Source organism: Oncorhynchus masou, chromosome 1 (assembly GCF_036934945.1).
Source record: "Oncorhynchus masou masou isolate Uvic2021 chromosome 1, UVic_Omas_1.1, whole genome shotgun sequence".
Taxonomy (NCBI): domain Eukaryota; kingdom Metazoa; phylum Chordata; class Actinopteri; order Salmoniformes; family Salmonidae; genus Oncorhynchus; species Oncorhynchus masou.
In genome coordinates this window covers 62,972,088-63,248,324 of record NC_088212.1, presented here as the reverse complement: position 1 = coordinate 63,248,324, position 276,237 = coordinate 62,972,088, and the positions used below count along the sequence as shown (strand labels likewise).

At 45.6% G+C, this 276,237-nt stretch overlaps 8 protein-coding genes and 1 pseudogene across 18 annotated transcripts; 6 read left to right on the top strand and 3 right to left on the bottom strand.

Annotated features, from left to right (window-relative positions):
- The first annotated feature begins 59,576 nt into the window (after window positions 1-59,576).
- On the top strand, window positions 59,577-119,877 carry LOC135547694 (protein CBFA2T3-like). Of its 7 annotated transcripts, XM_064976979.1 has the most exons (13): window positions 60,707-60,792; window positions 82,607-82,847; window positions 93,331-93,486; window positions 101,006-101,256; window positions 101,456-101,545; window positions 103,790-103,971; window positions 106,166-106,443; window positions 106,790-106,890; window positions 108,312-108,546; window positions 108,948-109,016; window positions 109,743-109,796; window positions 111,486-111,676; window positions 113,992-119,877. In XM_064976979.1, the coding sequence occupies exons 3-13, from the start codon at window positions 93,357-93,359 to the stop codon at window positions 114,340-114,342; spliced, it is 1,932 nt and encodes a 643-aa protein (XP_064833051.1). In that variant the 5' UTR covers window positions 60,707-60,792; window positions 82,607-82,847; window positions 93,331-93,356; the 3' UTR covers window positions 114,343-119,877. The 7 variants fall into 7 exon arrangements, with proteins under 7 accessions (XP_064833014.1, XP_064833036.1, XP_064833027.1 ...); XM_064976942.1 differs by lacking the exon at window positions 82,607-82,847 and having other exon boundaries at window positions 59,577-60,796; window positions 93,335-93,477; XM_064976964.1 differs by lacking the exon at window positions 82,607-82,847 and having other exon boundaries at window positions 59,577-60,796; window positions 93,335-93,486; window positions 108,312-108,447.
- A 6,368-nt stretch (window positions 119,878-126,245) lies between these two features.
- Window positions 126,246-129,197, top strand: LOC135547769 (embryonic polyadenylate-binding protein 2-B-like). 2 transcript variants are annotated; one of them, XM_064977036.1, is made up of 6 exons: window positions 126,246-126,559; window positions 127,083-127,179; window positions 127,524-127,591; window positions 127,728-127,834; window positions 127,993-128,080; window positions 128,225-129,197. In XM_064977036.1, the coding sequence occupies exons 1-6, from the start codon at window positions 126,491-126,493 to the stop codon at window positions 128,543-128,545; spliced, it is 750 nt and encodes a 249-aa protein (XP_064833108.1). In that variant the 5' UTR covers window positions 126,246-126,490; the 3' UTR covers window positions 128,546-129,197. The 2 variants fall into 2 exon arrangements, with proteins under 2 accessions (XP_064833108.1, XP_064833101.1); XM_064977029.1 differs by having other exon boundaries at window positions 127,521-127,591.
- A 4-nt stretch (window positions 129,198-129,201) lies between these two features.
- LOC135547807 (trafficking protein particle complex subunit 2-like protein) lies at window positions 129,202-130,889 on the bottom strand. Of its 2 annotated transcripts, none has more exons than XM_064977053.1 (5): window positions 130,656-130,889; window positions 129,820-129,992; window positions 129,641-129,728; window positions 129,471-129,550; window positions 129,202-129,374 (listed from the first exon to the last, which is right to left on the bottom strand). In XM_064977053.1, exons 1-5 carry the CDS (start codon window positions 130,809-130,811, stop codon window positions 129,329-129,331), a joined length of 543 nt encoding a protein of 180 aa, XP_064833125.1. In that variant the 5' UTR covers window positions 130,812-130,889; the 3' UTR covers window positions 129,202-129,328. The 2 variants fall into 2 exon arrangements, with proteins under 2 accessions (XP_064833125.1, XP_064833121.1); XM_064977049.1 differs by having other exon boundaries at window positions 130,629-130,887.
- Window positions 130,890-130,916: 27 nt separating this feature from the next.
- Window positions 130,917-155,909, top strand: galns (galactosamine (N-acetyl)-6-sulfatase). 2 transcript variants are annotated; one of them, XM_064977014.1, is made up of 14 exons: window positions 130,918-131,079; window positions 131,409-131,532; window positions 134,490-134,564; window positions 134,646-134,748; window positions 134,846-134,989; window positions 135,632-135,698; window positions 136,382-136,509; window positions 137,636-137,775; window positions 138,020-138,123; window positions 141,739-141,875; window positions 143,957-144,059; window positions 150,369-150,490; window positions 154,765-154,882; window positions 155,499-155,909. In XM_064977014.1, the coding sequence occupies exons 1-14, from the start codon at window positions 130,963-130,965 to the stop codon at window positions 155,583-155,585; spliced, it is 1,569 nt and encodes a 522-aa protein (XP_064833086.1). In that variant the 5' UTR covers window positions 130,918-130,962; the 3' UTR covers window positions 155,586-155,909. The 2 variants fall into 2 exon arrangements, with proteins under 2 accessions (XP_064833093.1, XP_064833086.1); XM_064977021.1 differs by lacking the exons at window positions 154,765-154,882; window positions 155,499-155,909 and having other exon boundaries at window positions 130,917-131,079; window positions 150,388-150,488.
- An 894-nt stretch (window positions 155,910-156,803) lies between these two features.
- LOC135547836 (adenine phosphoribosyltransferase-like) lies at window positions 156,804-158,384 on the top strand (annotated as a pseudogene).
- A 1,273-nt stretch (window positions 158,385-159,657) lies between these two features.
- On the bottom strand, window positions 159,658-164,339 carry cdt1 (chromatin licensing and DNA replication factor 1). Its single transcript, XM_064976989.1, has 10 exons — window positions 163,642-164,339; window positions 163,022-163,174; window positions 162,611-162,843; window positions 162,288-162,482; window positions 162,045-162,190; window positions 161,846-161,940; window positions 161,564-161,755; window positions 160,602-160,745; window positions 160,309-160,510; window positions 159,658-160,197 (listed from the first exon to the last, which is right to left on the bottom strand). Exons 1-10 carry the CDS (start codon window positions 164,170-164,172, stop codon window positions 160,034-160,036), a joined length of 2,055 nt encoding a protein of 684 aa, XP_064833061.1. The 5' UTR covers window positions 164,173-164,339; the 3' UTR covers window positions 159,658-160,033.
- Window positions 164,340-165,217: 878 nt separating this feature from the next.
- Window positions 165,218-240,239, top strand: LOC135547674 (piezo-type mechanosensitive ion channel component 1-like). Its single transcript, XM_064976876.1, has 50 exons — window positions 165,218-166,108; window positions 187,919-188,014; window positions 203,926-204,048; window positions 204,899-204,941; window positions 205,224-205,380; window positions 209,892-210,102; window positions 210,684-210,897; window positions 211,827-212,001; window positions 212,080-212,187; window positions 212,309-212,485; window positions 212,692-212,952; window positions 213,350-213,455; window positions 213,743-213,924; window positions 214,278-214,426; window positions 216,168-216,326; window positions 216,543-216,649; window positions 216,807-216,970; window positions 217,213-217,389; window positions 217,791-217,916; window positions 218,203-218,403; window positions 218,521-218,725; window positions 222,544-222,648; window positions 222,840-222,996; window positions 223,208-223,451; window positions 223,584-223,680; window positions 223,838-224,003; window positions 224,133-224,222; window positions 224,591-224,670; window positions 224,877-224,948; window positions 228,231-228,331; window positions 228,498-228,627; window positions 228,827-228,910; window positions 229,045-229,217; window positions 229,320-229,441; window positions 230,017-230,175; window positions 230,341-230,599; window positions 231,510-231,698; window positions 232,879-233,212; window positions 233,358-233,481; window positions 233,724-233,871; window positions 234,145-234,359; window positions 234,531-234,689; window positions 234,828-234,975; window positions 235,084-235,272; window positions 235,475-235,567; window positions 235,787-235,959; window positions 236,139-236,261; window positions 237,065-237,144; window positions 237,658-237,856; window positions 238,012-240,239. The coding sequence occupies exons 1-50, from the start codon at window positions 166,045-166,047 to the stop codon at window positions 238,274-238,276; spliced, it is 7,683 nt and encodes a 2,560-aa protein (XP_064832948.1). The 5' UTR covers window positions 165,218-166,044; the 3' UTR covers window positions 238,277-240,239.
- Window positions 239,519-247,190, bottom strand: LOC135547743 (cytoplasmic tRNA 2-thiolation protein 2-like). Its single transcript, XM_064977003.1, has 15 exons — window positions 246,851-247,190; window positions 246,603-246,677; window positions 246,324-246,402; window positions 246,182-246,241; window positions 245,952-246,012; window positions 245,716-245,825; window positions 243,729-244,018; window positions 243,454-243,589; window positions 243,147-243,278; window positions 242,946-243,037; window positions 241,208-241,308; window positions 240,842-241,046; window positions 240,102-240,168; window positions 239,926-239,984; window positions 239,519-239,794 (listed from the first exon to the last, which is right to left on the bottom strand). Exons 1-15 carry the CDS (start codon window positions 246,904-246,906, stop codon window positions 239,710-239,712), a joined length of 1,608 nt encoding a protein of 535 aa, XP_064833075.1. The 5' UTR covers window positions 246,907-247,190; the 3' UTR covers window positions 239,519-239,709.
- A 31-nt stretch (window positions 247,191-247,221) lies between these two features.
- LOC135547785 (E3 ubiquitin-protein ligase RNF166) lies at window positions 247,222-270,761 on the top strand. 2 transcript variants are annotated; one of them, XM_064977041.1, is made up of 6 exons: window positions 247,222-247,995; window positions 260,915-261,071; window positions 261,849-261,961; window positions 263,421-263,535; window positions 265,198-265,305; window positions 267,381-270,761. In XM_064977041.1, exons 1-6 carry the CDS (start codon window positions 247,826-247,828, stop codon window positions 267,444-267,446), a joined length of 729 nt encoding a protein of 242 aa, XP_064833113.1. In that variant the 5' UTR covers window positions 247,222-247,825; the 3' UTR covers window positions 267,447-270,761. The 2 variants fall into 2 exon arrangements, with proteins under 2 accessions (XP_064833113.1, XP_064833112.1); XM_064977040.1 differs by having other exon boundaries at window positions 247,224-247,995; window positions 267,281-270,761.
- The last annotated feature ends 5,476 nt before the right edge of the window (window positions 270,762-276,237 follow it).

Here is a 276,237-nt window from a genome sequence, read left to right as displayed (position 1 = left end):
TCTCTGTCCAGTGATACTTTTCAATGTGAAGCTTTACGAGAAAGAGAGAGAGAAAAGAAAGGAAACAGAGAGGATGTCCTATGTTGAAACTCAACCTTGACTGTGTACATCAGACCTCCAAACAACTGATTCCCTCTTCCTATCGTGTGTGTGTGTCCACGGACCAGCCAGGAGAGGGTCCTAATCCTTGTGATTCCACAGAGTGAGATGCAGAGGGTATGAACTGTTGAACAAGATAAAGAGGAGAGAGGGGATGGAGGAGAAGAGAGGAGAAGATGAGAGAAGGAGAGCAAAGATTAGGGGAGGAAGGTGTGATAAGGAGATAGCGAGTAGATGCAGAAGCATGGCGAAATAAGAAAGTAGAAAGGGGACGCAAGGACAGCAAGTGAATAAGAAAATCAGATTGCTTGTGGGAGATAGAGAGAGGGGAAGAGGACAAAGCTGAAGGCTGTGTGAGATAGGCTGGCTATCCCCCCCATCTCCATCTCTCCTAATCTCACTCTGCCTCCTCCATATCTCTCTCCATCTCTCCATCTTGCCAAATAGTCAGAAAATTCACCGCCAGTGTGGTTGGGGTTTAATTGGCTTTCAGTATTCATAATTAAAACAATGCCTTGACGTGCAGCTCCTACATTGTCTTCCATTAATTTCAGATTGCTCTTGTCATTTGCACATTACCCCATGCAAAAGCAAATAAAGTGTTTCGTTTTCTCCCTTCATATTCAGCGTCATCTTCCCCAACTCTTTCTGATTAGACTGCTATTTACCAGATCGCTATCCCACAATTCTACAGCACATAAAGCAGGCGCAGAGTAGGACCCAGGGGATGCTGGGAATAAGGAAAACAAAGTACTCTGGGATGTCCAGGGCAGTTAATGACACTTTCATGAGGAAATCAAAATAGCTCTTTAAATCTGGATGCTATTTACCCTGGCAGCAGATCCTGTTGACTGGTTGCTGATGGAACAGAACAGAGCAGTCCCGGACCGTATGGACAGACTAGTGTTCAGCAGGCCAAGAGGGACTTTGATTGTTTACAGGATCAGCTGAACAAAAGAGAGGGGAATCATTCCCTTCTAGCCTCAGGCTGTTTGGAGGACCTTGGCCTCCTCCCTCTCCCATCTCCCCCCCCCCCTCCTCTTCTTGGCCAGGGACAGTTTCAGGGGAGGCTATCCTGGTTCCAACCCCTAATGCCAAGCCCAATCAGCCCTCTGGCCCCCAGCCTCCTGGCCCCCAGCCCCGAGCTGAGGAGAGCAGAGGGAATTCTGGGCTGACAGTAGCCCCCAGGGCCGTTCTGACTATGCCCCAATCACAGCCCAGAGTGACAGCTGGGCACTCTCTCACCTCCTGATCTGGCCTGGCCCTGCCTCATGGGGTCAGTCTCCGCATCAGCCAACCCAGGACCACAGGGCTGGAGGCTGGAGGACACTGCTGTTCTTGTGCTGCTGGGGGATGGAGAACTCCACTGATCCAGCTCCACACGCTGGGTTCTAATAACTACCCTTCTCCTTTTCCATTGCTAACTTTCTGAGAGCTTGAGTTAGAGTTGGGAATTTGACAGCAGTGGCTATACGTCTTGTGCAGTTCCTTTTTTTATCATACTGGCTGAAAGGTGTAATTATTTGCCCCCTAAATATCCTGACGTGTTCACTAGGCCTTCCACTCAGCACGTATAATTTAATTTGAATTCATTACTCCAGTCAGTTAATATATTCATGACTTCCAATTCCCTGCGCTATCCTGCCACCTGGAGTGTCCTCCCTTATCTGTGTCACGCTCCCCCCTCCTCTCCCCCGCTGTGTCCCTGGGGGGCCATGAAGGGGTGTTAGGGCTGGGGTCAGAGTGGCCCATTGGTCCCCACCGTCATTAGGCTGCAGTGGAATGTGTTAGAGCAACCAGCTGGGACCAGGCTGGCCCTCTCTGGGGGAGTGGTGGGGACAGGGGGGGCACCTGCACCGGAGCCTGACTGGATGGGCTGGCAGGGCAGAGGGGTGAGGGAGGGGGCAGCATTGGGAGAGGGAATGAGGAGTCAGACTAACAGATCCGAGAGACTGTGTTCTGAATTAGAGTGTGTGATTTTGGTAACACTTTATTTGGATAGTCCATCTGTAGATGCGCTGCAAACTATCAGTAACATGTCTACAGATGGTGTGTTGAGCATCTATAGATGGACTATAGACTAACTTGCTGAAAATGATGAGATACAGTTGAAGTGGGAAGTTTACATACACTTAGGTTGTAGTCATTAAAACTCGTTTTTGAACCACTCCACAAATGTCTTGTTAACAAAATATAGTTTTGGCAAGTCGGTTAGGACATCTACTTTGTGCATGACACAAGTCATTTTTCCAAAAATTGTTTACAGACAGATTGTTTCACTTATAATTCACTGTATCACAATTTCAGTGGGTCAGAAGTTTACATACAACAGCTTGGAAAATTCCAGAAAAGTATGTCATGGCTTTAGAAGCTTCTGATAGGCTATTTGACATCATTTGAGTCACTTAATAATATAATATACACTTGGAGGTGTACCTGTGGATGTATGTCAAGGCCTACCTTCAAACTCAGTGCCTCTTTGCTTGACATCATGGGAAAATCAAAAGAAATCAGCCAAGACCTCAGAAGACCTCCACAAGTCTGGTTCATCCTTGGGGGCAATTTTCAAATGCCTGAAGGTACCACGGTCATCTGTACAAACAATAGTACGAAAGTATAAACACCATGGGACCACGCAGCCGTCATACCACTCAGGAAGGAGACGCGTTCGGTCTCCTAGAGATGAACGTACTTTGGTGCGAAAAGTGCAAATCAATCCTAAAACAACAGCAAAGGACCCTGTGAAGATGCTGGAGGAAACAGGTACAAAAGTATCTATATCCACAGTAAAACGAGTCCTATATCGACATAACCTGAAAGGCCGCTCAGCAAGAAGAAGCCACTGCTCCAAAACCGCCATAAAAAAAAGCCAGACTACAGTTTGCAACTGCACATGGGGACAAAGATCGTACTTTCTGGAGAAATGTCCTCTGGTCTGATGAAACAAAAATAGAACTGTTTAGCCATAATGACCATCGTTATGTTTGGAGGAGAAAGAGGAAGGCTTGCAAGCCAAAGAACACCATCACAACTGTGAAGCACGGGGGTGACAGCATCATGTTGTGGGGGTGCTTTGCTGCAGGAGGGACTGGTGCACTTCACTAAATAGATGGCATCATGAGGCAGGAAAATGATATGGATATATTGAAGCAACATCTCAAGACATCAGTCAGGAAGTTAAAGCTTGGTCGCAAATGGGTCTTTCAAATGGACAATGACCCCAAGCATACTTCCAAAGTTGTGACAAAATGGCTTAAGGACAACAAAGTCAAGGTATTGGAGTAGCCATCACAAAGCCTTGACCTCAATCCTATAGAAAATCTGTGGGCAGAACTGAAAAAGCGGGTGTGAGCTAGAAGGCCTACAAACCTGACTCTGACCAACTCTGTCAGGAGGAATGGGCCAAAATTCCCCCAACTTACTGTGGGAACCTTGTGGAAGGCTACTCGAAACGTTTGACCGAAGTTAAACAATTTAAGGCAATGCTACCAAATACTAATTGTAGTGTATGTAAACTTATGACTCACTGGGAATGTGATGAAAGAAATAAAAGCTGAAATAAATCATTCTCTGACTTCAACTGTATACCGTTAAGATGCTACTGAAATGCTAAAGCCATTATGTTGAAATGCTGCTGGTGGTCTACAGATAGTGTGTTGAACATCTACTGATGGACTATAGGTAGATTCTTGTTAAAAGTCAACAGACAGATGTAGAGCATCTCCATATCATTTCTACCTCATGACGCTTGGCCACAAAGCCAGACTCCAGAGGGGAGACTTGACGGGACTTCAACCAGGCAGAGGCACACATAGACACACTAATCATCTCCTCCAAAGTGTTGGTTGTTTGTGGTGCGCCTCATGGTAAAGTTATGCTTCATCCACACCGCAGAGAAACAGAAACATGTTTTGCCTTTAATCTAACTGTGCATTTGATCAAATAGCAATGGCAGTATGGTTCTAATAATTTTGGTGGGGAAATATATATTGCATGCTCGTTTTGAAGGGGCAATCTGCAGTTGCTTCATCACTTATTTGACTTATAAATGAATTACATGTTCCCATTGATTCTTGAAGAATAGAACTTATAATTGTCTCATGCGCTTAGTTCAGGCAGAGGCTGTCGAACCCATCAGAACCTAAAATACAAGTTTGTTTAACTCCAATGTTTGTAAACAAACAGTATTGTTCACCTAATACCTTTTTTGCACTATTGGTTAGAGCCTTTAAGTAAGCATTTCACTGTAAGGTTGTATTCGGCGCACCTGACAAATACACTTTGATTTGATTATATAGTCTCAAAACATGGTTAAAACTGTACTTTTGATATCAGTCCTTGCATCCGTACCTCTGTCTAGAAATTTGAGCGTGGTTACATGTCTCCAACCCCATCTCTCAGGTTAGTTATTGTTTAAACTGCTGATTGATGCAGTTTAAATAAATATTGCGTCTTTAAAACCAAAAACCATTATTATATTGTCTGTTATATGGAAATCTGACAGACACTGTGAAACTGTTGTAGAGATAGGAACCACCATAACTCACACTGGGTTCAGAACAAGGATCAGAGATCCTCTCCTCTCCCTCCCATAACTCCTCTCCTCTCCCTCCCATAACTCATCTCCTCTCCTCCCATAACTCCTCTCCTCTCCCTCCCATAACTCCTCTCCTCTCCCTCCCATAACTCATCTCCTCTCCTCCCATAACTCCTCTCCTCTCCCTCCCATAACTCCTCTCCTCTCCTCCCATAACTCATCTCCTCTCCTCCCATAACTCCTCTACTCTCCCTCCCATAACTCCTCTCCTCTCCTCCCATAACTCCTCTCCTCTCCCTCCCATAACTCATCTCCTCTCCTCCCATAACTCCTCTACTCTCCCTCCCATAACTCATCTCCTCTCCTCCCATAACTCCTCTACTCTCCCTCCCATAACTCATCTCCTCTCCTCCCATAACTCCTCTACTCTCCTCCCATAACTCCTCTCCTCTCCTCCCATAACTCCTCTACTCTCCCTCCCTTAACTCATCTCCTCTCCTCCCATAACTCCTCTACTCTCCCTCCCATAACTCCTCTCCTCTCCTCCCATAACTCCTCTACTCTCCCTCCCATAACTCCTCTCCCTCCCATCTCCCCCCTCCCTCCCATAACTCATCTCCTCTCCTCCCATAACTCCTCTACTCTCCCTCCCATAACTCCTCTCCTCTCCTCCCATAACTCTTCTACTCTCCCTCCCCATAACTCCTCCTCTCCCTCCCATCCCCCCTCCCATAACTCCTCTACTCTCCCTCCACAACTCCTCTCCTCTCCTCCCATAACTCCTCTACTCTCCCTCCCATAACTCCTCTCCTCTCCCCCCATAACTCCTCTACTCTCCCTCCCATAACTCCCTCTCCTCTCCTCTCTTCTTTACTCTCATTTCCTTTCCTCTCCTCTCCCTCACATAACTCCTCCTCTCCTCTCCTCTCCTCTCCTCTCCTCTCCTCTCCTCTCCCTCTCCTCTCCTCTCCTCTCCTCTCCTCTCCTCTCCTCTCCTCTCCTCTCCTCCTATAACTCCCACTCCCTCTTTCCTTGTTCTGCTCTTTTGTTTCCTTCCCGACTCCTGGCCCACATAGACTACTAGAATATGTCCCTTCTGTCTTTTCAATATTTCATATGAGGAGCAGCTCCAAGCTTGATCATTGCAGGGTGCCAGTCGAGGAGTTCAAAGGCAGTGGAGGTCCCCTGACAACAGGCAGGAGCAGGGGTTGGGAGGGGGGAGAGGTGGAGGGGGAACAGGGGAGGGTAGGCGGTGAGAGGGGGTGTCAGCCATCAAACAGCCTGACTCTGACAGAAGCTCAGCCCAAAGCAGCCCTACTGTACACCTGCCCTGGAGTAGGAAGAACGAACAACTGGATCCTGCAGGAGAGGAGCAGCATGGATTGATAGATGGGGGGAAGGACTGTCTACTCTACTGACTGCTGTAGGTAGATCACACAAAGAAATCCTATCTGTAAAGGGTTGGGTCACACATAAGACGGTAACTCTTGAAAGTGACTCATTTTGTGTTCAGCACCTCCATGCTGTGGACAGCTCCAGCTGCCTCTCAGCAACTGGATAAAACCAGACTAGTATGTAGTAAACAGGAAGTGGAAGACAAGGGGCACTACTGATTGGGTATTGTTCTCATGGAACAACTGGGACGGTTTTCTTTTCCCCCTTTCTCTGTCTTTAGCCCCTCCTTTTATCTGAATATATTAATTTTTAGAGTTGGGTATTTTGAATGTGATCTTGTATGGGATGAGCGCATGTATGTGTGTGTTTGCGTGCGTGCGTGCACATGTGTGTGTGTGTGTGTGTGTGTGTGTGTGTGTGTCTGTGTGTGTGTGGGGGGGGGTGTATTAGACAGGAGGGGGCTTCATTATTAATCAGGGCCCTTCCCTGTGTGAGTGCTGCTCTCTCTCTCCATAGTTTAATGACTGAAAATGAGCCATAATTATGGGCTGTCAGTCCGATGTACGGCTCCCCTCCGCTCCTCCATTTCAGAGGGCCATGTCATCTCCTCTGCTGCCTGGCTGCTCTCTCTGCTCCACCACGCCCAGACCCCCTTGCCCCCTCTGCTGCACACCCTGTACCCATCACCCATCACCTCTTCTGTCCACCTCCACCATGGAAGGAACATGCTATTCTGTCAGCATCACTCTGCGTTAGTTGGTATCACCGAACCACATGGCAGGAAGTGCACCTGAAAAGTCCACTCTGTCCCTATGCGGAGGGAGGCAGGGGATGTGGGTGTGGTCAAAAATGAATTACAACAATGACATGCCAGTTTCACCATGGAAACCTGAATATCCCACTTATTACATGCATGCGTTCTGTTACTACAACTATCCTTGCACCTTTCAGCATTTATTTTTTTACCCTTACTCAGATTGAATTTCTTTGCTCTCTAACCCCCCTTTACTCTCCCTCACTCTCTCCCTATCCCTCCCTCCTTTCTTCCACCCCCCCCCCCCCCTTCGTCTTCCCTCCCTCTGCACTTAAGCTCATCTTTATGCGGTGTGTGGCTTGTCAGGCCTGATGATGAATCTGTATATGACTGGAGAGGGCTCATTTCCCCTGAGTGGCCTCTCCCTCTCTGCCTCAGCCCAGGGAGGATCCCTCCAGCTCTGCAGCCTGGGGTTGACTGCACCAGAGACCCCACTAACACCACGCCATCATCATTTCAACCAATCACAGGCTGGGGAGGTCAACACCAACACACCGTGTCACTGACCACTGACACTCACAGTGGGCCAGAGAAAACAATGCCACACAGTAACATGGATCTTTATACCTCACTGACTGTGTTTAGAAGGAAGCAAATACACTGCCTCACTCCTCCACAGCAGCTGGTCGGTAACGCCTAAGGAGAAACAAAACATAGCATGCATACATATAGCTTAGGTTTATGGTTATAAATGCCTTGTAGTAGATACCTGTTCTCTCCTATGGTGGATGCTAACATTTTGAAACATCCACTGTAATTATGTGCAAGTTGAGAACAGATGCCATATATCTAACTTCCTCTTTTCAGATGCCGTATCTTCATTTGTCCACATCCTGTTGCTGGAATTGTCCTGCACAGCAGTGTATTTGAGGCTTCCTGTCACGCCTTGGTCATTGTATTTTGTGTTTTCGTTATATATTTGGTTAGGCCAGGGTGTGACATGGGTTTATGTATTGTATTTTCGTATTGGGGTTTGTAGTATTTGGGATTGTAGCTGATTAGGGGTGTGTGTTAAATAGGTTTGGCTGCCTGAGGCGGTTCTCAATCAGAGTCAGGTGATTCTCGTTGTCTCTGATTGGGAACCGTATTTAGGTAGCCTGGGTTTCGTTTTGTTTTTCGTGGGTGATTGTTCCTGTCTCTGTGTTAGTGTTCACCAGATAGGCTGTAATAGGTTTTACGTTCCGTTTTGTTGTTTTTTGTATTTATTAGTTATTTCATGTATAGTTCCGTTATTCGTTTCATTAATAAACATGAGTAACCAACACGCTGCATTTCGTTCCGACTCTCTTTCGACAAACGAAGAACGTCGTTACACTTCCACTTTAAAATGTCACACTTGATCTGCCCTAATGAAAAATGTATCAACCCCTACAAAAAAATACCATGAATTATAATCCACAAAATTCCTGTCAGTGCATTATTTTCCTGCTTTAGCAAACTGGCTCAAATTAAGATCCTACATATATATCTTTTTACTTGTCACATCTATTAGCAATACAGTATATGTAGAGGTGGGTGTGGTTCACAGGAGGCTGGTGGCACCTGGATGGGGGAGGACGGGCTCGTGGTAATGGCTGGAGCAGAATTAGTGGAATGGTATCAAATACATCAAACATGTGGTTTCCATGTGTTTGATGCCATTCCATTCGCTCTTTTCCAGCCATTATTATGAGCGGTCCTCCCCTCAGCAGCTTCCACTGGTGTGGCTCCATGCTTTGCACAGACACAGACAAACAGACACACAGACACAGACATGTCCCACTGTGCTATGAGCACTCACACTCTCTTTCCCTTTCTCTTTCTCTCACAAATGAGGGATTTGCTGCTTGTTTAAGTCTTCAGCATCACTTTCAATATGGAGAGCTTAACAAAAGAAAGAAAGCAACGTTATCAACATAGAAACCATATTGTCTGGGACTGGCTGTTCCCTCCTGGGTTTTTGAGTATGAGCTTGCTGTTAAAATTCCGCCAGCGTCTACAAACCCCTGTTGGAGGTGGTGAAGGAGCTAGCTATTATCAATTAATCTTTGCATTTTTCCCCTCTTCCAGAGACTTGTACCATATGGTTCTCTGTCAGCGCCTGCTTTTAATTTACTCATTGTGTCTGCTGCGAAAACAGACCAACAATTTATCTGGATTGCTGATTTAATCAGGAGAGCGAGGAGCGATGGAAGAGAGAGCTACACTCTAGCAGTCAAACACACACACACACACACACACACACACACAAAGGCACACCAATACATACGGCTTAGTCGCACACACACACAAAACCCCAAAGGACTACACTTTAGATTTCATAATTGAAACTACAGTATGACTGTTTACATGTTACATACAGTACATATTATGGCAACACTATCTACACACTGATACTAAGACACAGTCCTGCATACTTACTTACCGTACCCTTTTGTGCACACATCCCTACAAAACACCCTACACACACCCCTACAAAACCCCCTACACACACCCCTACAACAACCACCTACACACACCCCTACAAAACCCCCTACACACACCCCTACAACAACCACCTACGCACACCCCTACAAAACCACCTACACACACCCCTACAACAACCACCTACACACACCCCTACAAAACCACCTACACCCCCCTACAAAAAACCACCACACCCCTACAAAACCGCACACCCCCCTACAAAACCACCTACACACACCCCTACAACAACCACCTACACACACCCCTACAAAACCCCCTACACACACCCCTACAAAAACCCCTACACACACCCCTACAAAACCACCTACACACACCCCTACAAAACCACCTACACACACCCCTACAAAACACACCCTACACCTACAAAACCGCCTACACACCCCCTACAAAACCACCTACACACACCCCTACAAAACCCCCTACACACACCCCTACAAAAACCCTACAAAACACACCCCCCTACAAAACCACCTACACACACCCCTACAAAACCACCCCCTACACACACCCCTACAAAACCACCTACACACACCCCTACAAAACCGCCTACACACACCCCTACAAAACCGCCTACACACACCCCTACAAAACCGCCTACACACACCCCTACAAAACCGCCTACACACACCCCTACAAAACCGCCTACACACACCCCTACAAAACCGCCTACACACACCCCTACAAAACCGCCTACACACACCCCTCCACTTGTGCACAAACCTGACCCCAGAGGGTAGTTATGTTGACACATGGACAAGTCATTGGCTTTGGTTGTGCGTCTGAGCAGTAAAAACCATTGTGTTCCGTTCGCTATTCCTCAGAAGGTGCTGATATGCCTGTCGTGACCTTTAGAGGACGAATGTGATTTGTCCAGCCAAAGAGACTGTCCAAGTCCACTTTCCAGAAGACCTAGCTGTTACACCCACTCATTCTTCTTTAGCTGTTTCATCATCTATGGAGGCAAAGTGCCAATAATACAAGAGTACTGCCTGTCTGCAGTGGATGAACATATGTTTCTTACAAGGTTGTGAAGCACCTTAGACTAACACATCGCCAACAGAAGTCTGGGAAGGAAAATAATGTGTGTGTGAATGCTGTCTTCTCGCTGTTATGTTCACACCAAAAAATGTGGGGATAAAAACAATTTGGGCTATTTGGTAACCCAGCGCTGGGTAAATATTGGACAGAACACACACTGTGTTATTCTGACCCAGCCCGTTGGGTTGTGTGAATAAACCAACATGTTGGGTTGATGGAATTCCTTTAGCCATCATTTGGGTTGTTACATACTTTCATGCTGGGATGACCTAGCAGCTGGGTCTTTTTAATATAATCCTTAGGCGTGCCTTATTAGGGACGTAGCTTTCAGGTAGTTCTTTTTGACCACCCGTGAGAGTAAATATAATTCATGTTAAGTTTGTGCATTACAAATAAAAAATAATCTTGAATATTTCTGCACATTACATATTCTAATATAATAATAATAATAATAATAATAATAATAATAATAATAATAAAACATTATTATTTACATATTGTAACAAAGTGTTAATTATCCCGACATTGGGATTTACATATGCTTTTAAGGAACTCAAACACTTGTGTAAGCCTCATTGAAGCTTAAACACTGTCAGGGTTCAACCTTAACATATGTTAACAATACCACAGAACAGGTGAACCGGAATGACACTGAAGTATCTGAACTATCTAGAGATATTGAGAGAGACGTGGGTGGTTTGGTTCGTCTGCTGTATGTGAAGGTCTCAGGTGGAGAGTTTGTGTGCGTGTGTGTGTGTGTGTGTGTGTGTGTGTGTGTGTGTGTGCGTGGAGGGAGGGAGGTTGGATGATGGATGGAGTGATCTCATGTGGTCTCTCACCACAGATTCTCAAATACATTATCCATTGCTGTGTTTTACAGTAGGGGATTCCTACACCCTGATCATTTCTCTGTACAGTACAGTATTACACAGATCAGCATGCACTACTGAGTCCTCTTACATAGATCAACTATCTCATCTACATCAAAATAACTAAAACAGCTAATGCATTTAAACACACGCCTAGAAATTTCTGTTATATGCCCACAAGCAGCTGTTTCAGGGAGACCCTCAGATGTGTGCTATTGTCTGTATAAGGAGCTCTTAAAACACACACAGGTGTCAGCTACTTATAGATGCCTGCCAATGAATTCACGCTGAGTCCCTGAAAAACCTGGCAACAGTGTGACACTGGGAGAGATACCCACACATTACACATCTCCTGTGGCAGCTGCGTCTGCTGAATTGGGTCTCCCAGAGTCACGTCCGTACACATCAACCGCCTACCGTTTTATCAGAGGACGCTGAATAACGCTTTCAGTGAAACGTAAATGAGCGTTTGGATTGGCGGGACGGGATATGACACGAGAGTGAAATGGAAAAAGAATGTTGTCCTTCTTACAGATAGTGTGTCTGTGTGTGTTGCTATATGACAAACTGCTTTAGAATCAGCATTGTGCAGAGGGACCAACCTACCTCCAGAGGGACTATTGGGTAGGTGCACACGTGTGCACTCAACTGTGCCTGTGCGTGCCTGTGCACATTGCCTCCAGTGGAGCTGGGTGCTGTGTTCAGTGTGTATGAGGGATGGGCAGCAGCTGTGTGGAGGAGAGAAGAGGAGAGTGGTGCTCAGGTGGTGGGTAGTGCAGGCTGATCATCACACAGTTGGGTCTGCCTAATGAGGGGACCTCTGTGAGCACACAGGCAGGACAGGCTGCCCTGACCTCCCATACCCAGAGCAATCCCTACCCCAGGCTTTCAGCAGCGCCGAGGCCCCTCTAGCACAGACAGAGTAACCAGGGCAGTCTAAATGAGAAATTGTCCAGCCACGGTAAGATCCATTTTATGGACATAGAGGACCCCACAAAACTGAGAAAATAGCCCCAAATACTGCGCCACTACCTCTGTCACTTTATATAATAAACTCGCAAACAGGGCTATTACTCTTCATATAAAGATGGACAGAAATTAAACCAATCTAAATAAAACATCTTCCGCTTTATGAAAGCATTCCCCTAGAATACAAGGTTGCCAACTTTGTTTTAACATGAATCATGACATTATTTTGTTATTTGGCGGGGAAAGTGGTTGACTGAAGCGTACTGCAGGCCTTGAGATGCTACTTACAACATAAGAAGGGCTCCATTCCGTTTAAAAGCTCTCTGACACAAAAGACTCAGAATTAACCTCACAAGGCTTGAAGATCTCCGGAGTGCAGAAATGGGTGAAGACAAGTACAAAAAACAATAGGTCTTTGGAGAACAGAAGAATTCCACTGACAGGAGAAGACAAAACATCATTTGCTTAAGCAAATCGAAATGCTTTTTAATGAGTGTGAAAAAATATTTTGAAATAGCCCCACAAAAATCCATTCTCCGATCCTCAAGCAGAAAACATTTTTTTTAAACATTTCACCAAGTCAGACTAATTGCACATGCCCGCGGCTGTATCTCCGTGTTTCAAAACAACCCTCTCTCCTGCTCCTATGAAGTTTATCTAAACTAACAAGCATCCCAACAACAGAACATGTTTGCATATGCTATCCCAACTCAGAGACTGTGCCAAGAAAGAAAGGAAAAGGCAATGATATTTGGTCAGCCTCCCACATGTAACACTCAGGCATTCAAATTAACATTAGACCAAAAATCTTTTGCAATTTCAATCTACCGGAGATAATGAGAGGGAGGGACGGAGGGAGGGAGAGAGAGAGAGAGAGAGAGAGAGGGGAGGGAGGGAGGGAGGGAGGGAGGGAGGGAGAGAGAGAGGGAGGGGGAGAGAGAGGGAGGGGGAGAGAGAGAGAGAGGGGGGGGAGGGGTAGGCACTGACAGCTGTGTGATTCTCATCCCTTGGCTCTTGGCAAATATAAGGTCATAGATTGAGGTGGCCAGGGAGCCACTCCACACACCCTCCATACACAAACAGCTCCATGCCTATATAACAATATCCCACTCTACATCTGTGCTGCCACCAGTCAACGGGAAGAGGGGGTGAACGAGGGGTGAGAGTGAGAGAGGGAAAAAGAGAGAGACAGCAGTGCAGAAACAAAGAGAGGTAGATGGAAATAGAAAATAAAAGATGATTGGTTAGATGATGGTATGGAAGAAACAGAGACAGAGCAAATGCAACATACAAAAGGGTGCAGGTATTTTGAGAATAGTGTCCTTCCATCATGTTGACAGGGAATCTGAACTAAATGCTAACACTGATGGAAAAACTGCTGCTGTACCTTTTTTCTGATCATTACAGCTCCATCCATTTGTTTAACAAGGTAGTCACGCTCTTATTGATCAAATCAAATGGAAATCAATAGCCTCAACGACTACCATTGTGCTCTCTGATTTTGCCTGTGTCTGTGTTCTGTGTGAGATTGAAACATCAGAAGACATCATCCACAAAGTCAACCTCTTCCTCACCTCATTTACCTCCTTTTATCTCCCACTTTAAAGATGAAGACTTTGCCGGGATACAGGTGTGCTGTTCAGAGCGTTTCATCTTTAAATGGATGACCCTTGACTTTTGTCATCAATAGCCTGAGTTGAAGCCACCCCTCTGAAACAGTCATTGAACCTGGCACATTACTCCAATACAAGTGAACATGATGATGCTAGCTGGTCAGAAACTCAATGGGCAATGACCAATGAAAATCCAGTCAGACCCTGGGGTCCCAATTTAATCAGAGACGGAATGTTGAGATAACAGAAGCAGAATTAATTTATCCTGTAAAATGTAGATTTTGTTGCAGAGGTCGACTATTTGCTTGCTGAACGACGTACCTGAATACTGAGCACAGTTTTACCTTATAGTGATAATTAGGGCCCCTTAAATGTTCCACCTCAAGTCATATGTAAGGAGAGTGCTCTCAGCATGCAATACAGTGTACAGTATCTGAAAGCAAGTAGCGTTGACTAACAAATGAAGCGGATAAGGACACATCTTCTTCTTCACCTTGATGCACTCAGTCACACTGATGGGTACTCAGATAAATGAGAAATCTTTCATGATCCAGTGCAATTATTCCATACTACAGTCAGTGACGTGTATTCATGGATGCCAAGGGAAGCCGGGCTTCTCCACAAAAAAAAAACATGCACAATTATATATCTTTAGTTTCTCTGTGTTTCCTTCAATTCGCAACAGGTTGAACGTAAATGTTTCTCACTGAAGAAAACATCAGTGCGAACGAAACAGCGCCCCTGTCTGGTCAGAAAGAGTATGACATTGTTGCTTCCCTAGCTTTGAGTGCAAGGGAAGCCAGCAAGCATATGGCCTCCCTTGATTAAAAAAAAAAAAGTATAATAGCCAATCAGCGTTGCGCTAAACTGAGTAAACTCAGCTGTGAATGGTCCTGGCGCACCAGTGTCAAGGGAAGCCCATTTGTATTTGACCAATCACATCAGTCAGTTAAATAAAGGTTAAATAAATAAAATTTAAAATAAAATCACAAGCAAAACAACAGAAAAAATATGGAATTGTTCCATCTCATTGTGTCTTCTGGTGGCTAGCGAGCTATAATCGGCCCTTTCCTAAATTAGCCATGGATGGAGATTTTAACTTAATTCTCTGTACTGGCCAATGATTATAACTGACCATAAGTTCATATATTGTGTCCTTGACCTGAGGGGATGGAAGTTCAACATGTAGCTAGATGTAGTAGGCTAATGTTAACTAGCTGGCCTGGTGTATCATTACCCATGAAAGGAAGTTAGACTAGCGAGCAAGTATTTTAGCCAGGTAGCCTAGGATGATAAAAACGAAAAGCGTATACTGTATAACATAGACATAGACCGTTTAAGCAACATGTAAGAGGAGGATGGCATTGGTGTTTCTCTACAAGTAGGGTGAGTCAACATGTAAGAGGAGGATGGCATTGGTGTTTCTCTGCAAGTAGGGTGAGTCAACATGTAAGAGGAGGATGGCATTGGTGTTTCTCTACAAGTAGGGTGAGTCAACATGTAAGAGGAGGATGGCATTGGTGTCTCTCTACAAGTAGGGTGAGTCAACATGTAAGAGGAGGATGGCATTGGTGTTTCTCTACAAGTAGGGTGAGTCAACATGTAAGAGGAGGATGGCATTGGTGTCTCTCTACAAGTAGGGTGAGTCAACATGTAAGAGGAGGATGGCATTGGTGTTTCTCTACAAGTAGGGTGAGTCAACATGTAAGAGGAGGATGGCATTGGTGTTTCTCTACAAGTAGGGTGAGTCAACATGTAAGAGGAGGATGGCATTGGTGTTTCTCTACAAGTAGGGTGAGTCAACATGTAAGAGGAGGATGGCATTGGTGTTTCTCTACAAGTAGGGTGAGTCAACATGTAAGAGGAGGATGGCATTGGTGTTTCTCTACAAGTAGGGTGAGTCAACATGTAAGAGGAGGGTGGCATTGGTGTTTCTCTACAAGTAGGGTGAGTCAACATGTAAGAGGAGCATGGCATTGGTGTTTCTCTACAAGTAGGGTGAGTCAACATGTAAGAGGAGGATGGCATTGGTGTTTCTCTACAAGTAGGGTGAGTCAACATGTAAGAGGAGGATGGCATTGGTGTTTCTCTACAAGTAGGGTGAGTCAACATGTAAGAGGAGGATGGCATTGGTGTTTCTCTACAAGTAGGGTGAGTCAACATGTAAGAGGAGGATGGCATTGGTGTTTCTCTGCAAGTAGGGTGAGTCAACATGTCTTTTCTACTTGCACACACACACACACACATGCAAGCACGCACGCACACACACACACACACACACACACACACACACAAAAACACACACACACACACAAACACACATAAAACACACACAAACACACATAAAACACACACACATCAGAACCATGGCGAGCCACATACTTACCTTAACTATTTTGTCCAATCAATGTAAGCTATCTTTTAGTTGTCACTGTATTAGATTAAGCATACAGTCGTTGGTTAGATGATGTTGAAATGTTGAAGTTGAAATGGTGCTGGAATAGTGGAGGCAGCCCCTGTTTTCTTTGCGACTTGCGGTAACTCTGGTTCTAAATCAATAGTTGTTTCGTAGTCCGAAAATGTCTGAAACATTTCCTTGCTTGTCCATGCTGTAGGTTATGTAACTGTTTGTTACATGCAATATGCTTTGTGGAGTTCACTGGACAGATGTTGCTCTCTGGTTTTGTAATGAAACAAAGGTGTGGTTGAATTTAATGTCTCAGCCTTCAGGCCTATATATCACGGTGTCAAAGCATATGAACTAGCAGATTATAGAGCAAACAACACAATTATCACAACACATAGGATGTAATATGGCTTTTTCTTCTGGATTGGCTTCCCCTGTGATTTTACCCACGCACCACTACAGACTACAGTAAGTGTGAATACGTCCCTGCAGTGTGCTTGTGTAAGCTTTAGTGTGAGATGGGAGTGTGTGTCTTTTGGTTCAATCACCCCCTGCTTTAAAGCTCCAGTGCCTGGACCTGGCCAGTTACAATGGGCCAGGTCTGTCTCCACACAGTAGCAGAAGCACAAGGCCGCTGTCATTCTACACCGGTGCACTCTGCCGCATTCTGCTACCGTCATTATGCGGATGACAGTCCCATTCGTACCCTTCTCTCCCTTTACCTCTCTCTTTCTCCCACGTTCTCTGCTAACAGCGCTCTTCACACCTGAGTCAAGGCTATTGAGCTCCTTCATCACAGCTTCCCATTGCCATCTCTGTCTCCCACACAAACTCTGTGGAGGTGGACAATAAGCCATTCAGCCATGGACTCCCATTACTCATACACTCATTGAGCCCATTCAATACGGCCCCTCGGGAAAGGCGGCAAAAGCTCAATAAACCATCCAATAGGCAGCTTAGGACTCCACACTTAAAACAGAAATGCAAACCTAATTCTCAAAAATACCAATAATATGATTATGAAGCTGTTTTTAAAGAAATAATGAAGCCTACACATAATGTTTTGCCTCATCGAGCATTTACCAACACACGCTTAAAGAAACAATAGCATCGGTTGCCTTCCGTCGTTTTTATCAGCTTTTATCGTGGCTAGTGGTGTTAAAATCAAATTAGCAAAACAAATCAGCCATATGATGCAAAGGTCTGCTCATAGTTCTTTTTATTGGCAGTTTTCTTCTCCCAAAGTTGAAGCTTTCTCGCCACAAGGGTCCCTGTGGACCACACCAGATGTTCCAGGCAGCACACTTCCCCACTCGCCTCCTAATGTAATATTCATGGGCAACCAGGCACTGACTTATTTATTTATTTCGTCATTCTGCACAACAACAGGCCACGTACAAAGCATTTTCTCTCCCTCCTCTCACTTCCTCCTCTCCCTCTCACCCTCTTTGCTTCCCCATTTCTTTTTTTCCCTGGCATTATTCTAGCTTTTTTTCTAATTTCTTATCCCGTATCTGTAGCGTAGCCATCTCTCTCTCTCTCTCTCTCTCTCCTCTATGTTTTCCTCTCAGTGTTTTATTAGGCAGATGGGTGGGGAGTGAATGGGAGTGTTGACTAACTGATTTCTGTCTGTGAAACTTAATGGTGGCTCTTAAATACATTGAGGCATAATTTACTACCTTCTCTAATGCATTGGAACACTTCACATTCTTTGTTTGGTCTTGATAATTGGGCTGGATGTTGTAATGCATTTCTACACACATCCTGTTTGGGTGCCAGCATTTCTATGACAGATTGGCTTGTTGTTTTGTTTAGGGTTGAAGCCTATTTCTTCACAGACACACTCTGGAATTGGGCAGAATCCAACGTGTCTGTTGATAGGTCAGACCAGTCCCTTTCAGACCAGTCCCCCACACCCACAGGGTTCCATGTGTCCTCCTCTTGCTCTGTCCATAAATGGATCAAATACGGCCAAGGAACCACAGACCCTCATGTTAGTGCCTGGCTAGAGCGAGGAGGTAGTATGGAAATCTCATTTCTCAAAACATAACATCCTTGATGACGCTCTACCACGACAGATCTGTAGATAGACAAGAGCACCTTGTAAGTCCTCAGGGGGTCGAGGGCTGACAGTGAGATTATGTCACGTTGTCTCTGAGCAGAGACTCGACCCAGCCTGGCTGTCTCCTCCACAGAGAGAAGAGGGCCGGTCCCCCTACGGACACACAGAGCCCTGCAGGGAGCTGGAACAAACAGCGTCGGCACTGAGGGAAACACACAGGGAAACACGGAGGCACAGAGCCACACTGCTCTCCTGCTCCACTTGACTACGGTCCAAACCGACAGCTGATGGCAGCGGCGCTGAGCTCACATCATGGAGGAGCAGATGTGGAAGCAGCTTTCCAAGTGCAGCAGCACCGTCGTCCGCCACCACTCGCTTCCTCGCTCCACTTTGTAAACTCTCTCTCTACCGTCGCCATTCACTCTGTACAGGGTTGGAGTCAATTTGGGATTTCAGAATTTAATGAAATTCAAACAGTTAATTGAAATTGAATTTGAATCAATAGTTGTTTATTCGTGGAGTTTAAGGAAGTAGAATTTAATTCAAATCAACAATATTATTAAAAGGTTATGCCACTTATTTATGCAAAGAATATGCGTGCCATTTCAAATATTAGTTTGAATATAACTCAAATATGTCAAACAGTATGTTTCTTAGTCATGAAACGTTAGTGTAACGTTCTGACCTTTATTTCCTTTGTTTTGTCTTTATTTAGTATGGTCAGGGCGTGAGTTGGGGTGGGCAGTCAATGTTTGTTTTTCTATGATTTGGGTATTTCTATGTTTCGGCCTAGTATGGTTCTCAATCAGAGGCAGGTGTCATTAGTTGTCTCTGATTGAGAATCATACTTAGGTAGCCTGGGTTTCACTGTGTGTTTGTGGGTGATTGTTCCTGTCTTTGTGTTTGTGGCACCAGATAGGACTGGTTGGGGTTTTCACATTTCTTGTTTTTGTATTCAGTTGTTCATGTGTACATTTACGTATTAAAAGAACCATGGACACTTACCACGCTGCATATTGGTCCTCTGATCCTTTTCGCCTCTCCTCTTCGGAAGAGGAAATCCCTTACAGAATCACTCACCAACCAAGGACCTAGCGGCGTGGTAAAAGACAGCGACGACAGCAGCAGCAGCAGCAACAACAGCAACAACCGGCCGGCATCACAGGACTCCTGGACATGGGAGGAGATACTGAACGGAGAGGGACCCTGGGCACAGGCTGAGGAATATCACCGCCCCAAAGCAGAGCTGGAGGCAGCGAAAGCTGAGCGGCGGCGATATGAGGAGGCAGCACGGCAGTGCGACAGGTACGAGAGGCAGCCCCCCAAAAAATTGGGGGGGGCACACGAGGTGTGGAGCTAAGCCAGGTAGCAGACCTGAACTCACTCCTCGTGCTTATTATAAGCAGCACGTTACTGGTCAGGCACCGTGTTATGCGATTAAGCGCACGGTGTCGCCAGTATGTGTCCATAGCCCGGTGTGCTATAGGGCAGCCCCCCGAGAGTGTCATGCGAGTGCGGGCATCGAGCCAGGGCGTATGGTGCCTGCTCAGCGGGTCTGGTCGCCGGTACGCAGTTTTGGTCCAGGGTATCCTGCGCCGGCTCTGCGTGCTGTGTCTCCGGGGCGCTGGGAGGGTGCAGTGCGTCCTCTGCCTGCGCTCCGCTCGTGCCGGGCAAATGTGGGAGTGGAGCCAAAGGGAGAGGTGCGCGTAGTAAGCACTAGATCTCCCGTGCTTACCCACAGCCCGGTTCAACCTGTGCCTGCACTCTGGAGGGTCCGGGCTAGAGTAGTTGTCCAGCCTGGGGAAGTGGTGCCAAGGCTGCGCACCAGAGCTCCAGTGCTCCCCCACAGCCCGGTCCTTCAGGTGCCTCCTCCTAACACCAAGCCTCCTGAAGGTCTCCCCAGCCTGGTGGTTAATGTGGCAGCCCCACCCAGGCTGTCTCTCTGTCTCCTCCCTGCAGGTGGACCCGCCTGTCCGGCGCTGCTGCCGGAGTCTCCCGCCTGTCCGGCGCTGCTGCCGGAGTCTCCCGCCTGTCCGGCGCTGCTGCCGGAGTCTCCCGCCTGTCCGGCGCTGCTGCCGGAGCCTCCCGCCTGTCCGACGCTGCCGGAGTCTGAGGCACCAGAGCCACTCAGCCCAGAGGCGCCAGAGCCCCTCAGCCCAGATGCGCCAGAGCGTCCGCCCCTCTGTCCCGAGCTGCCCATCTGTCCCTTGGGGTCATTAAGAAGGGTGGCCATGGTTAGAAAGCCACGGAGGCGGACTAAGACAATGGTGAAGTGGGGTCCGCGTCCCGCGCCAGAGCCGCCACCGCAGACAGACGCCCACCCAGACCCCAATCAGAGGCAGGTGTCATTAGTTGTCTCTGATTGAGAATCATACTTAGGAAATCCCTTACAGTTAGATCAGATGTTCCTACTCTTTTATTGCACATGACCCTAAATTGACACCAGAATATGCAGGGGACCCAACTTGGAAAAATGATATCCCCTTGTTAATGCTGTGTGTTCATATTCACAACATTTTAGGTCCTGCCGGCTGTCCAGACACATAATAATGACATGAAAGCGCATTCTTACAGTGTAAGAGGACCTTAGTTGACACCGAAAAGGTTGTATTCTATACCCATTTGAAGAGAAACAAGTTCTTTATTTGTTTCATATGATTACAGATTTTCTCAGGGGACCCCATTTCAATTTCAGGGGACCCCACATGCGTTAGATTGTTCCCTTCATTATTGCAGTGTTTGATTGAATGCATTCTGGGACATGTCTTTTTTTCTGATATTTGGAAACATTGTGAAATATTATAACCCACAACCTGAATATTTCCAGACCACTATAATTATTGAAAATGATTTTAGGGGAATGAATAAAAAAACTGTAATGATTCAACCTCATGCTACTTGTTATTAGTAACTATACCTGATGTCAAAACAAACATTTCTATGGTGGTGTGTAGAATAAATAAGCCATTTGAATTTTGTTGAATTTAATTCTACTTCCTTTCATTCAAATGCTATTCAAATTCAGCTTCCTGGGGGGAAATTCAATTGGAATTGAAGAGCAATTAAAGAGCAATTTGCAACACAATTCAGACTTGACCCCAACACTGACACTATACTTACATGACTCTGTCATATTCTCCTTTCAACCAACCCTGTTCCTGTCTCACCACCTTCCTCCTCTCACCTCTCCACTCCATTCATCACTTCCTACCTCACTCGTTACCTTCTACCCTCCAGTATCTGTGTCAGTGTTTCTTCCTAAACATGGCTTCTATTTGGCTCAGAGACCGTCTCCTCCCTGTCTCTCTCTCCCCTCCACCTGTTGCAGTACAGAACCTCGTCTCCATAGCCAGCCAGCCAGTCTTCCAGTCTTCTCCCACCTGAGAAGCACCTGATTACACTGTAGTCCACATCCCGCCCTAATCCTCTCTAATCACATTCACTTTAAATTACCAGCTAATTAGAAACTAATAAGTAATTACTCTTCATACGGATTGGGAATTGTGGGGTCCTGGTTGTCTCATTTTTTATCTTGGCACCAACCTCATATCTGGATAGTTTATAGTTATGACGGTATGCTCATTCTGTATGAGTATATTGAATGAGCATACCTGAGTAGAGTATATACATGAAAAAAAGTATGCACACTGTGTATATGTGTGTGCATGCGTGGTTGTGTGCATGCGTGAGGGTGTGTGTGTATGAATGCATGTCGTGTCTGAGTGAGTGCTGCATTCCCATCACACTCTGTTTGTCCTTAGCTGTAACCCTGGAGACAGTAATCTCCATACAGGCAGGGGGGGAGGGAGGACTGTCAGTGGGACGAGTATATCAGGTGTCTAGGTCAACTGGGCCAGTTAATATGGCTGTTATCTGAGCTGGAGGGTGGAGGAGGGAGGAGAAATCAGCTGGTGGTACAAAGGGAGCTCTGCCCAGAGAGAGTGAGTCCTGTTGGGCCTGCAGCGGGAAGGCCAGGTGGTGCTGCCAGGTGGAGGGGAGGAGGTGGTGGTGGGGGCAGACGGATATCTGTCTCACTCCTACCTCCCCTTTGCCTAACACAACAACACAGCTATGCAAGGCCTGCCATCTTCAATATTCTAGTCAGCCAACTGCAAGAATACCAAAACAACCTGTCTGGTAGGCTGCAGATGCTCCAGCCTCTCCTCTCCTCTCGCTGCTGTGTTCATCCCTTTGCTATTCTCTCACATATGTTCCTGTGCCTTTACTCCTCTCCATCTGATCCCAAAACAAAACAGACATTTTTTCCCAATGTGAATGTGATGGCTTATTAAATATTTAGACAAAACTATGTTTCATGGTGCTCTGGTCATTGTGTGCTCGGGCAGATTTACCTGAGCATACTCTTTAGTACACTGTCAGCTAATTCAAGTATAATGTCTAAGCAGGTTCTATACTGTAGTTGAAAGAATTTTGGCAAATAGCTTCCGCATTTGATCCTTCAAAGGGCCAGTAAATATAGGAGAGAAATACCATAGGATATATAGTAGCTACAGGCACTACTGTACCTTGCACTGACAAAAGAAATGGGGACTGCGTCGTTTAAAAAGGAAAGAAATTCAATCGCCTAACTCAATTTGAAATGTTTTTCAGGCTGAGGATAGAGCTCATGTCTTTTCATTGTCAGTTCATTTTTCTTCTTCCCTTTCTCACATTTAGACAAACATCAAGCAATAAGATATGCGTGTGGTGTTGAGAAGAAGGCATGCTCCGCAGAACAAATGGTGTTCATTTGCCGCACGTCTCTGAAGCTGCACATTAGAGAGAAGCCTTCAGGGAGAGAGAAAGGGAGGGAGAGAGATGGAGGGAGGCGGGGGGAGGGATGGGGAAGAGAGAGAGGAGGCAGCAGCTGTGCTGGAATTAATGTCTGCATGCCAAATTAGAAACACCATGCATCTCCGTCAGAACCACCGGGGGAAAAGATAGGAGAAGGGGTGAAATAGGGAGAGTCTCAGACAGAGAGACAGACGGACAGAGCTATAGACAGGCAGCGAGAGACAGACAGACAGATGTGGCTAGATGTGGGAAGACAGGCTTCCCCCCCAAAAATGTACCAATAAAAAAAGAAAGAAACGTATAAAATAATTTATCTTTCACCTCTCTGTGTTTCATAACTGTCACTAAAATGTCACAAGTGGCTGAATGTATCTCACCAGAGACAGCATCAGAGTGAGGGAAATCTAGCTGATGCTGTTGAATTCAATAGCAAGGGAAGCCAGCGAGCATTTGGCATCCCTTGATATTAAAAAGAATAATGAATAGCCAATCAGCGATGAACTAAACTGAATGAGCTCAACTGTCAAAAAAAAAAGGGTCAAGGGAAGCCAGTTTAGATTTGGCTTCAAACCAGTCACACCACATCAAAAGCAAAACGTCATTGAAAGAAAAAATGTGAATTGTTGTATCTCGTTATGTCATTGTCCTCCTGTGGCTAGCTAGCTACAGTAGCTAAAAGCGTCCCTTTCCTAAATTAGCCATGGATGGAGATAGGGATTTGGACTTGGTGTAAAGGCCAATGATTGTAAAGGCGATTCTGATCCAATCATAAATGTATACATTGTGCCCCTGTCCTGGGAGGATGGAAGTTTAATATGAAGCTCGATGTAGTAGGCTAAAGTGAACTAGCTAGCTGGCTCATTGTTGCCCATGAAAATAAGTTAGACTAGGTAGTCAACTTTAGGACAACAACAACTAAAAGTGTGAAAGAGAGGACGGTATTGGTGTTCCTCCACAAGTAGGGAGAGTCAACATGTTTTTTCTACTTGCGCACACACAAACACTCACACACACACACACACACACACACACACACACACACACACACACACACACACACACACACACACACACACACACACACACACACACACACACACACACACACACACACACACACACACACACACACACACACACATAAATCAGTACCAAGAACAGCCACATGATACTTAGCTTACATTGATTGGACTAAATTGTTCTTGGTATCTTTGAGTTGTCACTGTGCTAGACTAAGGGATAGGTGTTTTTATGCCGCTGAAATGTTGAGGTTGAAATGGTGTTGGAATGACGTTTGCAGAGGCAGCTCCTTTTTTCTGCGACTTAGGGTAACTCTCCGTGGTTATAAATCAACAGTCGGAAACATTAACTTGCTTGACCATGCCGCAGGTCATGTAACTGTGTGTTACAGGTGATATGCTTTGTGAACTTCCCCAGACTGATGCTGTCCACTGTGTGACTGTCGTCTTCTCGTTGTCTCGGTCATATATATCAAGGTTATAGAGAAAACAAAGCAATTATTACAACACATGTAATATGGCTTTTTTCCTGGCTTGGCTTCCCCATTGACTCTACCCACGCACCGCTACTTTTATCTTGCCCTCATTCTCTCTCTCTCAAACCCCCAGGATAAGTGAGTGAAATCCACTGTGTTCATCCCCCATCTCCCTATCCTTACCAGTACACACTTGAATCCTAAATCCTGAGGGTGGACCGTTCCTTTAAGTGATGAAAATTCTGATCTATCAACAAGCCTTATCTCTCTTTCTCACCACTGCGTTCCACTGCTCATCCTGCTATTACTTTAGGGAGGAAGACAGTGGCCTTGTCTCATGTCTGTAGGCTGGCTTTAGGTTTAGGCATGTAGGCACACAGAGGAGTCTGGTGGGAGGAGCTATAGGAGGAAGGGCTTGTTGTAATTTTTTTAATTGTATTTTTATTTAACCTTTATTTAACCAGGTAGGCTAGTGGAGAACAAGTTCTCATTTGCAACTGCGACCTGGCCAAGTTAAAGCATAGCAATTTGACACATACAACAACACAGAGTTACACATGGAATAAACAAAACATAGTCAATAATACAGTAGAAAAAAAGAAAACAAAAAGACTATATACAGTGAGTGCAAATGAGGTAAGATAAGGGAGTTAAGGCAATAAATAGGCCATGGTGGCGAAGTAATTACAACATAGCAATTAAACACTGGAATGATAGATTTTCAGATGATGAATGTGCAACTAGAGATACTGGGGTGCAAAGGAGCAAGATAAATAAATAAATAAATACAGGATGGGGATGAGGTAGAAAGATGGGCTGTTTACAGGTGGGCAATGTACAGGTGCAATGATCTGTGAGCTGCTCTGACAGCTGGTGCTTAAAGCTAGTGAGGGAGATATGAGTCTTCAACTTCAGTGATTTTTGCAGTTCGTTCCAGTCATTGGCAGCAGAGAACTGGAAGGAAAGGTGACCAAAGTAGGAATTGGCTTTGGGGATGACCAGTGAGATATACCTGCTGGAGCGCGTGCTACGGGTGGGTGCTGCTATGGTGACCAGTGAGCTGAGATAAGGCGAGGCTTTACCTAGCAGAGACTTGTAGATAGGCTGTAGACAGTGGGTTTGTCGACGAGTATGAAGCGAGGGCCAACCAACGAGATCGTACAGGTCGCAGCGGTGGGTAGTGTATGGGGCTTTGGTGACAAAACGGATGGCACTGTGATAGACTGCATCCAATTTGTTGAGTAGAGTGTTGGGAGGCTATTTTATAGATGACATTGCCGAAGTCGAGGATCGGTAGGGTGGTCAGTTTTATGAGGGTATGTTTGTCAGCATGAGTGAAGGATGCTTTGTTGCGATATAAGAAGCCAATTCTAGATTTAATTTTGGATTGGAGATGCTTAATGTGAGTCTGGAAGGAGAGTTTACAGTCTAACCACACCTAGGTATTTGTAGTTTTCCACGTATTCTAAGTCAGAGTTGTCCAGAGTAGTGGACGGGCGGGCAGGTGAGGGTATTGATCGATTGAATAGCATGCATTTTGTTTTACTTGCATTTAAGAGCAGTTGGAGGCATTGAGTTGTATGGCATTGAAGCTCGTTTGGAAGTATTTTGGAAGTATACAGAATGGTGTTGTCTGTGTAGAGGTGGATCAGAGAATCACCAGCAGCATGAGCGACATCAATGATGTATACAGAGAAGAGTGTCGGCCCGAGAATTGAACCCTGTGGCACCCCCATAGAGACTACCAGAGGTCCAGACAACAGGCCCTCCGATTTGACGCACTGAACTCTATCAGAAAAGTAGTTGGCTGGAATGGAATAAATGGAACAGAGTCGAACATGTGGTTTCTATGTGCTTGATGTGTTTGATACAACGTATTCCAATCCAGCCATTACAATGAGCCCATCCTCCTGTAGCTCCTCCCACCAGCCTTGTCTGTGCTGCACATACCTAAACAAAGCTACCCTACAGACATGAGAGAAGCTCCTATAGCTCCTCCCACCAGCCTCCTCTGGTGTGGCGTCACACGACTGTAGTGACCCGTGGGGAGGCATGACGTGACACAGTGATGGAACACCTTCATTGCAGAGGTGCAGGGGCCACCAGCCTCAGACCCCGCCCCCTGGGGACGGCCACGCATATCATTAGCAGGCAGGGGATCAATAATGACTTTACAGGCCCACTCTAATGATACCTGCAGGGCAGGAGGGCAGGGGCCTGGGGGCATGGAGCTGGGAGTACAGCACTCATGAATACACGATGAGACAGTGTGTGTGTGTATGCTTGTGTGTGTGTAGGCCTATGTGTATCTATCTGTATATATTCGTGTGTGTATATGATTCAGTATGTGTGTACGTGTGTGTGCGTGTGCTTGTACTTGCGGGAATATGTGTGTATTTGAGTGTATGTGCACGTGTGTGAATGTGTACCTCTTGTTCTTTTGCATGCATATGTGTGTGTGAGTGAGCTTGTATATGTATGTACGTGTGAGTGTGTGCTGGGAGGACAGAGCAGAGCAGAGCGGGTGAGGAGGATGTCAGATGAAGGACACAGAGCAGATGGTGAAGCGGGTTCATCTGAAAGCCTTGCAGTGTTTCTCCTTCTCCAGGCCGTTTGTTTTTCCAATGCAGCAGGGCCAGCCAGACAGCAAGGCAGGATCCCTCACAGCTCGGCTCCCTGACACAAACCACAGGACCACGAGCCACAGTAAGACCCAGTCAGCTTACATACCGTAGTGCCAGAAGCCTCTCGTCTTACGGCTATGTTCCACACAGACATAAACACTAGGAAGAATCGCGGTGGCTGCTATCATTTATTCTATAGCTGCTATCTATTTACACCATGCACGTAACCAGCTGTACATGTGCTATCATCATATATAACACTGGTATAATGAGCAAATGTGTAGCTCTGCAGACGATCTAAACCCAATTACACACAATCCTCGCACACAAATACTTACATTGTTTCCTGCAGTTCACAGTAAACACACCCCTACAGACACACAGAGTAGTCATACATAACTGGTGTCTGATGGTGGATGACTGTAGACACATGCTGTAGCAGGTCACAGAGTTAGAATACCATTGACTCCATAGGATAGGAAAAACAAAAATGTTCTGTTCATTAGCCATTTAATCTTCTATCTTTTTCCCCCTGCGAGGCTAAATTAGGCGTGCCATTCTTTGTGTCCTCTGCAGAGACAAAGCACTGTATCCCCCCCACCCTCTCCTCTCCTCCCTCCTTCCTGTCATTGTGTGGTGTGCATCTCCTGTCTGACCAACGGACCCCCTCCCTCGCTGTGCCCCCTTCCCTACACCCCCCGGGAGGTGACATCTGCCGGGACGCGCTCCGCTGGTTCCAGATGCACTGCCACCAACACCGGAGCGCTTATTTCAATTCCATCATCCTCTCCCAATCATCTCCACTCTCCCCTGTGCAACATTAACGAGCCTCTTTCATTTGAATACATAATTAGCCGCCCGAGCACTCTGCTTCACTAATTTTGAGACAAAAGGATCGAGGAGACGAGAGAGTGAGGGAGAGAGAGGGGGTGTAGGGGGGAGAGAGTGAGGCAAATAAAAAATAAAACATTTGCATTCTAATTTGGAGGAGAGGGGACAGAGGGAGGATTTTCCATGTGCAGTTTGGTGCATCTCCTCCTCTCTTCTTTGTCTCCCCTCTTTCTTCTTCTGTTCTATTCTCTTTCGGTCTGTCTTTCTGTTTCCAGACACATACTGTAACTAACCGTGTCAAGGAGGAGATGTGAGTAGGGTTGTCCAGACCTTTTCTGGTCAACACACCTGGGCCTCTCATCTCAGAGTGTGTGTTTAGTGGATCTGTACTGCAGCCCTTGGGGGCATTTGTGCACCCCAGCCAAAATAAAACACACTCCAAGACAATAAATCACTACTCTCAATGAGCTGCAGCCAGCTGAGACACTGCACTTATCACACACACACGCACACGCACACACAGACATGCACACACAGACATGCACACACACACGCACACGCACACGCACACACACACGCACACACACACACACACACACACACACACACACACACACACACACACACACACACACACACACACACACACACACACACTGCACACAGACGAAGGCAGCAGTTCATAGTACTTTAATATCTAGAAATCAGCTCTTACTTTGCCATTTCATATTTGAATGTGTCTACTACAAAAAAGGAATAGTTATCTGGTTGTACATCATTTTACAGACGACAAGGATTTTGAGGTTATTTTTATATGTAGCACCTGAAAACATCTAGTCATCTCTAGCGTTTACTTATTCCAAATGAGCTTGAGGAACGACTGCAGTCGGTAGCTGTCACATACAGAACTCAAACGTTTTATGGAAACATTTTCTACCACTTCTGACTCATTTTGATTAGAAGGTTTATATGGAGCCCTCACACAGTATATGGATCAGCATGTTCAAGAGAAACATAGAATCAAGTACTGTGTCTTCAGCTCCGCATTCCTGTATCCTAAAGATGTGGCATATCTAATGAAGTACTTCTGTGTTAAAGAGTGAGAAGCTCTGCTGTGTAAGTATTTCCATCAACTGTGTGTGTGTGCTGTGTGTGTGTGCTGTGTTTGTGTGTGTGTGTGTGTGTGTGTGTGTGTGTGTGTGTGTGTGTGTGTGTGTGTGTGTGTGTGTGTGTGTGTGTGTGTGTGTGTGTGTGTGTGTGTGTCTGTGTGCTCGTCTCACTTCCTCTTTGGTCTCCTGCCAACCCGACACCGCTGTCAGTCAGCCGGGAGCCAATTGGGCGCTTTGATCCTATTAGGGCGCGTGCCAAATCAACACTTTCCTTCATTAAGGGGCCGCACGTGCCAGCTAACCACGTGCCCGCCCAGCTCAGAGCTGTGCCAGTCAAGCCCTACAGGTGCCCGCCTCACCTGCCGCTATCCCCAAGGGGCACCTCTGCCCTCTGATATGGGGCGGATCCAGCATCAACACTACCATGTCCTATAGGCCCTCTCTCTCAGTGATAACAGTATAATAACAACAACATGCACAGTGTAATCCACCACCCCCATGAAACATGATTACATGTTATACCCCCCCCCCCCCCATCACGTCTCAGGCCTCATCCCACTATACAGTATATACACTAATGAGCATGACTGCCACATTCTGTACATTGGCAATATAGACACCAGTCACATTCAGACATGCTGATGAGTTGAATACTGTGGGTAGGTAGAGCCACCTTGATGTGTTCAACATGTATATAGTACTACCAGAAAGTCCAGCAGTGCTTCTCATTGTTTCTCAATGATTGAGTTGAGCAGGGTTTCAGGGAGGATCGGCCGTTACCATTCCAGCTCATTTATCATGTATTGACTGGGTGGTATCTACGGAGCATAGTATTCTGACATTTCTGACTCTGCCCTGTGTATGAATGCAAAAGCCCTGTCTACATTGGCAGGTCACAGGGGTCGGCGGGGGTCACAGGGTCAGGGTCGTGGCTCGGGCGGAGGGTCCTCCAGGAATAAGTTAGCACAGAGAGGAGATCAAAGCTCAGCTCCATCTCATTTACTGCACCTACATGACCTCTACACATGACCCCTGACCCCTAGTCGGTGGATGGCTATGGATCTACAGGAAGCCAGTTTCACTACACTACACTGTCTGGCTTATTGAACTGTGGACATCACTGCCAAACGAGGGATTCTCAACGTCTTAGCTCACTTCACATTCACCCATCCATGCACACTGATTGTTAGCTGTCATTCAAATGTTGTTTACTGTTTTTGTTTGTTTGTTGTTGTTGTGGTCTCAACTTAGTGGTGAAAATTAGAATAGTAGAATACACAAGGTGCAGTTTCTAAATGTGGTTGTGCATCAGCAGTTTTTCTCTTGTGATGTCAGTCACTGATAGTCACTCAATTAGCCCATGTCAGATTTCTTGGGGGAGGGATTGGTAAATTAGTCGAGCAGCAGTTGTAGGTACGCAGATTCTCAAGTAACTTCAGCTCCTCATGATGACTTCAGATCCCCATGAAAGTTGTCCATCCCTGCTGTGGTTGGTTAGACTGGGTCAGTATGAATCAGTATAACAGTAATCTACAAAGTGGCATATAAGAGTTCGGTCATATGGTGAGATACTCCCATTTCATACAAAATATGCTTTTCTGCAAACATCAAAAGACCTGAATAAATTCAGTCATTGGAAATCAGCAGAGAATTTCAAAGGCATAGTAGACATACTCCAAACAAACAGACTAGTCCACGTATTCCATGTTGCTTTGGCTTCTTTGTTCTTATTTAATGATGCCAGGCTTTGAGGAGGCAGACACAACACAATAAAGTCACAGAGGTGGAAGTTAATTCAGCATGCCAAATCACCAGAGAGGCCTAGCAGTGACATATCAGTTCCATCTCTCAGACGATCTCCGGCATCAAGCAGAGCTAAGCAACTGGATGATGTTATTGTAGATTTGATGAACAACGCCATTTCCATATTGTGGTTGTGTAGACCATCAGACAGGCCTTTTTATTTACACAACATTGGCTCGGTTTCTCCCTCAGTCAGGGAAGGGTTAAGTCCTCTTCCAGTGTGTTGTCTCCGCATCGATGTACATTATGTACTCCTCATTTGCATACTGCAGCGCGAGCTCAATTAAAATGAACTTTTAATTTCTTACAAGTAAATTAGTTTTGCATGTGATGCGTGCAAATGTCGGGATAATGGGTGCTTTTTAATGAGCTCCGAAGCTGAGCGCATCCGATAAACTCCCGGGGAAGAGGAGGGAAGGGGAGCGGCACGGCACAGCCCAGAGAGACCAGGGACACAGCACCCTGCCAGCCAGCCTCTCGCCCTCACCCCTTCAAACCCTCTCTCTACCTCCCTCACTCCCTCCAGCTCTCTCCCCCTCTGTCCTCTTGTCTATACCTCTCTCTCACCCACTCTCTACCTCCCTCCATCTCTCCCTCTATCCCTCCATCTCCCTCCACTCCAGGGGCCAGAGGTGGTCTTTGTGTAGTGTGTCTGTGTGTGCTGGTGATGTCAGGGACTGGGAACTGGTGTGTTGACAGAAAGAGGCCCGTTGTTGTAAGGCAGCGGCTGCGTAAACAAACCCATCGGTGGCTGGCCGCCTGCGCCACCATCGCCACCCCCCCCCCCCCCCCCCTGACAAATGCAGGTTAGAGATGCTCAGCACTACATAGGGCGGATCACAGGAGTCACACACACGCGCACACACGCTGTATGGACACACACACACACAGCTGGCTAACGTCTCTATTCTGAGTGCGTAGGGCCATAGCAGTGTGTGAGGTGGTGGAGGACGTGGCATGCTGGACCCACATGACAAACAGACAGTCAGACGCACACACACACACACACCATTAGAGCCGAAAACCCACGTTCACTCTGCTGCAGGTGTTCCCAGCATGCGTCGCCATGGGCCAGGGAGCCAGTGAAGGATTATCTGAGGGAGAGCTGGGGCCACTGCCACACACATCCTTACTGCTGAACTACCACAAACAACACACAATACAGTCAAACTCATGTATTACCTACTATATGCCTGTTTGTGGGGGTGTTCTGCATGTTTTGCTATCTTAGTACCGTGTGTGTGTGATTATATTAATGTGGTGCCATGTGCTAGTTCCTGTTGTGTTGTGTGTGTGCGTGTGTGTGTGCGTGTACAGGAGGGGCGCTGCCATGGTGAAGGGCTGGTCATGGGGACAGACATCTTTCTCGCGCTCTCTCTCCTCCTCATCTCTCCACCTCTCTCTAACCCCCTCTCCCAACACAGCTGCACAGCTCCAGATTAGCGTGGCTGTACCTGAGAGGCAGAGAGAGGCGCGGCAAGCTGCATGCTAAAACCCAATCAGCTAATGTTGATAAAGGAGGCGGGGTGCGGACATCTGTTCACACAACACAAAACTCATTTGAATCACAAGATTAAATGACTCACATCTGGTGAATTGGAAAATATCTTTTTGGCCTCCTCATTTTAATTTGGGTGGTGGAGGTGGGCAGGCAGACTCCAGATGTAGACCTTTTCGAGTGGTGGGGTCTTGTAGCGAGAGAGGGAGGTATGTGGGCGAGGATGATGGTAACCTGAGCCACTGTCTGTCTGTGATTCTCAGTCATTAGTTTAACAGACGGAAGCAGGATCAACTGGATTTAGCCCAAGCCTTGGCGTAAATGAAACAGTCCCTGGTTGTAACCCTCTGGGCCACCTGCTTCCTCTCCCATGAACAGGGAATGGAAGCAGCTGCTGGAAAGAAGCAGGCAGCCGCTCTGATAAAGGTGCCACTGACATGCCATGGCCGTGTTATAGCCCCAATAACAACACAAACACACTCTCAACACTTAACCTACGACCTGAAAACCACTAGGAGACACTCAACTGCATCTTGATTGAACCAGAAAAGGGGTATACCTAGTCAGTTGCACAACTGGATGCATTCAACCAAAATGAGTCTTCAACATTTAACCCAACCCTTCAGAATCAGAGAGGTGCAGGGCGCTGCCTTAATCAACGTAATCAGCAACCGAGGAGCAGCTGTTGTGGGTTAACTGCCTTGCTCAAGGGCAGAACAGCAGACATTTCCACCTTGCCAGCTCGGGGATTCAAACCAGCAACCTTTTGGTTACTGGCTCAACACTCTTAACCGCTAGGCTACCTGCCACCAGGTAGTGATAAGGAGAATGAACACAAGTCTGACTTATTCATTAGAACTTTAGAGAACTAGAGATAAAGAGCCAAGATTCCAAGATTCCAGTAGTTTTAGACATGATGGCCTATTTCATGTTCCATCATTGAGCACCTCAAACATTTAAAAATGCTTTGTCCTTTTGTTGTGACAGTAGAATAGAAATTGGCTGAGGGAGAGAGAATGGGCAGAAGGGGTCAAGGCCCTGAAGGCAAGAAGCTGAGAATTCTATTGTGCTGCCATTTTTTCTGCTTCCAACACACACACACACACGCATACACGCACGCACACATACACGCCAAGCCCTCTGCTCTCTTTTGCTTGAGTGAGTTTGGAGCAGGGTTGCTGGGGGGACTGTGAGAGGCATGACAGCCGTGTTCAGGGCAGCAGAGGGCTATGGCCACACTGGAGTAATCAACCACTATACCGCTACTTGGCTACAACCGCAGTGAAGAAGACAATTACTGTACCGTACAGTAGGCTGCCCCACTCCACTCCCTCAACAACACCGATTCAATTCATTTCTATCAACAACGGAAAAAACAAAACAAAACCAAGTTCAATAATGATCCCGTTGTGTTGATCCTCATTGCCATTTCTTTTTGTACATCCAGTATATAAACAGTAGTCCTGGTGTGGTGTGGCTTTCTCTTCTCTCACCACGTTATGTGGACATACATACAGGACATAATGTATGTACCTAATGCTGTATGTGTCTGTGGGGATTCCATATGTGCTGAGCCAGTGAAGTGGAAAGGAACTCAGGTAAAAGGACAGGTGTGTACTGTAGCAGGAAGGATCTCTCTATCCTTCCCCAGGCTGTTCTGTTTCTCCCTCCCTGGGTGGACTACTTCCCTACTACTGCTCCTGTGATGATCAGAGCTCCTATGTGGGAGGAGGCTTTATGAATTATGAATGGCCCAGGCAGGCCAGTTCTGTTTAAGTTTTAAAACAACTATCCTCTCCTCCTCTCCCCCCCCCCTCTCTTCTCCTCTCCTCTCCTCCTCCTCCTCCTTTCCTCGGGCGGCAGATCTGGGCAGCCCAGTTTAATTGCATCCTGGACAGCTGGTGTGTGGTGCAAGAGGGAGTTTGTCTCCATCTGTGACGACGGGACTACTGGGTACATGTGCGAGGATGCTCAGCTGAGGAGAGAGGTGTGTGGAAGGGTGGCGGTATAGGAACACACACAAATATACAATTAACACACTAATATATGCACACATTACACTGAGTGTACAAAACATTAGGGACTGCTCTTTCAATCACATAGACTGACCAGGTGAAAGCTATGATCCCTAATTGATGTCACTTGTTAAATCCACTTCAATCCATGTAGATGACGGGGAGGAGACAGGTTAAAGGAGGAATTTTAAGCCTTGAAACAATTGAGACATGAATTTTGTATATGTGCCATTCAGAGGGCAAGACAAAAGATGTAAGTGCCTTTGAACGGGGTAATGTAGTAGGTGCCAGGCGCACCGGTTTGTGTCAGGAACTGCAGCGCTGCTGGGTCTCTCACTCCCAACAGTTTCCTGTGTGTATCAAGAATGGTCCACCACCCAAAGGACATCCAGTCAACTTGACACAACTGTAGGAAACTTTGGAGTCAACATGGGCCAGCATCCCTGTGGAACACTTTCGCCACCTTGTAGAGTCCCTGCCCCGACAAATTGAGGCTGTTCTGAGGGCAGAAGGTGTTCCTAATGTTAGATATATTAAGGGAATAGTCATGCTGTGTCAAAGAACAGCAGTATGTCAGGATTGGAAGATTGCTATGGGGAATAAAAATATCATGTTTGTCTGAACATGGTGAAACACATACATTTAAAAAGAAAAAGGTTTTATTTATGTTCGGAACTGATATATAAGCAAGCTACTTGGCCACCGCTGGGGATATGTGGGTTTAAATATGTGGAATATGGATATGTTATCCTAGAATGAATTTTATACTATATGCCTGTATGGTTAGTGCTGGTGTTAAAATGGCACTGTTTTACAAGTAGGTGTTTGTGAATGCAACTGTCAGTGTCAGTGCACCTGGTGACTGTGTGTCTGTTGACTGTCTGTGTGTGTGTCAGCATGTGTATTAGTGTGTGTGTTAGTGTGTGTGTTAGTGTGTGTGTGCATGCTCGAGGCGTGCATATTTTCTTTGTACATGAGTGGTGATTAGCACAGCTCTGCCAATCACTGAAATTTACATTAAACCTGAAATTAATTTCATACTTTTTTTCTCTCTTTAATTATGCCAACATCTGCTGCGGAGCCGAGCTGCACACATGAATTTTAATAACTCTGTTTTTTTTCTAATTCCCTCTGAACTCTGGGGAAAAACAGCTTGGTGGCAAATTTTTCCGTCAACCACAAAGAATTGTTGGTGGAGAAAATAGACTTGATCAATTAGTTTCCTCTGGCTCTATTTCTCACTGCTGTTGTCACAGCCCCTCAAATGAATACATTACCCAGAAACACTGTGCCCTTCCTCTTTGTTAGAGAGCACACAGACACAAATTCAATCTTTATGTCTGGGAGGGCTCCACTTTATGATTAGAAATGATACATAAATCCTCAACCAAACCAACAAAGCTAATAATAAAAGGACTACATGTGCCCAGTACATGCAGTTCAATAACACCCGTCAGGATTATTGCACCAATTGCCCCATTTAAAATCACTGCAATAAAATAACAGCTCGTAATATCTTTAACTCCATTGTAAACACTCATACACCGTTCATATCATTTATCATCCTGGTGCGTCAAGCAGAGAGCGCAGGCTTTGCCGACTGCTGTCTGTGATGTTTTCCTCTTTATATCCATGTCATCTCCTAACAAGTGTTTAAAGGGGGCACCTGCCAGTCCAGCCGTTGCAGTGTTTTAACAAACCTCCTCCAACCAGCAGTGGCCCTCCATGAGACCTCCACCCTGCTGGGTAGTTAGTCATTCATCAAAGGCCCAGAGAGGAAGCAGGGCCTGGGGTCAGGGCTGGGCCACTGGAGTAGCCGATGCCGACCCGACTCCACACAGCAGGACACTGAGCCATCAGCCCTCACACACTGGAGCATGAGCCCTGCAATTACACAGCCATTCAGACCCAGTCCACAGCCCTAGTAACCACCGCCCATAGGCCCAACCCACTGTCACTACAGCAATCAATGAGCAGGCTCAAGTGCACAATATCAACACGGATAACTAGTGATTGCTGGAATGACCTTTGAATACCTAATATGTCACACTCCTGACATTCCTGATGAATGAAAAAATACAAAGTCTAGTAAGTCAAGACTACTTTCTGAGAGACTCATCAAAGACAACTGGTGTTAGTGCGCTTCCCCTATGCAGCCTGAGGTGGCGCTGTGCTGTGGTGTGATGGAGGGATGGGGAGGCCATGAGACAGCACTATGTAATGTCTCCTTAATAAGAGGCTCAGGACTGAGGGGTCCCACCACACACTGGTCCTGCGTTGTGTGAAGTCTATGGGCTGTGGGATGGGAGAGGGGTCTGGAGGGGAAGGGATGGAGAGGGCGGGAGGGGAGAGAGAAGAGGAGGGGGAGGCAGTGGTAGCAGTAATTGGGATGTGTGAGAGATAGAGTGGGAGTGTGTGTGTGTGGGGGGGGGGGGTGATGGGGGTATGGAGGGAAAGAGAGAGGGTTGTAGGGTTGCTTGTCAGTGGGGTTTCTGTAAATACGTTTCAGTTCACGGTGGGGGGGCGCTGGATGAGCTACCCCCCACCCCCACCTCACCCTCCCACCCCGCCACCAACCCAACAACACACTATAATTAATCCCTCTGAAGACAGATGAAAGAATCGACTGCACAAAAAGAATAGCAGCCCTGGCACCGCACGGCAAAACAATCTTATCTCACCTCAGACTGTGGCGGTGGCTCAACTCAGAGAGCAGGGAGGGACAGATAGAGAGACAGTGGAGCAGAGACAGAGAGAGAGAAAGAGAGAGAGCAGGGTAAAGCAGGTCTCAGTGGTCCCAACTAGACCCTCTCAGATTGATGTGTTTTAAAAGACTCATCCTGAGAGGATGATGCAGAAAGGGAGGGAGAGAGGGAGATGCTTGCGTGTGTGTGTGTGTGTGTGAGTGAGTGAGTGAGTGAGAGCTGGTGATGGTGTGGGGGGGGGGGGGGGGGTTGATGGGAGTTTGATGATGAATTCAGCAGGTCTCCACAGCGTGAGCCTGCCTGCCTACCGCTGACGGCTCAATCGTATCCAATCACACAAAGGATCTATTGATTAGCGGGGTAAGAAAATGAGCTCTCCCCTGTGCACGTCGGGCTCGGCAGGCCGCCTCATGTGGACTAAGCCCAGGTGATAATGAGTGGCCCTGCTTTCTCCTCTCTCACTTTATTCAAATTTCCCCTGGCTCCATCGTCTCGTTGTCTCCTCCCCATGCCTTTCCTCCCCCACCACCCTCCCTCACACTGCAGCCTCTATGCCGCCCTCCCCCCCCCACCACCCTCCCGCACACTGCAGCCCCTCCCCCCATTAGTTACACTTATTTTCACAAAAATAATGCATCAAGAACAATGATGCGTTCCCACTTATAGCAGGGTGCTTGTTTTCTGACAATAGACAAATCATGTTGCCAGCCAAGTGCAGGAGCAGGGAAGACTCTGTATAGCTGATCTCCATGTGTAATTGTTGCCATATAAAGGGTATCGTTGAAGAGTGCAATGGAGGTGAAAGGAATGGAGCTCCAGGGATGCTTTTGTTAGATGGTGTTTATAGCGTTTAAAAGCACCTCTTAGCTAATTCTCCAAGTTTGATGTGCATTTGAACGAGACACCGCATTAAAAAGGCAAAACACCACAAATACCCAAAGACAATCTGACCAGAACATTACCTACACCATCTCCTCAATAGCTCCTTATGACAAGAAACACTTTTCCTGTCTCTTGAAGGGGATTATGAAATACTCTGCATTTTGAACACAGGTTAGTGTTCAAAATGCAGGCTCCATCCTACAAAGCAAAGGAGCTGATCGTGGACTTCAGCAGACAGCAGAGAGAGCACACCCCTATCCAAATTGACGAGGCCACAGTGGAGGAGGTGGAAAGCTTCAGATTCCTTGGCGTGCACATCACGGACAACCTGAAATGGTCCATCCAGACAAGCAATGTGGGGGAGAAGGCGCAACAGCGCCTCTTCAACCTCAGGAGGCTGAAGTAATTTGGCTTGGCACCTAAGACCCTCACAAACTTCTACAGATGCACCATTGAGAGCATCCTGTCGGGCTGTATGACCGCCTGGTACGGCAATTGCACCGTCCGCAACTACTGGGTTTTCTAGAGGGTAGGGTGGTCAGCCCAACCTATCACCGGGAGCACTCCAGGACATCTACAGCAACCGGTGTCACAGGAAGGCCAAGAAAATCAACAAAAACCGCAGCCACCTGAGCAACGGCCTGTTCACCCCGTTACCATCTAGAAGGCGGGGACAGTACAGGTGCATCAAAGCTGGGTCCAAGAGACTGAAAAACAGGCCATCAGACTGTTAAACTGCATTGTTGGAGCTAGAAACACCAGCATTTAGCTGCACCTGCGATAACATCTGCAAAATATGTGTACGTGACTAATAACATTTGATTTGAGTTCATGATTTATATGTAGCAATAAGCTGACAATTTCCATATATATATGTATATATATTTTTTAAATACCATAGGGCCTCCCGAGTGATTCAGTGGTCTAAGGCATTGCAGTGCTAGCTGTGCCACTAGAGATCCTGGTTCAGGTCTAGGCTCTGTTACAGCCGGCCGTGACCGGGAGACCCATGGGGCCGGCAGGGATGTTCTTGTCCCATCGTGCTCTAGCAACTCCTGCGGCGGGCCGGGCGCAGTGCACGCTGACATGGGCGCCAGGTGTACAGTGTTCCTTCCGACACATTGATGCTACTGGGTTAAGCGGGTATTGTGTCAAGAAGCAGTGTGGCTTGGCTGGGTTGTGTTTCGGAGGACACATGGCTTTCGACCTTCGCCTCTCCCGAGTCCATACGGGAGTTGCAGCGATGAGACAAGACTAACTACCAATTGGATACCAGAATGGGTTTTTTTTTTTTAAATACATGTATGTATAAAAATAAATACCATAAATGATATACATTTAAAATATATGAAAAATGCAATAATTATGTCATAGAATCTAAGCAGTATTATAACTGTAGGTAAATTAACAATGTAGATGGCAGTACCACATAGCTATTCACAGAGAGACACTGTCGTGGTTCATCAATTCAGTACAGCTGGTTTCCTTGGAGATGGGCTTCTTTAGTACTGGCATTTTCCATTATCTTATTTGCAACAAAAGCCTTTGCTTGTAACTGTCAGTCCTTCAAAGACATATGGGCCTCTACATGGATGGAATCACTTTATACAAGTTTAAGGGGTTGTTGGAATGCTTTTAGAGGTACCTTTGGAAAGAGGGATGTAGTGTTGGTTAAAAGCTATTTTCCAAACGGATGAAGGCGTGCACATCACATTGTATCTCTTTGTGGTTCCCCCGAATATAATGGCATGAAAATAACCAACAAGATACTTAAATTCACCCCTTTAGAGTGGGTATAAAAGTCTCCTACACACATATGCACGCACAGAGAAAGAGAGATGGGAAGAGAGAGAGAGAGAGATAGGAGAGAGAGAGGCACAAGCTTCATTTTCTCATTAGCTCATTCAGGCGAAATCCCTCGCTGCTCACTGGCCTTTTCACATCCACCTGTCTCCATTGTGAGTCCCAGTGCACCCCCCCCCTCTTTCCCAGCGCCCCAGACACTCTGCAGGCCACCTGATCCTAAAGTTGTCAGCATTCCGCCACACACAATTAAACCCATTCCTGCTCTCCATACGCCGGCCTTAGTCCCTACACACACACACACACACACACAATACATTCACACACACACGTTCACAAGGACACGCGTACATAGACACACGCCGCACACAGACACACACAGGGCTTAGGCTAGGGGTGAGACATCAGCCCTGCAGGTAGCCACATGAGGGGGTTCAAATACCACTCAACCTCACAGGGGAGCCTGATGACCTTTACCACAATACCGTCACTCCTCCTCTTCCCTCCCTCCCTCCCTCCCTCTCTCTCTCCCCCTCCCTCCCTCCCTCCCTCCCTCCCTCCCTCCCCCTCCCTCCCTCCCTCCCTCCCTCCCTCCCTCCCTCCCTCCCTCCCTCCCTCCCTCCCTCCCTCCCTCCCTCCCTCCCTCTCTCCAGGCTGCCCGTCACACAGACACAGGGGCCTTTATCTGCCCATCCGTCTGTGTCTCTCGCTCAGATCAGCAGGAGATTATGGGGCCGTGTCACCAGGCCTGATGGATCCTCTAGCACACAGCAGGGACCAGTTCTGTCTGTCAGGGGACGCCCAACGCTCCTCCTCTCGGTCTGGGGATGGGAGAGCTTCAAACACAACCATTCCTCATCCAATCCAACACATCATTATCTGAGTATCAAGTGCTGCTTTTGTTTCCAACACCATCAAACCAAAACATCACACCACAACACCCCGGACACTATATTATAATTTATTCATAAAGATGACACAATGGAATCCCAAAGACCCATGGAGACCTGAGAGCAGTGAGATAAACCCCATATGGGTGTTTCTCAGTGTGAGCTGCAGTCAGATAATAACCCCCTGAAGCCTGAAACACACACACACACACACGCACACTATTCATGAGCTGAAGAGGGGCGAAGCCAGGGGAGGTGAGAGAGGGAGAGTTCCACCTGGTGTACTTTACAACCAAGTAGGGGGGGGGGGGGGAACGACAAAATAATCATAAAACGTAGTCGCACTGCCTTCTGTTCCTGACAGGAGCTGTGTCTGTGCCCTCCGTGTGCGAGTGTGTGTGATGAATAATGCATGGGTGTTCATTAAGCAGAGTGTGTGTGCTCCCTTCCTCGCGCTGTGCCGCACCGCCTGCCTTGTGGCTGCCATCTGGATTCACGCCATCGACTGCCAGCCTTCAGAGCCCCAGTTCCAGCAAACATGGGGGGAGAGGGGGAGGGGGAGACAGAGAGAGAGGAGAGAGAGAGAGAGAGAGAGAGAGAGAGAGAGAGAGAGAGAGAGAGAGAGAGAGAGAGAGAGAGAGGAGACGTCAACTTAACCATTTCCAAGTGACGCGGTGTGTAGAGTGAAGAGGTGGAATGAGGAGAATCAAAAGGATGCACTAAACTGGATTGAAAAGTTGTTTATTAAATCACATTCGGAATATTTGCAATATACTAAATGACTTGCCAGTTATCCCATATGTAAAGCAGTACTTAGGCACCGGTCGTACACACTCTTCTACAAATAAAGGAGCCACGTGACTTGGAACATCTCCTGTGTTTATCCGCAGTATCCACCGATGCAGAGATGTCTACTAGCACAGCATGAACTATCCCACCGCCTGAGGTCTGGGTGGGATACATTCAAATAGAGCACTGTACCATAAAATGTGTAGAGTTTAGTAGTAACTATTGCAGGGCAGGGGACTTACTGGATGGTGGGAGAGGGCAGGGGAGGGGGCCTTAGTTTGATGGCTTCAGCATGAAGACATTTTACAACATAATATGTTAGGAATTACAACAAAGCTTTAAATAGCGACCCACTACACCACACTATAGACTATTATAGCCCATACGGTGCTCTCCGTTTCAATGGGCTTTGATAAACGTGTGATCTTCAGAGAAACACATGACAGTGTGTTGCTTTCCAACCAGTCCTGTTCCATGATGTAATTTATCTTTCTCGCTTTCCAACCAGTCAGCTTCCCCCGGTCATGACGACAGTCTATGGTAGTAGATTACCCATGACCGCCAAACCAGAGAATGGCTATAAAACAGGGTGGAGGGTGGGCACACCAATAAATCTCACACATCACACGTCGACTTCCTGGTGCTCGCTGTGCCTGCACTGCATGCGCTCACACTGTAGACCGCTCCTCTGAGGAGGTCTGCTACCGTTGGACCATGCAGCACCGCGGTCGGTCACCATGCAGAACCGCAGTCGGTCACCATGCAACACCGCAGTCGGTCACCATGCAGCACCGAGGTCGGTCACCATGCAGAACTGTGGTCGGTCACCATGCAGCACCGCGGTCGGTCACCATGCAGCACCACGGTCGGTCACCATGCAGCACCACGGTCGGTCACCATGCAGCACCACGATCGGTCACCATGCAGCACCACGGTCGGTCACCATGCAGCACCACGATCGGTCACCATGCAGCACCACGGTCGGTCACCATGCAGCACCACGGTCGGTCACCATGCAGCACCACGGTCGGTCACCATGCAGCACCACGGTCGGTCACTATGCAGCACCACGGTCGGTCACCATGCAGCACCACGGTCGGTCACCATGCAGCACCACGGTCGGTCACCATGCAGCACCACGATCGGTCACCATGCAGCACCACGGTCGGTCACCATGCAGTACCACGGTCGGTCACCATGCAGCACCACGGTTGGTCACCATGCAGCACCGCGGTCGGTCACTATGCAGCACCGCGGTCGGTCACCGGTCTCATCTGAGACTATACTGAGGTGCAGAGGAGAAATAGAAAGAGCGGCTGTTATTTCCTGGATATCGCGTTCTATTGTGGGACTCAATCGGATTATTTCGCTTTTGTCAGCATTTTGTGTTTCACTGAGGATACGAGGCCTTTGTATATCTGTGTTTCTCTTCATCTCGAGAGTTGTAGCATGTCAAGTTGAACCTCCAGCTCCATCTCTCTGGGACAAAAACACACTTGCTTCCTTTTGATTATCGAGCCCTTTGTATGAATCAAACACAGAGGTTGAATCGTGACAGTTCTTTTGCCAGTGGGCACATTCTCCCATTAACCTTTTACTGCCGTGGCCTAAATCAGAGTCACAAAGAGTGTTTCTTGGTAGTCTTAAACAAATCACTTTGAAACAACACATGGTTATGGCCTTAATAAAGAAGACCCCTGTACCATGTCAGATATAGAGTTGAAATGTATTACATTTTGAGTTTGCATCCCAATATTTCACTTAATATAAATCACAGATGACTGAAATATAAAAAAAAACAACATTTGACATACATTGAAACACTGGACTTTCGGAATCTTAAAAAAAAAAAAAGTTTATTCATTATGAAAAATATGAATAACATTCCACCCATGAGGCCACTAGGTCATTTGACTACAGGAAAGAGGCTACACTATCTGCCTGCCTGTAGCACAGCTAGGTATGAGACACATAGCAGGGAGTGAGTCAGAGTGACAGAGCCGGTTGGCAGGGTTGGTGGCTGGCAGAGACGGTGTGAGGAGTAAATGTGTGGGTGGGTGTCTGTGGGCCGCTTCATTAACACTCCTGCTGCTGAAGGTACAGCTACACACAACATTCCTCTGGTGAAATGTTCACCTCCTGCTCTCCCCTCCAGCTGTCTACTGCTGCTGCAGCTCCCCCCCACGCACTGCCCCCTCCCCTCCCTACTGCTGCTGCAGCTCCCCCCACGCACTGCCCCCTCCCCTCCCTACTGCTGCTGCAGCTTCCCCCACGCACTGCCCCCTCCCCTCCCTACTGCTGCTTCAGCTCCCCCCCACGCACTGCCCCCTCCCCTCCCTACTGCTGCTGCAGCTTCCCCCCCCCCCGCCCCCTCTCCTCCCTACTGCCTCCTATAAAATGGCAAGGAGGTGGGCACAAAGGAATGTGTGTATGGGTGTGTTTGTATGCATGTGCTTGTGTACTGTACATCCCTGTGTGTGCGCGTGTGCGTGTACATCGCTGTGTGTGTGTCACCTAACCAAAGAGCGGCATGGTAATAATGAAGCTCCTTAAAAGGAGTTAGCCAGCTGGGAGAGTGTCCATCTGGAGGGGGGCTGCAGGTCACAGTAATCTGGCACCGCCCGTTCCCACCATAACGATCTCACCGCTGAGCAGGTGGGCTGCAGGGAGAAAAGTTTGAATACATCTTCAACTTTCCAGGAGGAGGCTACTGATCCATAGAGTTATATGAACCGTGTTGGTACGTAGATGGAGAAAGGGATTTATTCTACACATTTATCCCAATCCTTAACACTTGTTTATGGTTAAGTAGATCAACACGGCAGACATTATTTGGCTGAATGAGTGACTGTGGAACTGTACTCACATCATGTTGACACGTTAGTCACCACTAGTACATCGAGTTTCAGTGTCAACAAGATCTCACAGTCTCGGATCTTGACGTCCTTGGACAAACGTCTATTTTTGACTAGTAAACTGACTTCCTCTCCCGACGTCCTGTGTTTAGACACACAGCTCCCCTCCCACATGAGCTCCAGATGATTTAGGCTCACAGAAACACCTCTACGGTTAAGGCATTCACTCTGACTGGGTTAAGGTTTGGGATAGGGTTATAACACAAAGGGTTAAGTTCAGGCATTCATTTCCGATTGGTTATCAGTACAGGCATTAACTGCGATTGGTTAAGTTCAGGAGTAAGGTTTAGGATAGGGTTAATTAAGTTCAGGCATCCATTCTGATTGGTTAAGTTATGTATTCTCCCTGGTTCCTGTTTCTACTACGGCGAAGTAGTATCCAGAGCTCAATAGCATGGCTATTATAAGAAATCTAGCTCTTATCATTCCACAGATGGATAATGAACTTGTAGATTGTTTGTGCGTGTGTGTGTGTGTGTGTGTGTGTGTGTGTGTGTGTGTGTGTGTGTGTGTGTGTGTGTGTGTGTGTGTGTGTGTGTGTGTGTGTGTGTGTGTGTGTGTGTGTGTGTGTGTGTGTACACTTGTGTGCGAGTGTTCCTGTTTTAACTCAAGAGGACAGGCTGTACTTGGCTCCATAGTGATGAAGGATGCTTGGTTATCTTTACCTGGCACCCTTATCACATCAGCGCATGTGACACCTTTCAGTAACCCCCTCTCCATCTCCCTCTCTCCCCACCCCTTTCTTCATCACCAGGGTTCAGACCTGTGTGTGACAGCAAAGAAGAGAAGAGACACAGCAATGGAGAAAAAAAAGAAGAGAGAAAAAGTAGGGAGAGGAGAGAAAGGGAGACAGGAAAGCTAAAGCGATAGATAGAAATAGAGTGAGAGAGAGAGAGAGAGGGAGAGAGAGAGAGAGAGAGAGAGAGAGAGAGAGAGAGGGGGGAACAGAAGTGTGAATGGACATCATGGCTGGCAGGCCTCCTGGCCAGGAGCCACTGGGGGATTGTGGGTGTCCCTCTGCCAGCTGGCAGGTCGTTCCTCCCATCTGTGGAGGTGCGGAGAGTGTGCAGTAATCTCAATAAGAGTGCGGCTCAGCCCAGGACAGATTTAAAGGGATATGGCCAGCTGGCCGGGCAGGTCTGAGCCAGGCAGAGCAGGAAAGGACTGGGCAGAGTGCGGCTAGCCTGCCGGCCTTAGCAGTCCATACCACCACCTCCACCACAGATCCTCTCAGCTACTGCCACAGCTGACTAACTTGCTGCCAGTTACAGCTGGAGGCAGCTAATGCCATGCCAACACTCTTCTGGATCATCATAAAACAAAAGCAGAGCTTGGGAGATTCTTTTGTCAAGGTATGGGGAAAAAGCCGTTTGTACTCCTGTTAACCCTATAGACTCACACGGTTTTATAATACGAAAATAACTGCAACTATCCTGAACCATTTTAGAGCTCTCTCGCTCTCCCTCCCCCTTCTCTCTCTCTCTCTCTCTCTCTCTCTCTCTCTCTCTCGCTCTCCAAGAGTGAGCCTGGGATTGAGAGTATCAGCACAATGAATAGGTTTAGCTCACCTCAGCCACAGAGATGAGCTGGCCTTTAGGCAGGGGTTAGAGATCTGTCTGTCCTCAGGGTGGCTCCTGCTGCTGCAGATGGCCAGTAATCAGCGGCCAGGTTGGCCCAGGCAGGCCACACACAGCTGGGCATCAGCAGCAGCATCAGCAGCCAGGAGGCCTTGGGAGCCAGGTGAGAGAGGAGGGGATGTTAGGGAGAGAGAAAGAGAGGGATTCAGGTTAACAGCTGTGGCCTGCCCCTGGCGCACACACACTCACGCACTCACTCACACACACACACGCACACACACATGTATAGAGACATACATAGATTCACACAAGCACCCCTCCACACCCTCAGCAATCTAGAGGAACCAGGAGCGATTTAGGGAGACGAGGGATTGGGATTGAGGGAGGGATTGAGGGAGACGAAGGGAGGGTGTATGAGGCTGGGGGGTGGGAGGGAGAGGAGGTATGAGGCTGGAGGGGGGGGGGGTGAGACAGGGGGAGGAGGAGGAGAAGAAGAGGGGGGTGTTTACCGCTGTTTAAAAGGCAGTGGATGCTGGGAGATTAATAAACAGGAGGTAATAGCAGAAGGATTCTATATTTATTTTTTATCTTAAATGGTGCTTGTTTGTCAGACTGGATGAATATTGACTGTGAAATTGGGATCAGGGGCGACACATGCCAGTGCTCTGCCTTATCTCTGGGATGCAGGCAGCCAGAGGGGCGTTATCACGCCGCCACAGGAGCGTGCCAGCACTCCAGCGCTCTCAAAGCCGCCACATTCCCTTTGTATCAGCCTGGAGAAGCCTGTTTACCTTTCAGTGGCTTGATATTCCTATTAGAGCTGCTTCTATTTACTTGTTTCCTCTCTACCATGTGCTGCCTCTCATCTCTCTCTCTGACCTTCCCTCGTACCACAGGGTGGCTTATTTGGCTCTGTCTCTCAGGGGACAAATATATTCTCTCTCTCTCTCTCTCTCTTTGTCTCTGTCTCGCTCTCTCTCTCTCTCTCTCTACGTCTGTGTCCCGCTCTCTGTGCGTCTCTCTCTCTCTCTATCTCTTTGTCTCTCTCTCTCTCTCTGTGTCTCTCTCTCTCTGTCCCTCTCTCTGTCTCTATCTTTTTGTCTCTGTCCCTTTCTTTACGTCTGTCTGTCTGTCTGTCTGTCTGTCTCTCTCTCTCTCTCTCTCTCTCTCTCTCTCTGTGTCTCTGTCTCTGTCTCTCTCTCTGTCCCTCTATCTCTTTGTCTCTGTCTCTTTCTTTACGTCTGTCTGTCTGTCTGTCTGTCTGTCTGTCTGTCTCTCTCTCTCTCTGTGTGTCTCTGTCTCTCTCTCTCTCTCTGCGTCTCTCTCTCTATCTCTTTGTCTCTCTCTCTCTCTCTCTCTCTCTCTCTCTCTCTCTCTCTCTGTCTCTCTCTCTGTCCCTCTCTCTGTCTCTATCTCTTTGTCTGTCTCTTTCTTTACGTCTGTCTGTCTGTCTGTCTGTCTGTCTGTCTGTCTGTCTGTCTCTCTCTCTCTGTGTCTCTGTCTCTCTCTCTCTCTCTCTCTGTGTGTGTTTGTGTATCTCTCTCTCTCTCTGTGTCTGTGTGTCTCTCTCTCTCTCTGTCTCTCTCTCTCTCTGCTGACAGATCAAACAGCAATGTGACTTTTAAAACTCATAGTCATCGCCATCCATCAACCTCCACCTCCTCCCTTTGTCAAAGCCTGTTAGAATCTATTAGAAAACAACACAATTCACAACCAGAGGTGACATTTTAAAGGAAAGCTTCACTTCACAACAGATATGCAGATTTCAACCCTATAAAAGGGATCTTATCTTCACAGAGAGGAGACTCGTGCCCAACACACAACACAGTGAGTGCTCTCTCCCCAGAGAATGGACCAGGCTCTTTCAACACAGTGCCCTCTCCAGAGAATGGACCAGGCTCTTTCAAACACAGTGCCCTCTCCAGAGAATGGACCGGGCCCTTTCATGGGCCGACCCCAGGCCCCAAGAGAGTGACCACAGAGCACACAGCCCCAGGACAGGCTCACCAGGGGGGCTTTGAGCATCTCTCTGTCTCGCCATCACTACATTCCCCTGCCCTTTGAACCAAAACAGAGAGGGAAGAAGAGAGAGTGAGGGATACAGAGGCAAAAAAGCGTGTGTGGAATTAAAATAAAAGTGAGAGAGAAACACGCATAGGGAAAGAGAGAGACAAAGATAAAGAGCATGATAGAAAACAAGTGAAAAGGAGGGAGAAAGAGCGCTCAATAAAATATCTATCAGGGAGAGGATGAAAAAGCAACACTGGCCTTTTAGTTCATTTTTGCCTGTAATTGAATAAGGCGGATAGGACTGGGACTGCCTTTAAATGTGCATTGAAAAAGGGTGTGTGTGTGTGTGTTGCACTCTCTTGCTCTCCACAGATCCCCTTCAAGTCCCCAGAGGGAAGGGCGCTCAGATTCCTTGGGCGACGTTTTCCTCTCCTCTCGCTGCCAACTCTGTAGCTGTTGTTTTTATCAGCCTCCTTCACAGAGCTTGGCTCAGGGCGCAAGGGATAAGGCAAACAAACACATGGGCAGCGCTTAGCAACCCAGATCAGAGTGCCTGTGAGGGTTCTGATAACCAGAAAGGCACAAGTAGGGGGGCGCCTACCCGTCCACGGGCTCCGGAGGGGCAAAGCTGCCACTGGACAGAAGAGGATCTGGGACTGGTGGATGGAGCCATAGAGACCCTGTTGGACTGGATTGACATCCAGGAGATACTCTGACCCCAAACCCGGACCCATAGGGTCTCGAAGCACAACGGTCCAATATCATTCCATGCTGCAATAAGATTCAGGGTTGGAGTCATTTCCATTTCAATTCAGTCAATTCAGGAAGTCAACTGAGTTTAATTGGAAATGACCCCAACACTTGTACAGCAGGTTACATACCGCACATCCTCAGTCCAGATGTTTTGCTCTTCACACCCATCCGTCACCTCAGCAGGTGGCACCAGACAGACGGTGTGAACTTCCTTCAGGACAGGAGACACCGTTATCTGCTGAAGTGGCATTGTTGCCATGCAGAGTGTGCTGCACATGTGCAGTATCACCTGCCAAGACACGGCCATCTGATAGGCTTGGCCGGGGAACGATGCCAGAGTGTTCCCCTGGAGAGGAAAAGAGAAACACATAGGCAAATGTGAGATGAACCTCAGGAACTGTATATTATAGGAACTGTATATTAACTCTACTGTCTGCTGATTATCTTCCCCTCCCCCTGTTCCTCAGTATTGTGTATCACACTAAGTATCATGATCTCAAAATGTTTATGAAACCTATGCTCATACTACAGCCCATTAAGATTTAACCTTTGTCTACAAGAGACAACCTCATTGCTGGGTACATAGTGTGCCTTGATTTGCCCGCCTGCCTCTGTCTGTCCGTCCGTCCGCCCGCCCGTCCGCTTGTCTGTCTCTGTCCGTCCGTCTGTCTCTGTCCGCCTGTCTCTCTGTCCATCTCTGTCTGTCCGTCCGTCTCTGTCTGTCCGTTTGTCTCAGTCCGTCTGTCTGTCTTCTGTCCGTCTGTCTGTCTGTCTCTGTCTGTCTGTCTGTCTGTCTCTGTCTGTCTGTCCGTCCGTCTCTGTCCGTCCGTCTCTGTTCGTCCATCTCTGTCCGTCTGTCTCTGTCCGTCTGCCAGGCATAGTGGGCATGTTGTCCCAGCTTGTATCCTCTGCTGGGCGGGCAGAGCGGGGGGGCGTGTCTCTGGCACAGCTGGTCCTGGCCAGGGGGAGAGGGAGAGAGCCCCTTGAACAGGTGGCCATTTCTACGAGGCAGGACCTGGGAGAGGAGAGCAGCCCCAGCTCTACTTCCTGCTTGGCGGCTTGGCTGGCCATGGGGCTGCAGCAGACGGCCCTGTCTGAGGGCCAGAACCTCCACAGACCTCACTCTCTCTCTCTCTCCTTGACAGCACACACATCATGCAGGCACAGAGAAGAGTGGAGGAGAAAAGAGAAAGAGAGGATGGACGTGAAGGGGAAGGATGAGGGAGGTTATGGTGAGATGCAATCTTCTGTCATAGAGCTACTACCAGGGCAAGGGGAGTCTTTTGACCCCATAGTTCACCATCATACGTCTGTGCAACGACTATAATAAGAAACAAAGCCATTTACTATAATGAATGTGCTTCATCTCTGTTAAGCCTTTCAACTAAAGCACTTTACCCCTCCTTTATCATAGTGTTATTAATGAGATCAAGGTCTCATCTCTCCCTTCCTCATAGTGTTGTTGTTTACAGATAGGATCACCTTCCTTCTAATTGCCCTTGTCGGCTCCACTTCAAGGCTCTCACAGAAGGAGACACAGTGTGCAGTGCACATTATGGACCTCTGGCTCATATATCCTACGCTGCAATATTTAGACCTCCTCTCCAAAAATCAATACAATGAGATGGTCTTTGGCTTCATTTCTTATTTCAGTATTGATTAGTGTTACAGTTATGTGCGCAATGTCAGGCCAATTAAGGAGAGTTAATAGATTTTGTTCCCCACACAGGATGGATTGAATTGGATTATGCAAAGCAGATCAAAAAGGACTCCCTTGCCTCACCTCTATGTCTAAAATACTGTTTTTAATGAGAAGGAGGGTACTTACTACAAAGCAAATATACGCACCACCACTCCTGCTACTATAACCCACTGTAGTATTATTGCCTCTGATTTAAATGTAATGCTTATTAATAATATCCACAGAGAGGTGCCAATACAAATCTAAAACACTGGCTTTCATGTGTAGTAATAATGTTAAATAGCAAACACATAGTAACATAGCATATTTCAATAGACTAGTAATTGCAGCCTTAAGAAAACTCCTATTGTGGGTGCAGCTGAGTTCCTAGTGGATAAAAGTAATTTGTAATATACTTTAATCAAAAGGTAGGGTTGCAAAGCTTCCGGTAAATTACCAAAGTTACCAGAATATACAGTAATGTTGGCAATTCCATCTATGGCAATCTATCCTAACTTTGATCGTTTATACTTGAATAACTTTCAAAAAATGTATTCATAAATAGTATACATGTTTTATGTCTGTGTTCATATTGTCCATGAGTTTCTAATAGATTTACCGTATGGTTCGAGAGAAAATAGCCTAATGAAAAAAGCATCTATGCATTATTTTCTAATAACTCTGCAACTCTTCCAACTATCGACTTTTCTTCACAACTACCACCAGTTTGACACCAAAACATTAACAACAAATACAGAGACGTAGTAAAAATAAATACAACTGTGTAAAATAAATATAAAGGATATTATCAAAGACAGAACAGCATGAAGGCTAAAACTGCTTCTCCAATGGAAATCCCCGATGTTATGGCGACGTTCGCTAGCTAAACTCAAGCGTAGAAACACGTCATCGGGTATAACGGTCGTCTCGCGCCTTAGATATAAAGTTGTTTTTTGACAAAAATTAAAATGAGTCAGTTTGTCACTAACGAGGGTGGAGTAATAACATGTTCAACTACTTAAGACAATAGCTCGAATCTAGGTTGTGCCTTTAGATTCGGCAAAAATTAACAACTAAGGAAGAATTGTTCACTTCTCTCAATTACTTCTCAAACCCCAAACTCTGGCCTAATCTGTTTCGCAAGGTTCCCGGAAGTCTCGCAATGCTGTGCCTCTTGGTTTAGAAACTGTGATATACAGTGCATTCGGAAAGTATTCAGACACCTTGACTTTTTCCAAATGTTGTTACCTTACAGCCTTATTCTAAAATTGATTAAATCGTTTTTTTCCCCCCTAATCAATCTAAACAAAATACCTCATAATGACGAAGCAAAAACTGTTATTTACATTTTGGCAAATATATAAATATTTTTGTTGTTGTTGAAATATCACATTTACATAAGTATTCAGACCCTTTACTTCATTTAGTACTTTGTTGAAGCACCTTTGGCAGCAATTATAACCTCGAGACTTCTTGTGTATGACGCTGCAAGCTTGGCACACCTGTATTTGGAGAGTTTCTCCCATTCTTCTCTGCAGATCCTCTCAAGCTCTGTTAGGTTGGATGGGGAGATTTGCTGCAAAGCTATTTTCAGGTCTCTCCAGAGATGTTCGATCGGGCTCTGGCTGGGCCACTCAAGGACATTGAGACTTGACCTGAAGCCACTCCTGCATTGTCTTGGCTGTGTGCTTAGGGTTGTTGTCCTGTTGGAAGGTGAACCTACACCCTAGTCTGATGTCCTGAGCGCTCTGGAGCAGGTTTTGATCAAGGATCTCTCTGTACTTTGCTCCGTTCATCTTTCCCTCAATCCTGTCTAGTCTCCCAGTCCCTGCCACTGAAAAACATCCCCACAGCATGATTCTGCCACCACCATGCGTCACTGTAGGGATGGTGGCAGGTTTCCTCCAGATGTGACGCTTGGCAATCAGGCCAAAGAGTTCAATTTTGGTTTCATCAGACCAGAGAATCTTGTTTTTCGTGGTCTGAAAGTCTTTACGTTACTTTTGGCAAACTCCAAGCGGGCTGTCATGTGTCTTTTACTGAGGAATGGCTTCCTTCTGGCCCCTCTACCCCTCCCCTCTAAATGCCTGATTGGTGGAGTGCTGCAGAGCATGGTTGTCCTTCTGAAAGGTTCACTCTGACAGAGAGCTCTGTCAGAATGACCATCGGGTTCTTGGTCACCTCCCTGATCAAGATCCTTCTCCCCCGATTGCTCAGTTTAGCCGGACGGCCAGCTCAAGGAAGAGTCTTGGTGGTTCCAAACATCTTCCATTTAAGAATGATGGAAGTCACTGTATTCTTGGGGACCTTCAATGCTACAGACAAAATCCTGTCTCGGAGCTCTATGCACAATTCCATTGACCTCAAGGATTGTTTTTTTGCTCTGACATGCAGTCAACTGTGGGACCTTATAGAGACAGGTGTGTGCCTTTCCAAATCATGTCCAATCAATTATTTTTACCGCAGGTGGACTCCAATCAAGTTGTAGAAACATCTCAAGGATGACCAATGGAAACAGGATTCCCCTGAGCTCAATGTTGAGTCTCATAGCAATGGGTCTGAATACTTATGTAAATATGATATGTCCGTTTGTTACATTTTAAAACCTCTTTTCGCTTTTCGTTATGGGATATTGATTATTGATCGTGAGGCCCATTATCGGGCACCAGGTAGAAACAGTAAGAAATCTGATGAATAGGAAAAGTGTGATAACTAGTGAAGGTGCCTCCAGCAGGTATCCTCAACCAATCAGACACAGAGGGGCTTGCACCACTGGCTTTATTATAAACTTCATAGAGCAATATAGATATCTTTGCAACACCTGTCAGGTGGATGGATCTTATCTTATCTTGGCAAAGGAGAAATGCTCACTAACAGGGATGCAAACAAATTTGTGCACAAAATTTGAAAAAAATACACATTTTGTGTATATGGAACATTTTGTGGATCTTTTATTTCAGCTCATTAAACATGGGACCAACACTTTACATGTTGTGATTATATTTTTGTTCAGTATACTTACTTTTGTTGCTCTTGTTCAGAAATATTTAGTAAATTACTTGTGTTAGTTAATATATTTTAGAAAATGAGGGACATGATTGTTTGGTTGCGGGACAAAGGGCCAGAATGCGGGACTGTCCCACACAATCCGGGACATGTGGTCACACAGCGGGCCAGAGATAATTACAAACACCTGTAATAATCTGAAGTACCAAAAAGGCCCACTAGATGTCTTGTGATAGATTACATAAAATCCTTGAAACATACCAATATTCTGCTAGTTTACTGATAAACTTAGAAAGTTTACAGTTATATACCCTCCCTTTGCAACCCTATATCAGACATTGGGGGAAGACTTTCATACCAGTAACCTGAATGTGAAAGTGTTCATACCTGGGCAACGAGAAAGAGGGAGAGGTGATAATTCATTCACCCCTGTCTTTAAAATAAAAACAGGTGTCTCTCTGGTTGGAAATTCTACAATGACCTTTATGGAGAGTCTCCTCTGATGAAATATTCATGGAGCCGGTACACAATATGTCAGAGGCTAGCGGCCTAATTGGCTGCAGTTACATTCTGACTGGGGGTGTCTCTTTTCTCTCGGTCTCATTGTCTGCCGTCTGCTCCGAGCTGGGTCCTGCTCTCCTGTCTAAGTGGTCTGGTCTCTGTGAAAAGCACATCTGAGGACTAACGTGGGTCTATATCCTGAAGACAGACAGATTCTCTTGTTTAATGACAGACGTAAGAGAAAAATGATAAAAAGTAAGTCTTTCAAGTGTCGGGTCATGTCATAACAACCAAGCCCTGATACCAAACAAGTCTCCAAATAAATGAATGTGGTGTGTAAATGGGTGTGTAAATATATGCATCCATGTTTCATTTTCATGTTTCATTTACACAAAGTGTTTCATTTGTCTCACAGGTAGGGTGCTATACATTGTGGTGGGTGCTGTGGCAAAATGTTCTCTTGCCCGACCCAAGTAGGGTGTCGTTAGGGGATCAAATCAAATCACATGCGTCAAATACAACAGGTGTAGGTAGACCTTACACTGAAATGCTTACAAGCCCGTAATAAACAATGCAGTTTTAAAGAAAAATAAGTGTTAAGAAAGTGTGTACTAAAATAGACTGAAGTAAAAAATAAATAAATAAAAATAAAATATAAAAATAACAAATAATTAAAGAGCAAATAATTAAAGAGCAACAATAAAATAACAGTAGTGATGCTATATTCAGGGGATACCGGTACAGAGTCAATGTACGGGGGCACAGGTTAGTCGAGGTAATTGAGGTAATATGTACATGTAGGTGGAGGTAAAGTGGCTATGCGTTGATAATAAACAGAGTAGCATCAATGTAAACATGGGGAGGGGGGGGGGGTCAATGCAAATAGACCAGGTAACCATTTGATTACCTGTTCAGGAGTGTTATGGCTTGGGGGTAGAAGCTGTTTAGAAGCCTCTTGGACCTAGACTTGGCGCTCTGGTACCACTTGCCGTGCGGTAGTAGAGAGAGCAGTCTAAGACTAGGGTGGCTGGAATCTGTGGCAATTTTTAGGGCCTTCCTCTGACAGTGCCTGGTATGGAGGTCCTGGATGGCAGGAAGCTTGGCCACAGTGATGTACTGGGCCATACGCACTACCCTCTGTAGTGCCTTGCGGTCGGGGGCTGGGCAGTTGCCATACCAGGCGGTGATGCAACCAGTCAGGATGCTCTCGATGGTGCAGCTGAGGGGCCCCCCATGTTGAGGATCAGCGTGGCAGATGTATTGTTACCTACCCTTACCACCTGGGGACGGCCCGTCAGGAAGTCCCGGATCCAGTTGCAGAGGGAGGTGTTTAGTCCCAGGGTCCTCAGCTTGTTGGTGAGCTTTGAGGGAACTGGTGTTGAATGCTGAGCTTGTAGTCAGTGAATAGCATTCTCACGTAGGTGTTCCTTTTGTACAGGTGGGAAAGGGCAGTGTGGAGTGCAATAGAGATTACATCATCTGTGGATCTGTTGGGGCGGTACGCAAATTGGAGTGGGTCTAGGGTTTCTGGGATAATGGTGTTGATGTGAGCCATGACCAGCCTTTCAAAGCACTTCATGGCTACAGACGTTAGTGCTATGGGTCAGTAGTCATTTAGGCAGGTTACATTGGTGTTCTTGGGCACAGGGACTATGGTGGTCTGCTTGAAACATGTTGGTATTACAGACTGGGTCAGGGAGAGGTTGAACATGTCAGTGAAGACACTTGCCAGTTGGTCAGCGTATGCTTGGAGTAAATGTCCTGGTAATCCGTCTGTGAATGTTGACCTGTTTAAAGGTCTTACTCATATCGGCTACCTTTAAACAGGTCAACATTCACAAGGGGTTAACCTACCTCCTCCTCCCTCCCTGCCAGTCGGGTCCTGGCATTGTGAGTGAGCGTGATGGCACTCAGAACGTGTGTCTCCGTGTGTCTCTGTGCCCCTTGGTTGGCTGTCATCACTCCCTGGCATTGGGAACACAGCACAGCTGCAGGGGAACCGCTCAGTGGGGAACCTTCGTTTCCATCTGTCTCCTATTCAGGGTGGCACCTATTTAGAGCAGCTCAGCGGCTGTGCATGCCATGAGCCATGAGAGGGAGGGAGGGAGGGAGGGAGGGAGGGAGGGAGGGAGGGAGGGAGGGGGAGGGAGGGAGGGAGGGAGGGAGGGAGGGAGGGAGGGAGGGAGGGAGGGAGGGAGGGAGGGAGGGAAAGGAGGAGGAAAGAGGGGGGAGTTGGGAGAACTATCGGAAACTACACCTGTGGTAGTTGTGGTTTTACTCCCACTGCTTGTTACATGTCAGGTTGTCTATAAAAGCAACACTATGAAGTTGTTTGCCAACTGGGTCACTTGGTTTATGGTAAACAGACCTAATGAGCTAAATAAGAACACTGAACATTTAAATAGAAATGTTTCTTCAGCTGTAGAACTGTTTTGGGTTCCATGTAGAACCCTTTCCACAGAGGGTTCTATAAGTAACCCAAAAGGGTTCTCCTCCTAACAGCAGAATAACCCCTTTGGAACCCTTTTTTTCTAAGAGTGTAGGCTAGAACAAGTAAATGCCAATATCACAGTCTAATTGCTATTTGTCTTGAAGTGCTGCTTTTTTATGAAAATTGTCACTCAGAAAATAGTATATGGGATAAACATCTGTTATCTATAACATTTACGGTATGTTTGCATATAATAACATTGTCACTATAACATTCTCTGCAAATATACATCAGTGGCTGCATGTGCTTGTGTGGTGAGTGGGTATGTGTGTATGAGAACGCACTTAATTTAGCAGGTGCTCTTTGACAGTTCTTGAATGTGCGCCAAGTCTGCTGTAAAAAAGAACTCAGCATGCATCTGTGTGGGGCTGCGCTGTGACAGATGGGGACGGTTTAACTTATAAAGTTCGGTTAAGATCCGGAGGTTTCTGGGGCTGTCTGTGCCAAGCAGGTGCACATAAACACCCCAAAGAGAGGATAGAGGAGCCTCAGCTGCCATATTTCGGGGGGCTATTTAGATGTCCATAGACTACTGAATATATACTGCCAAGGCTATAAGCTCAGGGAAATCCTCTTCTATAGCCCTCTGTGTCCTCAACAAACACTCTCACAATATCCTCCCATACTGTACAAGACAGAAAGAAAGGCCATCATAGTGGAATCACACCTCCAAGCTGACAATTAACGGACAACCACTAACATCTGTCAAACCTACATAGAACGTAAAGTGGAGGGAAAAAACAGTGTTTTGCTGTATGTTTACATTCTACGGACCTGGGAGAAAGCTGGGGAATCCCTAAACTTTCACCAACAGTGTCACGGATATGAACACCTAAAAACAAACAGCGTGACATAGTACAGAAACAGAGTTTGTGATCGCAGAGTCACCAGCCAGCCACAGTGTTCCGTACAGTGTGTACCTGTGGCAGGAAATACCCAAGTAAGGACTTGGTAAAGGTGAGCGGTTCATCCATTCTGAAGTGGCCAGGTGTCTGGCAGGAGGACTTTCCATCATCTGGCTGCTTCCCTCTCGCTCTCTCTCTCCCTGCAGTCATGAGGCTTGTTAGACTTTCTCTCAGTGCAAAAGGTGAAAAGTTCCTCTCGTCTCCTCTCTGCCTGTTTAAAAAAATATATTTTTGAACTTCTATCCCTTTCTCTCCCCAACTGGTAGTTACAGTCGTGCCCCATCGCTGCAACTCCCGTACGGACTCTGGAGAGGCGAATGTCGAGAGCCATGCGTCCTCTGAAACACGACCCTGCCAAGCCGCACTGCTTCTTGACACACTGCCTTCTTAACCCGGAATCCATCTGTGGAGGAAACACCGTAAAACTGGCGACCAAAGTCAGCGTGCATGCACCCGGCCTGCCACAAGGAGTCGCTAGAGTGCGATGGGACAAGGACATCCAGCCAAACCCTCCCCTAACCCAATTTTGCACCGCCTCGTGGGTCTCCCGGTCATTACCAGCTGCGACAAAGCCTTGGAAAGAACCTGGGTCTGTAGTGACGCCTCAAGCACTGCGATCCAGTGCCCTTAGACCTCTGCGCCACTCGGGAGGCCCGCTCTCTGCATGTTTTTAAAGTGACAGGACACATTTTTGAGGATGAGCATGCATTACCAGAGAAGAGACCACAACTCCAGGTTCAGAAAATCAGAAGGGAAATGTAAACAAAAATAGAAAGAGAGAATTTTTTCATCTGAAATAAGGCAGGTATATTTGCTGACTTTCCACCAGATTTTTCATCAAAAGTCCTTCTTTTCCCTTCTGATGATTCATGGGTAAAGTGATAATTAGGGCATTGTCCGTCCTCCTGCTGTGTTTTAATTTGGGGAGAGAGGCCTGCATGTCGCTGATAGAAGGATCTATCTGACACAGCTAGTCTAGCCTGCTACATCTGTGAGATGCGAGCAACAGCCGCTGGGGAAGATAAGGCCAGACTAGCCGCTCGCCCAACGCTCCACGCAGCGCTCCACACTCTCCTCACTCCGGTCCCCTCCCCAGTCCCATGACCTTATCTGTGGAGAGAAAGCACCGCTCGGTCACGATAGCACCTGCCAGGGCCAGAGCTGGGATAAAGTGATTATGTGGGAATCATTATCTCACCCCCCCCCCCCCAAAAAAAAATATATATATAGATATTTTTTTATAAAAATATATACCTGCCAACATGAGAGTAGGGGAGGCAGGCAGGGGCCTCCACAGCCTGACACACAGGAGCATCCACATACACACTAATCCAATGGGGCAATCTTCTCCTTCTCAGCAGGCAATCCCAGGGTTTGATTTGAGAAAATGCTATTACTTGATCATCACATGTTAACTCACGGCGCTTACATGTAGCCATGGAGAGGGTCAGCACGATGAGAGGTTTAGGAGGGAGAAATGCTGGACACACATACATACAGTACATATGTATTCATTCCACTGAATACTACATGGAAGCAGATTCCATCAGATTGGATGATGTCATTGGGAGAAGCTTGAATATACTAACAAATTATTTTTCATGCTGTATTTTTACCCAAAATAATCTTTGATCTTAGTGCACAGTTGAGGCAGGGAAGGCTCTCTAACATAGAAAGCACCTAGAATACAAAAAGGAAATGAAACCAACAGACTGTCAAACTATCATTTCATAGTTTCCAAAGTACCAAATGTGTCACATGAGTGAACATCGCCCTCTACCCCACACACCCGTTACTCTCACATCCACTCTGCTGTCCACCATCTGTGTGCTGGTTTCACTCTGACAGACAGATGGACGGCACATCTGTGTGCTCACATCCCCTCTCACTTCTGTCCCAGCTACACGACACTGCGTGCTCTGCGGGTCAGAGGGGTCCCAGCTGTACCCTCACTGTCGTTTCAGAGACACATGCGCGCGCACACACACACACACACACACACACACACACACACACACACACACACACACACACACACACACACACACACACACACACACACACACACACACACACACACACACACATACACATACACACACGCCACTGAGACAGCAGAGCAGAGAGGCCAGGGCAGGGAGGCACTTGGCATTTGGACTGACTGAACCACAGTGAGTGAAGACAGGGGGTGAACAACCCCCCCTAAGGCCAGTGTCATTGAGGGGCAGAGCTATCCATAGGGTGCAGAGTTGGGGGTAGGGCTGGCTGGGCGGAGGGAAGGAGAGGTGGAGTGAAGGGTGTAGGGAGGAAGTGTTAGGAACAGGAGGAGCCCTGTCTGTGTCCGGAGGGAAAGGGAAAACAGCGCTGCCCGGCCTGGCCCGGCCACAGACACAGCTGGTTCCTGCCAGAGGAAGCCCCAACGGAGGCCGAGGCCTGGTGTCGACCGCTATCACAACCCAGCAGCACTGTTTACCTTCCCCTGGGGAACCACCCCTTTCACACGGTGGGGACAGGACTCACACACAGACATATACACACGCCGTGTTACAGATGCACAGTCGCGGCTCACACGGGCGCCACTGCTCTGCTTTCCCCGTGTGGACGAGAGGAGGGTTCAGGCCAGTGAACTGCCCCACAGCCGGAACAACGAGGAAACGAGGAGCCACGAGGCGAGCTGACCTCCCCCTGCCACTCACTCACACACACACACACACACTGTTACCTCACACACTCCTGTTGAGGGAGTCGGAGAAAGAGAAGGAGAGAGAGAGACTACTGGGTGGAGAGAAAGAGCATCGGACACAGATAATTACACAGTTTGATGGCGCCGCGATCCATCTGAAGTGATGTGTCGTGGACGGGACAAAAGTATGAAGTAAAGGAAGAGTCATTTGAGGACTGTGTTAGCTACATAAAGTTAAAAGGAAGTTCAATTTTTTTTTTCTCTCTGTCTGGCAGCCATGTGATCTGGCTGTGCTGGGCTCATGTTCTAATCATAAAAGCCAGAGGACTCACTCTGTGATCTCCCCAGGCCTGGATGAGTCAGTCAGTCAGTCAGTGGTCAGTCAGTCAGTCAGTCAGTCAGTCAGTACCCTGAGCACACAGGAGAAAGGACATCAACCCTCCGGTCTACACACTGACCACAGAGAGAAAGAAAGATAGACCTATCAACTTGTGCGGTTTAGTGTGTCCCCTGACCAGTCAAGAGTTCTAAAACACACAGAGGACAGGACAACTTTGTGGATTACTGCTGGGGAGGGGGGGGGGGGTGCAGAGCATGGCTGCCGAGGTCCACCTGGAACGGCAGAGGAGGTCTGCCGCTCCTCCCAGGGTTCCCACGGTGATGCTGACCAGTCACAGGGGGACGCTGTGCAGACAGAACCCTCACAGGCTGGAATCTGGAAACCCCAACCTGGCAACCAGGAGCCACCGCACAGCCAACCAAGGTAGGTGGTGATCCTTTTCTGTGTTATGAGAAGTACTACAGGCTGTGCCTCTGTTGGCAGCTCGCTACAGTGACGAGTGATTGTGGAGAAACTCCTGCTGTCATTTCTCCTCATTACGTTTGAGTGATTGATGTGTAATCAGATTGTGTTGAGTTAGCACCACATGCTCCAGACAAGACATGGAAATTAGCTTCCTACTGTAGCTCCTGTAACTATGGTGAAACGCCTTACCAACTGTCACTTGCTTTTCAAGGTCAAAGCAGACTCCAACTTGTTTTCATTACTGAAAGCATAGTTTGCTGTCAAAACCCTACACTGTAAAGACATTAGAAGTCCGGGGCACATATGTCCAAGTGGACTGGGAGTGGAAGGGGTTCAAGTTGGTGAGGACCTGAGGATGGGGACTTCCCTCTGGGCTTCCCCTGGCAGCTGGAGGGGCACACTTCCCTTTATTGTGTTTCTGAGGGGCTAGGGGGAGGGTGGAAGGTGGAGGGTTGGAGATGCTGAGTGAGCCCCATTCATTGTCAAGCCCAGGTCAGGACCCCGAGAGACACTACTGACCCCATCAGGGCTGTTAGTCAGGTTAGTGGGGTCCCCTCCCCTCACTTCCCCATCCCTCTCCTCTCTGCTAGCTTCTAGCCGTCAGACCAGCACACTCAACTAGCATCACTGGCTAAGGGAGAAATATGGTGTAACACAAAGGAAATGGGAGAGTCCTTGTAATCTTAATCTCATACTTTCTTCCTTTCTCAAATCCACTCTTTCAACACTGAGAGGAGAGGATCACTTGACTGTTTTCAAGCACACGCTGTCAACAATGTAAATGAAAATCTGGTAATTGATTAAAGTAGTGGACTAAACTGGAGTAGTCCCTTTAGGTAAAAACTTCACAAATCAGTGAGGCCAGTAGCAGAGGAATGCATTAAAAGCATCAGACATTAAAGCTGTACTTTATAGACTCTAAATATTTAAAAGGGGTGCCGTCTTAGAGGAGGACTAATACCCAACATAGTGAATTACCTGCGGCAGCTCCCATTTCTTGGCAGTAATGAGCTTTGTGAACATTTCAGTGATAAGCACTCTATAATTAGGCTTAGTCATAAGCATCCCCTGTAATTCTCTGATAAAAACCCAGCAGAACTGAGGTAAACGCTGGCTCCATCCGTCAGGCTTGCCTCATGTTCCAGGGAGGAACCCATGTCCCTATAAACAACACTCTTTGTCTGATCAGGTAGTTTACCTGTTTGGGGGGGGGGGGGGGGGGGTACCGTTCAGGCATCATAATAGTAATGGTCTTGTGATATTTTCTATTTGTGTGTGTGTGAGGCGTTATGAGACGCGGCGCAGGCTTCCTGTGGGGGAGCAGATGTCGCAGGGCTCAGGCACAGCTGCGGCGGATGATAACCGCAGTGGCAGGGATATGTCGGCACGCTGGCTCCTCTCCCTGTGTCTTATCACCGCGCATACAGCACACAGCACACAGCACACAGCACACAGCACACAGCACACCACAATGAGGAACTGCCACCCGCCAAAACACCAGCACACCCTCGCAGCCGGCCCTGAGAGAGGGGAGGGCAGGGAAAGAGGGGGGGGGGGGGGTAGAGGGAGGGAGAGAGGGAGGATGGAGGGGTAGACTGAATCTAGACAGAGACTTTGAGGGAAAAGGTGGAATGGAATCACAACGAAGCTTTGGATTGTGCCTATCATAGGTTTCATGAACGCTCAGCTCTTCCTGATCCTCCATGGCTAGAGAAAATCATACTGTATGCTTTATGTGCATGAGAGACATTTCTGTATTTACAGTGCACACGCTCCAATGGCTACTCGTGTGTTGAGGACATCTGGCTCCTAGGTTGACATATATTCTACCCTACCTCTCTGTCTCCATCAACAACCTTATCATCCTCCATTACACAAGTGGATTGTATTACATATTGGTTATCTTAATCTCTTCACATAGATGGGTACAAAACAAGGATGATGGGGGATGGGTCTGTGACGAATATCATTGTGAAAAGAGAGAAATAGAGGGAAAGAGAGAACGTGTGAGAGAGAGAGAGAGGAGGGGGGGGTGGAGAGAGCAGTTATCCTCTCTATTTCCTCTGCACCAGCTTTGCGGTTTCTGTGAAGAGCAGATGTTCACTACTTGATACAGTGCACCATGCCCCTCTCCTTGCTATCTTCAGTCCCAGCACTACCAACTGTCTGCACACACACATTCTCCCTCTCTCTTTCTCTCTCTCTCTCTCTCTCTCTTGCATGCCAATGTGGACACAATTGCTTGCCTGAATACATGCGGATGTATTCAGGTGCAAACAGAAAACACGGTAAATTGAGAACTTTCCACTGCTGCCCACTTGACTTTCTCTCCTGTTCCTGCATCCTGCTCTTTAGTAAACACTTCACTTTAACGAGGTGCTATTTCCTGGTCACCAGCCACCACTGACCTCAGGGTCTCCTCTTTTCACACACACTGAGATAAGCACAGTACAGTGTGTGTGTGTGTGTGTGTGTGTGTGTGTGTGTGTGTGTGTGTGTGTGTGTGTGTGTGTGTGTGTGTGTGTGTGGGTGTGTCCTCAGGCCCTGCTATGAATTAAACATCATATAGGAGAATTACTGTTTAAAAAGAAGAGAGCGTCATTTTGAGTTCAAATTCCCATCATGCTTCGATGGATTGAACGGCCACTTTACTGCACGATTGCAAATAGAATGTCAGAGGGTCTATGGATGCAATTTGTAAAACCTGCATCAAACGTGTGCTTGACTAGATGGAGCAATGATCCGTTGCGCCATGCTACATTACAGCAGGGGAGCTCTCTCGTCCGGTGTTGTCTATTCTCAGGCATCATCTGATGACTCTTAAGATGACTTCAAGTCGCTCACGACGCTGATATAACAGCCGTCGCATAACACGCAGCTTCCACGGTTGTACCATCTCAAAATATCAAACTTCAATGTGAACATTTGTACTGCGAAAAGCTTTCGCTGCACCTGCAATAACATCTGCTAAATATGTGCACGTGACCAATCAAATGGAATTTGATTTGATTTGACATTCCCATTGCCACACCAGTGCAATGGGTTGCATCAGAAAGTGTGCTAACAAACACACAGTATAATCCTGAGTGTGTTACGTTTTTTCATTTCGAGGGAAAGAGACTATTTTGTTTTAACCGCTTCTCCCCAAAATAATTTACTTTTACATTGCTGCCTTTAATGGCAACTCAATAGCAGCGTCCACTGAATGTGGATCCAAGCAGCAGAGCACAATGGAGCTGCGTTCCTTTCAGACGAGAGGCACAGCAGCCCTTATCTCTTTTCAACACGCCAGCCAGCCTGTGACTGGAGCGAGAGGAAAGGATTTACAATGTGTGAGTGGAGGAAATGCTCCAGTCCAGACCTCTGTGAGTTCTCTCCCTGTAGAGCCTCCGCTGTCCCGTGTGTCCCCGGTCTGTCACAGAGACCTTCATTACCATACCTACACAATGATCAGCCCCTCAATCTACCCCTGCGCATCTCAGACCAGTCCTCCACCACCATCAGATACAGGCAACGCAACGAGGTGGAGAGAACAAAAGAAAGACAGGGAAGAAAGAAAGAGAGAAAGAGAGAGGAGACAAAGCCAGGTCATTTGTGTTCATTAATGCCATCAAAGGGAAGTCAGGGTCTGAAGACGAGTGTCAGGAAACGAGGGAGTTCAGTTCATTGCGAGCGATAAATATAGTTCCCACCTTGTGTTTCTGTTGTGGGGGTGAGTTATCAGACGCGCCACATGGAGGGTCATCCCATCCAACACATCACCCAACAAAAGACAAAATTAAGAAAAGAATGAGGGGCTGTCATTTGGGGAGCTGACAAGCCGTCTGCCCGTATTCCCAGAGGAGAATAGCATGCCGTCAATCATAATGCTATCATGGTGACAGGAATCCTTTTTGGTTTCACCCCATGCCCCACACACTGTCACTCACGGTCCCCCCTACTCACCCATCACCTCTCCAACATCCGGTATTATTTTCTCTAATTAAACAAAAAGACCTAGGTAAACATAAAGATATTCAATCTAAAACATACCTTTATGTACAGTTGTACACACGCACGCACGCGCGCACACACACACACACACACACACACACACACACACACACACACACACACACACAGTGTGTGTGGCCCTCAGATGGACCTGCAGGGCCAACACAGGCAAGGCTATAACTCCCCAGCAGGAGAGAGAGAGAGAGAGGGGCTATAAACACTCCATCAAGTCCTGGGGCGATCCACCATCCATCTCCTTGACAACCCAAATCCCATGATGCCACATGGAACCCCTGATAGGACTCTGATGGGTTACTTGCATTGGGGAATGTGTGAGGGTGTGTACGCGTGTCTGGGTGTGTGTGTTTAATTCTCCCACCATTCTAAGCCCAATGCAGCAGTTATAGTGTTGGTGTCTGAATTATTAAAACAGCCAAGGTAAATATTGAGAAATTCGTTCTCTTCAGAAATGCATGGATTGGTGTATATACAACACACAACTAGCTCTCTCGCTCTTTCTCGAGAAATCCTAGATCTTTTAGTAGAGACCTGGCCTGAATATGTTTCCAAATCTGAGTGAGGCAGACAGAGCTGTAGGATCTCGGATTCATCTTAAGGCTGCTCACTGGATGGATCAGACTTTGATATGGTAGATAGAGAATCATAGCAGCTGTCATAAAGAGAAGAAAAAATGGATGGAAAGTACTGTATAATATACCTTATCAGTTCTCCCCCCAACTGAGAGCAATCATTTTAGGCCACAACACACTCACTCACTCCAGTCCCTTATGCTTGGTTATAATGGCGGATAGAGATCCCTGTTCCTACTGGTTGGCTTATGGGTCTGTGGCCATTCACTAATCATATCTATTATCATAAAGATTATCATTGTGATGGATTACCTCCAACTGTATAACCTGTTTGACATCTGAAATGGTCAGTAATACACAGGAACAACTCCTCCCCTTTAGGCAGTTCCCCTTACCTGTATCTGAGAGGACACCTCACACTCCGGACACCTGACAGGCTGGTGAGACAGGACACACTGGATAGCAGCTGTCTCTGTGTACTCTTGACTGACTTTGTTAGTTCTGTAGACATAGTAGAGGTGAGGAGGAGAGTGTTTGTTTTGTCTTCAGTAGGCTACCCCTCTTCCTCCGTGTCTGCAACAAAGCGTAAAGGGCACACAGGTGTAGAATTCTCAGCTAGTGAAACCAGATGAACCTGGCAGATATGACGTCATCGTTTTAGCACAAAGTTGTTCAACTATGGCTCGCGGGGGTTCAACGCATCAATAAATGAGCACCATTTACTTTGAGAATTTTTCCCGTTTCCGGCGTCTTGGAGCTACAATTGGGATAGGCCACTGTGCTAATGCAAATAGACCTACACAGTAGGTAAACGCAAAGCCATCATATGTATGGTCTGCGGTAACAATGACTGTCCATTTTGTAAAGTAATTAGAAATGTTTTTTTTTGTTACATGTGCATTTCCATTGGGATTTTATTTAAACTATTTAAGAGATTATTCATTTGCCTACCGCCTATGCCGTTACACGAAATACAGCATTAACTCAAATACACACACACTATGGGGATGTCGGATGGAATGACCGTGGAACAGTCGCACTATGGTGTTTGCCTGCAGATTCTGGAGGTGCAAATCCAACCTCTGACTATATTACTTTTACAGACACCTTTCATACAGTAAAGCACCTTTTGTGATAGCTACTGCACACCGTTATTTTAAAAAATATTTTTGAATCTATTTAGTTGTCTATCACTTGCATTCTTTGGTGGAAATGAATAAATGCTGCCTTGACCATGGGCGAAAGTGTCGGGGGAACAAGAGTAGGCCTCCCTCGGCTAAAGCAGAAATCTTGTATTTATTTTTCAACCATTGTCTATTGAGAAGTTAGAGGATAATGTCCACTGATTGTCAAGCGTCTGAACGAGCAGTTAATTGTGAGGCCATTGGTAGAAATGATGAGATGATGTTGATGGCATTGCATGGGGAGATCGCCTTGGCGACGAGTGAGGTGGTTTTGGAGCTGGCGTGTGCTGATGTGAGGAAACAGCGGCCCCCTTGGGTAGACATGGGGAAAATTATTCTCTATGGGGAAAATGTCAAGACAATATAGAATGCATACCTGGTATTATCGCCTACTGTAGGCGCCCTTATTTACACTTTATCACACCCCTCTGACCATTTGATATCGGCTATATCTCCTAAACTAAAGTATGGAATTAGGCTAACTTAACACCAGGCTACAAATATTCGTTGTTTCTTTGCACATACAATAGGCCTATGACAGTGAAGAGAGTTAATCAATCCAATCGGGCTGAAGTAAAAACCTCACGTGGGGAATAAATTGTATTTCTCGAATATACAAAATAACATGATGTAAACGTCTGCACTTGTTTCGTCTATAAATCAATAGCCTATATGTGTATGTGTGTGTGCATGAGGTCATAGTTCCATGAGTTTCAACATGCGGGGGAAAAAAATGACAATATGGGGATAAGACGCGTGCTGTCAATTGTCAATGCTATTGCAGATACGAGCAGAAAAGTGGCTGTCAACTCGTAGGTCTGAAGAGAGAGAAAGAGAGGGAGAGAGAGAGCGAGGTTAGGAGCTCCGTACGCATCCTGCTCCAGATGGTGATTTAAACGCAGACAGAAGGCTACAGAGGGATAGAGAGAATCACAAGACTGCACACTAGACCCGCGAGCTCAAAATAATCGAATACTACCAATTCAACCAAAACACGAAATGAGCGACAACAAAGACAACCATTTAGGCGCTCGAAATATGATGAAAGATTTTTACTGACTGGAGTTGACAACAGCATCTCAAGCCATTTGTTTCAGTGGAATGAGCGGTCCTCGATGCCTGAACAGTTGGATCGGTTGGCAATGACGGTCTGAGAAGCGTGGTGTCTGCTGAGCAAAATCGAGTGATTCATTCGGCTTTGACATGATCAAACAACAGGAGACTCATTTTACGGATGTATAAAGACTTGATATTGTAAAGTCATTTGGACGACTGTGTGCCAAACAACGGGTTCAAAGTCGTCTACCGAGGAGTAGCATTTGGAACAAGAGGATCCATGCTCAAATGAATATCATATTTTTTACATTGGATGTAGCCTACGGCGCGCATCGGACAAGGATTTGTGAAGTAGTCTATTTTCTCTGACAATTTTAAGATTACACAAAATATTTATATTTTGTATCAGTTTGTCGACGGTGAGCACAAATGTTAATACATAGCTGAATCAACTATCACTGTGTTTTCTTTACTGTATTAGCCTATCCTTGCTAACAGAAAATTAGATCTAAAGCAGCTCACATTTAGATAACGAAGAGAAGTTGTGATTCCCCCCCCCCTCTCAAAATCCAGATAAACTGTTGGTTTTTACCATCGAAAACGGACAGTAAACCAAAGACTTCTATGTAACTAAAGGATCACAAAGCTCTGTCTAGCTTTGCGATATAGTTTTCAATTTATATCGAAGAAGTGAATTACCTCATCATTTATTGAACCGAAAAGTCAACAACACCGCTTTGAATCCAAAGGAAACAATATATATTTTTTTTTTACTGTAAAAGTGTCGAATTGATCTTTTTTTTCTCTCTCTCTCTCTCAATATATTTCATTATCAAAGAGAAGGAATAACACCTTTATGAATTGTGTTCAATATCTCCGAAGGCTTTATCCTTTCTTTCAAATAATGAGGATCGGGGCGTTATAATCGTCATTATTTGGTGTGGATTATCTTCGCTGCAATTACCTCAGCCTGAACCCGACCTTCAAAAAGTAAGTCACACTATTAGGCTTCATGTTTGTTGCAAATTATACATTCTAATTGTGTGCTTGTTTGATGCGAGAGATACGTTTGGACACGGTTGCTTCTGGCATGAAGCACGAAGCACATATTGCATATTATTTTGTAGCCTATTTTGTACTCTTTGATTTTTACACTTATTTTATGAACTATAGCCTCGGCTAGATGGTGAGGTTGGGTGATAATCACTATTTAGCTAGGTAGCATAGCGTAGTAAATACGTGATTTTACATGTCCCTGATGTTAACATAGCTGCATAAATGATTATGCAGATCTTTAATTATAACCAATACCCTTCCTATATTATGTTAAATAACATGTAAAAAGTTCGATTTTCAAGGGCAATAATGCAATTCCCTTATCGATTAGAAATAATGTGTTAATATACCGTTTTTCTTGCCTTTTTTAAATAAAGCTGTTGACTCCTACTTTCGTTGTTCAGGTTTTCCGCATTGTCAGCTATTTTTACAGGAACTTTCATTCATGTTATTAAACTGTAAACATTAGTGTTCAGTATAGTTTCAGTGCTTTCCCATTGATGGCGTTGAATCAACATGTTTCCATTTGAATGGTTTTATTTTGACACAGACACTGCAGTCGATGTGGCCTGTTGGATGATGGTTCTCTTATTTGGAAAAACATTTAAAAAAATTATAGGCTAAAAAAATTGTGCTGAAGTAGAATTTGTGATGAAGAGGCAACAACGTATCAGCCAACTTGAACGCATTGTAGCTTCAATAAGCCATATCAGACACTTGACAAGACAACTTTTCATATGTCTATAATATTAATGGTAGACTAGTATCAATAACGAATAGGCATATTTCATCGCAAACAACAGAGAAGTTAAAACGTGTATACGTCGATATAAATACAGGCTTTTTATTTTAGCACATTTCCTAGCAATGTTTGTTTATAGCAAATGTTGGGCCATAAGGCGTCTGCTTTCCTCTGGATACAGGTGGTCTGTTCTCCCAGATATAGTAGGCCTACATTAATTAAACTAACCGCACACGACGTGGTGTTTCTGCTGGTGCATATGAGAGCGCGCGAAGCTCCTTGTGTGATGGAACACGGAGGCGTAAATATACAGTTGTTGGGTCGGGTTGTGGTTTTTAGTGCTTTGTACTCTAGCATCTCTTGTGTCTTCTTCCTGTGGTGGTACCTGTACCTCACCACAACTCCCACACCAAAGTACCGACTGAAAGTAGTAATGCGTTTGGATCGTAGGCGTCAGCCTTGGTTTTCTTTTGATATCTTGTGGGCGCCTTCCTTGAGTGATACATGTTCAAAGTATTCGGACCAGGTCCTGCCCTGTTGTCATAAATCAGTGGAAGGGGCAGTAAATAACCTACATCTCATGGGCTGTGATATATTATTTTATTTTATATATTTATACTAAATTATCATGTGTTACAGAGGCATGGTGGATTATGTATTGCACACAAACTGAATGGGTCAAACCGTTTCTAGAAGCCTAGGCTAACATGTGAACATAACCTGGAATAACCTGATCATCTCCCATGGTGTGAAATTCTGGAATAGGTGGCCTGGAATTGAAAGCCCTCTCTCACCTCTCTTTCCCCCTTCAGCCGCACGTGAACTCCCCCTTCAGCACATGCACTTACGCCGATCTCTCATCTCCTGGGTGTGATGATCAGACTCCACAGTGGGTCAATTGCCAGATATTCAATTCACAAAAACGGCGCCTCTCAGTTTTAAGGCCAGAAAATGCAATATGGAGCTGGTGTCTGTGCCAGCCAGGATAATGAGTGAGCAGAACTGTATTGGGCATCAGAGAGTAGAAGAAGAGCATATCGATGAGACTGCCTATTGGTATTGCTGCCAGACAGACAAAGTAACAACATTTCTCTAGCCTAGTTAAAGAGAAAATTAATTGGGTTGGAAGCAATATTATTTAATGAAACATCTCAAACTAAATACAATTAGAAGACATTCTAAACTAGATATACACTGAGTATACCAAACATTAGGAACACCGTCCTAATATTCCAGTTGCACCCAACCCCATTTTGCCCTCAGAACAGCCTCAATTTGTCGGGGCATGGACTCTACAGGGTGTCGAAAGCGTTCCACAGGGATGCTGGCCTAATGTTGACTGCAATGCTTCCCACGGTTGTGTCAAGTTGGCTGGATGTCCTTTGGGTGGTGGACCATTCTTGATACACACAGGAAACTGTTGGGGGTGAAAAACCCAGCAGCGTTGAAGTTCTTGACACAAGCGGTGCGGCTGGCACCTACTCACATACCCCGTTCAAAGGCCCTTAAATCCTTTGCCTATTCGCCGATTCAATTGAGACATACACAATCCACGTCTCAATTGTCTCCTCCCGTTCATCGACATTGATTGAAGTGGATCGAACATATTACATCAATAAGGGATCATAGCTTTCACCTGGATTCACCTGGTCAGTCTATGCCATGGAAAGAGCAGTTGTTCTTAATGTTTTGTATACTCAGTGTATAAAAGATGAATAAATATAACTTAAAGAAAGATTACTCTGTGTAGATGACTCATCCTGGCCAAAAAGTCACTCACGTGAGCCTGCACGAACTCTGATATCCATCAGTGGATTCTTCTCTGTAAAAACAGAGGACATTTTCTCTGACATCACATGAATTGACTATTTAATTGGCCCTGGCGGTAAAGATCAGCTGAATAATTGAACAGCTGATAATAGACAGACAATAGATGGAGAGATCCAAAGGTGAAACCACACTACAGCCGTTCAGCATTACCGCACGTTACAACCAAACATCCCCACCGCCCGCCACTCTTCTCCAAAGGCAGATGTCCCCACTTCATCATTAAGTGCCTCTCTTAAAGAAAACCATTCATTACCCCACTGGAGTTTATTCCGTCTCTGCTACTACCACACTCATATGGATGTGTCTCCCTCCCGTTTAATGGGCAGACGGAAAAATACCACAGGAGGAAAAAGTTTTTTAAAAGAGATACGGTCTCTTGTGCCAAAGCCACATGCCAATAGAGAGATGTTGTAGTGCAGTGATGGAGTCTCACCGGCCTCCCCTGGACAGAAGCAGAGAGGCAGACCATGCAGTGATAGAGTCTCACCGGCCTCCCCTGGACAGAAACAGAGAGGCAGACCATGCAGTGATGGAGTCTCACCGGCCTCCCCTGGACAGAAGCAGAGAGGCAGATCATGCAGTGATGGAGTCTCACCGGCCTCCCCTGGACAGAAGCAGAGAGGCAGACCATGCAGTGATGGAGTCTCACCGGCCTCCCCTGGACAGAAGCAGAGAGGCAGACCATGCAGTGATAGAGTCCACAGAAGCAGAGAGGCAGACCATGCAGTGATAGAGTCTCACCGGCCTCCCCTGGACAGAAGCAGAGAGGCAGACCATGCAGTGATGGAGTCTCACCGGCCTCCCCTGGACAGAAGCAGAGAGGCAGACCATGCAGTGATGGAGTCTCACCGGCCTCCTCTGGACAGAAGCAGAGAGGCAGACCATGCAGTGATGGAGTCTCACCGGCCTCCTCTGGACAGAAGCAGAGAGGCAGACCATGCAGTGATAGAGTCTCACCGGCCTCCTCTGGACAGAAACAGAGACGGAAACCATGCATAGACCCTAAGAGCCCCACTTTGAGGCATCGTAACTCACCCCACAGTGGTAACAGAAACATACTGAAGCTATGACCAGGGGGTTATATAATATTATAAACCGGGTGGTTCGAGCCCTGAATGCTGATTAGCTGAAAGCTGTGGTATATCAGACCATATACCACAGGTATGACAAAACATTTACTTTTACTACATTTACATTTAAGTCATTTAGCAGACGCTCTTATCCAGAGCGACTTACAAATTGGTGAATTCACCTTCTGACATCCAGTGGAACAGCCACTTTACAATAGTGCATCTAAATCATTTTACTGCTGTAATTATGCTGGTAACCAGTTTATAATAGCAATAAGGCACCTCAGGGGTTTGTGGTATATGGCCAATATACCACTGCTAAGGGCTGTATCCATAAGAACAGTGGTATATTGGTCATATACCACACCCCCTCGTGCATTGCTTAACTCTAGGATTGTAGTCAAGCATGTGAACTGGAATAAAATGTGAGTTGCATACTGTATTTAAAAAAAATACAGATTATTTGTGACATTCACTTAGTTACACAGGAGAGCAGCCTTATTGGTCACTCATGGCAGGGTAGGCTATGTTGTTTGTTGAAGGTGATAGTGTCTGTTGCCTGGTCCCCATGCCGGTTGGTTTGCCAGGTGACAATATCACAGCACAGTGACCTGCAGCCGGAGTGTGGTGGGGAGCGGGGTGGCGAGTATGGGGCGGAGCGGGGTGGGGAGTATGGTGGGGAGCGGGGTGGCGAGTATGGGGCGGAGCGGGGTGGGGAGTATGGTGGGGAGCGGGGTGGCGAGTATGGGGCGGAGCGGGGTGGGGAGTATGGTGGGGAGCGGGGTGGCGAGTATGGGGCGGAGCGGGGTGGGGAGTATGGGGCGGAGCGGGGTGGGGAGTATGGTGGGGAGCGGGGTGGGGAGTATGGGGGGTGGAGCGGGGGAGTATGGGGCGGAGCGGGGTGGGGAGTATGGGGGCGGAGCGGGGTGGGGAGTATGGTGGGGAGCGGGGTGGGGAGTATGGTGGGGAGCGGGGTGGGGAGTGGGGCGGAGCGGGTTGGGGAGTATGGTGGGGAGCGGGGTGGGGAGTATGGGGGCGGAGCGGGGTGGGGAGTATGGGGCGGAGCGGGGTGGGGAGTATGGGGTGGGGAGTATGGTGGGGAGCGGGGTGGGGAGTATGGGGCGGAGCGGGGTGGGGAGTATGGGGGGTGGCGGAGCGGGGTGGGGAGTATGGGGCGGAGTATGGTGGGGAGCGGGTTGGGGAGCGGGGTGGGGAGCGTGGTGGGGAGCGGAGCGGAGTGGGGAGCGGGGTGGCGAGTATGGGGCGGAGCGGGGTGGGGAGTATGGTGGGGAGCGGGGTGGGGAGTATGGTGGGGAGCGGGTTGGGGAGTATGGTGGGGAGCGGGTTGGGGAGTATGGTGGGGAGCGGGGTGGGGAGTATGGTGGGGAGCGGGTTGGGGAGCGGGGTGGGGAGCGTGGTGGGGAGCGGAGCGGAGTGGGGAGCGGGGTGGGGAGTATGGGGCGGAGCGGGGTGGGGAGTATGGGGCGGAGCGGGTGGGGAGTGGTGGGGGGGGGTGGGGAGTATGGTGGGGTGGGGGTTGGGGAGTATGGTGGGGAGCGGGTTGGCGAGTATGGGGCGGAGCGGGGTGGGGAGTATGGGGCGGAGCGGGGTGGGGAGTATGGTGGGGAGCGGGTTGGGGAGCGGGGTGGGGAGCGGAGTGGTGGGGAGCGGAGCGGGGTGGCGGATGGGGCGGAGCGGGGTGGGGAGTATGGTGGGGAGCGGGTTGGGGAGTATGGTGGGGAGCGGGTTGGGGAGTATGGTGGAGAGCGTGGTGGGGAGTATGGTGGGGAGCGGAGTGGGGAGTGTGGTGGGGAGCGTGGTGGGGAGCGGGTTGGGGAGCATGGTGGGGAGCGGGGTGGGGAGTATGGTGGAGAGCGTGGTGGGGAGTATGGTGGGGAGCGTGGTGAGAAGTGTGGTGGGTAGTTGGGCGGCGGGCTTGTGCATGTGACAGGTAATTATTGTAATTTGAGTGCGGGCGGTGCAGGTGAAGTTGGCCGTCTTCTAATTAATGAGAGGAGCAGATGGCAGTGGGCGGGAGCCCGCAGCCGGCCGGCAGAGTATGTGTGTGTGTGTTTGTGGAGGGGAGAGGAGTGGAGTGGAGAGAGGGTCAGCTGGTCAGCAGAACACACTGACACCTGGACACACAGGCCAAACGACAATTGCCAGAGCAATCATCCCTGAATACGGCATATACTGTACTGTGCACAAGCGCACCATAGCAACACTCACTACCATGACAACAGGATGACTAGATTCTCATCTGTGTAAAAATAATGCATTTCATAGAGACAATGTTAATTCACTGTTATACTCAATGTATACTAAATCTAAGTAGGAGATTGGTCACCATAAGTATATGGGAGGCATTGAGTATAACAGTGAATTAAGAACACAGCAAGCAACTCTGCGTGGGGTGATTTGCCCCGTGTGCGGAGGCTACGGTTTGTCAGCCACCTGTGTGTTGTGTGCAACAGTGGATTTACCGGGAATGTTCCACCGTCCTGGAATCCCAACCTGTAAGCAGCCGGCAGATTACCCTGTGAACCTAATTCCTATAATGCATTAATACTATTGTGCAATTACATTACCACCCGGAGAGGCTACGCCCCAAGAGACTGCACACAGGTCAGAGCTGTCAGGGTGTGAGCACCCAACTGTTTCCATGTATCTGTCCGGTATCTCACACACAGCTCTGTCCTCCCCCATGATTTGAACATTAGCGGCCAAAGAGCGCGTTCAAGTGTCAGTTACATTCCCAGGGAGACGAAATTCATCTCAAACAGAGAAAGGCTTTCTTTGGACGAGCTAAATAAGAAGTAAAGGCCTTTTTTTCCTCTTTTGTTTATCTGGCAGCGTCTGGCCATGATGGAAAGTGCAGCAGCTGAGAAATCCATAATCTTAGGGAACGTGTGTGTGTGTGTGTGTGTGTGTACGTGTGTGTGTGTACGTGTGTGCGTGCGTGTGCGTGCGTGCGCGCTTGTCAGTGTGTGTGTGTACATGTGTGGGTGAAGAGAGGTGCAGACCGAGACATTGACACTGAGATAGTGTTTTGGACAGGATCGTGTCTCAAATCACTGGGTTCCGAGATGGACAGTGAAGTCTTGTTCTCTGGTAAGAGTGATAAGGGAGAAGGTCATTGTTCACGTGTATTATATATCTGTACATATAGCTCTGCAATGTGGATGGAACATATTTTAAAACCCCATGGAGGCATGCTGGGATATGTTTTCACGGGCTTCTGTGGGTATCACTTATTGCCCATTGAAGGGGGCAGGCTCCAGCTTTGGGAACCCAAGCTGCCTGTTGGGGTGCCCGTGAGCCCAAAGAGATGGGTTCAGGCGCAGCCAGACCAGCGGTCGATCGCTATGATTCCCTCCCTGTTGATCCGTCCAAGCAGTGGGAAAGACTTTGGCGTTGGGAGCTCCAGTGTGCTCCACATGTGTTTGACATTACTGTGACATGGCCGCCTCTCAGGGGAGAATGAGAATGTCAGAGAGCAGAGGAGCCGCCCAGCTCCCAAACATCTGGAGTAATGAGGAACACATTGGCACCGCAGTGTGGGAGCGGAGAGTTACGTCTAAACCACATGCACGCACCCTATACACACACCATGGACACACACACACACACACACACACACACACACACACACACACACACACACACACACACACACACACACACACACACACACACACACACACACACACACACACACATATCCAGCAGTCTCTGAAATATCCAAAGAGAGGACATATTATATATATATATATATATATATATATATATATATATATATATATATATATATATATATATATATATATATATATACACACACAGACACAGACACACAGCGCCCACACGGATACGCACTCTCACTTGTTACAGAACAAACATATACTTTACTATACTGTACTTTCACTCAAAACAAGATATTATGTGCATACATTTCCTTTGTGTTATTATTACACAGAAAAGTGGCCTCTCTTATTTCCCAGGGTACGGAGTGTAGAGTTACAATTGCTAGGAATTGTTTTACTTTGAGAGAAAATATAAATCTCATCTTAAATGTATTATTTTAACCTTGTCATGTCTCTGCAGGATAAACGCTTACAGTAAATTGCCCTCTGATTGTTTTGCTGATCTCAGGTGTCAGAGCTGAGACTTCCTGTTTTAAGAGGAATCAGTCAAAATGATTATTGTTGTGTTTTCGATGGAATTAGCGCTCCACAGCGTTAGTCAAATAGAGCGCACATTAACAACCCACTGATTTAAACCTTGCACCTCAGACCCAGTATTCTCTTTTGTGACATTGAATAAGGAGTGCAGTCTCAACGCAGATGGATTGTGTCACTGACACTGACTTCATTATGAGAACTGAGCCTGTGAACTGGTGACAGCTATAGCCAAAACACTCATGACAGAGAGAGAGAGAGAGATACTTCATGTTAACCCTCCCTCTTCCTAACTTCCCATAGGATATGCAGATTAGGGACAGACACAGGAAACACACTGGAATAATCTGCTGAAGCACTGAGCAATTTTTAATCAAACGTACAGCGGGGAAGTTCATATCGCTGCTCCACACTCTGATATAATGAGTTCCTCCCTTTTCTCCCACCTCGCCCTCAGCCAGCCCCTTATCAGAGAGAGAGAGAGAGAGAGAGAGAGAGAGAGAGAGAGAGAGAGAGAGAGAGAGAGAGAGAGAGAGAGAGAGAGAGAGAGAGAGAGAGAGAGAGAGAGAGAGAGAGAGAGAGAGAGAGAGAGAGAGAGAGAGAGAGAGAGAGAGAGAGAGAGAGAGAGAGAGAGACGCTGACTGGAGATAGAGTTAAAGTTATTAAGTGTTCACACACACTCCTCTCCACAATGACTTTAAAGGCGTCTGGAAGGAGGCTGTGGGCTCAGGCTGGGATTGGGGAAGGAAGGCAAGACACACGATCATGTGGATATGGCCTCCACATATTTGTGGAATTAGAAAGCTGTTATCTCGTGGAAACAGAAGTTCTGCCACAGATGGTTCCGTCATTCTTCAAATGGGTTTGAGCCGAGTGCCGTTGTGTTCCCGGTTACTTATGCAGACCGTAATCTCTCGCCAAGCCTCCCTAACTCACACCCTCACATCCTCTACTTAGGATGTGAGGTACTGTATTGTTCCTAAACCGTTACTTCATTGGGAGAATATTTCAGTTCCCACACAGATCAGGGATTTAATATGAAATGTGGAAAGAGGGGTGAGATTTTATTGATGTCAGAATTTTTAGAGAATAAAAAAAAGTGCTTTTTGGGGGGGGGGGGGGGGGGATCTGCCCAAGGAAACCTTAGGGCTGAATCCCTGCAAGGGGGACTTTGATTTAGGGGATGGGGGGCTAAAGTTCTCCAGCAGTCTCTGAGATATCCGAAGAGAGGACAGACAACACCGTGGTAATACCAGTGAACGAAGGAGGCAGATGGGCAGGAGGGGGGGAAGAGAGAATAATAAAGGGATAGTGGAAGTGAGGAAGACATTTATAAGTTGGAGAGAGAGACGGGGGGAGATAAACTAAGACGTATGAGCACACTTTCCCCAGAGCAGAGGGCCAGCATTCTGAAGGAGTAGAAGAGACAGTGGTGAGGGAAACCTGGACAGGCGGAGTCAGGAGTTAACCCCGCAGTTGCCGTAGACTAGAAGATACACAGGCAGGAGAAGCGTCTCTGTGTGGATTCTCTGTCTATGCATGACGGTCAGCTAGTGGCTAGGCCTGTATAACCACTGTGTGAATGGCAGCAGGCTACTTTAATTAGCCTATTAGCAAACACTATTACCCTGCCAATTATAGGGCCATCTATATGACTGCTCCCTCTCACACTTTTTTTTTGGAGGGAAAGAAAATAGGCCCTGGTTTGAACGGTGGATTCCAGCCGTCAGTCTAGTCCCAGAGGAAACACTGGTATTTATTTCAGGAGCTTCCAGTGCGACTGGCTTCGGGCTAAATGGAGATTTGCGGGGGAGAAGCTGTCAAACCTTCTGTTTAACTTGTCACATGACTCCCCTGATTGGTGTCCCCACGCAGGCGGGTTGCTACCTATGGGGTGGCGGTGATGGAGAAAGGCAGAGACACAGATCACCCGCTATGCGCCTGCCTCCCCGCTGATGTCATGAGCTATTGTGCATGTGCCTTGGGGCAAATGAAGTGGTATGAGATAGGGAGTCACAGACCGGGGGAGGCCTTACAGAGATGGAGATGGTGTCAGTGGTGACAGACAGAACAGCCGTTTAGCGCTGAATGAAATACATGATTCCAGTTTTCAACATTGCCGATTGAGAAGAGGTGAGAACAGCAAGACTTGATGTTGTTTATTTGGTCTCTTAGGTGCCGGTGTCAATTGGCTGTTTGTGCTCGCTGCTCACAGACACAGAATGAGAGAGAGGAACGAGACAATGGGCCTTCACACGTCTGCTGATTCAAAAACTGTAAAAAAAAAATATATATATATATATATTACAGTGGGGCAAAAAAGTATTTAGTCAGCCACCAATTGTGCAAGTTCTCCTACTTAAGATGAGAGAGGCCTGTAATTTTCATCATAGGTACACTTCAACCGTGACAGACAAAATGAGAAGAAAAACATCCAGAAAATCACATTGTATGATTTTTTTATGAATTTATTTGCAAATTATGGTGAAAAATAAGTATTTGGTCACCTACAAACAAGCAAGATTTCTGGCTCTCACAGACCTGTAACTTCTTCTTTAAGAGGCTCCTCTGTCCTCCGCTCATTACCTGTATTAATGGCACCTGTTTGAACTTGTTATCAGTATAAAAGACACCTGTCCACAACCTTAAACAGTCACACTCCAAGCTCCACTATGGCCAAGACCAAAGAGCTGTCAAAGGACACCAGAAGCAAAATTGTAGACCTGCACCAGGCTGGGAAGACTGAATCTGCAATAGGTAAGCAGCTTGGTTTGAAGAAGTCAACTGTAGGAGCAATTATTAGGAAATGGAAGACATACAAGACCACTGATAATCTCCCTCGATCTGGGGCTCCACGCAAGGTCTCACCCCGTGGGGTCAAAATGATCACAAGAACGGTGAGCAAAAATCCCAGAACCACACGGGGGGCTGACTAAATACTTTTTAGACGGGGATGGACATGCCGTGTGTGGTCAGTCGGGAGGTGTGTGTGTCGGGGGTAGGTTTGTGTTCAGTACAGCAGCGACGAGCGTCAGTAATGACGTAGGAGGCAGAGCAAACACAGCAGGTCTGGGCTGCAGCTGGCCAGAGAGAGAGGAGAGAGAGAAACACACAGAGAGCAGAGATGGCAGCTGTCAGACCCCCGTTCCCATCGCACACCTGTCACACAGGAAGTCCGGGCCTGCCACCATTTCCTGGATACGCCTCCTCAGCCAAACACACTCTCCTGCTGCCTGCTGCAGCCTCTAGAGCCTCTAACACATAGAGAGAGAGAGAGAGAGAGAGAGAGTAACACTGACTGTTATTAAGTGTTCACACTCCACTCCACCGTGGCTTTAAAGGCGTCTGGAAGGGGGCTGTGGGCTCAGGCTGGGATTGGGGAAGGAAGGCAAGACAGACAATCATGGGGATATGGCCTCTCCACATAGAGAGGGGCATCTGGGAGCTGAGAGAGCAAGCATTATGAGGGCTCTGAAGGCATCATTCATAACAGCCAAACAAAGTACACAAGGCCCAGGGGAAACTCAGCTATATTGATACCTGACGCAAACGTTTCCCATGGAATCTCACTGACATCGCTCTGAGTGTGAAGGTCTGGACAGATAAGAGGATGGTGGTGCTCTATGACAAACTGAGAGCAGATCACTGGACAGTACGGACCTCTTCTTTAACTCTCCCATAGAGACAATGGCCCTCATGCCCACACTTATGTGAGGAATATTCCCACGCTCACTCACCCTTCCCCTTCCCCATGACCAATCTGAACTAACCCAGATGTACAGCTCGCAGATGGACTCATACACTCTCTCTCTCTCTCTCTCTCCCTTTGCTCTCTGCTCCCAGTTTGGCTCAGTCAGAGAGGCAGGAAATGCTAGAGTCCTGTACAGGAAGTGATGTCACACAGTCCTGTGGCAGATGGTTGATGGGACAATGAGGCATCCAGGCTGTTAACAGCAGCCTGAGCGTCAATGTTGTCATTGGCAAAGTTCTTCTTTGTTTTTGTCAGGATTGTCAAGGCGGGTCCTCAGGAGAGCTCCTCACCCTATTCCCAATCCACCCTTCATGCTGCCTGTATGCAATTAACAGAGTAATTAAAAGCCTGATGAGCTAATTGGTGTTCGTTGAAGCTGCAGGTGTTTTGATAGGGGAGCTTGTTTGTGTAAGTGCACAGTATAAACAGATTCCGATCGAGGGTAATTTTTGGCACGGTTTTCCCCCATAATTTGAATAGTATGGGTGTTTAGGGGAAAGCAAGGCCATTACTGTTACTGTTAAATAGGCCACGGTAAAGTTAGGCAACGGTAATGAAATTGTCATAAATCTTAATCATAACATAAATAAACAATTTTATTCTAAGTTGTTCTGGAAAGGTATTAAGTATCAACTTAATTTGGGGAGAAACAGAGAGAGTGAGAGAGAGAGTGAGACAGAGAGAGAGAGAGAGTCACAGAGAGAGAGAGAGAGACACACAGAGAGAGAGAGAGAGACACAGAGAGAGAGAGTCACAGAGAGAGAGAGAGAGACAGAGACAGAGAGAGAGAGAGTCACAGAGAGAGAGTCACAGAGAGAGAGAGACACACACAGAGAGTCACAGAGAGAGAGAGACACAGAGAGAGACACAGAGAGAGAGTCACAGACAGAGACACAGAGAGAGAGAGAGAGATACTCACAGAGAGAGAAGACACAGAGAGAGAGAGAGTCACAGACAGAGAGAGAGAGCCACAGAGAGAGAGAGACACACACACACAGAGAGAGACACACACAGAGACAGAGAGAGAGAGTCACAGAGAGAGAAGACACAGAGAGAGAGTCACAAACAGAGAGAGAGAGTCACAGACAGAGAGAGAGAAACACAAGGGAGAGAGACACAGACAGAGAGAGAGTCACAGACAGAGACACAGAGAGAGAGAGAGAGATACAGAGAAAGAGAGAGTCACAGAGAGAGAAGACACAGAGAGAGAGAGAGAGAGAGAGAGGCACAGACAGAGAGACAGAGACAGAGAGAGAGAGTCACAGAGAGAGAGACAGAGAGAGAGAGAGACAGAGAGAGAGACACAGAGAGAGAGAGTCACAGAGAGAGAGAGAGACACACACAGAGAGTCACAGAGAGAGTCACAGAGAGAGAGAGAGAGAGAGACAGAGAGAGAGACACACACAGAGAGAGAGAGACACACAGAGAGAGAGAGAGAGTCACAGACAGAGAGAGAGAGACACACACAGAGAGAGAGAAAGAGAGAGATAGAGACACAGACAGAGAGAGAGTCACAGACAGAGAGAGAGAGAGACACACAGAGAAAGAGTCACAGAGAGAGAAGACACACAGAGAGAGAGAGAGTTACAGACAGAGAGAGAAACACAGAGAGAGAGAGACACACACAGAGACAGTCACAGACAGAGAGAGTCACAAACAGAGAGAGAGTCAGACAGAGAGAGAGAAACAGAGAGAGAGACACAGAGAAAGAGAGTCACAGAGAGAGAAGACACAGAGAGAGAGAGAGAGTCACAGACAGAGAGAGAGAAACACAGAGAGAGAGAGTCACAGACAGACAGAGAGACACACAGAGAGAGAGACAGAGTCACAGACAGAGAGAGACACAGAGAGAGAGAGAGAGAGAGAGTCACAGACAGAGAGAGAGACACAGAGAGAGAGTGAGAGAGACACAGGGAGAGAGAGAGTCACAGACAGACAGAGAGACACACAGAGAGAGAGAGACACACAGAGGGAGAGTAAGTCACAGACAGAGAGAGAGACACAGAGAGAGAGGCTGAGGCTGCCTCCTGTGAGAAGGAGCAAAGGAAGAAAACTGCTCTGAGGAACTGGGCCAAATAAGTCCCCCTCTCCTCCCTGCATCTCTCTCTCTCTCCTGTTCCATGTCTTCTTTTTTGCTTCCCCTCCCTCTACCCAACGCTTTCCTCTCCACCTCTCTTCATCTCTCTCTCTTTCTATGTCTTTATAGTGTACTTTATATATCCCTGTACCTTCCCCCACTCTCTCTTCTCTCTTCTCTCTCCGCCATGTTTTAGTGTTTTTCTCTGATCTGCTCTGTGTCCTCCCTCCCTCCCTCTCTCTCAGTGTTGGCAGATGTGCTGGTGACGGCTGTGTGCCCGTGGCGCTGGCGGGTCCCCAGGTGGCGGAGATGACAGTTATTGATGTTCAGGTGTGAGCCTTTTACAGTGGGCCTGGAGCCTCTTGCCAGCCAGCCCCACACACTCTGAGCGCGGTCCCCTGCTGACTGGGTCTGATAGAACTGCAACAGCAGGAATACAAACAACACAGCAACAAGTCCACCTGAGAAATTAAGGCTTAGCTGCTGGTGAGCACACAGCTGTGGACTTGTCTGGTACGATTGGAAGTCCAGCTTTTCTTCCATTTTGTTGTGTTGCCAGTATGAGTAGAAGCAAACTGCAGAGGCCATATTTTTTGTTCAAATTAGGATGTCGACGGATCCCAACAACGGGCCAGTTAGTTCTTGTTGGTATGTGTGTATTTGTGTGATTCCCCCAGAGTGGCCGCACACTCGTCTCTGTGTCTCGGGCCGGTGCCAGTGCCCGGTGCCAGTGCCCAGTGCCGTCCTAACACACTCCAGATGGGCCAGGCCGAGGAGTTGTTCTTGGCACGGCCCGCCTCGGCAGAATGTCACAAATACTTTCCTTTATTTAGGAATGGCTCTGGGTTAGCGGCTGGGGAGGGAAGGAGGAGAAGGAGACAGGGAGGGAGGGAGGGAGGGAGGGGGAGGGAGGGGGGGAGAAGGAGACAGGGAGGGAGGAGAAGGAGAGGGAGGGAGCAACATGAGAGAGGGGGGGAAGAGAAGGAGAGAGGGAGGGAGGAGAAGGAGAGAGGGAGGGAGGGGTGGAGAAGGAGACAGGGAGGGGGAGAAGGAGGCAGGGGGGGGAGAAGGAGACAGGGGGGATGGGGGAGAGAAGGAGACAGGGATGGAGGGAGGAAGGGAGAAGGAGACAGGGAGGGAGGGAGGGAGGGGGAGAAGGAGACAGGGAGAAGGAGACAGGGAGGGAGCAAAATGGGGGGGGAGGGGGGGGGAGGGAGGAGGGAGAGGGGAGGGAGGGAGGGAGAAGGGAGGGGGGGAGGGAGGGGGGAGCAAAAGACAGGGGGGGGATGGGGGAGAAGGAGGGGGGGAGGGAGAGAAGGAGACAGGGAGGGAGGGGGGAGAAGGAGACAGGGAGGGAGGGGGAGAAGGAGGGGAGGGAGGGGAGAAGGAGACAGGGAGGGGGGGAGAAGGAGGCAGGGAGGGGGGGGGATGGGGGAGAGAAGGAGACAGGGAGGGAGGGAGGGGGGAGAAGGAGACAGGGAGGGAGGGGGAAGGAAGAAACAGAGCTCCATGGAACATCTGGATTTTATTAGCAGCCATTGGGAAAATGTGAAAAGGACGTTTTTTCCCTGTGAGTAGCGATATGCTGCATGTAACCACTTCACTGCCGAGGGACGTCCTCCCTGAAGAGAACAGATGGCCGCTAGACTTCAATACAATTATATCAATAACAGTCATCACTGCCGTCAGCGCCACATGACAAGCACACAAAAGTGTGTAGAGGCAGGGAACCGAAACTTGTCTCACAAGTGCTGTTGTGTTGGGTGGGAAGGAAGCCGACTCTGAAACGCAGGTCCCTCGTCAGGACGTTTTCATCACCATCATCCTGAAGTCGCATTCACAGTTCAAATCAAGAGCTGGCTTTTCCACCAGACCGCCAATAACATCACATTACCCAGAAACAGCAAACAGAGGGGGAATGGAGAGAGGTGGAGGAATAAACAGTCATGTAGTCAGTAAATGAATAAACACAAAGATGTAAGGGAATACACACTGGTGCACTGAACAATTCAGAGACTGGGAGTCCTATTTAAACATAAACAGAGAAGTAGAGAGTAGGGAGTAGAGAGTAGAGAGTAGGGAGTAGAGAGTAGAAAGTAGGGAGTAGACAGTAGGGAGTAGAGAGTAGGGAGTAGGGAGTAGAGAGTAGGGAGTAGAGTAGGGAGTAGAGAGTAGGGAGTAGAGAGTAGGGAGTAGAGAGTAGGGAGTAGAGAGTAGGGAGTAGAGAGTAGGGAGTAGAGAGTAGGGAGTAGAGAGTAGAGAGTAGGGAGTAGGGAGTAGAGAGTAGGGAGTAGAGAGTAGGGAGTAGGGAGTAGAGAGTAGAAAGTAGGAGTAGACAGTAGTGAGTAGAGAGTTGGGATTAGGGAGTAGAGAGTAGGGAGTAGAGTAGGGAGTAGAGAGTAGAGAGTAGGGAGTAGAGAGTAGGGAGTAGAGAGTAGAGAGTAGGGAGTAGAGAGGAGAGAGTAGGGAGTAGAGAGTAGGGAGTAGAGTAGGGAGTAGAGAGTAGGGAGTAGAGAGTAGGGAGTAGGGAGTAGAGAGTAGGGGGAGTAGTAGGGAGTAGAGAGTAGGGAGTAGAGAGTAGGGAGTAGAGTAGGGAGTAGAGAGTAGGGAGTAGAGAGTAGGGAGTAGAGTAGGGAGTAGAGAGTAGGGAGTAGAGAGTAGAGAGTAGGGAGTAGAGAGTAGGGGAGTAGGAGTAGGGAGGAGAGAGTAGGGAGTAGAGAGTAGAGAGTAGGGAGTAGAGTAGGGAGTAGAGAGTAGGGAGTAGAGAGTAGGGAGTAGAGAGTAGGGAGTAGGGAGTAGGGAGTAGAGAGTAGGGAGTAGGGAGTAGAGAGTAGGGAGTAGGGAGTAGGGAGTAGAGAGTAGAGAGTAGGGAGTAGAGAGTAGGGAGTAGAGAGTAGAGAGTAGGGAGTAGAGAGTAGAGAGTAGGGAGTGGAGAGAGTAGGGAGTAGAGAGTAGGGAGTAGGGAGTAGAGAGTAGAGAGTAGAGAGTAGGGAGTAGAGAGTAGGGAGTAGAGAGTAGAGAGCAGGGAGTAGGGAGTAGGGAGTAGAGTAGGGAGTAGAGAGTAGAGAGTAGAGAGTAGGGAGTAGAGAGTAGGGAGTAGAGGAGTAGAGAGTAGGGAGTAGGGAGTAGAGAGTAGAGAGTAGGGAGTAGAGAGTAGGGAGTAGGGAGTAGAGAGTAGGGAGTAGAGAGTAGGGAGTAGAGAGTAGAGAGTAGGGAGTAGAGAGTAGGGAGTAGGGAGTAGAGAGTAGAGAGTAGAGAGTAGGGAGTAGAGAGTAGGGAGTAGAGAGTATGGAGTAGAGAGTAGGGAGTAGAGAGTAGCAGTATTGGTTCCTTGTTTTCCATGTTGTTCTACCTTTCTCCCAGGCCATGCCTCATGCCTCATGTCTCAGACATCTGAGTACTGTATCCGCTGTCTCTGACTGATGCAGACGAGGGGGGAGCGGATCTCTCCTGTGTATTAGACCGTTTTACACGGACCCTGTCCTGGTCTGTCCTGGTCTGTCCTGGTCTGTCCTGGTCAGCTCATGTCCTCTGCCCAGTAACTCAGTGGTAACTAGGTCAGCCCAGGAACCAGTGTGTCTGGCCTCATCCCTCTCTCCTCTCCTCCTCCTCATATGGATGAATGGAGTGTCTGAGGACCTCCCTCCTCCTCCTCCTCCACACAGCTGGGGTCTCAGCCATTACACACCACATGGGTCACCACTGCACTGCCGCCACACCCTAAATGGTTTTAACATATATTCTGTGAGTTATTACTGTATGCGCTGTGAGACTCCTGCCGTCGCTCAGTCTAACTTTTCCTATGTTGTCTATCTTTCATTCCACACACACACACACACACACACACACACACACACACACACACACACACACACACACACACACACACACACACACACACACACACACACGTTCACACACACGCATTTTCTCCCTGGGCCTTTCAGTTCTCGATTTTTAAACAGACATTTATTCCCCACTGAATGTTTGTTTTTACTAAACATATTTGTTCAGCCTAGTCTGTGTAGCATCGCAGTGATTCTCAAGTAACAGGGTAACGTTTGTATTTGTTTCTGCTTGTTCCGTGCTTGTACATTTCTGTGGATGGGGCTGGGGGTGTTCTCTCTCCAAGGCTCTCTCCTACCATGTCATTAGTGAACCTAAAGCCTCTGAACTCTAAATCAGCTCAAGATGATCCCAAGTCTGGTTTCTAACACACACACACACACACACACACACACACACACACACACACACACACACACACACACACACACACACACACACACACAGACACACACACACACAGAGAGAGAGAGACAGACACAGAGAGAGAGACAGACGCAGGCACAGACACAGAGAGAGAGAGCGAGAGAGAGAGAGAGAGAGAGAGAGAGAGAGAGAAGAGAGAGAGACAGATTGGTGGCTGGGCTGTCTGCCATTCAGACAGGTTGACTGAGTTCTCCCAGCCAGTAGGACATTTACATCATCATCACAGCCAGGCTCCTCCATCCAGCATGTCTGATCTCTATCTAACCCACTATCCCTCTGCTCCAACATCTCACTCCCAGCAGACCTAGTATATTCTTTATGGTGCCTCCACCCACTCCCAGGCTAAGGGGGATATGCAGGCCCAGGGTCTCTGTCAATCTCTGGGTCAGGAGAGGGGCGATGGGGATAGGGAGTCTGGAGCGGGGCTAGGGAGAGGGGTGCGGGGGTCCCTGGGTGCGGCGTCCTGGGGCCGAGGCGCAAGGCTCTAATCCCCATGTTTTGATGTGAGGCCTGTGTTTGTGTGGACTACTCAGCGGCCTGATGGGGAGCAGATGTGGGAAGGGAGGCGGGCGGGCACCGAGCCAGAGCAGCTGGGAGAAATTAAAAACAACAGCATTCCTGGAGACTGGGGGAATTACAGAGGAAGGGAGAGCGCGAGAGACAGGGAGAGATTTCGGGGTATGTGTCACAGAGAGGAGCCCATTTGGAGAGAGGGAGAGCGACAGAGGAGCAAGAGAAGAGCACCTCAGAGTCTGTCCATGTCTAAGGCACAGTTACAGTAGCTCTGTTATAATGGTGAAGGATAGGCCATGTGAATACAGAGACACTACCAGCATCCAACCAGGCTCTTCGTGGCCTGTCATGACGTGATGGTTTCTTGTGTGTTTGGTGGTTTTAGTGAAAGCACATGTCCTGGAAATCTATCAAGAGACCCAGAAATAGCTCCAGAATGACAAACTGGAGTGTGATCTCGTACTGAATCGTTTTTCTTCTCGTTTGTAGCACACTAGGAGAGGGCTGAACTGAAAACATTTTTAGAACACCGAATGCTGACTGACCGTTCCTTCCCTGAAAGCCATTTTTAGGCATGATTACGGGAAACATACAGCTGTGTACAGGAGAGACTGACAACAGTATAATTATCAAAAGCTTTTGACTGCACACTGTGTGCTGCAGCTAAAGCCAGAGATGGCGCCGGGCTCCCAAATCCTCAGGGAGTCTATGAAGCAGCATTGTATCCTGGGTAAAAATCTATTTTCCGTATTGATTACCGTGTAGATCCACTTGGAGTGGGAGATAAAAGGGCTGCATGGAAGGATCAGAACGTCCTGTACCACCCCCCTGAACAGGATCCACTGTGGTGCTCCGGTGCCATGGTTCCTTAATTAGACAGAGGAAAACACCAGCGAAGGCAACAGGACACACGCTGTGGTCAGGTGGACAGACAGCTCTACCCAGGAAGTCTGGACCCTCAACTCTGTTTCTCTCTTGTCTTTACTAGTCTCTCCATCTCACTCTGTCTTTCCCTCTCTGTTTCTCACCTTGGGGCAAGTCTTCCTGTCCTTCAGCACAATGGGAGCACAGAGGGCCACAGATGGGGGGCCAATTGCGCCCCGACTACACTAGGCCAATTGTGCGTCGCCCCACGGACCTCCCGGTCGCGGCCAGCTGCGACAGAGCCTGGGAGCGAACCCAGAGTCTCTGGTGGAACAGCTGGCGCTGTGATGCAGTGCCTTAGACCACTGCGCCACCCGGGAGGCCAGAGAAGACTTTCTAATGTATTAAAAGTGAAATCCAGAGTGTGTGTGGCGTGTGTGTGTGTGTGTGTGTGTGTGTGTGTGTGTGTGTGTGTGTATGTGCGTCCTTTAGCTGGTCAGATTAAACAGCTGTGAGTAATCTCACGGTAGTTGCAGACAGGCCAGGAGGGCAGGACTCCTCCCTCTCTCCTCCCCTCGCCCCAGAAGTCTCGGCCCTCCCAGCCAGGTCGTGGTCACTCCCAGAACCCCCCCGGGAGCCATAGCAGCATTTGCCATGTGGAGGAACTCTCCTTAAGGATTCAATTAAGATCCCTGATTAAGGCATGCTTTCTGTCAAAAGAGGTCCACTGTGTCAATCAAATCACAGACAGAGGGTGGGTCAAGATTGTTCAGTTGTCATGGAAATTGTGTGCGTGTACATTATGGGATTCAAGTGAAATGACCAATCAGTGATCGTCATGCAGTATAAACTGACAAGCATTTTTTAAAGGAACAAGAACCCAGGCAGAGAGTTTTGTGTGCGGTCCTCTTGAGTTGCTTTGTTGTTGTTGTTGAAGTCAGTCAGTAGAGCTACAATAGCTCCTAAACAGGAATACTGTTTGTTGAGTGTGGTGACAGATGGACGAGCGCTGCCTTCGCCCTCCTCCTCCTCTGACAGACAGACAGACAGGAGGGGAGGGCCAGGCATGGTACCTGTATACATTTGTCCCTGGCAGGGAGCGGGGACATTGCAGCCACACAGGCAGAAGCCACCAGCTCAGCAGGGCTCCAACTCTAACACTTTGTTGTGTTTAGGGGATCGGAGCGGTGGCCTGGCGAGCGTCCCTTGTGTTTGCGGGGACCACAGTCACAATGTCAACGGCCATTGGAGCTTCTCGAATCTAGAATAACACTCTTGAAAATCAGAGCCTACATGCGTATATGGAAATAGGCCAGAGGAGAGTTTAAGAGAATGCCAACTGTGGAAGGAATACTGTGGAAGGTTTCCATTCATAAACCATTGCTCTGGAACACACAGTGTGCCCTGCATGGTTTTGTCATATCAGCATACTACTAGGGCCAAAAGTAGAGCACTTTGTTTGTGCCAAAGAGCCCAAATTAAACACAATATTCTGGTATATTTATTTATGTCACTCAGAATCATTCACTTAGTTTACATATAGCACATTGGTTAACTACTGTCGTTTGGGATTACATATGCAATGGTTACTGCAAAATAGTCTTCAAAAAGCAAACACAAACAGGAAGGACCTAATTAAACTGAATGTCTGTGATTTGGCATTTCAGTTTGAGACCATAGGTGAATCCGAGTGTCTGCTGTGTTCTTTAGTGGCCCAGGGTCTGGTTGCGCTGTTTGAAACTCAAACCCTGGTACAGTTGTGAGTCTGTGGTGTGAAACACAAAGTTCAGCCAGACTGGTGGGTGGACGGAGGGAGGGCCTGTAGCCAGCAGCAGAAGATCTGAGTTTAGTTGTCTGAGAAAGAGCAGTAAGGAGATGTGCCTGTCCGTCCTGGCTGTCCGTCCTGGCTGTCCGTCCTGGCTGTCCGTCCTGGCTGTCCGTCCTGGCTGCAGAGGTGACTTCCGTCCTGGCTCCCCTGAAACACTTTGGCCTGAGGACCCCCCTCCCCAGAAACACTTTAACCCTGAGGACCCTGCACCCTCCTGCACCATCCTGCAGCTGCTCTCCCTGGAGGTCAAGACCTAATTATCCTCCTGTTGCTCGTTTGGCAGTCACCCGATGTGTTTGGTTATTTTTGCACTTGACAGTGGTGGGCGGCAGCGCTGCAGCTTAGCGGGTGGGGTGGGTTGGGGTGGGGGTCTGTTCCAAACATGGCCAGGAGTACTAGAGCTACATGCTAGTGGGGTGCCTGTAGGTCTATGAGGTGAGCTGCTCCCTGCGTGCCCCGACATGATCCTGCTGTCCGAGTGGAGTTAACAGTGGAGTGAACCCTAAGACAGCCGATAGAGAACGCCTGGCTTGAAACCTTCCTCCTCGGCACATGCCTCTGTACTGGTCTAATGCAGATACTGGGTTCAGGGCTTGCAGGGTATATACACTATATAAGAGCGGTGGGTACACGCACTCGAATATGCGCGCACACAGTCTCACACACTGTAAAGCTATCTTCTCAGTGGCTGTGAAAGCCATCACACTCGGCAGCTCATGTTTTTGTAGCAGAAGGATCTCATTCCACCCACATCCCTCTGACGGCTGCTGCTTCCCGTTACACTCAGTGTTTACCATGGAGCATTTAACACTGAATACTCCGACACTGAGTCAGGGCTGATCATGCTCACTGGATAATGTGTATGCTTGACCCCTGCAAAATATATTAGAAAGATTATTACATTTTATCCATATTATTTCAAAGAACAAACATTATTTTGAATGAAAAAGTATGTGATTATGTGTAAATGATGTATTTGAGATTGCAATCAATAGACCTTTTAATACATCAAAAAGATAACTGACATTTTCAGCCTTCTCTCTGCAGCTTTGCGTAAGAAACTACAAGAGTTGTTGTGGTCGTAGTAGGAGGCAGAAAGAGTGCCAGTGTGGGGACTGGGCAGTGACAAGCCAGTGTGGGGACTGGGCAGTGACAAGCCAGTGTGGGGACTGGACAGTGACAAGCCAGTGTGGGGACTGGGCAGTGACAAGCCAGTGTGGGGACTGGGCAGTGACAAGCCAGTGTGGGGACTGGGCAGTGACAAGCCAGTGTGGGGACTGGGCAGTGACAAGCCAGTGTGGGGACTGGGCAGTGACAAGCCAGTGTGGGGACTGGGCAGTGACAAGCCAGTGTGGGGACTGGGCAGTGACAGTGTGGGGACTGGGCAGTGACAGTGTGGGGACTGGGCAGTGACAGTGTGGGGACTGGGCAGTGTGAGGACTGGGCAGTGACGAGCCAGTGTGGGGACTGGGCAGTGACGAGCCAGTGTGGGGACTGGGCAGTGACGAGCCAGTGTGGGGACTGGGCAGTGACGAGCCAGTGTGAGGACTGGGCAGTGACGAGCCAGTGTGGGGACTGGGCAGTGACGAGCCAGTGTGGGGACTGGGCAGTGACGAGCCAGTGTGGGGACTGGGCAGTGACGAGCCAGTGTGAGGACTGGGCAGTGACAGTGTGGGGACTGGGCAGTGACGAGCCAGTGTGAGGACTGGGCAGTGACGAGCCAGTGTGTTGACTGGGCAGTGACGAGCCAGTGTGGGGACTGGGCAGTGACGAGCCAGTGTGGGGACTGGGCAGTGACGAGCCAGTGTGGGGACTGGGCAGTGACGAGCCAGTGTGGGGACTGGGCAGTGACAAGCCAGTGTGGGGACTGGGCAGTCACAAGCTCGTGTGTCCCTGTGTATGTGGGAGGCGGCAGAGCACGGCAGCCCTTGTCCTATCTCCTGGAAAAGGCGAAGCCACCTGACCGCTCCAGGCCATCCCGTCCCACCTGTCCCCAACCGGAGCAGCCCTACCTTGCCTTGTTTGGTCCCTGCTGTGGGCCTCGTTTCAGCCTCGTAGAAGTGTCTCTGTGATGGACGGCGGCAGATCCAGCTGCACTTGTCACTGACTGTCAAGCGCCTGTCCATATGGAGGACGAGAGGGGACAGGCGGGGAGTGTCAGTGGGACTGGGGCGGAGGGGTGGGGAGGGGGGTCCCGTCAGCAGCAGCTGAGTGGACCAGCAGGTGTTACTTTATCCAAGAGCTGTAATGTTTTGCGTGTCGTTCCAAGCCCCCATCTCTCTATCTCTGTCTCTCTACTGTAGTACGACATCGTTCACAGAGGCTACGGCCCAAACACTTAAAAGACACACCATCGTCCACTTGCCCTCGCCTTATGCCCTTGGGGGAATCCCCGTCGCCATCTTGGAGGGTGGTCCAAATGATTAGCCAAGCAAGGGAAGTTTGCAACGTAAACCCTCGTTTTCCGTCGGCTTTGCGAGTGTACAATTATCCGGGGCCTGAAACTCCCCACAATTCAATTCGCGACGGTTGTACATCCGCTAAGAAAAGTCTGTGAAAACTTAACTTAAAAACAACATCAACGGAGAAGTCAACATACAAGTGTAAGTAAAAACCAATGCAAATAGGTTAGAAATGTTGCTACTACGTAAAAAGTAAATATGTTTTTGTTTGGGTATCTTTTGGAAATTGTAGAATAAAATATTTTCCTTCAGAAGTTTCAGCTAGGCAGGCTAACGTTTGTTAGATAATTAATTGGCTAGCTATCATACAGTAGGCGTATATTAATAATGATGTATTTAATATAAGTAGACATGCACTCATAATTGAATGTAGTGCATATAAAGGAACCACAAGCCACTGGTGGCTGAAAACACAATCATCACGGGATGAACGAGTGACAAATTTCTGGCCAAGGGTGTTTAAAAATCATTCCTTCCTCCCTCGCCCCTTGCCCTGCAAGTGTATACTCGCCAGACGTCATGATACGTCATCAGAAGTGTCCACTAATTTGAGGGCTGAGGGGACAGGATGTGTCTTTTAAGTGTTTGGACCACAGCCAGAGTCTCTGCAGCAGAAACAAGACCTCACAGCCAGGCCATCAATACATTCTCTCTCATAACAAATCAGTGGGTCTTGAGTGGGTGTCAGATAATGGAAGCAACACTGATCAATAAATACAACTTGCTATTAAGATTTTTTTTCTGAGAATTAAATTGCTTGTTTGGGTCTGATTTTGATTGTGTTCGGTTCTTTCCCTGGATGTCTGCATCTGGGGGCAGATATACTGTTGGTGTCTGATGTGTCTTTCATGTTTGTCTCTTTGTAAACCGTCTCTCTCTCCTTCTCTTTCTTTCTTTCTTTCTTTCTCTCCTTCTCTTTCTTTCTTTCTTTCGCTCTCTCTCTCTCCTTCTCTTTCTTTCTTTCTTTCGCTCTCTCTCTCTCCTTCTCTTTCTTTCTTTCTTTCTCTCTCGCTCTCTCTCTCTCCTGCAGGTAGCACAGAACAGAAGGTTGGAACAATGCCCGATTCACCTGCTGATGTCAAAACCCAGCCCAGGTTGACTCCGCCCACAATGCCACCTCCACCCCCGGCCGTCAGCCAGGCACCCAATCGCAACGCTTCATTCACACCCACCACCAGTAGGTCAAGTAAGGCATTTTTGTAATTCATTATTTCTCTGTTTGCACTTTGCACCCAAATAGGCACTCTAAAATATGTACGCATGCGATCTTTCAATTTCAAAAATACTTCTATCATATTTTACATAAACTATGTAAACATAAACTACTATTCTGTATTGCTACCATGTGTGTTTCCCTTGAATGCCTGAATCCTCTTTGTAACTTTATAAAGAACCTTGTAAATTCCCTGAGGTAGTACTATGTATCTATCTTGAAGGTGCTTTGTGCTTCATTGAGCCAGGCAGGATGTGAACAGAATAGTGAGCTGGTTGGAGTGCTGCATCAGCTCTTCTCTGTCATTGGCACGGCTCTACCTCTGCGTCTGTTAGGCTGTTAAGAAGGGAACCTGCCTGGGCTGCAGGGGAAACAGGCTGCCACAGGCTGCTGCTGGGCTCCATAGCCCTGGCTGTGGGTTTCTTGATGATAGCTTCAAAATGACGAAGACTTCAGTCACTTGTGTGTGTACAGGTAGAGTCCCGTTTGGAACAAGTGTCTTGGAGTATGTGTGAGAATGGCTGTGGCATTGTCTCAGTGTGTGTGTGTCTGTGTGGGGGCTTGTTTACTGGCTGTAGTGGTACAGGGGGCATTGCTCGGCTCACCGGGCTACAGACCACTTTCTCCCCTATATAACAATGACAGGCCGTGTTGTTTCACCTGTTGTAAAACAGTGTAGCTCGCTCTCCCCTCTAAAACCAGAACACAAGTGGCAGGTCACATGGTTAGCCCACTTGAGTGCCGACTGATCAGGCACCAATGGACAGATTAGATTCGAGGGTAGAAATGAGAGGAACTGTATACTGGAACATATATTCAAACACCATCTAACACACGGCAGGGTAGCCTAGTGGTTAGAGCGTTGGACTAGTAACTGGAAGGTTGCGAGTTCAAACCCCCGAGCTGACAAGGTACAAATCTGTCGTTCTGCCCCTGAACAGGCAGTTAACCCACTGTTCCTAGCCGTCATTGAAAATAAGAATTTGTTCTTAACTGACTTGCCTGGTTAAATAAAGGTAAAATTAAAAAAACACACTGTTGGTGTACTGCCATATGCACTCCAACAAACTGGGGGAGAAATGAAATTCCCTGCAGATTGAAATGTTTTCAAACATATTAGGGATGGGTGGTACTCAGATCGTCATACCATCCTTCTCTCATCTCCGCCCTTCTCTCATACCGGGATATACGGTCATACCGTTCTTCTCTCATACCGGGATATACGGTCATACCGTTCTTCTCTCATACCGGGATATACGGTCATACCGTCCTTCTCTCATACTGAGATATACGGTCATACCGTCCTTCTCTCATACCGGGATATTATACCGGTATACATACCGTCCTTCTTTCATACCGGGATATACGGTCATACCCGGGATATACTTCTCTCTCTCATACCGGGTCATTTATACGGTCATACCGTTCTTCTCTCATACTGAGATATAAGGTCATACCGGGATATACGGTCATACCGTCCTTCTCTCATACTGAGATATACGGTCATACCGTCCTTCTCTCATACCGGGATATACGGTCATACCGTTCTTCTCTCATACTGAGATATACGGTCATACCGTCCTTCTCTCATACCGGGATTTACGGTCATACCGTCCTTCTTTCATACCGGGATATACGGTCATACCGTTCTTCTCTCATACCGGGATATACGGTCATACCGTCCTTCTCTCATACCGGGATATACGGTCATACCGTCCTTCTCTCATACCGGGATATACGGTCATACCGTTCTTCTCTCATACCGGGATATACGGTCATACCGTCCTTCTCATCATACTCTGGGATATACGTGTCATACCGTCCTTCTCTCAGATATACGGTCATACCGTCCTTCTCTCATACCGGGATATACGGTCATACCGTTCTCTTCTATACGCATACCGGGATATAAGGTCATACCGTTCTTCTCTCATACCGGGATATACGGTCATACCGTCCTTCTCTCATACCGGGATTTACGGTCATACCGTCCTTCTCTCATACCGGGATATACGGTCATACCGTCCTTCTCTCATACCGGGATATACGGTCATACCGTCCTTCTCTCATACCGGGATATACGGTCATACCGTCTTTCTCTCATACCGGGATATACGGTCATACCGTTCTTCTCTCATACCGGGATATACGGTCATACCGTTTTTCTCTCATACCGGGATATACGGTATTACTGGCTTAGTACACAAGGTGGCGCCAAAAAAACAAACATTGGGCATCTATTATCAGAATGCTAACAAAATTAGCTTTATTGAATTTCAATGGAGGCTGCTAGCTAAATATGCTAAGGAGCGCAAAATGAAAATCAACTAATTGCAGAGACAGGCAATCCTGCTAAGAAATGTATACATATATAGGTAGGCGCTACCGAATGTCATTTTTGGTGAGTTTGGACATTTACAAGCGAATGTGGACGAGAGACATTGTCCAAATGAACAAAGTTCCGACGCGTGCTTGTCTTAAGGAAGAACAGTACTGGAAATCAAGATGGTGGAAGCTGTACAGATAACTCATCCAAAGTGTTTTGACTTCTCAAACATGGCAGAAAGCTAACACAGTATGATTCCCCGTCACCTTATTAGTTTAGCCACTTACTTACATTAACTCGCTAGTTAAACTTAGGGATCGTGTAAATGCATAATTCTGCATTTTTCACACAGGAAAGAAAGATATAACGCTAAAGAAATATCTTGCTGCATTTTTTTTAAACACAGACTAATTTCATGCTTCAGTTGTACTTCTCCACTCAGATGAGAATTCACCATGAGAATTCACCATGAGAATTCACCATGGGCATTCAGCACTCTGACGGATGTCTAGCTACTTTGCTCCGGTGCTTTTCACGGTGTCGGCAGCTTACTTTTCTCTAGTAAAAAGCAAGATTAACTCTCAATAAAACATTAGGAAATGTAGCTGGCTACATTCTTTCTATGATAAACATTAGAAATATTTTTTTACATTGTAAGCTCAGCTGCCGGCCAAATAGCATTGCACTTCTGTTGTCATCTGATGAAAGTGAAGCTATTTTCTCCGCAATGTGTTATACTTGTGTATTTTCTGTGAAGGCCCACTATAGTTGCACATCAATGATTACTCGATTGAAGCAAAATAACACTGTTGGCTTTCAATATAAAACCCGACCACTGGACTTACCTTGCTCCGCTTTCTCCCATTGTGCTGATTCAAACGAACACGTGGCTGGCTCCACTGTTCTGGGGAACTACGGTTAGCCTTATAATGTAAAATAATGTGGCCGGTGAAATGACGAATGCCGTCTGCTTTATCACTTAACGTATTGCACAAGTTGACGAGAGGTATTCACTTCAAAAGTAGCTACAAATATTCACATTGTATTGAAAAGCCTCAAATAAATTGTTTAAATATTTCAAAATACCCTGGTATATGATATATATGGAATACCGACCACCAAGCTTAAATCAGATCATATTAAACTCACTCACACATGCATGCATCCTTTAATATCACAATAATTCAGCCACATACACATACACCCAAGACCAAGAATAAACAAAACGTCAAAAAATCAGAATTGTATGCGGTATACACCGTGTATAAACACTCAAACAACCCATATCAGAAATATCAGAGGAAACAGAATAGTATACTATATGATGAGATCCAAATATTATTGCATTCTGATTGAGACATACATCTTGTTGTGACAGTCACTGAAGACAAGGGATGGAGTGTAAGAATATCCCACCAATGTTGGGTAATGTACCATTCAGTAGATGAAGCAGGGGAAAGGTGGAGTGTGGAACGGAGGGAGTAGTGGAGGGGTGTGAAGCAGGAGTGTGGGCAGCCAGGCAGGGTGGGGAGGTGGGGTGGGGTGGGGGTGCCCTGAACCTGAAAGCTGCCAATCTACTTTCAGCTGGTGGACATGTGCAAGGACTGATTTAGCAACACACCTGCTATTGGAATAAACTAACACAGGCCACAGGCCTATTTTTGGCACCTCTTTAACACGTTCCTCTTATAGTTGTGTCCTACTGAGTGAGTGGGTGAGCGAAAGTTAGAAACGGACTGGCGAAGGGGAGGAGGGCCACTGGGAGAGAGGGGGAGGGTCAAATGGTCTCACTTGTGAGAGGCAGCTTAAGTTACTGCACACAGAGCCTTCACTCAAACTGGTATGTGCCGTGGCGGAGCAGGAGCAGCAGAGTACATGTTAGCAGCAAAGTGTCTTTAACCAGCCTTAGTGTGTGCCCTGGTCCCAGCCTTAGTGTGTGCCCTGGCCTCAGCCTTAGTGTGTGCCCTGGCCTCAGCCTTAGTGTGTGCCCTGGTCCCAGCCTTAGTGTGTGCCCTGGCCTCAGCCTTAGTGTGTGCCCTGGCCTCAGCCTTAGTGTGTGCCCTGGCCTCAGCCTTAGTGTGTGCCCTGCCCAGCCTTAGTGTGTGCCCTGGCCTCAGCCTTAGTGTGTCAGCCTCCTGGCCTCAGCCTTAGTGTGTGCCCTGGCCTCAGCCTTAGTGTGTGCCCTGGTCCCAGCCTTAGTGTGTTCCCTGGCCTCAGCCTTAGTGTGTTCCCTGGCCTCAGCCTTAGTGTGTGCCCTGGCCTCAGCCTTAGTGTGTGCCCTGGCCTTAGTGTGTGCCCTGGCCTCAGCCTTAGTGTGTTCCCTGGCCTCAGCCTTAGTGTGTGCCCTGGCCTCAGCCTTAGTGTGTGCCCTGGCCTTAGTGTGTGCCCTGGCCTCAGCCTTAGTGTGTTCCCTGGCCTCAGCCATAGTGTGTGCCCTGGTCCCAGCCTTAGTGTGTGCCCTGGTCCCAGCCTTAGTGTGTTCCCTGGTCCCAGCCTTAGTGTGTGCCCTGGCCTCAGCCTTAGTGTGTGCCCTGGTCCCAGCCTTAGTGTGTGCCCTGGTCCCAGCCTTAGTGTGTGCCCTGGCCTCAGCCTTAGTGTGTGCCCTGGCCTCAGCCTTAGTGTGTTCCCTGGTCCCAGCCTTAGTGTGTGCCCTGGTCCCAGCCTTAGTGTGTACCCTGGTCCCAGCCTTAGTGTGTGCCCTGGTCCCAGCCTTAGTGTGTGCCCTGGTCCCAGCCTTAGTGTGTGCCCTGGCCCAGCCTTAGTGTGTGCCCTGGCCCAGCCTTAGTGTGTGCCCTGGCCTCAGCCTTAGTGTGTTCCCTGGTCTCAGCCTTAGTGCGTGCCCTGGCCTCAGCCTTAGTGTGTGCCCTGGTCCTCAGCCTTAGTGTGTTCCCTGGCCTCAGCCTTAGTGTGTTCCCTGGCCCCAGCCTTAGTGTGTGCCCTGGCCTTAGTGTGTGCCCTAGCCTCAGCCTTAGTGTGTGCCCTGGCCTCAGCCTTAGTGTGTGCCCTGGTCCCAGCCTTAGTGTGTGCCCTGGCCTCAGCCATGTGTGTGCCCTGGTCCCAGCCTTAGTGTGTGCCCTGCCTTAGTGTGTGCCCTGGCCTCAGCCATAGTGTGTGCCCTGGCCTCAGCCTTAGTGTGTGCCCTGGTCCCAGCATTAGTGTGTGCCCTGGCCTCAGCCATAGTGTGTGCCCTGGCCTCAGCCTTAGTGTGTGCCCTGGTCCCAGCCTTAGTGTGTTCCCTGGCCCCAGCCTTAGTGTGTGCCCTGGCCTTAGTGTGTGCCCTAGCCTCAGCCTTAGTGTGTGCCCTGGCCTCAGTCTTAGTGTGTGCCCTGGCCTCAGACTTAGTGTGTGCCCTGGTCTCAGCCTTAGTGTGTGCCCTGGCCTCAGCCTTAGTGTGTGCCCTGGTCCCAGCCTTAGTGTGTGCCCTGGTCCCAGCCTTAGTGTGTGCCCTGGTCCCAGCCTTAGTGTGTGCCCTGGTCCCAGCCTTAGTGTGTGCCCTGGCCCAGCCTTAGTGTGTGCCCTGGCCTCAGCCTTAGTGTGTTCCCTGGCCTCAGCCTTAGTGTGTGCCCTGGCCTCAGCCTTAGTGTGTGCCCTGGCCTCAGCCTTAGTGTGTGCCCTGGCCTCAGCCTTAGTGTGTTCCCTGGCCTCAGCCTTAGTGTGTGCCCTGGCCTCAGCCTTAGTGTGTGCCCTGGCCCAGCCTTAGTGTGTGCCCTGGCCTCAGCCTTAGTGTGTGCCCTGGCCTCAGCCTTAGTGTGTGCCCTGGCCTCAGCCTTAGTGTGTGCCCTGGCCTCCCAGCCTTAGTGTGTGCCCTGGTCCCAGCCTTAGTGTGTGCCCTGGTCCCAGCCTTAGTGTGTGCCCTGGCCTCAGCCTTAGTGTGTGCCCTGGCCTCAGCCTTAGTGTGTGCCCTGGTCCCAGCCTTAGTGTGTGCCCTGGCCTCAGCCTTAGTGTGTGCCCTGGCCTCAGCCTTAGTGTGTGCCCTGGTCCCAGCCTTAGTGTGTGCCCTGGTCCCAGCCTTAGTGTGTGCCCTGGTCCCAGCCTTAGTGTGTGCCCTGGTCCCAGCCTTAGTGTGTGCCCTGGTCCCAGCCTTAGTGTGTGCCCTGGCCTCAGCCTTAGTGTGTGCCCTGGCCTCAGCCTTAGTGTGTGCCCTGGCCTCAGCCTTAGTGTGTGCCCTGGCCTCAGCCTTAGTGTGTGCCCTGGTCCCAGCCTTAGTGTGTTCCCTGGCCCCAGCCTTAGTGTGTGCCCTGGCCTCCCAGCCTTTAGTGTGTGCCCTGGTCCCAGTCTTAGTGTGTGCCCTGGTCCCAGACCTTAGTGTGTGCCCTGGTCCCAGCCTTAGTGTGTGCCCTGGCCTCAGCCATAGTGTGTGCCCTGGTCCCAGCCTTAGTGTGTGCCCTGGCCTCAGCCATAGTGTGTGCCCTGGTCCCAGCCTTAGTGTGTGCCCTGGCCTCAGCCATAGTGTGTGCCCTGGTCTCAGCCATAGTGTGTGCCCTGGTCCCAGCCTTAGTGTGTGCCCTGGCCTCAGCCTTAGTGTGTGCCCTGGCCTCAGCCTTAGTGTGTGCCCTGGCCTCAGTCTTAGTGTGTGCCCTGGCCTCAGCCTTAGTGTGTGCTTAGTGTGTGCCCTGGTCCCAGCCTTAGTGTGTGCCCTGGTCCCAGCCTTAGTGTGTGCCCTGGTCCCAGCCTTAGTGTGTGCCCTGGTCCCAGCCTTAGTGTGTGCCCTGGTCCCAGCCTTAGTGTGTGCCCTGGTCCCAGCCTTAGTGTGTGCCCTGGCCTCAGCCTTAGTGTGTGCCCTGGCCTCAGCCTTAGTGTGTTCCCTGGCCTCAACCTTAGTGTGTGCCCTGGCCTCAGCCTTAGTGTGTTCCCTGGCCTCAGCCTTAGTGTGTTCCCTGGTCCCAGCCTTAGTGTGTGCCCTGGTCCCAGCCTTAGTGTGTGCCCTGGTCCCAGCCTTAGTGTGTGCCCTGGTCCCAGCCTTAGTGTGTTCCCTGGTCCCAGCCTTGGAGCTCTCCACCTTAACCTTAAGGATGCATGTGCCTTCACGTCCCTCGTCGACCCTGTCCTCCGGCGCCCTCACACCGCATGGTGCCCGTGGGGAGGAGGTAGAGGGACAGGAGGAGGATGGAGGAGGACAACAGACTGGTACTGATGGAGGGCCTCTCTCCCTCTCTCTCCCTGCAGTGCTGAACGGGAGCAGTCACTCAAGTCACTCGCCCACGTCGCTCAACGGAGCGCCCTCTACACCCAACGGCTTCAGCAACGGCCCCGCCATGTCGTCCACCGCCTCCCTGTCCAATCAGCAGCTGCCGCCGGCCTGCGGCGCCCGCCAGCTCTGCAAGCTCAAGCGCTTCCTCACCACGCTGCAGCAGTTCGGCAACGATATCTCGCCCGAGATCGGAGAGCGGGTCCGCAGTCTGGTGCTGGGCCTGGTGGTAAGTCCTGCTCGCCTCTTCTCTCTCCCTCTCCCCTTGTCTGTCTATCTCTTCCACTCGCTCTCCTACTTTTCTGGAGCTTAGTTGTGTCCAACATCTCTTTCTGTCTCTCCATGTCCAGCTCTGTCTGTCTCCTAGTTACACTGTGAAGCTTCTTCTCCAAGTGTTCCAATCTCACCTTTCCTCTGGTTTTTGACAGAATTCCACCCTGACCATAGAAGAGTTCCACTCCAAACTACAGGAGGCTACCAACTTCCCGCTGCGTCCCTTTGTCATTCCGTTCCTCAAGGTAAGCACATCAAAACACAACGTAGACACTCCCTCCCTGTTCCCAGTAGTCTGCCAAGGAATCCCCAGGTTATTTTCCAGTACATCCCTATGAGCAGCTTTCACTTCTGGTATCAGCTAGCATATGGCGATGAAAGTATGGGCTTTCGAGAACAAAACCCACCCAAACAAACAAAGAATATTTTCCGGATGGCTGGCCAGTGTAGAAAGCGACCTGGTTTCTGTGCCTGAGCCGTGTGTGATTCCTCCATTAGTGTGTGGGTGTGGAGCTGATTGAAGCTCGGTAGATAAAGGGAGTAGGACCCTGCCGATTTCCAACCCAGTCTGCTGCCGCTGGGCTGATCTGCTGGTCCATATGGCCATCGTTTGCGATTCATTAAAACTGGCACACGAGTGTTTACCCTGAGTGGCGCGGCGTGGAGCAGAGGGGGGGGGGGGGGGGGGGTAAATAAGACTCCCTGACAGATGTTGCCGGCCCGGGGCGGCTAACACGCAGAGCTTTTCACTCTGGCTGATGTCTTTGGCCTGATCCTGTTACCTGCATTGTCAAACCCACAGTCATGGAGACGAGAGCAGAGAAAGCGAGAGACAAAGTCCATCCTTCCGAACAACTGTCATTATTCATAACACATTACTCTGCTGGGGTCCAGAAGTCACAATGCCAGCTGTTCAATATATAACACATGTAGCAAATGTGACAGTAGGGAATAGGGAACGTTTGGCACTAAGGCCTTCGGGGACAGTGCTGACGGTTCTGATGGAGGGAGGGGCAGTCCTGCTGACACTGCGTGTGCGTGTCTGTGTGCGCGCGTGCCTGTGTCTGTCTGTGTCGGTGCTGAGTGCTGACTGTGCTGCTTGGTGGTGACTAGGGCCCACATTCCTGTCTGTCCCACACACTCTGTCTCTCTGTCCCTCCTGTTTATTCCCAGAGCAGAGGGACATATGGAGGACAACTGGGGGGGGGCCAAGCTGGAGTCATGCCTGGTTATTAACTATAATTGCAGACATGGTGGTTGCTTGTACGGTTGTGGATGGAATGTATTCCTCACACCACATACCAACACAAATACATTCACATACATACAATACATTCACTACGGAGATCTTGGTTAGCTCAGTGAGGGAAAGATTGTTGTGTAGATTAACAAGCAAACAGTATCTGCTTTTTAGAAAGGTGTTAACTAGCAGCCAGGCAGCATGTCCACAGTGTGCTAAATAGATAGATAGATACTATAGATACTATAGATAGATACTATAGATACTATAGATTAGATAGATAGATAGATAGATAGATAGATACTATAGATAGATACTATAGATTAGATAGATAGATAGATAGATAGATAGATAGATAGATAGATAGATAGATAGATAGATAGATAGATAGATAGATAGATACTATAGATAGATAGATAGATAGATACTATAGATTAGATAGATAGATACTATAGATAGATAGATACTATAGATAGATAGATAGATAGATAGATAGATAGATAGATAGATAGATAGATAGATAGATACTATAGATACTATAGATACTATAGATAGATAGATACTATAGATAGATAGATAGATAGATAGATAGATAGATAGATAGATAGATAGATAGATAGATAGATACTATAGATAGATACTATAGATAGATAGATATTATAGATAGATGTCTGGTGGGCGCTAGCTGTCTCATTAGTGGAGATTATTATTATTGTTGTGAGAGCGGCTTGGCGTGCCTTTAGCAGCATCCAGAGGATGGCTCAGGGCCTGGTGTCAATAGGACAGTTTTCCAGCCCGCCTGCTGTGCCATGAGGTTACACATCTGTGACATGGCAGCCAGCACTGTGCTTTGTCAAAGTGACGGCCTGACTGAGCTCTCTGACAGCACCCACTTACCCCTCCTCTCTCCCCTCTTCCTCCCCCTGAGAGAGACAGACGGTGGGGAGGAATGTGGGGTTGGTGAGTCTGTGTTATCTCACTGTCTCATCCTCTCTCTTTCTCTCTCACTTGCTCTCTAATTCTCTCTCTCACTTTCTCTCACAATATCTCTCTCTCTCAATCTCTCTCTCTCCTTGTCTTTCCCTCCCACATGCTCTAACTCTTCACTCTAAAACTATTTTATTTGTATGCCCTGTCTCTCCTCTCTCCTCCACCTTGACCCTCCTCCTCCTCTCGCCATTTTCTACTTACCATATCTTCTCCTTTCATCCCTCCTATCCCTCCTCCTCCCTTCCCTCTCCTCTAACAGGCGAACCTGCCCCTGCTTCAGAGGGAGCTCCTCCACTGTGCACGGATGGCCAAGCAGACTCCCGCCCAGTATCTGGCCCAGCATGAGCAGCTGCTGCTGGACGCCAACGCCAGCTCGCCCCTGGACTCCTCTGAGATCATGATGGAGATCAACGAGCATGGCAAGAGGAGGACCCCCGACAGGTACTGACTGACCACCACACACACACACACACACACACACACACACACACACACACACACACACACACACACACACACACACACACACACACACACACACACACACACACACACACACTATGCAGACACGTCACATACCACAGATGGAAAACAAACTTATCACTCCTCTCCCTCCATCTTACAGCAGAAACACAACTGAAAAAAAACACACACAGGCTTACACACACAAATAATTGAATTATTTCTGGGTATTTGGAAATGGCAAGGCACAAGGGGGAGGTTATAAATCCTCTGTGCGGGAGGCGGAAGTCTGGGCAGCCCTGATGCCAGGCGTGCAGGGAGGGCGATGCAGGCTGTGCCAGCTGTCTGTGAGGGGAGGAGGAGGAGAGAGGGAGGAGTAGGAGTAGAAGAGGATGAGAAGAGGAGGATAAGTCCAGATGCTGTGGACGTCACGCTATAACCAGAGCAGCAGCAGTGGCTCTGTGTCAGCGGCCCCAGTACAGTATGAGGAGATGTACTCAGTCCAACCCACAGACAATGCCCTCACTGTCCTATACACTTCCCTGCCCTACCCAAAGCAGCTTGCTGCCTTATCCGCCCCCCCCCACACGGGGCCGTATGGAGGGGGGGTGTGGAGGGGGATACACATCTGGAATTTAAGACAGACAAAACCACAGCACTACTCTCCTCCTCCCCCGTCTCTCTCTCTCCCCCTCCCTTTATCTCTGGCTGCCTCTCCTCTCTTCTCCTCTCCTGTCCTCACCTTCAGTCAGCTAGTCAGTCAATGTGTCTTCTTGAAGCTGCCCATATGTCAGGGATGTGTCCAGATCCTGCTGAAGCCCTGCTTGAACTGATCCTGACAGAGAGGAGGGAGGGGGAAAGGGAGGGGGAGAGAGAGGGAGAGAGAGAGAGAGAGAGAGAGAGGGTGGAGGGACGGGCAATCCCTCTGTAATCTGCACACCTCCGCCTCCCAACCCCTGGCTTACAGTGTCACGGCAGGTTGGGCCAGCTGTTGCTTTGATTTGTGAGATATCGGTGGTGGGCTAGAGCACTGACGGAGGGGCACAGCGGTCTAATGCACTGCATCTCAGTCCAAGAGGCGTCACTACGGGCCCGGGTTCGAATCCAGACTGTATCACATCCGGTCGGGATTGGGAGTCCCACAGAGCGGCGCACAATTGGCCCAGCGTCGTCCAGGTTTGGCCGGGTTAGGCTGTCATTGTAAATACGAATTTGTTCTTAACTGACTTGCCTAGTTAAATAAAGGTGAAATATTTAAAAAATACAAATCTTTAAAAAGACAGACACATCCCCCCTCACAGTCTCACCCCACGACCCAGAGCTTGCCAGAAGTGGAGAGGGGATTGGGGGTGGAGTGTGGGAGGGGCTACATCACGTAAACAAAGAGAGGACAAATACCCAATACCACACACACACACACACACACACACACACACACACACACACACACACACACACACAGACAGTAATATACACACACTCACTCATAAACAAAAACACACTCGCATCCACATGGCGCTGAAATTCCTTTCATTTGCCTTTGATCCCAGCGATGATAGAGAGCGATTTACCTCCGAATGCCTGGCTGTTTCACCAAGCTAAACAGATTAATATCAACACCGGCGTTTAAACTGTCCAGATGGCTCCCAAAACAGGACCGCCACTGAACATCTGCCAAACACAGACTCACAACGGCACCGTAGGTCTGTGGGAGAGGCTACACTTGCAAGTTAAGAGAGTGAGTTGAGGGATATTAGGATTAAGAGTTTGGATCCCAGCTCGAGACACAGAATATACCGAGTGTATTTCTTACGTATGGCGTACAGCTGTGCACACACTCTGGAGTAGATTCTGTCTGAAGTGAACAGTGAGCTTCTCAGCAGGGAGGATTCCTGAAACACTGTCAGATTTACTGCTCATGTCTTCTAGTAACAACAACAGGTTAGCAGCCCAGTAAATCTAGAATGTCTTAAGTTTACAGGTCCATTTTGACTATAACAAATCTCATTCCTGTTCCCTTGTAACTTCCTCAGTGGCATACTAATACCAAAACAATAATTTTCCTCATATTCTATGAGATGTTAACAATTGTTAAGGGAGTGAAAGTGTCTGATTTGGTGGTGACACGTATGAAGGGAATGTAACCGTGTTGATCTGTGCTCTCTTCCTTCAGGACCAAAGACTCGGAGAGAGACGGGCACCACCCGGAGCACCTGGCCAAGCGACCCTGCACCATCAGCCCCAGCCAGCGCTTCAGCCCCAGCACTGGCCTGCCAGCCCACCCGCCCCCCAACGGCTTGCCCACACACCCCCCCAACGGCCTGTCTCACCCCAACCCCCCTGCCCCCCAACACTACCGTCTGGAGGACATGGCTCTGGCCCACCACTACCGTGATGCCTACCGCCACACAGCAGAGCACCGCGAGGCTCGGGACAGGCACCGGCAGACAGGTGAGAGGGGGAGGGAATGAGAAAGGGGCGAGGGAGGGAGGGATGAGGGAGAGAGAGAGAGAGAGGGGCCTCATGGCGTCTCTAAAGAACAATGAGAGGTTGTCACAGTTTGGTGTTAAATCCCCAAGGTAGTGCATCTATAAAAAGCTATAGTGACACATGCTTGGGTATGTCCCACTAGGAATCCATATGCGTCGTCCCTCGGTTAGAGCCGCAATGGCTCACACTGTATAAGGAAGTGTTTGAGCCCTAATGTCCTGTATGTGGAGGAGACTGGAGCCAGAATGGCTCATATGTGGTGATGGTGCTTAAGTGCTGAACGCAGGACTGTGTGTTTGTGTTGCAGCCGTGCACGGAGCACGCCAGGAGGAAGTGATCGATCACCGCCTGACAGATCGGGAGTGGGCCGAGGAGTGGAAGCACCTCGATAATGTACGTGTTGCTGGGGTAGGGCTCCCCGGTTTTATCCTAATATATCCCTAATATCTCCCATCCAACAGAGAAGTGAGTAGTACAAATCTTTCAAGCTCTCAGTGCTGTAGATTGTATGAAAGGAGGTGGGACAAGGGGAGACAGGGTGCTGCTGACAGGTTTAAGAACTGAAACCTCAGCGGAGTTTGCATTTGATGGACAGCTGACCTTAGGGGGTCTGTAGAGGCTTGTGTCCATGTCAGGACAGCCGAGGCCTCTCTGGCCAGCGTACAAAGACTGGAGCAAGCACTCTGAGCTCCCCTTACCTTTACCAAGGCTGGAACACTCGCTAATACACACACACATGCATGCACGGCACGCACACACACACACACACACACACACACACACACTCAGGCACTAAAAAGGGCCACAGATGGAGCGAGGGACCCAGTAGAGGACAGCTCCAGCTGGGGAGAGCAGCTGAGACAAGGGCTGCAGTCATGGAGCGAACTGGCCTGTGCTGGGCTTCTGCCAAATTAGAAACACTCTACTGAAATAAATATAGATAACAGAGAGAGAGAGAGACGGAGGCGGAGGCGGAGAAAGAGAGAGAGAAGCAGGCAGAGAGAGAGATATTTAGAAAGAGAGAATATGGAAGGAAGGGGGTGAACGTAAAAAGCATTTTGCAGACCGGGGGTTGAAGGAGGCATAGGGCAAAGTCAGAAAGAGAAACAATGTTGAGAGAGAGAGAAAGAGAGTTAGTGAAGAATAATATAAAGAGGAAGGCAAGGGGAGGAGGTGTGGGTGAAAGGCTTTAGCAGACAGGGGCTTGGAGGGAGCACAGGGGTGGAATGAATTGGTAAGGCCTTTTCCATCAGTAGCACAGCTGTTACAGCCATTTTTACTTCACTGCTCTGTATAACCACTCAACCTCATTCACACACACACACACACACACACACACAAAAACACACACACACACACAAAAACACACACACACCCACACACACACACACACATACTCAGCACCGCTGGCTCTCGCTGCTAAAACGGGGACAGGGTCACACACTCAGGAGTGCTCCTGAGAAAGTTTTGTTGCACCTAAGCAGCAAAAAATGATTCTAGAGAGACTGCTCCGGATTGCTCCAACAATCACTCAAATTACCGTTAATGAAAATGTTCTCATACAATTTCACATCTTGATGAAGTTTAGGCCTGATTGTGTTTTTTCATAGCCTAATTTCAGAATGTGCACTATACAGTACTTCCGATTAAAACTGCGACCCTGATTTAACGGTGGACTTTTAGGTGCAGAGGCTCTGCCACTCTTTAGCACCACCGAGAGCAGCTGCCTGTTGTCAGAGTCTGAACTGTAGGAGAGTAAATCAGAGAGTAGAGCGGCACTCTGATCGTCTCCCCCTCCCTCCCTCCTTCCCTCCTCCTCCCCCCTGCAGCTGCTCAACTGCATCATGGACATGGTGGAGAAGACACGGCGGTCTCTCACGGTGCTGCGGCGTTGCCAGGAAGCCGACCGCGAGGAGATGAACCACTGGATCCGGCGCTACAGCGACGTGGAAGATATGAAAAAAGGTGGGAGCAACGGACAGCCACGCCCTCCTCCTCTACCTCTACCTCCTCACAACTCCTCCTCCAACACTCCTAACAACGTCGAGACACAGCAGCCCATAGGTACTTCCACTGCTGCAGACACCAGCACCACCAGGCCTCCAGCATGGCCTCACTCCACACTGTCACTCACTCTGTGTGTTCTGTCTGCTCTGAGGAAAGAAGAGAGCAGGCTGGAATTGCATGGCCACAGAGACATTGGGCTGAGGGATGAAATTAAATGTTACAAAGCAAAACAAAGCACAAGTTTGAGTGTGTTCATGTGGTTGGGACGCAGGGGGCTGAATCCTAACTAGAGATCTATGCATGTAGCTTGGATTTCTGGGTAAACCATGCACTGATGGGAAATCTGTGCAGAAATATTGAGTTATTTTCAGTTAGGATTTGGCTCATAAAGTGTGTGTGTGTGTGTGTGTGGAGAGTGTGGTAGACTGACTGATGTTCTGGTCTGGATTGTGTTTCAGAGATTCATAGGGACTTCCTGCACAGACCTGGGTCTGGCTACCTACCTGAGGAGATCTGGAGGAAAGCTGGTGAGTAACCACACGTCCGTCCTGACTGAACTGTCTCCCGTCACCCTCACCGCAACCGCCACTGCAGATAGCCCTGCCTCTCCTGTTACCATAGTTATGTAAGGACAGGGATGGGATTGGAGGGCCTGTGACTGTCATGTGTGTCATTAGGGCTAAGAACGTTCCACCTTTAACCGCGATGAATGGCGACTGCAGTTCAGCTGCAGTGAAAATGCACTAACCAACCTGGCACTGTCCAGAGCAGCGCATGCAGCAGAGGTGGGGCCTGCAGCTTCACTGGGGAGAGGCAGGAGGAGGAGGGATTTCCTCTGCTTCGGAGTAGTAAAGCTTAGTTCATATAATACTGCTTTTCATTGTGACAGCTTTTAACTCATTGTTTTGAGTATAGTTGAACCAGTCAAATCAATTGCGTTCTAGTAACTGTTGGCAATCTGGGACCAAGCCCCTTAGTCAGACTAATGACTGTCACCATCACACGCAGAGCAGTCTGATTCCGTTATATGTAGCAGGGGTGGGCTAGCGTGTTGCAGTGCCTGTGCCTTATATAGCTAGCATATCCCAAATGGAGTCAGTTATGACGCAGCCTTGGTCCCACTGAGTACCAACACAATTATGATGCAGTCATATTCAAATACTGTGAGGGAAAGATCCTGCTGTCTGCGAGATAATGTGCTGCATTTTCACCAGCAGGAGAACTATTTTAATTTACAGTTGTTTTTCATACAGGTGCTACAAGTATCCCACTCTCCCCGGCACTGAAGCAACTCCAAAACAAGCAGGGTGAGTATGACACCCCCCCCCCCCCCCCCCCCCACAGTGTGTGTGCGTGTGAGACGCCTCCAATGGTATTCACTACTGCAACACCTCTGTCCTATTACCACTGCTCCCTCAGCAAACAGCATAACTGCAGTCCATCTCCTTCATTAGAAAGAGACACGTATTCTCTGGTGTCGGTCGGGTTGAGAGACTCTGCCGCCTTGAAAGGCAAAGATCTGAGGTGTGAAACAGGAACACCTGCCGGATCCCTCCGGAATTAAAACGTTAACATTGCAGCCCCTCCGTGTTTTTGCATTAAGTGCTAATTGTCCTAGCATCTGCTCTGCAGGCTCCTTGATAAGAATTAATTACATTTGTAAACTAACCGTAGTGATGCATGCATTAAGCCTGATAATTGAGCAGCAGAGGACTGTACCGATAGTTAGGAGAAGGCATGCGCCTTTAAGAAGGGAAGAAATGTAGAACTGAAATGGTGGATGAAGGTAGAGACGGGCAGGATGAAGAAAGCCAGGGAAGGAGACGTGTGCGGGAGGTGTTGAGAGGATAAACGGAATACAAACTACTTCTCTAGTTTCTGAGCAGAGGAGACAGACTCGCACACACAAAGACACGCACGCACGCACACACACACACACATCCTCATATTCAGCACATACACACGGGACTAGCCGCCCAGCCCCCATACCCCAGCTCAACACAGCAGCCCTAGACAGCTGGACCAGAGAGGGAGAAATGGCTCATCTCCTTTACACCGACTGACTGGAAGAATGAGAGGGAGAATAGGGAGGGAGAATAGACCACGGCATGGCTCTCACGTCATGTCTGTGTGTAGAAAGGAGACGAATCTAGTAATACAACTTCCCCTCGTTTTGGTCGTACAAGACATTTACTTATCCCATATACTGTGTCAGTTGACAGTTTGATATGATATTTTTCATGGTCATAAAATATCCATTTGGTGATTGAACATGAGGATTTAATTAGTTGGATTATGCGGGGCAGCTGTTTTCTCTCGGCAGAATTCTGCAAGAGCTAAAACTAAATGAATCTCTGATGTTGTGTTATGGTCTCCTTGTAACATGAAGAAACTAATGAGAGGGATTGTGATTCCTTCCTAGCCGGATTACCACTGTCTTCTAATCAGAACCAGCCTTAGCGTCTATTTTGGACTCGTGTCTGTAAAGGAGTTCACACACCGGACTTCTCTAAAAACACTGCCGATTCACTCACATGGCATTTGTAGAACAAAGGCCAGGAGATAGGACCTCTACCACAGTTTACCCCCAGTTAGCAAAGTTATGCATCAATGGCACCGAAGCCATTTTCACTCCTCAGTTCTTACATCTGTTTCTTTGTTCATTCACTCGGATTTCTTTTCATCAAAAGCAGAGAGTCACAGAGTACTGGGTTAATAGGCAAGTTTACGAACAAAGTTTGGAGACATCTGCTGGTGTCAGCGCTGGAAAGGATTGTCACCAGACGTCTTTTAATTCATTATTAACAGGCTTCTTTTTCCTGACAAAATGCTTTAAATCTTGGATGATATGCATCTGTTTGCCGAGATAATACAAATGGAGCGCTTAGAGTGCCTCAATAAAGGATGACAGAGTAGGAGCGGTCATGGGGACTGACGCCTCTCTCTCTCTCTCTCTCTCTCTCTCTCTCTCTCTCTCTCTCGCTCTCTCTCCACAGAGGAGGCAGTGAACGAGGTGAAGAGGCAGGCCATGTCGGAGCTACAGAAGGCTGTGTCGGACGCTGAGAGGAAGGCCCATGAGATGATCTCCGCTGAGAGGTCCAAGATGGAGAGGGCACTGGCCGAGGCCAGGAAACAGGCCTCTGAGGATGCACTGACCGTCATCAACCAGCAGGAGGACTCCAGCGAAGTGAGCATCACTTAACGGCCACACACACATAGACACACAAACACACACACACACACCCCCAAGCCCCCACACTATCCTACACTCTTAAGTTTTCCACACACTTAACATGCGTAGAGCTATGTGCACGCAACGTGTACTATTTTGGTAACATGATACCTCACCAAGGTTTTCTTCTCATTTGTTGTGAAAGCAAAAGAAGAGTGTCTTGTCTTGGCTTCCCTTGCTAGCATGTGGTCTAAACACTGCAAGCTTGCTAGCCTTTTAGCAAAGATTTTTTATAACTAAACCAAGATAGACCACAGCCTATCATTTCAAACAGAAACAAATGAGTCATAGTGGGCAGAGCCAAGCACGAGCTAGCGAGATCCTATTGGCGCGTTCTAGCATACATGTGCATATTTCCGTTAGGAAACGCCTACTCATGTGCAATAACTCAATTCGCCTTTGCACTCCTTAACAATGCAATTATTTTAAACTTTGGCAAAGGATAAAGTCTACAAAACTTAGTCCATTCTGTTCGTAACAGATTCTAGTTTTGGGAAAAGAAAAACTGTATTGAGATCAAATGTTTCATCGATTAGAAAATGTGCAGAATGTCGGCCAAAATCCAACTCATTCCATCTTCTCCCACTGCTGGCCACTGAGCTTCTTCTCAATACCATATTTTTTTTGTGAGTGGAAACGCCAAGTGGATACTTCACATGTATACATCCGGTGAAATATCTGTCTCATTGTTCAATCTGTGCTTTTAGCTTCCCACGTCACAATGTGAAATAATCAGATTTATAATGAATTAATAAGCCATGGCAAATATTCTTATACTTGCCTCTGTAACCTACAAAATTATCCCAATTTGATATACCGCTTCAATGTATTCACTCCCATATCAGCTAAAAATAGAATGGGTGGGGTGGGGGGGGGGGGTTCTAATAAGGCTATACTGTTGTTTGGTTTACTGTTTGAACAGTCGCTGAGATTATACTAATTTATCAATGCTACTTTGATGCATAGCCTATAGATGAACCGAGTGAGCTTCGTTGCCTACTGCCCCCATGACTACGCAAGGAATGATACAGCGCGTTACAAGGAGGCACTACAAGGAGCCACCCATTTTGTGATGAAAGACGACATTGCTACATTCCACTACGCCCCGTAGGATCTGTCTCCGTAGAGTATAAATAGCCCTTGTGAAAAAAAGATGCTATCTAGAACCCTAAAAGGGTTTAGGAACCCTTTTAGGAACCCTTTTTGGTTCCAGTTAGGACCCTATTGGTTCCAGGTGGAACACAGAGGGTTCTACATGGAACCAAAAAGGGTTCTACCTGGAACCAAATATGGATCTCCTATGTGGACAGCCGGAGAACCCTTTTGGAACCCTTTTTTCTAAGAGTGTACCCCATGCCCCACACCCTGTGCCCTCTAACATACCACAGCACAGCAGCAGGCTTAACGAGAGATACACTCCTCACCCTACTGTCAGTAAACACAGGCACACATTGCTGCACTGCATCACAAAGCACACTCACAATCAATCGTGTCACCTCAACCCACCAACCACCCGTTTTACATAACAAACTGTCACACAGCTAACCCATTTATTTTAGACCTCACAGTAACACTTCCTCAAAATAGACATTTTACACACACCTTCTCTTCACATGACTTACTGTCACACACACTTCATAACATGCCCCCCCCCCCACCACCAGCATTCGCATCTCAGTAAGCTCATTCACCAGTTCTATACAAGCCAGAGTCCTAAATACAATGTGTGTGTGTTCGAGCTACACAGACAGGTTCTGCACAGAGCAACAGATTTTTGCAGTGCCTGGAGAAGTGTTTAACCTATCAGTTCTCTATCAAAATCCCATATTCTGCACAGAATGTGTATATCTTAAACAGGACACTGTCTGGTTGTGGTGTTAATGTGAGCCACAGCTGGCTGCACCTGGTCTGAGTCAACACCATGTTTTCATTTCATTAGTAAAGATTGACTCCAGCCGCCTGTCTGAATAACAGCATTCACAAGCGGATGGTTGGAGTAACAGTGTCAGGGCCAGCACAGGAGAAGACAGGACAGGACAGGACAAGACAAGACAAGACAAGACAGGACAGTCCACCTAGTGGTTTGGGACATTTGTAGCCCCAGACAATAAATGTGGGAATATGTTGCCCATAAAATTAAATAACTCACCTGTTGATAGCATGACAGAATTTGATAAGTGGTAACAATGATATTTGTATAATAATATAACAGGTTGACGACCAGAGATTTATTTTATCAACTCTATGCCTTCTTCCCACTGTCTCTCCAGAGCTGCTGGAACTGTGGACGCAAGGCCAGTGAGACGTGCAGCGGCTGCAACACGGCACGCTACTGCGGCTCCTTCTGCCAGCACAAAGACTGGGAGAAGCACCACCACGTCTGTGGCCAGGGTCTACAGGGCCTCCCCGGGGGCAGCAGTGTTCCTCTGGGCACCCCCTCCTCCAGCGCACCCCCTACACACTCAGAGAGCACCCCCCCTGGTCCACTCTCCCTGCCCGGCCAGACCAGCGGTGGTGGGGGAGGCAGTCTCTCCGGGAGTCCTAAGGAGGCTAGCTCCAGCAGTGCCTCACGCTCCACCACCCCAGCGACCCCTGCACTGCTGGACGCCACCTCTCGCTGACCCCGCCCTGCCACGCCCTGCCACGCCCAGTCACTCCCACTGATGCTACAGTACAGCTGCCATCCATCCTAAATGAACAGAGGAATCTTCATCGATCGCACTGCAGCCTTTCCTTCTTTTGTACGGCATCTGTAGTGGTCCTACCGTGAATACTGCACCGTTGACTACTTCTTAGCTACCCGAAGGCCACATTTTCTCAACTCCTCAACCTCCCCCCAAAAATCTTTCTGTCTCTCAGCCGCACAGACTTTCTCTTTGTCAAACTCGAAACTAGTCAAGGGGTCCACTGTTGTGTTTAGCATGGCTAGGGCTTAATTTACTGAATGCTCAAAATAAACCAATGCAAAAGCAGAACTTCCTATCTATTACAACAAACAAAAGAACACACCAGACTTGGTTATTGAACTCTGACAATGTCGTGTGAAGATAAGCATTGTTATATGCCAGACCAACACGTGGCCTCAGTAACATAAGCCCAGTCAATGCTGTGTATGTCGGGGGCTTGCATTGCATGAGACCCGTTATGGTACCACACATATTGTGAAGAAGAGATATCTGAATTTAGCACTTGGAGAGGATTTCCCTTTAACGCAGCAGGAGTGGGATGACTCTGAACCCCTAGCATGTGCACTAACAGCCCAGACCTCTGAGAGATGGATAGATAGATGCGTCTATAGAACAGGCTCCTCTGTGTACTGGGCCATGGACATGTCCTGATTGAGGTCCCCTATCTAAGAAGCCAGACACCATTCCGGAAACCTCTGTTCTGATGTAGGAGAGGGGATAAGATACACTCATGGTGCGATTTATTTTTTTCCCCCCTCAGAAACTCTTCCATAATACGGCTAATTATTTATCTAATGATTCATTTTTGGGCTTTAAGGAAGACAAAGAAAAGTCCAAATATTCTAAACAAATAATAATAAGAAAAATAATTAAAAAAAAAAAGTGAACTACCTTGCTAGCGAGCCAAGAAAATGACACCGGACTCACCTCTCTGTACCGATGTGAACCCAAATGAATTCAAAGACGGGAAAAAACATGATCCAAACCTTTTTATTACACTGCCAAAGTTACTAAGAGACAAGGAGAAGCACTCATCTTGTAACCAAACGCAAGCAACTTCACCTCCTCAGCAGCAAAGCTCTGGGAGATAAAGCCTGTAGAGCAACAACAGGAGTCACACTAAAACTCTATATTGAGTGTACTGTAGCTGGCCTCTGTCAGCCTGAAAATACCCACAGTGATCCACAGAGAGAGAAATCCAGAGCAAACATTTGAAACGCCTGCCACAATAGACAATTGAAATGGAAGGACGAACCACTGAATGTGACAGTGATTTATGTAAATGGCAATGGAATGGACAAAGAAGCAGCTACTTGGCCTCAAAAAGAAGATGAAAGGCATTGGAACTGCCAAAAATAACCTCAAAAAAACTGATAACCTGTCCAAGCAAGCGTTGTACAGTACGGACAAGACTTTTGTTCCTAATTATGTTTTTTTTTTTTTACTCTATCAAGAGGATACATTTCAGTGAGTTGTACCTTTTCACCCTCTTTTTCCAAAGCATGACAAACAGACTAACGAGCCTCATAAGCGGTGTAGACTCAGTTCTCTTCTCTCTCTCTTTCTACCTCCCCCCCACTTTCCCGTATGTTCCTCCCTAAAACTCTCTCGTTCCTCTGTCAACCCTACCCCCTTTGGACATAACCTCTGAGCAGATATCTGGGAAGGGATCAAACCTGCTTGTAGATATTCCTTTCTTTGTTTCTCGATAAAAAAAAAATGTGTCTCTGTCTCTGGTGTCCACCTGTGCTGCCCTTGTGCGTTTTCAGAAAGAGGGACTTTTCTTCTTTTTAAGTTTGGACAAAACATTGAAGCAGGAGCAAGACTCTAGGAGAGAAAACCCCATGTTGTACTTATCGTTCAATTTGTTGTATCTTTATCAATGAAAAGAAAATCCTCTTGTAGAATATTTTATATTGCTCGCATTGTAAGACAGTGAGAGGACAGAGGTGCAATATGAAGAGAATTCAGCTACTGGGTGGAACCTCAGCAACTACCCATAGGGGGTCATATAATATAGATACATATAAATATATTTAAAATAACATCAGTAACTTAATGTGAATGTACATAGTATTTAAAGAGGTCCAAAAATGTGTTTGCCAAATAACAGAAACCTTGAAAGTAATGTACAATGTCCAGAATATGATTTCTTTCCAGTTCATTTTTTAATCAAAGGATTTTTCATTTCTCATAAATCCTTCTTTTCTACCAGATTAGCAAAATCGGTTGAGTGTGTAATCTCAAAAAGATGTTATGAGGAGGGATGTTGGCAGTGATAGTGGTTTTCTTCTGGAGTCACAGTTCTTATAGCTCCCCCTATGATTGATGGCAGCGTACTCCACTGACTCCCTTCAAGAGGAGCCAGCTATAGCTCTCATGACAGGCCCAAGATGATGGTTTTAAAGAGGAGAAAGAGAGGCTTATCACACATTGATTCTAAAAGCGTCCTAGCATGAGGCTAAATTACTCCACTACTCTGGATATTGGATTCAGAACGCAAGAACTTGTGCCCAATAAGTTATCTGTATCTGTGTGAAACATTGCCATCCATTGGGCTGAAGTGCCACTGCAGTGGGCCACACTGAAAACCCTGTGGGCTGCCCTCAAAACAAAGCCAACACACTGGTTTGGAAGTCTGAAGCTTAACCTAACCATGATACTGCCCAATCCTTTCACTGGTTATTTTTTCTTACTCTGTCCATAGATTAGTTTGTGAAGATGCAGTCTCAGTCATTTTTTCCTCGTGTAGCTTTAGGATCCTAGCAAGGCAAAAAGGACTCAGAACCTGGGAGAGTTGGAACAGATGTCTTCACAATCACAGACTAACAAGGAGGAATGCCATCTCATACAGTAATGTCATCACAAGCTATAAGTTAAACCATCATTAAGTTAGAATTACAGGCTCAAATGGCTTTCAAACATAGCATTAAATAGGGACTGTACCTGCCATGTTAAAATGAATGATCTAATAATCCCGAACCAATTGGCCACATAACTCTAAAATGGACCAAGCTTTTGTGTTGTTTTATGTTCTACTGTTACAAGTATGGTCTGCCAGGCTCTTTCACATTTAAAACCTAGAGTGACATATTGACGCAGAAACGATTAGATGTCGATAAGCATTGACAGTGTTGTTTAATTTATCACACATGTACATGATCTATTTTCCTATATGTCAGTATCAAAAAGTAATATATAAATCGTTCAAATGTGATAAGCTGCGAGGTACCCTGCATCTGCGTGTATATGTGTGTCGTATGTTATTACCGGTGTATTGAAATGACTTCAGCCTGGTTGTGTTTCGAAACCCCTTCAGCCCTCTGCTCTTTAACCCCCACCTGAACATCTCTCCTGTCTCCTTACCCACCACAAGCTACCTCCTGTGACCCTGCAGCACATGACTGGGAGAGGTCACTGAGCTTTGGGAGCAGGGCTGCGAGCAGACATGCAAACTCACACAAACATCAGAGCAAATAGGAAACAAACCCGAAAGGTCTAATACTGATTACTTTGCAATGTGTATATTTTCGCACCTCAACCTCTTGTCAGTCAGAAATAGTGATCAAAGGAGGAACACTCAGATGCTTTTGATTCTAGGACTCTCTGCGTACACAACACTGTCCAGGGTTCGATATACAGTAATTCCTTCCATCCCCAAGCTGAACGTAAAACCATTACATGCCATTTGTAGTCCACAACAAATAAAAGCACAGACCAAAGTATTTCTGCACGGAGGTGGATTTTGAAATTGTGTCGAGAAAGACCAGAAATAAGGAGGCTTGAGGCCAACTATACCTGTTAACCAAAGTGTCTGAAATAAACACATGCTCAAAGCACAAGACAAAAACAAACAACCAACGCATCTGTGAAGGTGGAGATTTGTAGATGATTTATTCAAGCAATCAAAGAGCTTGTTTCTACATATCTAATGCCTCAGATAAGACTACAGAAACATCTCCGGAATGCGTAATGATTGCTTTGAGTTTTCTTCCTAAGCCTTGCTGACAGATGGAATAAATGCATGGTGTGTGTGTGTGTGTGTGTGTGTGTACTTGTTTTTCTCTTTTCACAGTTTCTCTGTACAAACTACTTGAACCTTCAGAGCTTTAATGAAACATCTCAGTCAGAATAATGGCAGAGAATTCTAAAGATGTAGCAGTGCACTGAGAGGGAAAGACAGAGTGAACTCACCCACCATATTATCCACAACATTACCGTAGGTTTTGACGACATTTCAATACACATTATCCTTTAATGCTCTCTGTGTGCTTTGCTTGTCTGCGAATCAACCCTGAAACACAATAACTCTTTGATTTGTCACAACTTGTGGCAAATACTATTTTTATTGACCAAAAAAAATGTGTGTTTGTAATATCTATCACACCATCTCTCTCTTTCTCTGCTGTCACTTCTTTAGCCCAGCATTGGGGCACATGTTCTTTGGGCAGGTCTATAAAGGGGTTGATGCTGTTGGACATTTGGCCATGTAAGCTGTCACTGAAAGGACAGCTGAAGTAGAGTTAGCATGCTTCGTTCCTGTTCTGTGTGACCCACTGGAGAGAAAGACAACTAATTCTCTTTTTTATGGCCAGACAAGGTCAACAAGGTTCCTAAAGTGGTATGTGCTCTGAGGAAAGGATTCACGTTCTGGACATGGAATAATGGAAGACCAACTGTGTGTGGAGTGTTCTATTTCATTCATGCCCTGTGATGACTCATGTCATAAGGGGGTATTAGGAGGACTGTTCCTGCCTCTGATGTAAAATCTACATAGCCTGGAGGTCTTTGCCTCATATATAGATAAAGACTGTCATTCATTCACACATACAGAACACTTTCTTATCTCTTTAGGTTTTTATTACGGAATACATGAAGAGGGCAAATTCTGTGTTTTCGATGGCAAATACTAGCATGTTGGCATCAGCCTCTCCCTAACCATTTACCACCTTTCTGTCAATGGAGTTTCCTGGCTCATCTGATTTTAGCGATTGATTGCCCTGTAAAGCCCGCACTGATACAAAGCTGAGATGGCAAAAGTGGATACAGCTCTTGGTCTCCCCAAGCCATGGTAGGGATGAAAGTGTTTTTTTTGTTTTGTTACATTATTACTTCAAGACAAACAAAGACTTGGTTTTATATGTGTAGGGAAGCATTATATACTGTATTGTGCAATACATTATTACAGAAAAAAAAATGTTTCTGTAGGAAAGGTTGGCGCTTTGAAGAAAAATGTATTTTCCTCTTTAAGGGTCCTATTACCATACTTTAGATGAAGTGAACTGTGCCAGAAGAATTTAATTCTGATTTTATTTATTTATTGCATGCTTTCCTTCCCTTTTTGCTATTCCCCTTCTTTAACTGTGCGCTATGTTGGATGTGTGAAGCTGTAAACATTCTAATTCAGGTTATTGTCTGTGTTGAGCTATGTAACTGCGTAATTAAAAATGAAATGAAATATCAAAAATATTTCCTGATTTTCTGAGTCAAAGATCCTTATTTCAACGTCATAATGAAATACTGCTGCAGAGGTAAGTTGGAAAATCGTATTTTGGTGTAGTGGTATTCAAAGTCGGGGTTGCGACCAGGAACTGCATTGGAGTCAACAAAATGTAAATACACTGAACAGAATTTTTAAAATTATTATTATTGATTTTTTTCACCTTTATTTAACCAGGTAGGCAAGTTGAGAACAAGTTCTCATTTACAATTGCGATCTGGCCAAGATAAAGCAAAGCAGTTCGACATATACAACGACACAGAGTTACACATGGAGTAAAACAAACATACAGTCAATAATACAGTATAAACAAGTCTATATACGATGTGAGCAAATGAGGTGAGATAAGGGAGGTAAAGGCAAAAAAAGGCCATGGTGGCAAAGTAAATAAAATACAGCAAGTAAAACACTGAAATGGTAGATTTGCAGTGGAAGAATGTGCAAAGTAGTAAATATAAACGCAACATGTAAAGTGTTGGTCCCATGTTTTATGAGCTGAAATAAAAGATCCCAGAAATGTTCCTTACCCACAATAAGCTTACAGTGGGGCAAAAAAGTATTTAGTCAGCCACCAATTGTGCAAGTTCTCCCACCTAAAAAGATGAGAGAGGCCTGTAATTTTCATCATAGGTACACTTCAACTATGACAAACAAAATGAGAAAAAAAAATCCAGAAAATCACATGGTAGGATTTTTTATGAATTTATGTGCAAATTATGGTGGAAAATAAGTATTTGGTCAATAACAAAAGTTTATCTCAATACTTTTATATACCCTTTGTTGGCAATGACAGAGGTCAAACGTTTTCTGTAAGTCTTCACAAGGTTTTCACACACTGTTGCTGGTATTTTGGCCCATTCCTCCATGCAGATCTCCTCTAGAGCAGTGATGTTTTGGGGCTGTTGCTGGGCAACACGGACATTCAACTCCCTCCTACGACTTTCTATGGGGTTGAGATCTGGAGACTGGCTAGGCCACTCCAGGACCTTGAAATGCTTCTTACGAAGCCACTCCTTCGTGGCCCGAGCGGTGTGTTTGGGATCATTGTCATGCTGAAAGACCCAGCCACGTTTCATCTTCAATGCCCTTGCTGATGGAAGGAGGTGATACATGGCCCCATTCATTCTTTCCTTTACACGGATCAGTCGTCCTGGTCCCTTTGCAGAAAAACAGCCCCAAAGCATGATGTTTCCACCTCCATGCTTCACAGTAGGTATGGTGTTCTTTGGATGCAACTCAGCATTCTTTGTCCTCCAAACACGACGAGTTGAGTTTTTACCAAAAAGTTATATTTTGGTTTCATCTGACCATATGACATTCTCCCAATCTTCTTCTGGATCATCCAAATGCTCTCTAGCAAACTTCAGACGGGCCTGGACATGTACTGGCTTAAGCAGGGGGACACGTCTGGCACTGCAGGATTTGAGTCACTGGTGGCGTAGTGTGTTACTGATGGTAGGCTTTGTTACGTTTGTCCCAGCTCTCTGCAGGTCATTCACTAGGTCCCCCCGTGTGGTTCTGGGATTTTTGCTCACCGTTCTTGTGATCATTTTGACCCCACGGGGTGAGATCTTGCGTGGAGCCCCAGATCAAGGGAGATTATCAGTGGTCTTGTATGTCTTCCATTTCCTAATAATTGCTCCCACAGTTGATTTCTTCAAACCAAGCTGCTTACCTATTGCAGATTCAGTCTTCCCAACCTGGTGCAGGTCTACAATTTTGTTTCTGGTGTCCTTTGACAGCTCTTTGGTCTTGGCCATAGTGGAGTTTGGAGTGTGACTGTTTAAGGTTGTGGACAGGTGTCTTTTATACTGATAACAAGTTCAAACAGGTGCCATTAATACAAGTAATGAGTGGAGGACAGAGGAGCCTCTTAAAAAAGAAGTTACAGGTCTGTGAGAGCCAGAAATCTTGCTTGTTTGTAGGTGACCAAATACTTATAATCCACCATAATTTGAAAATAAATTAATAAAACATCCTACAATGTGATTTTCTCATTTTGTCTGTCATAGTTGAAGTGTACCTATGATGAACATTTACAGGCCTCTCATCTTTTTAAGTGGGAGAACTTGCACAATTGGTGGCTGACTAAATACTTTTTTGCCCCACTGTATGTCTCTCAAATGTTGTGCAATTTTGGTTATATCCCTGTTCGTGAGCATTTCTCCTTTGCCAAGATAATCCATCCACCTGCCAGGTGTGGCATATCAAGAAGCTGATTAAACAGCATGATCATTAAACAGGTGCACCTTGTGCTGGGGACAATAAAAAGTCACTAATATGTGCAGTTTTGTCACACAAATCAATGCAATAGATGTCTCAAGTTTTGACAGAGCGTGCAATTGGAATGCTGACTGCAGGAATGTCCACCAGAGCTGTTGCCAGAGATATAAGCCACCTCAAATGTTGTTTTAGAGAATTTGTCAGTAAGTCCAACCGGCCGCAAAACTGCAGCCCAGGACCTCTACATCCGGCTTCTTCAACTGTGTGATTGTCTGAGACCAGCCACGTGGACCTGCTGATGAAACTGGGTTTGCACAACCAAGGAATTTCTGGATAATCTGTCAGAAACCATCTCAGGGAAGCTCATCTGTGTGCTTATCGTCCTCCACAAGGTCTGGACCTGACTGCAGTTCGGCGTCGTAACTGACTTAAGTGGGCAAATAATCACCTTCGATGGCCACTGGCACACTGGAGAAGTGTGCTCTTCATGGATTAATCACGGTTTCAACTGTACCGGGCAAATGACAGATGCCTCACAAGTCCTCAACTGGCAGCTTCATTAAATAGTACCCACAAAACACCAGTCTCAACGTCAACAGTGAAGAGGCAACTCCGGGATGCTGGCCTTCTAGGCAGAGTTCCTCTGTCCAGTGTCTATTCTTTTGCCCATCTTAATCTTTTCTTTTTATTGGCCAGTCTGAGATATGGCTTTTTCTTTGCAACTCTGCCTAGAAGGCCAGCATCCCGGAGTCGCCTCTTCACTGTTGACGATGAGACTGGTGTTTTGCGGGTACTATTTAATAAAGCTGCCAGTTGAGGACTTGTGAGGAGTCTGTTTCTCAAACTAGACACTCTAATGTACTTGCCCTCTTGCTCAGTTGTGCACCGGGGCCTCCCACTCGTCTTTCCATTCTGTTTAGAGCCTGTGTACGCTGCTTTGTGAAGGGTGAAGTACACAGCGCTGTACGAGATCTTCAGTTTCTTGGCAATTTCTCGCATGGAATAGCCTTCATTTCTCAGAACAAGAATAGACTGATGAGTTTCAGAAGAAAGGTCTTTGTTTCTAACAACTCCAGATACTCAACGAGTCTATAGAGGGTTAGTTTGATTGCTATTTTAATCAGAACAACAGTTTTCAGCTGTGCTAATATAATTGCAAAAGGGTTGTCATGATCCATTAGCATTTTAAAATGATAAACTTGGATTAGCTAAAACAATGTGCTATTGAAACAACAGGAGTGATGGTTGCTGATAATGGGCCTCTGCACACTTATGTAGATATTCCATAACAAAACTGCCGTTTCCAGCTATAAAAGTCATTTACAACATTAACAATGTCTACACTGTATTTCTGATCAATTTGATGTTATTTTACATGGACCAAAAAAATGCTTTTCTTTCAAAAAACAATGAGATTTCTAAGTGACCCCAAACTTCTTGTAAGGGTTTTCGCATCGTGGTAAGTGTTTTAATTAAAGAAAGCACTGAACACTGAAACAAATCAAAACAAAAACGTGAATTTACAAAACCGCAACAGTACCGTGTGGCCCAAACACTCAGACGGAAACAAACACCCACAAAAGCCAGGTGGAAAAAGGCAACCTAAGTATGATTCTCAATCAGAGACAACTAACGACACCTGCCTCTGATTGAGAACCATACTAGGCCGAACACAAAAACCAACATAGAAAACAAACATAGACTGCTCACCCCAACTCACGCCCTGACCATACAAAAACAAAGACAAAACAAAGGAACTAAGGTCAGAACGTGACACTTCTGAATGGTAGTGTATATACAGTACCAGTCAAAAGTTTGGACACACCTACTCATTCAAGGTTTTATAAATTTAATTTTTTACCAATTTCTCCATTGTAGAATAATAGTGAAGACATCAAAACTATGAAATAACACATATGGAATCATGTAGTAAGCAAAAAAGTGTTAAACAAATCAAAATTTATTTTATATTTGAAGTTCCTCAAAGTAGCCACCCTTTGCCATGACAGTTTGCACGCTCTTGGCATTCTCTCAACCAACTTCATGAAGTTGGAATACATTTTAATTAACAGGTGTGCCTTGCTAAATGTTAATTTGTGGAATTTCTTTCCTTCTTAATGTGTTTGAGCCAATCAGTTGTGTTGTGACAAGGTAGGGATGGTATACAGAATATAGCCCTATTTGGTAAAAGACCAGGTCCATATTGTGGCAAGAACAGCTCAAATAAGCAAAGGGAAACGACAGTCCATCATTACTTTAAGACATGAAGGTCAGTCAATCTGGAAAATGTCAAGAACTTTTAAAGTTTTCTCAAGTGCAGTCGCAAAAACCATCAAGCACTATGATGAAACTGGCTCTCATGAGGACCGCCACAGGAAAGGAAGACGCAGAGTTACCTCTGCTGCAGAGGATAAGTTCATTAGAGTTATCAGCCTCAGAAATTGCAGCCCAAATAAATGCTTCACAGTGTTCAAGTAACAGACACATCTCAACATCAACTGTTGAGAGGAGTGTGAATCAGCGTGAATCAGTCCTTCATGGTTGAATTGCTGCAAAGAAACCACTACTAAAGGACACCAATAAGAAGAGACTTGCTTGGGTCAAGAAACGTGAGCAATGGACATTAGACCGGTGGAAATCTGTCCTTTGGTCTGATGAGTCCAAATTTGCGATTTTTGGTTCCATCCGCTGTGTCTTTGTGAGACGCAGAGTAGGTGAACGGATGATCTCCGAATGTGTGGTTCCTACCCTGAAGCATGTAGGAAGAGGTGTGATGGTGTGGTGGTGCTTTGCTGGTGACACTGTCAGTGATTTATTTAGAATTCAAGGCACACTTAACCAGCAGGTCTACAACAGCATTCTGCAGCGATACTCAATCTGGTTAGCACTTTGTGGGACTATCATTTGTTTTTCAACAGGACAATGACGCAACACACCTCCAGGCTGTGTAAGGGCTATTTGACCAAGAAGAAGAGTGATGGAGTGCTGCATCAGATGACCTGTCCTACACAATCACCCGACCTCAAACCAATTGAGATGGTTTGGGATGAGTTGGACTGCAGAGTGAAGGAAAAGCAGCCAACACGTGCTCAGCATATGTAAGGAACTCCTTCAAGACTGTTGGAAAAGCATTCTTCATGAAGCTGGTTGAGAGAATGCCAAGAGTGTGTAAAGTTGCCATGAAGGCAAAGGGTGACAACTTTAGAGAATATAAAATATAAAATATATTTTGATTTGTTTAACACTTTTTTGGTTAGTACATGATTCCATATGGGTTATTTCATAGTTTTAATGTATTCACTATTATTCTACAGAGTAGAAAATAGTAAACATAAAGAAAAACCCTTAAATAAGTTGGTGTGTCCAAACTTTTGACTGGTACTGCATATATAAAAGTATGGTATGGGACAATAGGCCTATACAAACGTTTTTGAGAAAGATAATTTGATAAATATTTGTATAATTTGTTTCTTTTTGTTTTGATAAGAGATGAAAATGCAATGAATTGAAGGTTATTTGGTGATGTAAAAATCGAAATTTACCCAATTATTTTATTTTGCATGGGGTGGGGTCACGAGAAATTCTTGGGGAAAAAATGGGGTCTCGGCTGAGTTTGAATGCCACTATAATCTGATAAAACGGGATTTGTAAAGGTAACGGTAAATGTACCAGCAGAAATATTAAAGCACACATGTGACTGAGTCCAATAGGCTTAGGTTACTTCAGACATTTAGGCACCCTCCGTGGGTCGGAAAACCGTTTGGTTAAGATTAACGTAAACCATAGACAAAGACCACAACAGGCTTTCTACTGTTATTTTCATTATATTTCACATAGTCCATAGAGGGGGACAGTTGTGTACGGGCAGCATGAGGTATGGGCAGCATTTAGACAAGTCCCCTTATCCTGACCTGATATTGTAATCAATAGCAGTTCACATTGAAACCACACGAGAATGCATTTATTTGCATTTATGAAAATCAAATGATACTTTATAGATTTATTTTCATAAAATGCCAATCCAACTACTGATGGGGCAAGCCCACAACCATGTGATGCACAGACAGGTGACAATTAATTGACATTCCCTCTCGTCATATTTGACAGACAGGTAAGCAACCACTATTGACAAGGGCGTGGGTAGATTCCGTCCGCGGGAAGATATTTTTATTTAATCCAAACAAACTTCCGTATATAGGCTACATTTATTAACCTTATTCAAATCGGAGAAGTGATTTAAAAAAAAACATCGATTGCATTGGAGTCTTCTACACTGGACTGGCTACAAGAGAGCGACGTCGCGGGGATTGAAGTGGCGTCTGCGGGCATGGGTTTGGTGTCTGCTGTTGAGCACTGAATATGGCGGAGCAAAGGCAAGATATGTACATAGAAGGCGAGCTCACGGGAGATCATTACATGGAGGACCCGGTATGTAAGAAAACATAAGATAATTGTATTTGGCCTTGCGTGATACAAATTGCAGGCTAGCCTACTGTTTTTTTTCTTGAATGCGCAATTGATTGTAGGCTACATAACGTATGGTCAAAGGATATTCCAGGTAGCCTATTGTATTATTACTGCAGCACATTTGCTACGTCCATGTTCTACCTATGTTACCTGATTGATATGACAGTTTTGTAGGTTTAAACTGCAGTATCTTGCCACAATATATCCAGCCACTGGGGCGCGTCTCGCGCGCCTGCGTAATGTGGCAGCAGCAAGTGTGGTTCTGAACAACAATATAATTGCATCCTCAAACAACTTAAAACAGCTGTTCAAATAGGCCACTTGACATGCTCGGCATCCGAAACTTCAAGGCCCTCTTATCTCATACATTTCAGACATGTTTTCTGAAAGTTTTTTTAAAACATGGTTTCATACTGCATATTCCTACACTACCCCTTATGACAATGCGTATTTCAGATGTTTTGGCATTTCCCATTGCATATAGGAGCTTGAAGCCATCAAGGCACGGGTGCAAGAGATGGAGGAGGAGGAGCGGCTGAGAGCAGTGCAGTATGAGGCAACAGAGAGACAGATCCAGGCAGGTGAGCTCCTGTTCAGCCTAGCCAGCTGGCCCACACCTGAGCCCATCTGCTGGCCTGACACTGTGTGGCTCACATGAGCCTCATCATTGCCCAATGAGACGAGCAGTGAGCCGCAGCGTTCCAGAAGGGTTTTATCATTGCCCAAGGCCCGGCAGCCTCCATTTCAGGTTATCCCTTCCTCTGACGGAATGGGGCTGTCGTCTTGCAACCTTATCTTGATAAATATATCTAACTAGTCCTCAGTTCCTCTTGGTGGTGTTGTAATTAGTTGCTTTGTTTTTGATGTCTTTCAATTTCTCTCCTGTGCAATATGCTCCAGTGTTCTCTTCTGTTCAAAACAGCAGGAATGTTCTATACAATGACCCATGAGGAAAGGATAGATGCTGACAACAGATCTGTCTATGTGGGAAATGTAAGGTTTATTTAAAATTAATGTCTACATTTAGCATTCATGTCAAGTTATACACAATTCATATTTGATACGATATCCACACAGTAACAGAGGGTCCTCGTGCATAGACTCATGATATTTTATGGACATTAAACAGGTGGAGTATGGTGCCACTGCAGATGAGTTGGAGATCCATTTCAATGGCTGTGGTCCTGTCAACAGAGTAACCATCCTTTGTGACAAATTCTCTGGCCATCCCAAGGGGTGAGGTTAACTATCCATCCCATCATGTGGGACCTCAGTTTCAATGCAAAGTCCAATTACATGGTTTATGCACCATTTTATTTGTTTCTTGGACATTTCGTCTGTTCTGTTAACTTACAATCACATACTCAAATTGTTAACGACTTTCTTTCTCCCAGTTTTGCATATATTGAGTTCCATGACAGGGACTCAGTGCAGACTGCCATGAGCCTGGATGAGACGGTATTCAGAGACAGAGTCATAAAGGTTAGGAAAGAAACCTGAATTCTAAACTCAAAACACACTTGATAAAGTTGCACATTCATGAATACATTGAGCAGAATTAAGTGTCCTTGTTAATTATGATTCCAGGTCTTTTAGTAGGTTGTTTCTGTGGCCTTTGCATTGCAGGTATTGCCTAAAAGGACCAACATGCCAGGAATCAGCACCACAGACAGGGGGATTCACAGAGGTGCTCGATCCAGGGGGCGAGGTTTCCACCCACCCAGATACAATGGGTATCAACAAGGCAGGTTCCGCTACAATACTGGCCCTGCCAGGTCAGTCTCACCACACCCCTACGGGCCTCCAGCTGGGAAGAGACACTGGGGGGTTCCTGAGCACCGTGAGCAGGGCCCTAAACGGCACCCATGCCTTCTTCTCATAACTCCACCCACTGACCACTCTGGGCCGGGGCACAGTGGACACATGCACCCGCAGCAACACTACTGAATCACGTCTGGATTCAAGTTATTGTTTGATATCAACATGGAATGAGAATTTCAGGAAATCGTGTCTTGCTCGTCTCTACTCATTTGCAAATTATTTTCAATGCATGTTAATGGGCAGAAATCGAGAGAAGCAGATTTCAACCTCATTGAATTAATTCATATGGCATCTTTTGTTAACTGTCTCTATAAAAAGTTATTGCAACTTAACCCTAACAAGAGACTTTGCAATGGCCATTTTGTCCTCTTATTGTAGGGGAAATGGATGAGGCCAGCCTTGGTTTGCTGCTTAATACGGTTAAAGATTGTGCCACTGGTGTTATTTTATTTCTTGAGCAGTTTCTGTGCCATTATTTACCCCAATAACTTTTTGAATGCGCGTCCATTTGCCATGTCAGATACTTTTTTTTTTAGGATGTTTTGATCAGATCACTCATTCTGTTGCTGGCTATCGAGCTTGTAAGTATAGTTGTTGTAAAACACCAAACACAAATGATAACATTTGGTGTGATCGGCTTTCTTTTGTAACTATATTGACATGCAATTGGCAGTTTGAGCGACTGAGTGGTTGCTATGTACTTGAAGCAATGTTTATCGCTGTATATAATTTGTCAACCATCTTTTGCTTTAGAAATGAATAAATGAATTACACTTGAGTGCTTATTTGAAATGGAGGTTCTGATGAACAGTTTATTTCATTGTTATACACGAGGCAACATATAAAGGGTTTCTGGAAATGATGTACAAATGTTGAAGAAATTATGTACAGATGTTCGGGAGGACAATATCAGCTAGCTTGCACCATCATTGAAGACACAATGCTGTCAAAGGCCCTGGAGGGGGAAAAAAAAAAAAGTGGAAATCACCGACTATAGCAATTTTGATATACACCATTACATAAGTAACAGTGTGTAGTGGGGGTAGCTTACTTAGACTGAATGGTGTCTCCAGGATTGTAGAATGGGTTGCACATCACATCAGTAAATGAGTTGTGTAGCTTTCTGAACATCTGAAGGAAAGAATAACTGTCAAGTAGTTTCATCAAAACCAGATCCCCTGCAAGCCATTAAGAGAAACATACAGTCAGGGGTTGACTTACACTTCTAATCTCATTGTCCCGCAGAGATGTGTTTGATGAGTCCACGACAATGACAAACTTCACCTTAGAGTTTGTCACATAGCCATATCTGGTATGTTGATAAAGGAGTATACATACAATTTGATAGGAGAAAAATGATGCAGACAAGTGTAATATACCATTTTATCAAATGAGGATACACTTTGTAGTCCTCCGTTGGGTACAGCAACCCAAGGTAAAGCTCTCTCTGGTCTGCCATTGCTTTGCCAACTGCTGAAATCTTCTCTTCCACCACATCCAGAGAGGTATGCACCGTGTAGTGGAACTTCAGTTCATTCTGTACGGGTACACTTCGGATGAACAGAGGATAATTCTAACAGGATAGAGAATTAATTAGTGCAACCTTCCATAATAAAACCTCAATTCATAAAAGTTAACTGGGCCAAATACTTGCAGATAGAATGTATATGGTGCTGGACCACAGGTTGAGGGTGTGCAATCTTTTGTTCCAGCCCAATAACACACCCGAGGGCTTAATGATGCGCTAGTTTGTTAACATTGGGTGTGCTGGGCTAGAATTAAAAAAAAAAACACAACCTTTGGTTTGGACCAAGATTGATGAACAGCACTGAACTGCTTATGAATTGAATACGAATAGCGAGCTACGTCTGAACCTTTAATCTGATGTCTGACTTGATGCATTATTATTGTATGCTCATCTCTCAAGTAAACTCTACGACATAGGCTATTAACTAGCTAGTCAGTTCTAAATAAACCATACTCAATTTATCTAACTAACTAGTTAGCCCAGCTGGCAAGCTACTACCTAGCCTTACAGCATCACAGTCACCACTCGGGTTAAATGCGGAAGACACGTTTCAGTTGAATGCATTCAGTTGTACAACTGACTAGGTATCCCCCTTTCCCATTGGAGCCTAGTACATAAAAAATAGATGCAAAGTACATTCCATCAAATGTCGATGTAAATAGCATTATTGTTTAATTTTACCTCTTTAGCGATGACAGCTATACATACCGCCATCTTGGAATTATGCCTGCTGTACCTGCCAAGACGTATCACATGACTGTTTGTGCTAGCTAAAGACAAGCCAGATAACTTCAATTTCTCCCGTAATGTTGTGTAACTGTTCATGGAAAATAACGGGACTTGTGTTTTTAAGCGTGTCAACATCGGGTAGTAAAGTCAGCTAAACCCAATTGAATATGCGCAAGTGTTGCGCTAAAAAAGCTCGTGAAAGCAAACAATGAGAAATCGTCATGTGCTTCCTGAATGTGTTATCATGTGATACTTCCTCATCGCTTTCTTCGTCTTGCTTTCTGCAATGGATGTCTGTCTAATTCAAACTTTGATATTGTTTTGTAGTTTAATATGTTGTTTTTGGGCAGATACTCCTTCAAACAAGTCGACTCCGAACATTATCATCATTCTTATGGATGACGTAAGATGTTGATGCATTTTTAGTTTGGGGAGTGTTACTTTTGGGGGATGAGACAAGGGGGATCACGAAAACCTGTAGCATGATTACTCTAATGGAATGCTGACATGACTGGATGTGTCCTCTCTGATTATATACCATGTATACTTGAAATATATTGACATACAATAATACACAGCATGCCAAAATATGCTTTGTATTTGGTCTCTGTCGGGAAATGGTAACCATTTCTCTGCAACTCTATTTGAGATGTTGTGTTCGAATGTAAAGGCTGCTTATCATAGCATAAGGATCCACTAACATTTGACAGCTTGTTCCTCTAATGTTTTTAGATGGGCTGGGGAGATTTGGGAGTGTTTGGCCAGCCCTCCAAGGAGACCCCAAACCTTGACTCCATGGCTGCCCAGGGGATGCTGTTCCCCAACTTCTACACAGCTAACCCCCTCTGCTCTCCATGTGAGTGTCAGCTACATACATGTCATACTTTATTAAAATTCCAATTCTTCAATTCAAAGATATAAAAAAACATTACACTGATTATAAAGACATAAAGAATTCAATGTCTGAATAGCTAGTGTGGTACCAATTCTGGATAGGAATTGGCACCACATGCATAAGAACCTGACTGTCAGTGCAACAATCAATGATGACAATTCAATAATATTGTGATTGTCATTGAAGAGGAATAGTTGCAGTGATGGTAACGTCACTGTGATTAAGTGGGATTTGGGTGAGAGGTTGGTGGTAGATGCAGGCATCCTTCAAAAGCCTTTTGAAACAATGTGACGCATACATCAGAAGCCTAAGCTGTGTGTGTCTGGGTGATAGAGGGGAGAAGACTCATTATGCTAATAGGGATAATACACTATTGAAATATGCTAATTATACCTAATTTGGGAATTTGAATAAACGTGTTATGCAAAATAGATCGACCCTTTTCTTTTTTCTAATTAATATTTAAGCAAATAAGACCTAATCAATTGCTTATCTCATATGTGTGTGTGATGTGAGTGCCTGAAGGAAGCCAACTGCATCATACCTGACTATTTGAATTAACGCCACGGAGAGGGTATTAGAGGATTCAGCCACTGAATGTTAATTAGAAATGTAACCATATACTGAAATGGTACGTGGCTTCATCACAATATCCAGGGTGAGCTCCTATAAACACTACCGTTCAAAAGTTTGGGGTCACTTAGAATTGTCCTTGTTTTTGTTTTTAAAGAAAAGCATATTTTTTTGTCCATTAAAATAACATCAAATTGATCAGAAATGCAGTGTAGACATGTTGTAAATGAGTATTGTAGCTGAAAATGGCAGATTTTTAATGGAATATCTACATAGGCGTACAGAGGCCCATTATCAGCAACCATCACTCCTGTGTTCCAAGGGCACATTGTGTTAGCTAATCTATGTTTATCATTTTAAAAGGCTATTTGATCATTAGAAAACCCTTTTGCAAGTATGTTAGCACAGCTGAAAACTGTTGTTTCTGATTAAAGAAGCAATAAAACTGACCTTGTTTAGACTAGTTGAATATCTGGAGCATCAGCGTTTGTGGGTTCGATTACAGGCTCATAATGGCCAGAAACAAATATCTTTCTTCTGAAACTTGTCAGTCTATTATTGTTCTGAGAAATGAAGGCTATTCCATACGAGAAATTGCCAAGAAACTGAAGTTCTCGTACAAGGCTGTGTACTTCACCCTTCACAGAGCAGCGTACACAGGCTCTAAACAGTATGGAAAGACGAGTGGGAGGCCCCGGTGCACAACTGAGCAAGAGGCAAGTACAATTGAGTGTCTAGTTTGAGAAACAGATGCCTCACAAGTCCTCAACTGGCAGCTTTATTAAATAGTACCCGCAAAACTCCAGTCTCATCATCAACAGTGAAGATGCGACTCCGGGATGCTGGCCTTCTAGGCAGAGTTGCAAAGAAAAAGCCATATCTCAGACTGGCCAATAAAAAGAACAGATTAAGATGGGCAAAAGAACACAGACACTGGACAGAGGAACTCTGCCTAGAAGGCCAGCATCCCGGAGTTGCCTCTTCACTGTTGACGTTGAGACTGGTGTTTTGCGGGTACTATTTAATGAAGCTGCTAGTTGAGGACTTGTGAGGTGTCTGTTTCTAAAACTAGACACTCAATTGTACTTGTCCTCTTTCTCAGTTGTGCACCGGGGCCCCCAACTCCTCCCTCTATTCTGGTTAGAGCCAGTTTGCGCTGTACTGTGAAGGGTGAAGTACACAGCATTGTACGAGATCTTCAGTTTCTTGGCAATTTCTTGCATGGAATAGCCTTCATTTCTCAAAACAATAATAGACTGACGAGTTTCAGAAGAATGGTCTTTGTTTCTGGCCATTATGAGCCTGTAATCAAACACACAAATGCTGATGCTCCAGATACTCAACTAGTCTAAATAAGGCTAGTTTTATTGTTTCATTAATCAGGACAACAGTTTTCAGCTGTGCTAACATAACTGCAAAAGGGGTTTCTAATGATCTATTAGCCTTTTAAAAGGATCAGTTTGGATTAGTTAACACAATGTGCCATTGGAACACGGGAGTGATGGTTGCTGATAATGGGCCTCTGGAAACCAATGTAGATTTTCCATTAAAAATCAGCTGTTTCCAGCTGCAATAGTCATTTACAACATTAACAATGTCTACACTGCATTTCTGATCAATGTTATGTTATTTTAATGGATGAAAAATGTGCTTTTCTTTAAAACAAGGACAATTCTAAGTGACCCCAAACTTTTGAATAGTAGGGTATATATTTTTATTTGAAAATATAGCCTGACGCAAAACCCAAATGCAAAGCTCAACTTGGTTCATACCTACAGTACCAGTCAAAAGTTTGGACACACCTACTCATTCAAGTTTTTTTTTTTACTACATCGTAGAATAATAGTGAAGACATTAAAACTATGAAATAACACATATGGAATCATGTAGTAACCAAAAAAGTATTAAACAAATCAAAATATATTTTAGATTCTTAAAAGTAGCCACCCTTTGCTTTGATGACAGCTTTGCACATACTTTTTTATTTATTAGTCTTTTTGGTATTTTTTTCCCTTTATTTCTTTATTATTACATTTTTTACCCCCTTTTTTCTCCCCGATTTCGTGATATCCAATTGGTAGTGATAGTCTTATACCATCGCTGCAACTCCCGTAGGTACTCGGGAGAGGCAAAGGTCGAGAGCCATCTGTTTTCCGAAACACGACCCTGCCAAGCCACACTGCTTCTTGATAATGCTTGCTTAACCTGGATCTAACTAGTTATATACTGTGGAACTTTATGTAAAATCACATGCAGCCTCTCCCACTTTAACTACGCATTCAGCTGATAATTTAAATTGTTTATCAAAACATGATTTTGACGTCTCTTATCCTATTACTCCTTAGCCAGAGCTTCACTTCTGACAGGACGATTACCAGTTAGGAATGGATTCTATACCACCAATGCCCATGCCAGGAATGGTGAGCTCTAACACTCTCTTTTGAGTTATATTTTCCTTGCTGCTTTGCCACACAAATTAATGTAACCCCTGACCTTTGCAGCCTACACACCCCAGGAGATAGTAGGAGGGATCTCAAGGGATGAAATTCTATTACCACAGATACTGAAGAAGAAGGGTTACGTCAACAAGATCATCGGCAAGTGGTGGGCACCATTCATTATGATCTAATTTGAAGTGGTAACAATAGTGACAATTCTAATTCTGTGTTTCTCCTTCCCCCATCATTTGTCCTGGCCTAAGGCATCTTGGCCACAGAGCTCACCACCTACCTCTGGAGCATGGTTTTGATGAATGGTTTGGTGCTCCAAACTGCCACTTCGGTCCCTACAACAGCAGCGACAGGCCTAATGTCCCGGTCTATAACAACTCTCAGATGGTGGGAAGGTATACACACACCCTGCACACACTCCTACTCTCACTCACTCACACAGAACAGAAAACATAAAAATCCTCTCTCCCGGACTCTTTCAGTGTTTGGCTCGGCTGGCTGCTCCTCTGAATGAGGATAGTTTTTTTTACTCTTCTCTGTACCAGCTGCGCTTGTGTATTCCATTTTCCGCCCATTTGTTTTCCCCAAAACAGCCATATGTGTATTCGGGGTCATTGGCGCTAGCAGGCGGGCGCTTTTTGCGCTTAGCCGTGGGTTTAATCAGCATAGCGTGCCTGAGCCTGGACAGACGCACACACACGCACCCAGGAGACGGCAGGTTGCGTTGGCGGTGTGTGAGGACACCTGGAACAGCCCGAGCATGAGAGAGACGGCGGGCGCTGCTGCGTCTACTGTTCCACGCTTCAGTACTATCTCATAACAGTTCCCCTGCTCTTCAGAGACTTCTCAAATCTGCTTCTCTAAACTTCCCTCTAATCACAGCCTGGGAGGACGGGCTTCTCAAAGTCTGCTGCTGGGTTTTTGGAATAAAACGGATTGTTTATTAAATAGTGTTGTGTATGAGTCCTATTGATAACTAATAACTATTGTACTTATGTAGATGACACGGAAACTAATGAACTACATTTGTTTTCTAGATACTATGAGGAGTTTGGGATCGATAAGAAAACTGGGGAATCTAACCTTACACAAATCTACTTGGAGGTAAAGTGATTGAGTGGCAGACGTCTGTCCCAGTTCTTCCTTACAAATACTACTTGTTGTAGGAATTTCCAGGTGAAGGAAAAGGAGACCAGTCATTGATAAAGTCAGTCAAAATCAATCCAATTGAATTACCAGTTACCACAGGGAGATGACTCCAGCACAGAATCGGAGAAAATGTCTAACTGGCCTTCTCTAAGCATGCCCTTCTCTAAGCATGCCCTTCTCTAAGCATGCCCTACCTGCCCTTTATATTCTAATCTCACAGCACCAATGTTCTGTAAACACCGAGAGGCAGGTAGGAAGTCACAACATCAGCTGCTACAGAATCGCACAGTGTCAGAGAATATAATAACAATCCATATCTTCTGTCCTTGTACCTCCAGTCTGGCGCCAATCACCATGAACAGATATGAGAACAATCCATAACATTCACTATCAAGTCTAGTGACCCATCAACACATACACAAATTAGTGTCCCAAATAGAACACTGGAAATCATGTGTATTATATAAAGGGAAAAATGATAATATGCTAAGCATTGTGTTAATTACTTTTCACTGAATATGAACTTTATTCATATTAAATCTTCCCATTACACTACTGTTCTCTGTCAGTTTTGTAGTGAATTATCTGGATGGTGTCTGGTCTGATAGCAGACTATAATCAAATTTCTTTCCTTCCAGGAGGGCCTTGACTTCATATTCCACCAAAACATGGCCCAGCGGCCATTTTTTCTCTACTGGGCAGCAGATGCTACGCATGCTCCGGTCTACGCTTCAAAACCGTTCCTGGGGAAGAGCCAGAGGGGGCGGTACGATCACAACACTTGAAGCTACAATCATAAAATGTCAATAATAAAGCCATATCTAGAAAATGACACTTAGCTGCAAAGTGTTACACAGAGACATGTGATGTGTTGCTGACAAATCATGGAGAGTTTCTCCCAAAGCAGAGAGTTTGGATACCCTCTTGGTTATTAACCTGTATCATTGCTGGCTTTATTGATCTGGCTATTATAGGACCTAATTAGTACATTTCTCTTGACGATTTTTTACCCCGGTACAGTATTCCTGTTTTTGTACAATGTTTACCAAACTGGCTTGTTGTTTTAAAACTCTGCTTGAATCTCTGGGTCTTAGGCCATTGATTTAGGGGCTTTGTGAATGTGTGAAGTGGATGAGCTGTGCCTGCAGCAGTGTTACGGGGTGGGGAAAGTCATTAGCATGAGCCACTGCGTATTCTACTTGGTGATCAATCTCTCATCTCACACCTGGAAACGTGAGTGGAATTAGATGCCACTTGGAAGAACAGAATCACAGTATCAACATGAAGATTCAAAATCGAAATGAGAAAAATATTGTAATAATGAAGAGAAGAAAAAACCTGTTTCCTGCTTTGAGGATATTGTCAATTAAATGTAGATTTTTCACACCCCTTTGCCCCTCTGTGGTAGTGGTGAGGGTTAAGGGATGTGTTGCTCGTCTGGGCTCAGGTCACTTAGTATTCCTCTCAGTCTCGGTGAATACTCAGGCCTCACTAAGCAGGCATTTCTTCAGAATGCCAAATGAGGTTTTTGTTGACAGAGAAATGGATCAGAGATGAAAAGTGTTAGCCAGGTGCCTGGGATAGGTGGCTCACACCGAGATGGAATGCTTTTCCATTTTTTTCCAACAGGCTTTTAGTCCATGTTTTTTTTGTGAAAACTCTTGTTGCTAAATATCAAATGATTTTTAGTAAATACCTAATTTACCTCCATGTTTTCTAGAATAATGTAGCTTGGTTGATGGGTTTGCTTAGCCCTAGTGCCTACACATACCTGCCTGCCTGTCTGTCCTGTCTGTCCTGTCTGGTCGGTCTGGTCTGGTCTGGTGAGTTGGGATTGTGCATTTGAAGTTTCTGAGATACTGTAGTTTGAATGACTTGTGTGCGTACTGCAGGTACGGTGATGCAGTGATGGAGCTGGACTACAGTGTTGGACAGATGCTGGCCTGGCTGCGTGCTCTGGGCATCGACAAGGACACCTTTGTGTTCTTCACCTCGGACAACGGGGCCGCAGTGATGTCCGGCCCCAAGCAGAGTAAGATCTGCACACCATGATTTAGTCTCTCAACTCATGATACCAACAAATGCAATTCCATGCTTCTTTCTTACAGTTCTTGTATACATGGATAGATGTGAGTAATGTACTCTTATGTCTGAGTAGTATGTGTGGGTATTTTCTTTGTTTGGGGCTCCTTTCAGTTGTGTTTAAAGTAAGTTGTTTTAGTAATCTCTTTTATCATGGTGCTTAGCGTGTGAGTGATGTGTTTCTGTCCCCTGAGGTGGCAGTAACGGCCCGTTTCTCTGTGGGAAAGAAACTACGTTTGAGGGTGGAATGAGGGAACCTGCCATCGCCTGGTGGCCTGGACACATCCCAGCAGGCACGGTGAGAACTCTCTCTTTCTCTCTCTCCTACCTGTCTGGAACATCTCCAGGTTCTAGGTGTTCTACTTGTCTGGAGTTGGGGAACATCTCCTGGTATTTACACACAGCTGTGAGACACTGAATTGCTATATGTCTGTAAGCAGCTGGGTTTTCAAGCAGGTACCACATTAGAAAGTAATTACAATTAGTCATTTCAGTAATCGTCTCTCTCATATCATTGTAGTTCTTTCTTTCGATTGTGTATCAATGTCCTCAACATCATCACACCTCATATCACCTCAGGTGCTGGCATTGCAAAAACACATTTTTTTTGTTTGTTTAAATGTGTGGGTGTCCGCGTGTGTGGGTGTGTATGTGTGTGCAAGTGTGGACTTTTGTCAAATACTTTTTTGAGGTGGCAAGGTTCATCTTCTTACCCCCCCTTTCCTGTCTTCCTCCTCTGTGAGCCTGTGAGGAAGACTTTCCCCCTGATCCGCTAAGCCTGTGCGTTCTGCAAATGACTTTTAATTGTATTAGGGGCAGCTGTGACACGGGGCTGTGGCGCAGAGGGATTTTTTCTGGAGGAGCGAGCGGAGGAAGCAGTCTGTAGGCTGAAGTAAGCCCTGCCCCCGGCTCATATCGGAGGGGTGTGCTGTGGCCTGATAGCGCTGCAGAGTGGCGAGGGAGAGGGGGATTGGGAGCATCTTAAGCGGCTAATCTGTTTGTGTGTTTGCTGAGGTTGGATTGAGCTGTAATGAGGGCTTCTGTATCTGAATATGCCAGGCGCACAGGATAAAGGACAGGAAAAAAAAGTAAAGGGGTGGTTGGGATAAGAGAGGGAAGGGTGCACCCGTTGCAGTGCTCTACAGGGTTGGTTCTGGAAAAGATGGCAGTGCCAGGGAGGTAGGGAGAGTTTTGTATGCAGGGTCTTTGGTGTGCTGGTGCAGTGCCATGACAGCCCAACCTCTATGTACGTTTGTCTGTAGCACCTGCTGGTGGGTTAACTAGAGAAATTACTGCAGATGAAACACTTCTGAGAACAGAGTATTGTGAATGAGGCACCGCTGTTATGCTGATGAACGGGGATCATCGACTAGATTCAGCCGCAGGACGATTTTGTCTTGAGAGGATGGTCAGGGGGCCGGAACATAATTACAAATCATTTCGAGACGGCAAATTGACCGCAAGAAGCCCAAACAGATATAATATTTGACTAAAACATAATAATTTCAAACCTTGCTTACATTTTGTATACGATCTCATACATCTCTCTATTGTGCGTGGGAATACTCTATAGATTTCCAAAATTAAAAATCACTTGGCGCTGATTTGTTTTTGTTTTTTTAGTCTTTTTATGTTCAACAATAAAAAAAAAATATAATAATACATTTGGCCCGCGGGCCGCCAGTTGGGGAACCCTGCCGAAAGCCATCTGTGGCTTTATTCTGTGGATTGGGCAGGAATACATGAGACTAGCTCCTTTGACAAAGCAGCTTTGTTGTATGGGTTTCGTTTCATCTCCCTGCTGTTGGGGAGGATGGCCAAAGAGATGATTTCCCTCTCTGTTGCTTTGTGCGGTGCTGAAATCTCTCTGTTCATCGGCACATTGAAAAGTTTCATAAGCCCTGAACATAAATGCTGTGCATAATGAACGGCCACACGTGCCACATCGCTTTTATTAGGTGGATTGTTGGTACGGGGACCAGCAAACATTAACAAGGCCTACTCTAAATCGTTTCAGATTAAATGTGTTTTCAGGTTAAAAACTACTGCTGTTGTGTGTATATATCATATCAACTCACCATTGACGAAGCTGACACACTGATAGGAGTCATAGGTTTGGTTGGTCCAGTTTCAGGTTAGGCTAGGTAAAGTTATCTTCTAACATTCTCCCACTCATTAAAATAATCTTCAACAGAGGAAGAGGACTCGATTACTACAATCCGTGTCAACGCCACAGTCTTATTGCACAGTGATTTGATAGATTAAAGTAACAAAAAAAGTTAATCCGTGTGTAGATAAATCGAGCATATGCCATCGTGACTGTACTGGACGTAGCACTAATGAAAGTGTTAGTTGTTATTAATATTGAGGGACAGAGAGAGTTTTGGGAGATGTGTTGGAATGAGAGAGATGAGGTTGACGGCGGGAGCCGGGCACAGGTTCACATTCCCCTGGTGACTGAGGGGCCGCGTTGGGATGAGGCTGGCTGGCTGGGATGGAGGGGGAAAGGGAGGGCTTTTCCCCCAACGCTGCTGCTGCTGCTGCCACCGTCACAATCCCTTTTGTTGTGTTTATCAGCTGGGAGACACGGAGCCTGAGTGCGTTAGACAGGGATAGCAGGTCTGCCACGTCAGATAACTACCACCAGGGTTTAACCAAGAACCACACAGACAAAAGGCTGACAAAAAGAGTAAATACAGAAAGAAATATACAGAATGGAGAGAAAAGTGTAAATAGAAATAAATGGGAGATAATGAAATGGTGTCTCAACTATTTAGACTTTAAAAAAAAATGGATAGCTTTTTTTTGGTTGAGGATTTAGGGTTGTCTGTGCTACCTGGTAGTCAACTTCATTAATTATCCTTTTTGATTTCTCTTGTTTTTTTTTACATCGTGTGTGTTAAGCGTGAGAGTGCAGATAACGGAATGTGTTGCGGGGCCCTTTCTGGCTGGTGCAGTGGCTGCGGGAGAAAAAGGAAATCATTTTGGTAGTGTGTGCAGGCAGCTGATAGGAGCATGGCGGCGCAGCTGCTCTGGGCTGATAGCACTATCTGATTGTGAGCGTGCCGTCTCCCTCAAAGGGCTGCTCAGGAGAGAATGGAATGGAAGATCAAGGATGACAGTGAAAAAATTGCATTTTATCTGAAAATAGTTCAAAGTTTATAAATAAAATAAAGCTTTTCACAGGGACTGTGGAAGGGAGATAAAATAGCTAGCACTAGCCTGGGCCTCCTCTTCTCTCTCTTTCTCCTCACTCCCCCTTTTCTCCTAATTTACAGAGGCGTTTGTGAGGTTTATAATAAACCTGCGAGCGCAGATTATAGAGGAGACTGAAGAAATGCATCATCAGGACTCCCCCCCCACCCCCCCACCCACTTCCACTCCACCCAATACGCTGAAATGGTGGGCTTTCATAGGGGGCGCGTGCACACTGTTGGCCATTGTGCTGTCGTGTTGGGTTTCATGCATGGAGAGGGATCCCTTGGTGTCTCTGCAGGCTTCTGGTGTATCACAGCCTCCCAGTAGTGTGAATCACTCTGCTCTGAGAAGTTCTCTCTGCTCCCCAGCCTTGCTCTGATCACTGTGCTTCACAAGGCTGCCGCGTTTCGCTGTTCACGGTCCTGACATGGACACTCACCACATCTTTGGAGGAGACGCTCAAGCATTTTGACAGGATATTAATTGATTAAAGCAAATAAAGTGTAATTTGGGGAACAAAGTTTTAGTATTTGTAATTAAATTGATCAGTTTGTGCATCGATCTGGTACGTATGGATGCCCATGCAAGCCATCTAACTTCCTACAACAATCGCTGTTAAACTTTCATGTCAGCACCCATAGACAATGTGATTCTATCTGGATTTGAATTCCAATGTGTTATGGTTCAATACAAGGACTCTTTCTCCCATCTCCAGGTGAGCCAACAGCTGGGGACTGTGATGGATCTGTTCAGCACCAGTCTGTCTGTGGCAGGCCTCAGTGTTCCAGACGACAGGCACATAGATGGACTGGACCTCAGCCCTGTCCTCCAGAACAACACACTCATCAACAGGTTAGAACTCGCAGCTGAAAGAGGCTTAAATGGCCCTGTCAGAGGGATACATTCATGTAAGATAAGGTGATGAATATGATGTGTTCTGTATACTGTTTGTATACTTGCCCTCCTAACTTGGTCGGTACACATACAGTGCCTTGCGAAAGTATTTGGCCCCCTTGAACTTTGCGACCTTTTGCCACATTTCAGGCTTCAAACATAAAGATATAAAACTGTATTTTTTTGTGAAGAATCAACAACAAGTGGGACACAATCATGAAGTGGAACGACATTTATTGGATATTTCAAACTTTTTTAACAGATCAAAAACTGAAAAATTGGGCGTGTAAAGTTATTCAGCCCCTTTACTTTCAGTGCAGCAAACTCTCTCCAGAAGTTCAGTGAGGATCTCTGAATGATCCAATGTTGACCTAAATGACTAATGATGATAAATACAATTCACCTGTGTGTAATCAAGTCTCCATATAAATGCACCTGCACTGTGATAGTCTCAGCGGTCCGTTAAAAGCGCAGAGAGCATCATGAAGAACAAGGAACACACCAGGCAGGTCCGAGATACTGTTGTGAAGAAGTTTAAAGCCGGATTTGGATACAAAAAGATTTCCCAAGCTTTAAACATCTCAAGGAGCACTGTGCAAGCGATAATATTGAAATGGAAGGAGTATCAGACCACTGCAAATCTACCAAGACCTGGCCGTCCCTCTAAACTTTCAGCTCATACAAGGAGAAGACTGATCAGAGATGCAGCCAAGAGGCCCATGATCACTCTGGATGAACTGCAGAGATCTACAGCTGAGGTGGGAGACTCTGTCCATAGGACAACAATCAGCCGTATATTGCACAAATCTGGCCTTTATGGAAGAGTGGCAAGAAGAAAGCCATTTCTTGAAGATATCCATAAAAAGTGTTGTTTAAAGTTTGCCACAAGCCACCTGGGAGACACACCAAACATGTGGAAGAAGGTGCTCTGGTCAGATGAAACCAAAATTGAGCATCATGGTTTGGGCCTGCTTTTCTTCAGCAGGGACAGGGAAGATGGTTAAAATTGATGGGAAGATGGATGGAGCCAAATACAGGACTATTCTGGAAGAAAACCTGATGGAGTCTGCAAAAGACCTGAGACTGGGACGGAGATTTGTCTTCCAACAAGACAATGATCCAAAACATAAAGCAAAATCTACAATGGAATGGTTCAAAAATAAACATATCCAGGTGTTAGAATGGCCAAGTCAAAGTCCAGACCTGAATCCAATCGAGAATCTGTGGAAAGAACTGAAAACTGCTGTTCACAAATGCTCTTCATCCAACCTCACTGAGCTCGAGCTGTTTTGCAAGGAGGAATGGGCAAAATGTCAGTCTCTCGATGGCCAAAACTGATAGAGACATACCCCAAGCGACTTATAGCTGTAATCGCAGCAAAAGGTGGCGCTACAAAGTATTAACTTAAGGGGGCTGAAAAATTTTACACGCCCAATTTTTCAGTTTTTGATTTGTTAAAAAAGTTTGAAATATCCAATAAATGTCGTTCCTCTTCATGATTGTGTCCCACTTGTTGTTGATTCTTCACAAAAAAATACAGTTTTATATCTTTATGTTTGAAGCCTAAAATGTGGCAAAAGTTCGCAAAGTTCAAGGGGGCCGAATACTTTCGCAAAGCACTGTAACTTGAACTTTGTCCCGCAAAATCATGGACCACTCAATAAGAGTTTCATCACATGCAAGTCTGAAGTTAGGATTTGGCTATGAGGTCAGCTATGCCCTCTGCTGGTCACGGTACTTTGGGAGTTTGTGCCCCTGCTGTAAGATGGGCGGGCGGATGTAGGCTTTGGGAGAGCAGCGGCGGCAGTGCCCCCTGTAAGGAGGCTGCTGGCTGGTGCCCAGGGAGAGGGACCACCCTGGTGGATAAGGTGTTCCACCAAGCACATAATGGGATGAGCCATGGCAGCGTGGTGGTGGGGCGCGAGCCTGCGAGGGAGGGCCAGGCACTGCAGCACAGGGGGAGGGGGGTTCTGGAGCTGAGAGGGCTGCTGCTTATCACAGGAATCCAGCAGTCACCAATCCCATTTCACACCCAACAGGCCCATCTTCTATTACCGCGGCAATGAGATGATGGCAGTCAGGGTTGGGCCTTACAAGGCCCACTATTGGACGTGGAGCAACTCGTGGGAGGAGTTTAACCAGGTGAGTCCCTCTTATTGACTGTAGTGTGTATTTCACTCTCAATTCAATTCAATTCAAGGGGCTTTATTGGCATGGGAAACATGTGTTAACATTGCCAAAGCAAGTAAGGTAAACAATAAAAATTAACAGTAGACATCACACATACAGAAGTTTGAAAACAATAAAGACATTACAAATGTCATATATATATATATATACAGTGTCTTTACAAGGTACAAATGGTAAAGGACACAAGATAAAATAAATAAGCATAGATATGGGTTGTATTTACAATGGTGTTTGTTCCTCAGTGGTTGCCCTTTTCTCGTGGCAACAGGTCACAAATCTTGCTACCCTGATGGCACACTGTGGAATTTCACCCAGTAGATATGGGAGTTTTTCAAAATTGGATTTGTTTTCTAATTCTTTGTGGATCTGTGTAATCTGAGGGAAATATGTCTCTCTAATATGGTCATACATTGGGCAGGAGGTTAGGAAGTGCAGCTCAGTTTCCACCTCATTTTGTGGGCAGTGAGCACATAGCCTGTCTTCTCTCTTGCTCTCTCTCTCTGACTGTAGATTATCTCTCATTGTCTCTCTCTTTCTTTCATCCCCACATCCTCAGCAAGCCATCCACAGTGCTCTATAAAAACACACATTTGGTAGTCAGTGTTATCTTGAAAACAGCTCATCAAGTGGTTGTTGTGTACATCAGTGGCTAATGAATATTAATGAGGACACCCCACTTCACCAAAGTACTATCATTAATCAGCACTGGCTGTCGCTGGTGGAGCATTCTCCCCTCCTGCTGAGTATCCTGCTCTTCCCTCCTGCTGAGTATCCTGCTCTTCCCTCCTGCTGAGTATCCTGCTCTCCCCTCCTGCTGAGTATCCTGCTCTCCCCTCCTGCTGAGTATCCTGCTCTCCCCTCCTGCTGAGTATCCTGCTCTCCCCTCCTGCTGAGTATCCTGCTCTCCCCTCCTGCTGAGTATCCTGCTCTCCCCTCCTGCTGAGTATCCTGCTCTCCCCCCTCCTGCTGAGTATCCTGCTCTCCCCTCCTGCTGAGTATCCTGCTCTCCCCTCCTGCGGAGTATCCTGCTTTCCCCTCCTGCGGAGTATCCTGCTTTCCCCTCCTGCGGAGTATCCTGCTCTCCCCTCCTGCTGAGTATCCTGCTCTCCCCTCCTGTGCCCTGAGAAGTAAGAATGTTTTCTCTCCTTCTTGAGGCACCCTTTAAAATATGTCCTGCTCCTCTCCCTCAGAAAACTCAGTTTCAAACGTGCAAGTTTGCATTATGCCCCATCGGTTGCTTAAATTGCTCTCTCCTAGAGGGCCGCTGAATCAATAGCAGCCTCCTTTATCAGCTCATGTGAACTGGAGTGGAACTTCACAAATAATGGCGTCTGATTGCCTGTGTGTTGCCTATCGATTGGTATGTGTGCGTGTGTCCATGAATGTGTGTGTCTGCGAGCAAAAGATGGTTTGAAGGGGAGGCTCTGGGTCTCCAAAGCTGTGACTCTGAGAGTTAATGTGTCGGTTCTTCACCAGAATGGGCAGCATGCATTCAGAGCTTTACAATGACCCTAGACATTCACATCTCACCCGAGAGCATCCATCACACAGAAAAACCACTCTTTATTTCAAGCGGTTTTAAATGGGTCTGAATATTGTGCTGAATCGTTGATCCATCATTCAAGCTTACTATTTTCTCACCAGTTGTAAGTAATGTTGTGCATTTACTATTTATGTGAAGTAAAAAATAAAACAAGGATGGTGTGTCTTTCTGAACTTGATATTCAATTATGGCTTAATAGCCATGAGCTCTACTGTGATTTTTCTGGTAAAATCCAAGAGATTTGGTGATGTGCAAAATTAGACATTTCACAGGGTTAAGTGGATTTCATCAAACACTCTTGTTAGATGGTGTGAGGTATGTGTTGGGAATGGGAACGGTCTGTGTCTGATATCTGCTCGGCCTGGTCTTTGGTGGGTAGCATACATTTAATATGACTCTTTATATCATATTTTTCTTTGAGGAAAATATGAAACCAAAATGCTACTTTTGCATTCCATTTTATGTCCCTTGATTCCTCCCCTCATCTTATAATGCTGGCTACTTTACTCCATCTTTAAAAGAACATTGCTGTACGATCTGCTGTCTTAAAACCATGAGAGATATGGAGTTCTGCTGTGTCTTTTTCTTGGATACAGATTAAAAGGGCTTTCTCACAGTTCAAGGGGATTTAGGCTCTTTTACATTTCTAAGACCAATGCACAGAGACTGCTTCAGGAGACTATGTGGGCAAGTCTGGATCATAGTGCGCTATGCAGTGTACTGAAGTGAGGTGTGTGTGTGCTCGTGCCTGTGCTCCTTTGAGCGAGGCTGCTTGTGGTCCCAGAGGGGAGTCTGTAGAGTGCCTTACAGATGAGTGCTCTCTCAATATTAGTCGTGTTGCTCACAAGGGCACCTGAGAGGTCTCCCCAGGGGGTCTGGAGGGGGCTGTGACTCAATCAGCCTCTGTCAGAGGCAGGCTGCTACCCCAGAGAAGGGGGGGGGGGGATAGGGGAGCAAGCCTGCACACTTTTGGGGGTCGGCAGGACAATTGTAACAGGCCATGGCCCCACATTCTGACTGGCAGAGAGTAGCCACATACAGTTGAAGTCGGAAGTTTACATGCACTTAGGTTGGAGTCAAGCTGACTGAGTTGACTATTCCTTTAAACAGCTTGGAAAATTCCAGAAAATTATGTCATGGCTTTAGAAGCTTCTGATAGGCTAATTGACATCATTTGAGTCAATTGGAGGTGTACCTGTGGATGTATTTCAAGGCCTACCTTCAAACTCTGTGCCTCTTTGCTTGACATTATGGGAAAATCAAAAGAAATCAGCTAAAAATCAGAAAAAGAATTGTAGACCTCCACAAGTCTGGTTCATCCTTGGGAGCAATATCCAAATGCCTAAAGGTACCACATTCATCTGTACAAACAATAGTACGCAAGTATAAACACCATGGAACCACACAGCCGTCATACCGCTCAGGAAGCAGACGCGTTCTGTCTCCTAGAGATGAACGCACTTTGGTGCGAAAACTGCAAATCAATCCCAGAACAACAGCAAAGGACCTTGTGAAGATGCTGGACCCACTGGAATTGTGATGCAGTGAATTATACGTTGGAAAAATAACTTGTGATGCACAAAGTAGATGTCCTAACTGACTTGCCAAAACTATAGTTTGTAAACAAGAAATTTGTGGAGTGATTGAAAAACTAGTTTTAATGACTCCAACCTAAGTGTATGTAAACTTCCGACTTCAACTCTATTTCCCTGACATATTACATCATTTAAGCAGCAGCATACAATACATTTTTGGACTCACCTTGTGAGCAACTGTATATCCACAGTAAAACGAGTCCTATATCGACATAACCTGAAGGGCCGCTCAGCAAGGAAGAAGCCACTGCTCCAAAACCTCCATAAAAAAGCCAGACTACGGTTTGCAACTACACATGGGGACAAAGATCATACTTTTAGGGGAAATGTCCTCTGGTCTGATGAAACAACAATGGAACTGTTTGGCCCTAATGACAATTGTTATGTTTGGAGGAGAAAGGGGGACGTTTGCAAGCCGAAGAACACCATCCCAACCGTAAAGCACGGGGGTGGCAGCATCATGTTGTGGGGGTACTTTGCTGCAGGAGGGACTGGTGTACTTCACAAAATACACTGCTCAAAAAAATAAAGGGAACACTTAAACAACACAATGTAACTCCAAGTCAATCACACTTCTGTGAAATCAAACTGTCCACTTAGGAAGCAACACTGATTGACACTAAATTTCATGTGCTGTTGTGCAAATGGAATAGACAACAGGTGGAAATTATAGGCATTTAGCAAGACACCCCCAATAAAGGAGTGGTTCTGCAGGTGGTGACCACAGACCACTTCTCAGTTCCTATGCTTCCTGGCTGATGTTTTGGTCACTTTTGAATGCTGGCGGTGCTTTCACTCTAGTGGTAGCATGAGACGGAGTCTACCTGAGCCACACAAGTGGCTCAGGTAATGCAGCTCATCCAGGATGGCACATCAATGCGAGCTGTGGCAAGAAGGTTTGCTGTGTCTGTAGGCATAGTGTCCAGAGCATGGAGGCGCTACCAGGAGACAGGCCAGTACATCAGGAGACATGGAGGAGGCCGTAGGAGGGCAACAACCCAACAGCAGGACTGCTACCTCCGCCTTTGTGCAAGGAGGAGCAGGAGGAGCACTGCAAGAGCCCTGCAAAATGACCTCCAGCAGGCCACAAATGTGCAATGTGTCTGCACAGACTCCATGAGGGTGGTATGAGGGCCCAACGTCCACAGGTGGGGCTTGTGCTTACAGCCCAACACCGTGCAGGACGTTTGGCATGTGCCAGAGAACCCCAAGATTGGCAAATTCGCCACTGGCGCCCTGTGCTCTCACAGATGAAAGCAGGTTCACACTGAGCACATGTGACCGACATGACAGAGTCTCGAGACGCCGTGGAGAACCGTTCTGCTGCCTGCAACATCTTCCAGCATGACCGGTTTGGCGGTGGGTCAGTCATGGTGTGGGGTGGCATTTCTTTGGGGGGCCGCACAGCCCTCCATGTGCTCGCCAGAGGTAGCCTGACTGCCATTAGGTACCGAGATGAGATCCTCAGACCCCTTGTGAGACCATATGCTGGAGCGGTTGGCCCTGGGTTCCTCCTAATGCAAGACAATGCTAGACCTCATGTGGCTGGAGTGTGTCAGCAGTTCCTGCAAGAGGAGGGCATTGATGCTATGGACTAGCCCGCCCGTTCCCCAGACCTGAATCCAATTGAGCACATCTGGGACATCATGTCTCGCTCCATCCACCAACGCCACGTTGCACCACAGACTGTCTAGGAGTTGGCGGATGCTTTATTCCAGGTCTGGGAGGAGATCCCTCAGGAGACCATCCGCCACCTCATCAGGAGCATGCCCAGGCGTTGTAGGGAGGTCATACAGGCACGTGGAGGCCACACACACTACTGAGCCTCATTTTGACTTGTTTTAAGGACATTACATCAAAGTTGGATCAGCCTGTAGTGTGGTTTTACACTTTAATTTTGAGTGTGACTCCAAATCCAGACCTCCATGGGTTGATAAATTTGATTTCCATTGATAATTTTTGTGTGATTTTGTTGTCAGCACATTCAACTATGTAAAGAAAAAAGTATTTAATAATAACATTTCATTCATTCAGATCTAGGATGTATTATTTTAGTGTAAGCTTTATCTTTTGGAGCAATGTAGATTGGATCATGAGGAGGAGAAAATTATGTGGATATATTCAAACAACATCTCAAGACATCAGTCGGGAAGTTAAAGCTTGGTCGCAAATGGGTCATCCAAATGGACAATGACCCCAAGCATACTTCCAAAGTTGTGGCAAAATAGCTTAAGGACAACAAAGTCAAGGTATTGGAGTGGCCATCAAAGCCCTGACCTCAATCCTATTGAAAATTTGTGGGCAGAATTGAAAAAGCGTGTGTGTGCAAGGATGCCTACAAACCTGACTTAGTTACACCAGCTCTGTCAGGAGGAATGGGCCAAAATGCACCCTACTTATTGTGGGAAGCTTGAGGAAGGCTACCCAAAACCTTTGACTCAAGTTAAACATTTTAAAGGCAATGCTACCAAATATTAATTGAGTGTGTGTGAACTTCTGACCCACTGGGAATGTGATGAAAGAAATACAACCTGAAAGAAATAATTCTCTCTACTATTATTCTGACATTTCACATTCTTAAAATAAAGTTGTGATCCTAACTGACCTAAGACAAGGAATTTGTACTAGGATTAAATGTTATGAATTGTGAAAAACTGAGTTTAAATGTATTTGGCTCAGGTGTATGTAAACATCCGACTTCAACTGTAGGTAACAGTCACAGGCATACCGTAGCCCCAGGGCAGAGAGAACACGTTGACAGGTTTGAGGTGAGGAAGACATGATACTATATACTAAACAGATATAGTCACACACACTATACACCATGTACTGTACACATCTACACTCAGCTCCCTTGCACAGATTCCTCCATATCTTCAAACAGAGAGACGGCATCAGGGTCAGGTGTGCAGTGATTAGGTCGGTCTGTAGGTGGACATCATTGACAGCACAATGCATCTTGCCATCCATTTTGTCTTTTTAATTGCATTTTCTTTTCAAGGGCACTTTCTCAGGGTCAGTTGAAGTAGGTTATCTGTTACCACCACAGTCTCCATTGTCCTCTGAAGTGGGCGTTTAGGAGCTAAAGATATATTGTGTATGTATGTGTGTCCACTCTAACAGGGCATTAACTTCTGTCCAGGCCAAGAGGTGGCAGGCGTGACCACCCACACCCAACAGGAACACACCATGCAGCCACTCATCTTCCACCTGGGGCGGGACCCCGGGGAGAAATACCCTATCAGGTGAGTGCTCACTAAAACAAACAAAGATTCCCTGGTGTACTGTTCGATTGTACTGAACGTAAAGTGAAAGGCAAGGGAAATATAGACCGGCCATGGTGTTGGCCAGCCAATCTCCACACAGCTCAGCAAACAGCAGGCCTCTGGTTAAATAAGAGAAGACAAGAGCAGAGGAGGAGGAGGAGGAAGGGGTTGTGGGATGTTGGTGGACAGGATCTATAGGGTCAATACTGATCCAGTTGTGGGAAAGAGGCGCGGTGAGGGCTGAAGATTGATCTGTGCAGCCCCAGACTGGCTGATTAAACGCTATTCTTTGTGATTTGAAATAGCTCTTTAAAGCTCGCTTTCTTGCCTCAGACCCACTGCCAGAAGTAAAAATTGCGAGACAAATTGTTCTAGTATAAATCGAGAGTGCTGTTTAATGGACTTTTGTGTTCATTCGAACATGACCCCGTATCTATAGTTAAAATTGTGTAAAAAAAAACAGTTGGGTGTTGCGTTAGTTTTGATTTAGAATAGTGATGGTAATGATGGTGTAAAAATGTGGACAAAAATGGCCTTGAGTACAAAAGAGGCATTATTCTTTTTTACTTCACTTTTTTATCGGCAAAGACACTCATAGATGAACAAAAGCGTGACACACATTCATATAGTTTTCATAATGATTTGATGAGGGAATACAATTTCCTATTATCTAGCTTTCTCTCTGATCTGTCTTCATTCTCCTTAATGTTTTCTTCAGTCGGATTAGCTCCTGTCCCCCAGGCTGTTTCACACCCTCTGGCTGGCTCCCTCACTTACCATCTCTCTCTCTCTCTCTCTCTCTCTCTCTCTCTCTCTCTTCCTCTCTCACTTTATCACTCTCTCCTCCTAATCTCTTCCACACTCCTTTTTTCACTTGAAGGAGATGGAATAATTAAACATTCATGTTGTTTTTGATCAGCCCATCTCATCTCGGCTCTCTTCTATTCATTCCGCATAATTAAAAACAGAAAAATCTATAGCAGTGTTTTGTTGAATGCATTGAAGCGTATATTTGGTCGTGTCCCAGACTTCTGGAGAGGAGGAGCTGTTTTGGCACCTGGAGAGAGGACCCTGCGTCCCCTCTTCCCCTCTCCAAGTGGGTGGGGGTCATTGGGGTGGTCTGTAAGGTCACAATATTCCAGCCCCATCTCTCCAGCCCCAGTAATGATACCCAGCCACCCTCCACCCCCACTGCTCTCCCTCCCACCTCCTCCCTCTCTCTGTTTCCCTCTCTCATGTATGTGTGTCAGGCAGGCTGCTGGCCATGTGCTCCTTGGGCACCCAGCTGGACCGGCTGGCCATCATTAATCTCTGTCTGCACCTAAAGAGCCACTTAAGATGATGTAGGGCCTGTCTGCACACATACCTTCAGTTGTGTGGCAGGCTGATACTACAGAAGTAACACACGCTGCCCAGGCAGTCGCTCCACTGTCCCAGCCTCTTAGGATACATGGACACACTCACTAGAGACCTGCTGCAGGAATCCAGGGGAATACAGAAGATGCTTTTCCATTCATTTCGGAGTTAGGATATTTCATATTTTGTGTTTCTCATTGATGTACAATAACAAGACCATCACAAGCACACAGAGATCAGCATTCTACCGCTGTGAGACATTTAGATAAAACATTTATTTGTCCGATTGTCAGTGAATTTTCAGACTGTACATGAGCACATGAAGTTGTTCTTATTGGTCCTCTTCTATTGGTGTGGTAGATGACTCCTGTGGTTAGTAGATCAGTGGGAAGGTGTGGCTGACTGGGTCCAGTGTATAGTAAGACAGCCCAGTTCTCCCTGCCTGTGTCCCAGTGGGACTGGACTTAGCCCTGCCTCCTGCTGCTCCGGCTCACTTCCCCTGGGCCCTCGTCACCCTGTGCTGAGCACTTAAGTCCCAGCCTGCCTCGGGCTAATGTAGCAGGCAGCCCTGCACACTCTGGCCTCATCTGCTGCCGACAACCACTTCAGCCCCCAATCAATAGTCTTCACCCGAATTGCTCAATTTCCACAGGAGGAGGAGAAAGGGCTGAGGTATTTGATTGTCTCTTCAATTCCCTCTGCTTGATGCCTGCCTGTGTGTGTGTGTGTGTGGGTTCGCTCTACCAGTGGGGTTATGAATCACTAATCAGAGTGTAGTGACACACCTGAGCAATGCCGCCTTCCCCCTGGGTGTCATGCATTATAAATCAAAAGAGTTCATTTGCATGCAGCGTTATTATTATTATTCCAGTTTTTTCTTTAACACCAGTGAGCTAAGGGTTCTAGTAATGATAATGAGGCTGTGCTGACTGGAGTTTTCTTTATTTGTGGAGAGGGAGGAGAGAAATAAACATGTTTTTATCTATATATTTTTAGGGTTAGGGTGCTCAATGCATAGACAAAGAATAGTCTTATCTCAAAAAGGGCTGAGTGTACACTTTGCACACCACACGAAGCCGCTGAGAGGGGGAACGGCTCATAACAATGGCTGGAATGGAGTAAATGGAATGGAATCAAACACATAGAAACCACCATGTTTGATACCATTCCATGATTCCGTCCCAGCCATTACTATTTGCCCGTTCTCCCCAATTAAGGTGCCACCAGCCGCCTGTGTTGCAGACTGCGTTTGGTCTGGCTCTGATGTATGGTTCTAATATTTAGTGAGATAAAGCAGCTGCAGAAGTTATCTGAAAATGAATCACAGTGATCAATACAGAGCAGAGAAATAGATAGGATGGTAATGAAATCTTCATTTTGATCAAGATATTGTCTTTGGTCCATGAAGCAGAATTTGTGATTTCAAATACATACATAGTAAAATTTTGTCTGAAATGAATCACTTGTTTCTATAAAAACCTTTACTCATTAAAGATATGATCAAGGCCGTGGTATGTTGTGATTCTGAGTCATTGCACAGTATTGTGTCACCACACAACCATAAGAAATAACCAGCAAGCCAAGGCGGAGAGCAGATGGTAAGTTTAGACCGCCATGGCCTTGTTAAGGACCTAAAGGATGAGTTGGGGTGGGGAACACTGGAGCAGTAGAGTAGTGAAGGTGGGAGAGCAGAGGGTGTGAATATAGGACAAGCACAGACTGAGGGAGGGGGGGAGCAGGTGCTATTGTGTGGCGGAAGCCCCACTGCCCTCTGGGAGGGGGGGGGGTGAGCCGGACAGGGCCTGGGGTTATTATACTAATTGACACTTCACCTCGCACACGCGCACACCCACCCCAGGGGCCAATCAGAGAGCTGACTTTGGGGAGGGGCGGGGGGGATGGAGCTGGCACAGGTGCTGCTTGCGACTGTATTATGGGTGTAATTGCACTGGTGATATTTGTCTATCCACGTGTCGCGCCACCAACTGCCCACGCCCCCAAACACACAGAGCCCATTAACCCTACAGGTCCTATTGAGAGCAGACAGAGCAGTGTTCCTTTGAAACACTTCAGGGCCTCTGCGTTTTACACACTGAATAGAATAATGCACAGAGGTGCTCCGCCATGTCCAACAAGAATAATTGAGAGACAGGGGATGGGAAACATGGCACATCCTGCTGAGGGCAGCCCCGAAGGGGCAGTGTGCGTGTATACGCTTGTGCATGAATTGATAGGTGTGTTTGCTATCAAAAGGCTCTCGTCTCATATGAGTTAAGCTTGTCGGCTTTAAACTAGCGTTTCAGTCGTTAGTGTACATTCGCTATGGATTATATCAGTTGTTTAAAGGCAGGCAGGTGTCATACAATGATAATAGATAGTCATTTTAGGCTGCAGAACACAGACTAAGCTGCAAATTTATGAAACCGATTTCTGAGAAAATGTTTTACTAATCATACAGAGATTGTTTTACACTGGTCTATATTGTAGGCCTACTGTGTTTTGTGTATGAATGTGCATTTGTGTGAGCAGTGACCTTCTGTCATCTGTCTATATGCTGTGACCGACATCTATTCTGTGTTAAATTGTATAACCACGCCATCGGTGTGGTGTGTGTGGAGGAAAGTGAAAACCTGAGTGTTTCTCCTTGACCACGCTCTGATTGGAGAGCCTCGTGCATTTGTTCAGATATTTTAGGTGAATCTGTGTGTGTGTGTGTGTGTGTGTGTGTGTGTGTGTGTGTGTGTGTGTTAGTGTGTGAATACAAGATGTGGTTGCACGCCTTTACTGTGCTGTTGTAATTCTAGATGTTGTGGACATAGGCCAATATTGCCTGACTTATGTTTGTATGTGTGGTGAGTGTTTTGCACAACTACTTACGTCTGTGTGTTTCTCTGCAGTGCTGTGACTAAGGAGTACCAGGATGCACTGAGTCGGATCACAGCAGTGGTAGAGAAGCATAAGAAGGGTCTGGTACCAGGTGTGCCCCAGCTCAATATGTGTGACATGGCTGTCATGGTAAGATCAATATTTCACAGAATGTCCATTCCCCATGTATCATGTTTTTAAAACTTGTTTCACATGATACATTTTATTTCATATTATTGTTCTGTGGCTTTTGTTTTCGGTGTTAACATCACTGTGTTCTTTCTCAAAGAAAATTATTTTAGAAAATAAATTGACGAAGTGCTTGCTGTTGTGACACCTTTTCTCATTTCCTCTATCTTTTATAACGCTGAATTCTTTCAGTAAACGTTGTGGACACAATTTCAGATTTGTTTACCAGAGTTATTTTCTTTCCCTTTGCTTGTAAAATAATAGACTCTCTTATTGTTATTTTGGAAAAACACAGCAGTGTGATTCTTGGACCTTTTGTCCCAGCAACTGTTTTGTGGACATTAGCTGCTTTTGGAAAAATTAGGGAGTGTTTGTCTCATTGGTTTTGGTTTTTACAAAACAGCTAAAAAGAAACATTGCTGTGAATGCTCATTGCTAAAGCACTGTTTGTACTTCAATGTGAGATGTGTAGCATCAGCTCCCCCATGTGGTTTCCTTGGAGAACATAATGTAAATCATGTTCAGCTCAGGTGAATGAATGTATAAGAATGTTTTCTGTGGGTTCTTTCACTTACAGAACTGGGCTCCTCCAGGATGTGAAAAGTTAGGAAAATGCCTTAAAGCACCCAAGTCACAGCCCTGGAAGTGTGACTGGCCACACTAGCTGTTTCAGAGCCACCCTGGGAAAAGGGAGGATGTCAGCGAAGATGCTGCCTTGATGAAGAGCCATTTTCAGGAATTCAACTTGAATTTATATTTGTTTTTAAACTTGTAATGATGAAACAGAACAGCATATGGTTTGAATGAAGGACATTAACAATGGGACGAATGCTGTCTGGGTTCCATATGATTATTAATAGAATGAAGCTGATTTGCAACTGCTTTTTTTTATGATGCCATTACTTACTAATGCACTATTGTGGAGGACTTATTGAAATAGGGCAAAATCTTTTTTTTTCTCCAACTAGAATAAAAGCATTTTACCCAACTTTGTCTTTCATCTCTTATGAGATGGTTTTTAGTGTGTGACAGATCAAAGATTTCTGTGTCAGCTGTTGGGTCCTCACTTGCTTCCACAGTCAGTCTTAATAATAATAATTTAATAAACTTTGAGTGCTTTTTATAATATAAATCTCAAAGAGCTTCATAAATAAACAAGCAATATATCATGACAGGTCAACCAATAGAGGCCAAGTCTTTGAATGCTGCATACTCTGCAGATGGAGAGGGTCAGTTCATGGTTTGAGAGGATGGAACTGGTCAGAGGGTGGTAAATGATGGTGATGGAGTTTGCTGTTGATCTTGTACAGGGCAAGTCTGTGAACCAGCCTGAGTCAAATAGCCACTGGAATTCTCCTCTTCCACTCTGAAGCACCTACTTGGGTGATGCCTCGACATTCCTCTCACTATTATGAGAGGAATTATTCTAATTAATAATAATTCAATTATGGCTAAACCCAGCCTATTTCTACAATGTATCTTTTGAACATTTTATTTTAAACCTTAGCCAGACTGCTAACCGTATGTCTAACCTTAAATTACGACCAAAAAGGTAATTTTTGTTGTCAGATCTTTACGATATTGGCAGCCAATTTTGACTTTGTGGCTGTCGAATCTAATGGAAATCCAATCGATGTGTCGAAGTCAACGAACAGCATTGATTTGGGGTTTCCACTAGATAGCACATCTACAAGGTCAAGGGACTATGTCGTAAAAATTCATGATTCATTTTTGGTCTTAATTTAAGGTTAAGCATACGGTTGGCAGTGTAGTTAAGGTTAGGTTTAACATCTGATTTGTGGCTGTGGTAATTAATGACGACCGGACTTTTTGCCTCAAGATCCATACCACACGAGTCGACAGGCAGCTACCTCAGTTAGCAATGGCAGTGCACACGAGAGAAGCAAAATAGGAATTTGTCACAAAACATTTTCCTGATTTCCCAAGCAAAGGTATACTTTTCAGGTAGGCAGTGAATGATAGATTACCGCAATAAGATTAGCTCGCTAGCGCTACATTTATGTGCTGTGCTAGGGAGTTTTTCCTAGCCACCGTGCTTCTACACCTGCATTGCTTGCTGTTTGGGGTTTTAGGCTGGGTTTCTGTACAGCACTTTGAGATATCAGCTGATGTACGAAGGGCTATATAAATAAATTTGATTTGATTTGATCTGTGTTACCTAGCTAGCCATCTTCGCAATGCAAGCGCTCTATTCTAAAGAACATGCATTATTGTAATACTATTTTGTAGTAGCTAGCTATGTTGACAGGCTCGATGTAAAATATATATTCTAAGGGGTTGTTAGTTTGTTTATTTCAACAGCTGTGAATATGTTTATCTGTCCAATTCTCAAAAACCCGGGTGCACTGACGGCAGTCATCGATCTTTTTGAAGAACGTGAGGCAGACGCATCCCCAAGAAGAGTCCCCGTGGCTGTGTTTTTACGACAGGCAGCCCAATTTGGTCATTTGACCAATCAGATCTGAGAAAGATCTGATGTGAAATAATCAAATGACCAATTGGCGGGAAAAAAATATCAGAATTGGGCTGCCTGTATATAAGGAGCCCATGTCACCCAGTCATATGCAGCTCCTGTGGAACGTTGACATGAGAGGCAATGGGACTGGAGCATGTGTCACTGAGGACACCATGCAGCTCCCCAATTCGTTCGCTGTCTGGGAATTAGGCAATTCTGAGCTCTTTGAAGGTTACAACTGCAGCTGTCATATAACCACGTATTTCCTTCAACACCATGGATTGTCACTGTGTTCTAACAGTGTGATCTATGTCCTGTATGTCTGGCTGCTCAGGGGTTTCTCTTCGGATCCCTTCTAGCCCAGAGGTTAGGAGTGAGATTTGTGCTGGTCCGGAAGATGGGAAAGCTCCCAGGGCCTACACTGTGGCACACAATCTGGAGTATGGAGAGGTGAAATTGGCTGGTGATGACCGCTGTATTACCTCCTACACCTTTCTGACCTTTCATATTACAGCTCCAAGCCTCTGAAAAGTACATATGTATTGGATTTTTTTCCCCCTTTTCAATTAATATTCCTTCATCAGGCTGAGGTTAAGATCCAGGAGGATGCAGTGGCTCCAGAACAGAAAGTGCTTGTCATCGATGATTTACTAGCCACTGGAGGTGAGGCATTTCACTGTTCATTGGGTATGTTTTGTTCAAATGAGTAGACAGTATGACAGATAAAGTTTGACAGTATGACAGATATATATTGATTTAAGGGAACAGTGTTTCATTGGCATTACCCGTCTTTGTTTCGAGGCCAGTGTCAATGATAATGCCTCCATATTACTCAATAACTTTCTCTGTTTGTCAGGAACGCTGTATGCTACCTGTGAGCTCATGAAGAAACAGAATGCAGAGGTAATGGGCTGCATGGTGGTCATTGAGCTCAATGGGGTTGAAAAGCTAAAGCCAAATACCCTATTCTCCCTGGTGCAGTATTGAGGTCAAAACAATTCCAAATAATCCACTCAACTGTAATGGAGACCATTTATACATAGGAATGCTTTGGAAAGTTTACCTATGCACTATAAAGCAAATGGCATTAATTTTCTAAGTATACATAGTATGGCTGTGACGGTCATGGAATTTTGGAAGACTGTATTTAGCCAGCCAAATGACCACGCTCAGTGTAATAAGTTTGAATAGCAGCAACTACAAAAAAAACATTTTTACACAGTATTTTCTCTCCTCGACTGCATGTGCTGCCATATAAATAGAATGGGCGGCCATATTCAAGTCAATGATGGCATAATGTGTGAACTGGCGAATGCAGGAAGTGTACCACAGAGTCAAATTCGAGAGGATTTACTCTTGCCAAAAATGAGATGAGCCCTTTTTTGTATGGAACTCTCATCAAAGAAGCCTCACGTAATTCAACAAAGCCACTTATTCTTACCTTGTAGGGGCAGTATTTTGAACCAATGTGTAGATGAGTTATAAAAACAAATATCCAAAAGGAAGTGCCAGCAGCACACCACCCAGCGTCCCACTGCTGGCTTGCCGCGGAAGCTATGCAGGGTTGTTCCTGGTTGATGACCAGATGCTGCTAGAAGTGTTGTTGGAATGCCAGGAGGCACTCTTTCCTCTGGGATTTTTTTTTTAAAGACCAATGTCCCAGGGCAGTGATTGGAGACATTGCCCTGTGTAGGGTGAAGTCTTTCGCATGGGATGTTAAACAGGTGTCCTGACTCTCACTAAAGAGCCCATGGCACTTGTGAGATTTGGGGTATTAACCCCGGTGTCCTGTCTAAATTCCATCACCTAATCATCCCCAGCTTCCAATTGGCTCCGTATTTCCCTTGTAATTATTCCCCAGGTCATTGCTGTAAATTGTGTTCGTAGCCAACTTAACTAAAATAAGGGTTAAATAAAATGTGGCATTACAACTGAGTTTTGCCTGGTATGCACACGTATCTGGCTTCAATCATTGAGGACATGCATTTCCATTGTTAGTGGTCACAGCTAGCTTGTCAACATAATAGATCACCTTAAGTGTACCCAATGTGCTGTTTTGTTTGTTTTCATTAGTCTTCCTCCATAACTGTCAGTTGTGTGCTAGCCCTCAATGTCTAAAGGTGCCTTTTGGTAATTAATTACTGTACTGGTGCAATTGTATGAGGCAGCCATTTTGTCAATATATTTGGTTCATTGTGCACTACATAGAACAAGAACCTGCTTGATGGAAGTCCGTTGTGCAAGCAAAAACAAAAGGCAGTTTGTCAAGGGTAAAGACATTTTTACTCAAATGCTAGTGTATATGTAATACAGCTTTAAAAAATATATAAAAGGATTAAACACATGGCAAGTATATTAAACCTGTCCATGAACGAGAAAGTTTATTACAAAACTAGGACAACGGTGTCAGAATACTACCTAATCAACAAGAAAAGTCTCCAACTGTAACACCACCCACAAAATGAGTCAGTGTCATTGAACACAGCATTTATCCATACACATTAAAAAATATGCACACTTATTGAGTTAGTTTAACTTGCTTAAAAAAAAAAAAGGTAAACAAACCAGCCCTGCATTGTCCAATCACTAAAAGACTTAAGTCACACTCAAATTACACATTGAAAATCATAGCAGCTTCATAGCCTTTCTTCCTCTTTGGTCTTCTGCTTCAGTTTCTCCAGTACCACATTCAGGTCCATGGTCTTGATCAACTTGAGATAGAAGTCCTTTCTAATTGTGTGAATGGTAAGCCATTCAGGAGTCAGTTCTGCCAGCAGACGAAGGTGCCGCTCCATATCACCTAAAAAGATTGCAGCAGTTCTGACATTGACTGACATGAAAACCAAGGGATTTTTTTTAAGTAAAAAATATATATAGGATTTCATATCAGGCATCTCTTCAGATAGCTCACCTGTGCTCAGGGCAGAGCGGTAACTAGAGACCATCCGGTTACAGGCCACCTCCATGATCAGTGCAGGTTTCTTCTCTGCCACAAAGACGTTACGCAGGATCCGAGCCAGCTCTCCCAGTCGTGACATCATCACAAGGCGCTCCTCCTGTTGAGGGTTCCGGGTCATGGCAGCTTGGAGCTTCTGAGCCTCCTTTGCTCGGATCTATAACGAAAGAGGGATCAGTCCCATTCCTCACACTGTACTAAATACACACATTATCATTTGTCCTAAGTCAAACAGCAGGGTGACCTACCCTCTCCAGCAGGGACTGAGACACCCCTTTGAGGGCACTGTGAGTTTCAGCAGGAGCCACATGAGTTTGTGGAACAGGCTCTTGCTCTTTTACACAGACCATCTCTGCAGTCTTCAGAGCCATGTTGGCCAGCGCTTTCTCCATCTGCAAACAGCAAAATGGTTAATACCAAACAATGCAATTTAAATTAATGCCCTTTAAAACTAGAGCCCAATCAAATCCAGGTTTATTCAGCACATACAGTTCACAGCAAGTACAAAACATGCAGTGAAATGCTTACTTGCAAGCTCCCGCAACAGTGCAATAAAATAAAGTAGAAGTACACTATAGGGTATACAAATCAAAATCAGTGGATAGTGGCAACTGCTAGGCCTCCGACCGCAAGGCACTACAGAGGGTAGTGTGAACTGCCCAGTACATCACTGGGGCCAAGCTTCCTGCCATCCAGGACCTTTATACCAGGTGGTGTCAGTGAAAGGCCCTAAAAATTGTCAAAGACTCCAGCCACCCTAGTCAGACTGTCCTCTACTACTGCACAGCAAGCGGTACCGGAGCGCGAGGTCTAGGTCCAAGAGGCTTCTAAACAGCTTCTACCCCCAAACCATAAGACAATTGAACGTCTATTTGCATTGTCCCCCTCCACACCACTGCCAGTCTCTGTCATCTTTGCATACTACCTCAACTAACCAGTGCCCCCGCACATTGAGATATATATAAATGCTTTCTTACGAGCTCCTAACCAACAGTGCAGTTAAAAAATACGGATAAGAGAAAATTGTTTTCTCTTATCCATATTTTTTAACTGCACTGTTGGTTAGGAGCTCGTAAGAAAGCATTTCACTAAGGTCTAGCACGTGACTAATAAAATTAGATTAGTGTTGGTCAAAGTTGATGTTATATAGACAAAACAGCAGTGTTGGCTGTGTGTGTGGAGAATGTAGGACAGACCGGTCAGTAAGTACCTTAGGGGTCATCATGGAGCGGGCCTTGTCCAGAACCTCCTGGGCAGTGGTTAGCTTCTCAGCTTCCTGTGGGGGCTGGGGCAGATCACTGGGCAGGACATTGGGCACCTCATCCACATTGAAGCGAGGGTGCCAGCGGGTAAGCTTGTCATCTGGGACTCTAATAGGAGGATTCAACTTGGCAAGGAATGCCTAAAAGACAACATATACAGATTGGTTACCAAGTCGGGTCAACTCAAAGTATACAGTTAGAGAATATTCTCTCATATAAATGGTGCCTACTTTGTGATGCCCTTTCACAATGCTGATTAGGTTTTGGTGGAAGATACGTCTCCTCTCTAACAGGCGGGAAGCAGCCAGCACTGCCTTGCTCTTATCTGAGGAACAAAAACAGACATTAGGAGAAAGTCATATCAGCAGTTATTTAAATACACTCATCTGTATTGAAAGAATACAAAGCATCGTGAGACCTCCCCCTCACCAGCTTCAATGACAGGCTCCACTGTGAGCTGGTAGCTCGACTTCCTCACTGTAGCACTGAAGGTAGGAATGTTTCTCTCCTGGCGGAAATGGTAGGCCGTAGGATAGACGGTCTTAATCTGGCCCACATGGGTCTCCTCAAAACGCCTGTGAAATTAAAAGGAAAAGTAATGAATATTTCAGCTGCTCCTTCCTGTGGATTTCTACTTATCATCCAATTAGATAATTATAGTTTGCGCCATACTTGTGCATCATGTCCTGGACACCCTGCTTCACTTTGGCAAAGGTAACAGTCTCTGAGCGGTTGAAGAGCATTCCCACTATAGTGTCCATGCTACGGAACATTCCAGCAAGCAGTTTGTACTTGAAGGGCAGGGTGAGGCCAGGGGGAACATCCTGGGCAAGAGTATGGTACCGCTGATAGGCTGGGAGCTTATCTCTGAAAAAGAGCATATTACAGATCAGGACAAAGGATTAATTATAGTCAAAGCCACTACAAAAGCCTCTTCAAATAACACCGTTTCCCAACTAAGACCCCTAAAATTGAAATACTTGTTTCATCCTCACCCATCCTCGGTTTGCGGCCGATTATTTTCTTCAGTAGATCTGGCCTCTGCCAACCTCTCCTCCTTTCGGTGTTTCGCCTTAGCAGCAAGCTCTTTGACACAGGCTAGCCTTGTCTTCAGGTCTGGGGCAGTAGACTCGGGGGGCGTAAAGGGCAGGTTCTCAGCTTTCCGTGTCTGGCCCTGTATCTTCTTAAGGCGGAACTTGAGGGCCGCAACATCCTCTTTGGAGAAAGTCTGATGTGGTAGAAAGACAATGCCATTGAAACATTTGAGGATTCTGTCCATTATGGTATGACTAAAGTAACTTGATTAGATAAAATGAAACCATCTCAGATAATTGAATTGTGGCCAGGTGTGTAGACATAACAGTGAAGAGCAAAGGTGAAAGCATAAGCCACCAACAATACTGTACCTTGTGCCCCTCTTTTGGTTTTGTGCTGCCCTGAACATGTGGTTTGTGCGTTGGAGAATTGTTGGCACTGCGATTGACAAAATTCTTTGATTCTTTATCAACAGGTAGTGGATAGGGTACCTGCGGGACATCTTTAGCCAGAGAGTGGGTTGCCTGGTAAAAAAAAGGATTCAGCTGTGACTCAAATGTTCAGCCCCCTTCCCAATTGGTTTTCAAATTCTTTAGCCAAACATCATCTGTGAGGTCTTTCGTTGTGTCTAGTTTATGATGTCTAGCTAGCTAACCATTCTGGACCAGACTTGCTAGGTTAATATTTCTAGCAATAGAGGTCGCCAACTTGTAGCACTAAAAGCTGTAAATGGGTTTGTTTATGACTATAATATCAGTCAGTTAAAACATTACTTTTATTAAGCCTGTGCTTGTTTTATTTAGCCTACATGAAAGTGACGTTAGTTGATGAAGATTGTCTTGGAACAACAAGTAGTTATAAGATCTAAGCATCTAGTATGTGTTTACCACAGACCTTAATTTACGCAGCTTAAAATAAAAATAAAAACATTAAATGACCATAGGCTTTTGCCAACGAGCCATAGCGGCCTACGAAAATGCGCCAACATTACCTGTTCGTCGTCTTTGACGAGAATCAATTTCTTCCTGACCGAATTCTTTACAGCTTTAACCGGCTCAGGACTTGTCCCTACAGCGATGGCGTGTTTATTTGCCTCGATCCGAAGACGCTTCTTTGCTGTGCTATGTTCAGCAGTGGTTGAAAATACAGCTGATCCAAGATCGAATTCAGCTTCTGTAGAGGTCCTCTTGGGAGTACGAGGGCTGGAGAGAAGTGTTTGTTTTTCCGAGTCGGTCCTCGCCAGCACAGCAGACACGCTCTCCACCTCATCGACCGAAGTCGCCTCATCAATAACCCTCCAAAACTCATCTTGTACACTGTTTTCAGAACATGTTGATTTGGAATTCTTTATCATAACCTTTGTTGTAGGTGCCGCATTCTTGCTTTTCGACCGAGTTGATCTTGTGCATGGCTTACTTGTTACAGTGTCCACAACTTGCGTTTTATTGCCGTCACCAAGCGCAGCCCCACTAGCATCTTTCTTTCTCTTGACGTAGAAATCGGTAACCCGCGCCTGAGACATAATGATGTCAATCTAGAACCTCACAATTCTCTTCTAGCCAGGAAAGACGACTGGCCAAACGATAAATAAATTTCAACTCAGCAGCGTGAGCTACCGAAGTATATATGAAGGCTTGCTCAAAGTCGCTATAACCCGAACATGCAACACATTTTCGCGCGAAATAGACACGTGACCTGCATAAGCCACACCCTTCTCCCGCCCTGTTTCAAAGATTGGCAATTGGTGGACAACTTTGTTGCTAGATTTAGCAATTTTTCAGTCTTCCCTGGTAACTTTTTTTTCAAACAGCACCTAGTAACACATTTAGCTACTTACATTTTTTTGGGGGAACTTTTATCAACTTTTGAAAATGGATGCATTTTCCCTCTAAATGACACAACTATTTATTTCTGTCACACACTGTCACAATACACGTGCCTGGCTGAAAATTTGCTTTGTGAGTGACGTCAGCAGCAGGCCAGCAGCAATTTCAGCAAATTGCAAATCATTGTTGGCTGACTGCAACAGTAATAGCACGGGTTCGATGAGCCAAACCCAATGAATATAGTTGGTAACTAATGTTTGATCTTGCACAGAACTTACAACATCAATCAACAAGTTTAAATCAAAACTGTACAGCCAGAAGTACAGAAAAGAGTGGGAGTCTGTACCTGAACAAACAATCATATTTTTTGCAGGGATGGCCAGTCAATTTGAGTAACGTTATTGTATTCAACGTTATTGTATTGTATTCCACGTAAATGACGCAGTTTTACGTTATCACGCAATGACATCACAACGTCATTTAGCAACTTTTAGCAACAAATCAACCTGCCTCAAGCAATTTACCCTGAAAATTAGTTGGCAACACTGATGAGTTGGGTTTGGTGTACCGCTAGAGGACGCTAATGATTTACCAGACAATATTTATTTCGAAGATGTAGAGTCAATTTCAAGCAGGTTACAGCAGTGTGAATTTTTTTCAAATGATTACCGAGTACGAGTTTTCGTGTGTATAATCTCAAAATTCATAGACTACTGGTTTACTGCGCAGTTAAGGTAGGGCTATTTATTAGAATGTTGATGAAGGAGTGTCACATAGCAACATTTCACTTATAATTTCCTGCTATGGGCTAAAGTTTGTAAGTGTCATGTGTCAACGCAAAACGACAACGTGCTCTTTCAAATAGGAAAATCGCAGGCGATGGTGCTGACAGTGAGATCTTCAAACATGCGTTAACTATGATATAGAATAGCTGAATATGTATTCGTTTCTTTCGAAATTACCATACATTAATTGTGTATGCTTGTGAGATAGTGTTCCTCGTGGACATGTTGCTTTCGAAAACACACCTTAAAATTGATAGTTAGGTTATGAAGAGAGAGAGAAAAAATCTGAGGAAGTGCCAACCCAGTGAGAGTGAATTGGATTTACAGCGATTGAAAGAACAGTTCAACTGTTGCAGTAGGCCTACTGGTGAATCACTTTTTCCATGAAGATATTGCTTTACATGGAATATTCAGTTCAAGGGGCGGAAATAGAGGAGAGTTGTTTCAATACGGGAGAGCTGGTAGTTAGTTTTGTTTACAATTTCGTGCGAATACACTTTATATCCCCGAAATGTGAGGTGAATATGTCTTGTGGATTTACAGAACAAGAACCTCAATAGATTTCATTGGTCCACTACTCAGGAAACTTTTGGAAGTCATATGTCTGCCTAGTGGAATGACCGCACCGCTTTATTTTATCGGTTCAAAAGACACTTTGAAAACCATGAACAATTATTGCGGACTGGGTTTATTAAAATTAATTGGGTGGAATTTAACGTTCCGTCGAGGGATGTCAGCGGGACTGTAGACTGGAGTTAAGCAGTGCATTTGGGACGCGCGCTCATGGAGCTTCAGGTGGTATGTGGACTGCTCTACTGCATTCTGTTGCCGACGTTCTTGTTAGCAGGTAAGCTGTCAGGGTTTCCATTGTAAATGGAATTAAACCAGAATTCTACTGTAGTGCCCAATAGGCCTAAATTATTGATATTATGTTATTTTGTTGCATATTCAATTTGCATGTCATGCTATATTATTTATTATTGTCTACAATAAAAATATTTACAGCCTACACTGACAGAATGTCATTGATAGATCACATAATTTGAAAATCGGAATCATTTCTGTATGAATAGGATTATTATGGATTAAGTATTTGACCTCCCTCTTTTGCACAGTGGCCCAATGAAAATAGATTATACTTCTTTCTCTGCTTCTCCTGTTTCCCCCAGTTCCGATAGACTCCAGTAAGTTCTCCTGATTCATTGAGGTGTTGATTTAGCAGACACACTCAGGCTTGGCTTCCTTTCTACATACGGTTTTAGACAGGACCTCTTCCTGTTAAAACACACAAACACACACTTATAAACTTTTTTTTAAGGGTTCCAAAAGGTTTCTTTGGCTGTCCCCATAGCATAACCTATTTTGGTTCCATGTAAGACTTTGTAGAAAGGGGTCTACATGGAAGCCAAAAGGGTTATCCTTTGGGGACAGCCGAATAATGCTTTTAAATAAATAACGCTTGTAGATCGAGTGCACACCATTGTTCACGCTCCATTCTGTGCCTATATAATGGTAGGATGCTGTGCCACATGAAAATGTAAGTGTGAATGGTAGAATAAACTAAAAGTTGTTTTGTATTTGAAGCTTCAAGTGTAGTAGGCCTATGACTTGGTAAATTAACTGAGCACATTGTCCCCCACAGGTAGGCCTATTACTATCATGTACGTGTTTTAACAGGAAACCGTCCTCCTCAGTTGTGTCATCTGTAAAGATTCCTTTCTATCTCAGCCTTCTTGTCCCTGAAACTTTCCATTCCACCAGCCAATTGTAATGCACTAAAATCCAGCTAGTCTCCTGTTGGTCTAACTGGGAGCTTTGTGGCAGGTATAGATGTGGTTCAGACTGTTGACAGGAGACTGCTAGAAGATGTGGCATCTCTTGTCACATGGGTTCTCTGTGGCAGGAACAGAAAGTGTCTTGCGAGCCTCCTTACCCGAAACACGTGGCCAACCAATCTCCACTCATTTCCACAATTGTTGCAACTGTTTCAATCTATGTCTCACCCACACGCCTGATTAATTTATTTTTCCTTTTTTGACTGCATAATGTAGGCTACATGTTGCGCTTCACATGTGGTTTAGAAGTTGCAGGGCTCATCATACATGTCCTCTGTTTTTTTTTTGTTAGCAAGATCTATTGGTGCTCATCTGGATGCAGACTGTAACACTGCCATCTTTGTGGTCAATCCAAGGCTGGAAGGTGCACATCACTGAGGGCAATAAAAATGCTCCCGGCGGTGGGTCATCCTGACCAGTGTTGTGTTCCACATACCTGTTTAATCAAGACCACATGGTTGGCTGGTGTGTTTACTACTACCGTTTGAAAGTGAGACAATGAGAAGGTAGTGAACCTGTATTTTAGTGGAATAAAGATTTTAGAACAAGGTGGATTATGACAAACACAGTAAATCAAATCAAATGTTATTTGTCACATGCGCTGAATACAACTTACCATGAAGTGCTTACTTACAAGCCCTTAACCAACAATGCAGTTCAAGAAATAGAGTTAAGAAAATATTTACTGAATAAACTAAAGTGAAAAAATAAATGAAATAATATCAAAAAGTAACACAAGAAAATTACATAACAATTACGAGGCTATATACAGGGGGTACCGAGTCAATGTGTGGTGGTACAGGTTAGTTGAGGTAATTTGTAACGTGTCTATGCATAGATAATAAACAGTGAGTAGTAGCAGTATAAAAACAAAGGGGGGGGGGGGGGGGCTTGGAAGCTGGTGGAAGCTGTTAAGGAGCCTTTTGGTCCTAGACTTGGCGTTCCGGTACCGCTTGCCGTGTGGTAGCAGAGAGAAGTGAGTGGAGTGGAGTCTTTGACAATTTTTTGGGCCTTCCTCTGACACCTAGCATATAGGTCCTCGATGTCAGGAAGCTTCCACTGTATTCATTTGAAAATTTGAAGAAAAGCTGGACCTGTTCGATCCAAGCAATCAAATATAGTTCAAATAATGACATACTGCATCAATGATATTTTCTACTCACTCAAACACACACCTGTGTGATAACAAACACACACTTGTGTGATATGAACTCTTTCATTTTGGAACACTTTGTATGCCAGTCGCGGCACAATGATATAAAACTGAAATGTTCTGTGCTGGCGTCTCCTACCAATACTGCGGTGGAACCTCCTTTTATAAATGTACATTTATAATTTGTACATATATTTCCATTGGCAATGTGAATATGAATCATTTCTCATACAAAACCCCATTTAAATGATCAGTGAGTGCCCTTTCCTCCGATGATGCCACACTGTCTTTGACAAACAATACTAGGCAATCAGTACTGTAGAGGCAATCAGTGCTCGTTTAATGACAATACAAACCCATCCCAGTGTCCAATTAAGCAGCAATCAAATTCTATTTGTCACATGCGCCAAATACAACCAGTGTAGACCTTACAAATGCTTACTTACAAGCCCTTAACCAACAATGCCGTTTTAAGGGAAAAAAAGTGTTAAGTAGATAATAGGTAAGTAAAAAAATTAAGAATAATTAAAAATTAAAAAAATTAAAGAGCAGCAGTAAAGTAACAGTAGCAAGGCTATATACAGAGGGTACCAGTAGAGAGTCAATGTGCGGGGGCACAGGTTAGTTGAGGTAATATGTACATGAAGGTAGAGTTAAAGTGACTATGCATAGATAACCAGAGAGTAGCAGCAGGGTAAAAGAGGAGAATGGAACATGGGTCCTGTGCTGTTTGAGGATAGTTGTGTGTGTGTGTGTGAGGTAAAGCTCATGTAATAAACATGGGTAGTGAGTCTGCTGCATAGGTCTGACAAACCGTGCGTTTGATTCTCCAGCTGCGGTACATAGTTTTAACACCTGTAGTCTGTCAAAAGTCTCACGCTCCAACACAGCTTAAATACACCCATTAACTAGAACGATGCTCCAAACACTGTTAACATTACACAGCCAGGAGACAGCCAGTGTAAACACTGCAGATTTAAAATAGGCATTTTCACTGGACTGTCACTTTTATTTTGAATATATTATTTTCAATCTCTATCTTTTGATTCAACTGGTTGAAGTGTAATTCAGAGCCTTGAAGTGCTATTCTGTTGAGCTGTTTGAGAATGTAAGATAGACTCGATCTATGCTAGTTCTCCTTTTGTCCGGTGCCAAGGATAGATTTATCTAGGTTTTATTTGGTCCACTCACTGCAATAAAGTTGAGGTATAGTCAGTGAGATGTAAATCTGCAAGAGGCCTATTCTAGGGCCTACTCTGGGCTGAGACTCTGCTTCCATAAGAAGAGAATGTGAGAAGGACATGACTGGCAAAGTGGGTGAGGAAAATAGTTCACCCTCAAGTCTTGGCATGCTGCTCATTACCTCATGTTCAAAGCTATAAACAGTATGGTTGGCCTGTTCGCTAAATTGTGTGAGTACATTGCATTACCTCCGTTAATCCCATCTGTTTTTATACCTAATAAGAGACAATTATGCCCAATCCCAAGAATGAATGGGGGTGGGCTTACTGGGCTAAACTAAATCACAGATGTGTCTGGTGTGTGCTAAATGACTTAAATGTAAATGTAATGTTAGTGTTTAGAGATTCACAGTGGTCTCACCAAGTTTTGGAATATAAGGTGTGTGTGTGTATTCATGGATGCTAAGGGAAGCCAGGCTTCCCCCCAAAAAATTACAGAGGAATGTTTTAATGTATTTTATATGTATTTATCTTTCACCTCTCTGTTTCATCATTTTTCTTAAATTCGTAAGAGGCTGAATGCATCTCACCAGAGAAAGCATCCGAGTGAGCGAAACAGTGCCCCTCTGTCTCTGTATGATGCTGTCTGGTCCAAAAGAGTATGACATTGTTTGCCCGCCGGTAGTATTGAATGCAAGGGAAGCCAGCAAGCATTTTGCCTCCCTTGATTAAAAAAGTATAAAGTAATAGCCAATCAGCATTGAGATAAACTGGGTGAGCTCAACTGTAAATGGGCCTGGTGCACCAAAAAAAAGGTGTTATGGGAAGTCAGTTTGGATTTGGTGTCCCTGCTATCAAATTGCATTGAGAGCATACGTCACTGACAAACAACTTGAATTGTTGCGCGTTGTTGTCCTCTGGTGGCCCAAGGATGGAGATAGGGATTTGGTGTTGTGGATTTACTTAATTCTCCGTACTGGCCAATGACTACAATGGCAATTCTTATCCAACCATTCATTTATACACTGCGCCCTTGGCCTGAGAGGATGGAAGTTCAATATGTAGCTAGATGTAGAAGGCTAGCTAACTTTGCCCATGAAAGCAAGCATTTTAGCCAGGTAGCCTAGGACAACAAAACTAGAAGCGTGTACAGTATGACAGAGTGATAGATCATTTCGTCAACATGAGAGAGGAGGATGGCATTGGCGTTTCTCTACATGTAGGGTGAGTCAACATGTTTTTTTTCTGCTTGCATGACCACACACACACAAATCAGAGCCATGGACAGCCACATATTCAGCTTACATTGATTGGACTAAATCGTTTTTGGAATCTTTTAGTTGTCACTGTTTTAGACTAAGCATAGGTGATTTGATGATGTTGAAATGGTACTAGAATAGTGGAGGCAGTTCCTGTTTTCTCTGCGACTTGCGATAACTCTCCGTGGTTCTAAATCAATAGTTGTTTAGTAGTCCGATAATGTTGGGAACATTAACTTGCTTGATCGTGTTGTAGGTCACGTAACTATTTGTTACATGCAATTTGCTTTCAATTTACTCTGCCACTGTGTCTTCTTATTGTCTTGGCCTTAAGGCCTATATATCACGGACGCACCGCTACTTGTGTGTGTGTGTGTGTGTGTGTGTGTGTGTGTGTGTGTGTGTGTGTGTGTCAGTCCGCGTGAGTCAGCACCAGTCGAGGCAGTTGAAGCAGCTTTCACAGTCTAGTCTGAAATGTGACACATGCCTTGTGGTGAGGGCAGGGCTCCATCCCGGCTCATCTAGCTCCACATTAGAAACGACCCGCAGGAGGCACGCCTGTTGACTGGAGCCTGCAGGCAGAACCACTGCCCTTAAATTACCTTTACCACCGAGACATTGATTGCGTAGCCCAAAGCCGGGTGTTTTATTTACTATGTCCTGGACATAGACCCATAGTCAACCCGCAGCCATTTTTACCCCACAAAATCAGGAAGGAGATAGAGCCAGGTGAGCCCAGCCAGCAGCCCCAATGTTCCACCTACAATGGAAAGGCTTTGTTATACACTTAACACAAATATAAATGCAACATGCAACAATTTCAAAGATCTTACTGAGTTACAGTTCATATAAGGAAATCAGTCAAATTAAATCAATTAATTAGGTCCTAATCTATGGATTTCACATAACTGGGAATACAGATATGAATCGGTTGATCAGAGATACCTTTAAAAAAAATGCAGGGGCGTGGATCAGAAAACCAGTCAGTATCTGGTGTGACCATCATTTGCCTCATGCAGCATGACACATCTCCTTCACATAGAGTTGATCAGGCTGCTTCCTAGGCCATCATTGAAAATAAGAATTTGTTCTTAACTGACTTGCCTAGTTAAATAAAGGTTCAAATAAAAATGAATGGCACGAAAATGGGTATCAGGATCTCATCACGGTATGTCTGCATTCAAATGGTCATCGACTAAAATGCAATTGTGTTCGTTGTCCGTACGTACCGTGCCTACCCATACCATAACCCCACCGCCACCATGCGGCACTCTGTTCACAACATTGACATCAGCAAACTGCTCACCCACATGATGTCATAAACACTGTCTGTCAGCTTCCCTGAGATGGTTTCTGACAGTTTGTGCAGAAATTCTATGGTTGTGCAAACCCACAGTTTTATCAGCTGGTCAGCTGGTGGCTGGTCTCAGACCATCTCGCAGGTGAAGAAGATGGATGTGAAGGTCCTGGGCTGGCGTGGTTACACGTGGTCTGCAGTTGTTTGGCCGGTTGGACGTACTGACAAATTCTCTGAAACGACGTTGGAGGCGGCTTATGGTAGAGGAATAAACATTCCATTATCTGGCATCAGGCCTGGTGGACATTCCTGCAGTCAGCATGCCAATTGCACGCTCCCTCAACTTGAGACATCTGTGGCGTTTTTATGACAAAACTGCACATTTTAGAGTGGCCGTTTATTGTCCCAGCAGAAGGTGCACCTGTGTAATGATAATGCTGTTTAATCAGTTTCTTGATATGCCACACCTGTCAGGTGGATGAATTATCTCGGAGAAGGAGTAATGCTCACTAACAGGAACATAAAACAAATTTGGGCACAACATTTGAGAGAAATAAGATTTTTGTGCATATGGAACATTTCTGGAGTCTTATTTCAGCTCATGAAACATGGGACCAACACTTTACATGTTGCGTTTATATTTTTGTTCAGTATACATGAAGTCAGTTACATGTTCATGTATGGTAGTTTGAAAGTGGAATCCAAGCATGTCATGGTTTTCCGTTACTCAGTGAAGTTTATTTTGTGAATAAACTGAGTGTTGTCATTTCCACTAGCTGTAGCTACGGCCCTCTGTGTGTCTCGACCACACCCAGACGTTCAGACTGTTTACCATGGTATTACCATGGTAAAGATGAGTGCCATGGCAACATCCTGAGACGAATCTCGTGCTTCCACCTTTTAGACTGGCAAGTCAACTTCTCTATAAGTCAATGTCACCAGTACAACTAAATGCAAAGTCCTATGCCTTCTTGCATTTACTAAACTTTAAGTTTGAAGATTCATAAAGCGAAGAAATTGCAATATTCATGGGAAAGTTGAGTAATGTGCAATAGTCTCACTGCTGATAAAAGGATTAACTAAGACTTTTCTGCCAAGTACAGAACAGACAAATCAAATAACGCGGTCAGAGAATGCACAACCTGCCATAGATGCCATGCTTCAATGTGGTTATTACTCCCAAATGCAGTAATGTGTTCCACATGTAACAGTTTAGCTTCCGTCCCTCTCCTCGCCCCTATCTGGGCTCGACATTTCACATCGGTTACACACACAAACAGTCCTGAGTGTAAATTTCCTTTCCATCCCATGTACGTTAATCATGGAGAATTTTTTTTATTTTTTTTATTTAACCTTTATTTAAGAATAAGGAAGTGAAAGGACAGGGGATACCTAGTCGGTTGCACAACTGAATGCATTCAACTGAAATGGGTCTTCCACATTTAACACAACCCCTCTGAATCAGAGAGGTGCGAGGGGCTGCCTTAATCAACGTCCACGTCATCGGTGCCTTGCTACCGGGGAGATAATTCGGTAAGTGTTCCGTGCGCTGTGCGTGGTGTCTGTCTTTGGGGCAGTGATGAGAATGGCAGATTGGTCACACTTTGAACGTGTATCATCTGTTTCAGTTTAGTATTTTTATTTAACCTTTATTTTAAAGACCAAGGTCTCTTTCTCAGATGAGCCCTGTATACCCATCAAACACATCAATCAATATACATTAATATTCACATCAATACACTAAAAGCAAAACACAGTCATTGAAAACAAACACATTCTTCAGTAAATAGGTCCTCAATCAGCCTTTTGAATTGCCCTAGTGGCACCAAGTCATCCAACTTTAGAGAGCCTTAGAAATTATTCCACAAGTAAGGTGACAAAAAACTAAGAGCAGATTGACCTAACTCAGTGGAGATAGAAGGGATCTCCAGAGATTCCTGAGACTGGATCTGGTATCTCATATGTCTAGTGCAGTATTCACAACAAAGACTGAGGAAAACCCCTGTATGATTTAATTAACATACTCAACTATTTGAAGAGAGGAGAAGAAAAATCTGTTTTATCATTCAACCTCACACAATGTTGAAGTTTTCTTATTTTTAAAAACTCATAGTGAGTGAAAATTGAAGCATTTTCAACCAGAAACGGGTGTGACGGTTCTATGAGTTTTACTCTGTGTTTGGATGATGGCCATGGGTGTGAATGGCCGGATCTCCATGTGTTCCCTTCCTCTGGATGTTCATGTTGATATTCAGTGTGTCACATCCTGTTTGTTAGCGTGCTCATTGCTTAAGCTGCAGGTTTAACACACACAACCTGTGTGTCACCGTGGGCACAATGACCTGAGAAACTACAATGATCTCATAGCTGCTCTACTAAAGAGAAGTTGACGTAGAACACTGATGAACTTGGCAGGGACTTCAGTCTTGTTAGGTTAAAGGGTGCTGGATGATGAGACGTATCTGGGTGAGTAATAGTCTGGTTCAGATGGTGGTGCACTTAAGAGGCTGTAACCGGGCCTGTGCAGCAGAAGTGGTTATCAGGCTGTGCCAGAACTGTGGGGGAGTCTATTGACTTACTGTCCTCCTGGTGCACATATGTACACTAGCTATACAAAAGTATGTGGACACGCTTTCAAATGAGTGGATTCGGCTACAGTATTTCAGCCACACCCGTTGCTGACAGGTGTTTAAAATTGAGCACACAGCTATGCAATCTCCATAGACAAACATTGGCAGTAGAATGGCCTTACTGAAGAGCTCAGTGACTTTCAACGTGGCACTTTCATAGGATGCCACCCTTCCAACAAGTCAGTTCGTAATATAGCTGCCCTGCTAGAGCTGCCCCGGTCAACTGTAAGTGCTGTTATTGTGAAGTGGAAAGGTTTAGGAGCAACAACGGTGCAGCCGCAAAGTGGGAGCCGAATCCACTAATTTGAAGAGGTATCCACATACTTATGTGTATATCAGGGTCAGGTTTTCCAAAACATCACAAACTGACAGGTAAACTGATAATCACACATCACCACACAAATCCTGGTTAGAGCTCTCAACTGCTTGGCAGTGTTTCTCTCAGTGTCAAAGTTTGACTGGGATCCAAGTGTGTCTAGAGAAGAAAATAAGGCCATGGCTTTTGTGTTGCCTTTAATTAATAGCTGAGATGCTTATGGTATGTTTGTCAACTCTGACTTGAAACATAGTCACAGCAGCATTCCGGAAAGTCACATGCTTTTGGTTGCTGTGCTTTGTGAAAATTAAATATAGACTGGAAGAAATGCTGCTCAGCCAGAAATACCTAAGTCGGGAGGAGGAAAGAGAAAAGTTCTAGCTACGTATGTATTTAGGTTAAATCTACCCTCAAATTCCATGGAGAAAGTACTGAAAGTTTCCGTCCCATACTGATGAACTGCCCCAGTAGTTACTGAATCATGAAGGGGACAGTTCATTATAACTGCGAAGATCCACTTTCCCCTGGTCTTCTTGCAGATGAACCCAAAACACTTCTCACGACTATAAAACCAAATGAATGATGAAAAATGTCTGAAATTTGAATGACTGTGATTTAGTTATATCTGTGGGTCATTAACACTTGTAGGATGTGATCAATAGCGTTGGAAGACCAACGTGCAAATTGGCCCCAAGCAAGTGTATGTTTATCTGTGCTATTGCCTTAATCAATTACCAAAATGTATTCAAACAATGCCAGAGATGCATCATCAGTATTGTTTGTCACTAAGTTTTGTTCCCTATGAGCAATTGATCAACTATTTTATTACACCAAGTGAGACACTCTGACCAGTGTAAGCATTCGGGAAACACTGAATTAGCACTGAGTTTTCAAACCCTGAGGCGCATCACATGCGATAATTCCAGGAACACGTTGCCAAGCAGACAAGACAGACCAGACTTGGGTTTGCTAAGTCAATGGGAGAAGTGAAAAATGTATTATTTTTTTTCTCGAATTCTAAATGCAAAAACCTAGATTCGAGCCGATCTCTTAAGTAGCTGAACCTGTTGTTACTACATCCTTGTGAAAGTGACAAACTGACAGGCTTTTAGTTTTGTCAAAGACAATTTTATATTGAAGGAGTGCGTTTGGTTTGACGGCCTTCACGTGCGCAGTTCGGCGCGCCACGACCGTTAGACCTGATGAAGTGTTTCTGTGCATGAGCTATGCTAGCTAATGTAGCCATAACATCGACTACAAGTGTGATCAGGAACTTTTTGGGGACAATCCGTTTCTGCATATCTTCATGAGGGCAGCGGTTTATCTCACTATTCTCTTACACACACAACACACACAACACACACACAGCTGTGAAGGTGCTGTCATGAGTGCCCTTTGACTGAACTCAGACATAATCCTCCATGTAGGTGCTGCTTCTGTCAGCATAATTGGATTGAGATGAGTGGGAGGAAATTGAACTTCAACAACATATAGTGCCATAATCATAAACACACTGCTTGAGCGCTCAATTAAATGCTCTGACTCACGCATCTATCTACAGTACTTGGACTCAGTCAGGGAAGACTAGCTTCTCTGCTAGGCCCCAGAACCACTCTGTTTGTATATTAGGTCTGGAATCTGACACCAGACAGCACCATCCAAACTCATTACTGGTGAATTAACAGTGAGCCAAGGACAGGTGTGGGACTGGCCCGGCTTCAGAGCTTTGTCTTTCAGGCCGCAGTAAAACATGATACATATGAAGGTTACTCTTTAAATGAGAATTTGACTTCCCGCTGATGCCTCTGGCTGACCGCTAACCAGATAACAGACCGCCGCTCTGGCCTCGTGCTGGCCAGACACCACAGACACGGGAGTGCTACAGCGCTTTTTAATGAGGAGCATGGAGCTTCAATGTCCAGCACCTGTTGCGGTCACACAGGCTCGCATTTAGATGTGCTGAACTAACTGGCTGCCTGGGGCTGAGGCTGGCTGACCACGGCCAGAGAAAACCCTCTCGGATATCTAGGGCATTGGGCAGAGCTGGGTCTGCAGCCAGGCCAACTGCCCATAGGCCCAGTGGTCCAGTCCCTCCAAGCCAAAAGGATATGACACAGCGTGTGTGTAAGGGAGAGGAAGTTGCGCTTCCTCACCTCAGTGAGTTGTTTTATGAAGAGAATAATTAGAACTTGAATGGGATCTTAAGCACTTACAAATTCGTAGCATGTCATGTGAATTGCACGAAGAACATATACAGTACCAGTCAAAAGTTTGGACTCATACTCATTCAAGGGTTTTTCTTTATTTTGACTATTTTCTACACTGTAGAATAAAAGTGAAAACATAAACTATGACATAACATATATGGAATCATGTAGTAACCAAAAAAGTATTAAACAATTCATAATATATTTAGATTCTTCAAAGTAGCCACCCCTTGCCATAATGACAGCTTTGTACACTCTTGGAAACCTCTCCACCAGCTTCATGATGTAGTCACTTGGACTGTGTTTGAGCCAATCAGTTGTGGTGTGATAAGGTAGGGATGGTATATAGAAGATAGCCCTATTTGGTAAAAGACCAAGTCCATATTATGGCAAGAACCAGCTCAAATAAGCAAAGAGAAATGACAGTCCATCATTACTTTTAAGACATGAAAGTCAGTCAATCCAGGAAAATTTCAAGAACTTTGAAAGTTTCTTCAAGTGCAGTCGCTTAAACCATCAAGCATTATGATGAAAATGTCTCTCATGAGGACCGCCACAGGAAAGGAAGACCCAGAGTTACCTCTGCTGCAGAGGATACGTTCATTAGAGTTAACTGCACGTTAGATTGCAGCCCAAATAAAAAGTAACAGACACATCTCAACATCAACTGTTCAGAGGAGACTGCGTGAATCAGTCCTTCATGGTCAAATTGCTGCAAAGAAACCACTACTAAAGGACACCAATAAGAAGAAGAGACTTGATTGTGCCAAGAAACATGAGCAATGGACATTACACCTGTGGAAATCTGTCCATTTGAGATTTTTGGTTCCAACCGCTGTCTTTGTGAGATGCAGAGTAGGTGAACGGATGATCTTCGCATGTGTGGTTCCCACCGTGAAGCATGGAGGAGGAGGTGTGAGGGTGCTTTACTGGTGATAATTGATTTATTTAGAATTCAAGGCACACTTAACCAGCATGTCTACCACAACATTAAGTGGTGATTGTTTGATATGAGAGACAACACTGCCTGTCTACATAGTTATGGACATTGGACATTGTTACAGCTTGCTGCTGAGTCTGAGCCATATGACAGCTGTATCTGGCACTAATAATAATAATAACAGTAACTGCTATATTGCTGAGGGGCCCTAGGGCCATAGATGACATATTTGAAGTGTCTTCTCACTATAACTCAGCTCACTCTCTGGTTTCCAATGACTTGTAAGTGAGTGATACACTTATGGGGTTAAGATCTCACCATGATCTTCCACTCCTTCTCATCTCCTCTTCATGGGAATGAATGATGAGCATTTCAACAGCTCTAAATGCAATTCAATGTTAAGCTATTTTAGAGGTGTCAAGCCAAGTATTGGGCTGTCTGTTGCAATGGAAAGGATGTGTCTCTCTAATTACTCTCTGAAAATGTAAATCGCCAAAATCGTTATATTTCTTTTGAAATGAATACCTTGACTTACCTTGGGGTTTAAAGGTGAAAGCTCCGAGGTTAAGGGCACTAGTTTGGATAATAGTGTGTAGTGTAGTGTAGGTGCTCCTATGTTTGTGTGGTGTGATGTTCGTCAGTTCAAACGGCATCGGTAATACCATTAGTATGAATTGTGTTCTGTCCAGTCATGCTTATCTTGCTTTCTTGGTTTTTAACCTGATGGAGGCTAGTCTGTAAGGAAACACTGTAGGGAAGTGAAGCTCTTCTTCCAAATTTCAAAAGAAACTGTAGAGTGGTTTAGTTCTCATGTTGCACTGCAAACTGTATCATCACTTCTTACAACTGTAACTAGGCCATATGGCCTAGCAAACACTCAAAGACAGCCAAGTGAGAGCTACACTAAAACTCACATGTGTAATGGGTGCGTGCGGGTGGCAGGAAAGTCAGGCGCAGGAGAGTGAACTTGGTATAAATGGAGCAGTTTAATGAATATACAAACACTTAAATATACAACATAAAATAAGAGGGTGCAAAACCCATCGCACACCAGAACATAACTTGCACCAATACATACAACAAACAATCACCGACAAGGACATGAGTGGAAACAGAGGGTTAAATACACAACATGTAATTGATGGGATTGGAACCAGGTGTGATGGAAGACAAGACAAAACCAATGGAAAATGAAAAATGGATCAGCGATGGCTAGAAGGTCGGTGACGTCGACCGCCGAACACGCCCGAACAAGGAGAGGGACCCGACTTCGTCATGACAACACCATTTAATGTGTTAGATTATGCCTCTCTGTAAGCATTCCTCACACACTTGCCCTGACAAGCCTTGTGCTTTTTTTACTTCCCATTCCTCCAGTAACGGGATTACAAAATGCCTCATAATGACCCTGATCTCCCTGTTTGTCAGACAGGCATCAGATGATGATGATAATGATGAGAGGGGCAGAGTACAGAGTCAAGAGAGAGGGGTGTGAAGTGTTAAAGAGCAGGCATATCAAAACGCTTTCTGACTTTCACCACAGGGTCCACATTCTGTTCTTCACGCTGAATGCTGCTTTTGTTATGGGCCATTTAATGGAAAATTGCTTCCTCGTGCTGTCGCCTGACTGCGCCGCTTGAGTTCTGGATCTGAATTGAGGTGGTGGTGCAATATCCTCCCCACACATGCTCCCTGAGACTCTGCTGCCTTTACTGTCAAAGTGGAGAGAGAGAGTGACTGTCTGTTCAGGTTGCTTGCTTGTTATCTTCTCGTGCCACATGGCACACGCCTTTGCTCTCCGTGTCCGTCGGGTGGAGACGTCTCCTACAGATAGGTGGAGAGTGGTGTTCATTTTGATCCTTTAGAACAGGGTGATTTAGATGGGTTGTTATGTATTCAGAAATAGTAATACCCCCCTTGAGCACCGCATGGCCATTCAGTCTTACAAAGGGCAGACCTGGCTGTTTGTCACAAGATACTGCATTCATACTAATGGAAATATTCATAGTGTTTGAAAGGGGCATGTATTAGATGCTTATTTTCTATTTGAAGGGCAAAACTTCTCTGTTTCCTCCCCTGGCACCCAAGTGGTCTCAGAGCATTTTGTATTATTCTGTATGTAAATGTTAGACACTCCATTTAGTATGATATGTTATGGATTACAATTCCTACGATAAGTCATGAATAGCAATTTGTACGATATGTTACGAATTTGCGAAACTTATGGTATGTTATGAATTCCAATTTGTTGTTGCTTACGTTAGCTAGGTGGCTAATGTTAGCTAGCGCTAGGGGTTTGGGTTAAAGTTAGGAGTTAGGTTAAAGGGTTAGCATTAGGGAAAGGTTAGCTAAAAGGGTTAAGGTTAGGGGAAGTGTTAGCTAAAAGGGGAAGGGTTAGGTAAGTATTTATTTGCAAAGTAGATAAAAAGTAATAAGTAGCGAAAGTTGTCCTTGATGAGATTCGAACACACAACCTTTGGGTTGCTAGACGTTTGCGTTCACCCATCCACCCCGCCCAACTACCCTACTTTAGTTTTTGTTTGAAATAACTTGTCTTATGTAATCCTACCACATGTAACATATCGTACTAATTTGAGTGTCTCGGATTTACATTTACTATGCTACGTCTAGTCTATGAGACCAGTCTGCTGGCACAGAAGTAGAACAGTTTCACCCATCACGGAGGGAAGGGAAACCAAAGGGGAAGCGATTGTTTAGAGGATTGAAGAATGAGCATTGTTTCATAGAGCTGCAATGTGCATGAACAATGAATAGAGATTGACTTGGCAGCTTACACTTCTTGCCATGCCAGCTAATTTGTTAGGATTTGACTCATATTTGTTGAGAAATGTTCTCAGGTTTCAATGAGTGAATAGTCTCCATATTTTATCCAGGAGGGCAGCTCAAGTTACCCATTTCTTATTCACACACCACACATCCTCAATGGGCCTTGTGAAGCTTTCATTCCTGCGGCAAGGTGTCTTTCAGAGAGCGATTCTAGTTGACAAAGTTCCCCTCCTTTGTTCTGATTTGTTTAGTTTTGTCTGGTTGTCTCTGTTTAGGCCCTACTATTGTCCTGTGGATCACAGGCCCTACTATTGTCCTGTGGATCACTCTGGCTTGTATCCTTTTTAAATTGCTACCCTTAAGGGTATGTTACGATTCTTGACTTACTCTCTCTCTCTCTGAAATGTTAGCAGTAATAGCATAGTAATAGCATGCAGAAACGGGAAAGTTTGAGAGTGATGTAAGTTAACTCTTGTCTGTCGAAAGGAATTTGTCTGTTTGGAAACATGAAAATGAGCGAGAATGGAGGTCAGAGTGGCCGCTAGTTCTCCAGGAACAGACACAGACAGGAGGGCTGGTTGCTTTCAGATTGTCAGTTCTCCTTGCTTTTTATTTTCCAATTCCTCGCAGGCACACAGGACGATTTTTGTTTAACGTCTTTCACAACTATGGGGGGCTCAGTATTTGAGCATACAGCGTGTGCAGTGTGTCTGTGGGAAAGACAGAGGAAGGGGGATTGTACCTGGCTTTAGGCCTCATGCAGGGCCTGCCAGATCTATAGGCTTTAGCAGCTGGCATTGGGATTCATCATCCTGGAAGCCATTCACGGCCTGTGCTCCAGGGAGGGGTTGTCTCTCTCCACTCACCCCTATAACCCAGCTCTGTGTCTGGCTGGGAGAGCTGCCCTGACTCTGGCTCCCCACCATCTCCTCTCCATCAGAACAGAGGAGCTGGGATCAGTCAGGCTCCCTGGGCCAGCCTCAGTCCGGGAACAACCCATTCACCCTAGTAGATATGAATGGATTGGATAGGTAGGCTATACCGCAATCAGAAGGCAATCTCGGCCTGCTGTCATATGGTTTTAAGCCGTGGATCCAAATCTGTGGACGTGGCTTTTTCCCCACTGTACCGGAGAGTTGCAGTAGAGCATGTAAAACTGTCAAAGCCCTGTCACATCCAGACTGGACATTTTTATTTGAATTATCACATAAAGCCGTCCTCATAAGTTGATCACCCCACTGTCCACATGGAGATCAGGTCCTTTTTAAACACACAGTTGATTACTTAATGGCTTCCATGAGCCATTGTTTCTCTCCCTGAGCTCAGCTGACATCATGGAACACTGGGGGCGTCTATGGAAAACTGCTCCCTACATTTCCCCTTAAACCCCTCTATTCAGCTACGTAGACTCCAGCAGAATAATAGAATGAATACCCAGGTGATAGACTGTAGTGAGCCTAGTTAGGGTACTTTCCACTGGTGAGTTGAATAAGAGGGTCCTTTCAGCTGTATAGTAGTGAAAACACAAGACATGTTGAAGACGGCAGATCTGGGACTGCTGCAATGGAAGACCTCTGTGTGACTCATTCTAACCAGAGCCAAAGAGTCAGGAGGAATCACAGGGCTCTATAGAGACCCATTGAACCCACACCCCTGTATGAGAGAGACGTACATAATCCACTCAACTTCTGTGAGGGATCTACATGTCATTCAGCTATCCATGATATTGAAGATCTGACCTTGTGTTGTGGAGCTAAAATTTGAATGACTGCAAATACGCCTGGTAAGAACCAGGCCATCATGATGAATTTGAAAGAAACATAAGATTGCATTCAGGCCCATTCTGTGTTTAACAAACTTTATCATGTAGATCTAGTGTTGTCTTTTTTTTTAGCGTCACAGTTAGTCCAGTTACAGCGCCAATTATAGTGCAGGATTACTCATAGCCACTGTTGACAAGGACAGTTACAAAGTTGCCAGTTTAGAGTTTCCCAGATGTTTTGCTTGACATCAGCACCATGCTGTTCATTCCGAAGATGTTTCCATGTTCCAGTATCTGTCCCTCCTCTCACTACCCTTTACCCACTTGGCTCATCCAAGACGCTTACTCACCCACTCATCTCCCATATCATCTCTCTCTCACTCCCCCACCTCTCCCTCTCTTTATATCCTCCCCTTTCCCTTGCTCTTCCTTTCCATCTCTCTTTTTCCCTCTCTCTCGCCCAGTGAAGCCAACAGCTACAGGACTCCAGGGGCCCACAGCTGGCCCTCACAGTGACCCCAGTCTACAGGTATGTGAGCACAGCCCAGTCCGGCACGTGTCACAGGCAGGCGAGCAGGCGCACATGCTCACAGACCCAACCAAGTGATCGCAGTTGGCCTCGCCTCTTATGTTTTCCCTCGCTTTCTCAACTTCCTCCCTCCGTTTTCTGCTGCTAAAGGTTATGTGTCATTTTCAATCACCTTTGATGTGGCTGCAATGAACCGTCTGGGTTGTGTGTATTGTGTAGTGTTTCTGCGGTGGGATAGCTCTATTCCTTATGCACATGTGAGCTGCAGTCCTCGTGGCACTTTCTATTGACAGTGTTTTGTGGTGTGCCTGCCTTGTCGCAGGACATGCCTTAGGTATTTGATTTTCTTTCTCTCGTGTTACATTTGGTGACACGGTCATGTTGCCGTGCCTCTGCTATGACTCAGCTAGCTCCAGGGAGAAGCTAAGATGTGATTGAGGAGCTGCTGTCAGGACCAGGGGGAGGTCCCTGAAAACTGGGTGTCTGCCCATCTGATTAACAGGCATTTGGCCACACTACCGGGGATGGAAAGCTGCAGCGGAGTGCAGGGATCATATTGGCACCAATGCCTCTTAGTATTTGTCAAACGCACTGCTTTGTCTGAGCGAGAGGAGCCTTTAACTGACTGGGTTGGTTTCTCTGGGACACTGCTTGTCACAGTCACTGTCTTGCCACGTGTTCTCAGAAGCACCACTACACTGAAAACACTGTAAATGCTTGGAGGGTGGAAGGTATTGTGATCCGTTAGCTCTGATATTAGACAGATCCACTGTGAGTGTGTTGCTCATGACCTGTGGCAATTCCGCACATTGGAAACGTATTTTAATCAGATTTGGCTCTGGCAGCAGACACTGAAAACGGTGATCTGAGATGATTCACTGCTGATCTAAAGCTGATGTGGGATAAACTGCTTTACAGACAGGCCCGTACAGTTAAAACAATTCAACCACCACAAGCCGATTTTTATTTATTTTTAGAAATGATACCAATTTGTTTTTTTCTAAACATAATCTTACGGTAGCAAAACGGCGATCAGATCAGCAGCTTGGATTCTCCCAATAGGCTTTGCCTAATGGAGATGATGACATTTTGAGTGTCCACCAGAAAATGAAAACCTCCTGAGTGTAAAAGGTCAGCTCCCTCTTCAGTGTTCTTCCAATGCAGGTTCATGTTCAGTCAGCTTAGCAGGATTACTCTGTGGAGACCTTTCTATTTGCCGTACAGTAAACAACCTCAAGTTTAGGAAAAACTGCCAAAGCCCTGGAAAGATTGGCAAGAACATTTCAATACAGGAGAGTCCCAGACTGTAAGTCAGTGGAGATAAGGAGTCCACATCTCCTCCCTCAGTCAACACAGGAGCCATAAAACAACAGCCTGCCAGATGGGAAACATAGATTCTGTCTGGCCAGGAGTTGGACTGGATGTTGTATATAAGAAGTGTGACTGTATATTGACATTGAGGATTAGACTGCTGTTGATTCTACAACTATGTAATGGGAAGATATTTCAGAGAGTAACGTGTAACAAGTCTGTTAGTCTTTGTGGTTTGCAATGCATCATTCTGTCAGTAGTTTGGTCCATGGTTTGGTATGGTAATGGATTAGGCAGTGATCAAGGCCCTCAAGAAACAACCACTCTTAATATTATCTCTAATAAAGAGGAGTTCTATTGAAATATATGTTGAGGGTGAGATGTGCTCCAGAGACACACAGGTATCCATTTGAAAACTATTCCCAGAAATAGCTATGCAACTCTGAAGAGCGTGAGACTTAATTCAGTGTGATGTCTGCGGAGTATAAATGGTACCTCTAAAGGAGTACAGTAAGTGTAGTCCAAAGGTGTTTTACCATAGAGCATACATAATAAGGCCCTGGGCAATAGAGACCAGCTTTTCACCGTGTTTGACTCTGCACAGGGCACAGACCAAGCTGGGACACACACAACTATGAGTGTTTCCTCAGAGGTGCGTCACGACCCCAACTCTACGGCATGCTGTTTGGTTTTCCAAGCTCAATTACCATAATTTCCTGAATCTATCCGATGCGGAGTTTGAGAGTCTATGGGCTCTGCTATTTAGAGCCGTTGGTGGTGGGAGTCAGGGCTTTGACCCTGTAGGAACAGCAGAGTGAGGTAGTGCTGCTTTTTGAGGAGTGGGTTCCTCCTCTCTCTCTCTCTCTCTCTCTCGATGGCTAATTGCTCCCTTGATCCCATGTCATTTCTGTCTGTTTCTGCACCACGGGATCTCAGTACTCTGTCTGTCACGCTCACGCCACACCTGATTGGTAGATGTTTGGTGTGTTTGAAAGCGTGCGTTTGTTTGAGAACTTATAATACTACTACTACTACTCATCCGAACCGCTCATCTCCCATTGACTGTTAATAAGGAGATTCTTCAGTAATTGAAAGGTGGACACTGTTCGTACTGTATAAAGTAATCCTGATTTGCTGACCGCTACTTTCCTAGCTGGGTGCAATAGGTAGTGTAGTGTAGCCGCTCAGGCAGTCAGTCAGGCTACCAGGCAGGCAGGGGAATGGAAACACTGGGGATATGCTACAGAGGAGGTACACAGACAGCCAGCCAGTCCGGGAGATGGATGAAGGGAGATGGAAAGAAAGGAAGAAGGAAACGCAGGAGGAACTTCTCAGACTGTTTAACTTTTCCTTGCTTCAGTTGAGTTGCGACCCATTTTTCTGTACTGTGTCACCGGCTGGTTTAGTGCGTGGGTGTGTGTGCACATTTGAGCGAGGATACTTGAGATTCAATGACTGGGAGAGGGATTAATAGAAAGGAAAAAGTTCCTACTACATTTTAGCAGCACATATTTACAAAAAACTAAGAGCAGACTAGGGGCATCCCCCCCCCCTCTCTGCTCTCTGTCGAAGCCTGTTGATTGTGGGATGAGAAGCTGATGATCTCAGCATCTGATCCAGAACCAGCTGATTAAAGACAGACCCAGGGCTGCTGGTCTTTGGCCATAGAACCTCTCAGCAGCCCTGCAGCAGTCTGTGGTCGTGGTTCCTCAGTGTTGAAAAGATGAACTTGAACCACACACATTCTGAGGTGGACCTCTCACCCTTGGCCGGGCAGAGACTAGCGACCCAGTAAACCAGAGTCGACTGTCACTTTTATCAGCCCCCAGGTGCACGTTTTGTTTATTGCCCAGGTCCGAGTTTGGGAAACCCAGCATTAGCTCATGTCACGTTAAATCATGTGAGGGTGAGGTAACCATGGGGATATGTACATTAAGTCAAAACAGTAACTCGCAGTGACTTGCCCTTCAGCCAATGTTGTCAGCCTAACTGGTCCATCCTCACGATCATTGGCAGGTTCTCTGCCACTGAGTTTGCTAAAGACATTACACTGCACATGACACTTGACATTATGCACGTGTGCTATATAAAAATAGATATTGTTCCTATATGATCCACATGACAGAAGGAGAGGGTGAGAGCTGTTTAAGTTGTACCAGTGGGGGACTCCATTTCGCTAACAATTAAGCCAGAGTTAATAGGAAGGCTCCCTCAAGTGGGCCAGTGAAATCCTTAGTACAAACAGCGCTGTGTGCCACATGCTAGCTAGCTCATTGACTCTCACTTATAGGACAAAGCTTGTATTTGTTCTCCCATTCTGGTTGTGTTAATTATAGATCTATAGCAGACTGTAGGCCAGGGTGGAGTGCCTGCGGGGCTGGGACACAGTACTGTACTGGGTACAGTGACTAACTGCAAGGCATTATTATGGTGGATATGTTGTGATGTGTGGGATGGGATCTCAGCCGTCAGCTGTGGACACTGGGCAGTGCTGTTTCCCCCTGCTGGGTCTCTGTGGGGCCACCCTCATTGGGGTTGGTAGAAACCGTAATGCTTCGGAGTTCTTCAGACCCTGCTTAGGCGTTCCTTTTACGCCTGCTACTTTAGGTTACTGAGGGGGAGACCCAGAGGGCCAGATGAGAGTTGGTTGTGAGGATGAAATGCTGTGAGACGGACGGTTGTGGCAGGTTGGTTAGGATCCAGAGCACAAGGGGCTGAGCACAGGACAGGGGATCAGAGCGCTGGGCTCCCAGCTCACCCTTCCAGTCTCAGAGCTCCGCCAGGGAGAGGAGAGAGAGAAGAGGAGAGGGGGTGTGAAGGAAGCCCTCCCAGGGCCCCAGCAGGCAGTATGGAAAGCCCTCGTGTCCCCTGGCAGCCACTCAAATGACCAGCAGCTAGCTAGTTCACTGAACACAGACGGAGTAACCAGCTTTATGCCTGGACAATCACAGGGTCTGGTGTATTATCAGTATAATAATCATCATTATTATTATTATCATTATTATTAAAGGAATGTTTAGTGCAAAGCAGGCCACGGTTGGCTGCCATCGAGCTCTGTGTTACTGTTAACACAGTCCAGCGCTGCTGCTTTCACAGGGACCTGAGAAAACCCTGCCTGTATGTCGACTCATTAGATGTTTTCCAGTAAAGGGAGATGTGGATGTGTGAGGCATGCGGTTACAAACGATCACAAGTGTCAGAGTGTGTCAGTGAGACTTGTTGATGAAAGGCAGAGGCGTTCATTAAATCAACCCCAGTCTCAGCCCTCACCCTTTCTTCCTGTCTCCTCTCTGATTTATTCAGAAGTCCACACATCAATGTGACCTCAATTCCCAGATTTGTACCTAGACCATTCAACCACTCAGAAATATTGCTGTGTATCAGTCATTGACTGTGATGTTTGTCTGTGTCGTGCCTGTCCTCTGACCTCTGACCTCTGTGTGTCCCCAGCCTGCCTGTTTCGCTACAATGCCCTGTCTCTGGTCTACCTGCTCTACCTGCTGCTACTGCCATGGTTCCTGTGGCCCAACAAGCACACACTACGAGGTATGACAACACGCCAGTCCTTCCCTTCATTTGGTAACTTCTGCTTGTTTTAATAGTTTCAGGCGTGGGTGGGTAGGTGTGGTTGTATGTGGGAACGCCAAGATCTCTCACCGCAGCCTTGATAATGACGTTGATCAAATGGTGCAATGTTTGGAAGTTGTGCAATATAACAGAAGAGCCAGACAAAACATGTGCAATACGATTCCAAATGAATTGTGGTAACAAAAAAATGGAAGGATGAAACAATGGTACAGGATCTCAGAGCTTCACATCCTCATACATACCACAGCGTCTGTGTTGTAGTTGCTTTCAGACAGCTTCCGTACATTACATGGCAAAATCTTAACCACTAACTTCTATTTATATTTTACCTCCAAACCTATGAGGACTGGGCTGCAACTCTGATACACTTCATTATACAATGGGTGGGTCTAATGCTGATTGGTTAAAAGCGCATTCCAGCTGGTGTCTATTCCACAAGTTACCACCGGCTAAATCTACGATGTTAAAATGCCTATTTACTCTGTTCCATCTGATTGCGCAATCCACTGTCTCATCCAGCCCAGGCAGGGAAGTTATGAACTTGATCTCTACTATAAAAAGCATCTAGACATTCTATCAAATTTCTTTTAGACTAACTTTTAGTTTTCAACAGTGGATATTTGTATAAATCTTACTGTCTGTCTCTCCAACATTTGCAACATTATTTCAATGTTCAAATTTGATCTCCAACTGTTCCACAGTAAATGAACGTGTAGGGGTCGGGAGTCGGGATGAAAGAGAGAGAGCCAGTCGAAATCATGAATCAGCTGACATCTATTTTATGGATATATATACAAAGAAATGTAAATTGAAAAAAGGTAAATCAAGACAAAGTGCATCAAGTTTGCAGTCTTTCCAGTTTCAGTTTGAAGTTATTGTGTTAGCTGTGTTGTTGGCTGTGTTGTTGGCTAACTCCTCTGAACAACCGTGTCCAATCGAGAGAGCAGATTTTCTATGCCAGGCTAAATCGTGCCTCATTAGCTCATTGCTATGGATGTATCCAAATACATGTCACTAGAAAATGCAGCTACTTTGCTGTTATTCTGGCTGCACTTTTTGACTATAAATTAGCCGTAGTTGGCTAGCTAGCAAGCAAGGGATAAGAACGTTGCCAGTCAGTATGGCAATGGAACAAAAAGAACGAACGACTGGGTCGCGTCTCGAGCAACCCTAGATTTGTGTCTGAGTTTTTCCTAGCCACCGTGCTTCTCCACCTGCATTGCTCGCTGTTTGGGGTTTTAGGCTGGGTTTCTGTACAGCACTTTGAGATATCAGCTGATGTACGAAGGGCTATATAAATAAATTTGATTTGATTTGTCTGGGCTATATCTTGTAGAAGGATGACATAGTACAAATAAATGAATCAATAACTTTTTTAAATGAAAATATGTCGATCATTATTTGAATATGTTGGTAACCTGTTGGATAAAAGTGATAATGCCCTCGAAGTCGGTGTTTGTTGGATATATTGGCATGGTTTGATGGCCTTCAGCGAACAACACCCGTGCCAATATATCCAACAAACACCAGCTTTCGAGCATTATCACTTAACTAAATACAGGATCTTTGGGGGTTTATAAGTTATTGTTTTTTCCTCTCAGCTATTTAAGCAATAAGGCCAGAGGGTGTGTGGCATATGGCCAATATATCATGGCTAAGGGTTGTGCTGTTGCACAACGCAACGCAGAGTGCCTGGATACAGCCCTTAGATGTGGTATATTGGCCATATACCACTAACTCCCGAGGTGCCATATTGCTTTTATAAACCAGCCAGCATCCCGGAGTCGCCTGGAGACCGGTGTTTTGCAGGTACTATTTAATGAAGCTGCCAGTTGAGGGCTTGTGAGGCGTCTGTTTCTCAAACTAGACACGAATGTACTTGTCCTCTTGCTCTGTTGTGCACCGGTGCCAGTTGTGCACCTACAATTGCTGATGCTCCAGATACTCAACTAGTCTAAAGAAGGCCAGTTTTATTGCTTCTTTAATCAGAACAACAGTTTTTAGCTGTGCTAACATAACTGCAAAAGGGTTTTCTAATGATCAAATAGCCTTTTAAAAGGATCAACTTGGATTAGGTAACACAACGTGCCATTGGAACACAGGAGTGATGGTTGCTGGTAATGGGCCTCTGTACCCTTATGTAGATATTCCATTAAAAATCAGCCATTTCCAGCTACAGTAGTCATTTACAACATTAACAATGTCTATACTGTATTTCTGATCAATTTGATGTTGTTTTATTAATGGACAAAAATTGTGCTTTTCTTTCAAAAACAAGGACATTTCTAAGTGACCCCAATCCTTTGAACGGTAGTGTATGTGGCAGGGTCTACAGGCAATTACAAACTATAAAAAGCTACCCGGCCACGTCACGCACACCGACGTCTTGCTTCCAGACAAACTAAACACCTTCTTTGCTCGCTTTGAGGAGAATACAATGCCACCGACGCGGCCCGCTACCAAGGACTGCTGCCCCCCACCTCTCCTTCTCCGTGGCCAACGTGAGTAAGGCATTTAATTGCGTTAACCCTCGCAAGGCTGCTGGCCCAGACGGCATCCCTAGCCGAGGCCCCAGAGCACATATTCAATCGCTCCCTATCCCAGTCTGCTGTCCCCACGTGCTTCAAGATGGCCACCATTGGTCCTGTAACAAAGAAGGCAACGATAACTGAACTAAATGACTATCGCCCCGTAGCACTTACTTCTGTCATCATGAAGTGCTTTGAGAGACTAGTCAAGGATCATATCACCTCCACCTTACCTGCCACCCTAAACCCATATAAGTTTTCATACTGCCCCAACAGGTCCACAGACGATGCGATCGCCATCACACTGTACACTGCCCGATCCCATCTGGACAAGAGGAATACCTATGTAAGAATGCTGTTCATTGACTACAGCTCAGCATTCAACACCGTAGTACCCTCCCCCCAAGCCACTGCCTGCTCACCCCGCTATCATCCAGAAGGCTAGGTCAGTACAGGTGCATCAAAGAAGGGGCCGAGAGACTGAAAAACAGCTTCTATCTCAAGGCCATCAGACTGTTAAACAGCCATGACTAACACAGAGAGGCTGCTGCCTACATACGGACTCAAATCATTGGGCACTTTAACCTCTTACACCTATGGTGGCGCTATTTCATTTTTGGAAGAAAAACGTTCCCGTTTTAAACAAGATATTTTGTCACAAAAAGATGCTCGACTATGCATATAATTGCTACTGTTCGAAAGAAAACACTCTGACGTGTCCAGAAATACAAATATCTTCTCTGTGCGTGCCCTTTAACGTGAGCTTCAGGCAAAACCAAGATGACTTGGCATCCAGGAAATGACAAGGATTTTTGAGGCTCTGTCTTTCATGATCTCCTTATATGGCTGTGAACGCAAGAGGAATGAGTCTGCCCTTTCTGTCGATTCCCCAAGGTGTCTGCAGCATTGTGACGTATTTGTAGGCAGATCATTGGAAGATTGACCATAAGAGACCACATTTACCACGTGTCCGCCCGGTGTCCTGCGCCGAAATTGGTGCGCAAAAGTCACCTGCCAGTATTTTTCCATGGGAGAAAAGAGAGAGAAGCAAGCTTCCACGAACTGCATATCAATGAAGAGATATGTGAAAAAACACCTTGAGGATTGATTCCAAACAACGTTTGCCATGTTTCGGTCGATATTATGTAGTTAATCCGGAAAAAGTTTCACGTTGTAGGTGACTGCATTTTCGGTTCGTTTCGGTAGCCAGGCGCAATGTAGAAAACGGAACGATTTCTCCTACACACAGACGCTTTCAGGAAACACTGCGCATCTGGTATGTGGCTGGGAGTCTCCTCATTGAAAACATCAGAAGCTCTTCAAAGGTAAATGATTTTATTTATTTGGTTATCTGGCTTTTGTGAAAATGTTGCGTGCTACATGCTACACAAAATGCTATGCTAGCTTTGCATACTCTTACACAAATTAGTCAATTTCTATGGTTCAAAAGCATATTTTGAAAATCTGAGATGACAGTGTTGTTAAGAAAAGGCTAAGCTTGAGAGCAAACGCATTATTTTAATTTTATTTGCGATTTTCAGAAATCGTTAACGTTGCGTTATGCTAATGAGCCTGAGGCTTAGTCACAATCCCGGATCCGGGATGGGGAGTTTAAATGGATCACTAGTCATTTTAAATAATGCCACTTTAATAATGTTTACATATCTTACATTACTCATCTCATATGTACAGTTGAAGTCGGAAGTTTACATACACTTAGGTTGGAGTAATTATAACTTGTTTTTCAACCACTCCACAAATTTCTTGTTAACAAACTATAGTTTTGACAAGTCGGTTAGGACATCTACTTTGTGCATGACACAAGTAATTTTTCCAACAATTGTTTACAGACAGATTATTTCACTTATAATTCACTGTATCACAATTCCAGTGGGTCAGAAGTTTACATACACTAAGTTGACTGTGCCTTTAAATAGCTTGGAAACTTCCAGAAAATTATGTCATGGCTTTAGAAGCTTCTGATAGGCTAATTGACATAATTTGAGTCAATTGGATGTGTACCTGTGGATGTATTTCAAGGCCTACCTTCAAACTCAGTGCCTCTTTGCTTGACATCATGGGATAATCAGAAGAAATCAGCCAAGACCTCAGAAAAAAATGTGTAGACCTCCACAAGTCTAGTTCATCCTTGGCAGCAATTTTCAAACGCCTGTAGGTACCATGTTCATCTGTACAAACAATAGTACACACGTATAAACACCATGGGACCACCCAGCCGTCATACCGCTCAGGTAGGAGACGCGTTCTGTCTCCTAGAGATGATCATACTTTGGTGAGAAAAGTGCAAATCAATCCCAGAACAACAGCAAAGGAACTTGTGAAGATGCTGGAGGAAACAGGTACAAAAGTATCTATATCCACAGTAAAATGAGTCCTATATCGACATAACCTGAAAGGCCGCTCAGTAAGGAAGAAGCCACTGTTCCAAAACCGCCATAAGAAAAGCCAGACTACAGTTTGCAACTGCACATGGGGACAAAGATTGTAATTTTTGGAGAAATGTCCTCTGGTCTGATGAACCAAAAATAAAACTGTTTGGCCATAATGACCATTGTTATGTTTGGAGGAAAAAGGTGGAGGCTTGCAAGCCAAAGAACACCATCCCAACCGTGAAGCACAGGGGTGGCAGCATCATGTTTCGGGGGTGCTTTGCTGCAGGAGGGACTGGTGCACTTCACAAAATAGATGGCATCATGAGGGAGGAAAATGATGTGGATACATTGAAGCAACATCAGTCAGGAAGATAAAGCTTGGTTGCAAACAGGTCTTCCAAATGGACAATGACCCCAAGCATACTTCTAAATTTGTGGCAAAATGGCTTAAGGACAACAAAGTCAAGGTATTGGAGTAGCCATCACAAAGCCCTGACCTTAATCCTATAGAAAATTTGTGGGCAGAACTGAAAAAATGTGTGCGAGCACGGAGGCCAACAAACCTGACTCTGAGCTCCGTCAGGAGGAATGGGACAAAATTCACCCACATTACTGTGGGAAGCTTGTGGAAGGCTGCCAGAAACATTTGACCCAAATTAAACAATTTAAAGGCAATGCTAACAAATACTAATTGAGTGTACGTAAACTTCTGACCCACTGGGAATGTGATGAAAGAAATACAAGCTGAAATACATAATTCTCTCTACTATTATTCTCACTTTTCACATTCTTTTTTATGTCCTAACAGACATAAAACAGGGAATGTTTACTAGGATTAAATGTCAGGAATTGTGAAAAACTGAGTTTAAATGTATTTGGCTAAGGTGTATGTAAACTTCCGTCTTCAACTGTATATACTGTATTTTATACCATCTGTTGCGTCTTGCCTATGCCGCTCGGCCATCGCCCGTCTATATATTTATATGTACATATTCTTATTCCATCCCTTACATTGTGTTTATTAGGTAGTCGTTGTTGAATTGTTAGATTACTGTTAGATATTACTGCACGGTCAGATCGAGAAGCACAAGCATTGCGCTGCACTCACATGAAATAAAATTGTATTGGTCACATTCACATGGTTAGCAGATGTTAATGCGAGTGTAGTGAAATGCTTGTGCTTCTAGTTCCGACTGTGCAGTAATATCTAACAAGTAATCTAACAATTTCACAACTACTACCTTATACACACATTAACATCTGCTAACCATGTTTATGTGACCAATACAATTTGATTTGATAAACCCTTTTGATATTTCCCAAATGACGCCCGAAGGAGGTGTTGAGTATGATGAATATCTCATATCTGACAGACAGTCTTTGAAAGGCCAGTCAGCAGTTGCTACATCCATTTTTGGACTGATATATGAATTAGATATATCCAGTGATTCTTGAAGAATATAACCTCTAACTGCCTCGAGCTTAGTTCCACTGTCATATCCATCAGAACCCAAAATATAAGCTTGTTTAACTCCTATGTTTGTAAACAAAGTCAATGTAAACAAACATGGTTAAAACTATAATTTTGATCTCCTAGATGGTCAGGTCAGTCCTGGCATCCATAGCTCTGTCTATTCATTTGAGAGTGGTTTCTATTTCTCAAGCACCATCCCTCCGCTGTTTACCAAAACAAGTGGTGGGGTACCCGCTTTGTCATTTCTTTTAAACTCTGGATTACCCCTTTTTAAAGAGTGATTTGAATTTGGGCCTTTTGACTACAACACAAGTTCTAGTCCCTGATTTACTTTTATGTGTAAAAATGTGTGGTCTGTTTTGTTAAGAACTTGAGTGAAGACCCAAAAGCGGTTTTAACAGAAAACAGAGTTCTTTAATGAAAATACAGGAATGGCATAAATCCTCTTCCAACGTTGTCAGCGGAACAAAAAGAACGTTAGTATAGTGCAGGATGCTCCTGCCAGGCAGACTCCGACAGGACAGGACAAGGTGGAAGCAAACGAGACGACAGCTTGCTTCTGGCATCAAAAAACACAAACAAGAATCAGACACTGAAAGTAGCAGGAACAGAGAAAGAAATAGAGACCTAATCAGAGGGGGAAGAGAGAACAGGTGTGAAAGATTGAATGAGCTAGTTAGAGGAGATGTAGAACAGCTGAAGAATGAGAGACAGAGAAGGTAACCTAAAAAGACCAGCAGAGAGAGAGAATGAAGAGAAAGGACAGGAACAGACATAACAAGACATGACACTGTTTAGGTATAAAAACTAATTTGCAGAGAAATGGCTGTGATATTAATGTGGAAAGTGAAAAGCATAATGGTCAGTATTATGCGATGGCAACGAGACAGGAATTAATCTGAAAAATGCAGAAACCTCTTATTCCTGACTGCTCTGGAAGCCAAACTTGATTACCACAATTACACTCCTGTTGAGGAGCTGTAGTACAGGGATTTTTCGCTTCACGTTTGAGAGTTTTTCAATCTCTACCTTCTCATGATTTGAAGGTGCAGTATTTTCCCTCAGTATTCCCTTGATCTAAAATTCAGATCTCACAGTACTTAGTTGCAGTCTGTGTTAATCTCCTGCAGACATGATAAAAACACAGCAGATGTTGTTTTTCAGAGCTGTACAACGAAAAATTCTATCAGTAGCACAAACCTACTGCTCAATGATGTCCTTATTCTATACTTAAGAGGGTACACAGAACTATAGAGCTAACCTCTTCACAGCTTTACTCTACATAAATATTGCTCTATTTTAGACAGACAAATCTCCGGGTGTGCTCTTAATCAAATACCAATAAACAGTGGATATGATTTCAGGTCTGGAAATCTGCTCTTTCCACTTCCTGCCCCTATCCTCCACCCACATCCCTGTCTGTGGTAGCAGTTTAATGGTCTATGGTGGCTGTAGAGCGAACAATAGAAATGGGACTAATTTTTAACAGCACAGATAAGCACACACACCCTGCACCCAGCCTTAACCCCCAGAGGCTTGTTTATCCAACATATCAACTGGCTCACGCTCCTGAGAGCCAATGGGCGCTATCAGTTCCTGTACTGGTGATAAGGTCTACAGTGAACCAGACCCCGTTTCTGCCGCCTCTGGGAAAGTATACACAGAACCGGAAGCACGCTTATTATAGTAAATTAAAACAGTTGGATTCTCCCATTCTCTCTCTTTTGTTATTTTTTTCCATCGATGAAAGGATGGGAGATTATGTCAACAAGCTGCGTTTAATACTATTCTGTTTAATTTAGAGGGGAAAATGGGGGAAATCTGAGCATGATAAGCTGTGCGGGCTCACATGACTGTTTCTGGGGGAACTGAATATGTGTAAATGTTGAGATGTTTATTTCAGGGGGACTTGCTGGTGGAGGTGATTCCCTGAAGGAAAATCCCAGAGTCTGCCAGCCTCTATTAAATGAAGCCTGACAGAGAATAGGATTAATGGTTTTAATGAAAACCATCTTGAATCGTTCCCTGCCTCCAATTATCAGCACTTTTCTTGGTCCGGGTCGCCATGGGAGGACCAGATGCATGCAATCAAGGGGGCAGCTAGGTGAACCAGGAGGATTCTGGAGACGACAAGCAGAAACGACCCCTCCGCCTCACCTCCACATGCTCCTCCTTTCCAGGGAAAATGCAATCTCACCCTCCGTGAATGTGATGGATCGTGGGGCATATTAGAGTTGAGAGTAGCCATGGTCACAATGTCCTCTGTGGATTAGAGGGTTAAAGGAGCCGTCTTATGTCATACTGCCCCGAGAGCTGCCCTGAGAGCTGACCTTAGAGCTGCCCTGAGAGCTGCCCTGAGAGCTGCCCTGAGAGCTGTCCTGAGAGCTGCCCTGAGAGCTGCCCTGAGAGCTGCCCTAAGAGCTGCCCTGAGAGCTGACCTGAGAGCTGACCTGAGAGCTGCCCTGAGAGCTGCCCTGAGAGCTGCCCTGAGAGCTGCCCTGAGAGCTGATCTGAGAGCTGACCTGGTTCCAGACGCTCTGGCCTGTCTGGAAGGAAACTATGACTGTTTCCAGGGACGGAGAGGAAGCTTGTTCCATCTGCATTACAACGAATAAAGGCTACCACATGCATGTGCACTCTTGCTTTCCCCTTTTGTGTTATGGAATTGATCCCATATTGTCATTCATTCAGTAACGTAAGCTAAGACTCAATTAAGTGGATCTCACCAACTGTATTGCCCATAAGGGATGGTATCATTGGAATCATTGAGGCCACTGACAGAGAGGACCATGATAAGCCTTAACAGTCCCTTTCAGCTCCTCCCCAGCCCAAATACACATCACCTGATACACTGTGTTTGACATTCCCTTCAAAAGACTGTTTTCCATTGCTCGCTCCCCATTATCTAAATCCCCCGTATTGTACAATCTGGACCCACCGTCGCTTCCCCAGAGCTGATAAGTAAAAGGACAAATATTGAACACCTGTCTGGAGCCTGCTGGGTTACACTGTTCTCAACATAGGAAAAAGATGGGGGATTTATTCCCTGTTATTCAGGTCTGACGATCGCAGGGTGTTGCGTCAAATCTCCTCCCCTGTGTATTTTATTCACAACTGCTGGGGCTTTACAATGTCCCTTCCTGAGGCACCGCTGTCGAAACATTGTCCATGTCCACAGCTTTCATGTCGTCGGGGAAACATCAGTTTGAGACATGGAGGGTTGAATGTCCCTTCTGGTTTTCGTTTTGTGTGCCTTTTTGTTGAGGAAGGCATCGTGTGGCTTTCAAAGGCTCCAAAGCCCAACTGTCACAGACTGTCATGCTGATAAATGAGAGGGTGTGAGGGAAATGCACACCAGGCCAGGCCTCCCTAAATGAGTACTCAAGGCCGACCACAGCTTAAACTGGGCAGTGAATAGACTGTGGGAAGGGCGGTAAGTGCCGTTGACAACTAGTTTACAGCTGATTTCAGATGATTTCTGTTCCATTGCTGATATATTGGACAGGACAGCTGTCTGTTCTCAGACAAATATGAGACCACTTTCAATAGAGCCATCTGGTTTATTGGGCCAGAATTTCCATTCAATTTGTGGTCCTTTTTATTTGTCATTTTCCCCTATGGAGCAGGTTCAGCCCTTGAAAATAGAGTCCAGCATTTTGAATAATGAGAGAGAACTAGCATCAGTATGTAAGGTATCTATCCACCGCCACGTGGAGCAAAATGATATACTGCTACTCTGCACTGAAAAGAGGCTGCATATTTCATCACAAACCATGCCAACCTGTAAGTCATTTTTAATAACAAAAGCAAATTACATCACTATCTTCATTTAAATGGCATGTAAAGTACACCTACAAACATATTGGCTATATTATGGATATTTGCCCAGCTTGACCCTTACTTTCCTTTACCGGCTAGGCAGTGGAGGCTGCTGAGGGGAGGACGGCTCATAATAATGGCTGGAATGGAATGGTATCAAACGCATGGTTTTCATCTGTTTAATACTATTCCATTCACTTCATTCCAGCCATTACACTTGATTCAGACATTATTATGAGCTGTCCCTCCCCTCAGCAGCCTCCACTGCTGTTGGCAGTTATGTGGGAGGCAGGTTTGGGGGTCAATTCCATTTGAAATTCCAGTTGTCTTCAATGCTTTTCAATGAGGAACATTTGGAATTGAAATGGAGTTGACCCCAACCCTGGTGGGAGGAGTGAGGGTCTGCAGACCTCTGGGTGGTTGCTTCTCCCGGTTAGATCAGTGGCCTGAGAGTGAGAGGCCACGGGGCCAGAGAGGAGCTTTTCCCAGAGGCACGCCTGCTATGTGCCCTCCACTCCTCTGCCCCAGACAGGAACTGGGATTCCACACACCACTGTTATTTCAGCAGAGTCGTCTTAGAAAAACGGCAGCTTTTCTCACACCAACGCAGCGCTGCGACAGGACAGGATGTCAGAGAACAGCACAGATAAGCGTAGGGAGCAGGACATGACGTACGATCCAAACACGTCATGCAAAACAACAAAACATAAATACATGTTATTTTTGTTTACTGTCGGGCGGCTGTTTCTTCTGGTGGCTGATATATTGTTGCTGGTTGGTAGAAGTTTTTAAACAAATGGAGCTTTGTGTAATGAGTTTACTCACATTGAACATGTGAATGAGATCCCTCTAGTAAGCAGGCCAACTAGCAGGGTTTTCAGTGTGTTCTCTCACTCTAATATTTGAGCAGTACAATATGGGTGGTGTAAACCAGAGATGCAGTGTGTACCGTACGGGTGGTGTAAACCAGAGATGCAGTGTGTACCGTATGGGTGGTGTAAACCAGAGATATAGTGTGTACCGTACGGGTGGTGTAAACCAGAGATGTAGTATGTACCGTATGGGTGGTGTAAACCAGAGATGTAGTATGTACCGTATGGGTGGTGTAAACCAGAGATATAGTGTGTACCGTACGGGTGGTGTAAACCAGAGATGTAGTATGTACCGTATGGGTGGTGTAAACCAGAGATGTAGTGTGTACCGTACGGGTGGTGTAAACCAGAGATGTAGTGTGTACCGTACGGGTGGTGTAAACCAGAGATGTAGTGTGTACCGTACGGGTGGTGTAAACCAGAGATGTAGTGTGTACCGTACGGGTGGTGTAAACCAGAGATGTAGTGTGTACCGTATGGGTGGTGTAAACCAGAGATGTAGTGTGTACCGTATGGGTGGTGTAAACCAGAGATGTAGTGTGTACCGTATGGGTGGTGTAAACCAGAGATGTAGTGTGTACCGTACGGGTGGTGTAAACCAGAAATGTAGTGTGTACCGTACGGGTGGTGTAAACCAGAGATGTAGTGTGTACCGTACGGTTGGTGTAAACCAGAGATGTAGTGTGTACCAACCGTACGGTTAGTGTAAACCAGAGATGTAGTATGTACCGTACGGTTAGTGTAAACCAGAGATGTAGTATGTACCGTACGGTTAGTGTAAACCAGAGATGTAGGATGTACCTTACGGGTGGTGTAAACCAGAGATGTAGTGTGTACCATACGGTTAGTGTAAACCAGAGATGTAGTATGTACCGTACGGTTAGTGTAAACCAGAGATGTAGTATGTACCTTACGGGTGGTGTAAGCCAGAGATGTAGTGTGTACCGTACGGTTGGTGTAAACCAGAGATGTAGTATGTACCGTATGGGTGGTGTAAGCCAGAGATGTAGTGTGTACCATACGGGTGGTGTAAGCCAGAGATGTAGTGTGTACCGTACGGGTGGTGTAAACCAGAGATGTAGTGTGACCGGAACGGATGGTGTAAGCCAGAGATGTAGTGTGTACCGTACGGGTGGTGTAAGCCAGAGATGTAGTGTGTACCGTACGGGTGGTGTAAACCAGAGATGGAGTGTGTACCGTACGGGTGGTGTAAGCCAGAGATGTAGTGTGTACCGTACGGGTGGTGTAAACCAGAGATGGAGTGTGTGTGTTTCCAGTCAGTGGATGTTGTTAGGAACTGAAAACCGGTCAAGGTGTGGAGAAATGCGCAATGCAAAATACAAGACTTCTATGTTTAAAGATTTAACAGACAGACAGATAGGAAGACATTACTCTGAGGTTTGCAGCAAATCTTCCCTCTTCCAGAGGGGAGGGCAGACCTAAACACTCTTTCCTTATCTGTTCGCTGTTTCACCCTTTCGTGCCTGGTTCCAAAACATTCAATCAAGGCTGAGCCCTTTGGGTTGAATAGACCTGTACATTTGAAACATCTTAATCGCTTAAGGACACCCATGGCTGATTTTATGGCTCAAGGGCTCAGATAGCAGTTACTAAGACCTGCTTTACGGTGAGCTCTGGCATTTGAGGTGGTACCTAAAGGCCAAATTTCAATAGGGAATAATCATCAGAAAAGAACAGGACCACAGTGCCATCATTTAAACCACAACGCCCTCTGTACCCTGGACTGTTGTGTCCGGAGGCTGGCCCCCCCTCTCCATAACAGCCATGTTTACACTGGCCATCTAAACCAGCCTTTTTACGATGCGCTGGAAAAAAATAAGCCGTTATGCCTGAGGTCCTCTTTTTGGAGAGCCCCCCCCCTTTACAAGTGAGGTAAATTCAATTAAAGAAAAGACTTTGTTTTAATTCAATAACAAACAACAACAAAAACACAGCACAGTATCGCTCAGAGTGCCTGGCAGGTGTCGGCTCATTTCTCAGAGATGAAACTCAGTTGGGTTCTGTTTTCGACATGTGCCTGTTATTCCATCTCCCCTCAGTCTAAATCGTGTACAAGAATAAATAAACCCAACAGCTGCAGGATAACCTCCAGACCAAACTGTGAAACTTGTGGCTGTTTAGCGGCCTGCGTATTAAACACAATACCCTGCTCTTTTAACATGCACTGTTTTTCTTTCCACTCTAACCCGGGCCCAGGAACCCTGCTGCACCCCTCCATGTCAGGTGCACTACAGTCACAAGACTTGCTAAAACAATGTTCAGAGCTACTCTCGTAAATGTTCAAATTCCTCCCAATGATCCTGTTTCATGGAAAGTCCAGTAATGTCACCCCAGATTTCAGGTTTTGGTTGAGGTTTTGCGACGCTTACAGCACAAGGGTGAGTGGGGAAGGAGGGCGCCCGCTGAAACCACTTCTTTAAAGACGTCACTGGAGCGAATTTCTGCCTGTCTCTGAAAATACAAACTAGAAAAGGCAAAACATGGCCTAGAAAAAAGGTCCTGCAGTTCACTGAGTTAAGGTTTGATCTCCCTGTAGTGAACTACACTACCCAGTGGCCTCTGCTCACCTCTGGCTTTCACCAAGAACCCTGCTGCCCCCACTCAGATCCAAAACTAGACCTTCTCAGATAGTTCACTATCCGATGAGAGATGATGAGGTCATGACTGCAATGGTTGTCGTTGGCTGTCATGTCACGCTGTCCCTGGTGTGAAGATGGATGTGATTTTAGTATCATGTTTGGTTTGTGTTATGTCTTGATAGTACTTAGACTTAGTGATTGCAGGTCTCGGATGTCGTTTCCACATTGGTGGCTGTGCTGGTCTCTCCTCAGAGAGACCTCATATGAAACCTGCTCTGGGAAGAAGACTACATCCCACGCTCTGGTTCCCTATGAGGAGCTGTCTCCCTCTGGCCTTGTATTAAGACGTTGGAATGCACCTCCACGTTCCATTCCTACTTTATCTCTTGGAAGAGGAAACGATCCCAAAACTTTGATTACGGTGCAGATTACTTAGTGGTGTGCAATGACCGTGTAAATACAGGTAACTGAGTCTAGGCGTGCATATGTTTTTGGAGATGTTTTCGAGGTCATGTCACTCTAGCTCTAGCCTTCAACTATACTGTGACACAGGACACATGCTGAAGAGGAGCAAGGCAGTTACAGAATTTGGAGTTGAGTATTAAAGAGACTATCCATGTAATAACAATGACATCATGATTTTCCAGTAGCAGGGGTAGAGAGCCGGGGGATTGAAGAGAGGGAAGATTGTGCAGTGAACTTAACTTAAACACACGCACACACACACACACACACTTGGAGACAGAGGAGCTTATGTGCAAGGGTTTGGGTTGCAGCAGTTGAGTAGAGCTGTCTGTAGTAAGTCAGGGTGAACTCGCCGTCAACGGGTGGTCTAGGTTGTGTCCAGCGCCTTCCATTACTATTTACTCCTCTCTTGGACAAGGTCCCTTCTTTTCCAAAACGCACACTGAGATGTTATTAGCGTGCGTGATGTGTGTCCGCTGGTTGTTACGGTAGGCAGGCTGTGTGTCTGACATTTATCAGCCCTGTCACGTATCTTTTTAAAATGTTTAAATATAGATCGTCCATCTCATACATGAAAAGATAAACATGTCCAACACAGAGTGTCTGTGATGGATCTTGATCCTGCACAATTGGAAGGGGGGCGACAGTCTTAGCCTTTTCACATTTCACATTGCGTCACTGAGGGGTGCACGCAAATCACTGTTCACTGTGCATGCAATTATTTAAAAGGATGATGCTCAGAAAGCAGGTCCATGAATAATACTCTCTCACTGCGCTGGTGTACTACCTCTAGCCCGCAATGCAACGTTGAATATTATTTCATCTTCAGGTCTAGTATTAGTCATAAATCTAAATTGGTGTTCGTGGAATCAACCTAAATCTGGGAACAGGGATAAGCCTGTAAATGCAGTACCTAGCCTCCTGTCTGCTGTAATTGAGGGGGTGGTAGAGCAGCACTGAGCCGTTAAACTGCCCTTCGCCCTGCAGACCACAGAGAAAAACAGCCCTATAAAACACAATCAAAGCCCTAAGCTCGTCCCTTAACACTGACTTGTTGTAGCTGCTAATTTTTTTGAGCCAGTCAACGCCTGTAAAGGAAAATCCCCCATGATTCCACAGGGACCTGCAGCGTTCGTTCACTACACTGGGAGTTTGTGCCTGTGTCTTTACTGTGGCCCGTTTCACACCACCGATGGGAGCTGACAGCTTTATGGGGAGACCAATCAAAGCTGCCTCACACAAACATGTGGCGAGGAGGCGGGGCTTCAGGGCTAGAGCGGGCAGGGGGCCATTTTATGGTCAGCAGCACAGTTCGGCACGGTCAGTAGCTCCATGCCATCCACAGGCTTGTTCCCATTTTGTTTAAAAACGGGCAATTAACTGTTACAAGCGATTCCTGCTTAGACTCTAAATGTACTGCTGTGATTACAAGTGCCTCCATGGCCTCAGTATGTGTTCTGACTGGTGGAAAATGAAGCAGCATTTTGAAGGTGAGATGATGTTGAGGCAGATCAGGACAGGTCCTTGGAAAACACTTCAACCCACACCCTCTATAATGACCCGCTGTCCTGTTCATGCTCGGTTAGTACTGTGCACCCTGCTATTTCCTGAACCAATTTTACCTGAGAGATGGGAGGAACTGATTATCCTCCCTTTCCATATTCTACATGCCCCCCCCCCATTCCCCTCCTTTAACTCCATCTCTCTCTTTTCTCCAGGACATACTGGACGTTTCATCAAGGCTCTGTTCTGCACCAGTCTCCTCTTCCTGCTAGCCCATGTCTCCTTCCAGATCTGCCTGTACACTATCCCTGACCTGGACCATGCACTGGGAAACAACTGTGAGTGAATATAGACGTCTTTGACACAGGCCGTTCCATTGCCATGTTTTCAGTCCGCATATCTAAACAATGGCCCGTGCCATACATAAGGGGCTTGTTTAGGTTCGATCAATCACTTAGACCTCATGTCAAACTCATCCCACCGAGTGTCTGCGGGTTTTCGCTCCTCCCTTGAACTTTGATTGATGAATTAAGGTCAGTGATTAGTAAGGAGCTCTCCTCACCAGGTTGTCTAGGTCTTAATAGAAAGGAAAAACCAGCAGACACTAGGCCCTCCTTGGAATGAGTTTGACACCCCTGACTTAGACTAAAGAAACTCCATGAAATCATTGCTTCTCCCTCCCTGATTTGATTTTGACACGTTAAGTCCAGCTGTCTTCGCTCTCAGTCTACTGCTCAGTATTCCACGCTGGTGGCTAATGACGATCAGTGAATGCTCCATGCTTGCAACCGTCCGTCTGTAGAAAATGTGGATTTTGTTTTGTGCTCTGCACTTATTTTGGCCAGGCCATATAAATATCTCCTTACGGAGCTTTAATAGCTAAAGCAGTGTTCTTTGATGTCATATTATTTGCTTCACTGGAGTTAGTTCACCATGCTGACTCCAGCTTCAGTCTGTCCATGCCTGGGTTCCTCACAAACCTGTTCAAATACCGGCACGGGGACTTACTCCCAGAGTTACTGGGGGCTCATGGGAACATCTATGGTAGCTGCAGCTGGACGCTATGTTGTAGTTGTTCTCTACAGTTTTTTGCCTTGTATGACATGTCCCGCCCCTAAACGACACTCCATGTCAGAGCAAGAGTGGCCTGGGGAGAGCTGGTAGTCCTAACACTCTCTTTCTTTACAGGTAGTTTGTGGGACACACTATCGAGGCATGTCGGTGTATCCAGGTATGTGAGGAATGTTTGGAAACTGTGTATCTTGTCACTGAGGATCATTCCTCCCTGAACTGTGTGTGGAGATCATTTACTATTATCTGCAGAATTCAGCCAATGTTCACTCTTATGTCTCTTTTTGTTATTTATGTTTGTTCTTTGACCTTATGACTCACTGGTAGTGGTACATGTATCATTTATGTACCCTCTTTACTGTCTTTGTGTAAGTGTGTGAGAATGTACACGGTGTAGTTCCTCGTTAGGTCTTCGACCCCTGCATGTGGCTCTGTCTTCTAGGCTGCCCCTGGATGACCCGTGGAGTGTGGTGCGTCTGCTGACCCCCGACCTGGGGGTGTTTGTGATCTCCCTGGTTACCCTGGTGGTGTGTAACCGGCTGGTCAAGAGGAGAGATGACGTCACTTTCCTGCCGGTAGCCTCCGACTCCACACAGGGGGTGAGTGGTTATCTACTCTATAGACAGAGACTGGGCCTCACCGCTATGCTGCTATTAATATGTGGGACATGTGCGCTCACACACATTTCTCATGCAAATGCTAGGTAAAATACCCCAGAAACACTTACATGCAGTGTTCCTGCCTGAACAGGAACACTGTTATCTCTCCAGCGTTGCACTTCATCGTGTATTTCCTTTGTAGAATCATAGCCTCGCCAAGGGTTCTGAAGGAACTGCAGCATCCCTGATGAATTGAAATACATTTGCCGAAGATATATAATTACTGCTGTCTGTTCAGAAATAAATATTAAATCATTCAGAATAGCCTACTACACAATGAGAAGGCCTATAATTTAGCAATGAGAAAGCCTATCATTTAGCCACAGAGGATCTTCGTTTTTTTAATAGGCTAGCTGTGGATTGTAGTCCAATAGCATAACAAGGAATTTCCAGGAACGCGCGGCTAATCTGGCAGTGATAAACCGGCACATACATGTAGACAAAACAGGCCTTTCGAAATACAGTATTTCAAATGCAATCGAGGGAAAATACAGGTTGTAAAGCAAATGGCTCCTGCTGAAAAGGAGCCATTTCCAAATATTGTTTTACAAAAGAGAGAGAGAGGCTTTTGGCACGAGTGCATCAGCCATCGACAATGAGTGAGCTGCGCGTCATTGGGTGAGTCAGTGAAACTGGAAAGCATGTTTAGGACTATGACTTCCTCCTCAATATGTGTCTCCACACAGCAAGGCCTGGGCTATTGATGGATTCAAGACAATGTCACTTTCATTGATCTCAGTCTGTCAGTGTCAAAGGAGCCTGCCATTTCGATCATTTGTGCAGTATAAAAAAAGATTCTGCCAAAGTCTCTAGTCGTGTAACATGACGTATGAAATGCGTTGATGAAAGTCCCCCAAACATTTGGACCCTAGGCTACTATACATGTTCCCCATGTGTGGAACTTCTGTAAGTGCCTCTACTCTACTGCGCTATGCCACTACGCAAATGCAATGATATGTATGCAATGCTTTATTATAAAGTGGGATTTTCTTCATGCGTTCCGGTAGCTCAGAACCCCCCAGGTCACACCTCTCTCGCGCTCACTTTTTGTTCCGGCACCTCCCGATTTTACAAATTTAAGCATTGCTTATATGTTAATACTCCGAGCCATATATAGTAATGGTCTTGCCCTGCGAATCAGTGAGTCACAAATAATAAGCAGTGTCCCTGGCTTCCACCACTCAGGAAATGGAAGTGGTTGGTTATGGCACCCAATGTCTTGTCTCTGATTAAAGAGGAGGGTTATGGCTGAGGTGTGAGAATGAACATCTGAGCTGGGCTGGCCATGTCTGCCTCACCCACTCGCTTGCCTCAAGCCCTTCCGCACTGTTCATATTAACTTCATGTTTTGTACGCAACCATTTCTTACATTTAAATAGTTATTTTGTACCAAACATTTATGCATAATAACTTCGGCTTTAATCATGTTCCAAAATTGCAGAGTAAATAGGACATTGCATTCAGAATATTCACAGAATTTAAGCTCACAAAGACGCACAACCGAATGCTTCTGTGAAAGCCCATCTTCCTTTTGATGCAGCCAGATACTGCTGAAGGCACTGTTGTGCAAACCACTGCTGATAAGAACAGATTCACCTACTGTCAGCCTATGAGCAAGAGGACATACAGGTACTGGAGGGCTGCATTATTCTCTATGGAACTGTATCTTGTGATGAAATGGTGTTGTGGTATGCTACAGTAGTTTAGTGTTACTGCTCTCTGGTGTGTTGGTGTTTGTTGTGGTGTTACTGGGGCAGAGAAAGAGACACAGTGAGGTAATAGGGAGGTTCCCTCAGGCCTGGTGCTGGTGACAGTGGTAGCTATTGTTCCACCAGCTGAGTTGGTTTCCCGCTCTGCTCCGCAGTGTGGCAGGCTAGCCCATCCTCAGCTTGCCTGGGGGAGAGAGGGGCTGCCCAGACGTAATGCTGCCTCCTACCCATGGGCCTCACACACACACACACACACACACAGACACTGAGGTTTCACCAGCCGGTCTATTAGTGGAAGATTTTTTGTCACCGACAGTCTCGACTGCTCTTCACTCTCCAGACTACCTTGTACTTTCAATCTCATTTTTTTTTCTCTCACCCTAATTTCTTTCTTTCTGTTGCCTTGAGCAACAGCTTTCTACTCCTGTCGTAGCCAGGGCAACCACCCAAACAAACACAGCCTGCCCCGATCTGTGTCAGAAATGGATAAAAGGAACATGACTCGATCAATGAACAAACACAACCAAACTGCTGTTGAGCCTCTTGTCCACTCTCTGACAAGAGCCTATTACATAGCTACTATTGGCAAAAAACAAAAAAAACAACAATTTCTCGAAAGTTTTGTTCTTCATTCGGATAAATCTGCTTTCTCTGTTAAATCTGTATATCAGTTAGAATGTTCCTGCATACTGTGTTCTTTGCTTCAGAAGTGCTGTGCTAATTGAGGGAGCACTCTGACAATTGATTGCCATGTGTTGACTGGGTGCCAGGGATTTCCCCTCTGCTCTGCTCAGACAATACATTGTTCAGACAGACCGCCTACTAGTTCTGCCTGACTGTAGAGTACACTCAACAGCAATGGAGCAGCTCTCTCCTCTCCCACACTCCCACTTTCAGACCTGCACACACATCAAAAACAACATTTTCACAACATCTCTGTGATGTTGTGAGAACATCTCGTTTCGACCGTAACGTTCTGCGGCTGTTCCTGTGTTTCGGAATGAGCGGCTGCCTCCAGCCAGAGAGGCTGAAACAAAGGTCTTTGATGTGGCCCGGACTCAGGGGACTGGCTGTGGAGCCTGGTGGTTTTCAGCTGGGGAAACGGGAGACTGTGTTTGTGAAATGGGCAGTTTGGGCACATCCTTTAACACATACAGTATACCTCACCCCACCCTCTCATCACACTGCATTCACTTTCCCGCTGGCTCACATGGTTTCACTCAGAACTACATCTTAAGGGAGGACAAGGGAGCCAGCAGTGGTTTGTCAGTAACATAAATGTTCCTGTCTTATTTTGTAGAGGTGGATTAGTCTTCTTGAAAACCCCAAGCATACTCCATGTGCAGGTCCAGAAACCAAATCACATTCGGTTGTGCACGTGGCTAACCCTTGACCCTGTCCCCCCTGTTCATCCAGGGTGCGTGGGAGGGATGTTGTGCGGGTGACAGGTTTGGTGTATGTGACAGGGTGTGTGTGAGGAATGCCATCCCTCTTAGCCCACCCGAAGCGGGGATTCCTCAGTAATGAGACTCCCGTGGTCAACGGTTGACTTCACACGCTGGGGGTGTCAACGACTCCCCTGGAACAGGTCACACTGAGAGGAGGCTGGAGTCCTGAAGGTCAGGCAGTCATCAGAGCAGCAGCATAGACCGCAGAGGAGCCACTGGACAGTCCGGAGAGAGGGGACATGATGGAGGGAAATAGGGAGTGAGTGTGAGGGGAAGAGCGGGAATGTACAGATGGAGAGGGTGTATTAGGGAGATGGGGAGAGAGTTATGGGAGTGCCGGAGGCAGGAGAGTGATGTTGATGATGATCTCTTGGGAGGAACCCTAGATGAAGGAATGTTCTGGGTGCTTGATCTTTCTGCCTCCTAGCAATACAATCATAAGACCTCGCTAGAAGGAGAGAGAAGCGTCTGAAAGAAGAGAAAAGTTAGTGAGAGGCAAGCATCTGTCTAGGGAGATACTTCTGGTCATAGGAAGAGATAGGAAAAGCGGTATTAATGAAACATGAGGTAGAGGGGGGCGAGAGGGGCCTACTTTCCTTTTATCTGTCTTTTGATAGTTCTACCACTGAGCAGTCAGTAGCACACAGACTAACCCGAACACTCTAGGTTAAACAGAAGACGACAGGGACTCCAGGTAGTTGGACTCCCACACACACAGACACACATGCCACACACTCTGCCTCTTATGTACTGTATTCCATCTTCGAGAATATAGTTGCTGATGTTTAAGATAATGCATTTTTGGTAATGGAAAGTTGCAGATAGTACACCCTTAGGGGAAAAAATGCGCTATCTAGAACCTTAAACAATGTGATTAGGTGCAGGTGTTTGTCATGGAGTTTCCCCTTTTGAACATAATGCCCCAGAAAGTGATCTCTATGAGTGTGTGATGTGCCATGTCAGTTTGACCTTTTACAATGTTGTCCTACTGTATGTACGTAACTGTAGATGACAAGAATAGTATCACATATGTCTGATGGTTATGCTTTGCGCCAGGTTCTTGTCATGGAAGTTAAGTGCTCTTGATAACAGGGATACAGATGGTGTTGGATCTGAGATTTACCGTACTGTTGACATTACACTTTATTGAAGTATTTGTTCTCTTACGTTTTATTGTGCAATTGCTGCTGTCTCAATGGGACTCACTGCTTAAGTAAAAGTTCAATAATAAAACATTATGAATTTCATTTATGAATATCGGTTTACATTTGCCTCATGCTTTGGTTCTTTCCAGACAGAGGATGGGTCAGAGACAAAGGAGGGTGAAGAAGAGGAGGAAGAGGAGGGAGATGAGGAAGGCATTTCGTCGCCCAGTGAACCTGGGGATGACATGGTTTCTGCAGCAACTCGTGCCAAGCAGCTGGCGGCCCGGCTCCGAGTCACAGCACAGAAGGTCCTGAGGGACCTGGGCCGGATCCTGGCCATCACCCTGCTGGCTCTGGCTGGTGAGAACTAGAGGGAGGAGAGGGTAGAGTGGAGTGGAGTCAAGGGAATAACCCCTGTATTACTGCTTAATTATAAAAGGCAATTAATTAGCAGAAGAAAATGAACCGTTTTCAGATAGTTTCCTGCAACTCTACACATTTTGACATAGGGTGGAGAGAAATGTTTGTAGTTTTTAATGATATCTGAGTGAGACTAACAAAGTCAGTGCCCCCCCCCTCGAAACTCTAATTCCACCTCGATTACAACAAGTTTAGATAGCTGGCCACTGACGTAACAGGAGAACATCTGTTGATACACAACCAAATATCTAAATGGCACCTTTTGTATGCTAGTATTCTGCCTGGCAACAGTAAGTTGAGCCCCTGACTGAGTTCCCCAAAATATGTCATTTTGGTGGGAAATTAAACCAAGGGCCTTCAAAAGGGGGGCATCCCGTTGGCCGCCAGTTACCCATCCCTGCATTGAAGTATGGAGGAACTGCTTTAAGATGTCCATGTATGGTTTGTTGTATTTGAGAGACGACGTGCAGTATTGTTGTATTGTGTTGATGAAGTCCCTCGCCTGTATCTCTGTTCCCCAGGCATCACCTTACCCTCGGCCTTCTCTGCAATCTACTTCCTGCTTTTCATCGGCGTGTGCACGTGGTGGGCCTGCCACTTTCCCATCAGCCACCTAGGCTTCAATGTGCTGTGTGTGATGGTGGGCTTTTTCACGGCGGGCCACTTGGTGTGTCTCTACCTGTACCAGTGCCCCATTGCCCAGGGCATCTTCCCCCCTGCCAGCCTGTGGGCCAGGTCAGTGCCCCACCCCACCTCTACCCAAATAAGTAATTCTATTCCGTTTTAGTCATTGTATTTCATGTCTCTAGTAGCTACCCAGCTTTACTTCTCACAGGGACTGGCAGCAGCCATAGCGATGCTCCTGGTTGGCACACTAGCTCAAGATTGTGATTCAAACATATTGATTCTGAAGTGATTTGTACACAATGACTCCTTGGCGCACAAGGTTCTGATAAACTTAAACAAATATTTTTGGGGTTGTGATCTTGTTGAGACGGTTACAGACGGCACTCTTAGCTAACAGCTAATGAGTGGAATTGAGACAGTTATCAGTGTTCCATAGTTCTCAGTATCAATGGAGGGAAGGAGGGGGAAGAAGAGGAATGGAGGGAAATGAGAGGGGAGGAGTGGAGTGAGACTGTGAAAGCTATGTGAGGAAATACTGGCAAGTTGTTTTTGGAACATTACCAAATTGCCCCATCCCCATTCCTCTCCTTCCCTCTTACACCTGGGATGTGAAACAGGGTGGAGGGGGGGGGGTTGATGAACCCGTCCTGTAGCATTCCATCTCGGTGCCTCAGGGTTTTGGCACGAGATGCTTGAGAGAGAGAGGGAGAGATATGTACTGCTGTTATCAAGGGCTTCTCAGGTGGAAACACATGTGATCTTTACTATCTATCCTTCTTTATCTTCACCTCTACCTCTGGCTCTTAGCCACACTCAGCCATCAACATTAGAAGTCAGTTCCAGCCCACAAATCTAACCTGACATTTCCTCTGCCTTGAAATTATACTCAATTGGTCACGACAGGGTGAACATAGGGCTAAACTGTGCGATGAAGTTGACATCATCTGATGACGTTTCACAGAGAAGCCATGTTTCCTAAACTTAACTCCATATACAAGCTTTTGTTACATTCCCTCTCACCTCTTCTCAACCCCCAGACTGTTTGGCCTAAAGGATATCATCAAACCTGGCAACTGCTCCGCCTCCTATGACCTCATCCTTAACACGGAGCATGATTGGCCGGTGTATGTCAACCCCGGGATCCTGCTTCTCCTGTCCATCACCGTGGCGACGGTCCTGAAGATCAGCAGCCACCATGGATCGGCTGACAAGGTACCGACATCAGCATTCAAAGGCATCATACACACCTGTCTGTGCTGCTTTCTGAATAAGTACTTGCTTATATGACAGGGTGAGGAGGGGGCCCAGCTTGTCAAAGGAACAGAGGCTGGAGGAGGAGAGGATGTGGAACTGAAGCCCTGGTCCGCTCAGAGACAACCCAGCCAGGACGACACTGAGGTGGGCATGAGATACCTGATAATACCCCTGCCCTGCCCCATGCAGTCCAATGCACTGCTGTCCGCCATTCTCTGACTGTGTGGTGTTGTTGTTTTAAAGGTGTGTTGTGTATGTGTTCCAGAACACGCTTCTGTCTATAGAGCGCACAGGAGATCGCGTCACCAATAGCTCCAGTCATCAGGACTTGGGCCCAGGGCTCAGTAGCACCCCTGATGGGCAGCACGAGGACCACCCTCTGCAGCTGCTGGGTAGAGTGGTCATGCAGCAGAGCTACGTGTGTGCTCTCATCGCCATGATGGTAACTCTGAAATTGAATTCACATTCTAAATATGTCCTCTCTATGAGCCCTATGGGTATATTAGGCTATATTCCAATATCCACACTAGAATACCACTAAGAATGTATTGGATATTGGAACCAAGCCTTTAGTTCTGTGACAGCAGTTCTCAGTGAGAGTATGTCATGTCTTACCTGAACTCCATCTCCCATGATGCCCCTCTACAGGTGTGGAGCATCACCTACCACAGCTGGCTGACTTTCGTGCTGCTGCTGTGGGCGTGTCTGATCTGGATGCTACGTGCGAGACGCCACTTCGCCACGCTGTGCTCTCCCTTCATCCTGCTCTACGGCCTGGCCCTCTGCTTCCTCCAGTACGTCTGGGCCATGGACCTGCAGCCGGAGCTGCCCCGCACCGTGGGCACCATGAGCCTTAGGCAGCTGGGTCTGGACCAAGCCCAGTACCCCTGCCTCCGCCTGGGGGCCATGGTGAGGAGAGAGGGGGTAGAGGTGGAGGGGACAGGTTCTGCAGTGGGACAGAGACTCTGAGAAATGTCAATGAATGCAGGCTGTTAAGTGTCTACGGGAAATTGATAGTGCAGTAGTCTGTATTCTGAATACTGAAGAGCTGTAGTAAACATGTCCACAAGGTACCATTTAGTGCGTACCTGAAAAGTTCAACCACTCAACAAATATTTTATGTCTAAAACATGCCTGTCCCATATGCTGAATAGGCTATTTAACAGTATATGCTCCTGCACTTTCTTAAAAGGTTTAGAACCACTTAAAAGTGCGGTCCTGCAAGTCAATCTCCCAAACAGTGTCAAGACTGTACTACGATGGTGTCTCATCTCTCTCCCTCTGTCTGTTTTGTTGATCCTGTCAGCTGCTGTACACGCTGACGTTCTGGCTGCTCCTACGCCAGTCAGTGAAGGACAACTTCAGCAGGAAGAAGGCCAGGTCTGCCCCTCTACAGGAGGTTACCACTGGAGGTGAGGGGGTACACTTCTGATTCACTCTCTCTCTCTACACAATAAAGTACTTCACCAAAGTTATGAATTTCCCAGGTGTGTGTGCTTTAGTATGGTCCAGTCACATTCTCTCCCACTATCTACATTTGACATTTTAGTCATTTAGCAGATTCTCTCATCCAGAGCCACCTTTACAGTAGTGAGCGCGTCAATTTTCACACTGACTGTGAATCGCGTTCGCCGTGCAGTATGGCTGTGTCTTCAGTTTGGTTAGTAACAAGGTGCTCCTTCTCCCTTTGCGTCCACAGAGGGGAGCGGGCAGAACGAGTCGGTTCTGAAGGTTGTGGGCAGACTGGTGATGAGCTGCTATGCCAAGTACTGGATCTACGTGTGTGGAGGCATGTTCATCATGGTCAGCTTCGCTGGCAAGCTGGTGGGCTACAAGATCATCTACATGCTGCTCTTCCTGCTTTGCCTCTGTCTCTACCAGGTAGGTAGACACCATCAGTCCAGGGGGTCACACTCTGAAGTCCTTTTAAACTATGACCCCCATCATCAACTCCTTGTTTCCATATTACAATACTACTTTATTGGTCCAACTGCTACTTCGCACGTGTGTTTTCTGCTTCTGCTCTCAACCCTCCACACACAAACAAACATGAGAGTGACACAGGGTCAGCCCACAACAAACTGGTTTTCATGTGGCAAATTGCCGCTGGTCGCACTGGGGATAACTCCGTTACCTCGATTTGAACTGTGGTCAAACTGACTGGTCATTGACATGTTAATGAATGTTGTTGTTATTGTTGTGACTGTAACTGTTACTGTAACTAATATCGTCAGGTGTACTACTCTCTGTGGAGGAGGCTGCTCAAGGTTTTCTGGTGGCTGGTGGTGGCCTACACCATGCTGGTCCTTATCACCATCTATACCTTCCAGTTTGAGGACTTCCCTGCCTACTGGAAGAACTTCACCGGCTTCACTGAAGAGCAGTACGTTCCCCCCCACCTCACTGTGTGGTCAAGACTAATACACACTTTATTATTAGGCTTGTCATTATGTTTGATGATGAAGTGGTCTCTATTAACTAGAGGTCAACCGACTATGATTTTTCAACGCCGATACCGATTATTGGAGGATCAAAAAAAGCCATTAATTGGCCGATTTTATTTATTTATTTATTTGTAATAATGACAATTCCAACAATACTGAATGAACACTTATTTTAACTTAATATAATACATCAATAAAATCAATTTAGCCTGAAACATGTTCAATTAGGTTATAATGCAAAACAAAGTGTTGGAGAAGAAAGTAAAAGTGCAATATGTGCCATGTAAGAAAGCTAACGTTTAAGTTCCTTGCTCAGAACATGAGAACATATGAAAGTTGGTGGTTCCTTTTAACATGAGTCTTCAATATTCCCAGGTAAGAAGTTTTAGGTTGTAGTTATTATAGGAATTAAAGGACTATTTCTCTCTATACGATTTGTATTTCATATACCTTTGACTATTGGATGTTCTTATAGGCACTTTAGTGTTGCCAGTGTAACAGCATAGCTTCCATCCCACTTCTCGCCACTACCTGGGCTCGAACCAGGAACACAACGACAACAGTCACCCTCGAAGCAGCGTTACCCATGCAGAGCAAGGGGAACAACTACTCCAAGTCTCAGAGCGAGTGACGTTTGAAATGCTATTAGCGCGCACCCCGCTAACTAGCTCGCTATTTCACATCGGTTACACCAGCCTAATCTCGGGAGTTCCTAGGCATGAAGTCATAAAAAGCTGCTGGGAAACGCCAGCAGCTGAATGAATGCTTACGAGCCTGCTGGTGCCTACCATCGCTCAGTCAAACTGCTCTATCAAATCATAGACTTAATTATAACATAATAACACACAGAAATACGATCCTTAGGTCATTAATATGGTCGAATCCGGAAACGATAATTTTGAAAACAAAATGTTTATTCTTTCAGTGAAATACGGAACCGTTCCGTATTTTATCTAACGGGTGGCATCCCTAAGTCTAAATATTGCTGTTACATTGCACAACCTTCAATGTTATGTCATAATTACGTAAAATTCTGGCAAATTAGTTTGCAATGAGCCAGGCGGCCCAAACTGTTGCATATACCCTGACTCTGCGTTCAATGAACGCATGAGAAGTGACACAATTTCACCTGGTTAATAATGCCTGCTAACCTTTCTTTTAGCTAAATATGCAGGTTTAAAAATATATACTTCTGTGTATTGATTTTAAGAAAGGCATTGATGTTTATGGTTAGGTACACATCGGAGCAACGAGTCCTTTTTCACGAATACGCACCGCATCGATTATATGCAACACAGGACACGCTAGATAAACTAGTAATATCATCAACCATGTGTAGTTATAACTAGTGATTATGATTGTTTTTTTATAACATAAGTTTAATGCTAGCTAGCAACTTACCTTGGCTTCTTACTGCATTCACGTAACAGACAGGCTCCTCATGAGGCAGGTGGTTAGAGCGTTGGACTAGTTAACCGTAGTTAACCGTAAGGTTGCAAGATTGAATCCCTGAGCTGACAAGGTAAAAATCTGTCGTCAATTTGTCTGTCAATTTCCGCACCAGTTTTTCCAGATTTCCTATGTTGTCCTGGTCACTCCAATCTGTGTTTGAGGTGCACAATGAGTATAGTAGAAACCTCTGGAAATTAAAGCGAGTCCTGCTCATCTGTCTCCCTGCAGGCTGGCTGACATCGGCCTGGAGACCTTTAAGCTGACCGAGTTGTTCACCAGCATCCTGATCCCAGGCTTCTTCCTGCTGGCCTGCATCCTGCAGCTGCACTACTTCCACAAACCCTTTATGAGGATCACAGACCTGGACCACGTCACGCCCATACACAGGTACACTCCTCTCAGGCTCCTCCCACACAGTATGACTCACTGCCAGACAGAGGATAATAAATAATATGCTCCTCAAATGTCCACGTAAAGTCCATAGTGAATGAGAGTTCAACCATGTGCCGTCCGTCTCGTTTAACGTCACTGCCGGGCAGAGCCTTTGTCCACCTCTGCAGAAACAATATATTCCTATATGGTGCCACTATTTTGATCCTACAGGAAGAGGAACAGGCACAGACCAGAGGTCCGCCGCTGTGTTGATGGGGCTGTGTTTGAGGAGGATGACCTGGTGACGGATCTGAGGGATGACGAATCAGAGGAGGATGGTGAGCACTGATGTTGCTGTGCTGGATTTGTATAGTGCTTTTCTAGGGCCCAGAGACTGCTTACAATTGTAGAAAAAAAAAACAGTAGAAGGCAAGAGTTTGTGTATATGTGGCATGTCTATAATGATGTCTCGCTCTCTTTCTCTCTGCTGTACAGAGATGATGCCCAGTAAGTGGGGTTTGGTGATGAACAGGCTGATAGTTCTGTTCAGGAAGTTCTCTGACACGCTGACCCAGATCCAAGTGTTAATCTGGAGGGTCCTTGAGCTGCACATCCTCAAGATGGTGGCCTTTTTCGTGGTCTGGGTAGCTCTGGGAGAGGTCAGTAGTCCACAGCAGTCATCTGTTAGTCTATTGTGCACCGTGTGAATTTGGAACCAAGCCCACTTTTTCTAAACGGCCTCTCTCTTTGTCTGTCTCTCTTCTCTCTCTATCCCTTTCTTTCTTGTTCTTGTTCTTTGTCTCTCTCTCTCTCTCTCTCTCTCTCTCTCTCTCTCTCTCTCTCTCTCTCTCTCTCTCTCTCTCTCTCTCTCTATTTCACCATCTATATCTCTCTGTCTCAGCCATCTGTGATGAACCTGGTTCTGGTGGTGCTCTGGGCGTTTGCCATGCCCTACACCCGCTTCCGCCACATGGCTTGCTGTCTGTCCACCGTCTGGGTCTGCATCATCATTGTCTGCAAGATGCTCTACCAGCTCAGCATCGTCGACCCTGTCGAGTACTCCAACAACTGCACTGTGGTGAGTCACCAGTCTGGAAAGACTTTCACCTGTGGAGTACAGATGAAAGTGTACAGAGCTATGCTCTCTGTTTATATTGATAGCATTCTCACACCCCCCCTGCTGCCAGCGTTCTGCTGAGTGCACGCTATGCTAGTATTTACCCCTGGTGAGAAGCTAATACCTTGGTGCTAATTACAGGCAGTTTCATGTGTGAATTCTGTTGACGTGTTTAGTCTCCCTGCTTTATGGCCGTTTAGAGGAGAACAGCCTTTTGTTTATTTTTCTGTGATTTGCAGCGAGACGTTTTGGCTGCAGTTCCTGTCTCATATACACTCGCTCCCTCCCTCTCTCCATTTCTTTCTTTCTTTCTTTCTTTCTCTCTCTCGCTCCATCTCCATTTCTCTTTCTTTCCATCATAGCCCTTGGCCAATGAAACCAATCTGAAAGATGCTGAGGTCCTGAACTCCACTCTGTACAGAGAGCCTGTAGATCCAGCCAACTGGTTTGGCTTCAGGAAGGATGCCACCGTGCTGGGCTATAGCAAGGTGAGATCAATGCTCTTCGGGACAGTTTTTTGACTGTGTTTATAAGGTAATGTCATTGAGCTTTGTTCGTCGTCATGATACATTTTTTCAATATATTTGTACTTGGCAGGGTTGGGGTCGATTTCAATTCCAGTCAATTCAGGAAGAACACTGACTTTTTTTATTAGAATTTTGTTCACCTTCTGAATTGACTGGAATTGAAATGGAATTGACCCCAACTTTGGTACTAGGTCAAATAACAAGTGGACTGGACCTAGCTCATGCTGTCGTGTTGGTGTCCTTTCAGAACCACCTGCTGGTGCTGATGCTGCTGGTGTTTGAGGCCACAGTGAACCGCCACCAGGACCACCACTACAGGCAGCAGCAGAGGTCCCCTCCCCTCATCCCAGCCATCTTCCCCCAGGCCACCAGAGACACCCTGGACCAGGGCCTGCTGGCCTGCATCAAGTACCTACTCAACTACAGCTTTTACAAATTTGGCCTGGAGGTAGGCCTCTTGCTGCTGTTTGGAGTTACTATTCAAAAGCATGTTGGTGTATTTCTCTATGCTTTTGGGTTCCTCTCACATTGTCCATGTTTTTTTCTATCCATGTGTCATTCCAAGATCTGCTTTCTGATGATGGTGAATGTGATTGGCCAGCGAATGAACTTCCTAGTCATAATCCATAGCTGTTGGTTGGTGGCCATCATGGTACGGCGTCGCCGGGCGGCCATCGCTCAGATCTGGCCCAAGTACTGCCTGTTCCTCAGCATCTTCATGATCTACCAGTACATACTGTGTGTGGGCATTCCCCCTGCACTCTGTATAGGTGAGTGGGGTTCATTAATCTCCACGTATCACCATTGTTGACAGCTTCCTAGTAGCTCTACAAGAACATCACCTTCTCAACATCACCTATGTCCACCCCTCTATAGACTACCCCTGGTACCTATAGTACCTGACAGTGTATGTCCCTCCCTCTATAGACTTCTTCAGGTACCTACAGTACCTGACAGTGTATGTCCCTCCCTCTATAGATTACCCCTGGTACCTACAGTACCTGACAGTGTATGTCCCTCCCTCTATAGACTACCCCTGGTATCTGCAGTACCTGACAGTGTATGTCCCTCCCTCTATAGATTACCCCTGGTACCTACAGTATCTGACAGTGTATGTCCCTCCCTCTATAGATTACCCCTGGTACCTACAGTACCTGACAGTGTATGTCCCTCCCTCTATAGACTACCCCTGGTATCTACAGTATCTGACAGTGTATGTCCCTCCCTCTATAGACTACCCCTGGTACCTACAGTACCTGACAGTGTATGTCCCTCCCTCTATAGATTACCCCTGGTACCTACAGTATCTGACAGTGTATGTCCCTCCCTCTATAGACTACCCCTGGTATCTACAGTATCTGACAGTGTATGTCCCTCCCTCTATAGACTACCCCTGGTACCTACAGTATCTGACATTGTATGTCCCTCCCTCTATAGACTACCCCTGGTATCTACAGTATCTGACAGTGTATGTCCCTCCCTCTATAGACTACCCCTGGTACCTACAGTACCTGACAGTGTATGTCCCTCCCGCTATAGATTACCCCTGGTACCTACAGTATCTGACAGTGTATGTCCCTCCCTCTATAGACTACCCTTGGTACCTACAGTATCTGACAGTGTATGTCCCTCCCTCTATAGACTACCCCTGGTACCTACAGTACCTGACAGTGTATGTCCCTCCCTCTATAGACTACCCCTGGTACCTACAGTACCTGGCAGTGTATGTCCCTCCCTCTATAGACTACCCCTGGTACCTACAGTATCTGACAGTGTATGTCTCTCCCTCTATAGACTACCCCTGGTACCTACAGTACCTGACAGTGTATGTCCCTCCCTCTATAGACTACCCCTCGTACCTACAGTATCTGACAGTGTATGTCCCTCCCTCTATAGACTACCCCTGGTATCTACAGTATCTGACAGTGTATGTCCCTGCATCTATAGACTACCCCTGGTACCTACAGTATCTGACAGTGTATGTCCCTCCCTCTATAGACTACCCCTGGTACCTACAGTATCTGACAGTGTATGTCCCTCCATCTATAGACTACCCCTGGTACCTACAGTATCTGACAGTGTATGTCCCTCCTTCTATAGACTACCCCTGGTACCTACAGTATCTGACAGTGTATGTCCCTCCATCTATAGACTACCCCTGGTACCTACAGTATCTGACAGTGTATGTCCCTCCCTCTATAGACTACCCCTGGTACCTACAGTACCTGACAGTGTATGTCCCTCCCTCTATATACCCCTGGTACCTTCAGTATCTGACAGTGTATGTCTCTCCCTCTATAGATTACCCCTGGTACCTACAGTACCTGACAGTGTATGTCTCTCCCTCTATAGACTACCCCTGGTACCTACAGTACCTGACAGTGTATGTCTCTCTCTCTATAGACTACCCCTGGTACCTACAGTATCTGGCAGTGTATGTCCCTCCCTCTATAGAATACCCCTGATATCTACAGTATCTGACAGTGTATGTCCCTCCCTCTATAGTCTACCCCTGGTACCTACAGTACCTGACAGTGTATGTCTCTCCCTCTATAGACTACCCCTGGTACCTACAGTACCTGACAGTGTATGTCTCTCCCTCTATAGACTACCCCTGGTACCTACAGTACCTGACAGTGTATGTCCCTCCCTCTATAGACTACCCCTCGTACCTACAGTATCTGACAGTGTATGTCCCTCCCTCTATAGAATACCCCTGGTATCTACAGTATCTGACAGTGTATGTCCCTGCATCTATAGACTACCCCTGGTACCTACAGTATCTGACAGTGTATGTCCCTCCCTCTATAGACTACCCCTGGTACCTACAGTATCTGACAGTGTATGTCCCTCCATCTATAGACTACCCCTGGTACCTACAGTATCTGACAGTGTATGTCCCTCCTTCTATAGACTACCCCTGGTACCTACAGTATCTGACAGTGTATGTCCCTCCCTCTATAGACTACCCCTGGTACCTACAGTACCTGACAGTGTATGTCCCTCCCTCTATAGACTACCCCTGGTACCTACAGTATCTGACAGTGTATGTCCCTCCCTCTATAGACTACCCCTGGTACCTACAGTACCTGACAGTGTATGTCCCTCCCTCTATATACCCCTGGTACCTTCAGTATCTGACAGTGTATGTCTCTCCCTCTATAGACTACCCCTGGTACCTACAGTATCTGACAGTGTATGTCCCTCCCTCTATATACCCCTGGTACCTACAGTATCTGACAGTGTATGTCTCTCCCTCTATAGATTACCCCTGGTACCTACAGTACCTGACAGTGTATGTCTCTCCCTCTATAGACTACCCCTGGTACCTACAGTACCTGACAGTGTATGTCTCTCCCTCTATAGACTACCCCTGGTACCTACAGTATCTGGCAGTGTATGTCCCTCCCTCTATAGAATACCCCTGATATCTACAGTATCTGACAGTGTATGTCCCTCCCTCTATAGTCTACCCCTGGTACCTACAGTATCTGACAGTGTATGTCTCTCCCTCTATAGACTACCCCTGGTACCTACAGTATCTGACAGTGTATGTCCCTCCCTCTATAGACTACCCCTGGTACCTACAGTATCTGACAGTGTATGTCCCTCCCTCTATAGACTACCCCTGGTACCTACAGTACCTGACAGTGTATGTCCCTCCCTCTATAGACTACCCCTGGTACCTACAGTATCTGACAGTGTATGTCCCTCCCTCTATAGACTACCCCTGGTACCTACAGTACCTGACAGTGTATGTCCCTCCCTCTATAGACTATCCCTGGTACCTATTGTACCTGACAGTGTATGTCCCTCCCTCTATATACCCCTGGTACCTACAGTATCTGACAGTGTATGTCTCTCCCTCTATAGATTACCCCTGGTACTTACTGTACCTGACAGTGTATGTCTCTCCCTCTATAGACTACCCCTGGTACCTACAGTACCTGACAGTGTATGTATCTCCCTCTATAGACTACCCCTGGTACCTACAGTATCTGACAGTGTATGTCCCTCCCTCTATAGAATACCCCTGGCATCTACAGTATCTGACAGTGTATGTCCCTCCCTCTATAGTCTACCCCTGGTACCTACAGTACCTGACAGTGTATGTCCCTCCCTCTATAGATTAACCCTGGTACCTACAGTATCTGACAGTGTATGTCCCTCCCTCTATAGACTACCCCTCGTACCTACAGTATCTGACAGTGTATGTCCCTCCCTCTATAGAATACCCCTGGTATCTACAGTATCTGACAGTGTATGTCCCTGCATCTATAGACTACCCCTGGTACCTACAGTATCTGACAGTGTATGTCCCTCCCTCTATAGACTACCCCTGGTACCTACAGTATCTGACAGTGTATGTCCCTCCATCTATAGACTACCCCTGGTACCTACAGTATCTGACAGTGTATGTCCCTCCATCTATAGAATACCCCTGGTATCTACAGTATCTGACAGTGTATGTCCCTCCCTCTATAGACTACCCCTGGTATCTACAGTACCTGACAGTGTATGTCCCTCCCTTTAATAGATTACCCCTGGTACCTACAGTATCTGACAGTGTATGTCCCTCCCTCTATAGACTACCCCTGGCGATGGAACACCCCCGTCATAATCAACTCAGCACTCATCAAATGGATCTACCTCCCAGACTTCTACACCATCCCCAACTCCAAGAACCTCATTGGTCAGTCTCTTTCCTCATCCGACCTCAGTGATATTGTCACCTACTAACGCTTCGACCTGTGTTTCACCTCAAAATAGCCTGGTCATAGATGCATAATATAAAAAAATTGTTCATTATGAATTTGATGATGTTCTACTGTAGCGTTCCTCCTGTCTGATGCTGATGGTTATGTCTGTATCTGGTCCCTCCAGCGGACTTTGTTCTCCTGATGTGTGCCTCCCAGCAGTGGAAGGTGTTTGAGGATGAGAAGAGGGAGGAGTGGATGGTTCTGGCTGGGGAGAACACAGACGACCCTAACCCCATGGACAATCGACCTTTCAACCCTGCCCCCAACTTCATCAACTGCAGGTACTGTATGACCAGACACCGAGAACAACTGACCTAACAGCAGCTATAACCACACTCCTCCTCTTTATACCCTTCAGGCATTATTATGAGGGGCGGTAGTTTTTCCTGACCAGGAAAAACTCTGGGCACTAATTATTAAACATCCTCAACTACACCTACCAGTTTACAGTATCAACATTAACTCTCCTCTCTCTCCCCCCCTCTCCTCCAGGTGTTACCTGGACATGAGCAAGGTGCTGGTGTTCCGTCACATGTTCTGGTTTGTCTTGTCGGTGGTGTTTGTGACCGGGGCTACCAGGATCAGTGTGTTCGGCCTGGGCTACCTGCTGGCCTGCTTCTTCTTCCTGCTCTTCGGCACCAAGCTGCTCAGGAAGCCCTCCCGCACGCGCCTGGTCATGTGGGACTGCCTCATCATCTACAACGTGGCCGTAATCATCTCCAAGAACATGCTGTCTGTGAGTGGCGATGCATCTCGCTGTGGACAACCACATACTGCAACCATACGCCTATACAGGGTGGTAATAAACCTGGTTAGGTGAACTGCTATGCTTGCATACATTTTAAGTGAGAGTGTGTGTTGTCCCCAGATCTTGGCCTGTGTGTTTGTGGTAGAGATGCAGAAAAGTTTCTGCTGGGTGATCCAACTCTTCAGTCTGGTCTGCACAGTGAAGGGTTACTATGACCGTGAGTACTCAACACATACAGATGGATACAGTTATTTTATCTCTATGAGTGAACACACATGTCACCCTCCGAATTGGCAGGAAAACAATGATAATATAGAATAACCATAGCGGACTTTGTATGCTTGTGTGTGTGTGTGTGTGTGTGTGTCCTACAGCTAAGAGTGTGAGCGATAAGGCGTGTACTCTGCCTGTAGAGGAGGCAGGCATCATCTGGGACAGTATCTGCTTCTTCTTCCTCCTGCTGCAGAGGAGAGTGTTCCTCAGCTGCTACTTCCTGCACGTGACAGCCGACCTGCAGGCCTCCGCCCGCCAAGCCTCCCGGTGAGCACTGGTCTCCACAGCACCCCCTGGAGGGCACCCTAAAAGCCACGACATTCCCCTGCAACTGCCACAGAGTTTTGTATGTACTGTATGGAAACGTTATGTTGACCTGATGTTTGATTGTGACAGGGGCTTTGAGCTGTTCAGGGCCAGCATTGTGAAGAACATGCGCTTCCACCAGGAAGTAGAGAAGAAGTCCCTCTCGCAGCTCAAGAGATCGTGAGTAATCATAGAAGGGACCGCTTTCCGTGTTCTCAACACATTGAGCCATTCCTCATGTATCAAGTTAAATCAGGCTAATGAGAGAGCCAGATCTCATAACTAGCCCATAGCCAAGAATTGGCCACTAGCAAGGCCAATAATCTCCCTCTGCATATGTCTGATGAATGTGACAGCAGATGGACGATCTCTGGAAAACACATGTCCAAAACCAAGACTGTAGTGTGGTCAAGTGCCATATTATGTGACTGCTTAATCATATACAACTAATGTAGAAAAACTGAGAGAGGAATGAGAGCGAGAGGGTAAAGTAGTCCGTGCTCATCATGAGTCATGATGACATCAGTATATGTCTGCCCTTCCCCCAGGATGGAACGGATCCGCTCCAAACAGGAGAAGTGTAAAGAAGGCCGTCGGAAATCGGACACCAAGGCGGATCCAGCATCAGGTACTCAACTTCATTACTTTGTACTGATCCGGCAGGCATGAAATGAGCCTTGGTTTGGACTTGTGCGCTCACTGTCATGAATCATCCTATTAACCATTAATACATTTATTCAAAGTAATTCAACAACCCATCTCTACGGATGATGGTTTGAGGGTGGTTGTATTTGCTGTTTGGTAAAGCCTGGGGCCCTTCATCTCACCCCACAGAGCCACAGAAGGAAAAGAGAAGCCACAAGCGTGGCAAGAAGTGGCAAGAGCCCTGGCTGGACCATGCTAAAGGTTTGCTCCATATCCCACCACTATATAGACCTCTGTCAGTGTATATGTCAGTGCCAGACTGACTTTCTCCATCTCTACAGTATCTGACCCCACACTTATCTCACACCAAGTGCTTCAGTGGATGTGGATGTGTTTGTGCATGCAGCTGCTTGTCGTGTGCCCGTATGTGCATGTTCCAGATGTGTCTATTAGCATCCATGTATATAATATTGTTTATGTGACTGTGCACTCTCTATCCTGTGTCATGGAATTGTGTCTGAGAGACTTCTTCTGAGAGGTCATCCAGTCAGTTAGAATCACGTCATTATCCGAGGTTGGACTGTGTCCCAAGATGCCCTTAGCTCAAATAAAAGACCTTCCATCTGTCTGCCTCAGGAGGTCCGGAAATTAGATCTGTCTGGGCTCTTTGATATTGAAATAGGGGTATTTTTCTCCTGTGGTGAGCTGCATCTGATGTCTTCTGTCGGTAATAGGGAAATGGTTGGCTGAGCCGGCCTTAACTGTTTACATGCACTGTCAGAAATCTGGAAAAGTTTTCCTTAGGACCGAACCAATCAGAGTTTGTCAAACAGTTTATTAGCAGACTTATAGTGTTTCATAATGGACAAGATTTTATACATTTGGTTAGTACCCATATTTATCTATACTTTTTGAATTGCAGGTGCAGTCCAGTAAAGGATTGTAATCTTCAGGTCTTTTTGGCCTGTCTTTCCCCACATCTGTTTTCATTATTTCCTTCCTCAGACAGAACTTCATTGTCCAATGCTGCAAGTCAGTTTCCTTAGTTTCTGTTTAGTTTGAAAATCAGACACTAAACACTCCTGGGTTTGAAGTGATCTCAGTGTATATGAGTTATGAATAGTTGTACTTAGGGCTGTTGCGGTGACCGTATTACCGCCACACCGGTGGGCACGAATCATGAAGGCAGTCAAAGGTAATTAGGCTTCTCCAAGCTCTGATGCGGCTGATGGTCATTAGTAGCCTACCAAACTTGCTAACTCCCTAGGACTCAGCACTCTATTGTCCCTCTAATCACTCTGACACCAATGCAAATGTGTACGAAAATCTAATCAAACACTTCATGTGAGTCCATGAGCTCATGTTGCGCAACATTTCTATAGGCTATGCAATTGCGTGAGAAATCAGAGTGATGGCCTCTACTAAAAAGAGGAGGATCCCATCAGCTTTCTATAGGCTAGGCCTGCTATATTTATTTCTCAACGTTCCTAATATTAAGCACATTGTTTATCTTTACAACAGGAGTATAGCCTACCTGGCTGGCATGAAAATGAACCACCGGAGAAGCGTCCTCCAAGTGCACAGATTACTTGTGGGATAATGGTCCATTCTAAATCAACAAATTTCACACATATATTATTTATTATATGTAAAGACAAGATAAAATCAAGAATAGTCTGATGGGTGACAATATATATTATCACTTGTGAATGATGTCCAGCATAAGAAACTGCCTTTTTTTTTGTGACTTCTAATTATAGTCGCACACCTCATGTAGCCTAGCCCATAGGCCTATATGTTTTGTATCACAACTAAAGTGGCCAAATAACTTCTTTAAGCACATTAATCACCTTTACAAGGGGTTTAGCGCCTAACTGGCATACATATGCCTAGTTCCATGTGCGCATTGCTGCGCTTATAATGTGAAGGAATAGCCTATTAGTTTATCAACATTTTAAGATAAATATTTCTGATCTGTTGCGTCAGCCACATTGGGTAAAAACGTTTTTGTTGATGCTAGTGGTTGTATTAATTTGAGATCTATTGCATCCCACAACTGTCCCAGACAATGTTTGGAATATGTATTTCTTGCACAGAATAGAATAGGTTGACTTTTGTACTATGGGGTTAGTATATTGACATAGGTGGGTGCTTTTGCAGTTCGTTAGGCCTATTCATCTTGTTGACTGACGAAAAGTAAATGTGGACAGATCTGCCAATATCTTCAATATGCACCTCGGAATTGGATTAGGACGCGCGCGGTTGTGTCCCCGATATGTCTGTCTTCACTTGTAGCCTGTGAGAAAGAGACGATCACATGATGGAGAGCCATGTGAGTGAGAGGTGCATCTTAAAGATCCTCTACTTTTTAAATTTTTTGGGCTTAAAATGACATACCCATATCTAACTGCCTGTAGCTCAGGACCTGAAGCAAGGATATACATATTCTTCATAGCGTTTGAAAGGAAACACTTTGAAGTTTGTGGAAATGGGAAATGAATATAGGAGAATATAACACATTAGATCTGGTAAAAGTTAATACAAAGAAAAAAACGTGTTTTTTTGTATTTTTTTTGTACCATCTTTGAAATGCAAGAGAAAGACCATAATGTATTATTCCAGACCATGCACAATTTAGATGGCAGCAGTGTATGAGCAAAGTTTTAGACTGATCCAATAAACCATTGCATTTCTGTTAAAATTCTTGTATCAAGACTGCCCAAGTGTGCCTAATTGGTTTATTAATACATTTACAAGTTCATAACTGTGAACTCTCCTCAATCAATAGCATGGTATTCTTCCACTGTAATAGCTACTGTAAATTGGACAGTGCAGTTAGATTAACAAGAATTTAAACTTTCTGCCAATATCAGATATGTCTATGTCCTGGGAAATGTCCTTGTTACTTACAACCTCATGCTAATCGCATACGTTAGCTCAAGCCTACGTTAGCTTAACCGTTCTGTGGGGGACCCACCGATCTGCAGCACTTGGGTGAAGGGCACAACGCAGCACTCCGGGCCAAGGGCTTAACAGCCACTGGCCGCGAAAAAGGCATGGATTTTTTTATGGTGTGTTCTGTCTGCTAAATGTCTGCTAAATGAACTAGTGTAGCCCATAGCCATTTAGCATAGCCAGATCAAGACCTTAAATAAGGACAGCTCAGAGTATGCTATTTTGTTTTTCTGAATAGACTAGATTTTCTTCATATCATGCTTCTTTAGACCTGTCTAAAATAAATAGTGGATTTATTTTGAAGGTGTAGGCTATATTACATGGAGTTATTAGACTTTTTAAAATGTAGATTCTCCAAAGTTCTGCATCAGTGGCTTGTGTGGAAGCCAGGAGATGCTGAGTGAGTTTATGTTAATTCATCGTCAATTACCGTGAGACCGACAGCTATTTGCTTTACAATCACCGGCTGACTACATTTCGTGACCGCCACAGCCATAGTTGTACTATCAGTAAATGCATTCACTACCCATGGTCTGTCCTGTCCCCATGTATTGATATCATCTGGATGGTTTCTGTTTACCTTTGCAGTGTTGCATTCTGGGGATTACTACCTGTTTGAGTCGGACAGTGAGGAGGAAGACGAACTGTTTTCAGAAGAAAAAAAGCCTCAGAAACAGACTGCCTTTCAGGTGAGTTCACCTTACAGTTAATCAACACAGCCTCTGCCACCACAGCATTTAAAATGCGCTGAAATGTGCAAAAAGAAACAATATTACTCAAAATACTCCAATGTTTGCTTTTCATAATGCAGTATTGAAGCATGTGAATTCCTCCTGCCTCCCCCTGTGCCCTCAGCTGGCGTACCGGGCGTGGGTGACCAGCGCCAAGGCAACGCTGAGGGAACGTCAGGAGAGACAGAAAGAACAGAGGAGGCTGGAAAGAGAGGAGAGACGGCAGAGGAAACAGGATAGTTCTCCAGCGTCAGGTCAGAGTTCACACACTCTCACAATCTCTCTCACACATACACACACACACACGCACACACACACACACACACACACACACACACACACACACACACACACACACACACACACACACACACACACACACACACACACACACACACACACACACACACACACACACACACACAGTGATTAACTTGTTTTTTTCTATTGCAGGTCATGAAGGTAGTCTTGAATTTGAAGAAAGCATTTCACATGAAGAGATAGACGACAATGACGAACTTGATGGAGAGGGCTCAGGTATTTTGGGGTTTATTTAATGATGTAGGTTACATATTTTGGCCACTATATTCCCAGTGCCATTTATTAATTAAGTTTCACACATTGTATTGTCTGCATGACCTAGTGCAATGTAATCTCATGCTGTGCTATAGGGAAGGCAGACATTGTGCAGAGGATCCTGGACGTCCTCATGTTGCTGTGGGTCGTGTTCCTGGCCATGGTGGATGGCCTAACAGAGTGGCTCAACCTCATCACCAAGCAGTACGTGGACACCTCCACCGTGCTGTGCAATGAACGCTACCACCTCATACACAACGTCAGCCAGGTCAGTTATAAGGTACCTCCCACAACCAGAAGTCATCTACTTCTAGTGGGGCCCTGTCCCAGTATGACCAGTGATGGACCCTAATCCTGTAGTGTTTTACAGGGATCTCTGAGGGAGCCCATGGAGGATCAGCTGTCCCAGGGCAGCGAGAGCCCCACTATGGAGACCTGTCTGGGAGACATAGAGGGAGACACGGACCACATGAATAGAACCAGTGCCACGAGGTTGGTGAAGGTGATGGCCCATTTAACCTGTTGGGCACATTAATATTGAATATCTTTTTCGAGGGAGGAACAGAATAGAATTTAACAACATTTATATGAAAAAAATTCCTTTGCTTACTGGTTTGTAATCATCTACACTGAAGAAAAATATAAAGTGTTGATCACATGTTTCATGAGCTGAAATAAAAAATCCCAGAAATGTTCCATGTGCACAAAAAGCTTATATCCCCTCAAAGTTTGTGCACAAATTTGTTTACATCCCTGTTAGTGAATATTTCTCCTTTGACAAGATAATCCTTCCACATGACAGGTATGGAATATCAAGAAAATTATAAAACAGCATGATCATTACACAGGTGCAACTTGTGCTGGGGACAATAAAATTTGCCGTTTTGTCACACAACACAATGCCACAGATTAGGGCCTAATACATTTATTTAAATTGACTGATTTCCTCATATGAACTGTAACTCAGTAACATCTTTGAAATTGTTGCATGTTGCGTTTATATTTTTGTTCAGTATATAATTCAGTCAGTGTTGAGTGTTATTGCTGACCTGTGTGTTATGTTATAGTGGGTTGGAGCTGGTGGAGCTGAGCGAGCGTGAGCATCACAGCGGCACCACCCTGTGTTGTCCAGAGCCCACTCTGGAGCTGCTGGGGGTGGAGCCAGAACCACAGCACAACAGCCACTACCGCCACTCCAGGACCGCCAGCGAGATGCTCACTGACCGGTACTGACATATACTTCCCAGAAGACCTCTACAGTTGACATGCTACAGACCCCAGCTTCTAGCCTGATCGACTCAGACTGCCAACTGTCTCCACGTATCAGCTTGTGTATGTTCTGCTTGTATGAACTGTACTGACCCCGATGTCTCTATACCCCCCTAACTCAGGCAGTTCTTTGTGGAGGAGCTGGTCCAGTGTAGAGAGTTCTACTCCTCTCAGAACCGCCTGCTGAAGCTGCAGTTTGCCCTGTACAACCTCCTGGCTGCCAACTCAGAGCTGGTGTGCTACTTCATCATCGTGCTCAACAACATGGTGACGGCCTCTGTCATCTCAGTGGTGCTGCCCATCCTCATCTTCCTCTGGGCCATGCTGGCCGTGCCACGCCCCACCAAGAAGTTCTGGATGACCGCTATTGTCTACACTGAGGTGGGTCGTTGTTGGGTTGAAAATGCTGGTACCGGGCCTCCCTGGTGGCGCAGTGGTTAAGGGCGCTTTACAGCAGCGCCAGCTGTGCCACCGGAGACTCTGGGTTCGCGCCCAGGCTCTGTCGTAACTGGCCGCGACCAGGAGGTCCGTGGGATGACTCACAATTGGCCTAGCGTCGTCCGGGTTAGGGAGGGTTTGGCCGGTAGGGATATCCTTGTCTCATCGCGCACCTGTGGCGGGCCGGGCGCAGTGCATGCTAACCAAGGTTGCCAGGTGCACGGTGTTTCCTCCGACACATTGGTGCGGTTGGCTTCCGGGTTGGATGCGCGCTGTGTTAAGAAGCAGTGCGGCTTGGTTGGGTTGTGTTTCGGAGGACGCATGACTTTCAACCTTCGTCTCTCCCGAGCCTGTACGGGAGTTGTAGCGATGAGACAAGATAGTAGCCACGAACAATTGGATACCACGAAATTGGGGAGAAAAAGGGGTAAAATTCAAAACAAAAATAAAAAAATGCTGGTACCTAGACAGAGCTGGTTTATAGATTGTTATTGTTGCACCGATGTGGTATGGTAGTGCACACCTATACAAGCCTGTTGAGACATAGCCATTGCACAGGTGCAGACGCTTACTATCTTTTCTCTCTTCTTGCTTTCGTTGGTTAAAGTGGTGAAGTATGTAATGTGTAAGATTGGTTTACACCAGGTGTGCAATAAAAAACAAAAGGTAGAAACCAAATAGCATTCCAAATTTCCAGACCTAATTTAGGGCTCTATTCCACACTGTTCCCGTTACAAACAAATAAAACAAAATAAAAAGTAATATTTTACAGATGGTCATGTTTCAGATACGTTTCTTTATGTTAAACTATGTTTCCCTCTGCATTGTTCTGGTTTGTTCCGGTTCTACTCAGGTCATGGTGGTGGTAAAGTACCTGTTCCAGTTTGGTTTCTTCCCGTGGAACAGTGTATATGAGCTCACGCTGAACGAGGACAAGCCTTTCTTCCCACCTCGTATCCTGGGCCTGGAGAAGACTGATAACTACATCCGCTATGATCTGCTGCAGCTGCTGGCTCTCTTCTTCCATCGCTCACTTCTACAGGTATACCAGCCCACCATTGAACTCTCAGACATGACTTTATAATCATACACTACTGTTCAAAAGTTTGGGGTCACTTAGAAATGTCCTTGCTTTTTGAAAGAAAATCCCCCCAAAAATGTCCATTAAAATAACATCAAATTGATCAGAAATACAGCGGAGACATTGTTAATGTTGTAAATGACTTGTAGCTGGAAATGGCTGATTTTTTAATGGAATGTCTACATAGGCGTACAGAGAGAGGCCAATTATCAGCAAACGTCATTCCTGTGTTCCAATGGCACGTTGTGTTAGCTAATCCAAGTTTATCATTTTAAAAGGCTAATTGATCAGTAGAAAACCCTTTTGCAATTATGTTAGCCCAGCTGAAAACTGTTGTTCTGATTAAAGAAGCAATAAAACTGACCTTCTTTAGACTAGTTGAGTATCTGGAGCATCAGCATTTGTAGGTTCGATTACAGGCTCAAAATGGCCAGAAACAATTAATTTTCTAATGTACTTGTCCTCTTGCTCAGTTGTGCACCGGTGCTTCCCACTCTTTCTATCCTGGTTAGAGCCCGTTTGCGCTGTTCTGTGATGGGAGTAGTAAACAGCGTTGTATGAGATCTTCAGTTTCTTGGCAATTTCTCGCATGAAATAGCCTTCATTTCTCAGACAAAGAATAGACTGACGAGTTTCAGAAGAAATGTCTTTGTTTCTGGCCATTTTGAGCCTGTAATCGAACCCACAAGTGCTGATGCTCCAGATACTCAACTAGTCTAAAGAAGGTCAGTTTTATTGCTTCTTTAATCAGAACAACAGTTTTCAGCTGTGCTAACATAACTGCAAAAGGGTTTTCTAATGATCAATTAGCCTTTTAAAATGATAAACTAAGATTAGCTAACACAACGTGCCATTGGAACACAGGAGTGATGATTGCTGATAATGGGCCTCTGTACGCCTATGTAGATATTCGATTAAAAATCAGCTGTTTCCAGCTAAAATAGTAATTTACAATGTTAACAATGTCTATACTGTATTTCTGATCAATTTAATGTTATTTTAATGGACAAAAAATGTGCTTTTCTTTCAAAAAGCAAGGACATTTCTAAGTGACCCCAAATTTTTGAATGGTAGTGTACGTTTATACCACAAGATTTGGATTCAATCCTAACGGTTTTGTTTCTTCACTGTCTCTCATCAGCGGTATGGCCTGTGGGACCAGGAATGTGCTCTGGAGGAGAAGCCCTCACGGCCATCAGAGGAGGCCAACAAGAAGGAGGGAGGAAAGGGGGAGGGGGTGGAAGTCCATGTTCATCCCAGCACAGGACCCAGCCTCATGGACCTGGAGGAACTCAAACCGGACGAGGACCAGAAGGCCGAACCAGAGCCTGAACCAGAGCCTGAACCAGAGCCTGAACCAGAGCCCAGCACCAGCTTAGTCCCCACCCCAGAGCCGCCCCCCAGCCTGCCTGTGGAGGGACCCAAGAAGAAGGGCAGCATCATGCGCTTCCGCAAGAAAAAACAATTAAGCAAAGGTCAGTTAAAGAAACTAAGCAGTAGAGAGGAGAATGAAAACATTCATGAATTAAGGGCTTGGGATTTCAGAATAGGAGTGTGTGTCCTTATGACTGCCCTCCTCAGAGTTACAATGAAATGATTTGTATTCTGTTTGGATCCTAGAAGCCTTAGATATCAAGGCTGAGAAAAAGGAGCAGAAGAAGAAACAGAAGGGTAAGCGTAGAGAGGCAGCCAGTAAGAAGCTGATAGCAGCGGGAGAGAAGATCAAGCACCTCACCATCACAGCGTAAGTACACAGGAGTTACTCACTAGAGAGCTCGTCAGGCAATACTGACGTCACACAGTTGCATAACCAGTGGACTCCCTTAGTGTTATTATGGTTTGTAAATAATTCTGTGGGTTTTGATTTGCATTTAGCAGTGTAATTGGTTGTGACGCGATTTCTATGCTGTATGAATCAGCTGTCCTCTATAATCTTGCCATGTTTGGGCATGAGGCAGTGATTTGATTTCCCAACCCTCTTTGTAGTGTGCGGAATGTCTACAAGCCGTGTCACGAATTCTTCAGCGACATCTTACATGCACCGTACCGCGCTGCCACTGATGTCTACGCCCTCATGTTCCTCACTGACGTGGTGGATTTCATCATCATTGTCTTTGGTTTCTGGGCCTTTGGAGTGAGTACTGTTTACATGACTGCATTGAATGCACTTGCTGTACGAGGCCACTCTTGACACACAACCTATTCCTATACCTGTGCCGGCAAAAGCTCTCAAACCTTTCAAACCTCTCAAAAGCAGTTCCTGATATTGTATTACTCATTGTTGCATCACCACCTACATGTAATTCCGATTAAACCATCAAAACACCATGTCTACAAGCTCTGTGCTTGGTCACAGGACACTATAATAGCATTCTGTGGACTAAACGGTTCGCCCGTTGTGCCTCAGAAACACTCGGCCGCAGCAGACATTGCCTCCACGCTGTCAGAGGACCAGGTGCCCGAGGCCTTCCTGGTGATGCTGCTCATCCAGTTCAGCACCATGATCATCGACCGAGCCCTCTACCTCCGCAAGACCGTCCTGGGCAAGCTCATCTTCCAGATCATCCTGGTGTTCGGCATCCACCTCTGGATGTTCTTCATCCTGCCTGCTGTCACTGAGAGGTGAGGAAGACGAGGGTGTGTCCGCAGAGTGACACATCTCATTACGTCTTGTCTATTTAATCACGCTTATGTTTGTCTATCTTCGTGGTGTTCGACAGTCCTGAAGCGGTGTGCCTATTGCATCATTTCTCTGAGGTGTGTACTGAGGTGTGTCTCCCTCTGTCCTCTCAGGATGTTCAGTCAAAACTCGGTGGCTCAGCTCTGGTACTTCTTCAAGTGTATCTACTTTGCCCTGTCGGCCTATCAGATCCGCTGTGGCTACCCCACCCGGATCCTGGGCAACTTCCTCACTAAGAAGTTCAACCACCTCAACCTCTTCCTCTTCCAAGGGTGAGTCTGTCCATTCATCATCTCCTACTCTGCCACACCATATCATATGTTTGAGTCAGGGTGTCTCCCTGTTCAGGGAGGTGATGGGATGAGGTTGGGTATTGGTACAGGGTGATATTGTCTGTCTGTCTGTCTCAGGTTCCGCTTGGTGCCTTTCCTGGTGGAGCTCCGGGCAGTGATGGACTGGGTGTGGACTGACACCACTCTGTCCCTCTCCAACTGGATGTGTGTGGAAGACATCTACGCCAACATCTTCATCATCAAGTGCAGCCGTGAGACAGAGAAGGTACAAAGGACCTCTAGGTTACAAATGTAGTTGATAAAATCCCTTGCCGTCTGTTGTAGTATGTGATTAGGCCAGCAGTTCTTACAGCTGGTTCCTCTTCATCCTCAGAAATACCCTCAGCCCAAAGGCCAGAAGAAGAAGAAGATAGTGAAGTATGGGATGGGAGGACTCATCATCTTCTTTCTCATCTGCATCATCTGGTTCCCGCTGCTCTTCATCTCGTTGGTCAGATCGGTGGTGGGCGTGGTCAATCACCCTGTGGATGTCACAGTGACCGTCAAGCTGGGAGGATATGAGGTAATTACTGGGGGGGGATTATAAGTGAGCACAATTTACACTCTAATGGGCACCGGACCCATACTGCCCATGGTCATCTTCAATGGCAAGTCTCGTCCAGCACTAAAATGCAAGCAATGGAGAATCTATGGGAAGATACATTTGATATGTGCTCATGTTAGATGTGTTGTACTAAAACGTGAACCGTTGTCCCTCTCCATAGCCCTTGTTCACCATGAGTGTCCAGCAGCAGTCCATTCAGTCCTTCACTGAGGAGGACTACAACAAACTCACCACCAACTTCTATGACAATGCTGTGCGTAATACCTCCAACTCTACTGTAAAGAGCTCATCCAATTTCCTTCCCTTGGGCACCCTGTTTTAGATTCTAATTAAACAAATTGTGTACAACTGTGAGTAAGTGATCCCAGTTGAATGATGAATACAACAAACATGGACTTGAGCTCTGTTGCTCTCTATTTGCCTCCACGGTAGGTAGTTGTAACTTCTGACTGTCTGTGTGTGTCCCCTGCAGAGGGCTATGCAGTTCATCACCCTCTACAGCTATGAGGACATAGTGACAGCTAAGATCGAGGGCAGTTCAGGGTCAGTGTGGAGGATCAGCCCACCAAGTCGACAGGAGGTGGTCAAGGAGCTGCTGGGCAGCCCTGTGGACATGACCCTACGCCTGGCCTGGACCTTCCAGAGGTCAGCTGGGTGTGGTGTGGTGTGTGTGTGTGTGTGTGTGTGTGCATCTGTATGTGTATGCACCTGTTTGTGTGTGTGTGTGGTTTTTAAGTTGTTGCAGACGTAAAAACATTTGTTTATGCAATTGCCCTGGGGTTTTCTATAGTATTTATTGTATTTCTGTCTGTCTCTTTCTTCAGGGACCTTGGCAAGGGTGGCACTGTGGAGCACACGTCTGACAAGTACTCCATCGATCTGGATCCAGGCAACCCGGTCAGAGCAGACTTGGCTTCCCTGCTAGTGGGGAACCGCACAGACCCAGTGTATGTTCTGCTCTCCGCTCAAAGTCAAATGTAGTAAACTCAGCAAAAAAAAGAAACGTCCCTTTTTCAGGACCCTGTCTTTCAAAGATAATTTGTAAAAATCCAAACAACTTCACAGATCTTCATTGTAAAGGGTTTAAACACTGTTTCCCTGCTTGTTCAATAAACCATAAACAATGAATGAACATGTACCTGTGGAACGGTCGTTAAGACACTAACAGCTTACAGACGGTAGCCAATTAAGGTCACAGTTATGAAAACTTAGGACACTAAAGAGGCCTTTCTACTGACTCTGAAAAACACCAAAAGAAAGATGCCCAGGGTCCCTGCTCATTTTCGTGAACTTTACTCTGAAGCGGGATTGATTTGGAGGTGGAGGGTCCGTCATGGTCTGGGGCGGTGTGTCACAGCATCATCAGACTGAGCTTGTTGTCATTGCAGGCAATCTCAACGCTGTACGTTGCAGGGAAGACATCTTCCTCCCTCTTGTAGTACCCTTCCTGCAGGCTCATCCTGACATGACCCTCCAGCATGACAATGCCACCAGCCATACTGCTCGTTCTGTGTGCGATTTCCTGCAAGACAGTAATGTCAGTGTTCTGCCATGTCTATGGAACTTGTTCAGTTTATGTCTCAGTTGTTGAGTCTTATGTTCACACAAATATTTACACACGTTAAGTTTGCTGAAAATAAATGTGGTTGACAGTGGGAGGACGTTTCTTTTTTTGCTGAGTTTATTTCAATTTCTGTGTGAGATCCTGTCCTGAATTCTGTTTGACATTATCTGTACTTTTTTTGATCAGACGTGTGCCTCACATGTTCCCCAACTATATCCGAGCACCAAACGGCGCCGAGGCCAAACCAGTCGACCAGCTGTATAAAGGTCAGAGCGACTTTTATGTATAAACATCCTTCCTGCCACAGTACTAGAAATATAGACGGTTAGCTGACAGCGTCACGAAAACGATGCACACGCTTCAAAGGGGCAGAAGGCAGTGTGTTGTTCTGGATGGCCAGATACCTTGCAACAATGACAAGAAACTGCCATTTGGTGATTCGTAAGTGGCTCGTTTCAGCTCGTTGTTCTTGATAACATGTCTTGTTTTGACTGATGTCATGTCTACTAATAGAGCCAAAATTTGCTAGCTGTAACTATTTATTTGAGAGACAAGTGCTCATTGTTTAGCTTTATTTCTTTATATTTTCAATGAACATTGGAGATGATATATAGTTTACATGTAATCAACCATCTAAGCCAACTCCATCTGTTTTGCCCCATAGTTGCGCATGCATCAGTTTTGTTGCTAAACAACCAATTCGTCTATAAGGAAGTTCAAAGCTAAAACATGGGCAGTCAGTCTGTGTTACAATTCTCCGACACCATGTTATGTTGCAGGTGATGAGGATGGCTACCAGGATATAACACTGTCTCTGATGAGGGACCGCTCTCTGAACAGCACCCGTGGGGCCCAGGAGTGGTGGGACATCAGCATCGCCGACTGTACTCCGTCCAAAGGAGCCTGCGGCGTTCTGCCGATGGTCATCTTCAATGACAAAGTCAGCCCCCCCAGTCTAGGTTTCCTGGCAGGATATGGGTAAGGATCTATGCGTGCCTGTGTTCTCAATGGTAGCCCATTCCAGCAAATCGAATAGTCCTGATTTACATTCAAACTATTGTGCGGAAAATTAACTGTATAGACGAGAGATCTATGTTTAATTATGCTCATTCTACACTTGTTCTCCATTGCAGGATCATGGGGCTGTATGTGTCTGTGGTGCTGGTGATTGGGAAGTTTGTGAGGGGCTTCTTCAGTGAGATCTCTCACTCCATTATGTTTGAGGAGCTGCCCTGTGTTAACCGTATCCTCAAGCTGTGCACAGACATCTTCCTGGTCAGGGAGACAGGAGAGCTAGAGCTGGAAGAGGAGCTCTACTCCAAACTCATCTTCCTCTACCGCTCACCAGAGACTATGATTAAGTGGACAAGAGACAAGCTATCAAGTGACAATCGCTAGCACCCCCCCCCCCCCCCCTTGGCTGTCCTATCCAGATCACCCCTGGTTGGGGCTGTCTCACACACAGGGGTGCCTCTACCTGGTCTTCCTCTAAAAGACCCAATACTAGCTCCAGTGGGTCTATTTTCACTGTGCACTAACCCCTTAGCCAGGGGGAAAGGCATGTTTTGTCTGTTTCTGTACTCTGACAGTACTATTTGCCTCTGCTGGTGGGCTGTACTGACAGACAGTGAGCCAGAGGCTGTGTGGTGGCCAAGGCGTCTGCTCCAGTACCTGTCCCAGGGTTATGGAAAGTGTGGCTTGGCCTCTACATTCAGAAGGGCAGGTTAGATGCTTTGCACTTTGACCACAGACTAAAGCCAGGCTCCTCGTCTTATTGCCTGGGTTCCAACAGAAATATCGGCTTCTGAATGAGGTGTGATGGCCGGCTTGACCTACAGACACTACCGCTTAATGAAGAGACAGGCCCCCGGCTGGATCTTCACTACACTGACCAGCACAGTGTGGACTAACGCAGTACCAAAGGGGACAATTTGAGAGAAAAAGGACCTAAAGTAGGGTGTTTGTTTCCAATCAAAACACTATTAGATCATATTCAGCCAAATCTCAGAGTCTTACTCAAACTGTTTACAAATTGAAACGCTTCAGTTGGGAGGAAAGCTAACTTTGTACGTGGCAACAAGTTACAGGCTTATTGATCGCAAGACTTGAATCTCTTAAGTGTTAAATGACAGAGTATAGCAACACTGTAAAGATTGAAACACGTCTTAGTCATAACAATCCTTACAAAATGTCTCCATGCTGGAATAATGCATAAGGCAACATTAGCCCAATCTCTGGAAAATGTCATGCTGGAGTACATTCAGAAATTGTGACACTATATAGAAAACACAGTGACCATTGTGCCTTTGTTTCTGAATTGTTACAATAGGGTTCAGCCATTGCTTGAGCAGTTTTTGCCAATATGCAAAAACCAAAACCTTTCCTAACTTTAATAAACATGTGTTATGCGCTCATTTTCAGAGAACCTAATGGGAGTTCTAATGCAGGTTGTTGCTATGGGATCTCTGTTTTGGAAGAATAATCATTTCTATTCCCAATAGAATGTGATTCAGCTTCTAAACCAATGAAAATATTGTTCATTCTCATTTCTGACATGGAAAACCTAATTGTTTCAGCATCATACATCCATCAATTCATTAGTTATACTTGAATCAATGTTAGATTCACCACCAAGCAGTGCCATGTACAAAGCAGCTTTATTTTGGGAGCAGTTAAAATACAGTTTAAATCAGCCTATTGTCTTATAGCCAAATAATATTTACTCAGTCAGTTGATTCATTAAAAGCAATTGGTGTTAGTTTATATTGAGACAAACAGACTTGGCTGTATAGTTGCCAAGGGAACTACGTCACTGCAGTGCCGTTGTGCAGTCACAAGGACCCATTGACCCTCGGGATGGCTTCATCCTCTTCCTCATCTAGCAGGAACTCACTGATCTCCTCCCTCATCTGAGACCTAGACAAGTCCATAAACAGAAGTAACAAGGTAAATAGAAGGATATGCTCAGTGCAGTAATAACTCAGTATTCTATGCAGACATTATGGCTATGTCACGTTTTTGAGTTAAGAATGTTGTATAAATCTCACCTTCTCTTCCTTCTCTCAGCCTCTGACAGTATATACTGAGGAAGGGCATCTTCTACTGTCTGTAGAACAGAGAAAGGCCATGGTTCACATTGCACATTGTCCTGCTGTAGTCTTTGTTAAGATTATGTTGGTCATGTTTAGTGGTAATGTGACGTGATAGACGTCCTTTCACTTACCATGTCTTTGATGGTCAGTCTACAACTGTAACACAACAGGCTTTTAAGATCCACCGTCTCTGGCTCCCTGAAAGAACACACACCACAGTATTGTATTAATTCAATAGGATCAAATTAAACAGCCTCTTGTACAAGTAACTTCAAGTTGCTTGGCACTTCACCCTAAATGTAAACACGTGAATATACACTGAGTGTACAAAAGATTAAGCCCTGCTCTTTCCGTGAATCCAGGTGAAAGCTATGATCCCTTATTGGTGTCACTTGTTAAATCCACTTTAATATCAGTGGAGATGAAGGGGAGGTGACAGGTTAAAGATTTTTAAGCCTTGAGACAATTGGGAAATTGATTGTGTGCCATTCAAAAGGGTGAATGGACAGGACCATATTTAAGTGCCTTTGAGCAGTGTATGATGATAGGTACCAAGCGCACTGGTTTGTGTCAAGAATTGCACCGCTGTTGGGTTCTAACTGAACAGTTCCCCATGTGTATCAAGAATGGTCCACCACCCAAAGGACATCCAGGCAACTTGACCACTGTGATTAGCATTGGAGTCAACATGGGCCAGCATCCCTGTGGAACGCTTGACACCTTGTAGAGTCAATGCCCTGACGAAATGAGGTTGTTCTGAGGGCAAAAGGAGGGAGGCAACTCAATATTAGGAAGGTGTTCTTAATGTTTTGTACACTGTGTATATAATCCAACTGTACAGTAATGAGACAGGAGACAAATGCCTACTGACTTAGCAGAGGAGAAGCAGCCCCCCTCTCCAGTCATACAGCCCTGATGCTGGCCCCCTCCAGAGGAACAGCACTGGCTCTTGCTTGCCGAGGAGGCTGGAGGCAGCCCTGGAGCTGCTGCTGTACCACGGGTGAACCCAGGGCCTGGGCCCCGCCTCTGAGACAGCTGCTCTGAGATCAGTGTAGCCTGGTAGGCAGAGAACTCCTCTAAAGAACATGGGGAGGCAGAAAGGGATAGGTAGAGATATTTATGTGATTAGGGAATAGAAATACTAATTTCAGTACAAAATTACATGTACTTCTATTTAGTGAATACAGTACATTTCTGTGATGTGACGCCGTCTTAGTACACTGGCAGTGTGACTCACCTAGTTTAGTGTCCAAGGCGCACACACACAGTAGGCACTTAGCAACGGGTTGTGTGTTGGTGTTCTGAGGGGGACATGCTGTGTGGAGCTTCTCACTGGTCCTGGAAGACAACCATCAAAACAGGTACTCAATACCAAAATCCTCAACAGCTATCTTCACACGAGTCTAGATGCATAACAGGCTCATTTATGATTGATATAGTATCCTAACAAAATCCATTACCAACCACCATTTTCTTTACAAATACTGCCACCATATAAACAAAAAAAGAAACGTCCTCATTGTCAACTGCATTTATTTTCAGCAAACTTAACGTGTAGATATGTGTGAACATAAGATTTAACAACAGACAAACTGAACAAGTTCCACAGACATGTGACTAACAGAAATGCAATAATGTTACCCTGAACAAGGGGGATGGGGGGGGGTTCAAAATCAAGAGTAACAGTCAGTATATGGTGTGGCCACCAGCTGCATTAAGTACTGCAGTGCATCTCCTCCTCATGGACTGCACCATATTTGCCAGTTCTTGCTGTGAGATGTTACCCCACTCTTTCACCAAGGTACCCGCAAGTTCCCGGACATTTCTGGGGGGAATGGCCCTAGCCCTCACCCTCCGATCCAACAGGTCCCAGACGTGCTCAATGGGATTGACATCCGGACTCTTCTCTGGTCATGGCAGAACACTGACATTCCTGTCTTGCAGGAAATCACTCACAGAACAAGCAGTATGGCTGGTGGCATTGTCATGCTGGAAGGTCATGTCAGGATGAGCCTGCAGGAAGGGTAACACATGAGGGAGGAGAATGTCTTCCCTGTAATGCACAGCATTGAGATTGCCTGCAATGACAACAAGCTCAATCCAATGATGCTGTGACACACAGCCCCAGACCATGACAGACCCTCCTCCACCAAATCAATCCCGCTTCAGAGTACAGGCCTCGGTGTAACGCTCATTCCTTCGACGAGAAATGCGAATCCGACCATCACCCCTGTGAGACAAAACCGCGACTCGTCAGTAAAGAGCACTTTTTGCCAGTCCTGTCTGGTCCAGAGACGGTGGGTTTGTGCCCATAGGTGACGTTGTTGTCGGTGATGTCTGGTGAGGACCTGCCCTAAAACAGGCCTACAAGCCCTCAGTCCAGCCTCTCTCAGCCTATTGCGGACAGTCAGAGCACTGATGGAGGGATTGTGCGTCCCTGGTGTAACTCGGGCAGTTGTTGTTGCCATCCCGTACCTGTCACGCAGGTGTGATGTTCGGATGTGCCGATCCTGTGCAGGTGTTTTTACACATGATCTGCCACTGCGAGGACGATCAGCTGTCCGTCCTGTCTCCATGTAGGGCCATCTTAGGCGTCTCACAATACGGACATTGCAATTTATTGCCCTGGCCACATCTGCAGTCCTCAAGCCTCCTTGCAGCATGCCTAAGGCACGTTCACACAGATGAGCAGGGACCCTGGGCATCTTTCTTTTGGTGTTTTTCAGTCAGTAGAAAGGCCTCTTTAGTGTCCTAAGTTTTCATAACTGTGACCTTAATTGCCTACCGTCTGTAAGCTGTAGTGTCTTAACGACCGTTCCACAGGTGCATGCTCATTAATTGTTCATGGTTCACTGAACAAGCATGGGAAACAGTGTTTAAACCCTTTACAATGAAGATCTGTGAAGTTATTTGGATTTTAGAAGTCGTTCTTACAATTGGTTCCTAGTGTGGCTCTGTGTGCTACCCATCCTCACCTGTAGATTGTGCTGACAGTAGAGGGGAAGTCAGTCTGGAGTTTGGTAACAAAGCTCTCTGTCAGGTGCTGGATGCTGGCCTTGTCTTGTGCCTGGAAGAGGCGGTGAAGGAAGAATACTCTTAAAATACTAAAAACGGACTTGGCCGACAGTGCCACACTACATAACAATGATAATAATCAGAACACAGTCGACTCTCACCTTAGTGTCCAGGCCAGGGATAAAGACGGAGGGGATGTCAAACATTCTGTTGTAATATGCTATTTCTTTAGAGGAATAGTCCCTCATGGGTCTGACAATGACCACGTCTCCGTAGCGAGGATCTGAGAAGCCCTGTGACCATAGTAACATTTCAAAATAACACAGCTGCTGCTGCCAGAACTCAAAACACAATGTATGTCTATGTGGGGTAATGCTACAAACGGTACTTTATTGCAATATTTAGAGGGGCATAAACATAATGTTTACTATTCTACTGAGCTGAAAGAGGGGAGGATTTTGTCCTCACCGTGTCGGTTGCCAGCGATGCCCCTCGCCCCAGAGAGATGTTGCTGAGCAGTTTGATGGCCAGACGGGAGCAGCTGTCCCCCATCATCACCTTGGTGTAGCCCTGTGTCCTCGCCGTGTGGAGAATCAGGTGCTGCCTTGACAAAGAAATGCATTACACCTGTCATAAATGGCCTTTACACAAACTAAACCTTCAGAAGCATATCAGACATGTTCAGCCCCCATATGCTCTGATATGTAAATAGCATGTCTCGGAGATACGGTATAATCTCTCACCTCAGTGTATGTAGCAAATCCTCTTTGGCTGTCAGCGTCCTCACAGAGGCAAACAGTCTCTGAAGGGCTTGTGTGTGTTCAGGGGTGATGGGGCTGGTTACTCCATTCTCGACCTCATGCATGCTCAGACTGGACAGGTGACTCTGGGCATTCTTCACAGAGGGGACTGGATGCTGGTTCTTCTTGGTCTGGATGAATTGGTCCACAGCAGCTTTATAACTCGACCCAGTCTGTGGTTTTTCTGTTGCCGAGGATCCTGCCTCTAGCACTGAGCTGGGGAGACTGAGTACCTGAAACACCATGGGAAGCGAAAGACAATAGACATGATGATGCAACCACATGTTCTAAATAATGGCAAGCTATAATACAATGCCTTCGGGAAAGTATTCAGCCCCCTTGACTTTTCCACATTTTACTTTACAGCCTTATTCTAAAATTGATTAAATAGGTTTTTTCTCTCCTCAATCTACACACAATAACCCATAATGACAAAGCAAAAATAGGTTTACATTTTTGCTAATTTATATATTTAAAAAAATGAAATCCCATTTACAAAAGTATTCAGACCCATTACTCAGTACTTTGTTGAAGCACCTTTGGCAGTGATTACAGTCTTCTTGGGTATGACACTACAAGCTTGGCACACCTGTATTTGGGGAGTTTCTCCCATTCTTCTCTGTCAGGTTGGATGGGGAGCGTCGCTGCACAGCTATTTTCAGGTCTCTCCAGATGTTCGATCGGCTTCAAGTTCGGTCTCTGGCTGGGCCACTCAAGGAAATTCAGAGACTTGTCCCGCAACCACTCCTGCGTTGTCTTGGCTGTGTGCTTAGGGTCATTGTCCTGTTGGAAGGTGAACCTTCACCCCAGTCTGAGGTCCTGAGCACTTTCCATTAAGGATCTCTCTGTACTTTGCTCAGTTAATCTTTTATTTAAACTAGGCAAGTCAGTTAAATTCTTATTTACAATGACGGCCTAAATCCTGACTAGTCTCCCAGTCCCTGCCACTGAGAAACATCCCCACAGCATGATGCTACCACCACCATGCTTCACCGTAGGGATGGTGTCAGGTTTCCTCTAGATGTGACACTTGGCATTGAGGCCAAAGAGTTGATTCTTGGCTTCATGACACCAGAGAATGTTGTTTCTCATGGTCTGCGTCTTTAGGTGCCTTTTACTGAGTGGCTTCCGTCTGGCCACTCTACCATAACGGTCTGACTGGTGGAGTGCTGCAGGGATGCTTGTCCTTCTGGAATGTTCTCCCATCTCCACAGAGGTACTCTAGAGCTCTGTCAGAGTGACTATAAGGTTCTTGATCACCTCCCTGACCAAGGTCCTTCTCCCCCGATTGCTCAGTTTGGCCGGATGGCCAGCTCAGCTCTCGTTGGTTCCAAACATCTTCCATTTAAGAATTATGGAGGCCAGTAAGTCCTTGGGGACCTTCAATGCTGCAGAAATGCTTTGGTACCCTTCCCCAGATCTGTGCCTCGACATAATCCTGTCTCGGAGCACTACGGACAATTCCTTTGACCTTGTGGCTTGGTTTTTGCACTGTCAACTGTGGGACTTGATATAGACAGGTGTGTGCCTTTCCAAATGAACTCCAATCAATTGAATTTACCACAGGGACGCCTATCAAGTTACAGAAACATCTCAAGGATGATCAATGGAAAAGGGATGCACCTGAGCTCAATTTTGAGTCTCATAGCAATACTTATGTAAATAAGATATCCGTTTATTTTTAATACATTGGCAAAAATGTCTAAACCTGTTTTTGCTTTGTCATTATGGGATAGTGTGTAGATAGCTGAGGATTTTTAAAATCCATTTTAGAATACGGCTGTAACGTAACAAAATGTGGAAAAAGTCAAGGGGTCTGAATACTTTCCGAAGGCACTGTACATATTTAATGCCAATGATCAAAGCTCAGTCTCACATCCCAGACAGAAGTACAAACAACATTTTTCTGATCCATCTCTAGGCAGCTCACCTGCTCCAGGTGGACTATGTGGTAATGGTAATTAGTGGCTCTGAAAACTGACTCCAGTTGAGCCACTGCCCTCTCCCGCTCTTCCATGCTCTGACCACTGGCACCGCCCTCTGTCAAGACATAGTAATAGACAATCATTACACATGAGCTAGTCTAATGGGCCAGAACCACCTGCTAAGTTACAGATGAAGAAAAAAAACATTGTGCCAAAGAGCAGCGATGATCATGTACATTACCATCTATGTAGATAATTCCAGGGACAAATCTCAACTTCTTGGGTGCGTCTCGACTCAAACCCTGAGAGAAGAAAGGTTCATTTTCATTCAGAAAAACAAAAAAACAGTTTGAAACCCTTAATAATTTGAAGAAACTTAATGAGTTGCATCTAAAATGTCAGCCCTGTGATATTTTAGTAATTGCAACATACAGTGCGACTACACATCTAGGAAGACATTGACTCAGCTACCTCTTGAACCTGTGACAGCATGGAGCTAGAGGCTGGCCCTCCAGACACTGCAAGAAGAACCTACAACAGAGAAACAATGCCAACTCAGTTATTTTGATTTATGTAAGACGTTACACAAATGTTAGAGATGGATATTCAATACCTTCTCTCCTGGGAAAATGACCCGGTTCTTTCCCAGCATGGCCCGGAACTTGTGGATGAAGTACTCCTTGAAGCAGCCCCTGGCCAGAAGACATACCCAAATAAATACATTACTTTTCATTATTAGCTACTAAGAGCATATATGCTGACAATGAGAGCAAAAGAAGCACAACTAGGTAAAAATGACCATTTTTAAATTTTTGCTGTAAGTTCTGTGGGGCCAGTTCTTGAGACAAATCATGTAGTTTGTGACTCTCAAAAGCAGTTCAATTAACGTTACCTGCAAAATGCATCTCCAGCTCGGATGATCAGTACCGCTGTATTTTCTTTGCATTTGACACACTTCTTGGAGACACTGCGATAAAAAAAATGAATTGTGAGTGGATGGAAGCAGTTGCTACAGCATACAACACTTTAAGTAGGTAAGCTAACGTTAGCTAGCGAGCTGAACATAGTTACACGTGGACATTAGCTTGACTGCAGTTTAGGCAACTAGGTAATCTAGCCGTTAATGGGTAAATAGTTTACCGTGGGATCACTCTGTGTTCTAGCTGTCCATTGTATTCCTCATCGACCTGACACATGATCGAGTTAGCTAGCTATGTGACAAAGAGTTCTAATTTATTGTAGCTTGCTAGCCAACAATTGCAGAATGTAGCTGTAACAGTTTTCGGTTCAAGCTTGCCAGTTAAAACTATGTGAGCAGATACCAGCGTTCGTCGAAACTCTATTTAGGTAGATAAATTCATTAGATTAGTGTAGCTATTTCGAGATTTATTTAATTCAGCCTATTTTTTACAGCTGTCAAAAGGCTCGTGCTGGAATAACATAGCGCATTTTGATGACGTGCTAGATTCTTTCCACAGTCATGTGAATAGCGTTTTGTAGTTGGATCACTGTTCTTTTTGTGGATGTATCACATTAATCAATCTTGCAACACATATTTAAAAGAGAAAAGCACAACTGTAATAACTTAAACATTTTACAACACAATGAAACAATGTATTGTGGGAGTGTAGTTTGAAGCATCTGTAAACTGAGTTGGTGATATCGCGAACGAGACTTCAATGACCAGAAACGTCCTCTTCTTTGCTGAAGCTGTACGGCTTGTTCGTGAGAGTCGCCCTGAACTAGCAGTTGTGGAAATTCCCTGATCTTTTAATGATCTGGATATATTTTGGTTAGTTGTTTGTAAATCAAAATGATTTGAAGATCGAATAATTTGCTCAGCGCCCTGTTTTTGTCCTCTCGTCAACCAGCACTGTCTTGTAATGTTTACTTCTTTCGTGCTTCGGCGTGTGCGCTTGTGTAGCGGACTGATGTAGTGTTTAATGTTGGCTAAATTATTTTACACAAACAATACATAGGTTGGATAGCTTTATTCATACGATTTATTCACACGAAGCATGTCCATCGTGCACAATCGATGTAAATAATCGATGTGAATACTCCCAGGTAGTTACAGTTATAGTCGAGAACGAAGTGCGAGCAAGATCCTCGTTCATGATGGCGATGTTTCGCAGTTTTGTGTCGGCTACTCATCAGCTCAGGCAGCACCAACAAAACGGGGCAGCTGCGGCTGCCACTGGCGAGAGCCTCGAGAGCCAGTTCTCCTGCCCAATTTGCCTGGAGGTGTATCATAAACCTGTCACCATTGGAAGCTGTGCCCACACGTAAGTTGGCGGATTTGTGATCTCTTGCTTCTCAGACAAGTGTATCTCACTTACAAAACAACAACGTGCTATTGTGTGTGTGTGTGTGTATATATATATATATTTATTTATTTATTCTCTCGTAATGTTTGTATTGGTTGTTGTCATTTATCAGTCCACTGGTAGAGCTGTCAAGCTCATTTTTGCTTGTCACTTAAAGTAACGGTTTTGTTATAAAATGCTTATGATTCACAGAAAAAAGCCACATCTATGATAGAAAAAAACTGCATTGACACTGGGATAGGGATAATGTTTCCGTTTTTCCATGGATGCCAACTTGCCAAAGGGAATGCAAGGGAGCTCAGACAGTTGAACAAAGCGGGCGAGGTGGTAGTTCAGTGCTTCCCGAAACGCAGTATCGACGTGAAATACGAACTAGGCTATTAGCGGATTTGATGAAAAATGCTGGACAACAGCTTTGTAACAATAAAGACATAATAGCTACAGACAGAGGAAATGCGTGTCTAACGGCTAACTCAACACAAATTAGATTAGCTTAGGCAGCCGATAGTAGGCGCTAGATGGTGACCACGATCGGCTGCCTAGGCTAAAATGAGATGTGTTGTCGAAAAGAGGAAGACCGTTTTGTATACTTTTAGCCAGCACTAGGATATGTGGAAACAGATATATTGAAATGTTGAATGGGATGTTTTGGATTCTCATGATGCTCATTGCATTGTTTGATCTATCATTTTCCTGTAGAGTTTCAGCACTCAGAAGAAGCTGAGTTATTCATGATCCCCCCCAATGTTTGTTTTCCCACCACTGCGTTCCACCATAAGCTTCCCATAATGTCATTGACTAGGCCTCGGGCACGTGGGTAATGTAACCTCAGTGTGGCACATGAGAGTTGCCTTTTGATCCGCGAGGTGCTGCCTCTGGAACATTGAGCAGAGCTGGAACACAGCGGAGCTTCTGCCTGCACCATTTTCTCACTGTGATCAATTCACATTTCACATGTACATTAAAAATCTGCAGCTGTGAAGGGAAGCTCGCTGAATTGCGGTTGTAAAAGTTAGGTTGAGAAAATGACATTAATATGCCTCAATAAGAATAATTCTTAGTATCGTTTGGCCACACGTGTTTATTTTTTTAAGTAAGAACACATACCACAAGGTCGATTATTGGAAACCAAGAGGTCTGAAAGCTCTCCAGTTGTATAAGCCATTTGGAATGAGTTTTTTTTTAAATAAGCTATTCCGAGGAGCCACCACCAGTTATTGACCAATTATTGCCAAGTTTCCCTGAACTGAACATTAGTGAACATCTTTGTAGGGCTGTAGCCTAAGTAACGCTACATGTGTTTTGTTTTTGTTGCCTCCTGTGAATTGCATTACTAGCAGTTACACAGAAAAAAGTCTAGATGGAGTCTGTTCTAAAATCTTTTGGGGGGGGCAACTTGATGTCCATTCTTCTGCAGTCATCACTGAAGATTACTGGCGTTTTGAAAACAGTCCCCTTCTATTCTTCCTTTTTGACACCTGTATGTCTACAGGAATGAATATGTATGGTTGACTTGAAGCTGACTGCATTGTCACTCGCCAAACAAACCGTTCCTCCTGTCCTTTTTTAGGATTTGATTTGTGTGACAATGGGAGCTTTAATATGGCTGCTCATTAAAGACTGGGCTCTGAGGTGTGTCTAAATCACATCTTTTTTGTCTGTGTTGTAGGAAGTGGTGTCATGTGGGTCTGGTGGGTGGATTGAATAGTCTGCTCAATGTGTTGTTTGCTGTGTGGTTGTCTGTTGGCCTGTCCCACCAGCAGTACTGAGTTTGCTGAGGGATAGCTGTCAGAGCAGCTTTTCTCTCTGTCGTTTGCCTGGCTCACTTCTATCTGACATGCATATAGGCTAGTCCGATCTCTGTGAGATCGGCTCGGTGGATGTCAACATCTCACATCACACACACTGAGGTTAACACTTACACAATCCTCTTCCTCACCAGGAGTTATTGTCCAAGCAGATATCAACACCCATGAAAGTGTGTAGAAAACATGACATTGTGTATTATGGGCTAATACTGTACGTTATTATATTTTGTGTTTAACGTTAATTCAACTCGGAGTGGTCATGTCGATATGACCAATGTCTCTCTTAAGTACAAATAAAAAACGTTCTCTGCTCTGTATCCATACAGCATTGTGCCAGTGAGGGGCATATAACTCTCATTTGGGGACATATGCATACAGTCAGTCTAATTATAGAAATAACCACAGGGAGAATGAATGTATTTTCTATTAAACCTCATTATTGAGGTCAGTGGTTCTGGTTGAACCCAGAACTGAAGGTCCTGTCTGTGCCATTATCCTGACAACACTTGAAGCACAAAATGTACATGGATGTAATCCAGCGGGAGAAAAAGAGCTGGGGGTAATGGAATTACACACTGTTGTCATGATTGCACTATCAGTACCACACACGCAGAGCTGAGTAGAAAAGTACACCTGCACGCACAGTCCTGGTGCTGCTCGTTGTCATGGTGATGCTAAAGGCCTACTCACGGCATAATAATGGCTGGAATGGAGTCAATGGAATGGTATCAAGCACATGAAACCAGGTGTTTGATACCATTCCATTGACTCAATTCCAGCCTTTTTTATGAGCCGTCCTCCCTTCAGCAGCCTCCACTGACTCACCGGTATGTATCCATGTGGACAACTCATTTTTAGCCATTGATCTTGGCGTGAGATTACTTTTTCACGTGTCCATATTATCTTGCCCTGGACAGAACAGAAACTGCGGTCTATTCAGCATTACAGACAATATGATTTGATAGGAACCGTATATCAGTTTGTATATTCCAAATCCCTCCCCCAAAAGGACCGCTCCACAATCCCAACGTTATCTCACTCAAACTCTCCAGAGCATGCACTTTAGAATTCATTGCAAACCCCAATCTGTTAACCTCAGAGGCCAGACCTAATCCTTATCCCACTCAGTGGTACAGTCTCCATCTGGCTGTTTCAACCCCTTACCCCAATCTTCTCTTAAACATAGGCAAAAGCTTCAATGGAGAAATGGGTGTGTCTCATACAGTGTGCAGACGCATAACCCAGTCCAGTATAACACCTTCTGAAAGCATTTACATCAAATCAAATCAAATTTTATTTGTCACATACACATGGTTAGCAGATGTTAATGCGAGTGTAGCGAAATGCTTGTGCTTCTAGTTCCGACAATGCAGTAATAACCAACTAACTAACAATTCCTAAACTACTGTCTTATACACAGTGTAAGGGGAGAAAGAATATGTACATAAGGATATATGAATGAGTGATGGTACAGAGCAGCATAGGCAAGATACAGTAGATGGTATCGAGTACAGTATATACATATGAGATGAGTATGTAAACAAAGTGGCATAGTTAAAGTGGCTAGTGATACATGTATTACATAAGGATGCAGTCGATGATATAGAGTACAGTATATACGTATGCATATGAGATGAATAATGTAGGGTAAGTAACATTATATAGGTAGCATTGTTTAAAGTGGCTAGTGATATATTTACATCATTTCCCATCAATTCCCATTATTAAAGTGGCTGGAGTTGAGTCAGTGTCAGTGTGTTGGCAGCAGCCATTCAATGTTAGTGGTGGCTGTTTAACAGTCTGATGGCCTTGAGATAGAAGCTGTTTTTCAGTCTCTCGGTCCCAGCTTTGATGCACCTGTACTGACCTCGCCTTCTGGATGATAGCGGGGTGAACAGGCAGTGGCTCGGGTGGTTGTTGTCCTTGATGATCTTTATGGCCTTCCTGTAACATCGGGTGGTGTAGGTGTCCTGGAGGGCAGGTAGTTTGCCCCCGGTGATGCGTTGTGCAGACCTCACTACCCTCTGGAGAGCCTTACGGTTGAGGGCGGAGCAGTTGCCGTACCAGGCGGTGATACAGCCCGCCAGGATGCTCTCGATTGTGCATCTGTAGAAGTTTGTGACTGCTTTTGGTGACAAGCTGAATTTTTTCAGCCTCCTGAGGTTGAAGAGGCGCTGCTGCGCCTTCTTCACGATGCTGTTTGTGTGAGTGGACCAATTCAGTTTGTCTGTGATGTGTATGCCGAGGAACTTAAAACTTGCTACTCTCTCCACTACTGTTCCATCGATGTGGATAGGGGGGTGTTCCCTCTGCTGTTTCCTGAAGTCCACAATCATCTCCTTAGTTTTGTTGACGTTGAGTGTGAGGTTATTTTCCTGACACCACACTCCGAGGGCCCTCACCTCCTCCCTGTAGGCCGTCTCGTCGTTGTTGGTAATCAAGCCTACCACTGTTGTGTCGTCCGCAAACTTGATGATTGAGTTGGAGGCGTGCGTGGCCACGCAGTCGTGGGTGAACGGAGTACAGGAGAGGGCTCAGAACGCACCCTTGTGGGGCCCCAGTGTTGAGGATCAGCGGGGAGGAGATGTTGTTACCTACCCTCACCACCTGGGGGCGGCCCGTCAGGAAGTCCAGTACCCAGTTGCACGGGCGGGGTCGAGACCCAGGGTCTCGAGCTTGATGACGAGCTTGGAGGGTACTATGGTGTTGAATGCCGAGCTGTAGTCGATGAACAGCATTCTCACATAGGTATTCCTCTTGTCCAGATGGGTTAGGGCAGTGTGCAGTGTGGTTGAGCTTCATCCCTCGTCTACTCTTCTCTTTCTGTATCTCCCTCCCTCCCTCTCTCTCTTCCTCACGTGGCATTGTTAGTGGGCTGAACCCGAGGCAGACTTGGCAGCCTGACTCCTACCCATCCCCCACCTCCCTCGTCTTGGGTGATTTGAGGAAGTTTGCTCATTGAGTGAGACAGAGGGAGGAGAGGAGCAAAACGGGCGCTTTTGTTCCCTCAAGGTTGTTCTGTGTTCTTGTCTTCTCACACTCAGCTATGCAGCGTGCCAGCGTACCGTTCTGTGTCTCTCGTCCCATCCTCTCTCCACTGCTCTAGCCGAGCTGCTGCTGGGGAGATTGAACAAAGGTCTCAAATGAGAGCCTCGTACTGCTAACTCAGGCCATGGAGGAGACCACTCACTCTAGTGACTCACTACATTCTACCTCCAACACTACTGTATGCACGCATTGCTTAAGCATGGAGTCTCTCTCTTGCACACAGCCACGTACACCTGCTTTGCCTCCTGTGGCGTTGGCATGGAGCCCACTGTCACACAGTGGGTTTGAAGTCTGGCCAATATGGCTTTCCAGAGGAAACAATCAGCTCCCCACTCTGCTAAATGGGTGTGTGGGAAAGGGCAAGATACTGTGTAACTATTGTAGCTACAACAACAAAACAGTAGACTACTAAAGACTGTTGCCAAGCACGATTGGCATTGCAACCTGGCAGAAAACTGTTCATGCACTTTGTGTTGTTGCATCAGGATACCTTTAGCAGAACCTTCCCGTGTGGGTGGGTTGTGACCTGAAAGGCTGACTTAAGTGTCTTTCATTTAGTTCTCTCAGTACAGTGTCAGAATTGAGGGGTTTGCTTTGCCTCTCATGCAGACAGTAATTTGCAGAAACAGCCCTTTAATGTCCTCAGATCAATTTTGGTTCTTTTACAAAGAGCGGGTGGCTATTTTTAAGCCATTACTGAGTACTGAGACTGTTGTTCTTGGCTTCCTCTCTGTGAAAAATGTGTTTGTTTCACAACCTATCCTACTGCTGGTTTTTCATTCCTAGTGCTCACACGATGATGTACATTGCACTACAGTCTACTAGGCTATATTGTAAGATCCATGGGAGCGATTCTCTTGCACATTGAATGGGACGACCACAAGCCTGTAGTCGTGAAAAAAAAATAGCTCGCAGAGGCTCATGTGAGATGCTCAGCTTTTCCCTCTGCACTGAGATGCAGTGACTTTGGTGTGACCGTGCGTTCAGAGGATGTCCAGCTGAGAGAACCTTGAGGTGTGTCATGTCAAAACAAACTGTCCTCGCCCCCACCCCCGCTAACAGTGGTGTGTCACGTAAGCCATGTGTAACGTGTGCGCTGGGAGTCGGGTAGCAAGTTCAGGGAGTGAATCATTGAATAAATCAATTAAAAGTATTACAAAACACGAACAACGCACAGACCGGAAACTGAAACAGAAATGCCTGGGGAAGGAACCAAAGGGAGTGACGTATGTAGGGAAGGTAATCAGGGAGGTGATGGAGTCCAGGTGAGTCTGATGACGCGCTCCTGTGCGTAACGATGGTGATAGGTATGCACCATAACAAGCAGCCTGGTGACCTAGAGGCTGGAGAGGGAGTATATGTGTTTCAATGTGAAGGCAGGGGATGTATAAGCAAGGGGTTGACTGGGATGGGCAGTAGTCTCTTTTGATACTGCAAGAGATCATACAGGCTAGCTCTATAGATTCACTCATTTCTGATGTAAAGATGTTCTGGCATGTCAAAAATGCTGAATATGTGAAATACCCTCGCAAACCCATACCCTCTCTGCTCTGTTAAATCCAATTAGTTTTTTTTTTTTATTTTGTTTTTATTTCACCTTTATTTAACCAGGTTGGCCAGTTGAGAACAAGTTCTCATTTACAACTGCGATCTGGCCAAGATAAAGCATAGCAGTGTGAACAGACAACAACACAGTTACACATGGAGTAAACAATAAACAAGTCAATAACACAGTAGAAAAAAAGAGCCTATATACATTGTGTGCAAAAGGCATGAGGAGGTAGGCGAATAATTACAATTTTGCAGATTAACACTGGAGTGATAAATGATCAGATGGTCATGTGCAGGTAGAGATACTGGTGTGCAAAAGAGCAGAAAAGTAAATAAATAAAAACAGTATGGGGATGAGGTAGGTAAATTGGGTGGGCTATTTACCGATGGACTATGTACAGCTGCAGCGATCAGTTAGCTGCTCAGATAGCAGATGTTTAAAGTTGGTGAGGGAGATAAAAGTCTCCAACTTAAAACGATTTTTGCAATTCGTTCCAGTCACAGGCAGCAGAGAACTGGAAGGAAAGGCAGCCAAATGGGGTGTTGGCTTTAGGGATAATCAGTGAGATACACCTGCTGGAGCGCGTGCTACGGGTGGGTGTTGCCATCGTGACCAGTGAACTGAGATAAGGCGGAGCTTTACCTAGCATGGACTTGTAGATGACCTGGAGCCAGTGGGTCTGGCGACGAATATGTTGTGAGGACCAGCCGACTAGAGCATACAGGTCGGTTTAAGGAGGAAGCCTGTGTCCTATTCCTATACTGTGTGTCTGTTCAGGGGGGAAACAACCACGAGTTCCTACTGTTCCTCTATGCTCTGCAGTGTCTACTTTACTGTAGTTCTGAGAAGTAGATTGAACAGAGCTGAGGTGCAGATGGCGAGGAGCCGACCCTGGGGCTTCTGTGTTCTAGTAGCACCTGGCTTCATTTGCTCTCATTAGTCTAACTCTGCAGCTCCTGAATTGGCAGCAAGTCTCTCCACGAAGGCTTCCTCTCCCTTCTCTGCACAGGAAATATGGTCAGCTCGCCTCATTCCTTCAGGGAGGGAGGTGGAGAGGGGAGATCAAACATACACAGTTGTGGAGCTTCTCTCCTTATAACACCATACGTCATCATATAAACCATATGCATCATCAGCAAGTCGTCCCGGTATCCTTGGGCCAGGTGTGTGCTGCGCTGTGGCGGCAGACGATGCCATTTTCCCATCTCCCCATTATAGCTGGAGAGGGACAATATATCTATATGTAAAAAAAAATAGTGCTCTTTGGTGACTCTCTTTGACTCCTGGAGGAATAGGCCGTTCCTCGCCTGCTCCTTTAACACCTCCCTTAGGTAGCCTAATAATCACATTCCAGTGTAATATTCTAAATAGTAGCCAACTGCTTATCTTTTATCTATTGGCGAGAATGGAATGTAAATACTCAGGAAGCATATTGGGCATGGCCAAAATGTTTACGACTAGGCAGTACAGGACAGTATGTCAACAACACCATTTTCACCCTTGAGTGTTTGTCACTCCCATGTCACCACACACTTGACCACAACTCTTTCTTTAGCCCCTGCTCAATTAGACGCAAGACGTGCAAACGCGTGTGAGTGAACCTGCAGGTGGTGGCGTCCTGCTGTCTGAGTGTTAAGTACAGTGGAAGTGATTTAAGTGTCTAATAGGAGGGTGCTTAATCCGGGCGTCTTTAAGTGATGAGAGACAATGCTAGAAGATCACCTTTGAGGTGTCTTTCACTCCAGAGTTGGGCTACAGTAGGTCTGGATACTTACTTTGAAAGACTGCTGCTGCTGGGGTGCTTGGGACAGATCTGTATTTCACTGATATGGAGATACGTTTCCCTCAGACTTTTATGTGGAGGAGTTGTTCTCTGCAGGAGAGGAAGATGAGCATTTTGAAGCAACATTGAAGTGTTGCTCCCTGCATGCTCTGCAGACCGCTGTAGTTCGACACTGTCGTAGCTCTGTCAGTCCTATACTCTGTCTTTACTTCTGTCCGTCTGTCCGTCCGTGTAACAGACCCGAAAGGATGGTGCTTCAGCACTGTGGGCTCTTAGTATTCATCAGTGCTGTTTGAATATGTGTGCTTTGTTCAATGCTGCTCCTCTCGAGTTGGCTTCTCTATTCTCTGAGACGGTATCAACCCTAGACGGTCCTTCATCACTGTCCAGACAGAGAGCTTTCACTACATCTCAGCTGATCAAACGGGTCCCCAAACAATCTCTTTTTTTGTGCTTTGCAAAAAAGATTGAATCCCTTCCTCCCACCTATGTGTTTTATGGATCTATTAATAGGTGTTTGGAAAAGTTTTCTTAAGTGTCTGGGAACGTGAATAGGTACGAGGACAGACGGCAAACTTTATTTTTTTTATCTAACCTGATAGGTGCCACACTTTGCAAAATAGACACAGGCTCGCACTTCGGACAACACCTCACGGAGCAACTGACTACGACATGTGGGTCAGAAAGCACACAGTAACATGTTATGTTGTTGGATCCTAGTGTCAGTATTGGAGCAATAATTTGGCCAATGTCTTTCATGATGCTATTGGTTGATTTAGGTAGTAGAAAAGGACGGCAAACGACTTGTACTGCTCCGATATTGTTCTGCAGTTCTATAGCCTAGGCTAGCTGAGTATACCTTTTGAATACGACGCAATGATAGCCCCAGAGAATATTATTACCAGCCTCTACACTCATGTATAATTTCTCAGAAATGTCTTTCCAAGTATTGCGGGCTCTCTTGAGAATAGGTCTAGGCGTACTCACTAGGCCTAATTATTAGCATATTTGAATGTTAATGTAGGCACACAGGCTGTGCTTAGTCCAGATCTCTGCTCTAGTGTTGTTTGGTGGATGGGAACAAACCGAGCTTGTGGATATTTTAACGTGTTTTGACTAGATGACATTTTGACTAAAAGATTGGCTGTGTTTTTGGGGTTTCCTATGTGACTGGGAAGTAGGAAGTGACTCCAGAGGAGGTCACATGGGTCATGTAGCTGGTTGAATATGGATGGTGTGAAGTGAGAGATGTTTAGCTATTAAAACTAAGCCCATGCTAATGTGATAACTAACACAGTGCCATTACTTTAATAGACATCCCCTGACACTATGTAACACTCCACTGTGTTGTTAAGAGTTTATTAGCCACTTGATTAGCCTGCCCGAGGGCAGATTGCATGGCGTCTTCCACAAACGGGAAGTTCTGGTCACCAGCTGAAAGAGAAGAACAGTGGTAGACCCACTGTTACGAATCCTTTTTGGCCTGACAGTCTAGGGGGGATGGTAATGAGACCCGTAACATAACTCATGCAATTTATAATAGTGACAAAGTAAAAGTGTGAACGAAATAACCACGAAAACTGAAATCTACCGTCAAACTCAGGGTTTATTAATAAACACACGGTAATGGGGGGAGCAGGAAAAGGGGCTGAGCTGGACCCAAGGAAAGAAACAATAAGTATTCAAAAACACCCCTAAGCTAGACTAGCCTACTTTAACAACAGCTAACTAACTAACCAAAAATACAGTGGGTGGTCCGCCCAGTTCTAACTAGTGCATTTAACAAAGTTTACCTACGGGCAGTGTATGCCCATGGGCGACTTGTCTTGGTTCCCCCTTTTCCCACCAGTAAACAAACACCATAACCAAAAACAATACTCACAGGTGATGACAAAGTGCTATGGAGTTGCTCAAACAAAAGAGGTCAATACACAAAGAGAGAGACCTACAGACATGGCATTTACAGAGAGATTGAGCTCCACAGCAAACAACTGACAGGGTTTTTAAACAAAGGGAAAGGAACGGTGATTGGGTAGGAAACAGGAGGAGGTGTGTCTTCTGATTGATGATTGGTGACTGATTGGGGAGTGATGATTTTCTCCTGTGAGGGGAGAAGGAGATAAAAGAAACATACACACACAGGATACTTGTATCTGTAACACCCACAAAGTTAGAACCAAGACTGGTTGTGGCTATGCAGGGAGATTTGACTCCTGGCTCCTTACATATCTGACCCCTCAGCTCTTTGCTCTTCACGCCCCTTAGGGGTGCGTGCTCAGTCCCCTCCTGTACTCCCTGTTCACTCATGACTGCACGGCCAGGCACGACTCCAACACCATCATGAAATTTGCAGATGACACAACAGTAGTAGGCCTGATCACCGACAACAATGAGACAGCCTATAGGGAGGAGGTCGGAGACCTGGCCGTGTGGTGCCAGGACAACCACCTCTCCCTCAACGTGATCAAATCAAAGAAGATGATTGTGGACTACAGGAAAAAGAGGACCGAGTACGCCATCATTCTCATCGACGGGGCTGCAGTGGAGCAGGTTGAGAGCTTCAAGTTCCTTGGTGTCCACATCACCAACAAACTAACATGGTCCAAACACACCAAGACAGTCGTGAAGAGGGACGACAAAACCTATTCCCCCTCAGGAGACTGAAAATATTTGGCATGGGTCCTCAGATCCTCAAAAGGATCCTCAGCTGCACCATCGAGAGCATCCTGACTGGTTGCTTCACTGCCTGGTATGGCAACTGCCTGGCCTTTGACCTCAAGGCACTAGAGAGGGTAGTGCATACGGCCCAGAACATCACTGGGGTCAAGCTTCCTGCCATCCAGGACCTCTATACCAGGCGATGTCAGTGAAAGGCCTTAAAAATTGTCAAAGACTCCAGCCACCCTAGTCAGACTGTCCTCTACTACTGCACAGCAAGCAATACCGGAGCGCCAAGTCTAGGTCCAAGAGGCTTCCAAACAGCTTCTACCCCCCCAAGCCATAAGACTCCTGAACATCAAATGGCTACCCAGACTATTTGCAGTGCCCCCCCACCCACCTCTCATCCCCTCTTTACACCACTGCTACTCTCTGTTGTCATCTATGAATAATCTATTTAATAACTCTACCTACATGTACATACTACCTCAACCAAACGGTGCCCCAGCACATTGACTCTTTATCGGTACCCCCCTGTATGTAGTCTCGCTATTGTTATTTCACTGCTGCTCTTGAAATACTTGTTACTTTTATCTCTTTATTCTTATCTGTATTTTTTTTTTTAACTGCCTGGTTGGTTAGTGGCTCGTAAGTAAGCATTTCACTGTAAGGTCTACTACACCTGTTGTATTCGGAGCGTTTGTTTTGCTTTTAATAATATTCTTCTCTTCTCTCTGAATGATGAGACGTTTCATGCTCAATTAGAGCTCTGTGTGGGCAGTATTGTCTCAGTATCTGTGGCTGTGCAGGCCAGGCCTCTGGGGACATAATGGAAACATCTACCCTCCCTCTCAATGCGTGGAGATCCTCCAAGAACTCCAGGTAACGATTGGGCTGTGCTATGGATGCTGTTAGGATGAGCTGATGGAGTCTGTCCCTCCCCAATAGCCTCCTCTCCTCCCTCACCATCACGCCTCGGTCTCTGCTTGGCTGGCTGCTCTCCTGTTTTCTACTATATAGCTGGTTTGAAGGGGTTATTTTCGGGCTTCGAGGAAATGGTTAGTGTTATGTTCTCTTTCCACACCTGGCTTTTCTCTATAGTCTGACTTTTTTGAAGTAAAAAATTTGATCAACAAGATTTGTTGTTTTTAATGGGGCAAAGAGTTGCTGAAAGTGCTTTCAAAGCAACAAATGAAGTAGCAGGTGTGAGGATCTGGGGTGCTAGTAGCCACTCTTAAACTGCTACCTACAGTGAGAGGAAATACAGACTGGGTCAGGTTCAGAGTACACGTTGAAATCAGTCAAGTTCAAAGGGCACCATTTTTGTCTTCTGAAAACAAAGTCTTTCCCTACCCTACGCGCTTGCCTTCAGGCCGACAGGGCCATAAAGCATCCGGCTGCGCTGTAAAAATCTGCAATGATTCAGTACTCTGCCAGTATAAACTCCTGGCTCATTTGTCAGGGGAGGTTTCACGGCCAGCCCAGGACCAGCTCTCTGGGCCCTCTGTTTACTGGCGGACCCCTAACTGGCAGTGCTGACTGCTGACTCATGGCGTCATGGGAGGTGACTGCCCATCACTCAGCCCGTTTGCATGCCACCACAGGGGCAGTGGTGACCCAGCGGTGCCCACATTGCTCAGTCGCCAGAGTAGATGATGATGGGTTGAATGCTGGGTCTGTCTGACTGTGAGTGATGCTGCCTCAGCAAATAGATACACCACTGCTCCATTGGCACTGAATGAGACTGACTGGAGTTCACCGTGCGGGCAAACCATGAGAAGAGGTTCATAGAATGTTATTAAAGCCCACAAACACATGTCATTGAGATGACACACATTTTTCCGGGACACTCGCTCCGACTAAACGCTCTGATTCACTTTGTGTTTAGACTTTACGTATCATTCGACTCATGTCCTGATTGTCAGTCTCTTTCTCTCGGAGTATAGATTATATTATTTGGTTCCAGTGCAACGACTGACTGTCTCTCTCTCTCTGTGTGTGTGTGTGTGTGTGTGTGTGTGTGTGTAGGTTCTGTGGGGAGTGTCTGCAGCCCTGTCTCCAGGTCACCTCTCCCCTCTGCCCTCTGTGCCGCATGCCTTTTGACCCAAAGATGGTGGACAAGTCCTCCAGTGTGGAGAAACAGCTGTCCAACTACAAGGCCCCCTGTCGGGGCTGCAGTAAGAAGGTGAACTACACTACTATGGCCCCCCACTCTGTCCAACACACATACTGTACAGATGCACACTTGATGATACACAATACACTCACAAAAATTCTCCCTGCCCATTTATTCACTTAATAGCATGTCTTGCGCTCTCTCTCGCTCCTGTGCCTCTACCTCTCTGTCTTGCTCTCCTGTTCCTCTACATCTGTCTCTCTCTCCCTCCTGTTCCTCTACCTCTCTGGCTCTCTCTCCCTCCTGTTCCTCTACCTCTCTGTCTCTCTCTCCCTCCTGTTCCTCTACCTCTCTGTCTCTCTCTCCCTCCTGTTCCTCTACCTCTCTGTCTCGCTCTCCCTCCTGTTCTTCTACCTCTCTGTCTCGCTCTCCCTCCTGTTCCTCTACCTCTGTCTTGCTCTCCTGTTCCTCTACCTCTCTGTCTCGCTCTCCCTCCTGTTCTTCTACCTCTCTGTCTCGCTCTCCCTCCTGTTCCTCTCCCTCTCTGTCTCGCTCTCCCTCCTGTTCCTCTACCTCTGTCTTGCTCTCCTGTTCCTCTACCTCTCTGTCTCGCTCTCCCTCCTGTTCTTCTACCTCTCTGTCTCGCTCTCCCTCCTGTTCCTCTCCCTCTCTGTCTCACTCTGCCTCCTGTTCCTCTCCCTCTCTGTCTCGCTCTCTCTCCTGTTCCTCGACCTCTGTCTTGCTCTCCTGTTCCTCTACCTCTGTTTTGCTCTCCTATTCATTATCTCCCTCCTGTCCTCCCCCTCACTCTCTCGCTCTCCTCCTCTCTCCACTGGCGGGCTTCAGGTGTCTCTGGTCAAAATGAGGTCACACATCTCCTCTTGCGCGAAGGTCCAGGAGCAGATGGCCAACTGCCCAAAGTTTGTGCCTGTGGTCCCCACTTCACAGCCCATTCCCAGGTAATCTCTCTGAGGGGCCCTCAGTCGCTCCTGGAAGCCACGTCAGACACTGTGTGACATGGGACGTCAGGGTCCATTTGGACAGACTGAACAGATTTGAGTCAATATTTCTGTCCTAGCATTGATCTGCAGAACCACACTCCCAGTACATTTTAACCCAGCGGTATGAATGTGTGTCTTTTATGAGTCATGCTCTCCTGTGATGTTCCTGGCTCTCTGGGTTGTTGTGAAAACCTTTGATGTTCCGGGACTCAGGAGATGTGTTTTTCTGCTGACACATGAACACTTCTCCCTTAAGAACACACAGACACAAACACCCCCAGACACAAATGCCTACTTACAAATACCAGTACCGGTATAGGCATCCTTTGATTTTCACAGAGCAGCAGGGCACCAATGCCCATCTACACTCTTCCAAGTGTGCGTGTCTCTGCGCTTGTAAGCAGATGTACTGTGCCTTTGATGACGTACAGAGAGAGAGGTGGGTAAACTGCAGTTAATTAGCTCTACAAAGAGAGATCTGTTAATTCCCTCCCTTTCAGTGTGTTCTGTTTTTACGTCACATCACACCACACCTCACTCTGTCTGTCTGTCCATCTGTCTAGACTAGAGGGTATGTCTGTCAGGAGGGTCTTTCTGTCTGGAGGGTCTGTGAACAACTCAGCCAGAGGTCCCACTCCCAACATGTACTAGAAGCACTGAGTTACTAGGAAGAGTCTGAGGAAGAGTACTCTGATCAGGTTCTGTGACGTCCATAGTGACCATATGGAACTCACGGGTGAACACAGATCAGCATATCTTGTGTCTTTTCTCGGTTTTCAAGGTTGTTGTTTTTACCACATTCCAAAACACAATTTAATTGGGCGACGTTGCCAGCACCACCAAAGCAGAGTCTCACCTAGTCTCGGCTGAAATTATGTTTGGTTGGTATATTTTATGGAGTTTCTCTGAGGAAATTGCTGTTCTATGAAGTCTACAGTACAGAGTGCACCTTTATCGGCAAGTCAAACAGACATTTCCCTTTAGCCAGTAGACCGTGTCCTACCTGAGAGACCTGTTAACACTGTCTGATGGGACTCTGATGGGCTGCTCCTGGTCAGCTGTGGAGGGTAGTGTGTGAATTGGCCTTGTTGTCTTGCTGTGGTGCTGATGGAGCAGTGAGTTAATGAACACATTGTTAAGGACCCTGTTCTACGGCTGTGTGGGTCAGCTAGCGTTACTGTCACTGCAGCACATTGCTCTCTGACCCTCATGTCCACACAGACCAGCTGTCCTTCTTGGTGTGTTGCTGGACATGATTAGCATCCTGCTAGTGTCTGGAAACTGGGCCTCAGACTTTGGGGTTATATTCACACACACAACAACACACCATCAGTGTGTGTCTGGCAACGTTTGTGTGCATACCCATGTTGTTTCCATTATGGCTCCTACTAAATGTGTGTTTTCTCCCTGCCTGCAGCAATATTCCAAACCGCTCCACCTTCTCATGTCCATTCTGTGGCGCCCGCAATCTGGATCAACAGGAGCTGGTCAAACACTGTATGGAGAACCACCGCAATGATCCCAACAAAGTGGTCAGTCTGCTATGTTATACCCTGAACTAGATACACTGTCCTAGTCTGAACTACAGTGCCCTGCGAAAGTATTCGGCCCCCTTGAACTTTGCGACCTTTTGCCACATTTCAGGCTTCAAACATAAAGATATAAAACTGTATTTTTTTGTGAAGAATCAACAACAAGTGGGACACAATCATGAAGTGGAATGACATTTATTGGGTATTTCAAACTTTTTTAACAAATCAAAAACTGAAAAATTGGGCGTGCAAAATTATTCAGCCCCCTTAAGTTAATACTTTGTAGCGCCACCTTTTGCTGCGATTACAGCTGTAAGTCGCTTGGCGTGTGTCTCTATCAGTTTTGCACATCGAGAGACTGAAATTTTTTCCCATTCCTCCTTGCAAAACAGCTCGAGCTCAGTGAGGTTGGATGGAGAGCATTTGTGAACAGCAGTTTTCAGTTCTTTCCACAGATTCTCGATTGGATTCAGATCTGGACTTTGACTTGGCCATTCTAACACCTGGATATGTTTATTTTTGAACCATTCCATTGTAGATTTTGCTTTATGTTTTGGATCGTTGTCTTGTTGGAAGACAAATCTCCGTCCCAGTCTCAGGTCTTTTGCAGACTCCATCCGGTTTTCTTCCAGAATGGTCCTGTATTTGGCTCCATCCATCTTCCCATCAATTTTAACCATCTTCCCTGTCCCTGCTGAAGAAAAGCAGGCCCAAACCATGATGCTGCCACCACCATGTTTGACAGTGGGTATGGTGTGTTCAGGGCGATGAGCTGTGTTGCTTTTACGCCAAACATAACGTTTTGCATTGTTGAAAGTTTAGAGGGACGGCCAGGTCTTGGTAGATTTGCAGTGGTCTGATACTCCTTCCATTTCAATATTATCGTTTGCACAGTGCTCCTTGGGATGTTTAAAGCTTGGGAAATCTTTTTGTATCCAAATCCGGCTTTAAACTTCTTCACAACAGTATCTCGGACCTGCCTGGTGTGTTCCTTGTTCTTCATGATGCTCTCTGCGCTTTTAACGGACCTCTGAGACTATCACAGTGCAGGTGCGTTTATACGGAGACTTGATTACACACAGGTGGATTGTATTTATCATCATTAGTCATTTAGGTCAACATTGGATCATTCAGACATCCTCACTGAACTTCTGGAGAGAGTTTGCTGCACTGAAAGTAAAGGGGCTGAATAATTTTGCACGCCCAATTTTTCAGTTTTTGATTTGTTAAAAAAGTTTGAAATATCCAATAAATGTCGTTCCACTTCATGATTGTGTCCCACTTGTTGATTCTTCACAAAAAAATACAGTTTTATATCTTTGTTTGAAGCCTGAAATGTGGCAAAAGGTCGCAAAGTTCAAGGGGGCCGAATACTTTCGCAAGGCACTGTAAGTACACTGTCCTAGTCTGAACTAGGTACACTGTCCTAGTCTGAACTAGGTACACTGTCCTAGTCTGAACTAGGTACACTGTCCTAGTCTGAACTAGGTACACTGTCCTAGTCTGAACTAGGTACACTGTCCCAGTCTGAATTTACTCAAGCATTTATGTGCTGATATGAAGTGTTATGCAACGTTGACGTCACTGCATGAGAGTACATCCTACTGCATTCTGATTTGGTGCACTGGGGAGGTAATGGTGAAGTTGTTGGTGTGCCTCCAGGTGTGTCCTGTATGTTCAGCCATGCCTTGGGGGGACCCCAGCTACAAGAGCTCCAACTTCCTCCAGCACCTCCTCCACCGGCACAAGTTCTCCTACGACACGTTTGTGGTGAGGATAAGGTTTGGGGTCTGGGCTGTGTGTCGTCTGTTCTTTAGATAGGACTAGAGCTGTTCTGTTGCCAATAATGTGACTGTAATATCCTAGTACTGTCACTGTAATATCCTAGTACTGTCACTGTAATATCCAAGTACTGTCTCTGTAATGTCCAAGTACTGTCTCTGTAATATCCTAGTACTGTCTCTGTAATATCCTAGTACTGTCGCTGTAATATCCTAGTACTGTCGCTGTAATATCCTAGTACTGTCGCTGTAATATCCTAGTACTGTCTCTGTAATATCCCAGTACTGTCGCTGTAATATCCTAGTACTGTCGCTGTAATATTCCAGTACTGTCGCTGTAATATTCTTCTACTGTCTCTGTAATATCCTAGTACTGTCTCTGTAATATCCCAGTACTGTCGCTGTAATATTCTAGTACTGTCGCTGTAATATCCTAGTACTGTCGCTGTAATATCCTAGTACTGTCGCTGTAATATCCTAGTAATTGTCGCTGTAATATCCTAGTACTGTCTCTGTAATATCCTAGTACTGTCTCTGTAATATCCTAGTACTGTCTCTGTAATATCCCAGTACTGTCGCTGTAATATCCTAGTACTGTCGCTGTAATATTCCAGTACTGTCGCTGTAATATTCTTCTACTGTCTCTGTAATATCCTAGTACTGTCTCTGTAATATCCCAGTACTGTCGCTGTAATATTCTAGTACTGTCGCTGTAATATCCTAGTACTGTCGCTGTAATATCCTAGTACTGTCGCTGTAATATCCTAGTACTGTCGCTGTAATATCCTAGTACTGTCGCTGTAATATCCTAGTACTGTCTCTGTAATATCCTAGTACTGTCGCTGTAATATCCTAGTACTGTCGCTGTAATATCCTAGTACTGTCTCTGTAATATCCTTCTACTGTCGCTGTAATATCCTAGTACTGTCGCTGTAATATTCTTCTACTGTCTCTGTAATATTCTTCTACTGTCGCTGTAATATCCTAGTACTGTCGCTGTAATATCCTAGTACTGTCGCTGTAATATCCTAGTACTGTCTCTGTAATATCCTAGTACTGTCTCTGTAATATCCTTCTACTGTCGCTGTAATATTCTTCTACTGTCTCTGTAATATCCTTCTACTGTCGCTGTAATATTCTAGTACCGTCTCTGTAATATCCTTCTACTGTCGCTGTAATATCCTAGTACTGTCGCTGTAATATCCTAGTACTGTCTCTGTAATATCCTAGTACTGTCTCTGTAATATCCTAGTACTGTCTCTGTAATATCCTAGTACTGTCGCTGTAATATCCTAGTACTGTCTCTGTAATATCCTAGTACTGTCGCTGTAATATCCTAGTACTGTCTCTGTAATATCCTAGTACTGTCTCTGTAATATCCTAGTACTGTCTCTGTAATATCCTAGTACTGTCTCTGTAATATCCTAGTACTGTCGCTGTAATATCCTAGTACTGTCTCTGTAATATCCTAGTACTGTCTCTGTAATATCCTAGTACTGTCGCTGTAATATCCTAGTACTGTCTCTGTAATATCCTAGTACTGTCTCTAATATCCTAGTACTGTCGCTGTAATATTCCAGTACTGTCTCTGTAATATCCTTCTACTGTCTCTGTAATATCCTAGTACTGTCTCTGTAATATCCTAGTACTGTCTCTGTAATATCCTAGTACTGTCTCTGTAATATCCTTCTACTGTCGCTGTAATGTCCTAGTACTGTCGCTGTAATATCCTAGTACTGTCTCTGTAATATCCTAGTACTGTCTCTAATATCCTTCTACTGTCGCTGTAATGTCCTAGTACTGTCGCTGTAATATCCTAGTACTGTCGCTGTAATATCCTAGTACTGTCGCTGTAATATCCTAGTACTGTAACATGAATGCACTGCATATCTCAAAGAATCTTTATTTATTTGGTGTCAGGCATTATTTACTCAGTGGTTGACTGTGTGACTTTGTGTTTGCAGGACTACAGCATTGACGAGGAGTCATCACTGCAGGCAGCCATGGCCCTGTCCTGTCAAATCAAATGTTAAAGTGAGTGACCGTCTGACTCTGTCTTTGCAGGACTACAGTATCGATGAAGAGGCGGCACTACAGGCAGCCCTGGCTCTCTCCATGGCAGAGAACTGAGAGTCCTCTGAGTCCCCCATTCTGCTGTCTGGGGACGCACTTTCTTCCTGACACCCCACTAGGTCTCTTTCTTTCTCTGGATCCACCCCATATCCAGCCCCCTCCACTGTCTCCTCACAGGGAGAGTTTGGAAGGACTTGGCCTCGACTCCCACTCTGGGAGAGCTACAGAGGGCTTATCTCCTAACCCGTCCCTCTATCTGGCCCTTCATCCACTCTGCTCGCCTGCTTAACCCGTCAATGCCCATTACCATTACATCGTATCCTCTCAGCCAGCAGCAGCCTCTTCACTTCCTGTATACTGGGGAGGAAGGGAGCTTGGCCAATAAATGTTGCAATTCAAAACCACTGCAATGCAAAAAACAATGAGTGCAGCATGGACATTGTTGTTATTCTGCAGAAAGTATGAAGGTTCCCAAAAATAATGTTTAAAGGTATTTTCTTTTACTCTTTATTTTTCACTGTTCAAATTAAATGTTTTCAAACTCCAGGAAAAAGCCATCTCACGACACGTTCTGGTCAAAGTACCACAGATTAGTTCTGTTAAAGTTTATTCTCAAGTGCATCATTTGATGGCTTTTTGATTAAGAGGGACTACAGTTGAATGGCTTGACCTCATTCTCAGTGTGATAATCTTACCACTAGGTGACAGGCTAGACATGACCAGTTGAGCACAGAGAGTGAGGTCATTCTTACATCCCCATCACGACAACAACACACTAACATTTGCAACGCGAACCAAAACAAACTATCAAACTATCCCCTTTTGTATTCAGAGTTCTTGTGTATACTTGCACTTGTCACATTTTTCTACATAATTGAACGACAGATTGTTCTCATTTCACAGATCAGAAACATAATTATAGTACTGCATTTATTCTTCACACTGCTGTTCCTCTGCTGATATTTTTATGAAGCACCAGACAAGATAAAATATATTTTTGGAAAATGTTTCCGTTTTAAATGGTGTACTAATAATAAGAAACATGTTTATTGGCGATTTGTTTGTTGTTTTACCACCTTGTTAAAAGTACCCATTGGTACTGTACTGCTGGCATCAAACAGTTGCTTGCAGGATTTTAGGGCCTATGTGTAATACACTGTCTCGAACACAAGAGGGCACCCCAGTCTCAAAATAGGCCAGGCACAAGTCAATAGTAATTTAAATCGGTGTTTCTCCATCAGTTCATATCCATGCACAGTATTCTGTTTGGTTTAGTGTCCAGTTTTATGTTAATTATTGTCTTGAACACCAATGTTGGTCTGATTAGTACAATGCAAATGTAAAAGTGTACATTGCTACTCTACAGAATCAGTGCAATATTCCTAGGCCATTTACCTTCCAGGATCCACACTGCTGCTGTCTCAGGGGGGTCTCCCCAAAACCTTTTGGACAGAGCTGTGAAAATCTGTTTGAATATACCATACACATTCCAGTCCTGTTACAATCATTATGTTCCAATGGTTTGTTAAAGACATCCACTTTCTGGTAGCACAGTAATTATTAAAGTTGGATTTAAACAAAACTGTGCAGAACAGCTGCATATTCAATCATATGATAAAATTGTCTTTAAAGACACTTTGCTTCAATGGGATACAATTATAAAAGTATGTTGCCCCAAAGTAGATGTTTAAATTATAAGCCATGTTTGAGTAGTAGTGTACCCGTTGAGCTAGCATTGATCTGTGGAGATTTAAGATGATGTTTTGGTTCACTCTGATGGATGCCTTATAGGAAACTGGTTAGATTGTATAGCGCGCAATGGAGGAAGATATTATGTATTGTGATTATTTGTTACTAGACTGACTAGTAGAAGTATAATGGTCTGTCCATTTATGTTTTTCCTTGTTTCTGAGGAGAACTGTACATACGGTAGAGAATGCAACATTTAGGTTTTAGGTCCCTGTGGTAACAACGAATGAGAATGTATTCGTTTTTTCATACGTTATATATTTTCCACGGGAATTCATTGAAATATTGCACTTTAATTTAAAAATAAATATTTAGAAAAAGGCCAGAATTTTTTTCTTCTTTTTTTTTCTTCCCAATATGTACATTTCATGATGGATGATAATGTAAGTTGTGGCTGTTTTTGTGTAAGAGCAGAGGGAATGTTAAGTATTATCTCAGTCATAACATGGTGATGTTTTGATGAACTGGGATGGTACAGACAATTTGTCTGTCGTTAATATTCTATAGATGAGTATTTATTGCAAAACCAACTGAGAAAACCATCCCAGATGTACAAAAGTGTGTCAAACAAAATTTGACTCAGCTTAGTCAAAGCGTTCCTGGAGATAAGGCATCCTCATTTGATAGACATCGACATGTTATATTTTCGGTGTTTAAATGTATTGTACTGGTTGGTGGCACAGTATTGACAGCTGTAGCCATTAGAGAGAAACTCTCATCACCATGAGAAGTCCTCAGTTTCTTCTGGGGCAGCAAGGAATTGTTACGCATCTTTAATTTCATCATTTAATCAACCTTTTTTACTACCTAATGATGCTCTTTTTATAAATGTTTGTAAGGTAAATGGTATTGTATGTTTAGATCAGCGTTCATGTGCACAGCTGTAGCCTAATGTTGATTTTGTATGGAGTATATCTGAAATGTATACTTCTCACTCTTTGTGTACTGTTGCATCCATGCATAATGCCACTGTACTGTGCATCATCATCCCAGATGTCCTACTTGTGGTCAGAACCTTCCCAACCTCTGTAAAATAAACTCAATGTTGCAGGTCACACACTGATAGACCACCTGCAACAAAGACATACACCAAAAACAGTGACAGAAAAAAAAGGAAATGATTTTGTATGAACTTTGTTAGGTCATTTTTGTCAAGAGGTCCTTACTTACACTGTCTGTTCTGATCTTGGTAAGGCTGACAGGAAATATACTTCCATAAAGACTGGTATCACGGCAATCAGAGAAGACAGAGCCTGTGTCTCTGACTGTGTCCCCCAGGACTTGGCTGCCCTGGGAGTGTCATGTAATGTCACTCAGTCTAGACCCAGGCTGATGTTGCCCTCCCTAGGTGGTCTGAGCTACAGTCACTTGAACCAGGAAGTTTCCTTCAGGCCCACTGTACCCTAGAGACCCACCATGGGGATTTGGCCCTACTGTCAGGGCCTGTGTGTGTTAAATGTGATTTATGCATTCTTGAAAAATAGTAATAATACCAGTAATAACAATGGTTGATTGTTAGCATCATCATGTGGATATTTAAGTTATAACACTGTTTGAACTTTAAGATATTGTATTTGTAGCAGATTTTTTTTCCCGCCTCAATAAAAACACTGACCCATCCCACTCTCTTTTCTTTCCTTCCTGATATGTTGTCGCTCAATTTTTGTTTTTCATTTGATACCCCCACGACTTCCTTCACCTTGAAAGGGCAACGTATTAACTGCATGGGGTACAGCGCATAATTACTGGTAGTGAATAGAGGCCTGACAATCTCCTTTAGTGGGGGCCTTTTTCAACAGGAGAATGGGAGACCCTGAGCTCACTGTGGACCCAAGACGACTGTAAACAACCACTGGTTGCCAGGGAGATGCCTGTCTTTGGAGGTGCTCTAAATGGAAGGCGACAGGGACCTTCTGTGACAACACTGCAGCACCGAGGTGACGGAAGACAGAGGGCAAGCATGCAGGCCCTCCAAACCGGTGTGGTGTCTGGAGATGGGGGGCATCTGAAGCAAAACTGCTCTCACAGTCAGACCTTTACTCTGTGGTGCGGCCTGGACTGGTGTCACAACTGTAAATGCTTCACCCAACAGTAATTTCTCTCTTATGCTTGTGATTAGCCCCCTGGCCCTATTAATAATGATAATGTGATTGTCTAACTTTCTACATGGGACAAGCTGAATGGATATGGGATTGTCCAGCTGTTAAGTTTTGGCATTCGTGGTTTGAGCAAGTGTGGAGGTGTTGCTGTAGTCTGGGATAGTCTTTCAGAGGACACAAGGGTCCTACACATTAGTTACTCAAGGTGAAGTGGTCCAATTAACCACAGTCTAAACAGAGCAGAGGGCAGCCCCTGTGACCTGGGCCACACTGGAGGATGCTTTTAATTGAGCTATGGTTTGGTGGCGTTTGTTGTGTTATGTTAATATAACTGAGGCTTGGTTATAAAGACCTTTCAAACTCCACACACACTATTCAGACTGGTTGAAAACGTTCTCCTCATGACCCGTTGTCATCTCTATGATCCTCTGTTTGTGTTTCCCCTCTGCAGGTTTTAAAGGTGACTTGTGTCATAGTGTGTGAAAACAGTCTTGAAAAAACACTTTACTCACCCCAAGAGAAAGAAATGACAAGTGACGCAACATAGACCTTCCTCATTATGAAGAAATAAAGTGTTGACGTTTTTGTATAATCAACCAAATAATTTAATATCAAAATAATATGTTATAAAAATAATGACTTTATCATCTTGCCATTTGTCATTAAATATGGGATTATTAATCTTGAGTGCATCAACCAAAGTAATCTTCCACCCTTGAGCGACCACCATTGTAGTCCAGCGCTCCCCTGTCCCCGAAACACCTGGCCCTTGAACCCCCTTCCCTCCCTATCCATCCCCATACTGGGGCATGGGAACCAGGCATGGGCCAGCCACTGATGAGGTGCAGGCCTCTGCCGTTATATCAGAGAGAACGTATGTTACTGAATGGCAGCACACACATACAGGCAAAGAGACTAAATGGAGGGTATGGTGAGGGATCATGCAGAAATACCCTTCTGTCTGTTGAGGTTTCATATGAAACAATGTCGTTGAACCAAGCTGCATTTGATTATCATCAAAAGTGCACACACATTCATAATCTCTACCAATGATACTATATTTCAGATCATTGATCATTCATGATCATTTATCGTTTTCAAGCACCATTTAAAAAATGTTTTTATTGATGAATACAATGTTTTGTAAGTACAATATAATTAGCATGGCAAGCCAACATTTTTGGAACATGGACCTTTACTGTTGGCTGGTCATTAATCAAATGTTGAAAATGATATAGCTGTTTCACAGTTACAATCGCTATGCACTCTGAAGATGGGCTCATTTGAATAATGGGACAACTTGAACTTTGGGGTTAAAGGTCAGGGCATGAAAAGGGAATGTTGTGAGCAAGCAGGCCTAGGACGAAAATAATCTCAGATATCAGTTTTGAAAATAGGGCGGGGAGTTGGCTGATTTCAACGGGCCCCTAAATGTTACCAACCTGCACCTGTTCAGGCCTGCAGGGCTTTTTTCCATAACAAGTGAACAGATATAACTACCCTCTGAATCGCCCCATCCCCAGTCCACAGCAGCATAGTGGCAGGGTTTTGGTATCAAGTGCAACACATAGCATTCATACGCAGTGTGTCAAGGAGCTACAGGAGCAATATATATTTATAAACACTCACTGTGGAAAATATTCCACAAATCTGAATCGGTGCAAGGCTGTGCTGAGGTCGTTCATAAAAATATCCCACCAGGCCAGATAGCATCCGCTGGATAGACTAAAAATAGCCCCACTTTGTCTTCCCAGGGGCTATAAGTGGCAAATGGGATTGTATTACTATGATACTAGCAATGGAGTAGTGGCATGCTTATTATAAACAGGTTAGCCAGTATTTATAGGCCTAAACGTTTGTATTAATATCCATATAGAAATGACCCGGCTGGATATCCCCTGAAGTCAAGCTGAGCTTGCATGCACTCATGCTTTGATGACGTTGCCATGGCACCATGTGGATGTCGGTAGTAGTGTCAATGATGCGCTCATAGGCCAACACACACTGGAAAATGTTCAACTTTGACCCACTCGCTAATCCCAAATCTTAAATCTGGTGCCGATACAGGATTCCTCTTTTGTCTAAAGGCTGTAGGTACTATCCCTAATGTACAGTGCTATTCTAAATGGATCTATTACCAGATGGTCTTTAACACTTTTCATTGATACAGATTTTCCAATAGACTGATACTGTATGACCCCATGCCACATCAACCTTTTGGAAACCAGTTTGAAAATAGATAGATACAGTGCCTATTCAGATCCATAGGATTTCTTCACATTTTATTGTGTTACAAAGTGGGATTAAAATTGATTTAATTGCCAACAATCTACAAAAAAACACACTGGAATGTCAATGTTTTATTCATACAAATTAAATAACTAAAATATAGTCGTTGCATAAGTATTCAGCTCCCCGAGTCAATACATTAGAAACACCTTATGTTAGAAACACCTTTGGCATTGATTACAGCTGTGAGTCTTCTTGGGTAAGTCTATAAGAGCTTTGCACATCTGGATTGTGCAATACTTGCCCAGTATTATTTTCAAGCTCTGTCAAAATGTCGGGGATCATGACAGCAACTTTCAAGTCTTGCCATAGAATTTATAGCAGATTTAAAGCCACTCAGGAACAAACATTCACTGTCTTCTTGGTAAGCAACTCCAGTGTAGATTTGGTTGTAGGTTATTGTCCTGCTGAAAGGTGAATTCATCTCCCAGTATCTGGTGTAAAGCAGACTGAAGAAGGTTTTCCTCTAGGATTTTGCCTGTGCTTCCGTATCCGTTTGTTTTTATCCTGAAAAACTGCCCAGTATTTGCCAATGTCAAGCATACCCATACCATGATGCAGCCACCACCATGCTTGAAAATAAGGAGGCAGTTACATAGTGATGTGTTGAATTTGCTCCAAAGGCTTTGCATTTAGGCCAAAAAGTGTATTCCTTTGCTGTTTTTGTTTTTCCATTATTACTTTCGATGCATATTTTGGAATATTTTTATTCTGTATATTTGTATTCTTCTTTTCACTGTCATTTAGGTCATTATTGTGGAGTCACTACAATGTTGTTGATCCTTCCTCAGTATTCCCATCACAGCCATTGAACTCTGTAGCTGTTTTAAAATCACCAATGGCCTCATGGTGACATCCCTGTCCTGCAGCTCAGTTTAGAAGGATGAATATCTTTGATGTGTCTGGGTGGTTTAATACATCATCCACAGCATAATTATTAACTTGACCATGCTTAAAGAGATATTCAATGTCTAATTTGTTATTGTTACCCATCTACCAATCACTGCCCTTCTTTATGTGGCTGTCGAAAAAGCTCCCTGGTCTTTGTACAGTAGATCAATCTGTTCTTGAAATTCAATACTTGACTGAGGGACCTTACAGATGTTGTATGTAGGTGGGACAGAGGAAGGGTTAGTCATTCAAAAATTATGTCAACCCCCATTATTCCATTGTTACGCCCTGGTCTTAGTATTTTGTGTTTTCTTTATCTATTTGGTCAGGCCAGGGTGTGACATGGGTTTTTGTATGTGGTGTGTTTTGTCTTGTTTTTTTTCACAGGTATTGGGATTGTAGCTTAGTGGGGTTCTCTAGGTTAGTCTATGGCTGTCTGAAGTGGTTCTCAATCAGAGGCAGGTGTTTATCGTTGTCTCTGATTGGGAACCATATTTAGGCAGCCATATTCTTTGAGTTTTTCGTGGGTGATTGTCCTTGTTCCTGTTCTGTGTTACTTTGTACCAGTATAGGTTGTTTTCATGTTACGTTTTTGTATTTGATTCGTGTTTACTTTGTTTCATTAAACATGAATCGCAATAGCAACGCCGCATTTTGGTCCGATTCTCCTTCACCTATAGAAAACCGTTACATCCATTCAAATTATTATGGTATTTATTAAGCCAAATACTTTTACTACTGAACAAATGTAGGCTTGCCTCAACAAATGGGCTAAATACTTATGCAACAACTATATTTTAGCTATGGATGTTTTATCTTTTTTTCATGTATCATTTTTCTTCCACTTTGACATTACAGATTATTTTGTGTAGATTGTTGACAAATAAATGACAATTAAATTCATTTGAATCCCACTTTGTAACACAATAAAATGTGAAGAAATCTAAGGGGCCTGAATACTTTTGCAAGAGCTTTAATCAAGAGCTTGATATTCAGATACAACACCAATGCATTTTAATTTGTGTCTGTTGATGGAAAAACAGACTAATTTAATTATGTTTAAAGTCAGTTGTGCTTCAACATTCAGCAAACATTTTACAGACAAATCACATATCTACCTTCCTTCACCTCTCTTCTCTAGAATACGTGTGCTTTTCATGATTTCTGTGATGTTTTGGGTCTTTGACCCTCTGGCTACAGGGTATTTATAGGGTGAGAGGGGTCTTTTGTGGTGTCACAGTGGCTATAGTTAGGAGCTGCTGCGGCGTCAGCTGACACAAACGTCATGGAGAACGGCGACAGAGGTCAAGATCACGTCTGGAGCCGAGCCTTGTGTTTGTCTACCATCCTCATCCTCTGGGTCTGTCCAGTAAGGCTGGTCAACGTTTCTACCAAACCTCTGATACGGTTACATTCATAATGATCTCCACAGTAGTGCTGGAAGTTGTCCATGATTGACTGGGTCCATGGTGTCCTGCTGCTAAAGAATTCTGTTGGTATACAATGAAAACGTCAGAAAGGTGAAGGATGGGCTGAGACGGCTCCAGCCAGGATATGCTGAGAAATGCGTCTGCCATGTCAGTCTCCACTACAATCCCCCAGCAACACCCCAGCGAGCTGTGATGGTGGTGCCCGAGCCCTGCCACACGGGACCTGGCCTCCTGAAAACACAAGCCTGGCTCGATAAGCTCTGCTCTGCGTGGGCTTCCTGCTAAGTTATGGGTTTTGTGGTCCAAGATACCATTTCTCCCCCAACTTTTAAGTCCCACAACTATGTCACCTACTGTGTATGTTAACGTTTCATTCATTTAGCACAGGGT

Coding starts and splice junctions, on each gene's coding strand:
- LOC135547807 (XM_064977049.1), bottom strand. CDS start 130,811: ATGTTGACACGCTTAAAAACACAAGTCCCGTTATTTTCCATGAACAGT. Junction 129,729..129,819: donor CCAACGGAGGACTACAAAGT/GTATCCTCATTT, acceptor TCAACATACCAG/ATATGGCTATGTGACAAACT. Junction 129,551..129,640: donor GGGACAATGAGATTAGAAGT/GTAAGTCAACCC, acceptor TCTTTCCTTCAG/ATGTTCAGAAAGCTACACAA.
- LOC135547785 (XM_064977040.1), top strand. CDS start 247,826: ATGATGGCGATGTTTCGCAGTTTTGTGTCGGCTACTCATCAGCTCAGG. Junction 261,072..261,848: donor GTCGGGGCTGCAGTAAGAAG/GTGAACTACACT, acceptor GGCGGGCTTCAG/GTGTCTCTGGTCAAAATGAG. Junction 263,536..265,197: donor GCAATGATCCCAACAAAGTG/GTCAGTCTGCTA, acceptor GTGTGCCTCCAG/GTGTGTCCTGTATGTTCAGC.
- LOC135547743 (XM_064977003.1), bottom strand. CDS start 246,906: ATGTGTCAGGTCGATGAGGAATACAATGGACAGCTAGAACACAGAGTG. Junction 243,590..243,728: donor GATTTGCTACATACACTGAG/GTGAGAGATTAT, acceptor TTCTTTGTCAAG/GCAGCACCTGATTCTCCACA. Junction 239,795..239,925: donor GCTGAGAGAAGGAAGAGAAG/GTGAGATTTATA, acceptor GGACTTGTCTAG/GTCTCAGATGAGGGAGGAGA.
- cdt1 (XM_064976989.1), bottom strand. CDS start 164,172: ATGTCTCAGGCGCGGGTTACCGATTTCTACGTCAAGAGAAAGAAAGAT. Junction 163,175..163,641: donor TCGTCAAAGACGACGAACAG/GTAATGTTGGCG, acceptor TTTTTTTACCAG/GCAACCCACTCTCTGGCTAA. Junction 162,483..162,610: donor CGGCCGCAAACCGAGGATGG/GTGAGGATGAAA, acceptor GCTCTTTTTCAG/AGATAAGCTCCCAGCCTATC.
- LOC135547694 (XM_064976936.1), top strand. CDS start 60,624: ATGGCTGCCGAGGTCCACCTGGAACGGCAGAGGAGGTCTGCCGCTCCT. Junction 101,257..101,455: donor GTCTGGTGCTGGGCCTGGTG/GTAAGTCCTGCT, acceptor GGTTTTTGACAG/AATTCCACCCTGACCATAGA. Junction 109,797..111,485: donor GCAACTCCAAAACAAGCAGG/GTGAGTATGACA, acceptor CTCTCTCCACAG/AGGAGGCAGTGAACGAGGTG.
- galns (XM_064977014.1), top strand. CDS start 130,963: ATGGATGTCTGTCTAATTCAAACTTTGATATTGTTTTGTAGTTTAATA. Junction 134,565..134,645: donor CAATGCCCATGCCAGGAATG/GTGAGCTCTAAC, acceptor TGACCTTTGCAG/CCTACACACCCCAGGAGATA. Junction 135,699..136,381: donor TTACACAAATCTACTTGGAG/GTAAAGTGATTG, acceptor CTTTCCTTCCAG/GAGGGCCTTGACTTCATATT.
- LOC135547769 (XM_064977029.1), top strand. CDS start 126,491: ATGGCGGAGCAAAGGCAAGATATGTACATAGAAGGCGAGCTCACGGGA. Junction 126,560..127,082: donor ATCATTACATGGAGGACCCG/GTATGTAAGAAA, acceptor CATTGCATATAG/GAGCTTGAAGCCATCAAGGC. Junction 127,180..127,520: donor AGAGAGACAGATCCAGGCAG/GTGAGCTCCTGT, acceptor TGTTCAAAACAG/CAGGAATGTTCTATACAATG.
- LOC135547674 (XM_064976876.1), top strand. CDS start 166,045: ATGGAGCTTCAGGTGGTATGTGGACTGCTCTACTGCATTCTGTTGCCG. Junction 210,103..210,683: donor CACCCTGCTGGCTCTGGCTG/GTGAGAACTAGA, acceptor TCTGTTCCCCAG/GCATCACCTTACCCTCGGCC. Junction 212,953..213,349: donor GCCTCCGCCTGGGGGCCATG/GTGAGGAGAGAG, acceptor TGATCCTGTCAG/CTGCTGTACACGCTGACGTT.